We start from the raw sequence: 228,213 nt of genomic DNA on the forward strand, positions 1-228,213 counted from the left end.
ATTAATGAAACCAATAAGCCATTATAAATGAAGAAACGCAGTGCCTCCCTTAAATCATTAACTTCCTTAATTTACGGTTTATAATTTCAAAACACATTTCGCCAGGAAAGTTTCATTACATATTCCGTTTGCAGGCACATTAGTGCAAACAAAATTACCTCACAAGCCATTAAAGCACAACCCTCACGTTGTTTGCTTGCTGGAACGCATTAGCCCCGGCATCAGTGCAGTGTATAGGTGCAAATAATAGCTTCCGTCGAAGCGTGTTCGCCGAGGAAGAAGAATAATATTGTAGTATATCGTGTGCTTCGACTGGATCCAGTATATTATGTTGGCGCGTGTTGCTGTTGGAATTGCGAGCTGCTGACCATTTCTGCTCCTCTGCCTCCTTTGACGAAACGTGCACTGCGATAATTGCTACAAACGAAAAACCAGACCACAGTTTCCTGATGCTTGAGGCTAAACATCAAAGCTATTACAGTTTGCCAACGCTCACCGCAGAGAAGTAGAAATACAGCAAAAGAAAAAAATTAGCGGTGCGTTTTTAATCTGACTATAGATTATATTTCAATTTTGTCTTTTAAACATTTTTCACTCATATCTATGAAAACAATCCAAACATTATGATTTACTTTATTTCAACAGAAGCAGGCAAAATTAATTAAAAAATGGTTATTCTTTTGCTGGGGAGGCTCCGAGGAGGCATTTAAATTGTTACTTCAAAGAGCTATGCTGATGCTATATGGTGCGTGAGCACATGTTTCAACGCTACAGTATCGCACGACACAAGTGGAAATCTGTGTAGTGCCCCAGGCATGCGAATGAAAGAAATAGTTCTGAAATTCCTACTGACAAAACAATTCATCACGTTTTTTGAGAGGGAATTCCGCGCGGAAGCGAGCTTTTACATTTTCCATGGCATAAATCTTAAAAAGGAACAGAGTGCTACAGCATCCGATATTTATAAATATCATTCATAATCGTAAATGTTTTGAAAATTATATATTGTACCGTTACATATTTACACTAAGATGATATACATCAATTTCAAGACTATCCCATCTTCCACTCTAACTTGTTAACTAATTTTCATTAACTCACAAGAATCTTTTAAATTAAGTATATTATTGATTTGCAAAAATCATTAATATAATGTGTCAAATGAAATACTTGGGAGTCAATATTGTATCGTAGGTGAAATCATGACTGATTTTTCTTACATGTCTAAATTTTCTAATGGTCTACCTAAAGATAGAATCCAATTCCGGGGTTTACTTGGAAAAACTAAAATTGTTCTAGAAAAACGTGACATAAGTTTGCTTGACTTATAAGACGATTTTACTGTGCAATATCTAAACGCGTTTGTATATTTATTAATACGACTATCAGTGGATGATGCCACGCTGCTCAACTGCTTTATCAACGTTAGCTTTGCAAGCACAAAAACGCTTTGAAATCCATGCGACTGCTATTCAATTAAATAAAAAAAAACCAGAGCCAACATCATTAGGCTCGATTTCTGCGCTTTTCCTGCTGTGCAACGACAAATCACGAAATCATCGTATAATGCACCATTGCAACAGGAAAACGTTGCAGACCTGAAACACGACACGTGAGTGTGAATAAGTAAAGCTTGTTTAAAAGGTGCTTCGCAAACGGTTCAAGTGCTCGTTTTCCCACAACCACACAGATAAACGCTGGGTAAAAATATTGTGGTAAAAAGTGAATTGCAACAGTTAATGAGAACTAGGTCATTGCGAAAAGCTCCGTATGCACTTTGCTGCAAACACTTTTTTCACAAAGAAAACTGCTACGAGTGCATATGTTTCAGCTTGAACCAAAAGCGGGCATGTGTGCTTTTGCTAGATGATGTAAAGCATGGCAGCTGCGGCCATTTGATTTGTTGCAAACGATGGCAGTAAATCTTTCACCCTTCCGCCACACAAATGTGAACTCTTTCTTTGCCTGACACTGTTCAAGAGAAGTGAATCAAAGAACCATCGAGAATTCCGTTTCTGTCTGGAAAATTTAATACCGCACCAGCTCTGTCGCCTGTGGTATGTCGATTGAGGAAGGATTTATTCTCACCTCGCGATACAGATTAAACACAGTTGAAACCCTGAATTAAAAACACGTTGAATGACGCGTCAAATGTGTGTTTATTGGTATAAAATAGTGCTCTAGTACGAAAATTGTGTCCAAGTCAGACCGCAGGAGCCGACTCGCAAAGGAAATTACGCTTTTTCTATGTCTAGACGAAAAAAGATGTACTTAAGATATTCAGTATTCCATCTGATGGAACAATCATTCATGCAGCGCACAAAACCAACAGGGCGAACCACATGGTCAAGGGCTTAGCTAGCTAATGAAAATTTAATTAAGATCCTGATTGTAGACACGAACTTTCTGGTCTTTGATTGTTGATGTCTGCGTGATGCCGAATTCTTTCCCCTTTGTTTTTACTCTCAGCAGCAATCAATAATTTTTAACCTTTCCATTGAAAGTGCCTCAAGCCACGAGGAGAGTCTGAGCGGAAAATCTATTTTCAGCGCAGTTTATTTTGCCGAAAAGAGAGAGCTTTTTGATAAATCTGGAGGCTCGGGTTGATTGTCAACATCATTTTTCTGCGACGCTGATTGAAAGACTGGTATATATATACGCTTCTCGGTATAGTGTATTTATCGTGCTTACAAAGAACGGAAAAATTAAATAAAAAGCAAAATATTTTACTTTGCATTTGTTGTGTTTATTCATTGTTTCAAAAATAACGGAGGTAAGAAATTATTTGCTTCAAAAAGACAAAGTTTAATAATGCTTATGGAACCATTAGAATGACGCAGTTAAGAAATTATCATTTCCGTTCTTTTCCTGCAGCATCCAATTACCAGTGAGTTTCTCGTGGATTTCTTTTTATTTTCCGTATGTCTGCGGGCTTCGGGCCATTGAATTAACTCTCCCTCGGCAATCAGAGGAAGGCAGCCTGGGAACGAAGCCTTTTTCTGCCACAGTTCGCGCTAGGGTGGAGCAAAAATAAAACTCTGCAGTGTCTTGCTTCACAACAATACATCACCTGAGAGAGGTGAGGGAGCTTTCTTTATTTTTAATCAATATCCGCCCAAGGCAGTCTTGATTCTGCAAAGGTATAGGACCAAAATACACACGCATTTCTCGCTTACAACGCGTGAGGCGGATGGGTATACCTTAAGTCATCGGTACGACGCGGCTCAGCGGGCCATGAGAAGAGAGCTTTCTTGGCCGGTGCCTCCTTTGATCTCTGATCTTCGCCTTCTCCCACGTCTCTCTTCGCGAGGAATGTTCGTGCTGCAATGGGCCGAACCACCGCCATATCTGCAAAATCAAACGGAGAAAAGAGAAAAATGAGATACCTTTGGTCATGTCAAATGCAGAATCAATTTCGTCATATTTCGTTTTGCGTCATTTGAGTTTAAACCAACCGAACCTAGCACAAATTTCAGCCTCGACGTTCCAAGATAAAAGCACACTTATTTTCTGTTGGATGTGTGGACGTCTTTTTATTTTCTTATACCCAAGTTATGACATGACAGACTGAAAATACAATTGTGGAACTTCTGCACTGAAGTATCCATCAAGAGCGGAAGAAAGAGAGAAAAGCGTTCGGCCAATAGACGTCATAAAACATATCGCAGTAAATTAAATATCGAAGGGAGTGAGAGTTTGTTGGAACTATTTCAAAAGCATATATTTATATTGAGGTTGCGGGTTTATGGATTTCCTTTCAGTCAGAGCATTTTTATTAAAGTTAGAAAAACTATGCCAGTATTGATTTTTCATAATATGCTATCCTTATAACCTGCATCCTGCGTGTAAAATAAAGTAATTGGTATTTCCTTATGATCAAATTTATGAACTTTATAATTATTGAACTCAAATTATGATATAATAAATCGATTAAAACAGGCTTGCAGGATTATTTACAACATTTTAAGAAAAAGGAGTTCAATTTTGTCTGTGCGGGCTTTGTGTGTGTGTCCTGTTCGGGGTGTCACAAACCAACCGATCAAATCTATATTGCTCACACGCGGGAGCTCCAATCCAGAACGGACCGCGGTCCATACTAAACAGGCCAATTTTCTATTACGCACCCATCCAACGGACTTTGATGTGTAGTGCGTGGGCGTTTTAAAATTAATGTTTAAAAATTAAATAAAATTTCGACCCTTTTTGTTTTGGTATGAAATTAAGAATTAATCTGTACATTTGAGCAAATTTCTTGCTATTCAGAAATTGTGATTGACACGTTCAAAAGGTAAAATTGCTCATATCCAGATTTCTAGCTCTGGTTGTGCGTCTAGCTAATGAAATCAAACGTCAGTATTAAAAGATGTTAAAAAATAATCTGTTATTTGCATTAATTCGATGCAAAATCTCCAAAAAGGAAAATGTGTTAAAGCTTTTCCAAATAAAATGAGAGAAAATGTGAAGTGAACAATTTGTTCACCAATGTGTGCAAGTTGCTTTTATTTAAGTGGTGAGATATAATAAGTTACGGTCGATGTGAGCTAAAAGTAGCTTAATAATGGTTATCGACGTGAACAACCCTCCAAATTAACCTTCGCGGACACTAATTGAATGACGCTGTCTGAAAGTGTTCGCCTTGAGCGGCCAAGCGGAAGATGTAATAAAGTGCACAAGCTTGTGCAGCAGGGTGTACCTACCCCTAGCAACGTCAGGGAATTCAAGCGGCCCGTCCTCCTCCACCTCCCTGCGGCCCACACCTGCAAGCAACAACCATTCAACGCCTGTGCCAATTTGGCCCACCTGCTCAGCAGCTCACTGCGCCAAAATTGGTTCCTCTTCGAGCCGCCGCCCTCTGGAAAACGAGAGAAATCCGAGAGCCGGTGATGATTCTTGTTTGCTTTGCCCAACAACACGGAGGAAAGTCAGTGCATGATTTGAGATATGATCGGAATTTTGATATATTATGGCGTTTCAACTCAATCCTATGAGTCTTGCCTGCTGATGATGGCTGACACAGCTATTTAGCTTTGACAACTTGACATTCTGCCTCAAAATATTTACATTTTCATGCTAGATGCTGGGGGATACTTCTGACAAGCGTTTTATTACGATAAATATGGGGTGCTTGGTGATGTGGATAAGGAAAGGCAGCCGTCATTATATTTACAAGATATTGAATGGCTAAAATATGAAAACCCATTTCCCGATGGAATTAAAATCGTTTAATTGAAATACGTTAGAATATGCATTTATTTTCTAAATGAAATTGTTAAAATCAAAATTCATTTTAACAAGTTTGCATAGTTTTTTACTAATTTAATCTAAATATTTTATAGATTAGAAAAATTTACTGAACACCATTCGGTGTACTACCACGCACAGAATACATAAAGCAGCGAGAGATGAAACCATAATATAATGATGCGGCGGCTGGTACTGGTTAAGGGGTGTGGCAGTATCATTATTTTAAGAGGCAAATATCAAGTTTTCAGTCAAAAATTTAATATGATTGGTACATTTGATTTCCAATTATTCTCTAAATAAGTTACAGCTTTTCAAGCTGAAAAATACGTTAAAATCGGTCATGGCAAAATCTATAATTTCCCGCACGAACGGGTAGAATTGGAATATTAACATTATTTCGACAGCTTTAAAGCACTAATTGTTGTGAAATATTTAAAATTTAAAAAATTACTTTTCAGGATCAAAAAATATTGAATGATTTTGAGTAAAAATATTTTGTAGCAAAATATGAGTTAAAATGCAGATTTGATCTCACCTGGCAAGAGGAGTGATGGAGAAGCTCTGTAGAAATCTAAAATGGATCCCGTTCGTAAAACCCGCAGGAAAAGATTGAAAATTTGATTAATTTCTGTTTGTAACACAGAAAAACTTGGCTCACATAAATACTTAGGTGGGATTTCGCCGTTGAGGATAGTCTCGTATTCTTTTCCATTTCTCAAATAATCTGCAAGAATGAAGGAGTTGAAAATTAAAAAAAGCTAATTGTTAAGAGGAAAACAGACTGACCTTTGAACAGATTGATGCCGTAGTTTTCATTGCTAGCGCAACTAGCACAGACGACCAGAAGCAGCAACAAGCCAAAGGTAGACACCGGCCCCATCTCGAGATCTTACTGATGACAATCGACGTCGATTTGTGATTTTTATACCCCTCGGCTGAACAATAGAGTGCGGTGGATATCTGGGGGACGATCGCCTGGGAGTGACACACTTTGCTAATCACTGACATTTGCGGCTGTTTTCGCCATGGGACACGAGCGACGTGATGCAGCCATTCAAACACAGCTGTAATATCTGTCTAACAAATCTCTCTGCCTTTGCCTTGGAGCATTGGGGATATATTGTTGCAACTTAATAATGGGCCCTGGAACCATGCTGCGTAGAAGAAAACAAAGAGTTTTTCGATTCCCAGCTGTAATTTAAATACAAGGTGAAATTTCATTCCAAATTGAACTGTGAGTAAATTTTTATTTTATCAATATTTTTTTTAAATAAATAGTATTTAAAAGATTTTTTTAAATAAATAATATTTAAAAAAAAATAGAATTGGCATTCTACTAATTTTTAGTGCAAAATTTGGAATCAAAGAAACATTTTTCAAAGGAAGCCAACACAAATTCCAGAAAAATTCATTGGCTTTGATGTTTAGGATTCTAAAATTTGGGATTTCTGTCAAATTGTTTTTGCGTCATCGAGCTTCTGAGATTTCAACAAGCCCACACATGTCGATTCTATTCAAATAAGCGTTTTAGACTTCGATTTAGCTTGTAAAGAGCATGTTTGCCAGCCAACCCCAATATTCAGGTTCAATAATGGCTTTTGTTTACGCTACTCTTTTGTTAGCAATGGTTTTTTGTTACTGAAAATTCAATATGCAGCGGCAATAATCAATATTGGAGCCCGATTAATTGTTTCCTATGGAAAAGCTGTGTATGTTTTGAAAATTTTCAAATATCGGATATCATATTTAGACCTAGAAACCCTGTTTTTTCTTGCTCAAAGAGAACCTAAAAATGTGGTATTAAGTTTATCTAAATTATTGCTACAATTAAATACATATTATTTGCAGTTCATGTATACTGATGTGCCTGTTGAATTGATGGTGTCTATAGGCTACTTTGCTGATCATGATCGAGCCGAGTTACCATAACATATCTGTAGAATCAAGCCATTATACCGTCGGGGTTCTGCATTAATTAAACGCATTACGACGCTGCTGACCAGGAAATTCTGCCGACTGAGCTGACAAACTCAATAACTCATATCGGAATTAGTGACGCAGTAAATCATTCTACCATGCTAATCTAAAGTTTTCCAACACACAAAATGGATTGGATGATGCACAACTTCATTACATTGGGGAGCGCACAATATTTGCATTGAGCTGTCGACGCAGCGTTTCCGCAAAATACAATATATATGCAAGTATGTGATGTTTGTTTTGCGCAGTGGTGGTTGTGTTAGTTCAAGACAACAGTAGCCCGAATGCAATGGCGAAGAAAGAATAGGGTCGAGAGGCTTTCTTTTAGATTGGGAGGTGAGATATCGTATGAGCTTGTTCCACGGGAAAAATCACACACATCGTCCTTACTAAACTGGATTTGTTTCGCACAGATTTACTTGGCACATAAAGCAGCAGTGGATTTACTGAGGCTTCGATATGCACCCATCTTGTCTCGTCGACACAAGAATAAGACTGAGCATGGAAGGCATGATGCAAATTTTGAAAATGTCAATTTACATTGCAAAGAAGGAAATTTTAAATGTAAAAGATGTTTTTGCGTCAAAAAAGCAATAGAACGCAATTTACATTTGCCTGAAACTTTACTTATATTGCTCCTTACTTGCAACCAGAGAGCAATAAAGTGCTTTCCTCGTAGCAAATTAGAAACTGCAAACTGATGGGTTTCATAATGCGAAAATTTCAGGTCTTTGTGTTCTCAAATTGAATTTAAGCAGCAAGTAAAGATAATTCATTATTACTTAAAAATTCTTAAAGACATGGATGGCGTGGACCGGCCCTTAGGAAAAAGTTTTTTTACTAATTGTTGGTAATGTTAGTAATTACTACACTACATTTTGATTAAAATAAATAAATGATTAGGTCCAACAATCAGTTTAATATTCATGATTGATTTTTTTGCCAAATTCTAGTCCCTACCACCTTCATTACGAACTAAATTTTCACATTGTGGATCAGCAGGGTGCAGGGTAACTTTATCCCGTTATAAAAATGGAAAACATTACAACTTACAACATTTAAGGGTTGCAGTTCCCTGAAGACGGAAAAAAGAATGCTGGCTAGTTTAAAACATGATAAATTTATAATATGCGATACTTTATAGACGCATCAAGTAAATGCAGTAATTGGAGATCTAGTTTGCAACTTCTGACTATTGCATGTCGAAAATCTCCCCTTAGGTTCCTTTTGTTCATTACCTAACGCCCACAATGCCAAATGGAGTCACAATAAGTATATTGATCTGCTTCCCAAATTTCAATTAAGCTTGAAAACGAGATGAAAATTGAATTATTTATTTACAATGGCTTTATGCGCGGAAAATTCTCCGCACAGTGACAGTATGAAAAGGTGCCGGATGGCAAGAAGTTGGCGCCAGCTAAATAAATGAGAGCTTTTGTGGCCAAAATAACGGACGTGCGGACACGTCGGATTTCAAACTTCAATTATGTGTCCTGTAATGGTCTGCAGCAGCCTGACTTTCCGTCTCCTGCGGCCAAAAGAACGAACGACAATCAATTTACAGAGCAGCCACCGTTAGGGTACTCATTTCCCGGGCGACCGGGTGAAAAGTTGCACCTAGAAGCCATCGAAAGTGTGTCTTTATTGGCTGAACGGACGTTGGGGGAATGCGCCTCATCAATAAAGGATCGTGTCTTTTATTATACTCCCCGAAATACGCACACAAAGCTTGGCAGAGGCTTTAGCCACCTCTTTAACACCATCTTGAAAGATGATCCGCCAGATTTTATTCAGCACGTCAGCAAGGCTGATTTTTTTCATGACGCTATAAGAAGATCCAGATTTTACAATAAATATTGTGTGTGGTTGCTGATGCTCCGGTGGAAAGTAATTTCTCGTATGTTATTTGAAATAGTTAGTGCGCCGCGACCTAGTTTATCGCACGCCGATGAAATCTGTCTTGAGAGGACAGCGTGAGGAAGGAGAATGAAAATGAACAAATGGATTACAGGATACAGGCTTAAGAAATTTATATTAATGACCTCTTATGAACGAGAAAAGGCTTCAAAGAGATTAGATGCAAAAAGAATGAAAATAGCAGAGATAACCCATGGTTATTAGTTTATATGAGCAAGTGCTATAATATATTATTTTCCATTTCTCATAGTCCATAAAAACAGAGCGATTCACACTACATAAGTCCAATCCGTCTTGTGGGCGCCGGCACTCGAGTGCCTTTAATTAAGGCAAATGAATGGCTCGTCAAATCACTCTGATTGCAAGAAGCGGACACACAAATTACACCCCGGGCCGTGAAAACGGGTCAGTCTCCCTTTGGTCGGGATACTTTCGCGTTCAATAAAGGCGTAGATATGCAACCGGCTGGACACACGCGTCGAGCGAATTGCCTGCTTCGCCTATGGTGTTATAAATTGTAAATTGCATTTCACTCAATCCGAGGGTTTTGCACGCATTGCTGTGTAATTCAAAGATTTAGTTTCAAAGTAATCTTTATTATGGTTCTGCAGGGCTATTTTGCCCCATACATTGCCATATCCAGACAAAATAATATCAGTTTGAACATAATTGTATAAAAGAGAGGTGATTCAATATTTCTTGAGGTACTGTTCTTTTAAAAATTCCTTGAATGCACTTTGGTTTCCGTTGAGACACAAATTCGGCGGAAGATTGTTCCAGAGGCGGTAGCTCTGCACTTGAAAACAGTTTTCGGGCACTTCAACACTTACAAATGGGGCCATTAGTTTCATTTGATGCGCTCTTGTCCTGCCAAAAAGATTTACATCGTACATTTTGGTTGCTAAATGGCACAGATAAGGCGGACAATTTTTGTACAGAATTTTGTGTGTCTGCACTAACAAGTGCAGATTTCTCCTATCGATTACATTTAATATTTGACATTTTTTATAGAGATCAGACAGTTTTTGGCCACGTTTAACATTATAAATATAACGAATTACAGATTTACCCTCCTTGCCGTCCGTCCTTTTATGCACCAACGTGTGGGAAAGCGCAGTGTTCGTCGAGCTGTGTATAGCCACCAGCTTCGTTTTATTATTGCAGAGCAGCAGCTGCCGCGCTTCCATAAATCGCATCCAGACTGAATTTTATTAATAAATAGCAAGCTCGGTGGTGTAATGGATTACGCAATCTAGGCCGCAGCTCTCCAAATGCAAATAATTTGATTTTACGCTCCAAATTAAAAAAAAAAGAATTTCATAAAGGGCTAATATGTTAGGAGTCCTTTATTATTTATTATAAACGCGCTCGTACATAAAATTTCCGCTATCAGGGGGTCACCCGTCTCGAAAGATATGAACCGATAAAAAAACTTATAAAATACATCTGTTTACAAATTTAATTTAAGATATTGGCGAAGAAATAAATTATTTATTCCCTTAAAAGCAAAATATATTATTTAATAAAAGCCATCTTGATTTTACTGTAATAAATAATCCGTGCTAGGTAAAAGGCAGAGTATAAAGTAGTTCCCTACACCTGCTTGGTTAGCTCAAGCATCCAAAAGCAATATTTCGCATGGCGAATTTTACGGCACTTATAAATAGATATGAACGCCGCGTTCATAATATTGCCGGGTGGAAGAAGCAGAACAGTGAAAAGCCGGAAGGGTTCCATGCGCCAGCATACATTAAAGGTAGGTGAGCAGCTTTGCCGCAAGCCTGTGTACATTTAATTTACACAGACGAACGTTTATGGTGCATCGTCATTATAAAATAGTATGCACGTACATGCAGGATTCATGCCATCTGCTGCGCCCTCGAAATGCATGCAAGCATAATATGTATAGGCGTACCTGCGAGCGCACTGAAAACCTGCGGTCGAGAAAGTTTTGTTGAGAGTTCTTGGAACGTATTGGGGTTTGTTGCAAATCTTATAGAAATGATTAGGAAATTGTTGTTTATCTCAACTTTATCGGCTATATTTTCAAACGTAAAATTAATTTTAAATACTTAACAAGCTTTATTAATAATTGCTTTTAATGTGAAAACATGGGGCTACAAGTGATATTTTATCGTCTCAGGTATATTTTTATGCTTTGTGAAATATTAACTGTTGAAAAACGTCATTTGATTATATTAATTTCTGGAACGTATATTTAATACTTCATTTTTTAAACAAGATAAAAGTTTTTATTTTGGAACTATAAAGTTATATTTTTTTAAGTTAGTAGACAATGAGATTGAGTCATAACTATAAAAAAACTATTTACCGCACGGGTTTAATTATTAAATTTTAGTTTTTCTCTCGCGTTGTTTTAAGTTATTTTTATAATTTTGATTAGCAAGTTTCTAAAGTTGAAATCTGCAAATAAATTACATTTTAATGCTAATTAAAAATCTATCTTGAACTTTAAAATATTTAACAGCAATTAATTAACAAATAATTTTTCCTAGTGTTTGAATACGAGCAGTATGAGAAATGATGAAACCAAGTATCCTCCTCGGGTCATAAATTTTGTTGCGTCCAAAAAAGTAAAAAGTGCCGTGCCATTGATCGTCTTTTCGTAACTTTCAATTTTGGCCGATTTTTAGCTGCTCTACAGCGTAAGTGGTGTCGGCGCCTCAAAGTGTCAGGAAAACGCGCCCACTAGTAAATTTGTATTCTTTGAAGAAATTCTGAAGCGACACTACATCAAAGCTCGTTGCTTTGCTTTATGAAAAACAAGACTCGACAAGCAGGAGGTGGCAAAAAATCTTAACGAACGTTTTGGGGGTGTTACGGCAAAGATCTGCTTCGCTGCTCCGCACGCTACCAGTGCCGCCATCAAAGCGTCTCTGGTCGCTCCCTTGGGCACCATTCAAGAAAATTCAGCCTCGCTAATAAATTAGAGACTGGCAACCATGGCCAAGCTAAAGCTACAGCTGAAGATAAAATTGAATGCTTTGGGAACTTAGATGTTTGAGTGAGCCACGCCGAATCCGATGTGCCTTGAATTCATTTCTGTGATATCGTGTTAATTAGTTGAGAAGAAATTAAGAAATTATTTTCATTCATGTCGCGTGGCTTGGGAAAATTCATTATTAAATGACAGCTTTATTTAACATATAATTATGCACACTTGTTTTATTTATTTGTTTAAATGTATATGGCGATGTATGCGGAAATAGCCCTGCAGAACCATAATGAAGATAATTTTTGAAACTAAAAAAACACTTAAATGATTTCGGGGCCCTGAACGCCACTCCCTTTATAGTCGAGGAAATGTTACAATTAAATTGGTTTATCACAATATTTGTGCTCACTCGCAAAGGAGTGACAGGGTTTTTTACATGATGTAACATAAATCTGTCAGCAAAGGAGGCTCCTTTCCAATTTTGGTTGACCAGAGCGGGCCCGGGTGACGGAAAGCTCTTGGTCAATTTCTGAGGCATTAAAAAGCTGATTAGCCATGAATTAAAATTTACTATCACGTCTCATTTTGGATTCTATCAAGGAGAAAATGGGGGAAAGTCCTTGTGTTGGCGAGAGACCAGCGTTGGCAGCAGAAAGTAATAATAAAATTGAAATTTGGCAAAACTCGCCAGCTGAGTCAACAGATTTCCGGCTACTTAATCGGAACATATTGAGGAAAAATCGGATGGCTCAACCACGCTACCATTCCTCTTGAGTGGAAATATCGATTCCAAACATGAACCAGCTTCAGTTTGTCGAAAATCTTTTGAGCGTGGTCCAGATTTAATTAATGATGTGCTGAACACCAGATTCGACTGGTTCAATCTAATGAAAGAGCTGGCGCTGTGGGCGGAATTCTCGACTAATTTGCATGATGAAAAAGCTACTTGTATGAAGCTCAGAGCCGGTGTCGTAATTTATAGAGCTACTACCCCAGCAAAAAGGGTGATTGTTTCAGTCCTTGTGGAACAATGTCGCCTCAGCGATATTTTAAGCGATTTTAAGCGCTCAGCTGGTTTACGACCGCCCCGAGAAAGTGCCACCGGGGGAAATTCCGAGCCGTCCTAATAAAGCCGCCGGCAAATTGCGTTCTTTGGGTAATTTCCAGTTGCACTTCTGCCACCGAGTTTTACTTGTCGTTCGTGCTTGTCGACATTTCGCACTGGTCGAGCAGGAGTTCTGAATCAGACGCGGTGCTGTTAATGGCAGTATATACTGTATATGCAAATGCCCCGGGTAATTTGTATTTATTGCCAATCGCTAGTGGCACTCGGGGAAATGGCCAGAGCGATGCCTCATTGCCTTCTCATCCCATCCATCATTTTTAATCAGGTGGAACGAGAGGGTGAATTGAATAGAGCAGGTCGCAAATATGAATCAAATTTGTTTATGGAGCATTTTTTATCAACATAGAGCTTTGTAACTCTTGTGGAAAAGAACAGCAAGTTTTACACTTTAGAAACAAATGGAAAATCTAGCTACTTTCTACTTCACGAACTTGTCTTTTCTCGTGGGGGTGTGATACCAAGCTAATAAAGAAATTTGTGTGTGAAGTTGCAGGCTACGCGCCGCGAGGGTCTGAAATGAAAAATTGTTACACTCAGGCAAAGACAGCGTGGAAACCAGAGATTGCACTAATTAAACTTGACATGGCTTCTCCGCAATTTAATTTCCGCTGTAGAATGTAGGGGAAGCGCTAAAAGTTCTAATCTCACCATTTTTTCTTGGCGTTCTCACTTTGCTACGCTTTGGAAAGAATCACTGTGCGAACGTTCATTTTTCTCTAGTTTTCGTGACGGCTATCACGGAGGTTAATATCTTGTCAGTCAAAGCTTCCTGGCCTTTTGATTTTTCTGCTTGAGTTTCTCGTTGGCTAGAGGTGGACAGCTTGGAAAAAACTGTCAACGAGTTGCAACTTTCCTTGACTGCGAGTGTGAGCATGAGCAAGGTTGGCCGTTTGATGCATTCTGTGTTCACTCACTGCACCAGCAAGCCTGTCTACGAAATAGAGCAGGATCGTGCTTTTACATGGTCGAGTGTGCGAGAGAGCCGGTGATTTTGCTGCTTTGCAATGCAGATATATTGAATGCATTTGCAGCCCTCGTCCTCGATCCACATGTGCGTTCCATGTATATGTACATAAAATTGCAGCCGCCGTTCCACGGAGCGTGTACGGGAAATAAATTGCACTGCAAAGGAGGAAAACTCTCACTTCCGGGCCGCGTCTCGACTTTCTTGCAACATAGATTCCAAAGGTTTTTCAAAGTTTGGCGAATTGTTGTGAACAAGGGAACACAGACATATCCGGATTAGGTAATCCGGCTTTGATTAAATTTAATATTTTAAAGGAAAATGACTTAATTTTTATGTTTTAGGTTCTTTGTTCTTGTGACGAACAGTTTGCCAAGGGTTCAAGGTAAAAATAGCATGTACAAAAAGTAAAAAATAATGAACTAAAATAGACTAGACCCAGGCGTAAAATGCAAAAGTGAGCCCATATGTATTAACCTGAATATACTGACCGTTAGCAAGGGCATTGGCCTTAAAAAGTCCTGAGTAATAAGCTCTCTTTTTTATTTAGAAAGGAGATACGTTTTAATTACTCCTACCCTCCGTCGTGAATATTTCCCGCTCAGCAGATTTTCATTTGGGTTTGTATTATCCGCATTATCGATTACTTAGTTCACAATATCTGAATAACATTATAAATAAATTAAACCACAACGTCGAGTGGTCGCCTATTTAAAAAATAATAATAAAATAATAAATAAATAATATTTATATCTTATTGCTAAAAAAGTAAATGCATTCGAAAATTAATAACAAAGTTGATTAAGGCTTCAGTAAAAGGAATAGAACGAAGAACAATATATGGTCATTACTTGAAAAGAATCTAGTACGTGGTACTCGAGAGCGAGTTGTTACGAGGCTTGTGTGAAGCTATAAAATCCGTTAAACTCTATTGGTAATAAAGCATATATAAGGATTCCTTTTCAAAATTTCAATGTCGTCTCGGATATTAGGCAAAACAAAGATATGTTGTGTGTTAATTTACAAGCTGCAGTAAGGAATAATGGAAAATTTGTGTAATTTTCTGCTCCCATTACAGAAGAAACACGCCAATCATGAAACCCTTTTAGGTTCGATAGCCTTGGCTATAATGTAACCACATGATGTAATATCGCAGTTGAAGCGCTTCGAAGGTCTACTTGCTTGACGGTTGAATAAGTAGCGGGATTTGCTTGCAATTCTGTTACATGAAAGGGTTATCGAAGATAGATTACATTAGCAAAAAAATTCCATACATTTTTTAGGTCAAATCAGGTAACTCAAAATACTTCTTACTTGCTGATATTTAGAATTAATACACTTAGTTTGCCTTGAAGAAACAAATATTTTATATAAAGCGGCTGTATTTATTTATTTTTTGAGAATAAACTACTATTTAATTCAAAGATTGAATAAAAATCTCGTACGATTTGGTTTGGCCGAGAGAGTCAGCAAAGCAAGCCAAAAAACAATACAACAAAAGACCAATGTTGCGGTTCAAACAAAAATTCGAGTCTTATTGCTACGGTCTAGCCAATATTTCATTCGCATCGTACCGCAAGACAGTGAGCAGTGTTTTCCACTGAAAGCAAATCGACGGCCCGACCAGAAACAAACCGCGAACGGAGGAGGAGGAGCTCAATCCAGAAGAGAGTTGCTGGCTGATTACAATTCACGTCACATTCATTGACCGCAAAAATTTACCTTCGCCCTCAGCTGAGGACGGGGGCTGCAAAGTGACCGCAAAACCTGCTCTCTTTTTCAAACAGTAAAACCATGTCCCGGTGTTACTTTCGGGCGCGCACCACTCTCGTGTGATGAATCTTGCTCTTTCGCTCGCAAGGAGAGCCACTCATGCTAAGCCTCTTTCGGGATTGCATATCATTTGTTTTGAAGTAGACAGTGACCCTCGGTCAATAACGGAACCCCAATTAATTTAAGGCCCGCAGCTACAGCCAAAATGCGAATTTGCATAATTCCAACATGGGAACAAGGGAAACCCTACAGATCTTCAAGCTCCTTTATAAGGGGTATAATATATGCCAATTATTTTGGCAAGAAAACCTAAGCAAGATCTCGGTAATGGTACTGTGAAACACACTTTCCTGTTCATTTTCCTTGAAACAACAAAGGGAAATGTGAGTTGCACGGTAATGATGCTATTCCAGCCCTGTTTTTAGAAACATTTCATTTCTTTGAGATGAATTCTTACGACAAAAATTAGATTTGACCTCCTCTGCACCTAATGACATCTAAATTTGGCAACTGTCGAACTGTCAATGAGACAGTCTAAATATTTAAACCGAATACACGATAGGTGCATCGCATTATTAAATTAAAGTAAATCCCATACTAAAAAAATGTATGTGGGATGTGTTTAATAAAGATGGCAGCGAGTGAACATATATATCAAAGCTGTCTTTTGCAACTTAATCAATTATGGAAATAGCATTTATGTAACACAGAAGTGTTTAATTTTGTAATTAAAAACGTAAACAACTCTATAAATTTTTGCTCTTTTATTCATTTTTATAACAAACTTTATACGGAAAAGAGTTTCCAACTTTCGCATTCGCTAATCGTTTATTGCCATCCGCGTAATAAATCTTCCTCTGTGGCTTTCGTGCGTCATTCAATCCTCATTTGTTTATCCCCCATGACAACGGTCATTACCAATCGAGATAAATCTTGCCTGATTGGCACATTTTCAGACCATTTCCCTCTCCATGGCCACCAACAACACATACATGCAACCTTCGGACTTTTCATCAACATTGGGTCCATTTGCGTTCACGCTTTCAACCCGCATCTTTGTGGTGTTGGCGGCTGCAAATTGGATGCTGCTGTTAAAGAGAGAGAGACGGACACGGACAGGCACACACGTTCAATATTTATTTTGCTGCTGATTGCGAGCCGAGAATGTGCGTTGAAAACAACGCGGTTTTCCCCTGAAAATATCATTTTCATGCAGTGCGCAGAGCGAAGAACATTTTGTTACGTTTATTTTTCATTTCCACAGTATGATTTTATTTTTGAAAGCTACAATCCACAAATAATTAATAATGCTAAAAATGTATCTTGTTCAAGCTAAAAATAATGACGTTATAAACATTTACATGAAAAAAGAACGATTTTTGCGTTTGATCTTATAGGCAATTTAACGGCCAGTGTATGTTTTGTATGATCTGAAATAAATAACAACACATTCGAATTTGATGAAAAAAGGTACAGTGCTCAAAACATGTATTTTGTTTTGTTTTCGTTCTACGTTGACACAAGGTATCTGAATCTCTCTGTGTGTTGCACAAACAAAATAAGTGCTCAGAACAGAATTCTCCTTTTCTCATCCCTTCAGATAAAGATTATTTGTTTTAACAAAAGCGTACAATTTTTAAATAAAGTTTTAGCGGGAATATTTTACGTTGCAAAATTTGGTGGTCAATATAACCATTGATCCAACTGGGATTGCGCACATTTTTATTACCCTTTAACCCCATTCTGTCAATAGGATTTTTTCCCAAATTGTTTCATTATCTTGAGTTTTGTGTGGCTTTCTTGTTGTTCACTATTGATTCGAAAAGCACTTCAAGACCAATAAATATTTTACAAAATTAAGCAACTCCACAGGTGTCCATGTGTTTATTTGTCATATTTTGCTTCGATATCCCCGTTTGCGATAGCGATTTGTGCTTGCTTTATTTCCTAGTGATTTTACCACCTGCTGAAAGTCTTTTTATGCCTATTCTTATTCTTATCTCGCAAAAATAGAGAACATATTCTATCGATCCGCAATCTGCCGGGATGAAAGGCACATTTTATTGGGATGAAGATATCCTCAAATTCAATATCGGTTCACGTTAACGTGACTGGAATGAAATCGACTGGATTTTCCTAGCAATACTTCCGCTCTTTTAGACAAAAAAGCCAGCGCTTAGAGCTGAAAAGAAAAATCAACCCTTGTGCTGACTCAGATTTTTTCTCTCCTTTCTTCCTCTCAGTGAGAAAATGTAATTTGCTTGTGTTTGCCACTTTAATTAAACTTTCTTTGAGGATTCACTCTCATCATGATGTTAGACAACTTCTCAGGTGCGTAATTTTTTCATCTTGAGAAAAGAAGAGAGCGGAATAATATACATCGGCAGGCTTCAGGGACAATGAGCGGCCAAGAAGAAAATGGAACTTTTGTGTAAGTCTGTCATGTCGCTTTTGAGATCGATAATTTGTGCTCAACAGCACGTGAATTTTCTCTTTCAACATATTAGCGCCGTTTCCCCTTGAATTAGCATGACTTAATCGCAATAATTCTTACTCCCACAGCTAAATTCCATAATGCTGAAAAAGCCAGAGCAATTAATATCTGCTGGCTTGGGAAAAAATTATTAACAGGCCAACAGATCCACAGCAAAAAGGTCTCCAGTAAATAAATCAATACGTGCTAAGTAAAGCTGTGCTTTTTGGCTAACAATTTGCTTTGAAATAAGATTATTTTTTTGTAAGGATATTGTAACGATGAAACATACTTCAGGAATTTGAGCTGCGTTAAATGAGCTCGATGGTTCACAATTTTCCCCAATCCTATAGTTTGCTTTAACTCATAGGAACCCAAACGCAGCTTTGTATAACACTTTTATAATTTAACCTCGCATCAAATGAAAATACTAATAAGGCTTTGTATTCAACTCGTGCTTGAACATAATTAACCAACAAATATGCACTCCGAATAACACATATTCCAGATTAATATGAAACAACCGCAGGCGCCAGCTGAACTAACCAATTCTTGCACGCTATCTTGTTTACCCTACAGAATTCAATTTTGCAACACAAAATATCTGACTGGTGTAGCAGCAGGGTCGCGGCGCCCACTTTTTCCCAGGCACGCGGCCAACCACGTTATGCATGCTTTATTTAACAAGATACCAGACACCGAGGCGCACATTAACATTTACGAACCGCGCTCTATCTCCCTGCGTGCTACCTTTTTCCATTTAGGAAACAAAAACCGGGGGCCGTTTCAGATGGCACCAATTTCGTCACGAGAGTTGATTAACTATTCAACATTGCGTCGCAAAACGGACCAAATATTTCCGTCCCCTGGGCACAAGAGGCGGTATGATTGCCGCTGGCAGTGTGTCCAACTTCGTGACTTGACTATAGTATCCAGCGACTCAATCTTGGTCTGTAATGACGTTTTTAAAAATAGAGGTGCCATCACCAAGATAAAACCTAGCATTATGTCATAAAAGTAAGCGGATCTCAGCCTGGGAAATGGCGCAAGTGCGCGCAGTAAATAATTTTTTATCTCCGCATCGATGGAGCAGCACGCGTTGCTTAAAATAATGTGCGGATTGTATAGTTTGTGCGGAACACAAATCAAACGTGCACGCCGGATCCAGAGCAAGTTGCTGCCGGCTTATTGTGAAGCGGCGCCAGGCAGTTTGTCAAAGGCCAACAACTTGCTTGGGCGATGCTGCTTTCAACCCTTGGCTCGGCACGCAGTGAGCGAGCACGGGGGCGATGCTGCGGAGTTGCTGTTTGAGGTGCTTGTGATGCTGCGGGAGCAAATAAACAGCACGTGTACAGCAGGGTAACGCAAGACGAGCTACTTACGTGCGGAACACAAGTCAGGCGCGCGGCCAACACACCTCAAAGCTCAAGAGGCGGCGAAGTGCCGTAGATGCGTGGTAATTGAGCGACACATTTCGCGATTGAGATGTTCCACCAAATTCCGCCACAAACTGGATAATCGCTCTTCCCTGTTCCATATAAGCAACCGGGGCCAATTAAGGCAGCTTTATAGGTGATCAATACACGGTATGAAACGAAAACTAATATATATAAAAAATAAAAATTGAGGCTTTGGAGCAGACGTAACTTATCTAATTTCAACTCAGGTTGCAATATCCCTATGCTACTTTAGATTTCAAAGTAATCTTTATTATGGTTCTGCAGGGCTATTTTGCCCCATACATTGCCATATCCAGACAAAATAATATCAGTTTGAACATAATTGTTTAAAATTTACTTTAGCCTCATTTTTCACAACTACTCGTCAGAAGTCAAGTTCATCGTTCAATTAACCCTGACACAGTTCAATCAGTGCGAAATTGAAAATAGATACTGCGCTCTCTTCTCTTTTATGTTGTGCACAAATCTCTCTAGTGGAGACGTAAATTTTACTGCTAACACTACATTACCCGATTCTTTCCGCTGCCCGAAAATTATTCTGTATAATCACTAAAAAGAGCAAAAACTACATTAATGAGCAAGAAATTCTATCAAGTTTCCCTAAGTTAATTTGAAAAGCTGTGGTTCCGAGTAATTTCATCCTGCCTTTGCCAGTATCGGCAGTGAATTTTATCAAGCATGTGATAAAATTATTTATTCCACACTATAATTGATTAAACCGAGGATGTACTTTTTGCGCGGCTTCCAACTTGAATGGAAGTGTACGGTCAAACCAGCTATGCAACCTGCAAGACATACGTGCTGGGAAATTGCCTGATATAAATATATTGCAGGCGCTTAAGTTCCAAGAATGTGTGTTATAGTGGAACCATAGAGCCGTAAATTGCATAAAATATTCAAGAGCTTTTATTTGCGAGCTCAGCTCTTGGAAGATTAGCGATAGCCTGAATTTGTCCCTTTTTCCTCATAAATTATTCATTTTGGAATTAAGCGACGACAATCCTAAATTGCTATTCCCACATTAAAAATTATACAGAAAAGTCATTTTATGATGAAAGTTTTCCTTAAAATGAGTTGTTTGCAGTGGAACTGGTTTCTTAATTCGATTTGAAATATTTAAATTTCATTCAACACTAGATGAGGTGCATGAACGTTCTGATACTACGCGAACTCTGGAACATTGAATGACAAAATATAAAAGTCCTATGAATTGCACGATTGTCATAGTTTTTAATAAAAACTTTTTTATTTTACCAGTCAGAAAGCCCTTTGTTTGTTCGCTTGAAATTGTTGTGCCGTTGAAACAATTAATTAATTTAGGGATCCATTGAAGATTGAACAATAATAATTATAGCATCATTGCACGAAGACTCGTCAAAGAAATACTGTATACAATGTATTATTCTCGTTTATTATATTTGTGTAAATATAATAGTTTAACCAGTTCAAACAGTGAAGTAAAAGAGCAGCAGATCATGAAGATGAAGATGGACTTCTAGGAAAGATATTGAAAAACTCGGCTTGATTTTACTTGCGTTTGAAGATTAAATGGGTGATAGAAAATAAGCATAATTGCGCCTCGGGACGGAGAACTTTGTACCATAAACGTTGTGTTTGCTCCCTCCCTAAAAGTTTTGGGGCAGAAGAGGGCTCTATTATTTGGACATTTTCATGCTTTGAAAGATTAAATTGAACCTGGAGACTAGAAGGAAACTTGGTTCGCCTGATTTTAATATAATAACTTTTACTTTGAGCGTAAGAAATTAAATTTTGAGATATAGCTAGATATAAACTTTTAAGGAACTTAAACAATTGTTGTTGAAACACACACACACACACGCACACACACACACACACACACACACACACACACACACACACACACACACACACACATATATATATATATATATATATATATACACTGTTTCGTAAAATGGGTGGTTGCACAAAGACGCTTTGAAATTAACAAGTGCGCAGATGGAATCGATGTGAGCGTGAGTTTTTGTCATCTCTTTCATATAGCTCGGCAGCCAACATTCACAAACTTGTCTTTTTCTCCGTAAATTCATTTCTCTGTGTGTTCCCTTGAGCTGGTTTAATTAAATTAGCTCTTCCTTGAAATGCCACGTCTCGGTGGAAATAAACATTTTGGTTTGGTGTACCCGTTTTACCTGTAAACTATCATGAAAGAGAAAACAACTGTAATTTCTACAAACTTTTACCTCCAGCATATACCTCTTTTGTGAAAAATCTTTTAAGCGTTGGTACGTTAGTAAAATCGCTCTTAGAGTTATAAAACAATATTTTAAATAAAGAAAATCAATAAAGTGGTTTATAAAAGTATTTCGAATTATGAATAAAGATTTTTAATTTAATTTACGAGAAGTCGTTTTGATTAGAGAACTCTGAATGAAGTCGTTCGTGTTCTTTTCCGTTGTGATGGACACAATGCTTTTGCCATAATTAACAATTCGGTATGTGCAGCTGCTGCTCCGTTGTTTGTTGATCACACGTTATGCGCATGCAACGCCTCGCCTGCAGGGGTGTGCGATAAATTAAGCCCTGTAACGAGGTCATTAATACCCTCCAATAATGACGCCGCAGTGCTACTAATTACCACTGTGCCGCTATTGATGACATTCACTGAACGGGGAGTTTGCTAAAAGTGCAATGCACCTGCATCCTACGCACTAATGACACCAAGAGGATTATTGTTACGTGACGACTTGAACTGTCGTGTAGTAATAGTGCATCATTACTCAATCAATCATCATGAAGCGTTCTATCGTGATAATTGCAGAAAAAGGGGTTTGGTTTGCTAATTAAAAAGTAGAAGGAGCCACTCTCTTGGTAAATTACTAATGATTTTAATTTCCAGACACTCCCCCACAATTTCCTTCAATTAAATTTCTTTAAAATTGATTTTTTTATCTTGAGGTATTTATGCCATTAAGGATCCTTCAACTGGTTCTGTGTGTCTTGCAGGCACAAGTGTTTTTAATCTGAAGCCGCAAACAGTAGCTCTATAAATAGCAATAACACATGCATTAAATTTGCATATTATGAAAAATTAATGCAGTATGCGTCAAACCAATTCAAGTGCATAAATTGAACTTTGAGCTCCTGATTGCATTGTGCCGTGAGCCGACAAGAACCTCCTGTTCATCGCTAACACAGCGGGCAATTCTTAATTAATTCTAGAAACTCTTCGCATTTAGTACGCCTCGCTGATGATCGTCGCAATCTTGTGTGCTCGGTAAACACACAAGAATCCCATTGTTCGAGTGCTTTATCGTCTACCGAAGATTACTGTGCGCGAGAAATGTAGATCTGCTGCGAACGATCCGAGAGAGAACTCTTCTCCAACGCAAAAACCTTGAGAGTATGCAACCTGAGTTTCACTTTGGTGTTGCGGCATAGCCTACAATGTGAGACATTGGGTCAAGAGCAATATATCCATACCGGCGTCGTTAAAAAAGAAAATTGTTTGTTTTTACGATGATTCCAATCCCATAATATTTCTCAGTTCTGGAGCAATTTTTTCCTTTGGCTGTAAAGAAGTTTTAAAATAAAATCGGATAATGAAGTAAGTTCCTGGTCAAGAATTGTACGGAATTTATTGAATGACATATATCATGTATTCCTTTTGCAACCAAACTTTTTAAATGTGAAATGATAAAAGAGCCATGTTTAGATCGATTGTTTGATGTTTCATTTTGCTAGGTGAATTTCAATTGTTATTAATCTTGCGCAGGCCAAATTCAACTACAAGACGCTTTTCTGCAGAAAAAAATGTTAGAACTAAACATTTTTGCATTGAAATATATGATGATTTCACAAATAATAAAAAAAAAACACGTTTGCTTTCAGCACTACGGTGTTCTCCAGCTATTTACTTTCGTTAAATTTAGTTCCTCCGTATTTAAAAAAGCCTATTAGAGAATTCCCATTAAACCAACTTTTCTGCGGGAAAGGAGTTGAGATGAGAGTGTCATATATTTCCCCTAGACGTGCTGAAGAGGAACACGTCTGGATCGTAAATCCAATTTCCTTTTCTGTGCAAACCGATTCGCGATTGAGCTCAGATATCCGGGCGTCTTCAGCGCTGGTTTTGTCTCTCTCACAATCAAGCAGCAGCGCGGTACACACCGCTCTTGAAAGCGCTTCTGCGTCGACAATATTGGATTTCATTTGTTTTGAAAAGTGAACATCAACCTCTCTCTCGCCCTTGCAGCGTTCAACTGTTTTCAAGCTCGCTTACCAGGACAGCATGAGAACGTAAGAGATTTGGTAATTGCTTTGAAAGAAAGATTTAACCGGAATTAAAGCTAGTATACTATGCGAAGGGAAATTTTCTTACATTATGGCAAGAATGCGAAAAAATTCAAAACAAAATGCAACAAAATGAGCGCACTTAAGGAAACATCAATATCATTCTCAGTAAAAAAGTATATTTATAATAAAATTGTAATCGACTGCTAGCTGTACACCGATGGTTTCCAATAAATGAATAATAATAATAATAATAAAATTGCAATAAGTTTAAAAGTACCAGCCATGTTTTATTATATTTTTTCAAATCTAAACTTTTGCTGTTAATTTCCCCTGCACGCAGTTTTTTCAACTTTTAGATTTCTTTTACATCCAGGATCTATGAAAGGTATTAAATTTTAATTTAAAAAATACCGGAAGGTAATCATATTACGCAAAATTTGAAAAATAGATGCCTTTTTGCTCGAATTTTTAGAGTACATATCAATCGCTGATGGGAAGGAACGCGCGGCATTGCTATCGGTGATAAAAGCTAAAAGGGTTTCGCCGGAGAGTAATTCTGCTCAGTGCTGCACCCTGCCGTAAACACTTGGGAAGCAGAAAATGCACTGGATTATAACGCTTAGAAACACCATGCACCTAGTTGAGCGCTGTGTTTAATTCGATTGAAAAAGGGAAACGCAGTGTGTGATATAATATATTTTAAATTCATTTAAAAAACGTCACATTGCAGATTTTTCTAACTGCAACCGAAATGAGAACTAACGAAAATCCAGAGTAGCCTTTAAGAATATTTATTAATATGTAAATTATTATTACCAAGAATAACAAAAATTTAAAAAATGCTTCAAAATGATTTAAAAAAAATTAACTTTGTGACTTCTAAAGAGCTTTACTTTTTTGCATAACATTAGTAGGAAATATTGCTATATAAAAGTTACTAAATTCGAGATTTCCGCTTAACCAACTTTGTTTGTTCTAGCAAAAAAACTGACTGCCTTTAACACTATTTAAAAAAGGTATATGAGGATATGAGTAAAAATAAATTAGAGAGTGTAAATCTGGTGTGTGCGCATCTTTTTCAATTTCCACTGCAGCGCCTGTCTAAGTGTTAAGCAAATATGCCATCGTCTGGTCAAAAGTCTGAATGATAGATGATGGGACTTTATTGACAAATTGGGTGTGAAGGGTTCACCCTCACAACCGCACCCGTAAAGCTAGAAATTGTCGAAGAGGACAGATTTTGGCATACTTTTTCAACTCTATCATCATCCATTACGAATAAAAATCCTTTGAATTCATGGAGTTTTCCAATCCTTTTGTTTTTTTCTGATTTTACGCCAGTGCGAAAAATGAAATTTAGAATATTTATTTCTGTTGAACCTTTTATGAAACGAATTATTGCACCTTGATACATGTGAAGGGGCTAAGTTTTTTTGGCATTGTGAGTGTGAAAAAATAGTGAGTCATACTTTTCAAATGAAAGTAAACAAAAGGGGTGATTTAACGCCTTGCACTTTCCTCGTTTTTTGTGTAGCACAGTGCTGCAAGTCATAAATCGAGAGTGCGTAATTCCGTCTAGACATCTTTTTAAACCAACAGAGTGCTGAGGAAACGCATGTTGAAACGCGCCTGAAGCTAATTCGTTCCGTTGTCTGAAACAAATTGCGCGTTTTGTGCTTCGGCACTAATTTACGACAGCATTTTTACCAAAAGAAATACACTAAAGCGACTGCGCGGTGAATAATTAAATACAAATGTTGCCCGTTTAAACTATTTTACAGGATTGGAAACACTTTATAAAAAACGATAAAGCTAGCTGAAAATTTTTCATGAGCGAGAATTTTTATATTAGAAAATATATGTATTTGAAATATAAATATTTGAATATCCCAGTTTTGTTCTTTTGTTTGTTGTATCATGACTAAAATATCTTTGGATTTCTAGAATTTTTTGGCAGCCCTTAAAAGTATTCAAAACTTTCCATAAAGATTTTTGTATTTTTGCTGTTATTATAAAATTTAAGGATTTAATGGAGAGTAGTTTACAAATCTTTGGATAGATTTCCAATTTTTCTTTTGTGATATTTTAAAATTTCAGCCCAGTTTCAAATCACAATGAAATGTTTGCTGCATTTTTATCATATATTAGAGCACGAGGGAAAAATCTGAACACCATTCCCCGCTACACGTTTGCTGCCTATATAATTCTCTCACAAAATGAACCACTATTAGCTGGTGATAAAATCAATAATGCTTGCAGCCATCATCAAGGGTCTTGAACATTTTTACATAGTTAAATGAAATTTATAAAACACATAATCGCGGGCAGCTCGCGTTGTGCTGGAAAACCCGCGGAAAGGCGTATTTTTTCACAAGTGCCGGCGCTACCGCTACCACCTGCTGCTCGTTTCTGTGCGCCTGGTACTGAGACCACAAAGTGAGGAAATTCTGTGACATTTGAGTAAAATTCGTGGCAATGTACGGAAAAGAGACGACAATTTCACACAACAGGGAGGGTGGGGTCAGGTTGAATCGCATCGTTTTTCTTGTAAAAATGTGATATTTGTCAGCCGGTATCAGGCGCGCATAGGCACCAAGGGGAAAAAGACAGCATTTCCCGGTACTTGTAAAAAAATCAACAACAGGGGAGAAGTAGTGGGAATGATATATATTTTTAGAGGGATGATTCCACGCCGAGGGGGAATTTTTGGAGAGTGCGTGCGTGTTTTGATGCGCTTCTCCAAAACTCTTTTTCGGCTGCAATTCGTGTGGTCCATTATTTCCAAACTAATCTCTGTTAATAATTGTGGGAAAAGAAAAAGTTAGTTAACACTTTATGGAGTTTTGAGTACCAGCTTGTCTTGACTTGTTTTTTCTAGGTATTTCTTTATCACCATGAGAAACGTATTTCGGCTTCTCTTCAACTAAACATGCAGCCTCATAGAAACGTAAGGAACAAGAGTCTGGGAAGTCTATAGATATGAAAATTTATTTCTTTCAAATTAAAAGAGGAAACACTCAATTTTAAGACGTATAATAATATTTGTTGATTCCTATTTACACATAACATGTATTTGTATATTGTTATGCATCACAAAAATTACATGTTGAGGGGTGGAATAATGTGAGATTTCTACTTCCACGAAACAAAGTGTATTAAGACTTAGCCTTGAATATCATAACCGAAATGGTCCCAGTAAGTTATTGCTATGTTAATTTGCATTTTTTTCATCGATAAAGGAAAATACTTCAAATTGGCGACTATTATGTTAATATTTTAGTTTTATACTTTCGTCGGAACCACAATTTTTTAATTTAATCGCGCGATGGATTGAGAATATGTTTCGGCAATGATCTTGATCTTTGACTATTCAATCACTCGTCATGCATCAGCCAGCTAAGAAGAAATTTCACTGTTCACGTTCACCAGGTTAACTGCAGTTGACTTTAGGCTTATTGCTGCCGTTCAGTTCAATTACCTGGTGCATTACCGCGTTTCTCTCCTGCGGTGCGCTGTACAACATGCAGCGGCAGGTCAGGCAAACGGCGAAGAGTTAAACGTTTGGGTTCATTACCTTGACCATCAGAAGTGCAAGTCGCGAGCGAAAGAAATTTCTTGCACTCTTTCCATCTGGCTAGGCTGTGCACGCGATATATCTCAAGTGACAGGCTATTAGAAGAAGCCGTGCATAAAGAATCGAATGCAGTGCACTTATATAGAAAAGCGATAAACAGACGAACCGAAGCGGACTTTCTCGGTATAGTGTGTTTCAGATAAAGCCAAAGAGAAACGACCGTTCGCAAAGTCAACTATAATGCGGAGAGGATTTAGGGTTGCGCATTTTATTGTTCCAAAAGACTTGGCACGACATTCGCAATTGGTTTTTCCTTTCGCACATAAATTCATGCAAGGAAATTGGCCTATGCTGCGATAAAAAAACTAATGCAGATGACGAGATTACTTTTAAACAATTTCTCATATGGTGAGCAACTTACTAATCGTACAAACACAAATTACATATAGGGTCAAATTTATTATTTACGTAATAATAGTGTAATTTCCTTTGGATGTGTTAAAAATATTACGGCATGATATTTCACTAAAGCTCGATATATTGTGCCATCCATGCAATTAACAAATCAACATTTAGGAAATGAGGAAAACCTAAACAAAATTTTGAAAGAGTTGCGTGTTTATTTTTGAACATTTTTCTGGTGCGTGAATTTCAACAAAAAATGAAATTGAAATAAGTGCGAATTAAGTAATTGCAACGTCGAAATCAACAATATATACAAAGAACCCTCTTTTTTGCAAGAGATTTAGCGAAATCTGTTCTAAATTTTGTATTGAAATGCTGACAGTCGCAAAATCAATGTTAAAAGGATAAAATTAAGTTGGATTGGGAGTTCAAGACGTCCGATTTTCTTTCCGTCCACTTATGATTATTTCATTGCTCCAAGGGAGCTCGGCTGTTAGAGTTCTTTAACGTCAATTTTTCAACTGATCGAAAGATGATTTTTAATTAATTTCAAACTGTTTCGACCTAAGAAGTAAACTTGAAGGCGCTACCCATCTCTTTCCAGATCTCAGAGCATAATTTCTTTCAACACTCAGACTTTGATATTTTCAGCGAGAGTTTATTTTACATTCAGCGGCCTGTGAGGATTCAAGTGCGTGAAACCCAATATCAAAATTTTATCTGCTGACACGAACCGAGCTTACGACAAAGACGCTTTTTGCTCGAGGCCTCCGCGTGCTATTACTTTACTTTGGCAATATATAACATTAACTAAGTGTAGATGACAAAGGGACAAAAAGCAAGAAGGGTGAATGACGTCACTCGCGGCGTAAAAGGTCCAAATTTGCGTCAAGAAAAGCTATACTTACACCAGCAAGCAGAGCTGCGCCGCAGACGCAGATGAAGAGGGCTTTTTTTCTGTGCTAACGCCCCGGGAAAAAATTAACTTATTCGTTTTTGTCAATGCGGCTTCGGTTTTCGTCTGAAGGCGCGTACCAGCTGTTCGTTATTTTCTTCCGCTGATCCGCATTGTGAGGAGAAATAGATTGATAAGGGCTTAAACGTTATTACGAGTCCCGTAAGACGCATTTGGCCGGAAAATCGAAGAAACCGGGTTTTATTTATCGACATCAGCTGCGCGCACACTTGATGTTTCTGTGGAGAGCGTTTTTGTGCATTAATAAAATCGAATTGACTGCCGCCAACAAGTGGATATATGCAGATCGAGAGCATTTTGATTCTGTGTCGCTAAACACGCGACAAACTCCCTGCTCGCCATTTGGCCACATGCAACGATCGTGAGTCACAGCGGCGGCCGCCGCGCGAAAGGGGCGACGGCGGCGGGCAGGGAACCGAACTCATTGACTATTCCCACGCATAGGGGTAGGCCGATCGTATTCGCATGCAGGCGCTCACCATTGTTGCACTTCCATATGCACGTGATCGGCCACGTGTGCCGCCACGCGTACGCGCACAGTTTATTTGCGTATTGGACGCATGCAAATCGGTAAACGCAGCTGCCGTCGGATTAGTTGATTTCAGCTCTTTTCCGATGCACTATCCCAAGAGAAAGATGATTTTTTTATTGGATATGACAATAAGCGTGATTTGCAAAAGGGGAAAAGGGTGTTTTTTGAGTGTTTTTCTGAGCATTCTAACAAGCAATGAATGCATTTTCTGCACCTTTCTGATGCGATTCATCTCGTCGTAAAGAATATCAATTAGCCATCAACAGGGATTCATTCCATAGGGAAATTCAACAACATGATTGCGCTGTGGTCGCGTCAGTATCAAATCGCAAAGTACGCCTAGTATTTTTGACACTCAACACAAAAGCCTTGAAATTGCTGCACGTAAAAAAATCATCATACAATACTATTCCATTGTAAAAATTAAAATGAATTAATTGGTTCAAATGGATAAATAATATTTTAGCTTTGCACAATTTGGTAAATCGCTCAAACAAACAAACAAATAAACGAAAAACCAGTCCGCTGTTTTTCGCGTAAAACGGATATTTTTAAAAAAAAAACACCCAAAAGCCATTATAATATTAACATGATGAAGTCATTCATAAAATCTAGAAAGATAATTAGCTATTTTAACTTTGTTCGATAATTTTCAATTTGAGATTAACTTTTTTATTCAAAAAATATTGTTTATAAGTGATAAATCAAAGTGTTGTGACTAATCACATAATACACACTCGAGTGGCGAGTACGATATTAATAGCCAATGGCGATATTCGAAGCAATCTGTGCTGCCATGACTGCTCCAGATTAGCCCTCGAAACATTTTATTCTCATGCATATGAGAGAGTGGAGCGCGTAAGCGTGTGACCGGAGCGAGTTTATCATAAACGCTCTCACATATATATGCAACGCATTTGTGCCGGCCGCCACCCTTTTATCATGTGCGCGGGATCGTCTGATCGGAAGGCAATGTGTGCACTGCACTTCTCGACCAACTCCAGAAAAAAGAACATGTTCGAATGGTGGGAACATGGGCGAGATCTGATCGGCCCCTGAAAAGAGTGATTTTCGCCTTTTTTAATTCAAAACCGATTTATGTATTCTCTATCAAACTTACAATTAAATTGGAAACACCAGGCTCATCATCATAAAATTAAACACACAACAATAACAACAGAGAAATTGATTCTTATATGGCAGAATAGTTCAAATAAAATTTAGCACCCTTGAAATTGATGTTTGTTAATTCATATTGGCGAAAATCGTGCACTTCAGGGGGCGTTCAAACTGTTTGGGTCCATTTGTTAAAGTCATTTAATTTATATTGTAAATTTATCACTACCAAAAGAGGAATATCTATTAAACTACTGGTATCGAAGACGTTAGTTATCCTTGAGTCAAATTCAACTAAATATTCAAAATACGATCAGCAGTAAATTATCCACTCTTTTCGAAAATTTAACTTCCAAATAATCTATATTTTAATAAATTGTTTAGCACAGGGCAACTCTTCTTTAGTTGACAAACACTGAGGTTATTAATACAATATCACCGTAATCAAATCGAAGCAGGATTAATTAAGCTCTTCACAAATTGAATTCTGATTTTTTCTGTAGCAGTAACTTCATGAACCCGCGAAGATTTGACTTCGTCATGTACCGAAAATGAGTAAAACGTCGCGAAACAAGAAATTAAAGAAATTTTGCAACATATGGACATAAATCTCGCCTTATGGAAGCACACAAAACTTGGCGATCAATTTTCCGAAAAATCAACAATGGCATAATGTAAAATTTTGGTTTTGATTCAATCCTCAAGGAGCAGTCAAAGTATAAAGCAATTTTCTGTATTTTGGAGCACGATGAGCTCTCTATAACAAGAATCCAGCGCTATGGAATTTACCAGGAAAAATTCTTTTTATATTTTTCTGTGTGTATTTCGTAGGCAGAGATTTTTTTAATGTTGATTTTCTGCAAGTTTACAAACATGGAATTAATTAATACAACTCGTCTCCTCGGTAAGCCGCCAGGCCTGCGAAAACTCCAACAGCCTTACGGGCAGAGTCTTGGAATTCCGCGGAGTCAGTTATAACGCGCGCTGTTTTGGGAAAATGCCTCCGCTAACGGCAAGCTCCTCAGCATGTTTTAAGTACCAAGAAAATGAATGACGGCTGAAGAAAAAAATACCAAACAGTATGGGGACGGGGTGTGTCACAAGAGAGACAGAGAGCAGAAATGCCGACGCGACAAATGAAAGGAGAAATAATGAAATATGCCCATCTCTGCAAGCGCTCGCGTATAGGATGTACACACTCAGACAATAATAATGACTACGTGCGGCCCTTTTATAGCGGATCAGCAGAGAGTGAAATGATATGACACAGAGACGGGGTTCATTGTATCGCGCGCGGCACTTCCCCTTTGAGCCGTGCTGGTCGCCGATTTGATCGAGCCACGCTCGCTCTCGTTTCTGTCCTCATCGAGAGGGAGATAGATGGATTCCCAGGCTTTTGACGTACGACGAGTGAGTGAGCAGGCGCTTTCCATTAATTTGAAGCCTCCCCCGCACAACAGGTGGACTACGCGCCAGGGGCGGCTTCATTTTCCAACACGCTGTGCTCTCACAGACAATGAGGAGAAATTAAACACAGGAAAGCAAGCGGCGTGTGTGCGTACATGCTGAATTTTTATAAAAACTACTGTGTCTATAGCTGCCGCCACCGCTGCCCGCCCGCCGCGGCGGGGAAGTTAATACGAAAATCCCCCGGGAGCGCACATTCAAAAGTGAAATGTTTTGTGGAGAGAAGTCGACAGAGTTTGTTTCCCACGCGCAGGATATTTAATTGCGACTGTGAAAGGGGGTGTCTTTATTGGCGGTGCTGATACTAATTTCAATTTTATCACGCTTCATATCGGTTCACACGCCATGTACTCTGCATGCTTATATGGGAGCATTTAATTTTTAAAATTCAACGAGGTTAAAATAAATGAAAATGTGGAATACATTATGAACGGTGACGCCATGAAAACATAATAGAACTAGCATAATTACTGCATTTAAAAATTCGGCCTCAAATCAAGTTGCTCAATCAATTACGTTAGGATAAAATATGAGAGAACTTTAATATTAAATAAAATAATTGGATTAATGCAGATAACAATAAAAACTATAATATATATATGTGAATATGGCGATTGGAATTTTAGCTGGTAAAAATATGAAATATGCTATAGGCGAGCATTACTACCTTACTACCTTCTATTTAAACATACCTATTGCTATGCATTTTATTAAACAACCAAACAATTAACCCTTTAAAAAAGATTTGATCTGGATCGATGAATCAGAGCTCTTAAGAGGAACATTTGTCTGGAGTAACGTTATATTTATGTAAATCTCCCTCCAATGAAACTCATTCCCAATTTCAGCAACAATCTTTCTTCTTTCCACAACACTCAATTGATTTAACCGCTCAACAGCAATAGCTGTGCATATATATATAGCCAGATAAATTTAGTTGGTGCATGGATATTAGGAAGTCTATAGCCATTTTCTGGATTTTTATTTATAAAACCATGATGTTTTCTAGATATTCTTTTGAGGAGTCTCTCCTTACTATTAAATAAAACAAATTTAAAAATTACTGTAATTCTGTCCATTATTAACTTAATAGTTAACATTTGAGTGTGATTATTAACAGCTGAAATTGCGTCTCTTAAATGAATTTAAACATCGACTTTGAAGATAATTTAAAAAGAAACGAGGCAGTGCAAATTTACTTTCCTAAATTTCGGCAAACTCGAGCAGACGCTGGGTTAGCTTGGCATAAACAAACAGGCTCAGTGAGCATGAAATCAGCATTAGACGGGGGCACGGATGCGGCACACCAGATAGGGTCGCCAGAAGTGCGTGCGCCTACGAAAAGTGCGTGTGCAGCAGCAGGAGCAAGTGTATGGAGAGTATATTTTTAGCACTCAGCGCTGCCGAATATGCTCTCTCCCGGCACGTCTAACACGAAACAAGTGTGTGCTAACCGCCCGTTCATAAACAGTGGCATATCAATTTCGCCGCTCTCTGCTCATTGACTCCATCATCATCGTCGTCATCATCCTACAGGAGCCATTCCCACGCTGTGTGTGCGGCTGCTATGCGTGGCATCCGTCCTTCCTCATATCTCTATTAACTCCATCGCAGCCTCCGCGAGCTGTATTTATGTGCGCGCGGGATGTTGAATAATACCATTCTGTGCGTGCGACCAACAGCCGCGATCTTCTTTCACATGTGGATGGCTCTTTTTGGTGCGACACTCTGAGTTCATTGAAAAATAAGGTCCAGCTTTAGCCAACACCTTTGAATTTTTCGGGAGTAATAATTGCAATAGGCAATACCAAAAAGTTCTTCAGATAATTTTGATAAGACTCCCAGAGCAAAATCAACTCTAAAATAAAAATGTGTCTTCCTATATGCATATTTTGGCTAAATATTCCAATTCTAAATATTTTGAGAAAATTTCATGATTTAGAAGATCTCTTTTAATTTTAGTTAAGGTTAAAAATTACGTTTATAAATTTTTCAGATAGGGTCTGCAGCATTATCTCATTTCCATATTAATTTTCATAAATGCTCCTGTTTAAAGTCCTTCTTTATTCAAACATAATAAAATCTCCTCCAAACTAAACATTCCCACGTTGGCGTTTTAGACCCATTTGATGGCCTAGTGAATTAATTAGCTATGAAGAGGTCGTCCGCCACATGAAAGAGAGCGAGCGGTTGGAGAAGTGTGGGAAACTGACGTCAGATGTGCTCAGAGAGCGAGGCACAAGTATCAGGAGTTCATAAATCTCTAGTTTGTCTCTATCAGGCACTGAGTTGGTGTCTCCATGCAAGCCAACCAAAGTTTAAAATCAATTTCCAGGATAAATTTTGTCGAATAGTTTGAATAAAAGCAGGAATAAAGGAGAAAAGTACAATATAATCCTGGTACAGTTTTAAACACACAAAAAATGAATTTCGTGACATTTTTCTTATATATTTAACAAATAAGATGAATATTATCTCCCTCCAATGAAACTCATTCCCAATTTCAGCAACAATCTTTCTTCTTTTCACACACATCAACACGAAGTCTATTTCAAGTTTTAGCTATTAAAATTGTTAAGGATTATAAAATTATAAGGACAATATATATATATATATATTTAACTTTTTCTCATCTATTTTGTGCAAATATTGAAATGTTTTTTATCTGCTTTATTCCCATGGGAATTAGATAAGTTATGCAGAAGTGGCGACAAAAACACCACTTTTGCATCTGCGCCAAAGCAAATTAGCGCGCGCGACGTGGAGGCTATGGTCCCTCGCGGGCACAAGTGCTCGCATTTACGACCTGCACTGAGTGCTGCACATACATATATACATATTCATGCTCTTGCGTTATTCCATTAGCAACAGACAGACCTGCATTGCGAAGCATGAACATACCAATTGCTCCGGTGGAATAAAATGCAATCGCATTTTGCACGCGGGCGCAAACAAGAGACAATCATATAAAAGACAAGGTCACCAAGCGCCGACGGTCAGACTGAAAATGCCAGACGCAAAATGAGTCTCGCTGAATGTTTGAAACAACTGATGACAGATAAAAAAGTTATTATTGGAATTGGGAAAATTGCAAAATTTATAATTCTAGCATGATTTATTCGCATAATTTTCTTCAAACTTTTTCACTGATTGCCGACTTCAACAGTTGCAAATTTGTACAAACTTGAGTTTTAACGAGTTTTCTGACATTTCCATTGCTTTTGTAGCTCTTTTAGTCGTTCAAGCACGGCTCGGTCGTAAATCAGCACACATTTCAAGCAGTCCGTAAGTCTCAACAAGGAAAACGAATGGAAGTTAGCAGCAATCTGGCTGGCTCCAGCGAGAGCCATAAAATAAGATCAGTCCAGCGAAACTGCTTATGGGACCGAGTGTCATGTTGCCCGCTGCTAAGGCCGCAAATAATAAAAGCATTAAAATAAAGTACAAGTTGCGGCGGTGGCGGCACACCCACACCACGCGTGCATGTATTAAGAGCGAATAACGAAACGCGAGAGTGAGAGCGAATTTAAATAAATTACGCCGCAGCTGCACAGCAGTGATATACGAAATTTGTTGCTTGAATGTGTATCGGGTGTACGTACGAACGAACTCTGCTGTTGCCGTACAGCAATGGACGTATACGTACGGCTGTACGTGTATATAGCGGGTGTCGGGTTTGCCATTTGCAATGCGCGCAGAATGCACACGAGCAACGCCCGGCGCGGATCATGTAGCACCAATTAATTACAGACGGTGGGTCGTGCGGCGGGCAAAATAACACCGATCCGCCGTGTCGCCCAGCAACCTCGCCGACGCTACATGTGTCGCCAGACACACACGCGTTTGCAAAAAACGCGAGTGGCGTTACGGTTTGTTGGCCCCGGCGTCGCCCAAGAAGCTCGATACTGACCCATGACTTGCAATATAGAGATTTAATTTGTTATATTATAAATTGTAATCAAAGTCTAAAAAAATAGTGAAGTCAATGATTATTTGAAAAATAATATTACTGTCCATTAATATTTTTTTATTTATTAATGACAAAAATGCTCGAATTTTAATGTAAGTGTGTGCCTCTTAAGGTAGCATGTTGTATCCCCACTAGAATAATGAAGGAAATTAGCCTACAGAACGAGCGCCGCTAATATTCCTTATATAATTATTATTCTAAATTATAGCAGTGAAACTTGTCAAGGGAAAGGAACTCTTTTGAAAACTATAATGATAAAATTGTTACCTCTTTTAAATTCTTAAAGCAGAATTTCAAGATAGTGAAAAAATAACAAGTCACGAGGATGATTTCGAAAGTATAGCAAAAAGCAAGAAATAAGCATGAATGCAAATTGCATGAGTAAGATTGCAGAAATATTATTCTCTCGCGCGTCTTTCGGCGTCTGGAAAGTAAAGTGCGCGTGAGGATAAAATCTCTTGCCGTGTGCCAAGACGGGTATTTTAACATCAACCTATAGGTTGTTATTTGCATAGCGTCAGAAAAGCAGTCGTGTAATTACACAGTAGCGTCTAAAGGTTGAAAAATTTATGCCCTCGCGGACGACAGGAAAAAACCGATCGAACAGCGTTTGAAAACAGGAGCTGCAAATCAAACATGAACGTTGGATTGAGATAACGTCGTTCAATAATTATTTACGCTACAAGTTCCACTATATACAGAGATAACTATTGTTTAAAATTTTAAATGTCGAGATAAGCGCCTGAATGAAAATTTGTCAGTTGATATTATCTTCCAAAAATCTGCTAAGTAACCTAACTTGATTATGGTATCCGATGAAAACATTTTATTATGGCTCAATATATAGTACACTACAAATAATTCTAGTTAAAACAGCCTAATCAAACACCTGCAGCATAAATAATAGAAATGTTATTGTTTTCAACTACGCACTCGGTGTGGTAGCACCCAGAACAAATAATGCAGCACGAGTTAAAAACATAGAGCAATAAAGTGCCGACCTCTATGGTGCGTTCCAATGATAGCCAAGCAGAGAGCTCGCGTTGTTTGTCGCAAGATGACCGACTTTGGAATTACAGCGCCCGAGGTTGAGCTCGTGCTCCGAAGGGCCCTGCAGAGGGACCTGAGCCTGCTGTACTTCAATCTGAACACCTTCTCAGACAAGGTGGGCTTCATGGGCGACCACAACATGCTCACGGTCCACTACTGCGATGCGAACGGATCTGGCGAGTACTCGTTCTTCCTCAAACTCTTCCCGAAAAACGAGCGCTACAAGAGTATTGTGCAAAACTTCGGACTGTTCACCAAGGAGAAAGAAATGTACGAGAAACTGCTACCATTGATGGCGAAAAGTCTTGGCCGGCGGATGCCAGCGGCCGATTGCTACCTTATTCGCGATGACGGCTGCGTGGTATTGGAAGATTTGAGCAGAATGGGCTATAAATTGTGGGACAAGTACGCGTTTCTCGGGCGCCGACAAGCAGAGGCGGCCCTCAAGGCGGTGGCCGCGCTGCACGCCGGCTCGTTGGCCGTGGAGGTCAGCAGCGGCGCGCTGATGCCCCGCCACGCGGACCACTGTTACGAGGCCCTAATTGCTGATAGCTCGTCAGATAACATTGTCGTCCGCCAGTGGCACTTTTCCAGCTTGAAAACGTGCTGCTCGCTGCTGCAGAAAATGCAGTGCTACAAATCACGCGTGGCGGGTGCCACCGACTGGGACTCAGTATTTGAAAATCTGCACGGCGCATGGGACCACTCGGCCTTCGTCACGCAGGGATTCTCGGCCAAATACAGAAACGTCCTATCGCACGGTGACCTCTGGGTAAATAACGTGCTCTTCAAGGACGAGCTCGACCGCGTGGAAGCGGTGCTGGTTGATTTCCAAACTTATCGGTACGCGCCTCCCATTCTTGATCTGCTCATGCTGTTGCACTGCACCACTTCGAGAGAATTCAGGGCCCAGCACCAAGAGGAGCTCATCGAACTTTACTTCCGGGAGCTTGAAAATTTCCTTCGTGCAGCTGGCATTGAAAATCCGATCGATCTTAAGCAACTGCAAGAAAGTGCAAAAGAATTCGATCATGTCGCTGCAGTCCTGGCAGCGAGGTTAGTTTGCACATTGATTCTTATATCATTTTAGAAATTGGATTCAGACTTTTCTGTCATTTAACGAAATGTCATATTCTTCTCGATTTCTTTAGGCTTACACTCTCAAGCACTGGTTCATGAGAGCTTCACACGCTTTCTTAGGGAGTAAAATACCTATTAGAAAAGTGGCAAAGCCAAAAAGTTTCTTAGGGGAAACAAAATATACACATTTTTTTAAAACAGGAAACCGATACTCTTAAAATGAATTTTAAATGTGTATAAATGAAGTTCATTTACCTACCTGGGTTACTTTTTTCTTGCATTTGATAGTTGCTATTATTTTATTTGGGCATTATTTCATTTCAAAAGCTGATTTCGGCATGTTGCAGGCATATTCCGACCATATTGAAGCAAGGACTAACTGATACGACACAGCTCTCTAAAAATTATACTGCAGAAACTGCGACCAAAGAGTCCGCCTTTGACCAGTCGGATCTTCTCTTGGGCATTTTTGGCGGCAGCGAACTAGGAAAACGATTTGAAGAACGGATGAAAAACACTTTAGACAGTCTCATTGAAATTCTTGGTCTTAATGGCTTTTTTGAGAAAACATCTTCATAACAGAAAGAAACGAAAAAGAAATTCCATTTGTTTGGTTAGTCGCTGTTTTACTGAGAATTGTATAATGGTAAATTTGAATTGTTAAATAAGCATATTAAAAAACTTAATCCGAGAAAAACGCATGAGCCTCTTGTTGGGTTCGATAAGAGCATCCACTCATGCAAATAAGTAAAATTAATATTTATGAAATTGTAATTCAGTTCAGTATATAGGGGAGTAGAAGTTGGTTAACGGGATTTAAGTTTGTAAAACTTTCGGATTCTAGTTCATGTGTATTTTAATCGAGCATAAACTTAATTTAGAATCTAAATTTGGGGTGGCCAAACTTTAATATACTTTCGTAAAATATTCATAGTCCTCTTAAATATTTAAGACTAAAACCGAAACATTACCCACGAAAAAATTAGAATAACTAGTCGAAATTTTAATACTGCCTCTTTTTATTTATGACGATATCGTGTTTAAAAATCTTGACAAGGTGCAACTAACAATAAATTGCAAGTTTTGCAGCGTAATTCTGTGCGATATTTGACACATACAGCGTGAGAAAGAAAATGTCTGCATATATAGTGCTAAAAGTGCCGGCTTTAAATCTCAACCTAAGAGAATAAAATTTGTACTCTGATAATATTGCCAGTGATTTAAAAAAAATACCATGAATATTTAGCATGTTTCGCGCAACTGCTGTAAGCACGAGATGTTGATTTTTATAGGAAAGTCTAACGGCGCTAATACCAATACGACTCCTGCCACCGTGTGTAAATATAGATTTGCACCCCGAAAAGAGTTCACAAATCAAGTTTACTGTTTGCGGAACAATCTGTTTTCAAATTTTGATATGCCTTGGCTGCATCAGTGCATATATAATTGGAGACATGTTTACTTTTATGATTAATAGAAGCTCCTTTCTTTTGATTTTTTTTAAGTTGGGCAGATATATATGAAATAAAGTTGCCCTGCACGCCAGCAGTAATAAACATAATATAGAATCTATAAAGTTAAAATCTCAACATGAAAACAACCTCGAGTGGTCGCACTTTTCAAATATTAAAATCTCAAGTTTGAATTTCAATATTAAAGCCAAAATAGAAGTTTTTCAGTCGGTATATAAATGATATATGATATTTATTAACACTCTACCAATTAACGAGTTGCAAGTCGCTTTACAGATGACAAAACATTATATTATATATATGATTAATAAATTTTTCTAGATCAAACAGCAGAAACAAACACTGGAAGTACAAATATTGTCCATTCCAACGCATTGCGTGAATTGTTATTCACAGAGATGTCACATATCAAATAAAGCACCAAGAGTTGAAAACATGGAGCATTACAGTGTTGACCTATGCGAGTTTCATCGATCATTAAGCAGAGAGCTCTTATCGTTTACTGAGACATGACCGATGAAGGAATAACCGCGGCCGAGGTGGAGCTCGTCCTTCAGAGGGCTCTGCAAAGAGAACTTAAGCTGCTGGACTTCAATCTGAACACCTTCTCAGACAATATGGGCTTCATGGGCGACCACAACATGCTCACGGTCCATTACTTCGATGCGAACGGACCTGGCGAGTACTCTTTCTTCATCAAACTCCTCCCGAAAGGCAAATACTCCAGGAACGTCACGCTCAAGTACGGACTGTTTGCCAAGGAGAAGGAAATGTACGAGAAACTGCTGCCATTGATGGCGAAAAGTCTTGGCCGGCGGATGCCAGCGGCCGATTGCTACCTCATTCGCGATGACGGCTGCATGGTCTTGGAAGATTTGAGCAGAATGGGCTATAAATTGTGGGACAAGTACGCGTTTCTCGGGCGCCGACAGACAGAGGCGGCCCTCAAGGCGGTGGCTGCGCTGCACGCCGGCTCGTTGGCCGTGGAGGTCGGCACCGACGCGCTGATGCCTCGCCACGCGGACCACTGTTACGAGGCCCTAATTGCTGATAGCTCTTCGGATAACATTGTTTACCGCCAGTGGCACTTTTCCACTTTTAAAACGTGCTGCTCGCTGCTGCAGAAAATGCAGTGCTACAAATCACGCGTGGCGGGTGCCACCGACTGGGACTCAGTATTTGAAAAGCTGCACCGCGCCTGGGACTGCTCGGCGCTCGTCACGCAGGGATTCTCGGCCAAATACAGGAACGTCCTATCGCACGGTGACCTCTGGGTAAATAACGTGCTCTTCAAGGACGAGCTCGACCGCGTGGAAGCGGTGCTGGTTGATTTCCAAACTTACCGGTACGCGCCTCCCATTCTTGATCTGCTCATGCTGTTGCACTGCGCCACTTCGAGAGAATTCAGGGCCCAGCACCAAGAGGAGCTCATCGAGCTTTACTTCCGGGAGCTGGACAATTTGCTACGGGCAGCTGGCATTGAAAATCCGATCGATCTCAAGCAATTGCAGGAAAGTGCAAAATTATTCGATCATGTCGCTGCAGTCCTGGCAGCAAGGTTAGTTTAAATGTAAACTTGTGAAAATTTCTCAATCTAAATTTTACATTTCTTGATTCATGAATATTTTATCACAATATGATTTTACAACGTGCTTTACTACTTGAGCGCATTTTTATTTTGTTCAAGTTCTTTATATAATTTAATTATGGTTGATGCCAGTGAAGGCAGAAGCACAAAAGGGTGCCGTGATTTCTCCGTTTAAATAAATTCAGCTTCCTCGGTGATTATGAGCTGTTTATTTTTCCATATTTCTACTTGTGAGCAGGAAATTTCAGTAGTAATATGGAAAAATAAACAGTTTGTTTGTACCGAGGAAGCTGAATTCAATTTATCTGAAAAATAAATTAAAAAATTATTATAATTTAATGAAAGATAATAATTTAATATGAAAAATGTACCTCGTTAGGATTCTATAGTAAAATAATTCTTTACGTTTTAGGCTTATTCTTATCATTTTGAAGCAAGGACCACCAGATGTGAAATTAAATGCAACTTACCATGAAGAGAATGCCACTTTAGAGTCCGCCGCTGATCAGTCTGACCTTCTTTTAGACATTTTTGGCAGCAGTGAACTTGGAAAAAATTTGAAGAACGTGTGAAAGACGTTCTAGATAGTCTCATAGACGAACTTTTCCTTCATGAATTTTTCAACAGCAATTGACCAACAGGATCATACCAGAAGTTCAATATATGCATTATCTTGTTTTCAAATGTATTGTACATGATTTTGTGTTTGAATTTAAAATAAATTTTATTAACTTGCAAATGTTGCTTTAAAAATAATGTTTTCAATATGTCTCTACACTTAACATAAAGGATTTCAAATTTACACAAGGACAAATTTGCTGCGACATTGTAGACGCCTATTAAAAAAGTCCATAAATCTGTTTCGCAATCAGTTCAAATATAGTATATGGCAAGCAAATAAAATCAAAGTCGCTGATAGCGAGAATTGTTTCGCACAGTATACTTGTTTGGCTCCACTTGTGAAAATGGCCTCACCAAGAGAGCAAGTTTTGAGTGTCGGCGAGGTGCAAACAGCCCTGAAGAAAGCGGTCGGTCCAAATGCTTCCATGAGAAGCTACACTGTTAAACTATTAGGAGCTGGCAAACTTGGTCACATGGGCGAACACGGCCTCATACAGGTAGAGTACCAAGAGAGCCGAATCACATATCAGGCTACAAACAGGACTAGTTTCTTCATTAAACGAGTTCCAGACCGCAAAACCTTCAAGGACTTCATCATCAATTTCGGTTTGTTCGCCAAAGAACGCGAAATTTACGAGAAGCTACTGCCGATGATGTGCAAATCGCTGAAAATATCAAGAATGCCCGCACCAGAATGCTACGTGATTTGCGACGAGAAGTACCTGGTGCTGGAGGACCTGAATAGGGCAGGGTACAAACTTAAGGACAAGAACGATTGCCTTGATCTAGCCTACTGCAAGGCCGTTTTTGAAGCTGTGGCCCTACTGCACGCAGGTAGCATTGCGATTGAAGCCAAAACGGGAAAAATGATGGCTTTCCACATGAAGTACAACCATGAAATCGTAATCGTCAAGGAAAATAGAGCACCACTGGATATTTCGGCTTATTGGAATGCGGCCAGCTTGGTTACAACCTTTGGTTTGCTGACAAAAATGGATGAATTTAAGGAGAGGCTTGCTGATATAGACAAAGAAAAATTGCTGAAAAGGCTGAGAAAAATTTGGGACGAGATCACTGAAATTGCGGCCGGGTTTTCAGCGAAATTCACAAACGTTGTATCCCATGGAGACCTTTGGATCAATAACATAATGTTTAAAAATGATGATAATAATAAGACCGTGAAGGCCATTCTTGTCGATTTTCAAACGTACAGATATGCGCCGCCAGTTTTGGACCTTCTCAGTTTTCTGCATTTCACCACGAGCAGGAAATTCCGCTGGAACCATCAGTCAGAGCTTTTAAAATTTTATCACTCGACGCTAGTGAAAATTTTACTTAAAGCCAACGTCAACGCCGATCTGGCCCCAAGTTTGGAGGAACTGGAAAAATCTGCGTATGATCTTCGGGTTCTTGGAATTGGACTTGCAGTCAGGTGATTTAAAATTTGTGCCATAAACCCATTAGAAGTAAAATGATTGCATTGAACTTTTTTTTTTTTTGCTCTTTTTATCCCTGTCCGAGGACCGGGATTTGTGCTACAATATATATTTTATTTTTGTCACATCGACTAAAATAAACTTTTAAATAATTTTTAATGTGTTTCTTGCAGTACATAGAGGAGTTTATTTTCATCTCAAATGATATATTAAATAGTTATACAAAAATATATTATAAACAGACATCTCCCAAACAAATTAAAATGAATTATCATGCGTTCATAAAGTATAGTGTTTGGTAGCCATTAAACAGGAATTTAACAGTCCCATTCAAATTCAGACATTTGAAAATTCCATGAGGTGAGTAGCAGTGTCCAAAACAAGCAAATGTAATAAAAAGATAAACAAAATGTCATAGCATACCTGTACTTTTGCTTAGCGAAGGATATTAATTGCTGCAATTTATGTTCAAAGGTATTTACCGACCGTGCTGAAGCAAGAAGTGACACCGGAGCACCAGCACCAAATGAGCGCTGCCGAAAAAGACGGAATGCCCCAAGAATTCATCAGGGACAGCACAGATTTAATTATCAGATCTTTCGCCCGCTCGCCGGTGATGAGAAGCAGAGTTTTGGAGGCAATGGAAGAGCTCGTTGATTTTCTCGAGCTGTAGCACTCGTAACTTTTAATTGCTTAGCGAGCGTAAAACAGGTGTAAAAGCAATATTCTATAGAGAGCCGAGAAAATGACGAGTTTTAGCGCGCGCTGAGATTTGCAACAATGAAACTTTATGAGTTCCGCGACAGTTCAAGGAGATTTCGTCTCACTTTTCGCGCTGGAAAACATTTCTGTAATTCAATTAGAATTGCTTCTCGCCGCCATCTGGTCTTATGTAAAAGAGAAAAGATCTCGTGACGTGCTAAACATTTTGCCAGCGCCTGCCACATTAACAAAAGCACGAGACGTACGTTCTCCCCTTTCATTATTATTAAAATTTAACGTGTGTGTAAAAATTCGCTCATAAAAAAGGAGCGGGCGAGGGTTCAGTCACATCTAATAATAAAACAGAGATTGCAATCTTTTTTGATCCTTTGGCACAGCTCGGGTTTCAAAATCAGCCAGCAGAGAGATGATGTAAAAACCCCGACGCTGCCCGGTTGTCAACTGTGGTCCTTGGATTTCCACGTCACCCTGACATGCGATCGCTCGCTTTTCCTCGCTAATTTTCTGTTCGCCTTTGAGAGAAACCGTTTCAACGTCGCTGAGCACGAGGATGAATCATTCAATTAATAACACCTGCATAGCACGACTTGAATTTTGGCTCAAAACCGTATCAGAGGTACCTTATTTCTTCAGAAAAAATTAGCTTTGAACAAAGCTACGTGCTTTTTTTTCTCAGCAACAAATATAAAGTGGTATACTAAAATTCGTTATTCTTGCTTTACAAATAAAATTCAGTTTCAAATCTTTTTTTAACTGTGATGTATTATAGAAAACATATTTATTTATACAAATTATTCTACCCTATCTCTTTGATATTTTATTTTATTATCATCAAACAGCCTGCAAATTTTGGAGTCCAGAAGCAAAAAATACAGATTAAGCAACGAAAAGGTAATTTTAAAGACATTTAAAAATAAAAAATCCAGTCAACAAACGAACTAAGTAAAATGCAGCACCATAAAGAAGGACCTGTCGAAATCAGCAGCAGGAGCGCTTATTAAAACAGTGCTGAGTCTCAAATCAAGCAGTGTCCATGTAAATTAATGCAAACCCCGCGCCGATTTAATGAATAATTTAGCTTGGCGAATGGAAATAATTACAGAGGGAGATTGGGACAGTGGCTCGGCGATATTCAAAAGAGTAGAATCGAAGCGATGGCCAAAAAAGCTGAGCGCGCCGGCCGGCAGACAGGTTTTAATCCTGCGGACGCTGCTTGAATTGCTTAGTGGCTCGGGTTTCGCCGCCGCTGCCGCTGCTGCCACTCTTTCAAATGATTTGCTCCGACCACTGTGCCGTGCGTTATTATCGTCGTTGTCGACGTCGTGCACAGCACACACGTGCAAAATTACGAGTCATATTTCACTGCTCCATCACAGCCGAATGCCTCTGCAGTAACAGCGCGCGGATGCTGCTGGTCCTGAGAGATCGCATATGCATGAATATCTGCACGGAGGCCCGACCGCGTGCGCCGGCGGTGATGGATTTGAATTCGACACTCGTCTCGATCGACTAGACTTTCTGACTGATTGCAGCTCCTGTCAGTCGGCCTTTCTTGACAAGATGAGGCACGTTTAATAATGTACCAAAATTTTGACTCTCCTAATCATTATCTTGTCGTTGTGGCAAAAATTTGTGTGATTTCTTCCATATGTATAGGCTCTAAATCCCAATTTTGAGTTTATGTAAGTTTTCTAACAGTGGCAACCGCATAAATAAATGTAATAAATATTAACTTTGTTTGTTTAAACTTAAGATGCAGTTAGAAGTCAAGGAGATAAAAACGAGAATTTGCTGTTTTTTTCTAACGACATTTTAAGTTTTATGCTTGTTTAATTTTTCTGCAAATTGTATGCCATCATTTTAATTTCTCCTTTTTAAATCTATCGTCTGATTTACTTTAAACTAATATTTAATCAAAATCATAGCAATTTATCTGCGTCTCATGGTTGAGATATTAAATTATAAGTTTATGTGCATATAGCTTTAACAGTTAAAATTATAGCTTATAAATATTATAAAAAATATTGCAACTGTTATAATTTGCGTTATTGGTTTCACTTATAATAGGTGTATGATTGAATTGATTGTTTGAATAATCGTACTCTGCATGCGTGCAACGTGCAACAAACATCAAGCAAAAGTAAAAAATCAAGCTTCAACAATTTTCTCGAAAATCGCCGGTGCCTGACTATTTTTTCTGGGTTTATTTTTATGGTGCATTCCATGGAAAACTCCTTGTTAATGAATTAAAAAATAAATTCAGATGTCGTGATCGCTATTTGAAAAATGCACAAAAGCAATGCTACTTTTATAAAAATTTACATTTATTTTAAGTAAACCTTTTTCGTTTAGAGCAAATAATCAAAATTAAATTGTAAAATTTAAAAAATACGGTGTTTAATCTAATACGAAAATAGGTCAAATCAGATAAATTTTGTCTGCTGTTCAGAGGATATTTGAAAGTTGATAAAATCTGCAACCCAATCGAGCGAGCTGGTGCAGTAATAAATAATCTGTGAATAAAAGGATGAACTCGCGTGTGTGTATGACTTTGAAGGTTCGCAAGCACATAGAGGCTAATTTACATATTGTACGTACGCTGGTAAGCCATTCTTCACGAGCACATCACGCATGCTGCTGTTGAAGCAACAGCTTGAACAGAAATTAAGTTATGACGAAACCATACGCGCACTTTGCGGCGCTTTAAGTGGATTTTCAGTTGTCACGGCTCATGTTGATAAATCCGCGAGCATTATTCGCCCATCTGACCGGCGAATAAATCTGCGCTCATTAGTAATTGTCAACAGCATTGTCGCGGGATTAAGCAATGAGGGGGATTATCACCAACGCGCTGCTCTTGACGAATTACGGCCTTGGCAACGCACGCGGTCACGGGACATTTGTCTCTGCTTTTTGTCAGACGGCGCGGAATTTTTCTCTCCATCGAAAGTTGTGAGAACCGCTTGAAAAAATTTGAATATGACCGGAAACTTCACAATGCTAATGGAAAATGGACAAAACCAAAATAAAAATTTCAAAACTAAAAACATGAATAAATACCTTGTTTTTTATTTATTCTGCATGTTAGGTTTAACAAACCATGTATTTTGAATAAATTGTTTAGGTTTAAATGAAAATTTTCATTTTTATGAAGGATCGTGCTATCTAGACTTTGTCGGCTTGATTAAAAAAGTTTGTTGGACAGCAATATTTATTGAGTGTCAACTAAAGCCGCATTCAGTATTTATATGATTAATTAATTAATGGTTTCGAAAGTTCTCAGACCTGATCCATATCATAAAGAGAACTCTTCACGTCACATCATTCTCTTGATCGAATGAAAAATGCTGGGAGACCTGGACTTTGTGCACAATGTCGAGTGCAAAATCTAATTGTCCTTTCCTGCAAAGAAAAACGTTTTGTTCTGCAACTTGCTCTCACTTTTCGTCAATGTTCTTTGTTGCAAGTACGAGTTTGCACCTGCCTGCGCGATTTTACAAATAAAAAACTTGCAAAGGTGCAAACTCTCATTACTGTCACGAATGCAGGAGCAGAAGCCAGTAGCTTGAGTACTAAAATAATTTTTTGCTCGAACAACAATAAAAACGTGAAATGCCATTCTCCGTGCACCACACCAAACGCAAAGGCGTTCTGCTGCGCCATTGAAACGTAATTGCAGGTGTAGCTTTCAATTTCCAGCACAGGATATCGCTGATTTTCAATTCTAAACTCGGAGGAGTGTTCAGAGCTCAAAGCAGTGGGCCCAGAGCGGAAACAGTGCATCCAGGTCCCTTGATTTTTTCCGAAATCAATATAATTTCCTTCATAATAAAGGGCACTCACTGACGTGAAAATTTCTATATATATCGTTTTAATGATAATGCGGCGTTGTTTTTGTTGAACTTGGTCGGGCTCTTTTGAAGAGCAGATAGGCACAAAAAATTGGCTTCTACTCGCCTTTTGGAGGAAAAAAAATAATACAAAAGGTCCGTCGTGCCGCTGCCAACATCAATTTCGCCCCTGATTGCTCTTTATGCTGCTGCCGACGGTTGTCATTAGCTTTCGCTCAGATGCCCTTCAGGAAATACCCGTGCACCCCTCTGCTCCTTTATATAAAATTAAAGCAAGTGGTTGGCGGTAAGCAGGTAAAAACCGTAAAATCCACTACGATACAAGGCCAAGACGACACGGAAGAAAAATTAAGTTGTTGACAAGACTTTCCCTTTTCAATTCAAAAGACGTCGGTGGAGGAGTCATAAAACAAGAAAAGGACACTAAAACCCTTAACCCAAGCAAGAATATACAAGGTAAAATTCCTCATCCTGAGGCATGCTTTTCAAAGAAATGAGACCTAACCAATTTACAACGGCCTTTAACGCAACTTAAAGTCAGTAAGCAACAAAATATGAAGTTCTTTGCTCAGAAAAAACGAGGAGCTCATTTTGAGACTCTTTGACTTGATTTTTATTTTATTGATTTTTTTATAGGTGCAGTATACTATAAATCCGGTTGGAAGACTCCAATAGAACAATTTTCTCGGTTGACTCACGTTAAATTCAACCCTTCTTAATAAAAATGATCAAAAATACTCGGTGCTTGCGTCCCAATTTATTAACTTACATTGCCACGCAATATTCTCGCCCTAATGGAGTGCGACTATTTTATATAATTTTCTCTAAAACATTTTACATCAAATAAACTTTTAGATTGTAAAAGTCTTACTAATTGCAATGTTGCTTAAGGTGTCTGTAAAAATGTGGCTGCTGCAATGTTTTAATCGTTTTAATGTAATGCCTCGAGCAATGTCACTAAAGGACAATGTTCTTGGCTACGAGTCGTGGAATTAAATCCTTACCGTCATTTTTTGCGGCAATCTGGCACGATTAAATTATTATTTCTGCAATTTGTCATCAAGCATCTGTTGCTCGTGAGTTGAGTGAATTTCAACAGGCAAGCCCATTGCTAAAAGCACATAACTGCGCCACTCGCGTTTAGGCCTGTACAACTTTCCTGGAAGTGCCCGGTTTTTCGACCCGCATCTCTATCTCCCTTCCCCTGATTTCTCCACGAGGAAACCTATAACTGCTCGTTCGACTAATAACAGACATTCACAAAAGACACGAACTGCAGCTTTTTGCATGCACGTCGCTCAGCCAATCTTTTTTGAATTCCTTTGTCTTTCAGAGCAATTTTCCGCTACGAAGCTCGTTGGGCATGCGGATAAATCGTTTTGCCTCGCAGCAATTGTTGGCGCGAGCTGGAGAAGTGTCCGCGTCTCCCGATTCGCGCCCCAGGACACGAAGGTAACTTATCAAATCGCGCACGCCACGTTACGTGCTCGCCTGGTAAAAGTCCAGGGATACGATGGGGACGACAACTGGTAATTTCTTGTATAGATCAAAATATAGTTTTTCTTAAGTCTCTCCTTGCCTCTTAAAATTAAATTATTTGGACATTATTTGTCATCCAGCCAATTCAGAAGAGAATTATCAGTTGGTTATTTTTCGTTTAACATTTATAGCCAATTTCAATAAGTTTTAATGATAACCTGCAAGGCAACTTTGCCCTATACATTACCATAATTATTAATACATATAATTAAATAAAAAATAAGCAACAAATAGGATCGTTCTGAGGAATTAAAGGATAAGCATGGCAAACTTAAATTTACTCTTGTCACTCTTGTACAAGTCAGGGTTTCTGTTAGATAATTAGCAGATTTAAAATAAGAAAAAAAAGATTCAGCCGTTTGGATGTCACTGAAGCTTTATGGAGACCCCGACAGTTTATTCTACAGACGGGGCATCAGAAACTACCACGTTCTTTCAATCATGGTCTGGAAAATAGAGAGTTGTTTTTCTCTCATTTTAAAATTGGTCAAAAAAGCAGGTTTAAGCACAGTATTAAATTAATGCTCAATTTTCGACTGTTTAGCTAGATGAAAAATAATATATATCTGGAATTGTTTCCTAAATGCTCACTGACTGTCGCAGCAGCGGATGCACGCAGTGGTATATAAAATAGCTAGTCGCGAGCTGACTGGTCGGCGCGCGTGCATAATTAATGCCTCAGGTGGGAATCGAATCGAATCAAAGGCACACCAAACGAGAGATGGGATGCTGCGAGCGGACCTTTTATATTCCGTGCATAATGACGCCGCGGCCCCTTGCCGCTTTTTTCTATCTGACGATGCTCTCGCAGCGCATTTATTTTTTTAATTTCCATACGTAATTGGCTTCGCTATCAAAGTTTTATTATGAAGAACAATAAAAGACGTGTGTATCAAAGGTCCTCTATTTGGCATCAAGGCTGTTGTCGCCTCGCGGCTTCGTCTGACGTAAAACCGTTTAAAATATTGTCTATATTTTGATATAAAATGGTCAATATAAATTTTTATGCAGGCTAATATCAATTTTATAATGTTTTCCTGAACAGAAAAATTTCCAAACAAATTATTCATAAATTTGTGTTTATTGACCTGAGGCAAACAAATGTGAATTTGTTGCTTCAAGAAAGAGTCGAATTATTTACACATTCAGCCACCCTGTTAGTACGGTCGAAAGTTAAGTGCAAATTTAAAGACGATATAATCTCCCTCGTGCTAACCCAAAGCCGTGGGTGACATTAAAATTCATCAAGGTGTTGGGATTTCATCGACTCTCGACGAAAGACCCTCTGCGCCGCGCCTAATTATGCAAATTTTGATTAATTAAAACGGACTGGTCCGCCGGCCGGGAGCAGTGCTCTTTAATTAAAGGAGAAAAGCACGTCAGCAAGAGGCACCGCAGACGTCAACAGCATGCAGCAACAGAGAGACAAACAGCGAAAAGCCCCGGCGTCCCGATACATAATGCATGATGTGACCCTGGCCGGTTTTAACCTCGACTCAATTGATCGGCTAAAGAGCTCTCAAGGAGCCGAGCTGTTGATCTGCGCACACGGCCAGGACGCTGACCTTTCATTCTTGCGGCAGACTAATCTTTTTGCGGGGGTGTGCCGACGCTTGCCGGGAGACAAAGGAGTCTGTGCACTTGCAAAAAGAACGACGGGTATGATCTTTTGTTTGTTTTTAGTTCGCCGATGACTTGCATTAAAGCAAGTAGACTGCACGTGCGATCAAACAGGCGCAGATTTATGCAGCTGCAAAATTTAGTTTTAATTATATTTATTTTAGTTTTTGTGTTCACGTTTGTTCATACTTCCTGCTGTTTGGGGGTGAATTAAAGTTCTTAATGCTCACAATTAGTGAGTCATCATTTTCCAGTATTTTATTTTAAAGAAATTAAGTGTTCGCTATATTTGCTGAGGTGGCTAAATTTTTTGTTGCAGAACCGCCTCCTCCATGATTTAGAAGTCAACGATATCATCTTAGTCATGGTTGCTTAAGATTTTAATGCCTGGTTTTAGGTGTTACACTAATGTGCTTTGCTTCAGTTTAATTAGACCAAGAAAAATTTAGACATGATTTAATTAAATATTCACCTTGAAGGTACCATGAAATATAAATAATTTACGTTTGTTCGTTTAGAAACGTAAATGAAATTTGCTAGATACTGCCAATTCATTATTTAAAATTAATAGGATTAATAGGGACTGTTGGGATCATGTTACTGTTATGATTTAACAATTTTATTATGTTAGCTCTTATTTTGATAGTTTTCACTTAATAAATTAAAGTTATTATTATTGTTGTTTATTCTTGCCAAAATCATACAAATAAGACATATATATATATTGTCCAAATATATATTTGTTTTAATAATTTGTGTTTTATTTTTAACCTAATGTATTATTATTAACTATGTGTAAGTGCTTGATATATTTTATTGATATGATATAACTATTTGATTAAATGTAATATGTAACTCTTGACCTCAACAGTTCAGTCAATATTATTGTCATCATTAAATTCTCTTTCATGTACCAGGTGGTTGATCTCGATTGACAAACAATAGTAAATTAAGCTGTGATTTTAATACCTTTCTCGAGATAGAGCTGCATTAAGAGTGGCAATGCCCTCTTCTGTAAAAACAACTGGAGTAGAGACTGTGTAAAACGTAATTCGCAATAACAATAAAACTTGAGGTGCATTTGTTGTCGGCCACAAACGTCAAAATAAAAGCAGCACAGCCTCCGAGACAGGATCTAATAAATAATTTTGTAAGACAAGCGAGCGCCGCCGTTTTTGCGTCCGAATATTCATGTGTGCGCTCTATTGTTTAGCATTTTATTGTTCTCTTGCACGTTTTTATGAGCGGCAGTGGAGAGGCCGTCGCGAACCAAAAAGAGAGAGAGCGACATTCTTTCCGGAATTAAAAAGGGTTACAAAAGCTCTTAAAAATTTGAAGCAAAGTCGCCTCCCGTCCGCGACTATAAATTACCCATTTTTATTGCGAGCCGCTTTAAATTCAGAACGCGGGTCACGTCTCGCCCCAAAAAATATGATCGTTCGCTTGTATGAAAAATTTATACAATAATAATTTTTCCGCGCTGCGACTTTAATAACTCAATCAGAAACCATTATCGACGCGCCTAGCAGCTTTTTCTGTCTCTCTTCGAAATGCGATTTTTTCACTGCAGATACGCATCAGCCTCTTTTGGAGTGAGGTGAACGAGGGTCGAAATTGGGGTGGAAATTTTCATGGCTGGTCTATTCACGTCTCCCCCGCACCATAGATAATTGTATCAATGGGGGGAAACTAAAAAGCTATTCCAGACAGGGCGGATTAGTTTTGCTACAGCACAGATGAGGAAGCATGCATCAAGCGTTTTATTTTGTCCGTCAGCTATTGCACTCCACGACTCCCTCTATTTTGTAAACACGCCATATCTCTTTTTTGTCTTCCGATTTTCTATGAAAAAGGTCCTTTTCCAGAATGGGCTACAGTATTTATTGACCATATAAACCCATTTGAAGACCTTGGCAACCAATGGCATTTTCCTTTATGGAACGCTGATTGATTTCCATTTTAAAAGACATTATCATCCAATTGATTGATAGATTGTGCAATTTATGCTCAAACTTGTCAAATGTTCATATTTTGGAAGAATTATGACATGAAAAATCATAGGATTATTTAGTCAAGCTTGAATAAAAAGAGGCTGTTAGTTGGGTAAAATATAGAATTACCCTGTGGGGCCGAATATCACCAACAATTTTCACAAACTAGCTCGACTCAAATAGTTTAGAATACATCTGATGTTTCTTCATATAGAATACATTTCATCACATGTTTATTTGTTCATGGAATTTTGGTTCCTTAAAAAATACAACATCTTTATTGCTTTTTCCTTGTTGGAAGAAAATTTTAAAGTTTCATAATATATATTATATATTACTCGTGTGTTTGGCATATTGAAACAAATTTATTTGAAACGGTGACTAGGATGAAGTCCGTTTTAATTATAATATGTTTTTATGTATATTTTTAGTGTGTAAATAATGATAAAATAGATGGCGCCAGTTGTTACTTTCGAATTTAAAGCACTTACGCTGCGATTTCAATCCTGCTTCTGTGCATTCTTCAATTAAAATAGTTTCTCTTGTTGTGCTAAAACAGAAAATCGGTCATTTGCGGTATAATCGTAAGAACAATTAAAAACTTTGCTTACGTGTTCACAGTGATTAGCTGGACTGATTTTGGTTTTCGACTCATCAAAAGAAATTATTGTAAGGAATGAATTCACAGCAGCAGGGTTTAAATCACAGCGGAAGTGCCTTAAAATCGAAAATTACCGCTGGTGCCATCTATTGACAACTTCGAACACCAAGAAGGGCTTTCATAAATGGTGGATTGTCGGAAGAAGTTAAAAGCAGCTTCATCGGTGTGTAGCGAGCTGCTTATTTATCCGTATTTCTAAAGAATTTTCCTGCTCTACTAGTTTCCTCTACTGGTTGCAGCCCTATAATTCATGAGCAGGACATTTCTGTAGAAATACGGATAAATAAACAGCTTGCTACACACCATGTAAGCTGTATTTAAATTCTTCTTAAAATAAAAAATGATATAATAGAAAAATGAAATACAAATACACAAGCAGGACAGTTTTAAATTAAATGAAATATAATTATAATAGAAAATTGCCACTAACTCGCTTGCATATTGACCTGTACAAAAACACAAAACATCGATCATTAATAAATCATAACAAGTTTCTGTTGATTTCAGCAAAATATCATTTTATTACATAGTAATTTATCGATTTTTTGTATGCTTACCCATTCGAACCTAATATTAAATTTAAAATATTTTGCTGTGTTGTATTTTGTATTTAGTATAAAAAAAACGCAGAGGAGATTTTCACGCAGTTCATTAGACTGCATGAAAGCTTCTAGGAACGCGACTGTGAGCTGGGCGAAATTTCCCACAGCAAAAATACGCTGACAAATCCGATCCTTTCTGCTAATGCAGTCCGCACTAGCTCTCAGGGAGGAAAGTCAAGGAATCATCTGATCGGACGTCTTGATAGACTGATCGCGCGCGGGTGATCTATAATTATCACGGCGGCGCTAAGTGGATCAGGCAATTAGGAGGTGATGGGTGGGAGGGATGCCGAATTCTGGGACCAGGCGCTGACGGACAGCTACCTGAAGTGAGAGCGCCTTGCCGTGGCTCTGCCGGCCGCTCTCTTCCCATGACCCGTGCGTGACCTGAGCACACGGTGTGCCGCGGCTCCTGTTCACGCCTGCATGTGATCCAGCGCGCCGAATATAGTCTTTGGCTTATTTATTATCGCGGTGGGTCGGAGTCAATCAGGAACTCGGTGAGATGAGAGCAAGTCTCGTCACGAAAAATGCCTCGGCAAGAGTCAACCTTTGAGGAGATTAAAAGAAAGCTGTGCTTAGTTAGGAATTTGCAGCATGATCATTTGGAAGATTACGGGTAAACGAATTTTAACAGTTAAAGCCGGCTTTCAGTTAGTCGTGGATCCCGTCCTCCATCGACGACTTCCTTAGTTTCTGATTTGTTGTTGTTATCACGTAAAAATAAAATGAAAGCATTGAATTAGGTTTTAGGAAATAAAACAAAAATTTAACAAATTTCGTTGATTTTACTAGGCATTGAAGTGAGATAAAATTGTCCTATCAACTGCGTGCCTCTCGCTTACTGAAACAAAGTATTACGAAATATTTGAAAAATGTCACCAGTCCTTTGGTGTCTTTACATATTCAAAATTCAACTCAATTTGTGCTTTGGTTGATCAAATCTGTAAGGTAAACATGGTGAAAATCAATTGAACTGTTGAAATATTTGCCTTACTGTAAAAGCAATCAGGGCGAGGAAATAGCTCCGCACTGTGCATGCAGGAAGAGCACACGTCTAGCTCCATTGATATCAATGATTGAATTACGAATTACCTGTGTGGTTTTCCCGTCAGTCGAGCACGAAATGCGTAATGGCAGCAGACGAAAGGAATCTCATTTCACTCGCGCGGCCAATGAATCAAATTCCAGATTTACACGGAGCGAGCGCTCACGCCTGAGCGCCTCTGCTCAGAAAACAAACACATAACGAGGAATAACTCATTCTTTCCAGCCTGATGGACGCGTCGAATAATAAGAAACTCCCAATAAATTTCGAACAAGGAACTCTCTTGCCGCGTTTAGTGTGATAAATATTGAATAAATGACACGGCGTGGCGTGTTTTAAAGTAATATTTTCATTCCTACACTGGCACCACCGTAAATCAAAACTCTTTTTCGACGCGCGCTATTGCATTATTTTTGTTTAGTTTGAGGCTGGCCACTTTTAAGCTGTAAAACCACGAAAATAAAATGGAGAGTAAAATGTGTGCTGGCACAATAACAACATCAGCGGCTGCTGTCACTCTCAGCGGAAGGCAGCAGCGAAGGTCCAGCGATAGAAAAAAATGCGGCTGCAACAGGAAACTTCCTGTTCATTCATTTTGCAACTCCCCCACAAATAAACCCAAGATTCCGCCTGCTGGCCAGCTGGAGTAAATAAGAAATATATTTTTAAACTATAGAGACGTGAAAGAATGCCAAACATTGAATTTTCTGTTAAGCCCCCGAATATTTCTCAGTAAGATGACAGACATGATACGTATGTTGCCCAACTTCTGAATTTCTTCAGCTGCAAGAGAAGTTGAAAGGGGAATAACAATGGCATATTGAAAAACACAACATCATTCTCCGCACACTTGGCCGAGGAACACATTTTAATTGTGTCTATTAACCTCATCATCAATTGTGCTGACGTCTGCAGCCGCCGCCATTCAACCCTTCCTCTCTGCCTCTCTGGGAAGTGCCTCTCGTTGTCTGCTAGCCTCTTTTGTTCTCCTTTTCTTCATCAATAAAATCCAATCACAGCCTCTTAATTAAAATGGGGCCCAGCATCTAGCAAACAGAAAGAGGGCAGACATTGAAGCAAAAAAACTACTTTGTATTTTGTTGTCCAAGCAAAAGATTATGCGTTTAACGCGTTTAATTATGAAACAAAAGAAACAATTTTAAGATTTTTTTCTCACTGGCTAGAAAAATACATCTAGCTATCAATTTTTCATAGATGAGAGAGAGATTATTTGCCACGAAAAAACCAATTCTTTTAAACCAATTTTGCAATTTTGAGTGATATATAAATAGCGAATAATTATTTTTCAGATGAACTCAATTTATTCATTGAGATATTTGGAATTTAATTGGAATGTTCGTTAAAATTAAATCATTCAATAAAAATACAAAATAGGATAATGCCACTCCTCACAATCCTTAAACTCTCCTTAGTTAACTGCAGTTCCCTGCTCTTCCGCCGCGGCGCTACGTAAGCGTAGCGATCATCTCGCCATTCTCGCCTTCGCGCGGGACAGGAGAGACTTTCAGAGAGTGCCTTGCTTCGACGGAGTGCACATAGGGACTCGACGACCGCTCTGTAGCGTTGCCTCGCCCCCGCTGCACTATGGATTGTATCTTTCAACCCGGCTCCAGTTTGTGTGTTGTGCGATGATTATTGTCGGTGTGCACCACTAGCAGCCATGGCCCTTTGCTGTAAATATCTGCACCACTCTTGGAGACTGTCAACGGTGAATGCTGTCGTTTTCTTTGTGATTTTGGCAAGTCTGGCCGCGACGACAGCGTCCCAGAATGTCATCACTCAGGAGTGCGACTGGACAGGAAGGTAAGGATCAAATTTTTGATATAAAAAACAAAAAATTAATTTTGGGTGTTCGCTCAAAAAAATATATTTTTCTTGTAATTATTGGTCTCATAAATTTATACTTTTGCGTGACAGAAAATTATATGTATTTTGGGTAGAAATTGACAGCAATTGAATGTGTTCCTTCCTGGTCTTTATTTTTTTTCGCAAGTGTTTCACTCCAATTCGTGGTGAATCCGATCAAAGTAGTGCAAATGCGCAGCATCTGTATAGCAGCGCGCGAGATAAAATCTAACAAGGCGCAACCCAGGGCTATTTGCATACAACGGCGCTCGTCTCCATTTCGTGAAATCTCTGTTTTACAGGATGCCTGAATAAAGCTGTAATTTATTTCTGATAGTAGGCACGCCCTGAATAAAGGTGCGCGATCAATTTGTTGTCAATTTCGCTGACAGCGCGCCGGAAAGCAAAGTCGTGTTTTTAGACCTTCTTCTCCTCTGCTGTAATATTTTCTATTTGGCTATTCCACTCTCAACGAGGCTAAATTTTTGAATCGGAAAAGGCTTTTGTCAATGTAGCGCATGTGACGCTCTGTGTGTCAGGTTGACCTTGCCTTTTCTCTTTTCAAATCCGATTTCTAAAGGAAACAGCGGAAACAGCCCTGAAGATATAAAATGCTTTGTCCATCCCCCTCGCCGCCTGACCACCCGGGATATGACCCTGAATCGTAGAATAAATTTGGTCCAGCTTATTATTCGTGGACATGTATCGACCAAAGTCACTTTGCTGGAAGCTACGAGTTTTTGTGCTCGAGTATATCATGGTGCAATAAAAAGGCACCTGAATGCCCGCATGCCTTGTTTATTTTGTTTGCTTGTGAAATTGAGCTGCAATAACCTGCCTTTTTTGCTGTAATTTCATCAAGCGTGTTTCTCGCTTGCAAAACTTTTTCCTCTCAGCGGAAAAATTCCTGCGCTGCTTGCGATCATTGGCCTTTGCATCGGAGCGGAGCATTTCAAATTCAAATCAGAGTATTTGAAATCCAAATAAGCGCAGCTCTCGCATCTCAAGCCAAGTTTCTGTATATAGAAGTGCACTTATTCAGCATCAAATGAGCCATATTAGGACTCGCGCGGAATAAAAATGAGAGCACGCACGATGCAGTCAATCAAGTCGGCCGTTTCAGACGAACTGGCGACCGAGCGAGTAAACGCGGTAAAAAGTTGACCAAATAAATGCACTTTTGCAGTTGGCTTAGCCAGCGGATATCTCCGTACGTGAGAGCTGCGCTTTTTTCCAACAGGTGTCCAGTCGGAGCGATTATTTCGGTCGAGGATCGTGCGTTTTATGGAGTTTTTCAGTCAAATGCCAGCCGGACGCTGCCTCGTGTTGGAAGGACGCATGACCATATGCGCGTAACTTAATTGTCCGCGCTGCGACAAAGAATGCATTTCAATGCACTCTCGTAATTAATTCAGGTCAGGTGGTAATAGGTCGGCTCCTTTTGAAGTGGACAACAGATCCAACTGCACTTTGTATAGCGAAAAACCGTAAAGCAGCGCCGTGTTTACACAGGGTCGAGCCTTCTCAAGAAAGAATTTTTGTTTATGCTCGAGTCGGCCTTCTGCTGCGAAAAGTCACTTTTACGGCCTCATTAGCCATTTTGTCGCCACGCAGATGAACGCGTGCTCCGCGCTGTTTTGCATCTCTTTCTCGGGGGAGTCGGGGGAGACACACCATGCTCTGGTCGTCGGAAAGCACATCTCTGGCTGCTGCAAGAAAGTGTAATAAACACTGCTCTAATGCTCAGGCGCATTACATACACTTACAACCTGTCTCTGCACTCTGTTCCCAGCGCAAAACATCACGCACTGATTAAAAAAGAGTAAACGTGCCGTGATTTTTAAGGGATCACCACACCAGCGCATGAGAAGACACAACTGGCGGAAATGTGGGAAAAGCGTTACAATCCCTTTGAAGATGCGTTAAAATCTCTTTCTTGAGACTGGTTTTAGTTTGATTGTCGCTGACAGACACGTTGCTTTATTCACTCGGTTTGGACGAAATTCACAATTCTTGTTTATATCAGTTTAACGCATCTACATTATTTCCTCACTTAAGATTCGGTAAATCGAAATTGCTGTGTAATTTGCTCTGCCAGGATTCGGTCCGCTATCTGAGCTGGAATCTGCGCAAATACTCGCGATATTATCTGGACGGAGCGAAACTAGTCGCGGAGAACGCTGACCGGGCCGCAGCAACATCCCAAATGCGAAGAGAATCGCAAACGAGCTCTCTCTCTCTCTCTGTTTGGTACTTGTCGTAATCACGTCTATCAAAGCTGCACACGCGTTGTAATAAGACGTGTGTACGCGTATTGTGATGATTTGCACGCGGGGAGATATTTATCGCGAGAGGCGGCAGCATTAAATTATATTTGCGCTCAAATGCGGTCTGCGGCTTCTTCTTAATCATTATTGGATCAGATGCAAAGCTGCTGAAATAATATTGCCGACGCGAAACCCTGCCTCGTTGGATGAAATTACACTTTGTGGCTGGCCAGAAGTATGCTCGCGAGCGAGGCCGGTCTTGCTTGTGGTAATTGCCGATTGTGTGCTCGCTGCCGGCCGATGATGAAGGTGAGGTAGCCAGCCTCTCTCTCGATCTCCGCGCGCGTTGTCCACTTTTGTATTATGTGCGCTGTCGGGAGGGAGGAAGAAATAAAAGCCGCGCGCCTCTATCTTGGAACGTGCTACGCTGATGGCCATTTTAGGAGTACTTTTCTGCTCAGCTAACATCTGCTCACGGCTCCTTACAGGGAGGATTAAGGAATTAGATTGCTTTAATTATAATCATTTGAAAGCGTTGCGGCGTCACTTCCAAAATTACTTTTCTAATTAAACGATTATAAAAATGTAATGTTGTTCTAGGATTTTACTGTCAATGACCGTAGAACTAAATGCTTTAATTGACACCGTAAACAACCGCTGCATGGTGTATAGACCACCTGCATCACTTTTCAAATGTATTGAGCAACTTGAAAGCTACTGCATGAGGCAACGGTATTATCCTGAATTAAGGAAATATTTTTTATCAACAAGATGAAGTCACATTTTAAAATTTCTTTGTAATTTTTTAACTTAATAAATGGATTTGTTACTTCAACACCAACGGTGTACAATAGACAATCAATTTACAATTACTAAAATATTACAAACAATGAGTCACAAAAAAGCTTATAATTCTATCTCGATATTGGGAAATAATGTGTGGCAATGTTTTGTCAAGCTTTGAAAGGCGAAACTTATCACTAAAATTAACCATTTCTTCAGTTTCACTGTTGCAATCCGGAAAGATTTATATCAAAATCGACTTGTTCTCGCCAGTCCGCGATTTCCATACATTCTCAGTTAATTGAATCAAAGCGGTTCAAGTGAAAGTCGTGCAGCAACAAAATAAATTAATTAGCTTAATCGCCCTCTCATAAGATGGCAAATGAAGTACAGCAGCAGCATAAATGGAAACCATAAAATACATCGGATCTGATCTTGCATATTAGCTTCGTGGCAGATATAATGCGCGACTGCTGGCCACTCTCTCGATATAATTTAATAGCGCGAACCACTGCTTAACACACCTTTTAGCTCTCGGCCAGCTCTCGCAGCGGCAGCTCCAGTTAATGCGAAATTATTCATTACCAGGCAGGCGCGCTCTTGCTCAGCACAAAAACGCGTCGAGCAATGAAATATCCAGATCACTTCCATTCCGCTTTTTATGTTTGGTTTTTTTACCGGACAATATAATACTGTATACGCAATGTATTCTACAATTTTGTGCGTTTAACGCTGTGCACCGCGGGAGAAACAGGTTTCGCTCTTTTTCGCGAACGCTCACTTCGCTGCTGTAATTGAAATATTTGACTTCCTCAGGCGCATTTCACTTTTATTCGTTCGACTTTCGACGCTTTGGTCCGCGTGGCTGCTTTTTACATCCGATTTGATTGAAATTCCTTAGCGGCTTTTAATGGACCGGGTTGGAAGCAGTGAGATGTGTGCGCGGTAGCCGAGTGTGAGTGCTAAAATATGTTTAAATATTTATGGGATTAATAATCCATCGTGTACGCCTAATAATTTCTGAAGCCCACAGCTGCCTAGCGCAAGTAAGAGACGCGCCTTTTCTAAAGAAGATTTTTCTCTGCCATCTATTAAACGAGTCTGATCTCGAAATATGTCGCGCCTCGGCTGCGGTAATCCGATCAAAATTTTCGGGTTCTGCTCTATTCAATTCGAAAGTCACGGCCGTCACAAATGAAAATTGAATCGCCTGGCGAAACAGCAGTGCTTCAAATCTCGGACTGCGGCACTAGTTCGCAGGTTGGCTCATGATTTGTGTGATGCTGGCTCATTTCGCAGTGCTTTTCGCCCCTCGAAGAGTACACACAGTCGTGGGAAGTACGTGAAAGAGCACGCGCTGGCTGCTTCGTGCGCACAAATAAGCCCAGATAGAGCATGTATGCGTCCGTGGACAATTACTGTTTCCACTCTGCCTCTCTGACGCGTGATGTCATCTCAAGTAGGCCCTTGAAGAAATATTTAATCAAGACACCGAGCCGCCGTTGCCGACGACGTCTTCTCTGTGCTCTTGAGATTTTAATTCCCTTTCTGCCTCGGCGGCGCAAAAATTCGCGTTATGGGGGCACTGAGGGGATTATTCGGAGGCGTTTGGAGCGAGAGAAGATGCAGCAGCGCGGGCAGACAGTTGGCAAAAAGCTTTTGTACCGTGCGGCTCAATTGGCAAAAGGAAATATCGCGTTTCAATTTGTGGATCGTTCCAGAGAGCTAGCTAGACGCTTTGTGCCACTTGCGATGGGATTTGGTTAAGAGATGCTGCTCTGGAGAGATGGAGGAAGTGGCCAGTTAGGCTTTTTTATCACTCAATCAACACAAATGTTGAAACATACTAACTTTAGCAGACATTGATAAGCTTCATTACAAAAGTTATGCAACTTTAAATTTACAAAACTTCATAAATGTGCGTTCTTTTTTACCGTCGGTTCCTGACAAGACGAGAAGACGAATAAATTTGACTGAAAATTTCCCTCTGGATAAAGGAAAGCACCGAGTATGCATTAAAATGATTGAAATAAGCTCAAAATTTGCATCGGTGCTAAACGTTTTTCCATTTGTACCGGGGTCATAAATTATTCAGGGCGTGGTTTTGCAAAACGCTCTCTCGCATGCAATGAAGAATCGCCATTTGCGCCTTTATGGACGACCGCGACTCGGGGCGATAAATAAACCGTGAGCGTGGTCCTTTGCCAGCAGCGTCGACCCCATTATGTTTGCATGCACACGCAATTGGAATAATGTGGGTGTGATTATGGAGCAAAAAGAAAAGAAGGCAGATCGCCGGGCAGCCCGGGCATTATTTTATTCTACGCAAAACACAAGTGTGATTTATCCCCGCCTGCTCCAGATCTTGAGAGTCGGCTCACGGATGATGTCAGCATCTACAATGAGCAATTGTTGCAAATTAGCCGCGTAGGCAGACCGTCCTATGAATAAATTATTGCAATAAAAGAAGACTTTGCATTTCGGCTCGAGCTTAGGGGGAATGAAAAAGATATATCAAAATCCCACACTCGGCACGACTCTGAAAGGGCGTCTGCTCGAATTTTTCGCCGACTCACTGCACCATTGATACGTACCCTGAAATTCCGTTCTTAAAGGTGACACTCTAAAGATTGATTTGGCTTATTACAGTCCATTTAGGGAGTGTCACGCTGAGTCGATAATACCGCTGCCGAGAGAGTGAGAGAGTTAATACACAGCACACAGCCAAAGTTGAAGGTTGTTGGACCCTCAACTGCCAGCATCCTTCCTTTGGTAGCCGCAGGTTAAATACACATACTCGGCGGTTTAAATGCTGATGGTGGCCGCCATAATGGACTTTATCATTTTTTTATCCCATCATCCAAGTCGGATGGCTTCTCTTATTATAGCACACACTACCACATTGTGCAGCAGCAAATGGTGACTCGTCTCCTCGTCAATTCAAACTCGCTGTGTGTTTTCAAATAGAAACATGTAGTGCCCACAGGCGATAGCGCTCGTCTAATTTAAATTCTGCTTTTTGTTCTGCAACACGAGAAGAATTCCCAGTCCAAATTGTTTTAGGAAAGGAGACCGAATTTATATATGTGTAATAAATTTCGCTACACAAAACGAGACTCTTCTTAATGATCTCGGCTTGACGGACAAAAATGCAAATTTTATTGGCGGTGCCGATTTTTGAAGAATTTGCATTCAATGCTAATTTAACGTGTCGGTTTGGTTTTTCAAGTGACATTACTTGTTGCGCGACATTAATTGCAATGAACCCGGACGTGCTCGCATAAAAAGCACACTGTGGAGAGCCGCGGAAAACATGCATGAATAATAGTGGGAGTGGTCCCTTTCTCTTGACACTCGGTGCGCGCAAATAATAAAATAAGAGTCGTGATTATGAAGCAGGTCAATATCGCCCGTCCGCTGCACGCCGCACGATAAATTACCGCCGTAATTTTTGCATACGGATCTTTTTGTTCGGCAGTACAGCACAGGGCGTTTCTCCCTCGGTATTACTTTACACTTATAAGACCGCATATTTCATTCGCTCACAATGAATGAATTCAAAGAGGTACAAATAACGAGCCAGCTCATTTCAATGTGCGATAATGTGATTGGTGAACGCAATAAATCTCGCTAAGATTTTTGAATAAAATTCGCCGGAGCTCAATTAAATAATAGGATCATTGTGTTTAAGTGCCCCCGTCTGGCGACCTTCGTTCGGGGATAAATCAGCGAGATTTATCTGCATTGTTGTTGTTGCTCCGTCGCGCACATAAATATCGTCAATCCAGAAATAATAAGAATGTCGTTTCTGCAATAAGCAGCAGCCAGCTTCTCTTTTCCCATTGTTCTGCACGTTTTCTTGTAATAATGGAGCCGGAGAGGTTACCTAACCCCGTGAGCCGGCGGTGCAGAGGTCATCAGGTTTCAGAAAACCTACCTCTCCAACAGCGACATCGCGAGCCTTTTATAAAACGTATTTACACCCAACCTACTCGGCAGATTGGATTTGGTTTTTGGTGAAAACCCTTGCACATTCGAATGCACAGCTTTTACACCTAAAAGGAGATTTCTCAACCTGCGGTAGGGGAGATTCCGTTGAGAGGAGGAAAAAAATAACAACCTTTCCATCACGAGCATATCACGAGCATTGTCAGGGTATGTGTGCACCTCAATCTTCCAATGTATTATTTGCACCTGCACTTTGTGAATGGACAGGACTCGGATTTCGGCTGATGGAAAGGAGGTGGAGCAGAAAATGTGTTCGACACAACAAAGATACGTATTCAATTACACCGTTACGCGGTACAGCCGAGTATCAAATTTTGGAGAGGCCATGTTGGTTTAATTAAGCGTCCCAATTTCTTTGAAAAGAATATCAACATTAATTTTCGTCTGTAAGGCGAAGTCATTTCTTCATGAAAAGATTTTCATTTCGAAGTTTGAAAACTTACTTTCATCACGCTCGCTTCGAAAGTCACGCCGTCGTGTTGCAATCGCTGTCCTCTGTTCATTAACAAGAAAACCACCCAGCTAGCAGAGTGCAAAACAGAATTCCGGCCAAGCTTCTTTTTAATAGAGAGCACGGCACGTCTGCTGGTACACACGTAGCTGTGTGTACCGCCGATGCAAATCGCTTCTCTCTCGTTTTTCGCAGCCAGGCTGGGTGGAGTGTAATAAAATAATGAAGAAAAATATGTACGGACTCGAGTCTGTCAGCTCGGGGCTCTAGCAGAAATCTCGTGGAACGCCCCTCGCTCCGACTGACTGAGACGCACAAACCTACACTCCGCTTGACTTTTTCCTTTCGGAATGAATAGATGAAGCGAGCAGATTGTTTTGTTCCAGCCGGGTAATAAGTAATGTAATGCTAAGTAATTTATGCACATTAGCGGAGATTTATCCACGAGAGCGTTGGTGCGGGGGCTTATTTTCGAGCAGCCAGAGGTGCGCACATCAGTTTCGATTATTGGCTCGTGAATTATTCATCGCGCTCGAATAACGACTTCTCGCCGGACACAGGAATCATTTCTGGCAACATGTTTTATGACTGTTAGAACCGTTCAGTTGAGGTCAAATTCCCTTAAATTTGCTTTTTATTAAAACGCCCAAAAGCCTGCCAGCGAGTATAATATATAGTTTTTTGCTCCCTGCAGATTAAGTTCTTATAAAGTCAGCCAGAGAGCGAAGAGCAAACTTCAGATACAAAACTGCGGTGCTGATCACATCTTCTTACATAAATTGCTTGATTTTTCCGCGGCAAAAAGTAGTAATCTGGCCACTGATCAATTTTGAATACTGGGTATTTACCCAAGCTAAAAACCGGCTGCTTTACGAATTTAATCACCGCACAAAAAAACGAAATCTATCTGATATCTGGAGAATGATGCGGCTGGAGAGACAAGCCGAAACACTCTGCCCGGCGGCTACACTTGCGTACCGAGACCGAGCCTAAAATAATAGCAACGAGAAGAGGAATCTCTGTTCTTTAAAAGAGCTAGCGCTTGCTGCTGCTGTGAATAAATACACTTTGATGATGATGATGGTGGAAATAGTATTGTGTGTCGAGGAACAAGAGTTATTGTATTAAATTTGACGTCATGCAATGGAGGATCAAAAAAAGCTAGCCAGAGCCACTGTGTTGCTGTAACATGCATGCAAGGAATAAAAAAGAGATAGACCCATTGTCCCGACTTTGTGTTTCAGGATGGTGGCCTTTGGCGTTTGAAACAAAAAAAATCTCAAAATCACACCACCGTCCAGGGCGATTGTTTCTTTCGCGAAAGGGCTGCAGTATGAAAAAATCCTTTGAAATGAAGTGTGTAGATTATATTATACATAATTCCCCAGTGGAAAAAGATGCTGTGAAAGGGCGTCGCCGCGAAACGCCTGCCTGCGTTTGCTTTCTAAGCGTGTATAATACCCAGATCTCCTACAGTGTTCTGAAAAATCCTGTTTTTATTTTGTTGGCGTCTAGCTCTCGCGGTATTTTATTATATTAAACACGCATTGTGCGCCGTATTCGCGCAAGGGCATGGTTGTTATTATGAAATTATGATACGCACGCTTACAAAACGGCTCGCCTATACATACATATTTCACTCACAATTGTAGGCAGATATATGGGTCCTCCGCAACGACGAGAGCAAATATATAAAGAACCGAACACACTTGATACTTTGTTCGAATAGGCGGAAAATCGGACAGCTGCTATGCTACTTGAACGAAAATACGTGTCTGCTGAGCGGTGAAATAAATTTGGCACTTGTTGCTCTGCGTCTGGCCTGAAGGTCGAATTTAGTGTTTGATTTACAGCAGGCACCGTAAATCGTTAATTAATTAAAAACACGCTTGGCCCATGCTAATTCCGTCTCGGCTCCAAAACAAATTACGCTCCAACTTGCGTATAGGTCCGACTACGCTGTTGGATGATGAGTACCATTTGTCTAATTGGCAAAGAGCCGAACAGAGCGTCTGCGCTGTGCTGTGCTGTATATAAGGGATTAATTAATCGGCTTCGCGAGTGTGTCCCCCTTTGGCTACGACGCGCCAAGGGTGATTGGAATCAAAAAACTCATACGAGTTTGGCCAGCAGACGTAATTAAAAAGCTGCCGAGATGGCTCAGCACTGATGAATACCAAATGAACTCGCAGCCTCCTCTCGGGCTTCCTAATGATCGTATTGTTTGCGTTAAAGACAAAAAACCGCGAGCAAGCCCGGCTTTGTACAAACAATTGCATAACTAAGCAGCCGCTCGTTAATACGCATAAGAATTCTCTGAATTTTCATGCACACGCATGATTACAATGAGCAACTGATTAATATTCACAGTTGTATTTTGCACGCAAAAAATGCGCGCAAGACGCAGCCATAATAATAATAAAGGGAAATATGTATGCCTGGTGTCCCGCGGATGCGAGTGAAAGATTTTTTACGCGTTCGCAAAACAATGGCCTCGTGCCCTTATAAAGCACCATATAAGAGAGACCAGGACCTGCTCGGACACTCGCTATATGTATTTATTGTTTTCCTCCATTTGCTGTGTGCGTTTGATGTGTCACTCGGGCCTTTTGTTCTTTATGCGCGCATCTAATGGAGGTCTATAGCACACACGTATACGTACCCGGTCTGGTCTGCACCGTCGAATAATATTCTAGACAACCTTGGCTGTGTAATGGGACATGTAAACGCAAGCAGCGTGTGTGGGTATAATTTTCTGGTTCCGCATGACTTTTGGATAAATGACAAAATTACCAGCGTGCCTGAACGTGGAGCAAAATTGAATTTTTAATGCGGATGAAAACATGACGAACAACTCATGTGCATTTCAAATTTCACGCTCGCTATAATTGCAAATTTCGGTCTGCCTCACAGGTGTTTCATAACAACCAAATTTAACTGCACGGTCCGCGATGCCTTTTTAAAAAGTCATTATTTCTACTGCGATTAGAAAAACATTTAATTCCCATGAAAATTCGCACTTTTCTAAGTTAGAAATTAAAGTTATTTGTCCACGAAAAAATGGAATTTCCAGAATCACAATAGTTTGAATATTTCTGCCAATAATTAATTCAAATATTTATGGTTGGCTTCCATCTCAATAATTCTAGGTATTAGGAAAAACAAAAAGAAACATTTTACAAGAACGCGCGCGTGTTGTGTTATAAATTCCAATAAAACACGTGTGTCCGTATAATGCGCGTTCCAAACTGAATTAATTAGATCACGCGATATCTGATTTTACGACGAAAGACCGCAATAAAAATTGCCTGAAAGAATGCCCACAGGAATTTAAGGCCTCTGAAAAAATCGTACATCAGAAATCACTCCTTTTTGCCTCTAAATTATTCAACCCGGGAGCAAATTAATTCGAGGGTTGCGTTTCCACCGAAAATACACCTGTTACGGCCAAGGGCACCAAAATAAAGATCTCCAGGCGGGGTGAAAGAAAAAAGTTGGAATGAAATTATAACTCAGCGAATTCTACCGCGGGGAACGGTGTATAAAAAGGTCGTCAGGGGGAAAAGCGGAGTCCGCGTCTGAATGTAAATAGTTGAAACGCACCCGAGGGGCTGATTAGTATGCAGACGTTTCAAAATTGCAGGATACGCGGCAGCGGCCGATATCCAAAAGCGCGCATTACATTGCCATTAACAGGGTTTTTACACAAATCACGCACCTCCTCGGCTGCTTCTCCGTTATCAAAAATGTTTGCTTTATGTCTCTGCAACCGCTCATTGTCTCGCGAATTTACATTTAGAGAGGGGCCTCTTTGTGTTGGTGATTTAGTAAGGGACCCTTGTCAGAAGCAACTTCGACCGCAGCTTCCCATAAAGTCCTCGCAGCGCGCGTCATCGTTTTTGGACTTATATCTGATAGCACTAAAAGCATCCTTTTTACATTTATTGGAGCCGCTCGCTCTCTTCTCTTGCCTCTATAATGGGCCGCTTATATTTTGTCGGTAAGTGGGTGCCGAGGAAAACATTTTGATAAGCGCGTTGTGTGCCGCCAGAGAGAAAATAATAAATATCGAGAAACGATTTTTTATTTTTAATGCACCACAAGTTTTAGTCTGCAAGCCAGATTGGAAGATTTTGTTCTCCTCCGCGTACAAGGGAGATTATCCCAGGCCCGAGATCAAAATATTGATGCCCCTTGGCGGATTATTACCAGAAACCATACTGTAATATCTCCAGATCCAGATCGGAATTCGTTCAAATTCTCACACTCTGGGGCACGTAATGAATCACACGCTAGTTGTGTCAGGGAATCTAAACAAGCTCCGACGGTATTGAATGAAATTATTGGGATTTCCATTGAGAAGGGAAGTAGTGTTTACAAACGAAAGCTCAAAACGCCTGTCTGTCCTGTGATAAAGGGTTTGTTCTGCATGAGAAACTTTTATCTCTGCAATTCTCACACAATATTATCAGCGCAATATCCGGTTTTGATACACTGGCATAAATAACAAATTAATTTCTAAAATTGAACTCAAATAAAATTCGCAAGTGCAGCCGAGACGTGGGCTGCTGTACAATCGCGTCTTACACAGCCGAGTAAGAGTTTTCTCGTGTTCGGCTCCATTTGTTCTTATCATGTCCCGACTCCCACTCGGTGCACAATAAAAATTTATTATTCGGTCCAATAAAAATATCGGAAAGGGTTGTTGTGTTATCTGCTCGGCGGATAAGGCTTCACCGCTTGAAAATCGTGTTTCTGCTGCTGATGCAGATTAAGCTTGGGGCCGAATTCCCCTTTCCAGGTCTCTTTCTTGTTTTACGGCCGCGCCATGCATTATCATTATGGATTGGTGTGTGAGTAATAGTGGTTGGCCGACGGACGGACCATCGGTCGGTCGGTGGGTCTGTTCAGTCGGCGTTTCCCCTGCGGCCGTCGCCACGTAATGATACACGGCGCGCGTTTTGTGGGTGAAGCGAGCGAGCTAGTCAGAAATGTAAAAAGCAGCCACCCTCGGGGAATGTTACCTGTGCTCTGATGGAACAAGAGAGAGAATTCCTCTTGAGTGTGTACGCCTTCTAGAGGAGCGGGCTTTGATATTGTAATAAGCGGCCGTGGCTATTTTTTGATGTTTTGTGATGATTGCTGTAACGCTCCAGCTCGACGGGCAATCAGAGCGCGGTGCATTCCAATTTGTCAGGAGAACGATCTGTTAAAGAACTGGAAATAATTGTTTCTGATAATCTTAAAACAAGTAGAGGTCATAAGCTAGAAATGATTAAATTGCAAAACATTTAAACGGTGCCAAATCGTTTAAAAATAATTCAGTGCTCGTTGAGCGAAACGCCGAACCAAGCTCGAACGCACGATTTTCACTATTTTAAAAATACAAAAATTAACTGTCAGAAAATCTCACTGCTTGTGTATGGGTAATATTGCTAATATTGTGCCCACCTCGCAACAATTAAATCGATAATTAGTTCTAAGTGGTGACACTCTTGCACTTCATTGGACCTAAAATCAATCAAAGTAAAAAGCAATAATATTAACGCCCAAAAAATTGTATTCACACCCTGCGGTGATTAATTGATTATTCAAATGCACCTTCATGTTAATGAGTCCGACGCTATGGGACAAAAGTGCACTTTTCTCTCGAGTCAAAACGGGCCACCACCCATTTATTCTTTATTTTGTTTTCCACTTGGCGGAGTGCATCACTCACTTGTACTAAAAGCCTTCGATTGTCTGCGGGTGCCGCGCCCATTCTTTTCTGCTGTGGGTGCTCTCGCTCTGTGTGCTGATAAATTCAGCCAGCAGGAAAAAACTGGGCACCCACCCGCCCGTCCGCCCTCTTATCTTGCGGCCGCAGCACCTTTTCACCTGAATGACACCACCTCCTACTCTGTAAATATTATAAAAATAAGCCGGCTCCGACGACGAGCACACTTCGCCCGTTCTTACCAAAATTAAACAAACTGATAACCGCGACGGAGACGTAAAATTTCACGGCAAATAGAGGAAAATGCTTTTCTAAGAACAACGCCTATGCGTGTGTGCGTGCGACGACGGGCTTAAACCGCGCACGTGACACGTTTTGCGGCTGGGACGCTGCGTATAGAAATACATTTATCATCTCAACCTGCTGACTGTCGATTTTTATGTGAAAAGAAAATCTTTGACAGAGTCAGTGTCATAATAAAGGACGATCCGTAAAGAGCAACCAGTCGATCAACGCCTTTTAATTTACTGTAACGAAGAAAAGATGGTTTTTAATCGTTCCCCGTTTCAATTAAACCTGTGCCGTGGAGATCGGCGATGATAATAATTCTATTCGAGCGAGTCAATTAAATCACCGAGACTCATCTATCATTGGGCGTAATTGGTTTTGGCCCGGCCAATGTTGATATAATGCGCGTTTTTCCTCTGAGTGGCGTGCTCCTTTTATTAGCCCCCCACGGGCTGCTGCATTAATTTTCCGCCAGTGTATTTTTTGTCTACCTCGTGGCCTAATTGCCATCTGAGCGCCATATCGCCACGGGTAGAATCGTTATTACGTGCTGGCGTGAGCTCTAATAACGTTTAACCTCACTCTACGCGGCACAAACTGCCGCGCATTAATATCATAAAGTACCATTTGCCTCGCGCCGAACAAAAAATTTATTTTTCAAAATTATGAGCAATTTCGTCGCTCCTTCTGGAGAGGCTGCGGGTATTTATCACGACGGTTTACTTGGAACGGACTGCATTTATGATAATAATAGAGACGCGACCGACCAAAAGGGATTCCGGGGAAGAAGGAAATCCGTGATAGAACCTTAATCTTACTCCACTAAAGTAGCTGCGCGGCCATAAGCCACTCAAAGAGGCCGCAGTTCTGGAAACTCCGATGAACCATATTTTTCCAAAGGTTGCAAAATCCACTGTTCAAATCTCCGAAGCAGGAAATTCCTCGAAGGATTGAGAGGGAAAACATCTTTTGTAAGGCATTCAATAAAAGCGTGTTTTGTGCAGGGTTTTCATTCGCGTGCATTATTATTGCATTTATAATGGAGCTCGTGCCACAATGTTGACAGCAACACACTTTATGTTGGCGCCGACGCAGCCGACAAGGCGCATTTTTTTCCAGCTCTCCGTGTGTCTTTAGGGCGTGTCGAAAGATGCTGCGTGCAATGCAACGCACTCCGCGCTCTTTTGAAATAATATGAGTAACGCCAAGGTGGTATTTTCCAAAGGACGTATGCATGTCTTGAGTTTTTGCCAAGCGAACGGTTGGCAACGTCGGCCGTTTTTGGTTTGGTTTTTGCCCCGCTCTTTGTTGCCGACTGCTTTTGGGTGAATCCGAAGGCCGCGCAATCACAATTAAAGCCTCTTTGAATTGGAAATGAAAGAATAATTAGCGTTTCGGCCGTGACGCTTCTCATTCTGTCCGGCGCTTTTCTTTCACTCTAAGGTTCTCGGTACATCTGGTATGAAAGATGAAGCAACCCACTAATTATCAAAAGAGTGTGTTTTAAAAAGAGATAGAGCGGAGGAGCCAGAGAAGAAATAAAAGCGCCTTCTCACAAAGACAGCTAGCCATGACAAATTAATACACGGTTGTCCTGTCCGTGCTTCCATCTCCAATCCTGTTCACTCATACTTCTCATCTTCACTCAGACTAGTTGATTTCTATTTCCTACCGATCGGTTTGCTTATTTTTGTGACCTTGATGGAATTTCAAAATATAACTACCAGCGGGTGGTGGATCGAACAAAAATGCACTTTTACAAAGGTCATATATATTATATTGACGTTTAGCACGAGACGCGAGTATCACTTGACAAAAATGAACCAACAGGAGTGGAAAACGCAACAGACAGTGAAGATTTCACAATGAATTCCCTTATTGGTGATATATAAAATCCGACGCAGCGGCAGCTTTCGATTATTATTTGTACAAAGCGGCACATCACGCACAGTATTTCTCGAGGCCAGCGTTGCGTATCCTCTTTATAGACCACCTACAGATCGGATGCATTTACTGAGCAAATACCAGAGGCCAATAGATGATTCAGTGTCTTTCCCTGCTGCGTTTCCATTCTTTGGCCAGCCTGCCTGCCCTTCTGAGGTAAATACGCCTCCCCCACCGTACGTACCTTTCATGAAGCATACAACGAATTTAACTGTCTGCGTGCTTGTTGGCTGATACCAAAGTAAGCTCAGAAGCAATAAAAACCAATAATTGAGGTGGTTTATTGTCGCTGACAGTCTGATAAAGAGTCAGTCTGTGCTCCGATTTCGGATTATTTGCTTTTCCTACGCCAACAAACGCCGACATTATAAGAAGGTGAAATTTTATCTCAGTTTCTGACTTCTAAAGCAGCCGAAATTCGGCTGTTCTGACAAAGACGAATCACTGTAAAATTAGAAACATTTTTACGCCGTGGGGTAATCTGCAAAAAATCCGGTAGTTAGCCATGATAATGGCGGTAAACTGTTAAGATGCAACACGTAGCCCCTAAATCAGTGTCTGCTCTGTTTCACCGTTCACATTTGAGAGGAAACAAAAACAGAATGGTGACAACCTGCTGCTGAAGTCAATAGGGGTTGCACATTTATTTTCGCCCCCTGGTAGCCACGCCGTGTGCACTCCATGCTTTGAAACCTCCCCCAGTATCTTCTGAAGCCGCAGGGAGCAGAGATTCCTGCTAGCTTTGAAAAAAATAAAGCAGCGCCGACCTCAGCAGCAACACCCTCATCAAGAGAGGGCCGATGTGAGGGTGTTCTCTGTTGGAACACGTGTGCAGCCCTCAAAGCGCACTGTATAAAAGCAGAGAACATGTGAGCTGCCCAGAAAAAAGGGCAGGTGCGACGTGATAATAAAAATATTATTCGGCGTGCGTGATAATCGGGTGGTAAAAGTGATCATCAAATGCAATTGAATTCAAACACGGGCATTCCTTTTCACTCAGTGTTCGCAAAATGCCGTCTTTTTCCGGAAAATGACATGCCAGTGGTTAAAACCGGTTTTAACCGGTTGTAACCGGACGATTCCGGACTCCTAAAAATTGTTAATTTTTGTCTCACAACAATGTATTTAGCACACCGTTGTCGTCACATAATGTGCCGTCAATACCGTGAACGGTGACAAACTAAGGTAATTTTTTTTTAAATTGGAAAAAACCGGAAAGTGCCGGTTAAAACCGGCTAAAACGTTCTGGCAAAAACCGGTTTTAGCCATGCCGGTTATAACCGGCTGGCTGAAACTTTGAGCACTGTTTCACTCTTTTGATAGTGGATATTTTTCGGACGATGATGGCCGGATGCATAAAACACGAATTTTTATACCTAATAAAAGTGTCTGCGGTGCGGATTAGAAGCACGAAAGTATTCCCGCTCGGAAGAGTTATTCCCGGTTATCAATAAGATAGGCATTAATGGTGTTTCTTTTATTGCAAAACGCCTATCGGATTTCTCAAAATAAATAGATATCCCTGCGCGACTTAATGCAGAGGCCCGGCGAAAAATTTGCTTAAGTGCCTGTCTCCGTGGGCCCCAATTAGGGTGGTGCAATGCGACTCCCTTCCCCCTCCTCTGCTTTTAGTGCCTGCTGCTGGGCTATCAAGTTTATTTATTCAATTTTGACTAAGAAGCAGCCGAATCTGGCCACGGTTTCTAGTGCTAAGACAGGCATTTTATAGCCACGCATAAATATTTGTCTCCGCGTGCCTCGGGCACCGAGATAATTTGTCAAATCCCTCTCCGCTTCTTATCTGCGAGCGTGCACGTGTAATTTCGAGCCGACCCTCATATAATGTCATCATCATTTAATCCGCAGCAGCCGAAATGTTGGCTGCTGGGGGACCTGTTGCACAGGAAGAACAATGGATGCTGCGCTCTTGTGGTGATATTATATTTGATGCCACGAGCACCCAGCAGCCACGCAGCTCCAGTTCATTCCTCTGTTGCAATTTTTTGTGTTATTTCGTAATAGTGTCCGTTCCAAATGTTTGACCTAGAAAAATATGATATGATCTGCGGCAAAGTAAAAAAGGGATTCTATAAATCCTCCTGAAAGGTCTATTTAAAGCGGTTTGCCAACAAAAAATGAATTCGCGAGCACCCGCTAGTAAAAATGTTTGTGTGAAAGAGCAACTTCGCGGAAATTATTAATTCGATACTAGCACGTTCTCCGATTTCAAAGAGGTTTTTACGCCATGTGCCTGACGTCGAGTGGAAATGACAAAAGAGCCTTGAGAGTTTCAATTACTGCGCCGACTGCGTGGAGAAGAGAAAATGGAATCAATTAAAGCGTTTATTTAGCGATATAAATCATCTCATTGCGCGGCTCGCTCTCCGCAATAAAACCATTAGACAAAGGCGAGCGGCCTCCCATGATGTAATTAGAAAAATGTAATAATGAAAAGTGATTTATCACTCTTTAAAAACGATGATACATGGCATTTGGGCCCGTGTATAAATGATTGGCATTGTTTTATTGTGTGTGCCGCATGCCGGTGGGGCATAAATGGAAAAGTGCAACGCCAGCCAGTATCACGCGACCGCGGCTCCATTAATCACCGTGCTCCGAATAGTTTGCGCGCGGCGTGCGTGTTTCAAAGACAAAAACCAAATCAGACAACAAGCCCGGCATGGTTTGGTCAGTCGGCAATTACCTCAGTCAGCGAGATGAGCTGGCGAATAATTCGAATTATCTGGGCATCACGAACCTCGCATGTGTGCTTGCGTGAGGAAAAGGTTTCAGCACAGGACGGAAATTGATTTCCACTGTAGAACTTATGGTGCGCAGATCGACTATCGGGGACCATATAATGCTGCATTAAAAGAATACAGCACCTCAGCGAGCCGAGGAAAAAGGCAAAGGTCGACAAAGATGCGTGACCCCTCCTATAATATAAAGAACAACAACATTAGTGTGCTCGGTCGTGCGGCTTATGGATGAGAATGCTCCGCAGAAACGGCGCTTTTAACAGCCACAATAATACTTTATAAAACTCCCTTGACAACAGGCCGACGCCGTGTATGAAAAATTGATAGATTTTATAGCGCGTATTTCATATTTAACGCACAACCTGTGCGGAGAATCTGCCTAAAGTGGGTGAAATTTATGAATATACACTTAGGCGGAGGACAGGCGAAATTGAACAAAATTATCAGTTCCCGATCTTACATTTCGCCGTTCTGACCTTTACTGCCTCTTGATTTAAATATTTTTAGATGAATACATAATCACAAATGATGATTCGACAAAATAATATATGTATCTCAGCCGAAATTCCCTTCTATTCGAAATGCTCTCACTCTCCTTGGAAGAGAATAATTTTGTTATTTCACCTCGCGCGTTTTGTTTTGAAAGGTTGTTACGGCCGACACGAGATCCGTCTTGTAATAATAAAAGCGAGTGTCACTTAGGTACAGGCAAAGTGATTCCTCTCCTCTCTCTCTTGTGTAAAATTCAGCCTCGGTATTAATATCAAAGAGGGAGTGGCCCGTCAGCCAGCCTTTTTTCCTTGAATTCATTATTTTGTTTTCCACGCGCGAGAAGAAAAACATCAGAATACTCAAACAGCGCCGATTTTTCAGCAGAACTCTGCATGAACAGAACGAAAAGATTATTCGCACGTGAAATTGCATTCGATCGACGGGCAAGAAATCAATCACAGCCACCCGCTGGTGCTTTATTTTAATTCATCCGCGGCGAGCATTTCCTCCGAGAGTGAAAAACACCGCTGACGCTTTCTGTTCCACGAAAATGGTTGGCCGCTCATTAATTTCGAAGCCGTCAACAGCGAGGCAATTCGATTTAAATGTGCCCAGTCATCATTTTGATTTCCACCCTGTAGGTGGTTGAGCCCAGACACACGACTAGTGATGTCGTCGTTATTGTTATATTTTCTGCTGGCATGCGAGCTGCTCAAAAAAGCGCAGCATTCCACATCAGCCCCCTAACAATAGACGCACTATGGACCGCACCTGAAACGGATCAAACCTTCCAGAAAAGTGGGCTGAGTGAGTTTCCCTAAAAATAGGGCAGCTGATTGATCGGTTTTGCGAGCCAGCCGCGAGTGCCTCCACGGGGGGTTAAAATGGTTAAATTAAATTCTGTGTGTAATGCCTTGCGCGCCCTTTTCCTACGAGATGATGGCCGCATTTTGATCCAGGAGGGCGGATGAAATTGATGGGCCATCATCGAGGCTGCGCGGCACAAAGGAAAAGCAATTTCATCGCCGACTCAATTATTGATCATAAATTTATGCGTCAGAGTAGTTCTGCAGGTTCATCGTTGACAAGATGAATTTGCTTGGCACACTCGTTCGATTTATCGCCTGCGCAGCTCACACACTCGAAATTCGCTGTCAGCAGTTAGATTGTGAACGAAATTAAAAATAATAACGCTCACGCAAATTCGCCCAACATAAATCGCGGTTGAAAATATTGTATATACATATTTTTTGTCAGTAAAATTTATGTTAACTTTCAAATGTTATAATATATTCTAAAACCTTGATCATTTTGTTTCAGTGGCTCATCAGGTGCTAGCGACCGAGAGGTTACTCCTGTCTACCTGCGATGTACACAAGGGAGAGTGAATTGGAAGCTTCCTCGTGGCGCCATCCGGGTGGTGCTGCGTCTCCCCAGCCCTGTGTCATCCGTGGCCCCCTTCAGGGCGTGCGTGCGTCCCTTGAAAGGTGGCGGTGGCGCCACCATATGGTTGGAAAAGGGAGGCAGTCTGAAGAAAATGTTCAGAGAGGTCAGGGTGCAAAAGGGCTCCCCGCAGTCTTATAAATGTGCCCAGTCTCAAAACGGACAAGTCGTCCTGTTCGTGGACACCGTAGCAGGCGCTCCCGAAAGAGATCTCAGCTTTCTCTATCATCTCGAGCAACTGCCCTTGAATGGCGTATATAATCCTGAAAATGGTGAGTAAAACAGAAAATAACAATATCCAAAGTTAAAATTTGAGATTGTATTATATGCTTATTTTATTAACACTGTCTATTTGTTTGTTTCAGAGTGCAAACCCTGTACAATGGAGGAAATGGCCAAGGCCTTCTGCACAAGTGACTTCGGTGAGTCACCATGTTCTGCTCAGGTTTTTTTTATTTAACCACGAGACAAGCAAAGTTAACGTAAATCCGATTGATTAGACGAACAATGCGGATTCAATTAACGCTTTGGTCATTTGGAAAAAAATGTACATTATCATGCGATGCAAATTAACTGAGTCAAGCTTATATCTGTCCGGCCGGCAAACGTTCGTTTCCATTTGGACGGACGGCTTCAGGTCTAGCGAGCGAGGCAAAATTATTAAAGTGGTAGACGCTGATGATCATAATTTAAGATGAGACACTTTCGGTGACGTCATGCAGCTCGCGGCGCATACGAAATGAACGCATGTACACCTACAGCATCCGGGCTGAACAAAAAGCCAGTGCATGCGCGAATGAGTTCTATTTAATGGTCGTTTTCATTGTTACCAGCTGCCGTCAAGTGATACTTTTCGGAGACAATTTCATTCTAAATGGAGCTGCAAGCTCGTAACTCGTGGTTTTAGACTTAAGGAATTTTTGCGCGCTTCCTTTTCACAGGCAGCTTAGTTTTTTACCGTCGAAGTGACATTCACTATAAATTCAGCGATTGGCGCATTTGCTCATGATGGGGATTAAACTTTGGCATAATCCTTATATTAGGAGGCACACGAAAGGATCAAAGCTATCCGAGTTGTTTGGAACCTTGGATTATATTTTTATCACCTTAGTGTACATATTTTTTCACTTTTTTGTGCATAATTTATCTCGTTTGAAATAAGTTAAAAATGAACAGTTTTTTAAACTTTCTTTCACGTTAAAATAGACACACTCAATGCAGCAGAAATTTGCGAATGAATTTACACAGCACTATTTACTCAAAGCATGGAAGTCATAAATCAAATTAAGTGCGGGACGATGGCGAATTTCGAAAAGTGTTACAAGGCGGCCAATGCTGATCGTACGTACCGTTGTTGCAACATAATAAATTAATCTCTCTCTCTCTCTCTCTCTCTCTCTCTCTCTCTCTCTCTCTCTCTCTCTCTCTCTCTCTCTCTCTCTCTCTCTCTCTCTCTCTCTCTCTCTCTCTCTCTCTCTCTCTCTCTCTCTCTCTCTCTCTCTGGCGCGTTAGAGAGCGTGAGAGCCGCTGCCGAGTAACAAAATAATAAAGCGCTCGCTATGTGTGCATGAGAAAAAAAGAATGGTGTGTACATCTCCACGCTTCTTACAGATAAAACTCAACCTAGTGGCAGAATTATTTCTGGAATTGCCTTCCGTTCGCCAATAATGTGGGAGAAACGTCTTTCAAGCACACTCAGACTATTTTTTGCGCTGCACACGCCGATTTTCGGCCAGTACAAGCACCAGGCGCCAGCATGAAACATTTTAAGCCCATGGAACCGGTTTCCCAGGCGTAAAAAGAATGGCTTCGATGCCTAATGTGTGGAATATTTATTAAGCACGCATCAATAAAAACGACGGGACATTTTGGCCGCCGACGTCTCCTGGAAAACAATAATGATTTTTCTTTTGTCGGCGTGCCAAGCGGACTTCTCATAACTTTTTTAAGCTGCATTTAAGCCTTTCGAGTGTTGGGAATATAAATTGGCTGATTAAAGAGCATGAAAATTCAGAAGCAAATTCAAATGTTCATGTGTTAATATCGCGAATTTAACCATTCCATGTGTCATGTTTCAGTTGCCAGAGGCCGGATTGTGCGGACCTACCAAAATAACGCCCTGAAGCAGACCACGCTGTTAGTACAAGTAACCAAGTCTCTTCGAAGCCTCCAGGATGACCCTACCCTGAGCGACGAGGAGATTGAGAATGTGATCCCAGCTCCATTGGACGAAAACAAGGTCCACTTGGTGATCGGGCAGCACTGCGGGGCTCATCAGGGTGAAGGCGAGTTCGTCTTCATGGCGAGACGCAAACTTGGTGACCTGACCTTGACCTGCGCCCCCACGCTAGGCGAATGGATACGGGTGTCGAAGAGGCTCAACAGGAAAGACTCCACCGAGTGCATTCTCACCGTGTAGTGAACATTACTCAAAGACTTCTGCTCGCGGAAGAAAATTGACGATTCATGTGAAAAGTTAACTAACTTTCTGTAAAGAAACGAGAACTACTTATTGTTTTGTTGTTTAATCTGTATCGACTGCAATTAGATCGATGTGTGCCTGAGGCGTTTTTGCAAGTGCATAGAGCGACCGCCAGTCCTGCAAAAAATGGCGGCCTCTTTTAGTCAAACGACAATTTTAAGTGATCTCGTTGATTTTTCGCAAATTTCACAGTTCAGTGCGTTCTTTTCCGTTCAAGTTGTACATAAAAGAGATAATTTCCACTCGTTCCGAGTGCACAAGGCCCGACAGTGCAATCAATTTCGTGTGTAGCGTGCATTAAAAGCGGCAACACGTGTGTGCCTTCGTTTTATGGACGTATATATGTTTTTGCATGCATCAAAGTGCCAGCCAGCATGTGTGAAAGAGTGTAAAATTTAATTCCCGTGTAAAACACGGCGAGAGCTGGGAACTCGTCTCCTCGCAATGTGCGATGCGCGTCTTTTCGGGAGAGTTCATTGCCGCGCTCAAAAAAGTTAAACAAATATACTCTGTTGGCTAGAAGAATGCCAGCCCATTCGTTCATTTTTAGCATCTCAGTGCCACACTTTCCTTTCAAAAGGTGACAATTGAAATCTAATTGAATTAACTCTTTGGGCTTGCCTTTGATTTTGAACTCCCGGATGACCCGCATTTCCGTACATTTTTTTTTAAGTTAGTAGCAAAGCAAATGTGCTGCATTCCTACAGTTAATTTTAATTTCGAAGTCAATCATTATCGTGCATCCGATTTATTTTGATAACGAACTCATCTCCATTCCTTTAGTTGCCTAATCCACTCCCCGCCTGATTTTAATAACTATTTTCCATTCACACCGAATAGAATTTGTGAATTCCGGTGCCAAAAGCTTTATTCTCGAATATTAACACTTTCCCCACTAATTGACTAGTAGTTTTAAGTTGGCTCTTAGTTTTATTTCACAGAACGCACTGAACTATCGAAACTGTGAGCAAATTGTGTAAAATAGTTGGTTTCCTGAGACTCTGATCTCCATTCAAGTGCAATCAAGTGTGGTGCAAAAAATTCGGCTCCGTAATTACGCTTCATGCGCGGAGGGAGAAAGTTGGTTACTTTCTGCCTTTGATATCAGCACAGGCAGCGCGCCTTGGGTAATAAATTTATTGCAGAGCGGAGTGAAAGGCTCGGCGCGCGGCATCACTCAAATTATTCACTCTCTCGCGAGCCATTATTTTTCAAATTGCCCTTCATGTTGTTCACAATGCGAAATAAATTTTGCTCCAATCCGCCACGGGCTGCCCTTTTCTCCGACGTCAATTCTGATTGGGAAATGGCAAATTAAAGTCGGTCGGCGCAGAGAGCCTCGATTTTGGCGCAAAAAGTACTCCTGACATGGTCTCAATGCTGATCATGTGATTTTTTTAAAACAAAAACTACTCGCTTTGCTTGCGCATCACTTTCCGTGACGATTCATGAATCATTCATGTTTGCGCAAGCGGCTTCTGGACATGTGCAATTTATTTACCCGAGATTGCACGCGCGCTGCCTGAATTTATTGCACCATCACTCTTGTCTGAAAGCGAATATATGTTGTTCAAATGTGATTTTGCTGATTGTAATACGCAGAGTATGATTTTTTACTAAAAATAACTTGTGTATGAGAGAAATGTGTGTCAAATGAAACCCCGGTTGACTCTTCGATCTAATTTGTTAATGTGTACCATCTGTGATAAATTTGATAAATTCTAAATGATTATCAACCTTCATGTAAATTTGCAATGAATAAAAAAAATAAAACTGATATTGAGAGAGAAACTTGTCTTACTATCCTGAACAATGCGCACCTTAAAAGACTTTATTTCAGTGTAAATTTTTGCAGAATACCTGGAAGATGATTAAATCTGCGTTTAAAAATTGGGCATTATAAACTGAAAAGCAATATCAATCGCTCAAAATTAATTAATAAAATCGTAAAAAATAGAAATTTAGTGAGGAATATAAAATTTTGGCATTTCCGTATGTGAGTCCTTTTGAATTGTTAATAGGAAATTATTTTTTATTTTTTTAAAGCAATAGCGTTAATTAAATATTTATCAGCTTTTTGGTGATTCCTTGAGTGAAAGACATCAGACTAATTAAATTTACATTGAAAATACCTTGCAATAAAAACCGTAAAAACTGTTATGTTTACAGCTGAGCATATGCTCAAAGACGAGCGGCGCATCTGATGCCTGAAGGAATTTTAATTACGATCACGAATGTCACTTGGTTCGAAGAGTTCAGAAAACGGCAGCTTTTTCGAATTAGGCAGATGAGCCTGTTGAAAAGCCATCAGACCAAGAGCGAAGTGGGCTTTGTGATCATTTCAAGCTTGAGCATAAATGAAATGAAAATTCCCGGCCGACGGCGGGACGAGAAAAGCTTGTTTCCAACGCCCTACCTCGGAGCCGTCTTCTTCTTGTTATTGGTGATGTTCTGCGGCCGAGGAATATTTAAATCAGACCTCTTGTGCCACCGCCGAGTAAGCAAGAGAGTCCGTCAGAGGATTTTTTAATATCCCTCAGCTAGCATAATTTATGGTCTTATTCAAATAAGGAAAATAAATTTGTACCTTCCGTCGTCTAGCCGCGCGTGAGATTTGAATTAAACTGCTGAGAGGGTAGCTCTCAAACGGATTTTCAATCAAATTGTTAATTGGGCCGGAGTAAAAACATGGATTCCCTAGCCACCTGAGAACGTGTAGCTCGAGTTGTGATGTGTAGCTCCGCCGCAATGCGTACACATAGAATTGTTTAGTGAACCAATTATTTTTCAGTGCAGTAATTGGGACTTGGTGGACCACACCTAAGCTCTTGTAAAAAGTTTATGCATTGTTCATTGCTCGCTAAAGCCTAATAAAACTAACAATGATGAACAGAGCACAACACCTTTGTATTTTGGAAATGTATGGCTCTAAGGAAAAAATGTGATTAAAATTATTGTTTTATATTTTTCTCTTATTTTTTTCATGGATAGTAGGATTTATTTGATCACAAGCAAGAAGAATATCTCCGCCACAGTACAATGTCCTAATCAGATGCTATTCGTTGAAAAGTCTCTAAAATAGACATGTGAGCCGCATCGTTTGCAAGATCGAAATATTTGTTACAATTTTCTCACGACATTCGATTGATTGCTTTAGGTTTTATGGTGGCCCACTCCCCATTACATACACTTTCTAAGTGATTCCTTACTTCTTCCCCGCAAATAATCTGCAATAAAAATCAAACAAAACCAAATCAATCAGATATATGATTGAATGATTGCACAATAAAAGTTCGCGTGCTATAGCGCAAGCATCGCCGCAGAGCAAACGTGACGGGGAAATAAGTTTGGGCCGCGCCAGCTCATCTTTTAGCAAATTGCCTCCTGTTTCGGGAAGGATGATGAGACGCGGCGAATTCAGTAGTTCTCAAAATTAAAAACAATTAAACGAGGAAATATTTGCCCTGTGGCGGATTTGCCGCAATTTCACAGATCGTTCATTTTTTTAATTGCGCAGCAGCATTTTTGTTTGTAACTGCGTGTCAATCGCCAGAAGAACTTCAGGTGAAAGATTCCTGTGGCATAGATTAGTTTAGTATAATTCCTTGAACCATTTAATAATGACCTGGAGGATGAACAGAAAATGGTCTACAAAAGCTTTCCTTATTTACTGATAAAAATATGTTTGTAGAGTGGATTCGATGTCCGCCAACTCTTTGAAGAAAAAGTGACGTGCATCCGTTAGCTGGCTGACTTTGTTGAAGTGTAAAGCGACTCGCGGATCAGAAAAGTACGCTCTTCATATTTATTTTCTTCTCGAGGTGGAAGCAAAATATAAGCGTGTGTAACCTGAGCACCCAACGCCGCAGCGTCATAATAAAATTCTGCGTCTCTCGCTCCTTCGCGAAGCAGCGAGAGTCAGATCGGGTTCATCAACGCAAAGATGTACCTGCATGCTCATGTGGAGCGAAATCAGAAGCCAGAGCCTGCGATGCAACCTTACTGGTGCAGAATATTCGCATGGAAGCAGATTTGAGTGGTGATGCAACTCACAACCCCCCGTCTGGTTTCACCGAGGCTGAGATTGGTCCTTGAATGCATCTTCGCTCTTAACAGTGTCTGTGGAACTTGAATTTGAAATTCAAAAGTTGAGTGAAATAACGCAGTATGATTTGGAGTTGCATCTTTTTGTTCATTTTATGGTAATAATAGTTAATGTGTTAATTTTCAGCATATTCAAACTATTTCAAGTCTATTAGAAAAGATATTTCGGAAATTAATAACAGCTAAAAAAACAGTATTACTTTGTAAAAGTTTAAGAGGGTTTGTATTGCAAAGTTTAGAACATTAATTACACGTACACAAAAATTCCAGAGCAAATTTAAGTGCAAGGCAGTATACAAAGGACAATCAGCAATTGCATAGACACTAAAAAGAGAGAAAAACGTGCATTAAATTATGTTTATAATATTGTAACATTTCTAGAGTAAAATTGAGATGCTTGATATTTATAAAAATCTATAAATCTTAAATCATGTCTTTATAAAAAAAGAGTTTTCTTTAATAGCAGGAAAGTGAATGAAAGGAGCGAGGATCTAAGAGATTTCCTCTCCTAAAAGTATCAGTCAGTGCCAATGCAATGGGCTGGTCTGAACATTATAATAGCACGGCTATAGCATGAATAGTTCCGAGAGCACGTCCAACCTCTCATTTTTTGTGAGCATCCATCCACGCGGCGGTCCATTCGGAGGAGCGGATGCTGCGCTGGATGGACCATAGATAATAGGGATGATTGTTAAATCTGATACAGAATCTCACACCTATACCAGGAGCGAAGAACTCAATAGAAGATACGCATTCACATTGGGTCGGAAAGGCATTTCGACCTCCAGGCCTTCCACTATACTTACACTCTACCCTCTTCTCCTGCGCCTGTTGCTGAGAGCACAAAAAAACCTAAGCCAGCAAGCAGAGTGCCTGACACGCGAGCACCCCGTAACTCATTTACAACTGTAGCACTGCGATGATGCCTCTCGGATGGATTGCGAGCACAACATGTGCCTATTCAAAATAATATGAATATAAAGGGGTTAGACGGGTTAGAGAAAATCAAGAGCAAATTGAAATTACATATAAGCAGTCATATTATGACAGTCAAATAAAAATTTAAATTAACTGCATAGCTAATTAATTGAACAAAATTAGGTGAAAACCACTCCATTCCAATTTAATAGCGAAAAAACACAATAAAAAAATTTAAAACAATATAATGCCCATTTCCGATTTTAACCTTGGTAAAGTTAAAGCTCTTTTCAAATATTTTTATAATATACTCAACAATATTTCCTTTCGGTGCCATTGGGAGAAAAACATTTGAATTCTTTGGAAATGATTATCCTACAGCATTTGATCTGAAAATGAGAAATTAATTGTGATGAAATTCCCTTTAATTCTTATTAAATGAGATAATCAGCAAATTCCTCAAAGGCAATTTAAACAGCATTATTTTTGGTCCAGCTTGTTCTGTCTGCCTTGTTATTATATGTTAATTGCGGCGGCGGCACAAATATTTTGCCTTGTATGCGTGCATGCATGCCTCGGAATTGTGTTCTCCAAGCAGCAGAGAGAGAATGTGTATTAACTTTGGAGCTACGGGCGTTCAGCTCTCCGTCCACGAACCCACTATTTATATCTCTCCATTACTGCAGTATAATGCATCTGCTGACTTTTCAATTACATACACAAGTACTCTCGGCGTGCGCGAAATGCTTGAGCAAGCAAGCGAGCGTTAAGAGGAACGAGCCAGCCAGCGTACGATGGCATAATATCAGCCGCCAAGTGAATAATTACGAAAATATGCGCTGATTAAGTCTGTCGGTTGAATTACATGTCAAAGCTCGGCACGTCGTTTGTAATGTGAGCTTCATTTCATAAATTCTCTGAATTGTTGTATCGGACGACACGATAAAAGAATTACAAAAATTGTAATATTAAATAAAATTCTAAAATCTTAATTAAAAATACTTTTAAAAGACTTTGTTATACGCAGTAGAGCAAATTAATAGTCCTAAAAAAACATTCAGGTAGCACCTAAACGCAATTGAAAATTGGCCAATATTCCAATAAAATTGAGTATTTTTCATCTATGGAAGATAAAAAAATACTGTGTTTCACGCAAGCTATTCGTAAAAACCAATTTTTGAGCACGCAATTTAAATCATATCAAATTTCTAGGAGGCCACACAGCCTTTGTTCTTTCAAATTCACGAGCTGAAAATCCCGTTTATTCAAAAGAGCATAATATATTCAAATTATACCGTAACAAAGGCAAACGCGGAACTGTTCACGGTTTGCGCTCATTATTACCAGCACGCCCGTAAACTCCCCCGCAACAGAAAACGCACGATGCACTATACCTGGTTCTCTTAAGAGTGAGCTCGGCCGGCCGGCATACATCACGGCAGCGCGATTTCGTGGCCATTGTGTGTTGTTTTGTGCGCCCCCGTCGGTATGCGATCCCCATTCACCTGCTACGGACCCCTCACCGTGAGTCAGGTGCGTCACTCGCGGCTCAGGTCCGCCTCTTCCGCGACCCGCTGCTCGTGCATGAAAGCCTGGCACTCTCAGGTACGTTCAGGTCGCGTTTCGCTGCCTCTTTCGGCCCACGCACACTCGCACTCAGGTACAGGTGCCTACCAAGGGAGGGATAGCAGCGGCAGGCAGGTACCTGTGGCATTTAAAGGGGAGAGAGAGACCATACGTGTGGAAGCAGCCAGTGCAAGCCCATCTGTATACTGTGTGTATTCCGAGAGCCAGTGCGTGGCGCGGAAATTGCCGCGTGTATTTTTGCCGCTGCACTTGTGAATAGCTTTTTTGTAATAATTTTTTTAAGTCTTGGTGTTACACATATTCTAATAATCTATAATAAATTAAAACTCACATAAAATTTAATTTCTTATGCAAAACCACTAGCATTTTATCATGGGTTTGTTCAAAATTTACAGCGTTTTTCGGACCTGGTTTTTAAATAAAAACATATCTATTCTGTCTATTAATTAATTAATGGTTTATTAAACGCAAAATATGCGTGCAACTCTCTACATCAAAAAAGTTCATCAATTTTTACAAATTTTTGCTGCTTCTCTCAAAGTAAGTTTTCTTGCTGTACACTTTTGGATATGATATTTTTCACAAGTCTCGCCACAGAATTTACATCAACAATCATTATTATTCTATTCTGTCTTAGCTTCTATTTTATTTTAGAAGTTGTTATTATTGTGATTTTTAAATATGTTAAGTTTTTTAAATTCTAAAGATGTTTTAGTGGAATGAAAATAGTTTGATGTTTGGTTTATTTATTTTTAGTTTCATTTGTAACAATAAACAAACACTTGGAATGAGTCTCACAGAAATTTTCATATTTTTAAACCATATAAACCAACTAATTAAGCATGATTTTGATAGTTTTTAATTTTATTAGGTTTATTTCAGTATTAATAAAAATTCAGAAAATCTCAGTATAACATTTTCATTATTTGAAACATTAAATAGGCTAAAACTATATTATTTATTAACACACAACCGATCTTAGTTGAGAGTTCTGCCGTTTAGCAGTATCAACATTCATGAATAACGCGATCAACGTGTGTAATCTGTGATTATTGCAATGAGATTTGGTTATTTCGCTGCTACCAAGTTTTAGGCATATTGATGCGCGTCGAAAGTGTTTCAATTAAAATATGGCGACTCCTCTTAGACTAACTCGAGAGAGAAGCCGTTTCTTAATTTGCATTATTTGCAATTCCGTTTAGCTCCGGTTTTCACCAATTGCAATTGGCTTACTTACAGGAGGAAACTATACTCGGAAAATAAAAGCAAATTAATATATAATGAATATTTGCTTCTTCATTTATGTGGCTTTCAAACCATTCCAGAAAATCTTTTGCCGGAAGATTGGAAAAAATGCAAAGGACAGAATAAAAAGTTTATCGTTCAATTTCATTTTGTGAGATATAGATGATGTGGAATTCTCCTTTTAATTGCTTCATTGCATCTGTCCATAAGGAATCGATAAAGTTTAGATTTGTGCACAGATAAATCTGAAAAATATTTTTTCACGATGCTTGTGTGACTTAACAAGAAAGGTAATTTTGTTACCACCCTGGGCGTCACTATCGCCACGACAGTTACTGTTGTTAAAACCTTCTAAAAACCATTTTTACTTAAGTTAAAAACTTATTTCATAAATTCTCATAGATATTAATAATCAGATAACTGACTTTTATAAACTTGAATTTATTTATCTTTATTTGAGGCATTTAATTTTTAATTTTTTTGAGAATTAATGCGGTAGTTGCCCCAACTATCGTAAAATATTGCCAAGGTGGACATGGACAGACAATATTGTACCACTGAAGTAGCAGGTTGAAAAAGGTAGCTAGCTTAATTTCTCCTACCCTGTGTACCTGACTGATTGACGCACGCGCGTGTGGAGAGAGAGAGAGAGAGAGAGAGAGAGAGAGAGAGAGAGAGAGAGAGAGCGTGGTGGAGGAGGAACCCTGAAGGTGCTGCTGCTCGCGTCACCCATCTGCGGGTGGCAGAGTGTGGCTGGCAGGCTCGCACGCGGCCCTAGGAGGTAGCCGCTCCAAAATGCTGCGAGAGAGCCGCTGAGCACTCGAGCAGTGAATGGTGCAGTTTTTTACTAGCGCTCGAATTAATCGAGTTGGCGGCGGCCGGCGCAACAGCCGCGGCTGTGATTAATTACATGGAAACGTAAAAATGTTAATTAACAATTCATGGTTGTATCGGGCTCACATGAGAAGTAACTGGTCGGCCTGGCTGAGCAAGGGTTATCATATTTATGCGCGTCACAAGTAGTAATGTTATGAAAAGGCAGCCGCCGCTGCCACTGCCACCGCCAGATAAAAATTGCCACGCCACTTCCTTCCACACTCGAAAGTCGAGAGCTGATTGTACTAATCAGACATTGGCGACGAAGCTGGACAGTGAAGATAACTCCCTTAACACCAAATATTATAGTTCCAAGCAAATAATAGAGATAAAAGGAATTAAAATGAAGTAGCATTATTAAAATGCACCAACAGTCTGGAAATTAACTTCAGCTTTAAATCATAAATTGAAATGTTGAATAGAAAATGTTGACCATACTTTTCCTACTGAATATATAGCAGCTGTTTCAGGCCTTATCAGTAGTAATTTACCTATGTCAGCACTGCAAATGATTTTGTATCACCGGCTGTTGAAAATGATTGACTGCACTCAGTTTGCTGAGTTATGATAAGTGAACATAGTGACGTCACCATTCTCTCCCTGCGGCACAACTCGCAACCCTTCATCTCTCCTTTAGAAATTCAGAGAAAAATCCATTCATTATATCAAAATCTGCTTCCGAATAAAAGTGAAGGAATTAATAAGAAATGAAACAGACAATTTTAAATTTACAAGACGCTACTGTTTATTATAAGTAGGAGCTTTCTTACAAAATAATTATTTTCGATGCATTACAAAAATTTATATGCTGAATTAAGTTTGCAAATTTACATACACAGGTTCGAGATGAAGTTAACACATCAATACATGCAATTACTTCAAATTTACACAGCTTAGTGAGAAAAATGTAAATCAGGGTGGTTGCATGTAACCATTTCTATCAACGATATCAATGATTTACTTCAAGGCTATCCTGATATAAAATGCATCATATATGCAAACTACATTGTCCTGATCAGCGAAAATCTTCTAGCATTATAATTTACTTAAAGTAGTTAAAAATTATTTAGCTCTTCAATTAAATTGAAATAAATTTAATGTCAGATTATTATATTCAGAAAAAGGACCTGAGAAGATTTAGGGAAATTATAAAACAGTATGGGATTAAAATTCTTCGCGTCAGTTAATTATTTAGAAGTAATCTTTCAATCACCTGGAACGTGTGTTGATAAGCATATTGATAATAAAGGGTAAAATCTTTAACATAAAAAGTAGCTCTTTCAATACTACAATTTATTGTTAAATTTAGCTGTTTCCCCAATCACTTCTTACGGAATTGAGGCCGTTTAGCCGTTCATTATATTATTATATATTATATTATATCACACCTTTCTGATTGTTTGTCTCTAACTCGAGCTGCTTCTTATAAAAATCGTAGATAATTGTCTAGTTGTACAACATTGGTGTTGCATGAATAAATCTATCTTATAAAATGAGAATAACACAGAAGGGATCGAGCAGTAATTATCATTTCTTCTGGATTATCAAAAACAAATGGCACCTCACATCCTGCATGTTATGTTCTTCGCCTGATGATCTTTTGGTCCATCAGCATGGTGCCAACACATGCTGCACCTTATTTTTGCTGAAAATGATGATGCAGCGGAGAAACCAGATATTTTCTGCACTTTGCAGCTGCACGCAACGTCAACAGAAGACCGCGCCGCCGAGGAGCATCATCTCACTCAGGTCATATATTTCATATTTCTCGCTTGTGTGCGAGAGCACGCACTTAATATTGTTTTTAGGCGCCGAGGCAAGCACTCTCGTCGGGAAAACAAGTCAGCAGACGCGGCTGAGGTTAATTATTGCTGCGGCCCCTGTTAATGAGCAACACGACACTCTCGCCAAACGCGTCTTTTCTGCCGTGCTTGCAGCTCGTATGTAGCGCCGAGCCGCCGAACCCAACACAGGGCGGTACTTTTTATTTATTTGGCACAGCGGAAAACCTGGCCCCCGGCAACTTGTTTGCGGTAATTGGCTTTCGCTCGATTGCCCACCGTCTTTCGTCTTTCAGCGCACATGGACACCAGATGAGAGCATTAAGTTTGATCTTTATCGAAAGGCACGAAAAAGATAATTGTTTCTTAGAGATTATTTAAATTGCTTCAAGAGAGTCGAGTTTGAAATACTCATCTGCTTGCAGCAAACAATAGAAATCGGTTTGATATCCCGCCTTTTCTGCATAACATGGGGTGCAGACCTAGTTTGCTTTTTCATTTGCGGCATTTCCCGTCTTTTTTAGAAGACCGATACCGCAAACCAGCGCATACGCCAGAGCCGCCGCAGCTCGCAAAGATTCTCTTTAATGAGACAAAGGCGCCGAAGTGAAAACAGATATCGTGGCAGCAGTATGCAAGCACACATCCTCGCCTTTCAATATTCGTGGAAGTTTTCAGTGTGATAAGGTGACAGACGCTCCCTAGAACGATATTTTTAATACTTTGTCGCTGCTAACACTAACACGTGCCACTCGTTTGTTTCTTATTTTTTTTTTTTTGTAAACTAATCTGCTTCTCCCAGCACAAAAATGTTCAAAGGAGCAAAATCTGCAGCAAGTGAAGTTTAAATTTTATCTGCTTCTCGCCATCAGTTAAAATATGAGATTGCTGCTGGTTTCGATTGTACTTACGCTTGACAGGTCAGTTTGAAGATGAAACGACGGTTCCTTTGGTCCAAGGAATAAATAGCCATCCACTTGTTGCCATCCATTTGGGGGTGTGTATGCTACTTTTGGTATATAACAACAGCCTCACAACCTGTCCTTGCTTCCTTGGGTGAAGGATAAAATAGACCGTCGTTACCTGTCAACTCGATTCGCTGTCGAATGTGGCAAACGTTCGATCAGATCAAGCGGACACATCAGCTCGCTCAGAATTAATATAATGCTCAACAGGGCGGGAAAAGGAATGCCAACAAAAGGGTACAATATGTGCAGTGCGTGACAGCTTTCCGTTCCGAAGAGTACAATGACCAGCTAATCGATCATAGAAGACATGCCAGAGAATTCATTCTATTTTTACACATTTCCTTGAAATATTTCCATTCAGTGAGGTACAATCTTTGAACGCTGTGTTGCTGCTTCCAGCTCAAAACCAGAAAATTTACTATTCGTTCTCAAACCGTGACCAATTTTACATTAGAATCAACGCCTTTTCAAACTGACAAAATTTTAGCCTTAGGAGAGCGACTAAATATTTTGGCGTTTGAAGCATGTACCAGATCATTCGTTTCCTTATTCTATTTACACATCAATTTCCAAAGGAAACAATTGACGCCGTGCAAATGCTTTTTATTAAAGGCCGCGCCTGCTAAATCTAACATTTTTCATAAGTGGCCGTTAGATTGTTATAAATAATAGGTCATTAACAAATTGAGAAAATTTGCATTAAAACACACCGTCTGGCGCAGACCCTCAAGCAAATTTTTGATCGAGTCAAACGCTTTGAAATCTTCTTACCTAGTAAAATACCAAACGCCATCGTCGGTTTGCGTCATAGGCTCCTTCATGGACCGACTCTCCTTTTTATTTATATCGCCCTTCACGGTCCATTATGTAAAAAAGGATTTTAGCGAAAAGGACAGGAGGCTGCTGCTTATTTTAAGCCTAATAAATTTTTAAAATGCAAATATGCTGTCTTGTAAAGATTGGCATCAAACCCTCCACTCTCCACTCGAGTCGATGGCAAAAAGCCTAAATGCCTCTTTTCTTTGCTGATCGTATCTAGAGCAAATCCAACTGTGCTGGGCTATTTCTTTCCAGTTCAGCAGCATGGCTTCTTTCCTGCCATACAGATCGCAAGCTTGTGCATAATGTTATGGGAGGCTGCTTCAACATCGTCTGGACGAGATGGACGATCGGTGTTTCTTAAAAATACAACGTATTTATTACTCCGGAATTATTGGGGGTTTGCCAGTTTTGCGAATCTGTGTACAAATCAAGCGTCAGTTCTTTTAATACTATATTAAGACTGATCGAAAGATAAATAAGAGTGCTGTAATTTAATTTATACGCGCATATAGTAAAAGACTGGTAAAAAATATTTTACTCGTATGTTTTATTTCCCAACAAAGTCATCAAAAAGCATATTATTTAAATCCCAACTGAGTATTGACAAAAACATCTAAAATCTAAAACTGCGCCCTTCTACCATAGAAACTTACCTTACAATTTTCAAGCGTTAAAATGTTAAACTTAAGTTAGCATGCGGTTAGCATCTAATTTTGTGCGTCGTTGGCTTTTACAGCAAAATGAGCGACCGTTCAGTTCATAAGACACAAAGGAGAAGTACGAGCAGCACTGTACAATATCAAATGGTGACCTGACAGAGAATAAAGGTTGCCTGGGTGTTTGACCTCGGCCGTGAGAGTGGCACTAAAGGCATCAAGCTGGCAGCACACACAACACAGCCGCCGCGGCTGCAAGTGGACCCGCATGTAGCAGTCACGACTCAAATTTTCCGACTGCTCTTTCCCCTGGGCGAGCACGACTCATTTTTGTTTTACGGCCAAACAGCGGCGAAATAACAATCAAAACTGCCCGCCGCACTTTGGCACAATAAACCCTGAGCACACAGACGGACGAGCGAGCGAAAACAAGTTTGCGCGATATAAATTGGAGCACACATGCATCATTTTCGCCGTTGCGGTCGCCCGCCGCCGGCGTCTTTTATTCCAACGTCTCATCCCGGCAATTATTGTTGCAGATCCACTCACGATGGAGTGGAAAAATAAGTTGCACCGAGTTTATATTTGTGAAATGCCTGTGGACCATGAAATTGGCCGCTGCAGGTGAACGTGAACCCTCGAGGCAGCGAGCTAGAGGATGGATATGTTTGTTTTGGAAATTGATCCGGCCAATTTTATAACGTTTCAAGGTATTATTATCACGCCATCTCACAGGTATCTTACTTGCAATATGAATACAGTCGTGCCAGGAGTATTTAAATGGTACAATAAATAGCATCAAACATGCACTTTGAAATTAAAACTCTTCCTTTCCCACCTCATTAATATGAGTCGAGTTTTTTTACTCACTAGGGAATTCAATCATTCGTTGAGTGGCACGAAATGATGAATTTTCGCAAATGTGAGTTTGAGGGTAAGTAATGGAGTTGCAAAAGATTTTGTACTTTACATTCTTTTAAATTTTACTCATGTCAGTTAAACATTCAATTTTGCTATCCATCCTAGTTCCAAAATCAGATTGAGAAAAACCGTTATTTGTAATTTGCACTATAAAGTAAGACTCGTCCTTTGTGTCTTCAATTTTTATTTTTTTCGTAATTTAATCCTCACCGAATACATGTGAATTATAAAAAATATCAAGCAAACAACATCAAATTTTATTTTAGATTATAATTTTCAAAGCTTTTTATTCAAAACCATCAAAGTGTTTTGAAAAACGTATCCGTGCTGAATAATGAAAGTGATCAACCAAGGCAGAGGCATCTCACTCATCAAAGCAGTGCCCGAGTGTGCCTCATGCATGTTACACCCGCACCGCTGCGTCAGGCACCCAAAGCGCATTAAAATATTAAATTTCTGCCTACAAGTGGCACGTTTTAATCTCATTCCTTCCATCCGTGCATGAGGCATATTAAAATAATTATATAATACGTCGCACTCGCCTCACGTAGCACAACAAGGGAACAGTTTTAAAATTTAAGTAGCGCCGGCCGGGGATTGATGAAAGCCAAGGCACGGTCTGCATAATTTTTTGCTCCTTTGTCAGCGAGGTAAACTGAAACATCAAAGGGATTTTCGCTCGGCTAGCATTATGACTGCTCGCGGCAACTGCAAAATTAATAAAAGTTTCGCACATAATATTTCGGTTGCTGGGCCTCTGCTGTGCGTACGCGCGTCGGTTTTATCGCCAAATCTGGAGATCAACGTGTTTGTATGATGTACGAAAAAACGAGTCGGCGGCTCGCTCGACTGGCGCCCTGTAGCAAAAACTGGTTATCCTATACGTTTTGCAATTTGACAGAAAAACTGCAGCGCAGAGGTTGCCGCTCAAGAAAAAGATCTTCCCCAAAACACTGGCGACGCACATAAATCTGACTCACCTCTCTGCTCGCTTTTGTGTGTACATATTCTCTGTGACCTGGCCTGACGCTCATTGTTTCCTAAAACTATCGTTTCCAGCGTGCGGCCCTGTCCAGTAATGGGAAAAAAATGCTGAGACAGATTGGAATGCGCTACCGCGGTGCCACCGTTTTCGGCTGAATTTCGGCTGCTGGGAGATGGACCATCGAGCAGCGTGTTCCCATAATATTCAATTTCACGAGCGAATTTATGCTGTTGCCCCTCTGTTAGCCTTGCTATAAAAGGCAAATAATGTTTTTGTTCTTGTTGGAATGCTGTTTGAGTGTTAACTACCTCGTAAAAACAATTTTAGCCTTTTCGGGAGTTTTTTGGGCAGCACCATATTGTTATTCACAGCATTTTAAATGGAAATATGTATTTATTATCCCTCTGTAATTATAAAATAAGCTGAGCGTTTATGCAAATCTTTAAATTCTAATGACATTTGATGTCAATATTTTCGACTTTGTTAAAAAATAATGCGAAACAGTAAACATATTAATTATTATACAGATCCTATTAATTTTACAAAATTTATTTGCAAAGTTGCTCCTCGTAAAAATCAGACACTGTACAGTCATTTTACCGCAGTGTTTCAAACAAAAGTCTGTATCTATTCATTCACCTTTGAATATAAATAGCGATAAAAAGCACATAGAAACGAACAATAGGAGAACAATAAAATGCCATCTGATATTAACTAATTTTACGACCGTGCAATATCCACATCAACGTTCAGTGGGTTTGGCCAAAACAATACAGAGCGTTAAATTATGCAAATCAACAAATGGCGTCAAGTCATTTTATTTTAGAATGGGCTGCATTAAATAATTCAAAGCAAAGGGCAATTCCAGCCGCGGCTGGTGAATAAATTACGAGCAATGACAGCTCCATCAAAGCAAGAATAATTCGCACGTGTGCTCGGCCTGGGCCGCTTGCATAGCAGGTTCATAATACGTATGTGAATAAATGGGTGTCAAATTGTTATGACCTCGATAAGAGCATCGACATTTTTATTTTCCTCCTCTTGGATGTATCTGCCAAGATGGAAAGATATTACTTCGGCGCATGGAAATAATAATCATCGCCGCGCGCATATAATAACTGATCGAGCCATGTCTCGTGGGCCAATAAGTATAGGAATGTTTTATTATTCAGACTTTGAGAGCGGCCGGCGAACAACGCCTTTTTTGTTGCATGCTCCTCTTTATTTGCCCCTTGCTGTGCCTTATAAATAAAATGTAACATGACTTGTACCTTACATGAATGTAAGCTGGGAGATGCGTATCGTTAAAATATTTGTCCCGAGTGCAGTTGTGTTTAATAGGGATCTTGCAATAAATGTTTCATTTATTAAAAACTAATTAATCAGTGGCATGATACATAAATAAAACTGAGTTTGAATTGATTAAAATGTGGTTTTATTCGTAATAAATTGTTTATTTCTCTCAGTCATTAGGTTTGAAGTCCTCTCCTTGACGGACTGTTTAAAAAAATTTGGTTTGGAAATTAAAGTGCTCTCCTGATTTTATTAAAGCAGGATCAACGCCTTGATAATTAAAATATTAATATAACATTAGTGCAGTTTAGCTCAAAGATCTTGTTTCTTATTTCTTTCTAAAAAGCGATTCGATGAAAAAATCTCTGATCTTGTCTAAGCATGTAGAGCGATGAGGGCAAAAAATTCTGCGCGCAGTTCTATCAATATGCTGCCAAACTCACGATCGCTCAGATCAGTCCACATAAGCAATTCAATCAGTGCGTTTGATCTATGAACAGGAAAATAGTTTGCGAAAGGCTGCGCCGAGCCCATTGTTTTCCACTTTTTTAGCGCTTTTCAAAAGAAACCTCGTAAAATAGTTCAAGTAAAACTCGCTGTAAAGAATCTTTATCGCACATCTATCAGTGGTGTAAAAAACACACCAGCCGCGTATTCGCAATATTTCCATGCGGAGGGGAGCGTGTGCTCCCTCAATGCCGCATCCATCACCAAAATAAGGCACATAGGTAAATCACTAATCCGGAGAAAAATCTCAGAACGTGCGTCGCATTCGTAACCAGGGCCTGACACCAAACAAATAAAACGCGGCACTTACGCGTCCAGCGTGTGACAAAAAAGGGTTGGAGGCTTCTTTTGGCCCCATCAATATGCGCGATCATGTAACAGAAAAGAAGCCGCGACGCTGGATATAAAATGTACGGAGCCCCCCATGGAAAGGGTTGTGAAAAATTCGTGAGGAACAATACACTTGGTAAAGAGCTCGCAAGCAATTTTTAAGAAGCTAAAACAGCAACTGTTATAGTGAAATCTTTGATGTAATTGATCCAAAAATCGTATTTATTTCAATTACCAGATATCCATTATTTTTTTAACCAATTATATTTAATCTGGTGCAGTGCATTTTTATGCGGGCAGCGCTGACCCTTTTTCACGTCCCGGTCTGTTCAAGGATTCGCGTTTTTACGTGGCCAGAGAGTGGACAATCGCGGCTGCCGCTGGAATACAATTACAAGCGCCGGCCGCGAAATTGTTTGTGCTCTGCTCCTTATTTGGCCGATTTTTTGCATTATATTTGCGAAGCGTGCGGCGAGGAACGTACATTTATATTATAATGAGCTTTCTTTGTGCCGGTTACTTGCACAAGATCAAAGCTTGCCCCTGCTCTGCAGTAATTATATATATTTATTCTTTTCTTTCCATTTTGCCGGATCCAGTGTCCCTTCGGCTAAAGTGCCTTATTTGTTGGCGCAACGCTCTGACGCTAATTTCTGTTCGCGACCTCAGCTGATATTGAAATGTTCGATTGTTCTGGGCTGATGTTCTTAATCAATTTGCATTGTATGCAAAGTGAGACTAAACCTGATTTCAGCGCAAATCCCGGAGAGCAAACAATGAGAAAACTTTTGTAAACTTGACAATAATAAGGAAGAAACGAAGAATAAATTTGCATCCTTTATTAAATATAACAAGATATTTTATTAATTTCATGAAAATGGGTTCAATGGTTTGGAAAATATGGTCCCCATATAGTAACACGCGTTTCTTGTTTCGGTAACTAACTTCACCAGTGCATCAAATCATCGTTAAATAAATTTTATAATGGTTTTAATCTCCTAACGTCTTGACGTATGTTTCAATAACTAAAAATTACAAATCGAAATGATTTTTTGAGCATTAAATAAAATTATTTAAAAACCATCAATCATAACAATTTGAAAACAGCAGCAGCTAAGTCCTCGGGCTCAAATCACCAAAAATGGATCTATAATTTTAGCTATGAAGTATAAATACAAATTATTTCAGAGCTTTTTTAACTTCTGCTCAGGCTATGAGCTTACTTAGTCCCAATAACACCGCCTAGCGGATAACATGGGGCCTGGGTGGCAGCAGAGGAGCTTGGGCCCATATGGACATCTTTTTGTCTACACGCACCGATTTATTTTTATTGAAACGCCAGACTTTTGTCCCTAAAGCCGCTGGAAAGGTGCGAAAACCAACAAGTGGTGAGTCGGCGCCAGAGCGCCTCCCGGCAGCTTAGCCCGTTGAGCAACTTGAGTATTTCGAGTCACTAAATTAACCTTGCCATCTCCGACATTGGACTTTGGGTAGCCAGTTTTTTAGATCCCCGAAATGCTCAAATACCTCCTATTGCTTTAACACTCCAAGAAATGCCTTAACAATGCGACCTAACGAGCTGGTCCATTTGCTTACAGAAGATTTCATAATTAATTTTCCGCAATGGTCGATGCTTTGGAAGCATACCCTTTCAACGTTTTATTTGTTTACATTTCAGGAAATTGATTATGAATGTTTTTCTCCAGTTATCTATTTAAATGATTCTTCAAAATAAAATTAGTTTGGTTTACGTGTGAACAACGAATTCTGGCGCGTTTGAAAGTATAAAGCAGATGAGCAGACTTAATTGTATTATTAAGTAATTTTGAAAAAATGAGATATGTATCATGTTGGAAGGTTTATAAACTCAAGGCAGTCTCATCAAAAATATTTTAGTTGATTTCGCGATTAAATTTCTTGTGATTGTCTGTTAATTTTCCCTAACAAATTTTTCCTATCAAAAAGGGAAGTTCTACAATTCGTTCCTACAAACACATACCAAAATTACTTTAAGATTTCATGAAATTAATTAGTAAATTTCAAAGAATGCTGAATAATTAAAAATTTCAATTAATGAATTATTCATGAGAGCACGTGCATATTTTCAAGTGGTATCCAAAAACGAATAAGGCAAAAACACGACTAATCTTAAGCTCTCGTACTGCACGAAAGAGGCAAGAAGGCATCCTCCTATTCTGGCAGGTTGTTAGCTGCGAAATTTGTGTGACATCAGCCTGCTTGAAATTCCAATAGGGATGTGCGCATCAGGCGCGTGGCCCCGACGTTGCACGCGGCACTCGTGAATGCTGTGGTGTGCCGCGAGCCGCGAGTTCAATGCTGTATTGTTTTATTGTGTCTGCGCTGTCCGCTGTTGCTCTTCAAATGCGAATGACTTGCTCAACGCGCCATACACGCTCGTGATCGGAAGTCATTATTATTAACGCAATAAAATGATGCGTGCCGCGTACGCGTTGCACAATCATTGTCAACAAGTATATAGCTGACTTAATTTTGCTGCACACTTTGTGTCTTTTGATTTCTCCGACTTTGACGAGATGTTTTAATTTTGAGCTTATTTTTTTAATAATATTTTGGTACTTTATATGCGTCGATTTGATAAATTATGAGTTTTACAGGATTTAAGGTCCGATATTCTTTATTTTGCACTCATAAACTTTCTCAAATCTAGAGGTTTCAGCAGCGTAGTTTTAGATGGCGGCTGGCTGAACTGCGGCTGCAGACAAACTTTTCGGATGGCAGCGGTGGATGACAAAATTTCAAAAGCAAATTTTGACAGCGTTTATCGGCCCAAAGGGCCGGAAGCCAATTTTTTTCTCTGGCTTAGTTCGAGTTTTGTAACGGCGGCTGGCGGCTAACCATGTGATCTGTAATTAGCCGGTTTGCGCAGCGCAGCGTGGCTATGGCTGGGACCTCTATTCAAAACCCTACAACCTCTATTGTTTAATAATTATTATTATTTTCAATATCCCTTTTCTGTAGAATGCTCGCAAACCAATTATTGAGCATCACTAGCATTTAACATATGCATTTTTCGTTTTAACTTTTGCTATCATTTTGAATATGTGTGTTTTGGTTTCATATTTTCTAATTAATATGAATCTGTGGCATAAATATAAAAACAGAATTAGACAGAATAACAAAAGTTCCAGCTTAAGATTTTAAAAATTTTAAAAATAACAATTAGAGGCTCGGCAAGCGCCTTTATAAAAGTACTTTTCAAGTTCAAGTAGAAATAAGATAAAATAATAATACACCATAACATTGAGCAGCAATCAGAAAACCAGCTTTTCATAGAAGGGAAGCACGTTGCCTACTTCTCATGAGCTCTTCAAGAGCTTCTCTGCAGCGCCCCTATTGGTCAAAGCTGAAAGCAGCATTCTCATGGCGACGTAAACAGAAGCACACATGCACGTGTTGGATTGTTCTTTCCATAGGCTCTTTCGCATCCGGCTAAGTTTAACCACTTATAACTCTTAGGGATTTACATCAATTAATAACTAAACAGACCACTAAATAATAAGGTATGTGAAATGAATTTGTTTGTAAAATTGTTGTTTTTAAGAAGCTTAAAATTTTTGTTGTTGTTAGAACAATGTTGCGACGGCAGGCACGTTTGCGTCGAGAGTATTTGTACAGAAAGGCCAAGGAAGAGAAGCAGAGGAGCATCCAGGACAAAAAGGACAGGCTGAAAAGAAGTTTGGACAACAACTTGCCCATTGCCACTGATCTGAAGCGTGATGCCATCAGACTGCAGAAGAAAATCGAGTGGGACGACAAGGGAGCACAAGTTGCCGCAGCTGTGGGTGATGAGTCTGGTGGGGCTGCAGGCACCCACGAAGATGATGAATACCGTTGGGCTGGTGTTGAGGATCCCAAGGTTTGTGAACCCTTACTGCCCTCAATTCAAAAATGTTCTAACAACTAGTACTTCAGGTCATGATCACAACCTCTAGGGATCCTTCCTCTCGGCTGAAAATGTTTGTCAAAGAGTTGCGACTAGTAATCCCAAACTCGCAGAGAATGAACAGAGGCAACTACGAAATGAAGCAATTGATGCACGCCTGCCGAGCCAACAATGTCACTGATTTCATCGTGGTCCACGAGCACAGGGGTGTTCCTGACGCACTCCTCGTGTGTCACCTCCCCTATGGACCAACCGCTTATTTCACTTTAAGTGATGTGATCATGCGGCACGATGTTCCAGATATTGGCACAATGACGGAACAGTATCCACACCTTGTATTCCATAATTTCAAAAACAAACTCGGAACTAGAGTCACAAATATTCTCAAATATCTATTTCCTGTAAGTATCTTGATGTATGTATTTACTATAATTGAATTTTAAATGAATATTTTTTCTTAGGTACCAAAGGAAGATAGCAAGAGAGTGATTACTTTTGCCAACCATGATGATTACATTGCCTTCCGACACCACACTTACACAAGAGACAAGCAAAATGTGGAGCTCAAAGAGATTGGGCCTAGATTCCAGTTGAGATTGTATGAAATCAAATTATGCACCCTTGAAAACGAAGGTGCTGCGGACACTGAATGGGCTCTGAGGCCATACATGAACACCGCTGCCAAGAGGCGGTTCCTCTCTGACGAGGATGGGTGGCAACAAGAGGATGATTTTTGAGGAAAATAAATATTTTATCTTAAAGGAAGATTTTTTGACGTAGTTCATCTATTTTCGATTTTTTTTTAAAGAGTTAATCTGAGAGCAACATAAAACTTAATTTTTTTCTTGCTAATGTGCAAGAAAACTTATTTACTGGTTCTAATTTCTATTGTGTAGCTAATATGATACCTGCATTTCAGTCAGTAAGGCTTGCTAGTATTGAATATTTTGAAATAACTTTTACCCAAACTGAGTTAAACTAAAATTTAAGGTTGTCAAGCAAATTGTAGAAATTCAATTAGACTGTTTGACTCATTAAAATTAAATATGCATTTGAAATTTAAGTTGGTGTAACAGACCACCTGCATTCCATTGTCCAAGGCAGTTAATATTCAATACATATTAACTATAATCGTTTTGGATATTAATTTCAAAAGATAAGTTACCTTCTCATGTGTCATGAATTAGTTAATTTGGATGGCCAAGGAGGCTGGATTTCCTTCAAATAAAATATAATAATATGACTTATTTGGAGAAATAAGACAAATTGAATTCAAATACAAACAATTTATAAATGAGAAACAGGTGTAATGAATGGTGTCAAAAATTTCATAATGATAGCTTCATCTTCAAATCAAAGGATCCAGTGCCAACTTTGATAGCTTGTCCAGCTACTAAGCATGCTGATGGTGTTCTGACACAGTCTGTTTTCGCCTCTAAAACGGCGCTCCTCATAAAAGTGAGCGATGATTCAAAGGTCATCTGCTGCAGCGGCGAGGAGTGGGCTGCAATGCCCCCTCGGTTGAGCGCTTTGTAGCTGCCATCAAAGGTCATGTAGTCAGCAATGAGGAGCAAGTGACGTGGGTCCACTGTGATGCCGTACACCCCGAACACATTCTGCACCTCTTTCACCAAAATGCGGCTGGCAGCTTCAATACCATACACTTGCGAGAAGGCGTAAATGTCATTGACATACATTCGGTTGATGTCCAGGATTTTGTAGTATTTTAGCATTTCCTGATAACAAAAGCACGACTTTGGTGATGATTCAGAAATAGAAAATTAACACTTACAGGAATGTTCATTCCATCTATCTTCAGCATGAGCTCATTCTTTGGACTTCTGTAAATGAACGCCTTATTGATGGATGGAACCTGCGCGACGATGGCTTTGTGAGCCAACTCCTTAAGAAGGGTTGACATGTCTATTTTCTTGTGTGCAAGTGACACCTGTTATAATTTGGTTAAATATAGTGATTGAATTATTCAAACAAATATCTCACCCCCATGACAACTTCACACCACAACTCCTCCTCAGCGTCATATCTGTACTGCAGAACAAATGCACGCTTTTGAGTGACGGCATAAGCACGGTCACTAGTCAGCGTCTCATCATCCTCCAGAGTTATCGCTAAGGAGCTTGAATCATGGTCTGCAGTAACCATCTCTTGAGGCAATTCTTGTACTCCATTAGCAGGCACTTCCACCATCTCTTCGTCATTTTCATGGTCACTGTCTGCAACAGAAGTGTGATAAAGATATAACTGCGGGATAAAATTAACTCATCTATACCCATTTCTTCCTCCTCCTCTTCAGGGTCTTCATAGTCCCTTTCCTCAGTATGTTTTGATTTCATTCGAGCTGTAGTTGCATCATCGTCATCTCCCTAAAATTGATTAGAAGCCGTAAATTTTGCTCTGCACAAGTGATTATTGCGTACCTCAGCTTCCTCATCAGAACTGATGTGATCATCTGTATTCCCAAAATTACGAGGTTTGCCAACTCCAGGTTCATTTGTTTCTCCAACATCTACATCTTCATCATCTTCAGCGTTATTCCTAGCTTCCCTCTCGTTTTTGGTGATGACACTAGAATTTAAATTAAAAAAATTAATTCCACTTTGCCCTACTCCTTGCTTACCTATCAATCTTGAATCCAATCAACTTCCTCATACGTTCCTCCAAAAAATGGAAAAACGTTTCCTCCATGTAGTGCATCACGTCTGTAGGTTTGACACAGAACTTGTTTTTGTAGGCTGAGCCTGGCAGAAACTTGAACATGATTTTGTACAAGTTCTTCCTATCATCTTTCTTGGCGTCAATTTTCTCCTGTACTTCTATTTTCTCCAGCACATCGGCCAGTGTCACTTTGGTGAAGCGAATTTTGAATTTCTCTGCTTTCCTTTCCGAGATGTGGGGCAAGAAAGGAATATCCATGGCAGGAGTCTTCTGCTTTTTAGAAGCCATCATGAGAAGCTCTCGAAGTCTGGGAATACCAAGGGTCACATTCATGTCACCTCGACCAGCAAAATGGAAAGTGTTCAGTGTCATCTGCGTTGAAGGTTCACCAATTGACTACACACAAACGAGTGTTAAACTGAAAGTTAGAGTTTAAATTCCACGAATTTTACCTGCGCTGCTAAAATGCCAACAGGCTCTCCAGGAGCAGCCTGAGAAGTCATACTTTTTTGAGCAATCAAGGTCATAAGCATTGCTACTTGATCCTCCTCCAACTGCTTTTTGTAAATGTGGCTTTGAACACTGCTTTCCAGCTTTTCAGTGATGGCGCCAAAGTCTCGATTGAGGCTAAACTTTGAAGAAATGGGATCTGGACAGTTCCTATTGTGCTTTTGGAACCTTGAAAACAACGGCGTTAAAAGTGGCTCTTGTCATAAAATAAAAAATGCAAACTTCCGCTTCTTCTTCTCGTCTAAATTTCTCCAAGCCTCCACAGCAGCAAGGGCAGCGTTTGTTCTGCCATGACTTTCAACCAATTTAACTTCCTCTTCATTGTAAGTAATTTGCTGTGAGAATTTTAGGAATGGTGATGGCTTTGTGTAGTCTGGGTGCTTGTTTTTCCATTTTTTCAGCTGTGAGACAAGAAAAATGGTTACTTTTTTAATCACCCTACAAGAAAATTTGGACAGTGCATTCCACACTGCTGAGGGACTGTCCTTGACTGAACAAAATTACTGACCACATTCTTGGCGTCACAAACTCGCTCAAAACCGTCTGCGTGTTTCAATTTATCAACAACTTCGCTTTCCAGAACTATGTTCGCATTGTCCAAAAGAACGTGCATTTGATCGGGATCCATGAATTGGGCCTTGCTCACGTCCATCCCATCTTCTCCATAGTAGAACTGGAAGAACATTAAGTATTCAGTTTTTGAAACAAGGTGAGGGGTAGGGTTCAGTATATCAACTTTGATATATCAATTTTGATATGATATTTTAAATATCATATCAATATCATCGTTGATATTTTGAATATCAGAAAATATCAGCTGATATTTCGGAAAAATATCTGATATATCATGATATTTTGGTGTAAAATATCAATATCATCGCACATATTTAGAATATCATATCAATATCAGATTTTTGATATCGTTTTTGGCGTGAGTACCGATCCCTAGTGAGGGGCTGACTTTACCTGAATCACGCTTCCATCACTGTCTCGCACTGTCTGATCATAGCCAACGCTAAGACCTTCAAGATGCTTGATCAGACACCTTTGGAGGTAGCCACTACGACTTGTTTTGACTGCTGTATCAATCAAACCCTGTAGCACAAAATTCCATGAAAGATAAGTTGATTTCAAAATAATACCATCTGTGTACATACCTCTCGACCAGCCATACAATGGAAGAAAAACTCTTGGGGTTGGATTCCAGTCATGAAGCGACCATCAATGAATCCTCCCGCTCTGGGGGAAGTGTCAAATGGAAGGAATGAGGGCAGAGACTTGCCAGAGATCATCAGAGGAGGTCTCTTGCCTTCCAATTCAATTTGTCCAAGTAGACAAGAAATTTGCATCGTGTTGACAGTTGATCCCTTTGCGCCGGACTGAACCATCAGCTGGAGATTGTTGCTGGGAAACTTGCAAATCAGCCCGGTTGGAAGGCATACTCTGGATTATATGAATTAGGAATACTTTTCTATGGTTATTTAAAAAATTACTTGTTGATCTCGTTGGTGTACTTGTCGAGCAGCTGTTTGTACTTCCTGTCTAAAACAGTCCTGTACTTGCTCTCATCATTACTGAAAAGTGTTTTCATTTCACGTTGAAGCTGCTCTCTGGAGGTGTTTGGTGCTAACTCAAAGGCCTCAGCCACAACCTGATCTCCAATCTAAACCACATACCATAATCAACGTAAGTAGAATAATATTATTTAGATCACACCATTCTCGACTCTGAAATCGAGCGGACTCTTTTTTTGTCCGCTTTCCTCTGAACCAAGATGTCTTCAACTCCTAAAGTAAAGCCATCCACCTGCAGGTAGTTAGTGAACAACTTTGACAGTGAACTCAGGAGGAGTGTTGAGTATTTTCCACCATACAGCTAAATAGGGTACAAAAGTTATGGTTAAACTCGCCAATTTGTAACATAATTAACAAACCTCATAAACACAATGAACAAGGCCAAACGGAGTAGCTCCATAGTGCTTCTTGTCCAGAACACCGCTCAAGAGCTCCCCATGCCGGATGATGACCTGAGCTTCGGACATATCATTTGGGTTTGTGAATGGAGTTCCACCGCAAATCCACTCTCGGGGAGGAAGTTTCTCCCACGCCTGAGGAAAATCACAGATAAATAAGGAAGTTTAATTTTAATTCTAACATACTTTTGCACCAATTTTGGCTGTGGATTCCAGACTAAGGGGTGGCTTGTCTTTAGGGAAGACATTGAGAAGAATGGTGGAAATAATTTGCTTGCCAGTCCATAAGACCTCAGGCTTTATCATTGCTGGTGGGAGGAGCTTGATTTTGCCAGGAACATTCACAAGTCCTTGGAAGACAAAGTTGTGGTATTCCTCTCTTGTAAAGAACCGCCCCCGGATTGAAATCCTTACCCCAGAAATGACGTGATCTTGGATCAAGCCGCTCAATGGTGTCCCATTCTTTGGCACCAAGTAATTATGGCACACGCTAACTGAAACAGATATTGGAATAAAATAAGGGTCGAGAATCTCCCAAGAATCTCCCAAGAACTGGCACAAATTCGCCAAGGAGTGTTTTTTTATTGAATTACGCCAGCTTGAAAATTACAAGTGTTTATAGTGAATAATCCATTTTTGATCAAAGTTTGGACAGGCTATAATTAATGACAATGTTGAAGTACAAAATTCTACGAATTCAACACCATTAATGGACAGTTTCAAAATAATAAATGAATGGGATATTATTTGTTCTTATAAAAGTATGTAACATATATTATTAGTATAGGCCTTGTCCAGCGTGGTTATCTTTTGATTTGCTGATGTTTCAGCGACATGTTTGCTTTGTACATGTGCCTTTTTACTTTTTTTTTGTATTTGATATCAGTGAAATAAAGATTAAATTAAATTTTAAGAGCAAAAATTAGCAGTAGCTGAATATTACGTGCAAAGCGCCAAGATACATAGAATTGATTAGTTCCCAAACCTAGGATCATAAGCGCATGCACAAGGAATAATAATTCCTTACCCAAATTCAGTGCCTCGCTTCTGGCGACGTGATTCTGCGGAAAATGAGCGTTCATCTCATCCCCATCAAAATCAGCATTGTAGGAACTGCAATTAGCATAGTGGAGGCGGATGGTCTTCTCTCGCTTTAAGATTCTCGCTCTATGCGCCATAATAGACGGTCTATGCAGAGTTGGCTGTCGGTTGAGAAGCATCACGTCTCCATTCTGAAGATGGCGATGGACTACTTTGGGACCAGTATAACCACTCTCTGATGGTGCAAGCAGCTTTTTGGACCAAGCTTCTCTTATTGACGGATCCCTCAAGTTGGTGATGGACCCGTTTTCACTTTCAATCAGCACAGCTCTGTGTAAACCAGTTTTAAAGGTTGCATTTAAATCTAAGTAAGCAACTTTTTACCCTGGATGTACAAATGGGCCATTGAGAACTAGTTTCCTCAGCTCATCTACATTCCATGGAGTAACAGGCGTGGGAAAAGTGAGTTTCAAGGCAAAAGCCTCTGGGATGCCGATTTCGTCAACGCTTAGATTAGGGTCAGGAGTGATGACAGTTCTGGCAGCAAAGTTGACTCTCTTCCCCATCATGTGCATTCGGAACAAGCCTTCCTTTTTCTCAATGACCTGCAAATCTCGCCTTGTAGAACAATTTTAATTGTCCCATGCCCTCACTGACCTGCTTCACTCCAAAACACTTTTCCCCATCAGTTTGCTTGTTGATGTCCTTATCAAGAATGTGATCAACATCAGCCTGGAGCTCATCCAAAACAAATCCTAGTTTCTCTAATGGCGACTCACCTCTCAGCTTTTTTATCAATGCCTATTATTGCAGCAAAAATGAGTCAAAGAACAGATCAACTCTAAAATAATATTGCCTTTGCTTCTTCTGACAAGGTGCTATTTTCGCCCTCACTCATATATTTTTTCAGGTTTTGAATCACGATTACATTCTGCATCACCACCTTCAAAGTATATGATTGAGGATGCTCCACCACTCCTCTAGCTGATTTGTTGATCTGGTACACATATGATTAAAAGTTTTAAGTCAAAAAAGTTATATACAAATATGACAAACCGGTCTGCAGTTTGGGGGAATGACAGGGATGGCTTCCAGAAAAAACAAATCTGTAGGATATGCCATGTCTGGCCTCTTCAGAGCTGGATACATCGTTTCCAGGAACTCCCGTTCATTTTCCCAGATCAACCTCATGTGATCGCTGTGATTGTCGTCAATAAGATTTACGTTTTGAAACACATTTCTGGAATATTACCGCAGCTCATCGGCCCTGATTGTAACGGTCTCATCTTTCTCTGGATCACGACCCCTACTGGTGTATGTGGCTTTAGATTTTGGCGACTTAGGCGCTAGCTTAGGCTTTTGAAGTCTGCGAAAAAATAAACCAATATTAGAATGATTGATGTTAAATCATTCAAGGCATCATTACTCTGCAAATTTGTCAGCAACCTCAACCTTGCTCTTAGGCAGTGTGAACTTGCATTTCTTTAGAGTGTACTTCTTGAGGGATTGCTTGCATTTGCTACAACTCTTACCGCTGAGGACTGCGCGGGTGCAAGAATCAACAAACATGCGCCTAAGGGATTCATATGTCTGAGTCGGAGATGGTTTATCAGGCTTTCCCTCTTAAATGATTAAATTTTACAGTGAGTGTAATGTAAGATAAAAGAAAAAATATCAATTACCAATAGCCATCCTTTGCACAATACTCTCAAAGTGATCTTTGGCCCAAAGTGCAAGATCACTGTCAGATATTCCTTCAGGACGATTGCCAAGTTCTGTTTCCGCTGCGAGAGCAGCAGTGCTCAGGCCCATGTCCAGAAGTTTGATACGTGCAATGAAGAGTATTTTCACAAGGTCTGCAATTAGATTTACTTTGAGTTGCCTGCATCATGAGAATAAAATATGTTTAAAATACCTGGAATTCGACTTCTGTGGCAGTTGACGCATGAAATGTTGAGTACATTACTCAACTGCCTTCTGAAAAAAGGGTGAACAAGAGGCACTGGCAATTCAATATGCCCCATGTGGCCATTGCAACGGAATTGATTCAGTCCACATGTTCCACACAATGACATCCTATCATGTGAGGGACCTAGATTTTTAATTTTGTTGAGCATGAGCTTAAAAATGGACTTTAAAAATTTATACCCATTAGGGTGTCGTAGAGGCCCCCTGGCAATGGTTCGCCCAGTTTGTTGAAAGACATTGAAGTGGTGATTTGGACAACACTAGCCTTCCGAATCTCATCACTGGACAGAACTCCAAATGAAAATTGTTGAACCTTCTTTCGAATCGCATTTTTGTCAAGGCCCTTCATTCTATAAATTCAGCATTTAGACTCTGGAAAATAAAATGTATTAATATGTATGTACATAGATAATACATTATTATGTAACAATATTTTGTTATTTTATCTTGCGTAATTAAAAATAATGTATACAAATACTAATCCAATATGTATTTGCATATACATACGCACATGGGCATAAATGATTTTAAAGCACTCTTGAAAAACTCCTATGTGATATGAATTTACCTCAAACATCAGCCTCACGATATCCACACATGGGAAGAGTTCAACAATCATCATGCAGCCAATGAAAAGAGGCAAAAGATTTTGATGATTGATGATTTTTAAAGGTTTGCTTGGTATGTTTACAAACAGAGGACGCCCTCAGCCACGGAAATCGGTTTCAGCAAGCGCTTTTTGGCTGTGCCTTTGCATTAACCGCTGTCAATTAATCTTAACCGGTTTAACTGACTGTGGCCCTTCTTTCCTCTCCACTTTGCTCTCTGCAGACTCCATTGTTATCTTCAAAGAAGCTAATTTTTTAGATTAGTAATAATCATTTTAAATGACAGCCCAGCTACATACAAGTTAAATAAATAATGCAACTTTTTTATCGGTTGCCAACCATAATACCGATTTTTATTATTTGTTGAGTCTTGTCATGGCTGCCTGAAGCTGATTATGAGGTGGCCGGCGGTTTGTTGTCAAGACTGAATCGTAATCGTGCTCGCTGTTATGTAGGGATCGGATCGTCAGCGTCTTTCGCGTCTCCATCAATTTCCATCCGGAGAATAAGAACGTCCATCTGTAGCGCTTGGGGCCAGGGACGCGTTGAACGCCACAATCCGTAGCGCGGCGGGCGCGGCCGCGTATAATGAGCAAGAAGAAGGAAAGCGTAAGAGTGCTTCACATAGCTAATCCAAGGCCGCGGCATAACTCGCGACAACTTGCAGGTTGACGATGAGGACAAGTGGCGTTGGCGTCCTCCGCCCAGAGGACTTGTCGCCGACGCTTACACGCTATGTGAAACGTGGAAGACGGAAGGGACGTGCCGCTACGGTGTCCAGTGCGTCGAAGCGCACGGCGAAGAGGAGCTGGAGGAATGGCGGCAGCGTTTCGAAGAAAGGAAAGCACGCTTGGCCACTGCCACCTACATCGAGAACCTCTTGGATAAATGGAATACCTCTGATGACAAATCGAGCGTCATTGCTGAAAAGATTCCAGCCGGGGTGTTATCCTTAACATGCGAAGATCTAGCCAACGTCGTGGCCGCCAGTAAGCATAGCAAGACCTCTTGGACCATATCGGCACAAACAACTGGAAAGACCAGATTGAGAGCAGTTGCCCTTCTTCAAGATAGTTGCAGAGAGCACTTTCGATTGGCAGAAGTTCAGGTAATCAGAATCACCGATACAACAACGTCACGTCATAAACCTTTACCATAACTGTACAATATACCAATTTCATTTTGATAAATAAACTTCCTGCTCACCTGCTTCCTTTCTCCTTTCAAAATGTCTAAAAGCAATGTTTGTGTCATTGATATGTTAGTTACTAAAGACCAAACGTACAATATTATATTAAACGAAATTAATAAATTGCTTCTAAATCTCCAAAGAAAATACATTTTGAAACTCATTCAACCACATTTCAGATTCGCTTGGGAAATAATCCGGTAAATTTATTTCGACCTAACACCAATCAAGACTGGAAAGTTCCTGACTTAGCCTACAAGAACATGAAACCTGAGGGAAAAATCCACTACAAGATAAAAGCAGTATTTTCCACCGATATATATGGCACATTTCGTCAATCAATTGTATTTGACTTTGGTTCCTTTCCTGTAACTGTTAAGCATGTGAGTGTAGAAGTGGTACCAGGACCTGGAAAATCTGAAGAAGGAGATTCAATTGAAGCCGATCCCGAAGAAGAGCAAGAGCGGCTGGCCGAGGTCAGGAGTTTGGTGGTTAGTTCAGCGGGCCGCTGGACTGATGGAGTTAATGCCACCGTCATTCCATTTTCATCTGACGCCTACAAGTGTCTGCCCCTGACCCAACAACCAAGACATGCTCTCACGGAAATTGAACAAGAGCTGCTTGCAGCTTATCCTGTGCCCCAACCAAGCGAATTCCTTGTTTCTCACGCTGTCATGGATCGACAGGTCACAGCTTTAAATTTTACGGACAGAATGCATCAACTTCTTTTCATAGAGGAGCTTGCGAGGTATTGTATCTTTGACGAGAAAAGTAATTTTTTTAATGTGGTTTGCGCTCTAGGAACGATTTGGTTTCGCATTTCAATGTCGAGGTCAAGTTACTTTTGACTTCAAGCTATCTTCTGTCCACCTCATCAGCTCCAGGAAGTGGCGGTGGTGGGGGAGGAACAGCAAAGTATGCGCCGCCTGGTGAGCTCTACGCACAATTATCTCTCAGCAAAGACATTTCGGAAGATACCTGCTCTGGGAGGTTGATTCTCAATAACTGCACTTCAATCTACATCTCTGCTGCAGATGAAAAAGAAAGAGTATTGAATTATCATATAATAAACGTCACTTTTTTCATGAAGATCTTGATTTTCAGCTTAAAGATGTGAAACGAACTGTCTATGAGGCTGTTATTGAAGACAAAGGAAGAAGTATGGTTTACCTGCGTCTTCCTCTGGGTTTGGTGAAACACTTCAATCTCAAAGCGGACATGGATTTCCCTGCGGATGTTCAGTTCCAATTAAACCGAGTTCCTTTCTGTGAATGGCATCGAGCTGTTGATCAAATGAAGTCGAATATTCGACTTATTTTTCCTGAAACTTTGAGGACTCCAAGCATTCCGTGGACACCGCAAAGGTGGAATATTAACCTAAGTCATTGTGTCATACTTAACGTACATATATTGAATATGCAAATTTTTCAAACTAAAATGAAGGGTTTATATTTCAGTTCTCTGTCAGAAATTTGGCAACTTGCTCTAAAACAAAATTTTCAAAAATTGTTTATCGCAATCTGTTTATGATCAAATTTTTTGTCTTTTTAATTAAAGGACATTTCTGGAATAATTAAAATTTACCATCACGTGTATCATAAACTATTTAATACTTATAATTGACAATTAAATTTCTTACACCTTGCTGAGTATGAAAATGTTACTTTATGAAACATATGTAGATTTTCCAAAATCATCCAATGGCATGATTTTGACTATTTTAAATTTGCAGGCAGTGGAATGACAATTTGGACTCGAGGCTTAACCCTAAGCAGAGAGAAGCAGTAGTTGCCATCACGACGCCAGTTGAAACTCCGTTGCCTCCCATTCTTTTAATTGGCCCATTTGGCACTGGCAAGACATACACCCTGGCTCAAGCGATCAAACAAATCCTGATGCAGCCAAATACAAAAGTCTTAGTGTGCACACATTCCAACAGCGCTGCTGATCTGTACATCAAAGACTACCTTCATCCTTATGTGCTGGAAGGGCATGAAGAAGCTCGGCCGTTGAGGATTTACTACACAAGACGATGGGTGACAACAGTGAACCAAATAGTGCAAAAGGTGAACTAAGACTTACTGGCATTGGTACGTGGTTGACTGATTAGGATATATATTGCAGTACTGCTTGATTGACGTGTCAGAGACAGAGAGAACGTTCAGGAGCCCATCTGTTGAAGACATTGATAGGCATAGGGTTATTGTTGTAACATTGAGCATTTCAATGCATTTGTCGAGCATTGGTCTGAAGAAGGGACACTTCACACACATTCTGTTGGATGAAGCAGCTCAGGCAATGGAGTGTGAGGCCATCATGCCCCTAGCAATCGCTGATGAAAAAACCAGGATTGTGCTTGCTGGAGACCACATGCAGGTAAAACTCTAAATGCAGTTGTTATTAGTTGAAATTAACTTTTATTTAAATTTAGTTAAGTCCTGAAGTTCATTCGCCTTTCGCAAGAGAAAAAGGATTGCATTATTCATTATTGGAGCGACTATATGACCATTACCCTCCAAACTTCCCTTGCAAGATCCTGCTGTGTGAAAACTACAGAGCTCACGAAGCTATTATAAATTTCACATCAGAGCTCTTCTATGACCAGAAGCTAATTAGTGGTGGCCATCAGCCTCGGCATGAGAAGCATTACCCTCTGACGTTTTACACAACAAGAGGAGAGGATGTCCAGGATCAGAACAGCACAGCATACTTTAACAATGCAGAGGTAATGAGTTGAATTCTGCGGGAAATTTAAACAATTACACTGTGGTCTCTGTCTAGGTTTATGAAATTGTGGAACGAGTGGCAGAGCTGCGAAAAAAGTGGCCCAAAGAGTGGGGTCGCTTAGATGAGCACAGCATTGGAGTGATGACTCCCTACGCTGATCAAGTATTCCGAATTAGAGCTGAACTCCGCAAGAGGCGAATGGGAGGGACATCAGTAGAAAGAGTTCTGAATGTTCAAGGTAAACAAAGATCTTTAAACTATGCAAATGCACTCACATTGTCATTAATTTAGGAAAGCAATTCCGGGCTGTATTTTTGAGCACGGTGCGAACGAGAAACACATGTAAAACTGGTACAAAAGAAGCTTCTGCTGAAGATGTGGATTATGGGTTTCTTTCAAACTCGAAACTCTTGAACACTGCTATCACCCGAGCTCAGAGCTTGGTTGCCGTAATTGGCGACCCAGTGGCACTATGTTCCATCGGCCGTTGCAGGTTAGAATGTTAATATTTTGAATAGATTTGGTTTATGAACACAAACGAACTCTTTCAACACTAACAAAATTGTGCTAAACATTTCAGTACTTAAAATTTCTGACTATAAAAATTTTATATTCTTTAAATGGCTTTATACCATGTAACTCTTAATCGGGATAGAAAGTTAGGTTTAAATTTAAAGAGAAAATAACCAGCATGTTTTCGCAACTTTCAACAACTTTTTGGCTTCTCAATCCATCAGCAGCAATTTAATTTGCAAATCAAAATCCATGCCGCAGTGTTTTCTCTAGTGGATTTCCAGAATATTTAATAACCAGTCATTTAAAGCAATGACTGCTCTCTATTGTGAAAGTAAAAATATAAAAGAGTAAAGATAAATTTCCTTTTTACAAATTTTCGCACGCTTAAAATTCCATTCATTATTTGAAGATATTTCAATGGGAGAAATCATATGACAATGCTGAATGAAGAATATTTATTAATGATCTCTTAGGTGCCTATGGTTGATTCATATCAGCATATAAGTACTAGCTTGCTTTTCAACAACCAGCATAACAAGATGAATTGAAAGTAAATGAATTTTCCAGGAAAGTGTGGGAGCGATTCATCAACATCTGCCACCAGAACCGGAGCTTGCATGGCATCACTTGGGCTAATCTGCGTGCGCAGCTGGATGGAGTAGAAATGAGATGCACTTACACCCTGAATCCTCTTGCGCCCGAGTTTGTGCCGAGACAGATGCAGTCGGAAGCTGCTGCCAGCAAACCAATGCCTAATGTATTTACCGGAGCCAACTTGAACTACAATCAAATGCCCATGACAACCCCGTCGAATTTGTCCTATGCCCAAATGTTCTACATGAATCCACAGATGTTCATGTCGCCTCAGATGATGTACCCGCCGACTCCGTGGAAGCCCCGAGTGAATCCGCCTCCGCCGCAAAGAGCGCCAATCATCAGACAACCTGCTCCACCAAACTTCTTCCCTCCACCGTACCCAGGCCAACCGCCCAGGATGCCTCCTCAGATGCCTGGAATGAGACCCCAGCCGATGCACCCTCCTATGGCTCAACCCCATGCTGCCCCACAGCCACCGCCACCACCTAGAGTACCAGTCCAGCAGAGGATCATGCCACCAGAGAGGGTTGGGGGTGCAAACCCTGAGACTGACCAGCTCAAGCAGATCCAGTTCCTGAGCAACGTGCATTTCCCACCTGAGAGGCATCCCTCGCCAGCCAGTAGTGCGAACAGCTGGGAGACAAACTCAATGGTAAATTCATTGCCGTTTGACTGAATTGAAATAGGTTATATTGATATTATATGATTGTAAAATAACAAGCATTAAAATATTTTTCTAAATACTTTCGATTTTTTTTTCATTGTGCAGATGTCTGAGAAAATCATTCCAAGACGCATGTACCCGGCTGTACAACAGCAACCCATCAGACCAATGCCCCATCATCCAGGTAAATAGCCTTTTCAACTGATAAAAAGTATAGGATATATTCTCCTCGAACTTCATTGTGAAAAAGTGAGCTTTCTGACTCACTAATTGCTAGTTTGCACCTTTCCAGTATGACAAGCATGCATGAAGTAAGCTAATAGGACAAAATATATCTAGCGTGCTCAATAAAAGACCATAGTACGGGGGCAGAAATTTGTTGATCATTTTCTGGACGCTGAACAAGGCTTCTCCAACTAAGGCTCCTGAGCCCACATTATTTCATACATTTGTGGGACTCGAGTTCGCTACGAATAAAATCAAATAAACCAGTGCAATTTCCTGTAACTGACGCTCCTTTGTTGCTTTCATAGGTTAGGTCTAAAAATTTCAAATTTTTTTATTTAAGGTGTTGCACCGCCGCCTCCTGTCAGTACTCCTCAAAGAGTGTCGCAAATGCAAGCTCTCCTTCCTCCCAACTATACCCTTGAAATGATGTTAGTCGACACAACGGCACAATATGAATGGCATAGACATCTGATTGAAACATGCGGGCCTGAAATTGGCGCCAAGTAAATATTCTCAATCCTGTATGATATCGCAATAACCCAGCTGTAATCCTAGGTTCGTTGAAATGATTGTGTCTGCAAACAACAAGAAGAAAGTTTTGCCTGAGGTCAAGACCAGCATACCACAGCTGCAACCCATGGTGCAGCAGATGCCGCCGCAACACATTGCACACAACCGCCAGCCGCAGATGATGCCACCAGTGACGCACATCATGTCGCCAACCGCTATGTCCACGCCCATGAGCCACCAGCATCTTATGCCCATGCAAGGCGCAGCCTCTCACCAACAGCAACTCTCACCGATGACCCAGCACAAACAGAATGAAGTGGTGGAAGACGTGGTTCGGTCTTTGGACAAGTTGTTGGCTTCCTCCTCAATAGCGGAAAAAGCGAAAATGATAAACAACATGCCTGACCGAATACCACTGCCTCCCCAGTTTGAAAACCAATATGTGAACCGAATGCCTGCTGCCCCTATGAAAATGCCTCTTGAATTCCACAACGGAAACAATCTTCCTGTAAATATGAAGATATTTGACGTTTGGTCTTGATTCTAATGTTTATTAGATTCAGATGGAGTCAATGGACATGTTCAATGACGACCCAATCCCACTACCCCCCGATTTCAGGAGAAGAGAAATGGAAAGAATGCAGCATCTTGGAGGCGGCATGAGCGACATGCCTCCTTTAACGCGCAGCAGGCTTTTCCATTTGCAGCAAAGGGAAGAGCCTGTGAACAGAGTCGAGTAAGTTTCAACGAACTACCTAAAAATTAATATGGTATATTTTGTTAATATAAGAGTTTAGTTATTGTTGTTTATTCTTTCCAAAGTCTTACAAGAATAAACAACAAAAACTAAACGCTTATATTAATTATATTTAATGATATACAGTTAGTTAATTTGGAGTGATATCTTAATGCTGTTGGAATTGCAATTGTTTAATTAAATATTTATGAGCTAATTCTCACTATATAAATATACATTGCATCACAATGATGATGATGATGATGTACAAAGAAAGCATAGACCCATAGTATTAATATTGACATAAACTATTACTTTCAACATTTAATCAGATGTGGATGTTTTCTATTCATATCTCATATTTACAAAAATGAGTGCCAGCAATTTGCCTTGAGATATTTCAATTTAAATATATGATATGCACAGAGCCTGGAGGTATTGTTTTTGCCTAACGCTTGAAACTCTCTTCAGCAGCTGGTTGAATTCAACCCCAATGCCGTCAACAGCATCACGCCTGTCGAGACTGGAAAGCACGTACACTCACGCCCCAGACAGACTGGTGGATAGGATCTTCAGTGCTCCGAGTCCACCGCACCCCGACCATGAACAACCATCTGGAAATTCTGAGATCGTTGAGCAGCCTACAACTCCCACGTTGAGTTATGCTAGCGTGCTGAGACAGAAACCGCAACCAAACATGGTCAATCCCATGCCGAAAGAATCTTTGTTGGAGAACCCTTTTGCGGTATTGAGAGAGTTAGGTACCCGCAGTTCTAGCCAGCTACAAAGTAATAGTAACCTGCCTTACCATTACTACAACCACAATTAAACTTGCAGCTTGAATGTTAACTAATTCGGGATTTTTGCATTTGTTGAGGATGTTTTAAAAATGTTTTAAAAATTGAAGAAATCAGCATGCAACATTTTCCACATTAATCTGGCATTTTAATTTTTTCTTTCCATTGATTTCAAGATTTATATTAATTTCCAAAGTGCTTAACATGAGGCTCTATTCACGCCTGAGAAGAGAGGTTGCATTTGTTCTTGGTTAAATGCAACCTCGGTCCACGGGGGTTTTTGTCCCGCAGAAGGTTTCCCCCAAAACTTAAAATATTCTTTTGTTGTCTCATGAAACTTCAAAAGTAATAAATAAAAAGCAATAAAAAGGATAAAAATTGAAAACATCGTGTTTGTGAACAGAACCCACCAATCTTGCAAGCTTTTATTTTAAATGGTTTAATTAAATGACACTGATAAAAAGTTAACTATCTCATTTGGATGGAAAAGTTGAGTTTTTAATTTTATTTGATTATTTCAAATTATTTTATAAATCTGATCTTAACTGAGCGCGTAATGAACTGCTTCAACGCGGCGCACCCTTTTTGTTAAATGCGGTGCGCCCTTGGGCTTGACCTCTTTTAAGACGCACCCCTTTCATTCGGCGACACCCCTGGCCTTGTGTTGCTCCCGCCGACCTCCAAATCGGTGCCAAGGACGTACGCACTGCGCGTGCCGCTCGTACATTGGCATTACAGTGACCTCTGTATCCAGCCTACATCAATGATGAGTCCGTGCAAAGGCTCTCACACGTCAGCGAGAGATACAGTTCAACTTAAAAATAAAAAATTTAAAGGAACAACAGTATTTTAACCAGTGAACCTGAGATTTATGGTCCAAATAAAAATAAAGCAAATCCAACAATGAAAGCAGCGAAAGTGGCGAAAGTTGTGGTACCCCCCGTTTCATAGTGAATCCGCCTGCCTCACACAACGGCCGAGCCTACGTTTCAAGCGCGGGGGTGACTATAGGATATTCGGATCAGTGAGAGTGAGCCTCCCTGTAAGGTTTGCGGCAATTAAAGCACAAAATAAAGGTCTTGCGTGTGGAGGCTAGACGGCAGACCGTCATCTAAGGCTAATGACCCGTGGGGAAAGAAAACCAGCCACGCTAAATATTTGAGATTTTCTGAAGGCAAAAATATTCAGCAGTTTCTCTCCTTTGGAATGAGAAATTCCATAATGTTCTTTGGAATTCCTCTATAAAAAATGATCTAACCCACTATTTTAAATAGTTTTAGAGTGCATTAAAAAATAGGTAATTTTCGTAAATTTGATATTTGAGAAAATGTATACCGAACGAAAAAATACATTACTTATTAGTACGGTGCAAAAATAATTTTGCTTACAAAAATACTATAAAATTAATCATCAGTTGTTATATTTTTTTATAATTGTTCCTATTTGTTTGAATTTAATTTAATATGAGATTAAATCATGACGTCTGTCTGCTTTTGTATTTGTATTTGCACTGAGGGTAATTAAACTCATGCGTAAAGCGGGGAGTGAATAATACACGCACTGTGTGTGTTATAGGAGAGGGTTGCCTTGAGAGCAGAGATGTGCCCTTGGCCGCGGCCTACTTGCTTCTCGGCCAAGGCCGCACCAGGGCTACTCGCGTTACACTCACCTTGAATTTAAGGTCGCCCCACATAGGAGAGGAAAAGTGAATCAAGGGAGAGAGATGCGTTCTCAATAACGTTGCGAGCTCAAGGGGGGTTCGAGCGAAAGTGGAACATGAAACGGTTTCACTTTCGTTGTAGAGCGCCGACTTACTGCCCTAGAATGGCAGCTTTCACTCTCGTTTTCATTTGTATAGTAACCTAAATATACCACCTAATTTCTTTTTTTATTTATGGAAAGTTTATCATGGAAATCATATAAGTTTTAAACAAAAAATTGAAAAATTAAAACCTGACCTTTAATCAATTTTTGGTGTGCTCTAATTCTTGTGATTGTATGTCTAAATTATTTTCTACCCTTTGTTAAATATTACGCTTTATAAAATTGACATGGTTTAAAAAACTGGATATCATGCGAGAAAAATTGAAAACAAAAAAAATTAAAATCAGCTGAGAGAAGCTAGGTTGATAAAAATATAGTTGAGATAATATAGTTAAGGGAAATGTTTATTTTTAATAAAAAGTAAGTAGCGATCTAAATTAGTTCCAGTTTATTTTATTTTAAAGAGTCACAATAAAATCTGTTTTGATACATTATAAGCAACGACGAGGAGCAGAGTGCAAAGAGCCGGGCCTTGAGCGCGATTTCGCATTTTCGGTAACCAGAGTGGGAGAGAAAGCTAGAGCGCGCAGCGGGTCGAAGCCCTATGCGTGCGAATAGGCGAGCGAGGGTGAACGGCCCTGCGTGCGGAGATGAGTTTCTGGCCTTGCCCGGCAGCGCACAAGGCCAATGGCTCGCGCCCAAGGTTGACTCTTCGCGAATTTCAGTGTCGGCCTTGCTCACTCCGCGCATGCCAGCCAATAAGGTTCATTTTTATCTGGCAGTGACATGCGTGGAGGTGGACACAAGCGGTGTGTGTATGCGCAGACCCTTGAATGATTGCGTGGATGTGGGTGGAGCGCAGTGCATGGAAGCGAATGATGTTTTTACTAAGTTAAATAATTAAATTTCATGTTTTCACTGATACGCAGAAATTCATTTTAATTGAAGAAAATTATTTTGATTTTTAACTATAATTGTAAATCTGAATTAATACTTACAATTAGAATAAATCAATATATGTTTAGTCGCAGAAATAATTTTTAAATAAAACACGGTCATTCCAAATTGTCAACATATAATGTTACAACACTGATTATAATTACTACAGAACACTGCTAGCCCTGCACCACATAATATATGAGAATAAACATTCATATCAAAAGTAGCTTCTCGGGAACACAGTCAATATAAGTACATTCATTGTGTGAGTGTAATTTGTTAATCATTCTAGTCGTTCCATTCAATCAGTTCAAAAACTTAATTTTTTGTCTTTAGAGCGCTAAGTTCATCTATCATGTTTGGCTTCAGTCACGTTTAGCATCACTCCCATAGGAAGAGGCCTTGCTTATCTTGGTCATGCCGACTATTTTGTACAACAGGAAGAAGACTGGAAGAGGAAAATTTTGATTTGTATCACTGAAAAACTAGATTGTATCGTTACTCACAGCTGGCAATGATTGCTGCTCCGATGCTGAATTTCACCGTGGAACCGGATGTAAGGAGGCACGCTAGCCAATAGCTCATTGGCACTAAGGTTACAACAAACCAAACACACCAGTTGATAAGGGAAGCTTTGCGGCGAGGCAGCAAAAAGGGCTCCACTCTATCAAGGTCGTTTTCCTTGAAAAAGTCACCCGTATTGTAAAAGCTGTCCTGCATTTGATCCTAAAATGAATAGGTGAGATTAGGATAATGGAAAATCAATTCAAATCAATCTTGGTCGCACTTTTCTTTGGTACAGTTCGTGGAGCCACTGATTTGCTTCCTGCTCATCTGTCGGTACACCGTCCATGGGGATTCGACGGATGTAGAGATGGGCTGTCACTCCTTTGCCAATCAGCAAGTTGCTCATGGATGGTTCGATTTTGTCATCCCTAGAGAAAAGGGCGTTTATATTCTAGACTAGCAACATCAGCAATAAAAAGGGGAGAGATGAAAAAAAGGGGAAAAAAGACCCCAAAAATAATAAAACAATATCACACTGAGAAAATTTTACTTTTTTGGCTTCATGGTCAGTGGTCAGCCATGAAAATTATTCCTAGCGGTTAGCCGTGACCGTCTGCAATACAGTTTTATAACTGACTGAGAGAGGATGAATAAAAAAGTTAATCAAAATTCATTTTATACCAGCAAAAGGCGTTGAAACCAGTCAATATTACCTCACACACCAGGAATTTAAAATTTGAAATTGCTGTTTGACTTCCATTTACGAGAAAACGTGCGAAAAGGATATGTTTTGGCTTCTCTTCTGTTGATACTATTTTACTCATTGCCTCATACTTTTTGAAAGCGAGCTGAACGTCGTAAATGGCTCCCATCTTCTCTTTCAAATGAGGGATGCTACTGGTGAATCCTCTTGTCCTGGGCACCAAGTGGTGCTTGAGCAACGGCAATCCTCTTTCCTTGGCAAATTTCATGCTGGCTGCATGTTTGTGCTCACTGAAGCGAGTGCCTTCGGCGAACAGGAGCAGCTGCAAAAAGGTTCACAAATGAACAATGGAGTCTGACGATAAAATTCCAGAATTAATCTGAGTGCACTCTCTAGTTGGGCAGCAGCGAGTTTGATGGCGCGACTTTTAACTTCAATGCCACTATGAGACACAATGATACACATTCTAACAAATATATTGAACCATTGAAAAACATTACACAGCAAAATTGTTGGTTTCAAAGCAAGGTTTACAATTTTACGCAGTTTATCTCGAGTAAAATTGCTATAGCTAGAAATGTTTGTACATAGCAAAGACATATTTTCAATTGTAGCTAGTTTGCCCCGTGGCAACACAGGTATTCAAAGCAGCCACAAAAAATGGTAATAATGATGGGAAGTTTATTATGTAAAGTGTTGTCTTCTCTGGCAGTATACAGCCAATTTAGTTATAACTTTCTGTTGAAACAAAAATATAAAATATGTCAAAATCAACAGTGGCATTTTAAATTTAAAAAAATCTAAAAGTAGTAAAAAAACAACCGTAGAACGTTGATCTCCCCTGAAATAATTGCAAGATAAGATATGATTTATGTCTTAATTTTTCACTCTAACTGGTTTATATCTTTTGAGAAGCTAATACAAAGATGTGACAAAGTAATAACTTTCGTAATTTTACTGCATTTAATTATATATTATTTTAGCAGCTTTCTCTGCTAGTCGCTAGTCTGCTCATGATGACAGTCCAAAAGAATTGTTTTGATCTGATAGAGAAAAAATGTGTTCATATTAGAATTTTTAGGGTTAGAACTGAAACACTTGTTGAATAAATAATATTGTCTTCAAAGAATAGTGATAAAAGGGATTTATGTGGTTTATTAAGAGCTTGTTTTCTTGGTAGAATTGCCTGGAAAAGCATGCAACTGCTAAGTAAGCTGATGGTGAAGGTTAAGTGTAAATAAATTAACCTAGAGTGCTAAATAATAAAGCATGACTGTCTATGTGTGTATTGCAATCAACTAACGAAGCAAATCAGTGTTCAAGGGTCAAGGGGGAATCACAATCTGGCGGCTCTACGCTTATCGCGGTTAACTGAGGAACCACTTCTTGCTTATCACAGCACTCGAGAAAGGGGAAATGTGAATTATTGAGATACGCTGCAAAGTCTGATCAAACATGCAGACTGAGAGGGAATTAAGAGAACTCACGTGTTGTTCGTTATAAGAATTTTTGAGCGCCGTGTGTAACTTATTATGGAACACATCCACTGAGACGGGAATGGTAGTAGTGGTAGTAGTATTAGTATTAATAATAATGAACATTAAAATTGGATAAACAGCAATTTGTTGTTTTTAAACGGCGATGTTGTGTAATTTTCTTACCCAAATTGGACTAGGATACTCGACCAGTTCCTTCAACTGTTTGCTGATGATTTCCTTGTCCTTCTCCCAGTTGCGCTCAAGAAAAACACTCTCGCCAAATTTCCACGCCCAACCCATGGTTGGTATGTACTGCAACACTTTCTTGGCATAGGTTTTGCAATTCTGCAACAGACGTTAATAAACATAAAATAATTTTGAAACAAATTTACGAACGATTTCACAGGAGGCTAATAATTGAGATAATTATGAAATCTGGCATAGGTTTTGCAATTCTGCAACAGACGTTAATAAACATAAAATAATTTTGAAACAAATTTACGAACGATTTCACAGGAGGCTAATAATTGAGATAATTATGAAATCATAAACAAATAATATATTAATCATCCAATTTAAGAATAACCTTTGAGTCAATACTTTGTGCGGGCATGGTTGGAATGTCTGGCGAAGAATCCAAGAATGCGAACATAAAAACTCCTAATTTAGAGGTGTGTCAGAAAAAATTATTAGACAGTAATTAATTATTTCTTAGAAGCAGTAATCCATATCACGAGTGTATACGTATTTCAGAAAAATAATATTACATAATGCATAGGAATCATTTTTACCCCAAGAAGACGTATTCGGTCACAAAACACCCAGCCCATGAGCCAGTCTATATCGTAAGCGTGGTTCATGATGAGATAGCCATGTTCTTTGCCGTAATACTTGTCGAAGTCCTCGCGGTTAATGTAAACCATCACGTCGCAGCCTGACCACCATTCGGCTAGGAATACCAACTCTGCAAATCATTCCTAGTTAAAGCTCCTCCGAATCGCAATGTTTTTCGACACTTACGGCTATAGAGACTGTAGGCCAAATAATAGTTAAGCCGCCGGTAGAGAGATTTATTAAGAGGTCGCACTCCTACCCAGAGAACGAGTTGGCCTAGGTTGATGACTAGCCCCGACATAAAGTACGTGATGGCCAGCAACAGGGTGGCCAAGGGTGACCGCTTGATACTCGAGAACCACCCTTCCATCGTGTATTGTGGTCAGTAACTGTGTGGGAGCACAATATTACAGCCAGTCATCGCAGAGTGCCGAGCACACCGAATGAGGAATGAGCAGCAGCAAAAGTGTATTACTATTAGGGGGCGTCAACCGAAGAACCGAGAACAACGAGGCGAGTGCGCAGCACAGCAGAGCAGAATTCGTCGCGGTCGCCAGGCGGCAAGCAGGCGACGACCGACGACCCCTTGCGCTTGAGTCGCTTTACTAGGTGAAATTTTTACACTCATCGTCCGCTCGTTGCTGCCAAAACCCGCCAATACTAGAATTTACTTTTAATCTCACTGTCATTTCCACCTTGTTTAAAATTAATTTAAACTAAAACAGTTTGGAATTTGGAATGCGCGTGTATGCAACTGATGCACTTTTATATTATGTAAAACTCGGTAAAACTGTATAACGCAATTCGTATTAATATATAAAGTATATATGTAATCATGAAAAAGAAGGCAATATAATTTATTAATTTTTTACATTTTAATTAAAACAAAAATTTTTGTGGGAGGGGTGATATCCTTTAGATATTGCCGTTCGGATATTTATAAAATATAATAATAGTCGATATAATAATTAATACTGTCTTTTAATTATAAGATGTGTATATATGTATCCGTTTTTTATATAGAGCTCACAATCAGAACATCATCCTCCCCACGATATTTTTTCTGTTTTTGTCGTTTTTTATTAGCTTCTATAAATAATATCTTTAATTGTTCCCTAAAAGTTTTAAAATTTGGAATACATTTCGTTAATAAATCAAATTTATCAGCCATATACAAAAATTATTAATGTATTGCATCGTAATCATCTTTACATTATTTGTAGCTCGGTTTTAGTCTAATTCTATCCATTTATTACCCATCTATGAGTGACGATATGCCGCGTTCTCAAAATGTTACCTCGACCCTAGGCTAGTAGTAAATATTGTATAGGGCATATTATTATATTGTTGTTAAAATATTAATAAAGTTTATTTATGTTATTTACATATATTTGAATAAAATTTGAATTTTTAATAGCTTCAATACTTAAGCATCCGTTTTTTTCGTTTATATCAATCAAGTATTTTTTACAGCTTTTGGAAACATTGTAAATTCAGAATTATTTCAGTCCAGCGTTAACTTGCGATAATTACATTATCCCTCATATCCTCGTCCCTCATTCCTTCCTTACGTCACGAAAAATTCAGTCAACAAAACTGGTGTGTTTGCATTTAGGTTGGCACCCCTCGGTGCCAGCTGTGCTTGACACCCCATCAGTCGACGACACAAAGGCAAAGGGTCTGCTCGTCTGGTGGAAGGTCGCCCCTCCGCGGACTTCTTCCGGCCTAGAGGGCCCTTCCCGAAGCGATAAATCACCGCCAGCTGATAAGGACGGCTGTGCGCTCGAGTGGAGTGCGCAGGTGACGTGTTTTGCTGTCTGACGTAGGCGTGCCACGATGGCTGAGGCCGGTGTAAACACGAAGCAGGTACGCCCTTTGACGCGGCCCTTGCAGCCCTTTTCTCAACGATCCCATTTCAGAGGATGCCGTTGACCGAAGTCGAGTTCAACGCGGCGAGAGTCATCTCCCGGCTGGAGGAGGCTGTGCAATTAGAGGAGGGCGGACACACTTGGAAAGTGTCCCACGGCTTGCTGCCCCTGCCAAGTCGCACAAAAGACGAAGTTTTGACGCAACTAGAGGTGAGTGCAGCCCCTGGTTTTCTTTATTTCTGGATGACCTCGGCTCGTCCTTGGCCACATGTTTTAAATCTAAACTCTGCTATTCTGTACCAAAGGATCTGCTACTGCACGAAGAGGGCGAGGTGCGCGCGCGACTGCCGCAGTTAGATGGCCCTGGCGAGGTGGCCATCACTTCGCAGAGCATTGCTGCCTACGCCAGCAGCTTGGACCGACCGCACTTGCAAAACCTCTCAATAAGAATTGCTACCGACGCTACTCGATGGCTCAGTCATATGTTTAGGTTGATAATATATTTTATATATTTAATTTATCATTATTGATTTTTGAGTTTGGCGTAAAAAATGACTGGGAATTCTTGAAAATACCAAGTTTAAAATGAAATTTAAAGCAATTTCTTCCTTGGCAAACAGCAGTTTTATCTTGAATCCTCGTGTGATAAGGAGTTACAATGTAAATATATGTGTTTAGCTTTGTGAGTTTTTACTTACAAAGTATCATGTTGTTGGAGAAAATTTGGCATAACATTACATCAAACCATTGAACACATTTAAGCTTAGAAGGATTGAATTTAAGAAAAACAAAAAAACATTAATTACTTAATTCCTTGAGCTCGTTAAATATTCATGATCGCTTTTCCTCAGATTTCTGGATTGCACTGCATTCTATCATGAAGATCTCCTCGAGGGGCTGGTGCGCATCACTCGCATGCTCCTCCACTACAAATACCCCGAATACCTTGAGCTGGGCTACGAGGCCCTGCATACCAAACCGCCAGTCATTTACACCAGCACGGCCTCCCCTCTGGGTCTGGTGCAGCACATTTGTCGCCAGGTGGGCCTGCCGTTGATGTGTGTCAGACCTGTGCCGTGCAACACGGTCTTCGGCTCGCATCAGAAAATGGACGTGGCGGCCCTGGAGAGGGCCATCGAGGAAGACAAGCTGGTGGACAAGGTGCCTCTGTTGGTTCTGGCCGACGCAGGAACCACAATCGCCGGACACGTGGATAATATCGCCAGGATGCAGGAAGTGTGTCGTAAGCATGACGTGTGGCTGCACCTCAAGGGCCACAGCTTGGCTGCCCTGGCCATCGCCGCCTCTCCGACGGTTCCTTCGCGCATTGCTGACAGCATGACCCTGCCGGTTGGAGTTTGGTTTGGAGTGCCAGCATTGCCGATTGTTGTATCCTTTGTAGTGTCTGAAATTTTTGTATCAATCTCTTTGATTTCCTGATTTCCTTAGTCAAATATCGGAAGAGCGTACTTTGTGCAAAAATAATTTGTCAGAACGATCTAAATAATCTGATAATTTTAAGAAGAGATGCTTGGAGTTCCTTTCCTACTGAGGGGACACTTTATGGTTAGTGTCTCTTTTGTTAATCAAAACGTCCTTGCTTCGTGAAACCATGCGCATGGAACGGTATTTTTTACACTGGTTGTACATGTAAGGCTGACAGATGATATTTTAGCTTAACTGTTTATTTAAGTGAATGGTAAAACGTGTGTGGTAGAAAAAATTTTAGCCGTGTTCCGCATAGGGAGGCCATTTCACACACTTAGTTCCAAATAACCTATTTCAAACAAAATTATTTTTGGACAAAGTATATAACCCCATACTATCGTGTTCTAGTTTTATGGTTTTGGTGCGCCCGTAGTCGCATAAAAAGGGAAAATTTATCACAACTCATTTTATCAGCACCTGATAATAGTGCCCAGAAGTCTTTTAACTTGCTCAAAGTCATTTCTTGAAATTAAAAAATTGACAAATAAAATAAAAATAACAAGCTTTGAGCGCTGTTAAGAAAAAAACTGAAACGTAAGAATTTTACCTCACTGCCCTATGCAATTTATTCTGCAAAACATTTGCACAGTATGTTTTCCTTGACGCTCTCCTTCAGACTTTATTCCGCACATTCGAGGCAGCAGAACCAGCACCGAAAGGTGTGCGCACCCGTGAGAGCACTCTTGCCTTCCTTGCAGGTCTCTCTTTGGAGCACAGCATGTTGAAGATGCCAAGTCTTCCCCTGTGGACGGCACTACAGGCACTAGGCCGAGAGGGAATTTTGAAGCGGCTTCGTGATGCTTTTGAGTCAAGTGAAATTCTCCACAATAAACTTACGAAATTCCAACGTCTTCGATTAATGGTATTTTGTTTCTGGCGTGTCCATTTATTTGGATTGACACACTTTTTTGCAGAATCAGAGACCTGGAGGTGAAGCAGGCAGCATATCCATAACAGAGCTGGTCAAAAAGCCAATTAGCACAACAGTAAGTCACATGCTCACGCATCACAAATTACCATTATTAAAATTTTGAAATACATAGGTTCTGTTTGAAGTAACCTCCTCGACAGTCGTTTTTCAATTTGTTCCTGAAAACCACAACAATGACGAAAGAGTCCCCGATTACTATGACAAACTTAATTCTTGGGTAAGTAAACATGTTTAAAAGCAAGCTCAAAATTTAATACTTTGAATAGCTTGGACAAATTTTGCAAAGAGATGTCCAAGAAGTCCCTCTCGAAATCTGTGAACTTGACGTCAGCGGAGTCATTTTGCGTTACTGTCCGCTAGAGCTATCGCCTGAGCGTTTGCCGACAACCGCTCATATTGAAAAGTTTGCTACCTCAATGGAGCAGCAGCTGGTAACATCATAAATACTGCCCAAACTTACCAGACTAAACGAATTTTGGAACAGGAAATTCTCGAGGCAACTGTGCACCACAAAGAGACTTTCATCAAGTTGGCCACTGAATGCGCCCATCTCCGTTTGGTTCACATGCCCCAATGGGCTGGACTCGGTGGGGTGCGTTTTGTCCCAGACGAAAGTGAACCAGATGAGTTGACCGTTCAGCGCAAACTTGAACTGAACAACCTGAACCAACGGCTTGTAGATACTTTACGAAGTACCGATGCTGCATTTTCCATGGGTGAGTATTGATTTTTTTAAATGATTTCTGTGCCTAAAGCATTCAGTGAAATGATTTCCAGGTCAAATGATTTTCCACCAAGGTATTTTAAAGACAGTTTATCCACGATTTGACATTTGTTGCGTTCACGCTCTTATTACATTTTTTTCCACGTTTTGCAGGTGAAGGTGAGAACGGCCTGATTTGTGTCCGCTTCGGTATGGTTACTGCCGAGACTGACGTTGAAGAGCTGCTCAATTTAGTCGTGACAACTGGTAAGGAAGTCGAAGAGTCCTCTCGCTTCCTGGAATCTCTCACAGAGATTGTCAAGAAAGGTGCGGAAATAACTTGACAAGTTTAAGAAATAACAGATCTAATTTATGCGCAGGTATTGAGACCGCAACTCAGGACCTTCAAAAGGAAAACGCTGAGCGTGTCTGGCAAGAGGGAATTTTGCGTCAGATGCCAGTGGTTGGATCATTTGTCAATTGGTGGTCTCCTTTGAGCAAGGAGACTGGAATCAAGGGACGAAGTCTCAATTTAACTGCAGGTAAGTGACCAGAATTCCAACCTTCGATCTTTCTTTTTTATGGTTTTGTTTCAATTAAGATACAGAATTGTGTGGCACAGATCTGAGCCAAATCACTGGTACAGTCGCTTACTTGATTTTGCGCTTATAAATTTGAACTATGTTGCAGGTGTCGTGGAAAGCACAGAAAATATTTATCGTTACCACATGCAAATGCAAGGGGTTTCCCCGCCTGGGACAAAGGGCCCACCCACGCCACTGGTGCAGACCCCAGTGGCACCACCTTCTTCTCAGCACTCTAGGTCATCGTCCCACAGCTCTAACAAGGAGCAACAGCAGCAGGCAGCTGATCAATAACGAAAGGCAGACCACGCTGTTTATGTATAATATTCTTTTACAGTTAACTGCATTACACACGTACTATTTCGTATGCAAAGGATTTCTCGTTTTATGTTGTGATTTATTTGTAGTGATGTCGAAATTAATTCATGGACCTAAGACTGTATTGAGCACAAGCACCTATTACCAAAGATGCCTCGATTGTGTACTCTTGGTTGCAATAAATGAAAAAAACCAAATTCACATCCATTGTGTGGTATTTGGCGAAAATAACACAAACCAAGCGCATGTCTTCTCAGTGATTTATTCAGATAACAGTGAACTTATTTGAAAGTGGCTAAAATCTGTGATATATATTCGATAAAGTCTAACAACATCACGTCAAAACATCAAAAAATAAACTTGGGGGGAAAATCATCGGATGAATAATATTATATATGACACCAGGACACATTTGTATTTTATAAAAATAAACCAGCAACAGACACAACATAATTTGTAACAAATGGAAATGCAATACGACGAGGTCTCTGGCACGGCACAACTAAATGCTCGATACTTGTGCAACACAGTGGCGGGTTGAAGAGCAGGAAGGAAGCCTTACATGGTGGAAAGGGGTAAACACAAAACAAGACACGGGGTGTAAACCAGCAAGCGAGCTGGGGTTTGGAGAGAAGGAGCAGAATAAAAGTGCGGATAGGGTTAAGAGAACAAACGTGTTTGTTTATTATGATTGGTAAATACAAGCGTGGAATGCTATCCTAAACCTATGTGGTTCTGCTCCAGAACCCTAAATATAAACACCAAGACGTTAGAAAAGAGCGGCAGTGTATCTACATACTTACACCTACATTGTTTCATCTCTCATTCATAATATTAGGATTCAGTCTGTCTGTACACCACACTAACAAGTTCGTTTTCTTTTCATAATTTATATGTAAAAAAACACGGCCTCAGAATATATAATTATATATATAATGAAGACATTATACAAATGAAAACTGTGAGCAGCGCCGCATTCATGTCGTGTGTGTTGTCTTCCTCTTCTGAGAGTGTAGTGAAATTGGTTCTTCCGTTTTTACAGCTCACTGATCATATACTGAGGCCGTTCAGGCTCTCAGTAGAAGTCTGCCGACTCCAACGTCTTGCACTGCTTGCTCAGAGTCGCGTACTGCCCATTGTTGGGTCCAAGCATTGTGGTAAATCTGTCAGAGTGGTGAGAGGAGTCACCGGACTTTTCCTCGCGTGCGTGCCGCCCATTTCTGTTGAGAAAAATAGAACATTACCAACAGAAGGACAACCGGCCAACACAATTAGTCAATTATAATCGGGTCAACGTATTTTAATATTAATTGCAGTTTGCGTAATGAATTTATTATAGGACTATGGACAATTTTGATGCCACTGATCCACTTATGGCACAACAAGGGACGTTTCGGGACAGGGCCTCGCCATGGGAAAGGGTCATGCCGATGTCACTAAACCTATGCTCAGGCATGCGACACTGACTGAAAATGTCCATCAACTGCACAAGACACACTTGTTCTTTTTCTGCACTTACCAAGCGGCATAACGTCATGCTCACCATGCTGAAAAATTAATGAGGCACAGCTGCCCCATAAGTTAAATAAAATTTCAATAGAACTTAACATAAATCAATGTCAGCCATTCTAAATTTAGTCAAACAGGCGAGCCAAATCTTTTTCTTTCCGCGGATGCAGTTTATCGATTGTTAAACAGCACAATTAATTCCTCTGGCGAAGTTCACATTGAGAATAGATAGTTGTAAAGAAAACAAAATTAAGTTGTAGTGATTTTAGGATAAATAATTAAAATCTTGTTTTTGAAAGGTAAGAAAGTTTCTCAAAAGTACCAGGCATTATAAAAAATAGATATTCAGGCTTCATCTATTTCACTATTTAGGCAGGCTCAAGTTGCGAACCAGCAGGACCAAAATTAAATTAAAAAAAAGAGCGAACGAAAGCAGTGCTCCAGAAAGGTCCAGCCGAGTTCGCTGAATAAAAGAAAATTAAGGCTAAAGACCCTCGGCGCCAGAGCTGAAGCAGGCAGCCTAGGGTTTTTTGTACTCATGCATTACAACGTACAGCGTTCCAGGGTAAGGCGGCGTGGGTGGGGGAGTGTGCGTGCGGGAGTGGCGAGGTCTGAAGTAGCCAGTGCTGCTATACGACCCTTGACTGCGGCGCCCAAGCGAAGACATAGCGGCCGGGTGGTGTGGCTGGTGGATCGGGCCACCAGCCAAGAACGGGTCTTGCTCGTCCACTTGCAGGTAGTCGGGCCTGCAACAAAACCCGGCCGGGTAAATACCAACCTGATGGAGGGGTAATTGCAGGGGAATCAAACCTCTTGCGGATGTATATCCAGGTGTGAGAGTCGATCCAGACGAGAAGGGTGAACAAGATCCCAGCGCCAGCCGCTGAGGCCAGCATAAACAGCAAGCCCATTCTGAAAGCAACAATAATTTATGGGTTAGTATTTTTTTGAAGTGCATTATTTTAACAAAACTGTCGGAATATAGTATTAACGATTTAGACTTCATCAAATAGAAACAGACTAGTTTTTCCATCTGTCACAATTTATTTGGTAGCGGCAAGATAAATAAATTAAATTATGAAATGCTTTAATTGATCATGATCATTGATAGTAAAATTAAATTATGAAATGCTCCCAATTGAGGCAAACTATTGCAAAATGTAAACAAACTCACGCATTGAAAGTTTAACTTACAAGCCTAAATCGCAGATTCCGTGAATTGCTCCTTGGTAGTTCCTATTGATGCTCTGGCAGGACAGCTTTTGCTCCAATTGGTTGAAGATTTTCTTGGTCAAATTGACGCTGGCGACAAGCTCATCAGGTCGCACAACGTACGGCAGATTGTAAATCAGATTGTTCAACTGGCTCATTCCAGAAACCAGGTCGTCAGATGCGCGGATGCCAGTCTGAAGTCGAGGATACAGGGGGTTGGTGGCCGTCCGGTCGCACTGAATGTAGTAGTGAGCCATTTCGCGGTGAATCGACGGTCCTTGGCCTGAGAGCACCTTTTCGACGAATGGGTCCGGGGCCACGCAAAAGTCACCGAGAGCCTGTGTACATCACAAATGCAAAAACAACCCATAGCCGAGTTTTCAGTGGCTTACAATTGATCCAGCCAAGTATACAGCAGACAGGGCGTATGTGGTGATGACTGCGAAGAGACCAAACACAGAAAACCTGTGAAAACAAAGAAGTTTGGTTACCTAGTGCCTCTGGCGGGTTGTAATTTCTAGCGAGGCAGCCTTCAAGGTGTGGCTAATATGGAAATAGACTGTCTTGTTATTTCTTAGCCCGAACCAACGATCGTTTCATCAATAAAAAAATGTGTGTGATCATGAAACCAGGCATCAATAAAAACAGCTATATTGCCAATTAATTTGCAACACCAAGCTTATTTTTTATCAATGAAACTTATCTCAATCGATCATAGCGGTTGGGATTCCCAGATCATTTCACGCGTCTAACTTTCCTTTTCAACTGTCACAGAATTTTTTTTTAGAAATAAACTTCATCCATTGTGACGAAGTAACTTTTCTAGGAAATGCATTTAAGATTATTGTTTTACAGTTTGGTTTCTCTGGCAACCATAAGACCAGTAAAAAAACATTTATCAACTTCCTATTTTTGCTAACAATAAGTAAATGAGGTTTTGCTTGCATGTGATTGGGACAAAGACAAAACCACCAAAATGGCAAAAATGGTTTGCGCTACAGTTGAGCACAAGCTGATAATAATAATAATAATTGTCGTGCGGTGCAGAGTGAAAAACCACACTTGGCTTTATTATACGTCGCTGTTAGTTATCAGCGGTCGTGGTGACAACGAGACGGCGCTATTTAATATGTGTGCTCCACTCCAGCCAAGTGCCGCCGGGCGCTGACAGATTGTAAACAAATAATGCGAAGCGATCCTAGATGAGCGAACGGCGCTAGTCTGGAGACTATTATTGGCACTGGGCGAGGATTCAATTAAAGAGGACCGGAAGCAGCGAGGAAGTTTCGGCAGTGAATAACAATCAGCCGACAACGGCTTGAAACGCACAAAAGAGACACGAATCTTTACCAAATAGAGTCGCGAGATGACGTAATGCGGGGAGTAGGAGGATTAAAGTGAATTGTGTGTACAATCTGGCCAGCTAATGCACGCCTATCTGTTAAGAGCACGAACTCCTGGCGACGGTGGTCGGCGTTGCACACTCAAGCTCCATTCACAAAAGCTGACCCACGTAAATTCGCGATTTTATTGTCAACGAGGGCAGGGTATCGAGACCAGGGAGTAGCACACACCATTCATTTAGTCTTTTCGGCTTATCTCCTCGTGTCGCAGTGAATTGCAGGAAATGCGAGCAAGACAGTAATATCTAATCTGGCACACTGCATTTCATAGTGGTAACTGAACGAGAACCGGGGCTCAGGATATGTGTCGGTTCCAATGGTATTCGAAACTTGTTGGCCGTTAAACTAATCGAAATGAAATTCGATCGGACCAACAGTGTAATTAAGATGGATGTTAATTAGTTTAGCAAAGCATTCGCGAAATTGATGAGTCACTGAAGTTTTCCAATAGTCTCCATGATATTTAATTTGAAGGAGTTCTTAGAACTGAAACAATATTTTTCAATTAGTTAAAAGGTGATTTTACAGCTACGGTTGCATTGATTTATTAGTGTCGAATCTGGGTCGTACCACGGCAATCTCCTCTGCAGTGTTTAGAGATTGTGAGCATAAAACTAATTAAGCAAATAATTTATTTTTTCCAACAAGGAACTCAAGTTTCATCTTTCCATTAACCGCGTCTTCGAGTCATACACGGTCTAACTGATGATGTTGAAGAGTAATTGGAAAACGACTATGGTCGCATCCATCAGAGATCAACACAATAGGAGTGGAGAGGAGTCGTTTTTTGCAACTCAAGAACGATTGCATCACGTTCGCCACTCTACGCGAGTGTTTGTGTGCGTGAGCTACAGAGTGAAAGAGAGGAAGAGCCGTGGGTGTGCGATAAGACGCTTGAATTTGCAAACACATAAAAAGCAGCAGCCTCGGTCCCATGAGTCACACTGACTGTGGAGACGGCCACCGCTGCGCTTCGCCCCAGACCGGCCAATAACTCTCAATTCTCGCAGGCTCGCTCGCGTTTAGCTCCATTTGGCAAAATGGGCATTTAGCCGGTTGGTCCGGCATCCCAAGCACCCGGTGCCATTGCACAGACGCTTATTTTTTCAGTCACGCGAGACACGTCCGATTTATTAATAACAAATGATGACGAAATTACTCACGCAATGAGAGCTCCTCTGGCATGGCGGACGACTCCGAACAGCAGAATGAAGCAGAAAACAAGCAGCAGGCTTAGAACTGCCATGGTCACTGGCCACCTACAAAAACCAACCTTGATTACTACGACAAAATAAACTCTTCAGGACAAGGAATGGGGTGTTTTGGTAAAACAATACTTTCAAGTTTGAGAATAGCATTTTTCAATTATTTAGGAGATTAAAATACAGATCACTTGATAGACAGTTGTAATCATGAGATAAAAAGACAATTAATATTCGCTATTGAAAATCATGTTATCTACGAATGAGACAAATAAAATTCGCGAAGCAATTATGCTCGTGTTTTAATACTGCAAAAAGTGAATGACTGTTATGCCAGTGCGCAAAGAAAACTTGTGTGAGTGTTTTGACAGAAAATTGCGTCTTCGGGCGAGTCAAAGGGCAAATTCAATTAGGCGGTTAAGTGCTTGGTTACGTGACTAGCAAGCCGATTTCATTTGCTGGCAGCGTGTGAAAGCACACATGGGAGGGAGGAGGAAAAGGAAGTTTGCTTCTGGCTGACCGGACGACCAACACAAGTGTGTGTGATTGATTGGATAGCCTACCTGATGATTTCGCCCAGGTGAAGCACGTCAATAAAAGAGGTGAGGCTGGCACCCTTCAGAGGACCGATCAAGTTCTTTGTGCTGCGAACGGCCAACGAGCAGTTGCCCAACATATTGCTGATCACAATCCCAAGCTGGTTCTTGAGTTGAGGATTGCCATCACCGCTTTCGATTTTGCTCTGCAGGTTTTTCAAAATCGACTGTACCTGTCTATTCAAGGTTTGTTCAGCCAAAACCGTCTGAAACGAAAAGGAGGATCTTAAACCAACGCGCTATTTTTCATCAACTATAAGCCAAGAAAATTATAATAGAATCTTTTGAAGAAGTTCTTTGAAAAATATGAATTTTTATTTTTTTTTTTACCTCGTTTCGAGATGACAGGAAAACTTCATTGATGCTGGCCACGGAGGCCATCACTTGCACTAGTCCATTGTGGACGTCGTCGTTTCCGTAGAGGCCCACGGCCACTGCACCACTGTTATAAATTACAACAATTAGTGAAACTTACACCGCGTTAAGTGATAGTAATCAACGTTTAATATAAAAAGCCACCAAATTCTTAATTAGCTGAGAGTACCAACCAAAGCTCAGCTGAATATCTTTTTTGTTTCATGCAACACGCGCTTAAAATTCCACCAGCTACAATCTCACGTTGTAACGGCACGTTAAAACAAGGGGACTAATGAGTAGAAGATGGTGGCCAAAACGACCCTCTAAATTTTTTAAACCGTGGCGTGCAGACAATACAAAATTCATCAGAAAAGCGAGGGGAAGCAAAAGCAGCCCTCGAACGACCCTCAGTATGCTTTATCTTTCACATGGCGAATTCTGCTTGCAAATCTAATTTCGACGGTACATATGAAAGGGCTGCCCCACTTGAAATTATAACTCTCGAATGAATCATGTCGCCGGTGGACCAAGAGCGGGCGGTCGCTCGAATTTCAATTACTTCAAAGTGTTCACCGTGTGCCGGTAAAATATTCATCAGGGACAAGGCAACCCTTTCGTAGCCGTGGCGAATTGCGCGTTCGTCTCGGTAGCCACTCACCAGCAGATGACCGCGATCAGGCCCAATATCCATTTCCAGGGGGTGATGCTGCGCTTCCGACGAGGGTTGCGATCGCAGCATCTAGTGAGCAAGTAGACCAGCAGGATGAACAGTGTCAGGATGAGCCATAGCGCGGGCACGGCAGCGTACAGCCCCAACGCCTGCAACAAGCAAATAACGCACACGCGCTCGTTTTATTTACTATAGTGAATTAGCCCGCTGTGCGAGTGTTAATGGGCGGGACACAGAAACTGCGGCGAGCCGGTCGAAAAAGGGCATTATGCTCCATTCCATGCCACCACCACGATGAGTTGTACGTTCCCGGCTGAATGGCCCGGTCTAATTTTTATTATAATTCGACGACGACGTGGGCAACTGCTGTGTGTTATTTCTACGGTTCATTTTGGTCTGGTTGTCTGGTTTCATGCTGCTTTTAATGGGCGTTCTCTCTCTCGTGCAAACGACGCGGCTAAATTGATATTAATTTGCTCTCAGTTTTCACGTTGTGCTCTTGATTTACGGGCAGTTGAAATCTGACTTGGTTTAGGCTGTTCCGAAATGAACACCAAGAATAAATCAATATAGAGTGAAACTTCTAAAAATACAGCTACCATCGTGTTAAGTTATTTCCAAAGAAATTTTTCCAGATGTTCTATCTAATTTCTGTAAAAAAATATATAAAGGATATTAGGGAAGGAGAGGAAAGATGGAAAAGGGGAAGAAGGAGATGTGCCACAAGAAATACGTTAGGGTAGGGTAAAAAACAAATTTGACAAAATGAAATGTGGAGTTAGAGGTGCTGTGCGTTTAGAAATATTAGAGATCGTTCTAAAATTTTCCAATTTACACAGTAGTGTCAATTTAAGACTCTAGCCCATTTTTTAAACTTTTTAGAGAGATTAAACATATGGCTACAATTTTAAAAATCTTCCTGTTAAAATATTTAATTTTCCTGACGGTACGGCACTTATTGGGGTTATTTTAACATGAAAAAATGAAGTTTATCTAGACATGAAATGTTCACCACATACCATATTTTTATCTAAAAAGGAATTGAAAGCTGTGATACCCTTGGCTAGATTTCCGGGTTTAGCTTTTAGCGGGTCAGTGTCCTGCTGAGTCTCTAGAGAAAGATTTATTTCACTCTAGCTGCTTTAGTAGACCGCACTGGCAAATATATCGCACCCCAGCTTCAGGCAAATTGACTCTTGACTCGTCACGAGTCCCTGCTCGTGACTGCGTCGAGACGGTCACCAAGAGGGTGCCAAGCCGAGCGCATCGGCGTCCTTGCCGCGCGTTTTCGTCGACGACGACGTCGCCGTCGCGAAGGGTGCGAAACTCAATTTGACTTTGCAGAGGAAATTAGCAATGAAACAGCAATCAAGGGGCACGACTGCTGGACTGCTAAGTAATTTTGGTCCGCAGTGGCATAGCAGCTCCTTCATCTCTGCCGGCGCTAATTATGCGGGTGCAGGACGAGTACCGCCGATGTCAACGAGTTGGTCCTTCTTGCTAGCCGGCCGCGGACAGTGCGCCACCCGCCGGTCGTAAAGCAGAGCAGCGGATCGGGCGTGGGTGGGTGTGTTCTTTAGCTTTTACAACTCGTCAGGGGCGAGAGGAGCAAGAGCATGTGGCTTCTGCCCGCTTCTCTTTCTGATAATAGCTACGAAACACGACACACACACTCTCTCGCACACACGAGGGGTGAAGAACATTAAAAATGTGAATGTGCAGGCGGCGTTGCCAGGACGGATTTTATTAAATTCCCGCGGCATGGTTTCTAGATTCTAGCACGTTGGAAAGTTGAGCAGTGTCATTTGTAAATCAGGCAGAAGTAGGAAATTGAAGCTACATATAATCCTATTTTATTATTATTTATTATATTAGACACCAACGGTGTACAACACAGAGTACATTATATAACGATATTATTTAACTGCAATTTCTTATATTTAGCAGCTTGAAATAAGGTAGTTGTATTATTTTTACAATTGAGGAAATGATACATGTCTATACCGCTTTCATCGCAGAATTGGCAAACACAATTAGCAGAAACATCTAGATGGAAACGTTTGTCTTTACATAACAGAAAATGATAACCATGGAAAGAGTATCTCGTAAAAACACTTCGATCTTTACAATAGGGTAGCCACCAGTTCTTGTTTGTCATAGCTGGGGTACTGTAAAAATTAGGGTGAATATTTTGTTTTTTATGCATCATATTATCCAAGAATTTAATATAAACAGGTGTGTCCGGCAGGGAGAATTTTGTCTTTAAGTCATTTACAAAATAATCAGTCTCAACTAGATCATATACAAATCTTGATTTCATTCTCTTATCGACACATAAGGCTTTCTTAAAAAATCTAGACTTAGCACATTCAAGATTATTTAAGTCTTTTAAAGTCAAGTATTTCCAGACAGCTTCAATAATCCTATTTTAATGAGATTCATTTTTCGATCATGAGTGGTGAATATGCTTTATAGGAACCTAACTAATCCAAAGATATCTCAGCTTAAAGTAAGCAAAACTGATTTGAGAATCATTACAGCCAGCATGCAACGCTATAAGTGCACAGTTACTTAATAGGATCAGCAAATGGGCCGGAAGAATCGGAAACGCTGGGCCGCCTCACAACAGGGCAAATAAGGAGTATTTGATATTGTCGTCAGAGTGCCACCGCCTCGTGATCGTGCGAAGATGGCTTGTTGTGTACGCGCCGAGGATTAATTAAACTAGCTCGGTATACCCTCTCTCCCGTGTCCAACTCAGCGGAAAATGACGCATGGTTGACTTTGAGGAGGACCTGTACCTAACAGACAAATAATGAAGACATGATATACCCAACCAATCTTTGTCCCTGCTGTTTAGAGGGTTGGGACGCATGATTTACGGCTTGTTTGGAGATCACCATGGAGATTGGTTGGACAGCCACTATGGAGATTATATCCAGTCTGCGGCAATTCCTGACGCACTCAATTGATTTTCTAACGTGTGTGATCTTGTTCGATTGTTCAATTTTACTCGAGTTAGCTAGTAAAATAAATTAAAATTCAAAGAATTCAATAGAAATCATGGTAAAAATATCAATACGTGTTCAAATTCAAGTGCGAGTGTTCAAAATCTGAAGCAAATCAGTACCAAAAAAAACATTGTAACTTTTTTTTGCTCTTTTTATCCCTGTCCGAGGACCGGAGGACCGGGAAGGGCGCGCACTGCACTAGCACGAATGCTGAAACCCGGGTCCCAATAACACCGCGAACGGATAACATGGGCGCACCAGGCCACATAGGGACCCAGCCCACTCAAGGGCCACTTGCCTCCGCACCGAGGACTGCATTGAAACGCTAGACATTTGTCCCGTGAAGCCAAATCACGCATGCTGGAAAGGTGCAAACCAGCAAGTAGCGAGTCGGCGCCGGTGTGCCTCCCAGCCCGTTGAGCAATTTTTGAGCATTTCGAGTCACTAAACTAACCACTTTTTGCCATTTCCGACATTGGGTAGCCAGTATTAGATCTCCGAACTGCTCAAATACCTCTCATTGCTCTGACACTCCTGAGAGTGCCTTAACAATGCGAGCCAACGGGCTGGTTCATTCTCTTACCGTTCTCTCTTACCGTTTAAAAATTTATTTTTAGAATCCAATATCAACAACCCAATATCTTTGAAAATGATTAGATTGCGGCAGTAAATTTCTTTAGATTGCGCTCGCCGAGTTCAACATATGAAATATCTCCAGCTGTATGCCATCGTAAATTTAGCGAAATTTATATCTGCACAAGAGAATGCTCGTTGGCATTCCAATCAAAAGAGCACGCACACATGCTACCTTGTTCTCGTGGTGCCACCTTTCCTTTTACAGTTCTCGTGTGTCAGCAAGGATTTAAGATTCCCCCGGTGCAATTATAAGTAATGATGCTTCCCTCCAGTTCCTGCATTCCAATACACGAGCATTGAAAATATCGCATTACCATCAGAACTCTCAACACTCGCAGCCATTGCGTGACTCCCTTGAAATTGCCAATAAGTTTTCCCTAAAAACGCGCGCTAGACAGGCATCGACTTATTTCTGTGGCTTTTGAGGTAATTTACGTTTTTCGGGCTAGTGGGATCGAAAAATCTTTCTTTCTTTTTGCTTTTACGCAAACGAAGTTGGAGAAAAAAGTTTTTGGCACCCTGGCACTGCACGCCAAAAAGCCACTCAGTCTAAATTACTTTTAAACGTGACTCCGGAAAGGAGTGCTAAGCTAATTACTGCAACTTTCCTGTGAGCTGACATGCGAGAGGGTGCGAAACGAAAGAAAAAGGACTGCAGATGAGTTATGAACATTTCAACGAAGGAGAAAACCGGCGTCTTCTAAAAAGGCGTTAAAAGCTCCAATATTTTTTATTTGATTTGCTGATATAATCTCTTTTGAAGCCTCGCAGGCAGCCGAGAAGAGGGAAAAGCGAGGACAGGATGCTGTCGGCGAGAAACAAATATCATATTCGGGCGCTGCACTACTTTCTATTTTTAAATCTGGTGTGCATGCAGCTTCCCCAAGCTGCCTGTAGCTTCAGCAGCCACCCCTGCTCCGGCCAACCCTTGGCTGACTCAATTTATGGGAGCAGGCGAGCGATGGACGATGTTTTCCGGCCCTACTTCACAGTGCACACCGCTGCGAAAAGCATGCCAAATCTCGAAATTTAATGGCAGCACCGCCCTGAAACGCACGTTATCTCCAGGGGGTGAGAGCCGGATTACGAACGATTTCGCTGTACAACCTTTGCAAAGCGGAGGACAACGAGGCGCGGCCGCTTGAAGCCGGACCGATGCAGGGGTCGAATGACGATTACCGCATGCTTGCGGTGCCGATCGGCGGGGGAGCTATACACACTTCCCAAAAGCTGCATGTGATCGTAAATAAGTGTATGCAGGCCGCAGGTAAATTGATCAGTGGGGTAAAAATAGCTCTGGTGTGGCAATAAACAGAATGAGCAGGATGCAGCTCAGCTTGACAGCGCTGGGGTAAACATTTCAGATTGGTCTTGAATATGGTCATTTTTCCAATACGGGTCAAACTTTGTGAATGTAGCGAATGTGACTCCAGGGAGATTTTGGTCGCAAAATCTTTTAAATGATAAGCTTGACGTGTAAGTTATTATAAGGGTGGTAAGGTTGAAGGTTTAGGCTATGCAGAATTAACCGCTTTGTAAAATTAACAGTGTTCCAGGATATCCGATTTAATTTTTCTTGGTGATAATTGACAAGAATATGTAACCGTGATTATTATCAAATGCGAAGCAAAATGAAATTTAAAAAAAAGGAATTAAAAAACTAGTAGCAAATAGCCAAAATTCACTGGTATTAAAGAGTGTGCTACAATAAAAACAAGTAACGTTCACAGAAGTCAATTTTAGTTTAAATTGTCAAGGCTATAGGCTCCAATGCAATGAGCTAAAGCTATGAATGGCCTAATGCATATCGCAACTCATGTTGCTCGCAATCAGCGTTTAAGACGTTCAAAATTACTTGTTATCTATCTTTAAAGAAAAAGCAGTTGATATGTCAGAACAGAAATTGATAAAATATTATATTTATGATTAAATATTATCACACACATAATCATAGTTCAAGAACTTCCTCAGCATACCAAAATTTTCGGAAGATGAGGACAGTTGTAACGCTTTTGAATTAAATAGCTAAAAACCCTAAAACGAATAGAATCAAGCTGATACGGGAACTGAAGAGCGCTTAAAAACTTTGGCAAGATCACGTAGAGATTGCAAGATTTAAAATGCAAATAACCCTAAGTGCTAACTGGCTCGTAAAGCAGCTGTCAAAATAAATCGGTGCCTCGATTTGCGTAGCTTCGCAGCCGCAGCAGGTCCCCCGGCAGCATGAAACACGTGTTAGAGCCACTGTGATTCGCTTTGTGCAAAAAAAAAAAACACGCGAACGGCACAAGCAGTAGTGGAGTGTAAACAGATCCGCGGAGCTGAGAACTCTAGCACTGAGAAAAACACGAGTAGTGGTATTAGCATCTGACAGCCACGTGGGGTAGCACGAGGCACTTCTGCGGCATTTCTTTCTGAAAATCCTCGTCGTCAACGACAAAGTTGTGGGGAATTTTTTTACTTAGAATCAGTTAATCTGCAATAAGACTTTCGAGGAAGATTTCATAGATGAAACATAAAAAACCCTGACTAGTCCTCGGTACTTGACAGTAGTGCAGATAATGCTGCAGCCTCATATTTAATGACAAGAGTATGATAATAATAAATTATGTACATAAAGTCTCATTAATTTTTTTAAATGCTACTGAGATTAAAATGTAATTTAAGTTCGTTAACTTTATAACTAGCCGCTATATTTCAATATATTAAGTTTTTTGGAAAAAAATCTAAATATTATTCGCTCATCACGTAATATACAGCTGCAGCATTTGGTCGAAACTAAAAATTATATAGTCAAGGAATAAAAATACGGTCGTTTGTATCACGGAAAAGTTCATTTTTTATTTCATCGATGATATGGAGCAGCCCATTTTTTTCATCATGTTTCATTTCTAATCTGTTTTGCAGGATAAAAAACGATAAAAAGGCTTATCTGCCAGTCTATAGGGTCAGTTATAAAAGCTAGTTGCATTACGTGACCTTCTTACCTCGGAAGTGTGAAAGAAGCTAGCACGTGGACAATAATGGCTTATTGTCACTTTGTAATGCTAATTCAAACAGCTCACAAAACGAGGTGCAGATTTAGAGGTCTATATTTCATGTTTAAATATAACTTTTCAACCTATCTCTCTCATTAATTTGACTAGAGAAATATTGAATGACTACATTAATTTTAATTTAAGTCTGCACGTGAATTGCTTGTGCAAAACCCGAGAATTGACAATTATTAAATCATTTTACAGTCTCTCTGATTTAGAATAGACAAACCTGCTTTTAAACCTACAAGTATATATAAATAAAAAACAATTATATTTTCCGAAAGCTATAGAAAAGATGTCCTGGGCCTTGGCACTCCTATCACTCACTCAATACTAGAATCAGCGCTTCGTATGTTTTTCTTTTTTTATCATCTCGTTAAAAACAAAAATCAAAATGATGTTCTAGTGGCATTTCAAAAATGTTCAAAAATCACTGCACAAGAAAAGAATGGAAAATTTATTAAAACCGAATATATCCGCCCGAGTCCAATCATCATTTTCAACAGAAATCACAGCCAGTACTCATTTCATTCCCCTCGGAGCCAATTTTCTACCCCTAGCAATCAAGAGGACGAAACGAAGCGCGTCGACAACGAGCTATGGCGTCTAATTGCGCGCTGTCCTTATTAGGAAAGAACGTGCCCTCTCGCGACATGGCGCACTTGTTGTGACAGCCTCAGAAAAAGAGGAAGAAAGAAATTAGAAAACGTCACACTCACCTCGAGGTACGCCTCGTTGTAAGGGTTGAAGGTGGAATTGACCTTGCGCAGGAGGATGTTGATGTGCGGCAGTCGGTGCAGGAACTCGGCCACGGGGGTGGGGCTGTAGCGGGCCGGAGGCTCCTCCATGCTGTATTAATCAGCGCCCCGTCATAAATGACTCTGCTGAAACACAAAGGGTGCATAAAAAATGAATCCCTATGCAAGAATACATATATATTTAAATTCCACGTCTGTGAGTGTGTGTGTGAGCATGTATATACACAGTTTCGACTGGCGCGCGATGTTGTCGCAAATTGTATGGGGTGGGCGAAACAATGGGTGGGAATAAATATATACAGTGCAGCACGGGGAGGCTTTCTGTTCTATGTATTTTTCAACTGTAGGTATATATATAAATAAACGTGTTTGGCTTTGTTGGAGGGCAAGTGCACGTCTGCAGCAGTCACACCCGCCTGAGACAAAGGCCCGCCTCATTAAAAAGTAATTCACTGTGCCACTGGAAAAGTTTATTCGAGCATGTCGCTCACTGCTTTTGGAGACAATGTATTCATTTCCACAGCTGTTCGTCCCGAAAAAGCAGGACCATTAACGGCACCGTTTGTATGTTTTTGCAGCACACGGAAAAGCTGGTCAGTCGGCAGTTTGCGGCCAAGTGTGTGTCTCTCTTTTGCACTCGACGAGAAAAGCGCGACCTCGCTGCAAAGGGTCCGTAAGCCGGCCAGGAAAAGTGGCGAGGAGTTAAAATAAACGCCAGCGAAGGAGATTTTAGTATATGGCCCGGATTTAGCATATCAAAAAGCTGTGGGCCTTTTTATGCTCCACTCATTCAGAGCAGCCTGAGGGTCGCGTGTTATTGCTACTGCTGCATTTCGCAGGAACAGGTAAAAGCCCGCAGGTCTGATGGCGAATACGACGACTTATTTCGAGAGCAAACATGCCCTTTTCCGCATGCAAATCGTTTTAATTTAGCTGCTTCTTTGCCAAATGATGATGAAAAGCTCAAGAGCTGTTTTGAATTTTATAATAAAATTAATGTCGCGAAAAGGGGGTTTGCAGCGTATATTTATAATTATTTTAACTGGAGAGAATGTTTAGCATGAAGCACAAATTTAGTAATTTAATGTTTTAATTTATTCTTGAAATACTTGGACCCAACTATTAATTAGCAGTGTTCGGTCAAAGGACTTGAATTAAAAGCAAAGATTTCAAGTCAATATTATAAATATCTAATAAGAACTGTATTCACATATCATTAAATATTAATTTGATATTAATCGTACACCTCTCTCACGAAATTGACGCTTAAGAGCTACAGGGTTCCTCTCACTGTCACTGTGCAGAAACATTCATTCAACTGAGAGTTGAAGGAAAGCCGACGAAGCGTGTGGATTTTTCACGTGGCAAAGTAATATGACGCGCTGACGTGGTAAATACTTGTAGTTTGTTTGCAAATCATATCGCAATGTATGAGAACGATTTTTTCATCCAGTAAGACGACTCCTCTGCCCTGCAAATACATTGAACTTAGTACGTGCATGTGCTCGTATGTTTTTGCGCTACAGAGCGAGTGCGGCACCAAAGTGAACTGTATAAAATATTTCCGTTTGGCAGAGAAGTACAGCAGTGAGCGTTCTCCGTGTAAAAAGCAAAGAGGACCGATTTGCTACGCTACTATGGCAAACTCGGTCTACAAACACAAAAGCTTACTATTATCATGTCAGAGGAAGAGAAAAAGAAAAGAGAATGATGGACGTTTCTTTCTAGAGAGCTGGGGCTAACTGGCTCGCTTTCTGCTCTTCAGTTTTGGTTCCGCAGCTTCTCTGCCAGGGAAAGCAGAGCAAAGGGGCGCACGCAGAAGCACCAGCCTCCACACAGGGTTTTGTTTTTTTCTCTCACTCTCTTTGGAAATAGAAATGAGTGGTGAAAATGAACACCCACTCGAGAAAATGGCGTGAGGGTGGCAAGCTCGGCTGATTGGAAATCGGCTCTGAATGTAACTTCGCTTTCTATTCTTCTATTCTGTGTTCAGATCTTGCCAGTGGCTTTCAAGGTGAAAATTGGTCATGAGAAAATTGGGAAGTCTCATTAAATGAAAACGGGAAATGAAGATTTCATAGGAATGATTTGGTGCACAATGAAGATCGCAGATTAAAAAATATGTGTGCCATCAACCAACCTGTATTTTTGTACGTTTCCGAAATTCACATTAAATTTTTTATTTTGGTTCTAGACATGAACAGAAAATAAAATGTGAACTGAGATTGTTTCATTTAAAAATGAAGATATGCAAAATTTGCTATGATAACTAACAGAGACATAAAATAACAAAGATTAAATTTTCCATTGAGACTGAGGGTGAAGGAGCAAAAATTTAATTTAAAGATAAATTTTGAGACGATGACTAACTATTTAGTCTCCTGTGTTTTATATATTCTCTCATCTTTGATGGCATTCGAGACAAAACTGGAATTCAGCAAACTTAAAAACTTCAACTAGTCAGTTAACATGCAAATCATAGAATGTATTATTCCGCTGGACTAGAATGGCAAGTTGATCCTAGAATCCCAGCAGTACTCGTAAATCCGTAGGCATCAGTAAAAAAGTGGCACTCGAGGCAAACGAGGGGCAAAAAGCAAAAAAGGGGCTCAAGAAATGCTCAAAGACAAAAAGTGGAGCAGCAGATGCGTACACACGCAGTCTGCCCACGCAGGCAGGGCAATAATTATTCCATTACGAGCAGCCAGTGTCATGACAAGAGATGTTGTTAGGGTCTCTAGCTTGCACCCAACCGGCGGCTCGGTTTAGTCGAATGCAAGGCGTGGCTGCGGCACTGGCTGCTCACTCTATCGATCCATCCGCCGGGGCTCGAGCACATGGCGGTGAATCTGTGGGGACTCGCCGCGCGCGCGGTACGCGGCGGAGAAATTGCCGGCCGGGAGACCCACGGAGGAAGCATCAATCAGCACACATGCACACCACTCGCGCTCCAAATCGTATAATCGCCCTGTGCCGACGGAATAATGAATGGAAAGAAAAGGAGTCGCTCGCCAGATTGGCTTTTGTGCACTATATGCACGGGCGGTGGCGGAATTTCATTAAACTAATGCCGAACGGCTGAGCCGAGAAGTTTTTAACTGGCAGCAAGCCGACTGCAGGGCGAATAAAAAATTTGATTAGTTCCCAGCAGCTCCCCTTGCCTTGTTTTTGTTATTGATCTTAAGCTGCTTTTAAAACGGCGAACAAGGTTAAAGTGGGGAGCTGGTGTTAATGTAAGGCACCAGAACACGAACACATAAAATTTGTTGACTTTTTTGTGCAATTAGCTTGTTTACGGTCGTAAACTGTAGGCGGTTTTTCAGTTTGCTTTATTAATGAAGGGTCGCAGGATCGCAGTGAATTTCCATTAATCGCTTCTCTATTATACAGCAACTGTTATCGCATTTCGCAACAAAACTAATTCCGATTCTGGGGAGAGCAAAAACAATTTTTTTTATCAATTTTTAAGGATTTATCAGATTAAAATTATTTTATTGATTAAAACAGTAATTTTCAGTTTGTGTTGTGCTCGATTTTAATTCAACGTAAACTTGAATTTTCGTAGCTCGTAGAGAATTTTATAACTTTCAATCGTAGCAATTGGTCAATTACTCATACGCGCACGATAATGGGCTTCTAACTTTGTATTGCAACTTTGGCTGTTAGCTCAAGAGTTTGGCAAATTCGTGCTCATGAATTTCAATATAAATCTGCTTCAAAGTTCGAGCATTAACAGCGAGTTTATGAAAATCGAAAAGTTTGCTGCCCGGCCGTGGTTAGCTTACAAGTACAATGAACGTGCCGCAGTTAAGGTAAAAGTGACTTGAGCACGTTGTAAAGACGACGTGCACCGTGCACTACAAAGACGTTATTGTGAACTTAAAAGGGTTCGTGGCGGAAAATTTATTTCAAACGCCCCGTCTGCACGCTGTCACCCATCGGAATTGAAATCATTGTGTGGATGACGTCGCGTGAAACTGACAGCTGGCGGCAAACGAGTAAAAAAATGCATTGCGGGTGGCAATCATCGAGCTAAAATGTTGAGCCCAGCTGGAAAATTTTAACGCTTTGAATGCTAAGCCAATAAAATAGTTGTTGCCGAATAATGAGATTGCGGAATTTTCGAAGGCAGTTTCTATGGCGACATTCTTTGAAAACGTCGGAGCTGAGGTAAATTAGAAAAGATTGCAAGTGAAAAATCTATTTGAATAGATATATTTTACCCAAAGAATTTTAATGACTAATAAAGAGCTGTCAAAGTCAGTCTAAAATGTTAAAAGAAAACTTTTCAAAACTAAATACGCAGAAGCTTCGACATCAACTGACAACGTCTCCAAGCGCATAAATACGGAACAAAACCGGTCTTCATCTTTTGGATTTTTTTGCTAAGCAAGGCGGTATTTTTGCAAACTCTAGTTTCTTTTTCGCTTCCGAGCGTTCTAAAATAAAATGGGGATAGCTGCTGACAGGCCCAGGAATTCGATTAAATAAGTTCAAATTCACCGTCCCTTTCGCCAGTGCTATTTTGAGCAGGCTTTCAGATTCTGCAAAAGCGCGATGATTCACAAAAGAAACCACTTTGTTTGAAGGAAAACAAACGCGAGATCACGTCATCAGCACAAGTGTGCAGTAGCAACAATGCCGAGTCTGATTCGTAATATGCATCGAGAGGCATCTGCTTCGGTTTCAAATGGCGGGCACAATCCACGTCGAGCCAAAAAGCACTAACTATACGTGCACTGCGCTCAATACCCAGGCCTTTTATTTATACGATGAACTCATTCGATTACGACCCCTGCTTGTTGTTTGGAGTTGTTCAATATGGCAGCAGACCGAGTGGAGCAAGAAGTGTCCGTGCATTATCCACCGGGTAGGATGGTGGCAGTAAATAATACTATGTAACAACCCGTTGCCCAGTGAGCGAACAAGATAAAGATTTAGAGGAATTAGAAATGAAAAAAATGGAATCAAATTGACGCAAGAGAGTTGCACAGTTGCGTTTTGCGATTTAACTCACTCCCATAATAATGTCTGTCTCTTTGGGTAAAACTCGACAGCCAGAAACGTCAGCGATATAAAAATGGAGGTGCGATCGATCGGTCGCTCAGTAGCCAGACGGAATTTCATTCGAGTGTCAACAAAAGCTGACGGAGCTAAAGACGGAGCTAAAACACCGGGCCTGCTGCCGAGAGAGCATTCAAACTGGTGCGACTTATTTCGCCCTTTCACTGGGAATGCGGTGTGTGGGTGTCAGCTCGAGATATTCGGCCGCCAGCCCGCACAGATTCAATCAGGACGAGCTGCTTTCATCAATTCCGGGCATTCAACAGCGTTTGATCCACCAACGGAATTAATACATAGGGCGTAATTACCGAGTGCCAGCGTGCTATCTGCAAACGCCGATATTTTCAATATCCGTCGGATATGCGGGAGGATAAAAAATAGTGACTCAAAGGATTTGCTCGCTGCTGATGCGATCCGTGCTGAGTTTTCTTTGCGCACGGTAATGGCACAAGCGAGGCCGGAAGACTCGTCGATCGCGGAGCAGAGAGAGATGGGTTGCCCCGGTGCAGAAAGAAATTCGGTCGGTTTGATCCGAATAAGGGGCGATGCGAAGGCGAGTCTTCCGTTTAATATCTTACGAGAGAGGCAGATAAAAGAGCAGTAAAGCTGGCTGCTTGCCCTCTGCAGTAGATGGGGCATCACTCTCGTAAAAAACTATAAAAGCTCCGTGTTTTCTAGTATTCTGTCTGCTTTTCGCTGAATATACTGCTGATGGACAGTAGACTGGGTTGTTGCAAAGCTAATCTCCGCTGTTTCTTACTCCAGTAGTTCACTTTGAGACAGGTTTAGTCAGAAGAAAAATCACTTTCGTCACCAGCAGAGTAATTTGAAGCAAAATTGAAAACTAACAAAGCTTACGCAAGGAGTATCTTTCCTAACAAGTAAGTGCGACTTAATTCTACATCATATTTCGACTAATCCACCTAAAATATATAGTTTCCGACTGGTTCGATAAAAATGGTCAAACATTGCAACATAAAATTTTACAGGTAGGATCAATATTTGACTGCTATGAACCACTGGCACTGACCTAGCTTGTTTTATCATCCGAGTTTTTATAGCCTACAATCTGGATCCAGGCATAAAAAGTGGATGTTGAAAATAAATAGCTCTCTGGTGGGGCAGGAGTTGTACGAAATTAAATATGCACACTTCTAGAACGGCCTTCGGACGGGTTGCATGAGTGCGCTGAACCACTTTTCCAACTAACATCAATTCAGATGAAGAGACCCTCCCATCTGGGCCTTTCATTCATCAAACAACATAATATATATACTCTACTGCGCCAATCAACCGCAAGAGCCGCGTCGTTCTTGCACTGCAAGGCAAACTTTCTTTGAAGTTGCAAATTAATAACCGATTCTAATGAAGCGCGAACTTTGCAGCCATAGATCACCAGCACAAGCGAAACACGAGGCCAGTAGTCACCGCAGCAATCCACCCCCGACGGCAGTGGGAAAAACCACCCTTAAACGTTCACCTGCCGGCGCGAGGACAAAAACGTGCCGCGCTGAAAGCAGCGTTTTTCATCCAACTCGGCGCATTAATTGGCTGCTGTGCTGTATCAGCAGAGAGTGATGAACACGAAACAACAGCCGCGTGCACCGCACCGGCCCATCCATATGAATAATAGAGCAGATGGCACCGTCGGCGCCCTGCCGCTGCCGCCCGCCCACCGCTTGATGCGACTTTTAGCGGCACTTAGCACTCGAACGGCGACGATAAGGTTTCCCTGTTCAGCTTTTTGCGCACTTGTTTATACATTCATTATTGGCGTGGCGGCAACCACCTAGGCTGGGCGAACTCTCGACGCCCGCATCTGCAGCTTCAAAGCGCAGCTTTCTGGGGTCCGCGCGCGAATTAGGCGGGCCTGCTGCTTCTTGTTAGTTTGTTTGCCCAAGTGATTACTTCGCCAGCTCGCTCGACTATTTGAGTTGGAAATGAACAACAACAGCAACGTGATTATGGCTGGGTCGCGAAACGCACACGTAGCGCCCAACAACTTCATCGAAACACTTCTTCACGCATACCACTCGCGTAAAATTGGAACTGGTCCAATTTCGTTCATTGAGAGCTAGCTTCAATGGTACCATTGATCGTAATCACTTGAAGCAAAAGTGTTTAACATTTTATTTACAAATTACATCCTAACTATAAGATGGAAAATAACATTATAATTCATTAGCCGCTCGAGTCAGCAATTCAGCAGGTTTAGTCGAATGAAATCGGTTTAACGACATCCGCGATTAGTTGGTTAATTGAATGCATCAATCAGCAGTAGTCTGTTTCATTAGCATGGCATTCAGATAGAGATCGTACGGCGTGATTAGCGTCACGAGACGTACAAGGAGCGACGCAGATTTCAGCGATTCCGTGACCCAATTGACACTTACGACGGGCTTGCAGCCTTCGACGGTGCTGCATGCAGCCAAATTACAAAGAGAGCAATCGCGAATCACGCATATCGGGTATATAAAAGAGCAAAGCGTCGTTTGGATACAGCCTAAGTATCACATAAAGCTCAGATCATTTTCCGCGTCTGCGAACCCTATCCGCGACGAGCATCTCTCAATAATAAAATTCTTGCTCGCCGCCGGTCGGCGGCTCGCTGACCCGATGCTGGAATATATGAAAGTTCAAAGTAATAACTCGTATCTGGCGCGGCCAACCGGTGCTATATCGGGCAAATCGATTGCTTCGACCAAAGAGGACACGAAAAACTTCAGTCGCGCTCAACACCATACCCATATGCATTGAGAATTTGTGAAACACAAGCATTGGTTACATGCGCATGTAAAAACAATAAGTTCCTTTAAAAAACGGTTTAATATTAAACTTTAGAGAAAAATCTGTATTATATCAAGCAATGAATCACGTCACTTTTGCGTCGTATTTCTGTTATCAGTTGCTGCAAATCCCACATGTTTCTTTTAGGAGAGTGCAAGAGTGATGCTAAATTTCGTAGCAGAAAGATCGTAAAGGCCCAGGTGTTCGCTTGCGAACAGTGACCGAGGGGTGCGTGCTGCGCTGAGGGAGTCATATCAGCTTAAATGGAATTATTACACAGGCTGCGAGCGTCAAATTTAAAGCGAGGGTCCGTCGAATGAGCCAACAAGCGGGCGAGCAGTCGCATAAACACACGAGGCCCCAAATTACGGCTAATAAAGCAGGCTGTTTGTAAATCATGTCGGCTGCGACGATGATTGTTTTTGCGTGCGTTGCGTTAGGAAGCAGGCAGGCCGCCATCCATTTCTCGCGCGCTCCATTGAACAATTACGCCGGCACAGATGAAAGACTAGTTTTTGGCCAAATTTTTCCTCTCTGTTGTAATTGGCTTTTCAGCCCACTTTCGTCCGGAATTTTATTCGTTTTGACGCGTATTATGAATTGAAGCGAAAAAACAGAGTAGCGCTCATTTGGCAAACGACTCTACAAGTGCTGCTGACGCACTTCTCGCGATTTCAGCACTTTTTGTAATTCGCGTGCGCACTACACAACGTATCGCATTTCAACTCATTGAATACTTTGTAGCGTCGCGTGCCTCGGGGTAAGCTTGCAAAGATCTGCTGGCAGAACGGAGTGCTCAGCAACAACCAAGATTTTCAAGGGTGGAAAATGTACTTCGCATTTTGCTAACTTTGCGCAAAAAACAAAAAGTTTTCCTTGGCTAAAGATTCCACTTAAACCTGAATTTTGTGCGATTAAGTGCGTGTCAAGGGAAAATTCTCTATAACTTGTGATGGAGAATCCGAACAGCGTTTATAAAAGATTGTTGGAATATTCAATTTGAGACCTCAAATGCAAGAATTTATATACCGACTGGGTTTCTCTTGTTTCAAGTACAGTACAACTTAAATAAATGTTTGCAATCTTAACATGAATTATTATGACTCCCTACTATCGAAACACCAGTTTATCCGTGTTAGGCCGTTTTAAAAGAGAGTAGGTTTCAATAGATATGCAGATATCCAAAATAATTTTACGACGGCAAAGAACAAAATTAATAGTACGCATTATTCCATTTTCTCGGAATGGACTTGGAAACGAATCACGCGGAGTCGAATCATTAATAAAACGGGGCTTTGCTGCTTTTGCAAGGAATTGTGCGGGATGTGAATTACCAATATTCAGCTCGTCTGCGGAGTGGAAAATCGGGAAAATCTCTCTTTTCCGATACCGAGTGCGGATTACACAGTGGTGTCCACCTGCACACACATTCAGTTTCCCATCATCATTTTTCTTTCCGGTCGATACGCACCACGTCCAGGCCGCAATTGTGGGCGCGAACACATTTTCGCAAGGCGACGTTGGGCCGCCGGGCACAGTCCGAAATGCTGCGTGTGACGTCAACGCGATTTTGCCGAATTCGCTAATATACCATTTTCGTCCAGATCGATAAGCGAGATTTACTTTCGGCTCAATCTGTAAAGCGCACAGATCTCAGCTGAATATGTGTCAACAACGCAAATCAGGCCTTTTGGACGGTTGCAATGCGAAAGCTTATGCCAACTGCCAACGCCCGGAATCAGATGGGACTGCCAGATGACAAGTTCTCCTGGATGAGTAATATTGACTCTAGATATAAAATAAAAGGGAGCAGTTCGTTGATAAACGCGGGGAGGGAAGTTTTAAAACACGTATACGCACAAATGAAAAGAAAATTTAAAATTGTAATAAATATTAACTATGGCAAAAACAAGGTGGCTACGTAAATTAGTTCATTACTTCATTATTGGTCAACAAAATTCAATGTTTACTTGTACAACAAAAAATTTGATAGGACAAAGAAATAAATTGTTCGCGTTTCTTACTACTAACTGGTTGTTTTGGAAGTGGAAAATTGATACTGCCGGCAAGAGGCCAAGAGGAGTCTCATAACAATATTCTCATCAATTCAAACACAGAAAATCAATCAGGCACTGTCCAAGCAGGGAGCGCCATTAAATTCTTCATGTCCAAACGAAGTATAAATTTTGAAGGGATAAAAAGTCAAGAATAGCACTCAACTATCTTCATTATATAGAATTATAAAATTGAAATATAGTTATTGAATTAAAATAAATATTTTATCAAACAATTCAAAGTTAATTTTAAATCGTAGAATGGCAAGTCGGAATTTGGACGCAGGTCAAATAAGTTTTTTTAGGGTTTTTTAATTGCTGAGCATTCAGCTCAAAAGCTAAGCTGGGGTATGTAATGCTTGTATTAGAAAAACTGCGCGATTACTACCGATCTTCGTTACTTGGCTCCTCAAACTCATAGGATTTTTCGTGATTTACTCACAGAATTTTACATCCCAATTAAGATACAGGAGCTGTCTGGCATAGCCTTGTCTTCCAGAATTTTCAACATCTGTCCCATCTATTCAAATAATCAGCCTCTATCTGCCGTGGTTTCGTGATTTATTCTGCACTGTTAGTTTCCCTGAGTTTTCAAAGTTTAAATTCATACTGTTGATTAATGAAGAAAGTTAAACACAGAATAGCATGAATGTGAAATAAAGTTCGTAAAAGTTGCGTATTTTAAAGATGGAATTCACTTCAGGGCACTTTTCATTAAGATAATGTCTTATAGCTCATTAATAATTCTCGGAATTCAACGGTTCTAAAAGTTCTAAAAAATCATTGCAACTAAAACGACTGCAACCCTGAGCTTTTGAGTTCACTTCAAGTGAGATTTAAATTAAAAAATTTCATTGCATTTTAATGAGCTAACGTTTTAAACAGCAAATCTGGGCTGCGTTTGAATTTGTACATCTGGCAATCACGCTATAGCGAGAGTAGCAGAGGAAACCAAAATACGTACGAGCAGACGACCGCAAATTGGCGCACAGAGAGCGAATTAGCGTTCCACTGGTATCGACTATCATTTCGAGGCAGAACCAATTATGATTTTTCGCCGTTTTTTGCCGCGGATGAATAAATTAGTGCGGGCTTAGCTCCTCGGGCCCTTTCTTCGCCACAAAGTAGTTCTAGAAAAAAGCAGCTAAAAATCAAAGCTGCAGAAAGGAAATTTCTCTCTTGTCTCGGCAAATATTTATTTTCCGGCTCGCTCACACTCCGGCTGGAAATGAGCTAACTAGCTAGCTCTTGACTGTGTCTTTAATAATGTAATACGTGGTGCATGCAAAGAAGTCAACAAAACAGCGACTTGCAAGATCCGCGCCAGCGATAAAAAGAGGCATTATTATGTATTTCGTCGGAAGAATAAACACACAAAAAGTTGGATTTTTTTATCGATTGTGCGGTCCTTTGTGTTTGTGGATGTTCAAGTAAAAGGCGGCGGTGTGTGTTATTATATCGTGTTCCCAGAGGAGTTTAGCGAGTGGAAAAAAAGAAGTTGCGAGTCTGTATTAAATATTTCATGGGCCGCCCTTGAAAACGTAAAAATACACTTACACTCAGTGAGCAGCCGGAGGAAAATCCGCCGTCTCCCACACTCACTCGCACAAGCTGCGAGCCCACCCCTTGTTTTGCAGAGCCACCCCACGGAGGTGCGGAGGCGCTGTTGAGGGTGGATCAATAATCCAAGACCCTCCTCACCCCGGCCAGCGGCGGCTTTCCCACTTCGTGCCTCGACCGGCGCCCTTCCCGACACCGGCGAGGGCCCCCAGGGGCGGGGCTCCCGACCTCTGGGGCACCTGACTCGGCCTCCCGGAAGCCCAAAAACACCCGCGGGCCTAGTTAGCCCTTGAAATTGAGGCTCGTTAAACATCGAGTTCGCTCGAGACCTTCGCCGAAATCGTCCAAAAATTAGTCCAAAAAGTGTCCGGAGAGCGAAAAGGGCCTCACGAGACCCCGCTTACCTTGCTTTTCGATCCGAGTCGACGGCCTTTAAAGGAAGTAGCCCTTTGTGCAGCTTTACGTGTGTCTGGTCCAGTGACAGCTCCTCGATTCTTTCTTTCCTTCCCCGCTTGCTGCTGCTGCTGCACCCTCTCGCTGAACGCGGTGTCGCGGCCGTGGCTGCCAGATTCACGCTGCAGATGGCAGCACCACCGAGTCTCCTGCTCGGCAAGATTGACGACAAACGCGCCTCAGCAAAATTAAAGCAAACACTAGGATGGGATTTTAGGCCATAGGTGGCAGCATTCCCGCGTTTGGGCTCGTTGACACGACCAGCGCGCCTCTTCAGGGAGAAATGCGTATGCAACGCAGGTAGCCAACGACGACCATCATAACAAGAGGAAACGCCTTTCTTTCGCGGCCGCAGTGTTCTTCGTATTTTGGTCGAATTCGGCAGCGAATCATTGTCTGCACACACGAATCGGTCGACGCAAGCCGAGCGGACGGCCAAACACGCCCTTTCTGGCCGCAACCGTCGTCCGACTCGCAGGTAGGGGCCTCCCTCTGGAAGGTGCCGCGGGCCGACCTTGTTTTCCGTCGGTCCCTGTGCCACCGAACTTGCGTGCCTCACGCTCACTGTCCGCTCCTTCGCAGGCCATTCAATGAGCTAAGCTGGGTTCGGCCGAGGAAATGAGCAGCTCGGCGCGGGCTGAGGGCCTCCGCCGGGCCTTCACCCTGCCGAGGGGCGCGCGAAAGCTGTTTCGCCGCCCCTCGATCCGCCGCCTCTTCACCAGGGTAGTGCAGCATGTGAACGGCTTCAAGCAACCGCACAAGGATCGCATCGTGTACGCACCGCCTCCGAGGGACCGCGTGCCGGGGGTGACCGGCCTCCGCAACCAGGGCAACACGTGTTTCATCAACGCCGTGCTGCAGTGCCTGAGCCACACCGACCTGCTGGCCGAGTACCTAGTGCTCGGCAACTACAAAGCCGACATCCGCAAGTCAAAGGGCGAGCTGACCGAGCAGCTGGCCGCTCTTCTCAGGGCCGTCTGGTCCGGACAGTACGCCCCGGAGCTGTCCAGCAGCTTCAAAGCCGCGGTGGACAAGTACGGCAGCCAGTACCGCGGCGCCAATCAGCACGACGCCCAGGAGTTTCTACTCTGGCTGCTGGACAAGGTGCATGAGGACCTCAACACGGCCACCAAGAAGAAGTACAAGGCCATAAAGGTGAGTGCTTCGGGGATTATCTCGATCCGGCCACCGTTCAAGGCCGTCCTGCCTGACAGATAGGCGCAATAGCTGTGTCAATTAGCATGTCACCCGCTCAGCTGCTTTCGTTTTGCACTAATCACATGATCAAATAATGAGCCCGCGAGGCTGATTGAGTTCTTCTAAGATACATGGCTCATTCAGACAACTTTGTGGAAAACTTGGTTGAATCTTTGGAGTGCGGTGTCGATTAACGTGGTTTTAATTCTGTCAAGTACTGCGATTTCTCATGTCGAGATAACCCTTAAGTAACTTGTTTATTAGGTGATAAAATTAATTACGAAGCTGATTTATGAAATCTTGGACTTCTTGATAGCTGTTTAATTTTGATTCAAATAATTATCAGCTGCCGCCTTTTTTGTTTTATTTAATGCGGGTTACGGTCTCGGAAAATTTTAAAATGATGACTATTGATTGGGAAATTAGGAGAATGAAGAGTAATAATTTTTACCGATTTTGGGCTCATCTAATGTTGAACAAGCCTTGAAAAAATGAACTATGTTATTCTGCTATACATGCTCAAAGCTTTTTTGATTAGTCAGTCCAATGCTTATTGACGCATTTCCTATCGGCCAACGCTGGCGAGGTTGAGTCATTATAAAGCCACTTTGAATTTACACCCCTCTTGGGAAAGACCGCGATAATCCAACCAGCAGTGCGTTTGCTCGAAATCCTAACACTGCAAAAGTGACACGAGAGGCATAAGTCAGTTCTGTCGATTACCAATGACGACCATTGTCTCCGGTGGGCTGGCATAAAAGTGCACCGAATCGACGGCATTGACCCAATTAAATGGCACGCAACAGCGCCCGCGTCGGCGAAGCAACACGCGTCCGTTCGTCTATTCGTCTCGCGCTGCTTTTGCAACATCTTAATTATCTGTTCGCTCCTCGTGTGCGGACGCCGGCAATTTGCATCGTTGCGATTTAAAGAGCCGGCTGCCCTTCCATTTCCTCCTGCTGCTGCTGCTGGGTCGGCATCGGCAGGCGGGTGAGGCCATTTTGGTCCTCGCGCTGCTTTCGCTCTCGTCAGCACGGGCCGGTCGCGGCCACCGCGAGCAAACAGTGCAATTAGCGCCGTCCGCGCCACCATTCATTGACCGGCCGAACACTTGACCGTTTCGCTCGCAACCCCCACGTGCGCGGCCGAGCAGAAAAGGGTTGTTCAGCTGGGCCTGACGTGTCCCGTGGCCCACTTTGCCCCACCACTCGCGAACGTCGCCTGACGCTCAGCGCGAGCAGATAACGGCACTTACGGAGCCTCCTCTAATTAAATCATAAACAATGAGGGCTTACGAAACAAACACAACGCGCTTGATAAATTTGACTATTCGGTTACACACATGCACGCCGATGGTGCACTTGCTTCGATTATGAGTAAAAATAACATCTAAGTTGAGCAAATGTGGGGCCAAAAGTACTGTTGAAGGTAGATTTTCATGTCCCCCACTTCAGCCTCAATTGATTAATTTAAAACGTTTACAAATAACATTTATATCCAATTCTTCACTCTCATTTAAATTTTGGTGTTGCTCTTTACTATCAAATAAAGAAAATGATTTTTCATGCCAGACTGAATGATAAATACCGTACATTTTATTTCGATCTCTCGACGCTCGCTCTCTGTCTCTCCCATCGCCTTTTTGAGTTTTAATTAATTCCACTCATAAGCTGTCTGTCGTCTAAGAGTGAAAACTGCTTTTCGTCTGTCGCTGGGCCTTGTCCGCTTCAGTTCTGCGAATTTCGCTGGAGTCAGCATGTTGAATCGCACGTCGTGCAGTATCGGCTTTTATGGGAAAGATTAGGCAACCCCAATTTCTCGGCAACTTTACGACGGGAACAAATTGTAAAAATTCTGATGAAGTGACCAGTTTGTCCTAAATTCTTTCAAGTTGCGTTATGTTTATTTTAATACCTTCATATACATTTCACATGCAATGATATGGCTAAAAATTTTGCTATGTCAAGAATCATAATCGGAATTTGGTGAGAAACCTCGCTCTGAATTATACTAAAAAACAATAGTGGCGAGACGAATCAACCGACGAAAATCAGACAGATCGTTCTTTGATTTCATGTCTCCTGCACGGTCACATAGTTCAAATATGTAATTTTAAATTATTTGATTTTCACGATGCCCTCTAAACTTTCGTTTCCTTAACGTTTAGAGCTATATTTGGGTACTTGCTTTCCACTGATTTGAAGTTAAACCAGTTTTAACTTTGATGCATATATAACATATCATAAGTGGAGTCTTCGTACAAACGAACGCGCTCTACTTATTGTTCAGTTTTTCCCCGTGTTGAATAACGAATAAGCTCTCAAGTTAATGCTGACTCTCTTTCAACTTGAGAAGATGCATAGCAGCACCCGCCTTGCCTAACCACACTTTCCGTAGTTCTGTCAAATATTGACGTTCAAACTGTGCGCCGTGGTGCGCCCATGTTATCCGTTCGCGGTGTTATTGGGACCCGGGTTTCAGCATTCATGCTAGTGCAGTGCGCACCCTTCCCGGTCCTCGAACAGGGATAAAAAGAGCAAAAAAAATTTACTGTCTACTAAATTTTGATTTTGTGTATTAATATGCTCATTTATAAATTACAAAATCTGTCATATTAGAATATATACGCAAACAATGGCTACATTGTAGGGAAAAATTATTAAAATGCTTTCTTTCATAATTTTGAGAAAGTAGCTGTGTAATGCAATCGTTTTTATGAGTCATTTATTTACGCCGTTTTGCTAACTTTTTATTTACAATTTACAAACAAACTATAGCACGTTGGCCATAAACTTAAAGCATAATATAATTTATTACAGTGAATCCGAGCATAATATAATATGGTGGCTAATGAAAGCAGTTAGTTAAGCTAAAAACATGCTATGAAATATTGCAACAAAACTATTACTTTTTTTCTCAAAAACAACTCTTCGTATTTATTAAATTTAGTTGTTAAAATTTGAATGGCAAAAAGTAACCGAGAGTTACGCAAATATTGTTGAAAATACAAACATTTCCTGCTTATGAACGTCAGTGGTAATATTTTCGAATGGTCGGTGCACTACATGCACAAAGTGATTGCTCACTTCCTTTGTATGCGAACCGATTTTCCTCGTCGCTCACAAGCTCAGGAATTAGCATTCTTGTCAATGAGTGCAAGCTCTAGGATTCATTACCCCGACATTTTTTCTACGCCGCAAATGATTCAAGGCAAGACTGTGCAGGTGTCAGTGGAGCTAATGACTAGCCGCGTGTTTCGCAGATTGCTGTAGTTCTAAAAATAAAACGCCCACAATGGTTCACTCACAGCGGAAATTTCATGCACGACGGGCTCTTCTAGCCGATTTTTTCTTTCTTTCTCGACCACGCTCACGCAGCTTTTCATGTAATATTTTGCGAGTTTGCATGCACATGCAGTCGTGGAAACGCCGCTTACAAAATGTGCTCCCTTTTTAGCACGCCGGCGTCTGAGTGGGTTGCATAACAAGCCATGTAATATGTTCATGAAGTGAACACTCGGCTGCCCTTATGTAATGTAACCGGAGAGGCTCCGACCGACGCCAGATCTAAATTTACGCAGTGGGAATTTTTCTCACAAGCAGCACTTTTTCAATTTGTCACGCAGAATTTTCTCAGGCGCGCAGTCAGCTTTTTAAAAACGAAAACTGAGGGTTTTCCGCGCGGCAAAAGGACCAAATGGAGGCAAGGATTTTTTTTACGGCACGGTAGTCTCAAAGCAAACACGAGTTTTTGTTTTAAGCCAAGCACAAACACAAATGTTGATTCTGAGATTTGCTCAGGATTAGTTTTGCATTGCGTAGTTCATCGTTCACTTGTTATGATGCACTTGACCCAACATTGAACCTGAAACCGGCGCCAGGACTGAGAAGCTTTATTAAAAGAGCAGAGAGGCCAAACTAGTCTAATCTCTGTTTACTTCGCGTGAACGCTTACCCTTTTTGTAACGATCGTGCTTGAATGTTCATGACCATAAATTAAGATACTCTCTTTAAAATAATAAAGTGCTCAGCCAACCAAAAGAAGTTGTAGTAACAAATTTTCAAATTATAGAATGTTATCAAAGAATTTGTAGATTTAGTACGCAAATTGGTCTGCACGGTTCCCGGATTGTAGATTAAAGTCTTAATTGCTCAGCTAACTAGTTGAATAATGTATAGCTCATGATCCGACTGATAAACTAAATTATCTTCATCGATATCTTTTTATATTAGAGCAAGAGTAATTAAAAAAAATCGATTTGCAGAACTCGTTTGGAAGACCAGACGCGATCGTGGCTGAAGAAACGCTGGCGAACCACAAGCGGTGCAACAACAGCTTCGTGCACTCGCTGTTCCAGGCGCAGTTCCGCTCGTCGCTGACGTGCCCCAAGTGCCAACGCCAGAGCAACACGTTCGACCCGTTCCTCTGCGTGTCCATCCCCGTGCCGCAGGACCAAAGCAAGCCGCAGTTTGTTTCGGTCGTCTACCTTTCGCAGCAGCCGCGTCAAGTGCGCATAGGCCTCTCGATGCCCGTCGACGCCGAGGTTAAGGAACTCAGAGAGCAGCTCGCGTCCGACACGGGCATCTCCGAAACCTACATGCTGCTCACTGAGGTCGACAATCAGGGCTTCGCCAGGACGCTATCAGGTGCAGAATCGTTTCTTTGTTCAAGATTTTTAGAAATTAAAATATCAAAATACCTGTAGGAGTAGGTGTCGGTTGAATGAAACACGACAACTCTACTTCTTCTTTTCACAAAATCAACAAAGGGTCTTGATATCTGGTGTTGGAACTTCCTTGCACAACTTGGAGTTTGTTTGAATTATATTTACACTGCACACTGTTATATTAATCGAAATGAAATTCAATTGCATAATTTATGCACTTATAAATCTTGTAATCTTTGAGAAAAATGAATGCCAGAAATAACATGAGCCCCATGAGGAGTTAAATTATTATTTAGATAGATAATCAGTCCGTTGGCCTCTCAATGGTGTTATTGGGACTAAGTGAGCTCATAGCCCACGGGATGTGCTGAGCAGAGGTTGAAAAATAAAATGAGTCTATATTTATTGTTAGAATTTTATTTTATAGTATATTATTACATCAAAAAATTATGATAGTAATTTTTCACTTAGTTAGAATAATTGATTAAAGCCGTTTTGGAAACAAATGTTCTGGAACTTAAACTTATAGAAATTTTTAGTACCAAGCATTGGGGAAAATCACTACATACCCTTGTGATCTTGTGACATTTTTAGCCCTCAAAATTTTTTGTATATTCTCTTTTAATTGGAAACTATGCTTCCAATATCAATCCCAACTGGTTGAAAATATTTGTATGAAAAAGAAAATCTTGATTTAGACATCAGTGTCCAGTTTGAATCTTGAAAGTCTGTCTATTGAACGTTGTCATTGAGGCTAAACAATTTTTTCTCTCTTTTAGATTTGCAGGGCAGCAGGGAATCGTCTGAGACAGACCCGCTGTACTGTATTGAATTGCCGCAGCTAAAAGATGCCAGTGAAGAGAGTGGCGCATATGTCCTGCTCGTGTGGATAAATGTGCTGCAAGAGGAGGAGGGCAAATTGAAACGGTTTGGCAGCCCCTACACGATGCAGGTTAGCCGGGAGACGTCGTACAACGATCTGCAGAAGCTGATCCTGAAGGAGATGCACCCCATCCTGCACGACGACATTCTCACCAACGCGCAGGAGGTGCCCCTCTTCAGGATGCGAGTGGCCGAGGCAGGCCTTCCTGCCGGCACCTACCTCGACTTCTCGCTCGACCACCCTCTCTACATGGAGGCCGTTGACCAGGCCCTAGCGCTGTGCCCTGAGGACGGAGGCCCCGCCAACCTCAAGCTTGTCCTCGAGTGGGAACCCAAGGCGAAAGAAAGGTATTAAGATTTTACTCTAGGTTTGTTTAGAACTGTTTATGAAGCCTAATCTAGACGAGAAGAAGAAATGGTTCTAAATCTTGGCAATATGATTTTCTTTTTCCTGCAAATTAGTCAACTCTATATTTACTATCAATTTTGCCAGTGCTTAAAAAGCTATTGTTTAAAAAACATCTCATATCTGAACAAGTAGTCAATCATGCAACCGCTGATATAATGCAACGTCTAAATTTTGTGATTACTTTTTTTCTTGTTGAATAAACTTTGCCACTCAGATGATGAGTTGGGAGGATTGATTGACCTTGCCCTAGAGTTGTAAATCAATGAAATTTAATGAACGTGAACGAAAAGAATAGTTCAGAATAATGCTGACAAAGGGAATGCAGTGGCACAATCTATTAAAAACTCATTCATAATTTTTACAATAGCCAGTCTGTCATATCAATTGCCTCTTCATCATTCAGTCATTCATTCACCTCGAGAAGTCTATTGTAGCAAATAATTAATACCCAGCTTTTTTAGTAGAGACCTCCAAATTAATTATGACTCCACTTAATCGTAATAAAATGTTTGCAGTGTGATTGCTGATGATAGTGAGCAAGAAGAGGAGCTGGCCAGTGTGAAAGAACTGAAAAGCCACTCCGAAGAGTCAAGAACGGCAACTTTAGAAGAGTGTTTCAAGGTAGCGAGTGCGATTGTCTATTTTTATCCTTTGAACTTCATTTCATCTTTCACAGCTGTATACACAAGATGAGGTGCTGGGGCCTGAAGATGCTTGGCATTGTCCCTATTGCAACCGAAAACAGGAGGTGGTGAAGAAACTAGGCCTCTGGTCATTACCCGACATTCTAATAATCCATCTCAAGAGATTCCGCCAGGTATTCTAGTTTCTTTATTAGTTTCTCTTTGTTATATGAATGACACGATTTTTTTTATTACATTCTGCTTGTAAATGTCAATATATTAAAATAACGATTGCTAAGATTTTGGTTAGCAGCTAAATCTGAAATTTTCTGCAATTAAAAAACTTCATTTAATAATTTCAGTCACCAAAGAGTCGAGCGCCATCGAAACTGAGCACGATGGTTGAGTTTCCTCTGTTCGGCTTTGACATGTCACCTCATGTTGCGAATCGTCCTGACGGCGCCGTGCCTAATGGTGTTGGCTGGTCGCCGTGGAAACGACCAAGAAGACAGTCCAACGCCCGCGATGACAACGTCTACGACTTGTACGCTGTCTGCAACCACCACGGACATGACGTTCAAGGGGGCCACTACACTGGTGAGAGCTCTGTGATCTCAAAGCTCTTGGCTTCTCTTACTAAATGCGGCCAATTTTAAGCCTATTGCCGCAACCCATATGATGGCCAGTGGTACGCATTTGACGACGCCAAAGTCGAGGGCCTGGAGGAGGAAAACGTTGTCACCTCATCAGCCTACATTCTCTTCTATCAGCACCGTAGTCTATCCGGTAGTCCTTGCTCATCCTCTGCTTCCACCTCTTCATCTTCAGAGCATTGGGTCTGCCGCATTCCCGCATTTGATGCACCTGCAAAGTCGCCAGGTATGTCATGTTTGGCTTAGAATTAGAACAGGGCTGGGATTTTCACAAAATTTAATTTCTTTAAGATTTCAGACAAATTAAATCGCTTTGCCTACTTTCCTAGTATTTTTGACTGAATATATCACATTTAAGATTGAAGGTTGATTTAAGGTTGAATTTTGTAATGCTTCAAACGATTTTTAGATTCAAAATATTAGTCAATAACGCAGTTTCATTGGAAAAATTGAGATTATTTTATGGTATACGTTGGCTTACAACGTAAACCAATTTAAGAGGAGATATTCCCAACTCTGGCTAAGCATAGTTTCAAGTTTGTTTTGTTTTCTCTCTATTTAAAAAGGATAAATCGTTAAATAGTATTAATTTTATGGGGAAGCTGACTTCCCGTTAAATCTAGTTTTGTCTTTTATCCCTGCATAAAACTTAGTGAGTGGTGAATCAATACAACTTTATGACACTGCCGTAACAGAGTTCCGCCCTTGACAGCATGATTAGCTTTTTCCTGGAAAATCCAACATAACTGCAGGTATCATAAACTTAGTATTGATTTCTCGCTATTGTAGTTAAGTCCCAACAAACCCGCAAGCTTTTTCAAAAAATTGTACTTCACAGGAAATGAGCTTATAACATTAAAATAATATTTCATGGAATATTGACATTAGCTGCAAAATCGTAAAGTTTTCAATAGAAACAATAGGCTACAAAAATTTTAAATTTTTTTCTAATGTGGCCAATAGAATCTGGAGTATTTGCAATAAAAAAATAAAAAATGATATATGTATGCAACTGTGTTAATATTTTGTGAATGAATCATAAAACAGTGACTCTTAACTAACCGCATTGCCTGTTTGTTTCAGCTGAAACTCCAGTCGAGGAAGCGCCCCCGTTCCAGAGGAATTCGCGAGGTTATGCAACCCTCCCATCGAGTCAAAGTGTTGCAGCAGCGGCGCCTGTTGCGGCAGAAAAGGACCACCACTCGGATGACGAGGTGGAGGTGGTGGCCGAGTCGAGCGTTTGAGACTGTGATTTGTGCCTTTCTTCATTCCGCGCACTTCCTCGAGAAAGCACTGGACAGTTTTGCATAAATGAAATGATTGTTCGATTGAGCTGGATCATGCAAACTAACTAAGTTGCAACATACACATATTTATATACGAATCATGCTGCTGCAAGTGCTCGAATGTAGATTTACAACCGTTTCATTGTATTTTCCTTTTTTGTCAAATGTTAGAAAAATGGAGCCAAGGGACCAAAACAATTTATTGAGCAATTTGAAACTTCCGTAAGATCGAAATCGCCACTGATTTTTTAGTAATGACAAGATTGAAATCTGGAAGAAATTGATTTGTTACCGAGGCTGAGCACCTGCTGTGATTGCCTTTTGTTTGCTTTCATTATTCTGCATGTAATGATAAAACAATAAAAAATCTGCTATTTTCAACTCTTATTACAAATCATTTGAATTTTATTTATTAAACTTTGTATTGGAGATGATCCTTTCAGAACATGCTCACTTTTTAATTGCAGATATATATAAATAATACATATAATAATAATATATAATACCTAACCATATTTTGGAATTGGGGACAAGCAAGCCTTTCAATGGTTTGAATAGATTTCATTTGCAGCATGAGCAACGCAAACACCCGTCAATCCGTGCATCAAAACCATCAATTCAACAAAAGCTTGAACGTGTCAATCAAAATGTTTACATTTTCCTTGTCAGTTGAATAATTTACGCGTCCATACTGAACGCAAAATCTGGCAACCGCTTAGTCTCGTTTCAGTATGCGTCCCATCATGAGAAAAAACGGATCACATGGTCTGGCAAAATTTTATAGGTGGAAAACCAAAGTTTCGAGGGAGCCACTTTTCTTCGCTCCGCCGCCAACACCGTTGACAACTCCAATCGTGAATGCGAAGCGGCCAGAAATCACCCTGATGCTGGTCTACTGGCTTTCTAAATTTTTTGGCGTAGCTCCAGTTATCTACGATCCAGCCGCTGAAAAATTAATACGCTCACGAGCTAATATCGCTTACAGGTTGTACAATCTGTAAAATCAACGCCTGTGCAAAAAAAATATTTACAGCTCCTTCTTCATGTGTATGAGCATTGGTCTGTGGATATTCCTCACACAAAACACCGCACAGACCACTTTAAACGAGGGGAAAGTAGTGAGTATATTAGCTTTGGCAGTAAATAAGAAAAATCCAAAAACAGTTACCCAGGCAAAAAAATGCGCTTCCAATATAGTTGTTAATTTTATCGAGTTGCCTTGAGAGGTGAAAAAAGCAAACCGCATGACTCGCGTGTCGGGCGAATTGCATATGTGAGTTCAAACTTTTAACTTCCTAGAATTTTTCCAGCACACGAACGCGGATAGTGGCGTGGAAGTTTGAAATAACCACACGTTTTCCGGAACGTGTTTGTCACGAAATTATGATGTCATTTTTTCCAACAAGATAAGCGGTCTAGAGCCCGTGCTTCTATCTGCGATGAACACGCTGCAAATGCTGATGGCCATGTTCCGATCGTCGTCCGTCCTGGACACGCTATCCTTGCTCTGGAGTCTCGACGCTGAGTTAACACCCGCCAAAGGTGGGCCGTCTTTAGCCATAGGCCTAGTGCCGCCCGCCGTTTCCATTGTCGCCAGCATTGCGGATTTGGTTGCTTCATTCCTGGAGGAGTTTGATTACGCTTACTATGACTCTGTGACCTATATGTCCTACTATGTCAGTGCCATCGCAGGAGCACTCGTCGAGGCGCAATTCTGTGTCGCATGCCTGGCGATTCGATTCTGGGTGTGGAACCTGAACCTTCGAATTCAGGTGCGATTTACTGGGGCTCAATAAAACTATCGTGATTTATACTTCTCATTGACAAGTTTCTATAACAAAAAAAAAACATTAAAATTTCAACCAGGTTTATTTAAAGGAAATAATTTTCTGTATGTAATTTTTGTTAAAAATTTGACTTAATAATATTCTGTCTTTTAATTCTCATATTCTAACATTCGTACGAGATTATTCATGCAATGATTGTAAAGGTGGTGAGGCGCAACGGTATTGGTGCAATTTATCGTCTGGAAGCGCTTCGGCTGACCCACTCTAAGCTGGTGTCGGCATCAAAGGAACTAGACGCGGCGTTCGCGCCCCAACTGCTCCTGGGGTGCTCTCTTTGCTTCGTGGGAACCGTGCTGAACGCCTACTTCAGCGTGAACGGCTTTTATGAGGGCGGCCGCGACCAAGACGAGGCCAATGAGCTGCTACAAAATGTGCAGTGGCTCTTTGTGGTCATGTTCCTTTCGCGCATCTTCCTTGTCTGCTTCTCCGCCTCCAGACTGGTGACGGAGGTGAGCACATTTTTTCTCCCGACCTCAAGGGGTTATGTCAATTGGTACAGTTCAAACAGACTGGCTGGCAGCTGAGTTTGCTCGGCGATCACAGACTCCACGGTGATATCAAAAAGGAGGTTTGCTTAATGTTAAGCCGCTGGAAAATTATGTTGATAGCTGTTCCATTAGTTAGAAATTTTCCAGGCGCAAGTTATAGCTGCCCATGTGGATTTTACAGCCTGGGGCATCATTCCTTTGGATTTCTCTCTGCTGTTTGCGGTGAGCAATGACCAAATTCATTTGACGCAGGTTTTGACACGAAACTTGATTCCAGATTGTCAGCACAACTACGTCCTACTTATTGATTCTGATTCAGTACAGGCCGAAATAATAATAGGAAAACAAAACAAGATTTTTATGTTCCTGCTTTTTTACGCGGTATTTTATTAACAAAATAATCCCATAGAGAAAATTATGTAAAAAATAGTAGTTTACTTAAAAGATAATGATAAAACACATTTCAAAGTTGTACAGTTATTGCAAAAGAGAATTTAACTGAAGATCAGACAAAAACTAGCAAAAACTTTAACTGGTTAAAATGATCCACAAATAATAATAACTTGTACACGAATTTTACACAAAGCTGAGAATTTTATAAGTGTTAATTCTAGTTCTCTATCATAGAAATCTCTTGAGCAGATCTATGGTCTAGACGTGTCGTGTAGAATTTAAGGCAAGACATTGACGAACTGCTAGCCAACAAAAGAGATATGTTCTAAGGACAGACACAGCCTTTGTAGCTTTAGGGGCTAAATAGGGTCATTTTTGTATCTCTTTAAATGCAGTCTTCATTCAAATGACATGAGATTAGCGGGGAGGGGCTTTTCTTTTCCACCTTTGATGGCGTGCTGCAGGTAACAGTACCACTTGAGAGCTTCGCTCCTCGATGGTGCCTTGAACTTGTAAACGTTACCTGAAAAAAATATTGTAAGTTTCAATTTTGGTAAATTCAGACTGATGTGAAGCTGATTTAAAATACGATCAACGACAAACATAGTTTAGATTTAACTCATTACTGCAAACGTTTATAATGGTATCAAAAATAATTTCTAACCAAATAATAATTTCATTGAGATAATACTTTATTTTAATTAAATGAAAATGCGATCTGAAATTAAATTTTACAAGTGACACAGACCGATTCAAAAATGCAATTGTTTGCTTTTGGTGAAATAAAATTAACAATAGGACCAAATGATTACTGTGCATTTTCTTTGGTTTCAAAATTTGACGCACTTACCTCCAGCTGAGTCGGTTAGCTGAAAGTCTGGCTGTGCTGTGTTGTCACTGATGGTCACGGTCCAGCCCAAAATAGATTTCGCCTTGCACGGATCCCTTTTGTAGTCTGACCGATGGTCATTGCTGAATCTATAAACAGCCAAGTTGTAAAAACCATTACATTTTACACTTAAAATGCAATACCCTTTGAATGACTTTGGTCCAAAAAATAGAAGTGAGTGGCCCCAAAGCTGAATCCAGTGTTTCTGCCAGGAAGAAACGGCGGGCTTTCTGCCTTCTTTTACAACAGTTTTGCGACGCAGTAGGCCTTGCATCTGGCAGTGTTCATCCACAGACATTCCCAGCTCGTTCAGTGGACATCTGCAACCAAATGCGAGTTGATTATCACGTCTTTTGAGTGGTTCCGAACAACAAACTCATTCTTAAGCAAAAGGCCGCAATCTTCATCTTCAGCGAGCCGGTCATCTTTCAGATGATGCTCTTCCTCTCTGATTTCCAGATGTTCTTCAATAAATGAATCATCCAACAGATGACGATCTCCAGTCGAATGTCTGGGATTATCAATGCCACAGTCTTCTGGGTTCCCCATGTGGCATGCTCTGAACACACTGCAGACGAGGAAATTGATATTTTAAACAGGAAAAACAAATTAGGGGTATATTTTCAGGGGTACTCTTAAGAAAACTTGCTTTTAAAATATTCTTGATTTTAACCAATTGAAAATTCCTGTTTCATATTTAAATATCTTTTATTTTTAACGTTAATGCTCACTTTTTTAAAAAAACTTCGCAGTACCCATCAAACAGATTTTATATCTTTTCAACTATTATGTGACACACATTTACTGGTATGGAAATCAAGTAAATATTTTTCACAACATATTATAAAACATTTTGGGGAAACTAATTATAACGAGAAAAATCAAAGATGGCAAAATAGAGCACCCCACATTGGTACACCACATGACAGATTTCAAATAGAAGAATTTCACCCCATCTCAAGTTAGTGCTCTCAAGTATGTATTTTTTTTATAATGGATTAAAATGTAATGAAATTTATGCGGGGCAATCGGTTCAAACGCAAATTCTAAAATATTAAAGCAAGAAGGTGAAAGGAATGTCACTGAAACGAGGGGAAATTGAAGGGAAAGCATGCAGAAGATTAAAGAATCTGCCCTTTACTTACCACGTGCCCAAACTCGGGCGAGCAGAACAGAGATGGGAACCGCCCTGCTTATGAAAATTGCGCGGTAGACTTGTACTACGAAATCTGGCAAACCACCAAGCAATTAGCACATACAGGAAATTGAGCTGCCTTCGCAAATAGTCGAGACAATGGCCCGAATGAAATTTGGGTTTTGAAGAAGAGGAAGGCAGTACAATTAGAGAATTTTAGTATGAGATGTTATCAAGAGCACCAGAACCGCAAAACTAGCGCAACAAAATCGGGAAAAGAAGTGTACTCACTTTGTTCCCAAGCTTCGCGATTTGCGGTGGCCAGGCACAAACTTGATGGGCGCAGAGGAGAGTCTCATGGAACCCGAGCCCCTGGAGGGGGAGTTGTTGAGCGAGGCAGCGGAGCCGCGGCCTGGTTGGGCCATGGCGTCGCTCACCGACTCTTTGGAGGAGGATGAGCTTGGCACTGGTGATGGCGGTTCTAATTTTAAAGAGCGTCTGCAAATAGAAGAAAGACGCGGTTAAGAATAGAAAAACAATTGCGCATTTTCAGTCTTACTTGTATTGGTCGTCTTCTTTGAACTTTTGCAGCTCCTCAATGTACTGCTTGGAGCCCAAATACTCCTGGATGTGCGGCAACGCTTGCAAGTGGGAGTAGTCGCTTTGCTGGTAGTTGGAAATCACCCTCAGGATGTTGTTCATTTTGAGCTGGCGCTGTTCCGATTCAAGGCCGCCAGAGTGAGGGTGCGCGTAGTCGATATAAACCAGGTCGGTAAGGAAGAGTCCCAGATAGGGGATGCACGGCAGCTTCAGGCTCTCCATGTGCTCGCGCAGGTTGCCCCAGTTGTTTTTGTCCGAGAATACGTCAGCCAGCTTGTCAAAGGTCTGTCTCTCCTTTTTTGATAGATAGCTCCAAGTTTTGGCAAGCCTGTTGAGTTCAAATAAGAAATTTGCGCAGTGTATTTCCTGCGACTTACCTGAACACAGAGGCGCATTGGAGAGAGGATATGATAGCGAATAGAGAGTGCAAATTGTTGAGTTCGTGCAGCTTCTTAGCTATTTTGATAAAGTGGCTCAACACTTCAGCTCGCTTCTTCGGACTGTCTCCGGACAAAACTTCCTCAACCGTCCAAAAGTTAACCTGGGGCGAGTGGAAATATGAAACTCCTAAACCATCACTCGTCATATCAATGCTTACATGGTTGAATCTCCTTGTGAAAGCTACTATGTTAGGTGCCACCTGAAGCTTATTTTTCTTGCTCCATGCGCAACTGCTCAATTCTTCTGGGCTTATTGACCTGAAAGTTTCCATGTCGAGCCGCGTCAACTGGCTGGCAAAATCTTCAGGTGGCACTTGTAAGATATTGAATTGAATTGATTCGCAGCAGCGCTCCTCACAACCTCGGGGCAAGCTGTGCGATTTGTGAATTGGTGGACATCGCGGTAAAGAGCTGCAATAAAACAAGGCGCGGGTTGAAAATCAGAGTCAATCTTAATCCTGGATCAACTTCATTAAAGGCATTAAAAAAATTGTGCTTTAATAAAGAGAGAGAAATGACTCGAGTGTGTATGAAACGATCCAGGGCGGCAGCTTCCGTTGCATATTGATTAGGATACAAACCTTGAATGATAATTGACGCTAGTGTTGACTTCAAGTTCCGGCGTGCCGCAAAAGGGGCTTTTGTAAATTGACAAGTGTTTCAGCTCATTGACTGACGAGTCGCGCCTGATGGGGATAATCTTGTGAAGGCTAGTCTTCTGTGACCAGCACGAATCCAACTGGTCCTACAAGCAAGTGGGTTAGGCTCGTCATTAGTCGTTGGCAGCTAAGACCGATAAAGCGCGACAGAATGGAGAGCGTCGTTTGTAGAGTGAAAAAACTGTCGGCTCGTCATCTCGAAATAGACATATTTGCCCAGTCAATCGAGCGAGCCTTCAAACACAATTTTCTCCGTCCCAGCAAACAGCCGTGGTCAAACAAGCGAGATAAGCACTCCACATTATTGAATTGAATTTGCTTCCAAACAACCCCACCCAGTACTTGTGCTCTTTCGTTTTTCCTTCTCACTGGGGGACACAATGGGAACGTGAATACACAATAGGTTGATGGACTCTGCATCACGGGCGGCAACAAAAGAAAGATAATGACTTGGGTCGTGCATTTTAGACACAACTCGACTTGAGAGATGGCACAAATCAAAGATTTTTGGGAATGCGAAATCGTCATTCTGCAGTAGGAAGAAGCAGCGAATGAATCTGTACCCTATCGGTTCAAGGCATTATTTCCAAGTTAAGACGATGATTTAAAAGAGCAAATGCCGCGACTACGATGCTCGACCCGAAAGCGACCCTCTTAGGCAGACAAAAAAAGGAATAGCATGCGTGTGTGACGAGAGGAAACAAAGGGCGGGCGTAATGAAAATTTCATACCTCGTTGATCCTCATGGCGGCCAAATTGTCACACGAGTAGTCGGTCGGCATCTCCGAGTAGCGCATCTTGGCCATCCTCACTCGCTTCTTGGCATGTTCAGCGCGGCGGACACCGAAACAGCCGCCACCGCTGTCTAGGTAGTAGACTGCGGACAGAAGGGAGCAGCGCGGGATCAGCTTCATGTCTGGTTGGCGTCCGGCAACGAACTGACTCGGACTGGCCGAGTCTTGTGTTTTGTGACCACGGGACGGGATGGGACGAGCCTCCGCGCGAGCCCCGAATTGGCAAAGCGCCGCGAGACGCGCGTGCTGTGCAATCGGCGGACGCAAATAGCGAGAAGCGCGGACTGGCGGACGCCACCACCATATAGCCAACGATATGAGGTGGTTTGCAAACAAATTATAATCCGCCGTGTGACGCCGCCGTCGTGCTTGCAAATTGAATAATAACGTTAGGAGGAGTCGCGTAATGCAACTCGGCTGACGCAACCATTCCAACAACAACAATGGGCGCATTATACCGGAGCGGGGTACGCAGTGATTAAATAAACGGGCTCATTCTGTTCGATTCCAGGCAAGAGGAATGAGGCCGATCGCCGAGAAGAAGTCTTGCAAGTGGCCGCACGTACGGCACATTTTTTACCTATCTCTCTTTCGCGAGCGTAGCTCTATTCTCTAATTACGTGTGCGGCAGACGAAATAAGAGAAAAAGACGCATTATTTGCTCGCTCGCACATGTGTGTGGCGTAACAACGGCTTTGTTTCATCCGCTACTTATTTATTTGTTTGTTTACTCGATCATTTCTCAATGTACACACATGTGTTTCCGTTCTATTCGATCAGTTGAGCGTTTACATGGAGGGTTGCGCCATTGTGCTCTGCACTCAAAAACTTTGGATGCACAAACCGAGTAACAGGGTTGCTGTAAAGCAAGCCGCCTGGCTTCCATATATATTGATTGCACGCTATATGGGCGTAGGAGGAAGAAAGACTTTATAAATAGGTTCCAGGAGAGTCAATCGTTATTTCCAGGTCTCGACGTTTCATTCTGATCCTTCGGCTTTATGCATAACGAGAAATAACAGCCGAAAAAGTAGCAGACGCCACTCGCCTAAGATCTTTCATCAATCAGAATCGGTAGCTCCGCACGTGAGGTTGGGGAACTGCCGAAAAATGCGTAGTTTCAGAAAAAAGAGTATAGCGCAACTTGGCAAAGTGGTATGTATCCGCTTGCAGTTTATATGGTTTTGCCATTTTTCTTTTAAATTGAACGAGATTGCACGGAGCAGATATAGTACTACTTCTTATACATTTTATAAATGAGCTGATGGCACTAAGAGCGAAAATATCACGTCAACTTAACTCAAATACAAGTGTGTGTTTTACTTGCTCAAGATAACATTCCCGTACCCTTATTCACACATTTCTTGCCATGTGTTTGTAATTCTATCATCCATAATAATGCACCTGCGATGATTCATGCGGGTGGAAACGCTTGCCAGCTAACGAGTGCGCAACTTCCCACGACTTCTTGTCCGTTTTCGAGGGTGAGAACAATATTTTCACTTAGCAGGATTTCCTGGTGCCCGTCGGCGCCGGGTCGGTCAACCGAATCGCTCCCGTGACTCATGACCGAGATAAATAAAAATCCCATTCGGGCTAGCTGCGCACTATGCTAAACGCCTTCCTGCCATTGAGAAATGGACGCACACGTGCTTACACGCATTCCGCGTGGGGTATATACACATTCGTTTAGTAATGTGAGGCGCGAGTCACGCGCGCCAGCGTCTTGAAATACACATAATGGGATTGACTTTAGCCGGGGTTGAATCATGTGCTTCTTTAATTCGCCTCCCCGTTCTCCCGGCCCGCGTGCTCGCGCAGCAGTCTTTCCAACTTAGTCGCACGGCCTAATATCGATTTTCTGCGTCGCACCGACAGTGCGATGGACACTTTTTCGGCTCACTTTCGAGCCTCCGGCAAAATTTTACTTGACGTAAATGGGAGCTGCGTCGACAAGAATGGAAATGTATTAAAAATGTAACAGACGACCGTCTTCAAAGATGGAAATGAGCGGATTGAAAGCGTCGTAGCCATTTCGCCTGGGCTATTTAAACGCAAGAGGCAATAACAATATTTTACTTAACCACCTATTCGAAGAAAAAAATTAAATCTAAGAACATGTGGTGCAATATTTTTACTTTTATTGCAGGTTGCAGTATATTACAAATAAAAATGAGGAGGAAACGATCCCCCGACTTATGAAAAATATGCAACCAGCTAAACTTCACGATCGAGCTGGTTGCATGCTCAACCCCTGGAGAAAAAATTCGCGGAATGAAGCACGTAATTTGCGCGTGCAGTTCCTCTCCTTGGCTGTAGGAAATAGGACAATTCACGCGATCGAAATGACCGCGGGGCTCGCAAGGGAAAAGTCGGACGCGGCGGCAGCGGAGTCGGAGATTGCCTTTGTGCCGCTTCGGCGCAACGACTACTTATACAAACTCCGGAGAAAATGCACACGCCGAGCATATAGAAAAAATGGTGTGTGTAGTACAACTCCAGCGAGCGGCCGTCTCGAGTGAGGAAGAAATGTGTCACTTCCATCACGCACTTCATTAGCCTCCATATCAACATGTGGCCGCATGCATAAAGAATTCACGCCTGTTTACTTCTCACAGTGCACGTAAATTTGCAAACCAGATTACAATGGTTCGTCAGCAGAAGTAGTTAATTGAGTGCGATAAATTTAGTGGTTAACGAAAGGAAGTGCCAGATTAGCAAATGCTTTTTTCACAGCGCTACCTCTGGAACAATGAACTGTAAAATACTAGTGCTTTATCATAGGACTACCAATGGCACTATAGTAGGTATCAAGGTTGCCTCGTTTTGTTTTTGCCCTCGTCCAAAAAAGTAATCTACATAAATGTATTGCACGTAATTTAGTTAATATAACTAAGTAAATGGTAATGAGAATGCAATAATGTTAAAAATGCGCATGACTTGCTATCAAAAACGACAATTTTGTTATCTATTTTGTGAAATAATAAGTTTTTTGATAAAAACAAACAAAACAGGGAACAGAAAAAATATTATTTTTTGAGAATGATCACTAAACAACAGTATTAGAGTTTCATGGAAATATCAAATTCCGGAACTATGTAGGAAATAAAGTGATTGAATAACATAGAAGCAAAATGAGGAAAGCCAAAACCGCAGTTTAACGATTTACGTCAAAGGTCAAAGCCGCAGTGGCGCATTAAAAAAAATAATCAGTTAGATTTATACAAGCGTTTCATGACATTTCATTGAAACGTCGAACGTCGCTAAATTTGGGAAGCTTAGCTTCCGCTTTTAAATAGCTGACCAAAGCTCGTTTCAAAACCACTTTAGGACCAAAATCTTGCTAATTGGATCATGTTATTACCATCACATTACACGCAAAAGCCGGCAAAGCGCGTCAAAGGGACGCAAATCCAGCTGACGTCACCGGAGAACGTTTACCCACAGCGTGCCGAGTATTGACGTCGGCCGGTCTGCGTGCACCGCGTGTGGACTAACGCGAATATTCCGGGTTGAAACGGAACCCCCGCACAAGGAACTGCAGCTCCCCCCTCAGCGATGTGGAATACACGTGCGACGTTCCACCCACTGTCGATCGCGCGAGCTTTCGCGAATCGTAAAAGTCTAGGTGGGTGGGGAATCGGCGTATCCAGTGTGACCTTTCCGCAGAGTGCAAAACGATATCGACCCGCGGGAGATTTTCGGCAACGATAATATGGGTCGGACGGTGGAACACGCCCAAGCGACGGCTCGCGTGCTCTTGACCCGCGCTCGAATTGGATATTTTGAGCCTTGGGGTGCGGTAGGTTAGACACCGTGAGACCTCCAAAAGAGCCACGATCACGGACGGTCGGACTGATAATACAAAATTGCTTTGGCTGGGGGGATGGTCGTGCGTGTTGTGATGTGTAAACCGATAGAATTATTTGTAACGAGCGCGTGTTATCCCATTTCGCACGGTCTAGCGCTGAAAATAGTACAAATAAATCGAGAGTAAAGCACATCCGCACTAACCAACTAGCACGGTTTGGCAAATATGCTTGACTTTTGTATTTCACTGCTATAAATATTTATTTTATTCTGCAACACATAGATATGCTGGCGATCAGTGTGCCAAATTTCCCGAGTCAACGTTTCAATCAATTTGATGAATGGCGCCAGAAATACACTCTTAAGGACACGAACAAATCTTGTTGAAATTCAGTGCGTGGCTTAAGCATGAGAGCTTGATCATATATATTAATTTAAAAATCTTAGAGTGGTATAATCACTATTGTTTGAAAATAAACGTTCCAGTTTTCAAAGGTGAAGTTCATCATTTGCAACAATATTGTATGTAGACCCTTTGAACTACATATAACATAAGCAGCAGCACTTTTATTTTTTTAGTTTAATCTAGCAAGATGCATACATTGAAAGAAAATAGTACGGCACGTGGACAATAAGAAGCTGATAAAAAAAGTTAAAAACAATAACGTTCTCGCTGATAGCGGTGAAAGTACGTAGTGGCACATGTCATGCCATTATCAAGATAAGTGCCATTGTCAGTGTTCAAAACTTGCGTGCGTCTCTATATAGCTGAGCAATAAGAAACACATTCCAAAAGCGATTCTGTTTTAAAATCTTTGCCGGCCGTTCCAAATTGATTCGCGGACATGCAAGCGAAAACTAGTTTGCCGAGAGAAATGAGAGCGACGAACAGATGAAAAGGTCACGAGAGCATTTATGCGCAGCGAGAGGGCTGCGATGCAAGCGAAGACAGGAATAATCAAAATCGCCACAGGCACAAATCGCTTTTACGAGACACTCAACTTTCTAGCTGAGTTTTTAATTAAACTTCTCACCAGAGCAGGACACAAGCAATCCGAGGCGATATTATGCGCAAAACGAAGACGTCTCTATGTTGTGATCGCTGCGGATGAATTAAGTCGGAATGACGGAGACAGGCTGGCACGAGATGGTCGGGGGCGGACAAGTGTCTCATTGAAACTCGAGTCGGATTTGTTATGAGAGAGCACACGTGTGACGGTGACCGTGCTCGATCGTCTGAGAATTCCATTCAGACAACTTTGACACTAACGATCTAGTGTTTGGAAAATCTAGCGCTTCATCCTCGTAAACTTCTGTTTGGCTTGTTCAATGCAACATTTTGCTACATAGTTTTGGCTGATGAGCCAATTCTCGAAATGCAATGTTGACTTCCTGATTTACTGTTATGTATACAGCGGCGAGAACTGAAATGTCGATTGCAATGTTAACAGATGCAATATCCGAGGATGAAATATCCGTCACACCCTTAGCAAAGATATATTACGTGTTTGTGTGCGGCATCTGACGCGACGTAGCAATCAAGGACTGCTAATTGTACTTTAAGCGTGAACGCTGTCCTGTCTTATTTTCTTGTCCTCGCAACAACATCTGTCAATAAGTTGCATAATATTGAGGAAGTGACGAGAACAATTTAAATAAATGATATATAGTTGGCAAAATTACTGCTGATCTTTAAGTAAAATAAATGTAGAGTAGACCTACAATTACGGAATGAAATACATACGGGTGTTGATATGACAACAATATTCAGAACTGATAATCAACCTTGAGTTACCAGAGGAACTCAGCGTTGGGTTGTTCTTATATTTTCGCGCTCTACAGCTTCAGAATTTTATAATTTTTCGTTGTGAAATATGGTAAAAGTGTAAATCGGATATTTACTGAGCAGCAAATACAATGTTTTGCATTGTTTGCTAACAAGTAATCAAATGTTTGTAAAATTTACCACAATCCTGTCCTTGCATTTTCGTTTGATTTTTATTACTCTCGTAGAAATCCATGAAATTCGCGTTTTTATCTAACAAAAAACATAGAATTGCACACGCAGGTAATTGTTCTGCGCAGAGCTTAGCCATTCGATAATTACAGTGGAATAATTATGTCAAAATTTTCAGTCACACCATTTTATGTGCCGATTTTTTCCGTAAATTTAAACGACAACTAAGAATGTTTTAACTTGTACCAAATTTAATAAAATATTTGAATTTTTTAATTTTTAAAAATATATTTGATTTTTAGGTTAAGATAAAAATTAAATTTCTCGATGTCCATAACAAAACACTTTAGGAAGTTATATTCTGGAAATAAATTCCGGACAACTGGATGCGGCAAAAGTAAACAGCAACGGTTACACGTTTTTCTATTAGCTGAAAGGTTGCATGCATCGTGCATCCCTGTGAGCGAGTTCAGTAATCAATTTGCGTCCTCCTTTGGCATAGCGTGATCAGCTCGGCTCTCTCACCGATCTGCAGTAAGCTGTTCTGAGTAATTAGATTGAAGCCGGTTGTGACACAGACAATGCATCGGACGATGTCTCGTCAGTGTAATTAAATTAAGACCAGCAACTGACGTGGCGATCAGCAGAGCGGGTCATGTGATCGAACGACCAACCCCACAAGATGCGAACAGCCCTAGGTTGTTCGCATGTGTGTGTGTGTGTGTGTGTGTGTGTGTGTGTGTGTGTGTGTGTGTGTGTGTGTGTGTGTGTGTGTGTGTGTGCGTGTGCGCGTGTGCGCGTGTGCGCGTGTGCGCGTGTGCGCGTGTGCGCGTGTGTGCGCGTGTGCGCGTGTGCGCGTGTGTGCGTGTGTGCGTGTGTGTGTGTGTGTGTGTGTGTGTGTGTGTGTGTGTTTGTGAGCTCCAAGGACACGTTATATGCCAATTTCAGAAACCGCACTCAACTCGTGGCATCGACGGAGGAAATTAAAACTGCTGGCGTAATGTGTGTGCGCGTTTGCATAACGATCGCCGGCGGCAAAATCGGAACATTCGTCACACATTGGAGGAGCCGCGAGCGAAATTAATTGCTGCTCGCGCGGCGCTACGTTTCCCAGCCCATTTGTTTTGAGACGCGGCAACTTTCTATGATACTGAGAGCTGCAAAGTTTCATGACATTGAAAATTGTTTTATTTCATACATGGAAAGAGCAGACGCTTTGCTTGGCGTGAAGATTATTATCTATTCTGCTTCTTTAAGCACGCCTTTTTAACAGCAGCAAACGCGCACCGCCAGTTAAAATTGGTGAAACTTTGAAAGCTGGTATTTGTTTAAAAATGACTCGTGGTTTTCAGACATGCGCGCCCTTATTCCAGCGTTTGACACTTAAGTGTAATTTCGATTTGACCTACTTTGACCTTGGCGACTGTTTGTCGAGCTTGGAGGGAACGGATTAGGTCAAAGTTCTCTTTGATATCATCAGTAAAACACGTTAATCTTTAAAAATACTACGCAAGATCCGAGACATTATTTGTTTTTTAAGTTTTTACAGCGAGACACGATTATGATGAAACCAGTTTTTATGTATTTACTGAGGGGAGAAGATTTCCAAACTAAGTTACTTCACAAATTTTCGATTGTTCACTCTGAAATCTTTAGAAGCATCAGGTCACAAGCCACAGCCATCCAAAGCCGCAGTTTTTGAGAATATTAAAAATGCAAACAGTTAAAATACTTGGAATCATTTTGACCGACAATTTCTTAAGAAATTCCTTGGTGTCGGTAAAATTCTGCCAAACATGGCAGCACTTCCTTGTATGAGGCAAACGATTTTCGAATGGCGCGCGAAGGAGGTTTGAGCGCAGAAAGTGCTTACTCTCAATTAGCAGTTGTGGCAACAGTCAGCAGAAGGCACGACAATAATCGTCACTTGAGCTCCTTCTCGAACAATTTTCAGGGGTTTGCTTGAATAGCAAAAGCGGCAATCATCGCGAGCGAGCAGATGTTGTCGAGCGCTCAACTCTTTTGATATAACTTGGCTCGTTTATCATCGCCATTATTGTTTGAGCAGATGTAAGTTGTACTGAGAGAGCGCGTTTTGTAATTTACAGTTGGGGCCACTATATAGTCCGAAAGAAGCGCACAAGCCGAAAAGAGCGAGAGCCACTGTTGTGTGCCTAAAAAAGAGCGCCGCGCGACCCTGAGAAATAATTGCAAGAGCGCGACGCCGCGTTTTAATGGGGCCTGCTGGCCATTTCGTTCCGCGAGTGCAAAATCTGGAGTTTGCTCTGTTCGAATGTGGCTTCTTTTCTAGGATGTGGATGGAGGTCGTCTATAGCGAGATTAATGAAATTTAATCAATTTTATATTTAGAGCTTGAATACAAATTTTAATTCTCCTCTTACTATATATCGAAACCATGTGGAGAAACTTAGCTTCACAATCAAGATTGTAGCAGGAAATCACAAAAATTAAGAAGAGGCAGCCTTCAGGTCAACTCATCCAACTCCAACACACCACAGACCATCAACAAAATTAAATTTAGTGGCTCGTCTAGCAATGCGAAGGGCACAGGCCAAACTGGGCACTATTAATAACTTGCCGTAAATAGATATATAAAAAATCGTATTAAACTACCAGACGCGTTCTTGTAAAACCGAGACACGAGACACACGTTGAGGAACTTTAACAGTAGTGTGACTTGGAGCGTAATGATTGGCGTTAATTGCGGTTTCAAAGTTTCTCTTCGGGCTTTGGGTGTTGCGTAATTTCTTGTTACCTCAAGAATTTATTGTGATATAGACGAGACAAGAGGAAAAAGGGAATATTTTGGAAAATCGACTCAATCATGGTTGATTGAACAATCGAAACAGGTCGGCATTCCAAATGAGTTTGTGAATCGAATAATGGATCCAAGCGGTACCAGGCGAGTGATGGATATCGTGTCTGAGGGGGAAAACGACTTGTTTGCCGTGTAATTGGGCCAGGACCCCGGTGTTTGCAGAGTGACTAAGGCGATAAGGTCCCTCGTCGCCTTGAACCCCTGGCGACCATTCTTTGCGCTGCTTACTTTTTATCACCCAGTGCGTGGGAAAAAACCGCCGCTTCACACGATTAATTCATTTTACTTTTAATGACAACGGCTTGGCCTACAAGACTGGACGCATCAGAGTAATGTGGCAGAACAGACGCCAGAACTGCCTTGAACGGCGGGAAAGACGGAATAAAGTGCGTTGTGCGTTTAAAAATTACGAAAATAAATTGTGTGGCGTTGAAAAGGCAGTTTTCAGCAGTGAGATTGGAGGAAGAATACATATATATTGAGTGGCTCTTAAGTAGAGGGAGTCAAGTAAATTATAAAAAATTACGGAAATCCAGAAGGGTCACAACTTTGCATTATTTTGTTTTTTATCGAATTAAAAAATCACTTTTGTACTGAGTGAACCAAAAAGCTCGGAAGATTCTTGTGCTGTTTGCATTTCAAGAAAAAATCTTGAAGAAGGTCTAGGCTGCTACAGACAAAAGACAAAGCCTGCCAGTAATGGTTTTTTTGAAAAGAGAGGAATTTAAAATGACTCACTGTATTGTTAAAAAAGCCGCGGAAAGATGATTGTTTTTGTGTGATTTCAATCAGAGACCAGAAAAAAAACAGTGGATGAATCAAAGGAGGAAAAACTTCATTGTTAAGTGAGCAAGCCTCCGAAAAAGAAGAGTAGGATGGTGGTTTAACACAAAAGAAGATGCCCGTTTCCGGAACGACACAGATAATAACGTCTAGGCGCTTCCAGAAAGTGAGTCAGCGGCGTGGTCACGAGTTCCAGCTCGTCGCACCATCATCCAAGAGTAAGCAAATTTTTCCATTTATATAACATATTCCAATCGCTGCGGTTTGCACTGCTTGCTCGGGCGTGCAGACCGCGAAAGGACGCGACTTATTTCAATTCTGCCGTTCGGCCTCTTTTCGCAAGCGCGAAATTTAGATAACGACGCTGGTGCATTGTCGATGGCACACTTCGTATTTACCATTTGCGCCAGGCCATTGACTCGGCACGGAAGGTCGGCCAATTTGAGTGCTGACCTTAGCGCCTGATGAATATCAAGCGTGAAAGGATGAATTGTTTCAGCTCGTAGCTTATTTTTAGCGTCGCGGGTCAACAGCAGTTATATTTCTGTCAAGTTCAAAACTTGGCAAACGGCAAACACGATAGTCGGCGTCGGTCAAGAGAATAAAGGTTTCTGGCCGTGCTAACAAAAAACGTTGGAGTTACTCATTTGTAAAAATCATGAGAGTAAAAGTGTTTTGCTTTCTACTTTAAGAGCACGGCTTTAGAGACGAATTTATTCAGTTGTTATATGGTTTATCTGGTACAACGCCAAGATTAAGAATTTTCAAATAAATAATTCTTAAAATCTGAAAATTTGCATGGCTTTTTATTTATTACTTGGTTTGGCTTTAATGTCGAAACAACAATCATAAAAAATACATAATTTCAGAACAAACTGATAGAAATAACGGCAGTTTTAATGTCATCCCTCACTGACAATGAGCTTATTTTTTTAAACATAAATAACATTTTCTAAAAATGACTTGAGTATTAGGTAATATAGAAATATGACTGTGATAAATTTTGAAAAAAGTCTGAACAGCTACCAACAATACAACATAACAGAGAATCCACAAAAAATTGTGGTTATGGAAATCGGTAATACAAATTCCTTTAATCAAGCGAAACCACCAAAAAATCATATTTGTATGAATGTTTAATGTTCCAGTATGCAATTAAAATATAAATTATCTACGTGATTTGAAAGAAACTAACATTAAGGTGATAGTTTTACCGATGTAAAATATGATCACACGTTCGATTAATTGTCAAGGGTTGCCAGGACAGCAGGTGTGTTTAGTATTCTCAAAATACAACTTACAGAAATAAAGGTGGGCAGACAGCTGCATCGCGCGGATGCGAGAGAAGCACCAGGCGTGACCGAACGAAAACTGCCTGAATAAGAAGTGACACCAGGTGCGAGCTTCGTCAGCCCAGCGAGTTAAAACCTACACAATCGACGCGCAAAAATTTCAACTGATAAAACGGAGAACAGTTCTTTTAGTTGAAATTCCATTTTCACGCATTTTTTGCCCACTGAGCCAGTTAAGATAGGGTTAAATGGAACACATGTTGTGTGGAAAATATTTTCTACTTTTCCTACTTCTTATTGATAAAGATGAAAAAATATGTATTGTATGCAGATACAGAAAACATCGAGACAAATTTACGCGCACGAGGTTTGGGCGCCTCTCAGGGGTGAATAAATGTAGTCTTGCAGAAGACTAGGGATCTCTCCGTCTCCGGGGGGCAAAGTTCAAACGGTTAGAGCGGACGATACTCACCTCAAGCCGAGAGACTTCCACAGCTAGCTTGCGTACAGACGCCTGTTCGCCGATTCGCCACTTGAATCGGACACTGTTTCAGTCAGGGCGCGAGAGGAGCAGCGTTCTTCTGTTGATCTCGATAGGTGGGCGGTGGGAACTCGATAGGAAAATAAACAAAAAAGTTTGTCCGCTCGCTCCACTCCTGCTCCACACTCCGCTCGACTTCGCTTTAGCCTCTCCTCTCTCCTGCTGCAGCTGCAAGAACAGAGTTAGAGCAATGCAATTTCAAAAATTACCACTAGAGGCGCCTCTCCAAGTTCACATTGAACGGTGTAGTTATTCGCTGTTTGCTTCTTTCAGTATGTATTAACTTAAACTCGCTAGATCGCGCTAGAGTGCAACTTTGGTCTAACTCACATGACGCCAGCACGACTGATTGTGAGCACTCTGAGGACTGAAAAGCCCACAACAATAACAACAACGAAACGAAGATCCTTTAAATTCCATTTTCTTAACTTGTTGTCCAGTTGCTGTGAATCAGATTCAACTTTAAATTTATGGCGTGATTTCGTATAATACATAGCATACAGTGTATGTATGTATTTTGCAAATTATTGTTCCCTACATACTTCCCGCGTATTCTGTTAATAATGTAAGTGTGTTGTGTATGTATGTATGTAGATATGTAATATTATGTATGTTAAAGTGACAGTTTCTGCCGGGTTATGTACTAATCTCGCCAGTTTTTATGGGAATCCCATAAGTATAAAAGTAGGGGTGTTGAAAACTAATTTTCCTTTATAGTAGATATGTATGTATGTATGATAATAATATTTTTTGTATTATGTACATATGGGGGACTCACACTTTACGCTCACTCACACTTCTCGCTCTGATGGGAAGATTCAATGTTAATCCCTATCCTAGCGAGAAGTGTGAGTTGGGCGAAAATGGTGAGTCTGCCATATGTGTGTATCATACACATACATATATTATATTTATCATATCATAATTGGAAAAATACCACTTTTCACCGCCACTTTAAGTTTTCGCCGCCCGTACTTTTTACATAGAACGCACATAATAACTCGAGAGAAAAGTAACTCGTCGAAAAATGTAATTTTTTTCATATATGTAAGAAATACATAATAGAAAAGCTTGTGTGGTTTAATATTTACATAAGTACATACATTCAATAACTGAATCAAAAAGCAGCAAAAAAAAATCAAAAGAATTTAAATGCACATTCAAACATTATTAAATTTATTGTTATGTATTAGGCCTCGCACGAGTCCGTCAGATTTTAATGAAGAGGAGTTACAAAAGTTGACCAATGCAATCATCAAAAGGAATGCCTTCCATCGAATTAGACAGCTGCAGCTTTACAAGGATCTCGTTACAGATTTTGTAAGTCACAACTCCATTAAACTCTCGTTATTGCGAAGTTGATCATTTACAAACAAACTTTACTAAGTAAAGTAAAGTAAATAAAGTCTTTATTCTTCATAAAATATTCAATTTTTGATAACATGTATGTGTGATACCAACTTGCTGAATTTACTGCTGTACTGTTGTGGTTTTAATCAGCTGTTTGGCTTTACAAACTAGGTGTTAAATGGGCGAAGTGCCTCTTCAATGAGGCTCGCAATGAAGGAACAGATTTCCCCTTGCTTTGAAAAATACTGCTCCGCGGCAGAGGCTAAGAAATTCCGTGAACATTACTTTGGGTAAGATTATTTATCACTTCTTTATTTACAATTATTAATGATTCAAAATATAGGAACACATATGACAGTGAGATCAAGAAGGACAAGAATCGTTTTAAAGATGTCCTCACTGATTCTGAATCTTCTACCGACATGTAAGTGACAATGAAAAGATATTATGTATTGACTGTCTACTGATGATGTTTCAAAGGGAAGAGAACTTAAGTCCTCGGACTAGAAAGAATAAGAGTATATCAAAAATGAGGCCAAGCCAGGCAAAGAGCCAAAAAATTTCACAAGCTTCTATTAGGACTGGTTTGTAAAATATAAATTAAAAGTGTTTTGTATTTAGATTTTTTTTCAGAGCTCAAGGATTCTGAAGATTCTGATGAGGATGTTCAGTTTTGTGAGGAGATCGCAGCTACATCAAAGAAAAACAGCCCTGCTAAACAAAATCTAACATGGTCTCCATCAACTAGTTAAAAATAATTTTGTGTCAATCAAATCATCTGACTAACCAGTAAATTCAGATTTCAAGCCTGATACTGCGTCTGGTGTCAAAAGGAAATTAGTTGGTGTGGAAAACAATTCCAGCAAACCGAGAAAGAGAAACTCCGCTGATGCTGCAAGACTCCCTAGTTTTTCTGCCATCACCAGTAAGCTTATAAAAAAAACTTTGAAGCAATGGTTGAATCGATTAGTATGCAAATACTAACCAGTTAGTGAATTTAGACTTCAGCACTGGAGCTACTCTGCGGGGCAGAGGAAAACGAGATGAAGTAGGGGATGATCTCTTAGCGTCCATTGGTGACGAACATCAACTCCGCAATGCCGCACCAAGTTTTTCTGATCTTACTTGTAAGGCCATTAAGATAAACTTGATTCACAATTAGTTAGTTACGCTTTTGGCTAATTTAGGTTTCAGCACTGGATCAGCTATGCGTGGCAGAAGTAAGCCAGATGACAATGGCAATGAGCTATTAATGTCTGTTGAAGGTCATCCTCGACTTGCTAGGCCTCAAAAAAGTAAAGAGCTTAAGGTGGAAGCCAATCATTTTTCTACATGGAAAAATGCTTTCAGATCCCAGCAACGAAGGACAGCCTGCCTCAACTCCAACAAAGGTTGCAGTGGTAGTTTTAAGAGACTACAGAAAGCCAGGTGCACAGAAGTCGCAAGGAGTCCGGGAGGCGCCTATGAAAACAAAGCCTTCTGAGGGTTGTCATCCAACAGAAGATGCTACAAGAGAAAATGAGGAAATAGGTAAGAATCCCAGATTTAGAAGATATAGCTGTCATAATAATTGTTTTATTTTATTAACCTATGCTCACTGAGCACATTCCGTGGGCTATGAGCTCTCCAGGTCCCAATAACACCATTGAGCGTCTGAGCGGAAAACATGGGGCCTGAGTGGCCGCAGAGGAGCTTGGACCCAATGTAGCCATCTTTTTGCCTCCTCGCACTGAGCTTATTTCTATTTAAACGCCAGACATTTAATTGTCCATAAAGCTGCTGGAAAGATGCAAAAATCAGCAAATATCGAGTCAGCGCCGGTGCGCCTCCCAGCCCGTTGAGCTATATGAACATTTTTAGTCACTTAACTAACCACCTATTGCCATATCTTCCATTGCTTTGACACTCATGGTAATGCCTTAACAATGCGAGCCAATTGTCTCAATATTAATTTTGGAATATAGTAAGCTTAATTTATCCCATAATGGAAGATGGTGGTTAGTCAAGTGACTTGAAATGCTCAACAGGCTGTAAGACACACCGGCGCCGACTAGCCACTTTCTGGTTTTCGCTCCTTTCTAGAGGATTTAGGGCCAAATTCCTGGCTTTTTAATTAAAGATCTTGGCGCGGGGAGGCGAAAAGATGGCCAAATTGGACCTAATTTCCTCTGCGGCTACTTGGGCCACTTGTTCCATGTTAGCCGCTCAGCGGTGTTTTTGGGGCATGGGACCCTGTGAGCTCATAGTCCATGGGAAGTGCTGAACAAAGATTAAAAAAGCTTTTAGCCTCCCATTCTTTTTCCATATTAGCACAAGTATTAAGCAATTTACCAAGAGAATGCAGTCAAGCATTGCAATTTCTTTTTTTATTTTCTCAGTTAATCTCCATAGAAAACGCTAATGAAAGGTGCTGAAAGTACTCTGGAAACTTTGTTTTCTATTACACGTAATTATGCTCAACCAGTTAAAATAAATTGATTCAACACATCCTCAGACCCAAGTTCTCACAACACTCAAAATTTCAGACTTTGAATCAGTTGTGGAGCCATGTATAACTGACCTTATACGAGGCACTCGCAGCTCAAAAGAAGAAGTCGGTGCTAACAATGAGAAATCCAAAAAGAACAAAGTTGGGATGCAGAATGCTGGCAATCATCTTTCACAAGAAAAAGATGTCTTTATGTCCTCACTGAAGCTATATCACAGCAGAGAAAAGGATACAGCTGAAGACCAAACTGAAGATGAGTTTGAAGCAGACCAAAATGAGCAAATGAATCAATCAGTTGAAGAACAGGCAGATGGAGAACCAGAAGTGTCTGCTGTTGCAGAAAGGCCTGCAGGATGTGCTACAAGCTCCAAGTCTCTTCAAAAGGGTATGCAGAAGCCAGGAAACCCAATGATCGCTGTTGGTATTGACTACAAAGGAAGGAAGTGCTTATTCAAGTTGGTTCCGATGACCCCTGAGGAAATTGATGCCATTCAAGATCCCTGTCTTCCTTATCAATTGCTACCTCCTAGCCTCACAGTACCAACGCAACCACTGAATGCAAGCTCTTAGGTTACAGAGACAGCAGAAAGCCTGTTTCTCCAGTTGTTACGTACACTTTGGGAAAGGAAAAAATAATTTTTCGATGCGTTCTACTTGTTTAGTTTAACCTGAAATTATTGCACAATTCACACAGTGATAGAAGAAATTGAGAGCACACTGAATTTCGCTTTAGTATTCTGTATGTTAAATTAGCATTATTTATTGATTAAACTAGACTCAAGATTTTATGTAGTGCTACGGAAGCCGCTAAAGCGCAAATTGTATTAAACACTGACAGTTCTTGCGAGTTATAACATCTATTCAATGGTTATGCAATTTGCTTGGTCTGGAAGTTGAGCGTGTTGCATATGCTCTGCAATGGAATTGGGCATACAATTTAGATGAGCCTGAAACCACCGCTGAATAAAATATTTCAGACGGGGCGCTGCTAAAATACGTTATGTCAAATCATTTTTTCTATAAGAGAGCAGTTCTAGGAGAAAACGAAGTTCGATTGGACGGGATTTTTAGGCGTTGAATATAAATTTTTAAGTGATCCATTGGTTGTAGTCAAATGGTTTGTCTGCATGTGAATGTAACTAGTTATTGATATTAATTTTCCATGAAAACAGCTCTATTTTGTCTACTGAAAGTACGTTGGTCTATATTTCAGACTGCCAGAGGAAAAATACGGTAATTATTGGCTAATAAACAAAGTTGTAATGACTCGAATGTAAAGAGAATTTTATACTTAAATAAATGATATTGAAATTAAATTTGAAATGAATTTAATATCAAATGTCCTGATAAAAATAAGCTAACAGAAAAGATATTAGGAAGGAATGATGCATGCATAGATTGAAGACTGTTTCAACATTCCCTATTTCAGCTAGTGGAAAGGGGAATTGTTCTTGAGCAGTTCCAGGCGCAATCGATTGTTGATTAGGAGTTAAAATTTTTGAGTGATCTATTGCTGAAATTTCCTGTGTAAGGATGGGGAAATACTAGGCTTAAGACTTGCGGAAGGGTGCGTTACCTATTTTTTCGTAATCATTAATAATTATGCAACGTTAACCCTCAAACAAATAAATTGCGAAAGTAAAAGTCGGACTACACCTCTTGATTACAATGAGATATCATCTTGGAATTTTCACTTCTCAGTCTAGTTTTTGATCCTGAACATTTCAATTTGCAAGAAGGAATTGGCGGGTCGAAGGTCAAGGTCACATTTATGACCTTGTTTGGTGACCTGGTTTCGAAAATGTGATTTTTTGGGGTGATTGCCACCTACTATTTCTTGGGGTACAGCGGCAATGCATTCTCGTAAAATTCTGCACAAGTTCACCAATTTTCAGAGTGGTGATCACGATAGATAGTTTTCTTGCATTAGTATGTAGTTGAACAACGTTTTCGCGTCAGGTGCACTGAAGGGAACTAGATTGAACCATAAAAGGTTACCACTCACCCTGAGCACCTAAATGATAAAAAATACCCAATTATCGACTTTGGTTTCTTTCAAAGGTTTTTCGCCCAGTTCAGAGTAAATATTTAGTGTCAGAAAATGTTAGGAAATAAAAGTATTATCACTTAAAAATTTATATTCAACGCCTAAAAATCCCGTCCAATCGAACTTCGTTTTCTCCTAGAACTGCTCTCTTATAGAAAAAAATTCATTTTTGACATAACGTATTTCAGCAGCGCCCCGTCTGAAATATTTTATTCAGCGGTGGTTTCAGGCTCATCTAAATTGTATGCCAAATTCCATTGCAGAGCATATGCAACACGCTCAACTTCCAGACCAAGCAAATTGCATAACCATATTGAATAGATGTTATAACGGCTGGAAAAGCATTTTTATAAGTCTGAACTTTAATATTATGCTTTAACGTCACTTCATTTTCATAGATAGATAACTCAAATTAATAGTCCTAGACATTTATATTACTTGAAAGAAAAACGGCATTTTGTATAAGATTCAACCACATTTCAAGCATTCAGCTGTTGGGTAAAACACACATTCTCAAGGTGTATTGACGAGAGGCAGTATAATTCTATTTATACGAATTGTTTTCGCTGCTATTTATAACCGGGCCGCCTATGTCGAGAGTGTGGTGCTAGTGTTGTGCTCTGGGCGTTCTTTGTCTTTTGAGAGACGAAGGATGATTTGCGTTTACCAAACACCGCAGTCTCCCCTATCGTCATAGCCCAGCGCTCTAGTCTTGGCTTACCTCCAGGCCGTCCGCATTTACAAATCTACTCTGCAGAAACAACCTCTCAGCCCCCGACATACTATAGGCACTAAACACTCGAATCATTCTAATTGTTTTAAGATTCTTTAATTTGTAAACGAGCCAATTAAATTTGTTGCACCGTTCCTCGTCAATTCAAGCACTTCTAATGGGTGAGCTATTTGAACTGATTCCAATTTTTTTTTCTTGAATTCCTAAAACATTGATTTGCACGCTCATTAAAATCGCGACTTGATTCCGTGTGTAGCGTGTGTCTCTGCTAACGAATCTGAATGCGAGAGATGCAAGCTCGGTGGAAGAGTTGTGCCCGATCCAGAGGTGGGTGGCGCGCCGAAGTACGTCGTAAATCAAAACGAGCAACTTGGGCGCTTTCTTGCTGCCGCGAAGGACATCAAAGAAGGCGAAATCGTGTTCAGAGCCGAACCCCTGGTGTCCGGATTGCAGGCAGGCTGTGCGCCCCTGTGCCTTGGGTGCTACGGCCCACTTCCGGAAGTTGACGATCCGGATCAACTGAAGTGCCCAACTTGTGGTTGGTTTCTTTGTTCGGATGATTGCATATTCTCACTCAGACACCAAGTTAGTACAGGCACATAGTTGATTTGTTGTGTGGAAATATAGCGAGGCAAAATTACTGGATATAAATTGCCTTAGCCGGAGTGCGAGGCCACCGCCAGATCTGGAGTTCCAGTCAACATCACCGACCCGCATGCCCACGATTCCCTTTACGACTGTGTCATTTTGATCCGCTGTTTGATGCTGAAAGTGAAAGACCCCGAAAAGTGGGCCAAGCTTCAAAACATGGAGACACTTGAGGGGACCAAAAGGCCGAAACTGCAGAGGAGGAAGGCAAAGGCACTATGTGCACTTCTGACTGCGCGATTCGGTCTGCCAGCTTCCCAGAAGGAAATGCTGCGTTTGTTGGCAGTCCTTGAGGTTAACGCATATGAGGTAAAGCACGATGGTAGACTAGGAAATTTTAGTGCATTGAATTTTTTGGAGCACTGTAAATATACCAAACTGACAATATATATATTCGAATTTTTAAAATCTGATTTTAATTAAATGACATTTTTCTACTAGAATATTTCATTCATACCCACGCAGAATTAGTATTAGAGCCCTGTTATACTTTATGGCATTCTCAAAGAAAACGAAACAAACTAGCTCGCCATTTGTATATAGAATTATTAAACTAAAATGACGACCCAAACCCACCAAATTGCGGAAAAAAAATCAAAATTGTGGAAAAATGATCTTTCTCTAAAATGTTTTCAAATCAAAATGTTGCAACAAAATCCATGAGGTTTCATATTGAGCTAAATTTTTCAACTAAATTAACCAAGAAACTTTTGCTCATATATTTTTAAACAAACTTTTTTGTCGGAAAAAAAGCCGACTGTTAAGGGACCGAAAGTGAGTCAGATTTTGGCCACAAAAACATGTACTTCAATTTCCTATCCCAGACAGTTGGTTTCCGATGCATCATGCTCACAAGTGCAACTCTAGGTCCGCATGCCAACGAATAACGTGCAAGCAGTCTATCCAATTGCAAGTCTCCCTGAGCATAACTGCATGCCAAACACGTTTAGGATGTTTGAGAAAGACCTGAGTGTCTGCGTTAGGGCCACACAAGACATCCCGAAAGGAGGCCATATCACAGTCACCTACACTGACTCACTCTGGGCGACCCCTGAGCGAAGGGCGCACCTGTTTTTCAGCAAGCACTTTTTGTGTGTTTGCAATAGATGCAAAGACCCGACAGAGATGGGCACTTTTCTCACAGCCCTTCGCTGCCAAATGAAGTGAGATGCTCACAATTCACTAACTGCGATATATTAAAAAAAATTATCTGGAAAAAATTGTTTTCAGAGACGAGAATGGTGGCAGCACATTTTGCCAAGGAGCAGTTCTACCAGTTGACCCTTTGGCTCCACCAGCAGAGAGTGAAAGGCAGAACGAAAAAGAAGTGTGGTCGTGCACTAGATGCGGCTACAAAATCACAGGTTATATATCATACGAGACACACTCCTCGCTAGCACACTCATCAGGCGTGTTTTAGGTCTTAAGGCCAGGAACGTCACTCGCAGGGCAGTAGATGCCGTACACGAACTCGACGACTCGGACGAGAGCGGGCCAAGAGAATATGAGGAATTGCTGTGCGAACTTCAAAAAGACCTCCACCAAACGCACTCCACAGTGGTAGATGTCAAGCATACTCTGATCCACCTGTACAGCCCGCAATATTGCACTAATAGGAAATTGAAAAGGAAGGAAACGTTGTGCCACGAAATTATTCGAATGGCTGAAAAACTTTTTAAGGGTATACTGCCTGAGTGAATGAGTAAAAATAATTTTATTCTTAAAACGTTCACTTAACAGGAATTTCAAGTTTGAAAGGAACAGTTTACTATGAACTGGGAACATCTATTTTGGAATCGATTAAAAGAGATGAGAGCTCAAAAGCAGAAAAGGAGAAACGGCAAAAGGTAGGTTTATGGTGCTTTGTAATGCGGAAAATAAAAACAAATCTTTTATAGGAAGCGCTAGATGCTTTTACGAAAGCTTTGTACCACTTGCAGTACATACCAGACTGTCAGCCTGAGTGGTGTGTAGCTGAACAGTCGCATCATAAAATGCACGAGCTTCAAACGTCCATACATCAAAAAGACTAATTCAGCATTAAGAACAACCTTTTAATTTGCCAGGAGATGCGAAATTTTCCTTTCATCCTTACGTCGTTTTGCCTCTAGTGATGATTTCTAGAGCTTTGTCTAGTGCGTAATAATGGCATACAAAGCACGTAGATTCCAGACCGGCAGACACTTTTTATTATAGGGTACTGAAAAGACAAACGGAAAGAATGATTTTACTTGTGATTTTTACAGTTTAACTTTGGCCAAATATATAACTATGTACAACAATGGCTTAAGCAGCTCTGCAATGACTATCCTAATAATTTTAACCTTTCGTTAGGTGAAATTGAAAGATGATTCACTATTCTCTTAAGGAGCCTGTATATTTTGTTTATTTCGACACAATATATTTTAAGCTTTCATCTATTGAATAAATATCAAAATTTCCAATACATGGATGCGGTATTTTTAACTTCTAGCAGCATTATGGCTTATTTAAATCACATAAAAAAACGTGACATTACTTTTTACTTAGGGGAGGAGAGCAGGAATAGGTCAAAGCTAAATGGGACACACGACCATGTCCCACCAAAATCGCATACGCCTTGCGATGGAAGGAAACTGTGACGCTGAACAATTTTTTGGTGCGGGTTGCATATATTCCTCACAAACAGTTACCCACACGACTTACACGCTAGTCAAACGCATTTCAGCTGGATTCAGTGCTGACAGGCAGGTGTTAATTTAGCATATTAAACTGATTTTATGAAGTGTATCTGAACCAAAAACAGAAGAAAAAACTGATCCCGAAAAAACGTACTATAATATATGCGTATTGTTTGAATTTTGATTGCGTACATTTGTGTTCCATAAAAAAAGTTAAAATAAAAATTCGCAAATTGAAAACCTCACGCTTGCTTGAATGCGACAAATGAAAAACAAATGATCAAGGGCAAAAAATAATATTCTTGTATTATTCGTTGCTTCGTGTTCAGATTAGTTTGCACTTTTTCAAGATACTTTTTTCAAGAGCCAATTTAATTTCAAACTCAAATTGCAGTGATTATTTGGGGATTTAATTCCCTAGTCCCACCTCAAATTAAAAATGGGAAGCAAAAAAGACGCATTTTGTATATTTTTTAGCCAATTTTATTGGTTATCGATCGTCAGATATTTAGACACCAGTGGTGCTGCTGATGAAGTCGCGGTTGGACCAAACGTCAGTGTAGACACCAGGGTATCCAGCGAAAGCGCAGCCATTGCCCCAGGAGACAACGCCAACAACGGCGCCACCACCAGCCAAGAAGAGGGGGCCGCCAGAGTCACCCTGGCAAGAGTCAACGCCACCTTCGGCAAGGCCAGCGCAGATCTGGTCAGAGGGCACGCCACCAAAGTTGGAGTAGATGCTGTCGCACTCGGCATAGTCGAAGATGGGAACATTGACCTTCAGGAGGACATCAGAGGCGGATCCTCCGAACTGCGAAAATAATGCGATTAATTTTTATGCTCTTTTTTATTACGAATTGCTTTCATGGAAATTTATTAAAAATACCCACGCCAAATATATAAGGAAACAATGAGCTGATCTATTCCTCTGGCTAAATTTTATCAACTGATTAATGTCTCAGCAAGAACTATATTAAGGAATACTCATTATCAGCAACGTATGGCCGTAGGACTTGGTTGGTTGCAGATTTGGTTAAAAATAACCTTTCTTTTTTCTTGTTATTATGTGATCAATTTTTTCCTTCTCAATGAGCAAAATGAAACATTGAATGAGTGTTTCAATTTTAGGTTTCCAAATATTGAATTTTTAACTCACGGAGGTGGTGCCCCAACCAGAGACGGTGGTCAAGTCTCCGGTTCCAGGAGTGGCGGTGGACAGAGCAGCAGGCTGGGTGTTGCTATCCCAGGCGATGGGAGAGGCAACCCTCCAGACAGCGATATCTCCGGTGAAGGTGTTGGAGTTGTAGTCGGGGTTGGCAACGATCTCGGCGACTTCGAGGGTCTGTCCGGGGTTGGCGCTCTCAAGGGTGCCGACAATAACTCGGACTTGGGAAGCAACCTGGTCACTTCATTCGGAATATTTTATGTCAGAACTTATATAATAAAGGTTAGTTCGTTTGCATTCCCATAAAAAATAACGGGAATATCTAGAGAACATAGGTGTTAATAACAAAATATAAAGTTTGAATTGGTAAAGTCAATAATTATTAACTTACGAGCAGTGGGCAGCAGTCAGGATCCATTCCTCGGAGATGATGGAGCCTCCGCAGAAGTGGAATCCGTCAGAGTACTGCAGGGACACCTGCCAGGGGATTTCTCCAGCGGCGGCAGGGGAGCCTCCAACGATCTTGTCGCCAGCCCTGAAGAGCTGGGGACCGGTGAGCTTGTGAACTCCGCCTGAATCGACAGCGGAGAGCGTTAATTGAAACTAGTGAGAATGCAAAACGAGTAGAATTACCCAAGGCGAGAGTTGCGCAGGCAAGAACGATGACCAACTTGGCGTTCATGTTGAGTGAAGATTTTCAGTTTCGGCCGGCTTTTATACGGATGAGAACGCTCTTTATCGCGATTTGGGGTACGCGATAAACCTGGGCCTCAGATTAAATTTCCATATTCTACTTTGATATGTATGGGTTCGCCTCTCAAATTTAGTTGGCAACAGATATTTCTACAATTGTCATGAGAAAAATTTAGTGGGTGTCTTGAACAGAAGTTTTCATTTTGCAATATACTAAGAAATAAATATACCATTTTGTTTTTTGTAATAATTTATTTTTGTTAAATATTGACAATCGAAAACCCGCAAAAAATTATAATTTAAAAATTTTAATTGTTCTTTATCATGAGCAATAAGCATTAACATAATATTTTAACCAATTTTTCAATTTCCATCAAATCTTAAAAACTCGTCACACAGCAGTCGTGATGTCGATCCAGCGGCGGTAGGCGGCGACCTCAGTATAGACGCCAGGGTAACCAGGGTAAGCACAACCGTTGCCCCAGGAAACGACACCGCGCAGCTGCCTACCAAAGACCAGAGGACCCCCTGAGTCACCCTGGCACGAGTCCTTGCCTCCTTCGGCCAGGCCAGCGCATATTTGCTTGTCGGGAACGCCACCAAAATTGACGTAATTAGCGCTGCACGTGTCCCTGTCCACGATCGGCACCTCGACCTTCAGCAGAGAGTCGGATGTTGAACCACCCGCCTGCAAAACATTATTCAAACCTTAATCAGAATTTTGCTAAAAAAATTTATCTCAAATCGATTTTCTGCTCATTAATTTTAACATTTCTAGAACGTGCAAATGTTTCAACAGTCGTTATTTTTTAAAAATTATATTATCTGTTGTTTGCCAACAACGTGAACTTCCCCAGTCGAGATGTCAGTTTCTATAGTTGAGAACAAAATCGATTAGGGCCAGCCGTAGAGGAAATAATGATTTTAAATAAATGAAATATCGATTTTATTGCTTGATTCAACAAAGTGTTATACTCTAAAATTAAAGTGAAAATTCAGTTTGGGCAGTTGTACTGTATTGGTCTAACAAAAAAAACATAATATATAACTCACGCTGGTGGTGCCCCACCCTGAGACTGTCATCAAGGTTCCAGCGGCCGACTGCGTGTCCTCAATAGGGAGGTCGACAGGTGCGGTTTGTTCATCCCATTCAAACTCGTCGGCAATCTACGAACTCCCATGGTCAGAGCTATCCTAGGAGCTAAATGCCTAATTTTTACCTGCCAAAGGGCGATGTCGTTGCCGAACATAGTTGTTGAGTACTCAGGGTGCACTATGATGCGGCTGACCGCGTGCGTTGAGCCGGGTAAAGCGGAGCGCAATGTTCCCGCTATCACCCTCACCTGGCTAGCCACTTGACTGTAGAATTTTTGGGGGGTTTTGATCAATTCAAATAATATCTAAATCGGCATCATTTATAAAACGAAGAAGAATTATTTTGATCAGTTTATTCGCCCGAAATTCAAATCATCTATATAGAGCAAAGCATATTATATTTAGGTATCAATGAAATAAATATTACTTCATAAATTACTTTCCTGGTTATCATATAATATACGGTCGAAAATATATATGATATTATATCTTTCTGCTAATAATGAATTTAATAAAAATATACAAATCCCGAGATACATTTAAAGAGTAAAAACGAACCTCGTCTCAATTGAAATTTTCTAGTTAAAAAATGTGTCGAGCATTTTCTCCATTTTTTTAAGATACCAAACAAAATTTACTCTGAGCAGTGTGCGGCCGTGACGATCCACCGTTTGCTGATGATGGAGCCACCACAGAAGTGGAAGCCAAAGTCAAACTGCAGTGACACTTGCCAGGGTACTTCACCCTGAACAACTTCAGTGCCACCCACGATGCGTCCACCAGATGGGAAGAAGCGATTTCCTCCCAACAAAGTTCCAGGGTGGCCGTAAACGGCTGCAGCCAGGGTCAACAGAAGCAGGCAGCAGCACTTATTGGTCGCCATCCTTTGCGATTTTCTCTCCTATAGTTGTCATCCTCCACTTTCCTTTATATATACACAGTTGCGCATGTGATTGCGTTTGTTTACAATTACATTCGGGAAAAATACATCTATGTGTCACTCCCGATTGGTATCAATGCTCCACTGCCCTTCTACTGCGCCGCGTCTTATTTCTCTCCTATCATATCCTCTCCTAACTTCTGGGGAAAACATTATTATCTTTGGGGATTTAATATTACAACGGAAATTAATTATTTTTTCTATAATTATAAAATGTTAAGCTTTTAACGCAACAGTTCCGTTTTTTGTGATGTATTTGTATAAGCATTATTTATAGTTCTCATCGTTAAAAACAATCAATTTCATCAGAAAAATCAGAATAATTAGTTGAAGTTTTTGAAGGCGTCAACTTAATTCGCATTATTATGAAAAATTACAATATTTCTCAGTTAATTCAACGGGCTTGACTAGTAATGAATCACCTATTAATTGTTATGAAATAAAATTATTTCTTCTTTTCAGCAATTTTTATCTTTTATTTTTCATAAAAAGAGGCAAAAATTAGTGAGATCCAGAGAATTGGTTGATCAGATGCCGATGTTCGCCAAAATCCAGTCTCGGTAGGCGGCGACCTCTAAGTAGACGCCTGGCGAGGCCTGAAAGCCGCAGTTGCTGCCCCAGGAGGCGATGCCGCGGATTTGCGTGCCGAGAAATAGCGGCCCACCCTCGTCGCCCTGGCACGAGCTCAGGCCTTGCTCGGGTACTCCGGCACACAGCTGCCCCGTGGGCACCTGGCCTGTGTAGGTTGCGTTGCACGCCTCAAACGACACCACCGGAATTTCAATCTTTTGCAGATGCTCAGGGTTTGACTGTCAAAACAAGAATAAAAATATACTATTAAGTTTTTACCTTATTGTATAAATTTTAATATTCTTGATTTAACTTTGTACAAACTAAAGGCTAATTTTTGTTGAAATAGGGCAATTTAAATTGTGAGATCATTAAGTTAAATTAGGCATTTTAATTAACTGAAATATAGCGACAATTTTTAATTATTTTATTCTTTAGGGCTATACACATAAAAAATGTTTGTTAAAATTAATTTTTTTCAATTGTCCTGCGATTTGAATAGAGCTGAGTTGTGTGAAATAAAAATGAAATTTATTGTACGTCAAAGGCGTGCCACACACAGTTTTTTTTGCTCTTTGTATCCATGTCAGAGGACCGGGAAGGGCGCGCACTGCACTTGCACGAATGCTGAAACCCGGGTCCCAATAACACCGCGAACGGATAACATGGGCGCACCAGGCCGCACAGGGACCCAGCCCACTGAAGGGCCACTTGCCTCCGCACCGACGACTGCATTGAAACGCTAGACATTTGTCCCGTGAAGCCAAATCACGCATGCTGGAAAGGTGCAGACCAGCAAGTAGCGAGTCGGCGCCGGTGCGCCTCCCAGCCCGTTGAGCAATTCGAGCATTTCATCGAGTCACTAAACTAACCACTTTTTGCCATCTCTGACATTGGGTAGCCAGTATTAGATCTCCGAACCGCTCAAATACCTCTCATTGCTTTGACACTCCTGAGAATGCCTTAACAATGTGTGAAATTAAAACACATTATTACATAATTATGGAAAAGGTATGTTTGAATCTTACCGAGACAGATCTGAAGCCAGAGATGGTCAGTACTGAGCCCTCAGGAGTTTCCAATCCCTGCGGAGGAAGGTCAACGGGCCGAGTCTGGTTGTCCCAGACAAATTCACCTTCGATCTAAGCGCATTGCATTTCAGAACAAATATTTCTTAAAACTATTAGACTAGTGGAAATTTCAGGCTTTTCGTCTATATTTATGTTAGGTGTCTGCCAAAAATACCTTCCAAAGGGCGATGTCGTTTGCGTGCGTGAGCTCGTCATAAGCCTCGTGGTTGATGATTTGGCTGATCTTGTGGACTGTCCCGGAGTCTGAATTTATTGTTCCCGACACCACCCGCAAACTTTCTGCACCCCAATTTCTAAAATCAGCATATTTACTTTTTGTGTTTAATATTTACACAATAATGTATAAAATTTTAAACGTGGTGTTTTCTATTATTTTTAGGCTTGAAAAACTTGAAAGAAATAGGTATTTAAAGTGCTAATATTCTTTGAATCTATTAGAATTTAAGGTTGTTTAGGATAAAAAGAACCAATAAAACCAAGACTTTCAAAAAACCTCAATTTGAACTGACCCTTGACAGTGGGCGGCGGTGAGCACGACGTTGGAGCCGATGATGGAGCCACCGCACCAGTGGAAGCCTGTGTACAGCTGCACGGACACCTGCCACGGGATTTCGCCGGGCAGCACATCCACGCCGTTGAATACCCTGCTGTCTCCGCTCACTGCGTCCGAAAATTATTTGAGGGAAAACAGAAAGTGGGCAAAGTAAGGTAACCTATGAGCGTCGAGGCCAACAAAAACCAGGCGCGAAAACTTATTTTCTTCATTATCCGCCTCAATTGACAGCCAGCAGTATGACAATGAGAGGTGATCGCACGGCCCTAATCGTTTTTGCACACCGCAAAAGAATCTGATTAACTTTTAATTGGCCAGCAAAGATGACAAACGTTTTTTAATTTGTTTAAAAATAAAAACAATATTATTGAGAAACTCTTTCCTTGGTTATTGTAGACGGTAAAGGAATTCAATTTTGAGCGATTCTAATTACTAAGAATGAGAAAAATAAAGAGCGGCTATATACGTAGAAATATTTTTGTGCACACCGTCTGCTATCTTCCATGTCGGGCCGAGAGAGAGAGAGAGAGAGAGAGAGAGAGAGAGAGAGAGAGAGAGAGAGAGAGAGAGAGAGAGAGAGAGAGAGAAACTTCGAAATTTTGTGGAAAATAATGCGAACAGATTTTGAACTTTATTTTATACTATCTGAAATTTTAAAGATTAAATAACTTTTTGTTTTATTCCGGCGTTCAAAGACTGCAACGCCGCGCAATTTCCCGCTCTCCTCAAGCAGCACACGTGGCAAGAGTTTTGAAGTGTTTGTGAACGTAATATTTAGTGTTAGAGATCTTTCCCACGGGGCGCATCGCGATGACTACGGTCTGTTTAATCGGTTTTCCGCTAGCTTTGTTGCCTTTTACTCATCAATATATTTCTGACTTTGACTTGTACTATATTTGTATCATGACTAGATAAGAATAAACAAGTATTAAAAGAACAGGAACAACGTCAATTATTTTTTATCAACTCACGATTTGGTATTTACAATTGCAAGGAAGAATTCTCCGCGATGCAAATGAAAATCGGCATTAATTTTTTCTACTCATACCATTATAACATTTTTACTGCTTACAATTACCTATATGACAGCTTTTTTAACAATTACAATTCAATAGGATTGACGATAAGTATTTTTTTTTTAAATAATTTTTTAACATTTTGTAAATTACAAGTGTGAGAGGATACAATTAAGTTAATCTTGCAATACGAGTTCTTCTTCAGATTTGTCGAAATTTCTGGAGCCCCACTCTTGTTCCGAAGTCGCGTATCAATCAATTTAGGCTTTTAGGGTGTCAATGATAGCAATCAGTGATCAGTGGTTTACGAAAAGCTGACTAAGCGTGTATCAGTTGATAGGTTTTCGGTTATCAAACTCATTTGACTATTCTTTGCATTAAAGTGTTTTATTATTCGAAGTTATCATCACGAGATAAATAATTTTGTTTGGCTTGCTTTGCTATAACAAATAAGAAACACGATATAGCTGACCTTCCACATCGCGAGATTAGTTTTTACTCATCAGATATAAATATAGTTATAGTAGGCCAATTTCAACATGTGTGTACACCCAGGATTTCCCTAAACCCTGTTTCATCGAGTCAATCAATCTAAACTGCTGAGAACGATTAGAATAGAGTTAATATGACATATAGAGACAATATCTTGATTTTGTTGTGTTACATTATCTTATTTTCACTACAGAAGTCTTTCTGTTTCTCAAGTAGTGAAACAGTATCTCGTTGAATAAAAATAACACAAAAAATAAGAGCTTTGGGTGCTTTTTTTAACTCAATATTCCAATCGTACCCGTTCGCTCGGGAGGGTCTGAAATTTTGCCTTGAACGATTAGAATGAGAGATTTTAAAAATAGACAAATTTCCACTTCCTTCTTGTTTTTTATCTTAGACATGCATTTATAATTTATGTATATAATGCAGTATAATGGTTCGTAAACGGTTTGAAATTATTTAAAATGTATATTATTAATACGAATTGTTTATTTAAAAGAGGCGGGTTATCAAAAGCATGAGTGAAACAGTTTGTTTTAGAATTTGTTTCTAAAGCGTTTATTGATAGCGTTGTTTACGCAAACAGAGCCGTTATCTTAGTGAGTTGCTTGCAGCAATTATTAAGCTCCTTGATTTTTTGCGATCTTGATTGATTGTGCTTCGCAAAACAACGCTCTCATGTCCAACTCGTTAAGAGAAGACACGATATTGCACCATCCCAAGTTTAATTGGTGTGAGTCATGTAGCTACAACACAAACAAATTTCGAGTAACTGCGGTCCGAGCAGTCAGTCACCCAGCTGCCATGCGTGTAAGGTGTAAGGCGCTAGGAACGAGAAGGAATGATGCCGGAGTCTGAGGCAGTGCTACAACATTTATAGTCGTCATATACGCGTGTTAGCCGTCGGTTTACAATCCGCAACGTTGAATAGTGCATGAAAAAATTTGATTGTCACTCAAATGAGTTAAATTGAAATAGAATACAAATAAATAGTAAACAAATTTATTTCACGTCATTTTTTTCAATGATGATTTCAAGTATAAGCTTTCTAATCTTACTGCCTGGCCTCGTTATAAGCATCCACAAGGTGTAGAAAAAAACGCTCAGAGAAAACGCCGGGAATTCCAGCCAGCCCGCATCCAAAATCAGGTCGCCATGACACAATCCTATAAATTACGTTGACCCTGAACATTGAACCACCCGAGTCCCTCTGAAAACGACGTAAGTTGACAAAGGCATTTAGCCGTGTGATAAGTAAAGGCCTGATTTCCATCGATCGGCATTATTTGGTTTTTCCGCAAGGGTAAATTTTTAACTTCTGTTATCTCATTATAAATCATTGAATCAAAAGATACCAACTCTCTTTTAAAAGCAGTTTGCTATAAAACTAGCTTAGTTTTATCTGGTTTTATCATTGGTGCAGAAATCAAATTAATGAAAATTAATTAATTTATGAAAATCTTTCACATATTTAATGGATTTTAGATTTTACATTCTAATAAAATGAAATAGCTATTTTAGATTTAGCTAATACAAACTTATACACACTGCCAATGCTCACGTTTATTTTATCTTGGCCAGCGCAAAGGTTGTATTTACAGATACCGCCTACAGAGCGGTAGACTGTGTGTGTGTGTGTGTGTGTGTGTGTGTGTGTGTGTTGCTAACGGACTTGGACACGATTAACATAATTAATTAGATAATTTGGCCTCTTTGAACTGAAGAAAGAAAAATAGAAATGTAGTTTATTCTAGAAAAGATAAAAATACTCCAAAATTGAGGGGACCAGTAGGTCGGTAAAGAAATATCTAGAATATTTTAAAGGTAAAAAATTCCGCATCATTCGAAACGTTTAAACCTTGCATATTTAAATTGTAGCCCCATCTGGAGATGGTCGTGATCCTGTGCTTGAACCGCTATATAGTGCCCTGATGATTTGGTGCACGACTGCACACGATGAGGGACCGCTTATGAAACAACTCTTCTGGCACTTGCGAGCATGTGCGCCATAATCCAGTCACCCTGCAACTCGCTGTTTGCTTCTACAATTCGCAGGGGTTGTACATTTGTTGCTTCACTCGAAAGGGAGATCCCCCTAATAAATGCATCTAATGGGAAGCAAATTGCTTTAAAAAATTCTAGTCATTCAAAAATTAGCAACCAAATGATTGTAGACTGATTTTTTTGGATTATCTAACTGATTTTCACAATTTTTTGTTGCAATTTTTAGTGTCAGATACACATCCGCAGTAGGGTTTCATATTGAACAAGTGAAATTTAATGTTTTTGCATTTAGATTTAATTAACATTCCTCCCCTTATACATACAATGATTCAATTTAATCCCTATCCCATATTTGTTCTGGATATGGCTTGGATCAAGTCTGCGCCCATTAAATTTCAAGTGAAAGGCTAAAATATTGGGAAATAAATTAAGTTTCTGTTTATTATTAGCTAAATGGAATTACTATTTTCATCAAAAAGATCAGCGAGCTTCGCACGAAGTGGTTACGTTGAGCGCGCTTCTAATCCACTTGTTATAGCCGGCGACCTCAGTGTAAACGCCAGGAAATTCAGCCAGTCCGCACCCAAAGTTTGGCCCCCACGATACAAGTCCGTATAGTACCTTGTCCTTGAAGAGCGGACCACCTGAGTCACCCTGAAATCAACCTGGCTTGAAAACGACTCGTCCTGAGATGGTCTACACATTTAGGAGACTATTTTAAAATTTAATAAATTGATATTATATTTAACCCACTATGATTACTCATGAGTCACGGGTAAGAACGTTTAGAGAATTTTGAAGATAGAAATAAACATTTGTACGGTTAACACTTATCTAATTTGGCAGAAATTTGAATATTTATAATTCCTTATTAAGTTGTTGTCAGAATGTATTTAATGATATAAATTTTCACTCTGCAAATTAAATTGTATGAACTGCATACCGAGTACTTTTTTGAAGGGCAAGGAAAACTGGACAGCTGAGTTTTGTGCCAAAAGTCAAGAACACGTGATTTTTCACACCAACCAAAACAGGAATGACAAAAATAAATAATTTGCCCTCGTGAATGATTTGCGAGTCATTAGTAAATACTGGCCAACTTTTCATAACATGTGCGATAAAAAAGAAACAAAGTTCACTGTATCTTACAACGCACGAATCCTTCCCATCCTGGCCGGCGCACAGATTATGCTCAAATATGCCACCCAAATATTCATAGATTTGGTTGCATTCGTTTTTGCTAACGATGGGCACTTCCACCTTCTGCAGCCGTATCGGTAGAGTTTCCCAGATGAACTGCAAATATTCACATTAAGACTGACTTAATATTTTTATGCAAGTCAAATCCATTTAAGTTGCAGTAATGTTTTTTCTCAGTAAAATTCAGCCTAATGTTATGTTACTATTTTATAATAAGTTTTTTTATTGAATTCAGGAATAATTGTTTAAGGGAAAGAGGTTAAACAAATAGTTCAAAATACTGTAGTAATTTCATTGACATGGGTAAAAAAAGAATCCAATATGGGATAAATATTTCTTCAGAAGGTATTTTGCACTTTCACAATCCCTTCAAATATTAAAATAAATATAGTATATGATTTAGTGTCATTGTTAATTTGCTCTGAAAATTGCAACACAAATTATTAAAATTTATTATCGACGCCAAAATCATAAATGAAAAATATTCAACGCCTGAATTGAGAAAAGACAATCAACTGAGGTCGAAAATGAAGCCTTTTAGGATATAGACTCACGTCAGTGTATCCCCATCCTGATACGGTCATGGTCCAGTCATCCTGAACCTCGCTGTTTGCCTCTGCTATCCGCACAGGTTGAACTTTGTTGCTCCACTCAAAAGGGGGATCCACCTGAAAAATTCGATCATCTGTTATATAGTTGCGTTTAATTGATATGAATGATCTCTACCAGAAAAAATGTATTCTACAATTCAACAAAGAGAAGTAAAGTAATAATAATAAGTAAATTATTCCATTTAGTGGAAATATAGGGATTTTGTGCTATCTTTTTCGAGAGTATTATTAATTGTTTCACCTCCCAAACAGAAATGTCATTTTCCAATGTGAAATAATTGTATCCAGGATGTGTTTTGATGATGACCACATCGTGGTAAGTACCCTGGACGCTTAGGTCCACCGTGCCGACGAGCACTCTGTAATCCTCAGGAAAAAATCTGGAACAATAAGCGATACGTTATTAGGAAAGTATTCTTGATTTTCCGGGTTTAATATTTTTCTGACCGATCAATTTAGGATACTCGCTTGATCGGTGGCAAAATTGATCTCGGAACTTGCAGTATCTTATTCTGATGTCATGGTTTTGACCAAAAACTTTTTTTAATGTGAAAATATGCATACTCAGAGCAGTGCCCGGCGGTGATGATGTGGTTCTTATTCAGGATAGATGCGCCGCAAATGTGCTGCCCGTTAAATGCGAACTGGATGGACGCCTGCCATGGAATTTCGCCTTCGAGCGCTGTTGTGCCTCCAATGATCTTGCTGCCCGTGCTCATCTGCCGAAAGTAGGGGTCGAACACCCTCGCAGCCGAGTTGCCTATTATTATGGCCTTTATTAACTTAGTAAATGACTGAAGAACTTTTGAATTAAAAAGTCTCACCTGTGCAGCACGAGGCGACGAGCATGAGAGCCAAGAGAACGGACATTTTCGCTTCAAATGTGAGGCTCACGTCGTTTTCAAGTCATTTTTTGTTACGCATTATAACAAAAGCCTTTAATGCTTTTGTGACAAGTCTCATATCTTTTATCTCTATGCGCAACTTAAAACGCGTCGTATCGATGGCCTTTAATCCGAGTTATTTCGGTTGAAATGAAGATACATAGAAAATCGCAATATTAATATTACTAGGAAAACACTCCTATCGTTTTGAGAGATTCTAATTAAAAAATGGTTAATTATATACAACGATTAATCAGGATGAAATTATAATAAAAGTAAAAAATAAGTAGGGCATTGAATTTTATCTTTTATTTTTCTCTTTTAGTTCCAGTTGCTGAATAACGCAGCAAGTCCGTGAATTAAACGCCGATTTGCTCAAAAATCCAGTCGCGGAAGGAGGACACCCTGGTGTAAACGCCTGGAAGGTCCGCTTCGCCGCACGATGGCGAGCCCCATGACACGATTCCGTACAGCACGCCGTCCTTGTATAACGGGCCACCAGAGTCACCCTGAGACAGTTACTATGTAGTTACTAAATTTGAAAGCGATACCAAAATTTTAAAAATGATCCAAAAAGAAAAATCCACTAAGAAAATATTATTTAATCCATTTTGAAATGATGCGTTCAAAGTACATAATTTGTTAAATACCATTAACGGTTAAAAGACATCATTCACTAATTTAAAAACCACTTCATTGACCATTATTAAATCAGAGCTCTTCTTGGTCTAAAATGTGGATCAAAAAATTATTGAATTTTGGAAATACAGTATTTCACATTCTTCTCCTATACCTACCGCTATATATTAAGATAATTATTTTAATCGTACATATGCAACAAAAATTTAGACTATGCACTATGCAGTCATTGATTATCTATAGGTTTTTTAAATTAACTCGATTTGCTCACATTGCAAGAGTCCTTTCCATAATCACCAGCGCAAATCTGGTAGGGGTAGACGTCCTGCACATCCCACCACACGTCCACGCAGTAGTCCACGTCAACAACGGGAACGTCGACCTTTTGCAGGATCTCAGGGTATGGGTCGGTCTGCAACAATAACATTAATGATTTGCGTTTTTACCAAAATGGAACAGAGATTTTACATAGGTTTTGCCCCATCCAGAGGTGGTCAGCATCAGCCCCGTCGGCGTCTCAGTGCCGTTGGCTGGAAGGGCGATTGGAGAAATCAGGTCACTCCACACGAACGGAGGGTCAACCTTTATAAAAGAAAAATTCATCGAAATCCTCAAATGATGGATTATTAAGTAATCTTTAGAATTTACTTAAATAAATAAAAAAACTTATTTTATTACAAAAATGAATTATTAAAATTTACTGATCTATCTGTGATTATAAGTTTCCTTTTATAGGAAATATTTTAATATATTCTATAAGATTGAATAAAATTAAATAATTCAATAATAATTCTAGCCTGTTAATAAATACCTCCCAGAGAGAAATATCATTCTGCAGGTCAAAGTTGTTGAAATCCTTGTGGCGGATGATCCTGGTGACGTTGTGAAGGGATCCAGGTTGCGCGATTTTCAGGCTTCCCGCCACCACCCTGAAGTAGGTTGGTGGAAAACTGCTCGGATTTTAAACATCAACAATTTTAGTTGGGTTTGCAATTGAGAATCGGTGCTTTTATACTCATAACAGTGCCCGGCACTGACAAAGTATCGCTCGCTGATGATGGATCCGCCGCAATAGTGGATGCCGTCGTAGGTTTCAATCGCCACCTGCCACGGAATTTCTCCCTCAGCCGCCTCTGTGCCGCCCACCACTCTTGATTCACCGGGCTTCACGCGTGAATTTACTGGTTTTGAAAATATCTTTTTAAAGGCGATATTGGCTTCAAAATTAAAAAAGGCCAGTAAAAAATTTAAAAAGTCTAGAAAAATATGAAATTTTGGGGGCTCATTAGTTCAATCTCTTTACTTACTCAAGACTCGACAATTTAGGCCAAAATAATATTTTTAATGATATATTTGAAACGCCCAAATACCTTCGCGCCCAAAGGCGACGACCAGGAGGCCCAGTAAAATCAAACCTTTGAGCAGCGTCATACTTAAGTGCGTTGGTTATAATCGCTGAAAATGCAACGCAGAGAAAGATAATAATTTTTGTGTTATCACTCACTTCATCAGTCTGCTAACAACAAGATTATTTATTGAGTATTTCAAGATTTGCGATTATCAACTTTATAAAAATTAAATTAGTATAGGTACAAGGAGCAGGGAAATTATGAGATAAATATTTAAAGCGATATTTAATTAGCAAAATTTTATTCTTTCATAAATATGAAAAGCTTTGAAGTGATATATGCAACCTGCTTGACAAAAATGACCTACAGGTTGCATCACCATCTAATTATTGCTAAACGTTTCAATGGCCATTATGTTGCTCTAAATCCTCTGAATTTGGAAATAGGAGTGCATATTAATTAAGTTTTTAAACATTTGGTGGCATTGCTTCAATGTATATTGAAATGGGCTGTGTGTAGGTGTCTCAGCCAGCCGCTGCACCGCGCCAACCGGGTTATTTTGGGTCACGTGGCTGTTGCACGGGTTAATGAGCAGAAACAACCGAAAAGTGCTGGTTAAAAAACAAGTCTCCGGCCCTTTGGGCCGTCAAGCAGTATCAAACACTTAAAAGTTTTCTCAGCCGCGCTAGTCACTGGAGCAAATGCTCAGCCGCCAACCAGCTTAAAAAGGCAGAAAAAATCGCTTTCAGTATAATTAGTATGTTTATTTAAGTCCGTTTCTATAACTTTCCTCATTTTACTATTGAATTTCGTCCTACAAAAGTGGTACTTTATATCAAATAGCTTAGTGTGAAAACACAAGCATTATTTAAATTCAAAGCTTTTTAATAGGAAAAATCTTTAAGGTTGAAAGTAAAAAACACCATATCAAAATTAATGTATTTTATTAGACCAGACATTCTATAAAAATATCCTCTGGCAACTGTGTTTGATTTTCTCCTCATCATCATGACTTAAAAGTCATTTGTTGGGTAGCCCTAATTGTGCGCAAAGAAATCTAGTCCGGTCTGAAATTAGGGTCAAGGTAGTTGTAGGAGGCAGTGGTAGGTGTCAGGTAGTCAGGGTCCCAGGTGGAGGAGGAAGCGCATTCCTTGCGTACAGGACAAATTCGGTGCGCGTTTGTGTGCCGCGAGGTGGCCATCAGCTGCAGCTCACCCATAAGTTGCGCGGTTAGGCAGTCAGTGCACAGGTCAAAGGAGAGGCTCTCCAGCGCGCAGTCCTCGCAGTGCCACCGCGTTCCTTTAATTGGATCCTCCGAGCAACCATCACACTGAGACATTATAAAATTATTAGATGTAATTTTCATAAAAAATTTTACAAACTATAATAATTATTGTCAAATAATTTTTGCAGAAAACTTTTGTTTTAATTGTTGGTTGTTTTTCTTTTTGAATAAAAAAGCCTTGTGCATAGCATGCTTTTGCAGAAAGAATATGTATCTTTGTAAGCAAACAAAAACTTTATAGCTTCTGAATTTTTCTGCCACTATTAAACTTTAACTCTAAAGAATTTTTCCAAAACTAAACAATTTTATCTCAATGGACAATTTTTCAGCGTTCTAACTCACCGAGAAGCCTTCATGGAGACCAGAGATGCTAGATTCCTTGTCCTTAATGACCATGACCAGCAGGTCAGCCTGGTTTGAAGTTCCCCGCGAGCAGGTCGCATCATCAAGCTAATTAGAGGCAAAATCAATAATGCAATTATGTATTTCGATAATTTCATTTTACAGATTCCGGATAGCCTTGAGAACTGCTATTAAGGGAGTTGAGATCATCTTCATTCATTAGAACGGGAGGGTCCAGTTCAGGGAAGAAAGTAGATGGCTTCTGGTAAAAGTGGTTTAGCCTCTGGTGCTTGTGCGGCTGTAAGTTATGAATAGAAATGGTCAGACTTGTCTAATGATTTGAAATTGGTAACAAAATATTTAAAAGTGAGGACATCTAAAATTGAAAACCACAAATATTTATTTTGATACTATGACTGTAAATCAAGCCTAAAAATATAATATATGCCATAAATAATTGTGTTTACTGGCAAACACATGCACTAAAAGAAGAAGCTGATTTTAAGTTGTATAGTAGGTGCAGTGCTCCAATTTGGGAGCAAAATATTCAAACCATAATATATAGTAAAAAGTGGAATATTTCAGCACTGTCCAGTGATTAGGGATGGTAGAGATTAGGATCCAACAATCCTGTTACCTCCCAATGTAATATACTTATGGAGGGTAATAGGATTTTTGGTCCATTGTTGGATCCTAATTTCTTCTCTCCTGAACTGTGATCAAAGAGTAATAATTGTACAAACAATCCGATTTTGACCTCATGCTCAAAGTAAGGATAGAAACCTTTTTCGTTATGCTCGAGCGCATCCTGGGCAACCTTCCAGGCACAGGTAAGTTCATCTGGTGCAGCTTTTTAAAGTACTTCTGCACGCGGCTCTGCACTTGCATCATCGTTCTATTGCCTGGAAAAATGGGATGTTTGAGGCCACAAGCGACATATTTTTTTTTAATCTCAAACCTAGTGCTCTGGCGATTTTCTCCCAGCGTCGTGACTCAACCGTCTCAGGGCCAAATTCATCCAGCAGCTCTTCGAGTCTCTTCTGTTCCGCGGCCGTCCATAACTGGTTAAACGTCTCCGGTTTCTCGTCGTTAAACACCTTGCCTCGGATCCTAACTGAACTATTCTCCTCGCCACCCTTGCTCTCGGTTTTGGTCACAATGGCTTCCTCCACCTTCTTTCTGGTGATGGGTCTATTGGACTCAGGCATGAATTCTTGGTATTGCGACCAGTCTATTTCCGGCAGCTGGAAGTTGCTGTGAGTTAAATTATCCACAAATCCACTGAAATTAAACTAACCGGCTCTAGTTTTATCACGGGTGGAATGCCAAGGTCCTCACCCTTGGCCAGTTTGTCTATAAATTCCTTTGGGTTAGCCAAGGCCTTCTTCTTAGCTTCGTACAGTTGCTCCACAGCCTGCGAAAAATGAATGTCAAAAAGGACGCAAATTTTAAATATTAGCTTCAAAATTCACCTTGATGGCCTGTTCCCGTTGTACCTGCAGGATGAGGACAGAGCGTAAAAGTTTTCTGTAGTCCTGATTGCCCTTAAGTGCAGTGTAGTCTGACTCAAAGAAAAACTCGTCTGCTCCATCCTCGTCGCTCAACTCGATGTCCACTGTGGCGTCTTCGGACATAGCTAAAAGTAGCACAATGTTGTGCTCCTTTCCTGTGCTGTCGCTGAATCTGGCAAAATCTGCTTGACAATGCCAATGCTAAACAGGTGCCAAGCTGCCAGCTGAGCGCAGTGCGCGCTATCGAAATATTTATGAGGTGAAATTTTACAGTACAGGGGCGGAACAAGAAATCGAAGCGCTGATTGGTTGAATGAGTTTCCGCGCTCTTCATCAACGCCAATCACTATAATTACAAGCTGTTTGGAACAATAATAATAATATAGACCCGTTGCGTTCGTAAAAAGGCCCTATTTTTATGATACCATTCAAAAGTTACGGATAATTGAGGCTTAATTAACCCCCGTGCCACTCGGCCCCTGGGACCCCAAGGAACCCTTCGCGAATATGAATTTTTGAGCTGACGTAACAAACCACGCATGCGTCAAGTCATGTTTTGTAGCAAAGCAGCGCGACGACCAATCAGATTCGCCAGCTCTCTAGGCCCCCTAGCGAGCAACACTCTAGAGAGCGGTTTTCTTTGCCCACGACGACCACGCCCACATTAGAGTGTAAGGAAAGGAGAGTAGATACTAGCAGGCGACAAAGGCATCAGAGCTGATACTCTACTACTCCTTAACTTACGCTAGAGTAGTCGTCGTGGGCTAAGAACTCCTCTCTCTAGAGTGTTGCTCGCTAGGGGGCCTAGAGAGCTGGCGAATCTGATTGGTCGTCGCGCTGCTTTGCTACAAAACATGACTTGACGCATGCGTGGTTTGTTACGTCAGCTCAAAAATTCATATTCGCGAAGGGTTCCTTGGGGTCCCAGGGGCCGAGTGGCACGGGGGTTAATTAAGCCTCAATTATCCGTAACTTTTGAATGGTATCATAAAAATAGGGCCTTTTTACGAACGCAACGGGTCTATTGCGATTTTAAAAGCGAAGAGGGTGGGGTGAGCTTCCCTCATTCTTGTTTTCTTGTCTGGTTTGAGGCGACGAATGATGAACACGGCTGGAGACATAATATAATTTGTCTAGTTGTTAATTGTTGTTAATTTATGTACACTACACAATTTAAATTCTTACAAATTTCAAGCCAGGAAAATGCTCTACTTTGTGCACGAGTCAACAGGTATGTACGAGTCATTACATATCAATCTTTTTCCCTGTTTCGATCTTGAGATTAGAGCTTGTGCGTCAAACAATTTGCCGATCAATTAGAGCAGATTTTAAAAAAATTCCCTGCCTAGGCCAAAGCTTTCAAAGATTCTGGCTATTTTCTTGATTTTGACTTTTTGATAACCTTTGACTTGCATTTATGGGAATAAACATTCATAAAAATGATAATTTTCAGGGGAGAAGGTTTATCTTCTAGCTGGAAAAAACTACACCGTTGGTGTATCGTCTAAAGATTTTCCTTTAAAACAAAATGACAAAGTAGACAAGTCGATCAGCAGAACGCACGCTACGATTCGTGTAAATTTCACCAAAGAAGAATCGATCCTTCCATATGAGGTGATAAAAAAATTTAAATTAATAGTTTGTATTAGCTTGCAGATATTAAAATATGTACATATGTAAATTTTAAATTATAGAGGAAATCTTTCCCTTGTATCACCGTGGCCTGCAAAGATTCTTCCACATATGGCACTTACATAAATGAAGGTATTGAGACGAATAAAAAGGTGGACAAAGGTTCTGTCATGTCTTTGAAACCAGGAGACAGAGTTCGTTTTGGCTTGCAGTGGAACAAATTTAGGTAAAAAAAATACAGAAATCTCTTGTATAATAATATGGATATAAATATTTTATTTTTGCAATATTTTGAAATGACCATCTTCATAGCCGCGTGTCCCCATTTATTTATTACAATTCTAAATTTTCAGTTTGGAGCACGAAGAAAGCGTTATTTTGGTTTCAACTGACCTAAATCACCAAAACAAAGAGGAAGATGTTATTGATACAGCGTGGCAACTTTGCGCTTTTGTCCAGAGAGAGTGGAATTATGACATTCTTCCCACATTCTTTTGCTCTGATAGACTAACCATTTGTCCTGAGGTTTGCTCTGCTCAATTTAATTTGAGCTATTGAAATCTAATTAAGTTTTGCAGCTCCTCTGCTGTCTATGCAAGAACATTCAAACAGCAACGCCTCTCTTCTGGAAAGATTGCCTGAAAGCCGTGCTGAAGAAGGAGTCTTTACCAAGCCATAAAAGCTACGCTCCATCTACTGCCATCCCTGAAATCAATCAGATGTACATGGACAAGAGACAGAGACTATTGACGCGTAAGAAATTCCTGTTCACAAACGAGGACGCTTACCACAAGTGGAAGGATGTTGTTGAGTGTGCTGGTGAGTACAAGCTACTGGCTTGATTGGTATTAGTTTCAAAGTAATCTTTATTATGGTTCTGCAGGGCTATTTTTCTATATTATCGAATTGAGTAAACCAAGTTTAGTATCAAATTTCTCTGTAAAGGGTGGATTTAGTTTTTTCCGCCTAAGTAAGCATTGAAACAAATGTAGAGTTCTCAGCCAGTCGCGCTGCGCTGTGCAAGCCGGCACAATTTTTGGGTCATGTGGGCAGCCGCCAGCTGCCGTGAATCTGGCTAAGCTGCGCCAGCCACTGGTGGAGAAGGAGAACAAATTTCTTGCGGCCCTAGGGGCCGTTAAGAACTAGCAAAATTCACGTTGAAAATATTGCCAGCCGCGCCAGCCGCCGATAAAAATGGCGAGCTGCCACCAGGCAAAAAAATTGGGCAAGTCGGTCCCGCCAGCTGCCGCCTCCAATCTAACGACTGGACTGAGACCTCTACAAATGAGTATAAGGGATTAATTTATGAAGAACTCGCTGTAAAAATCCTTGATTGACTCTAGTTTAAGGCGAAAACAGCATCTATCTCATTGAAAAGAGCTATTGTGCACAGATGTGACAGCAGATGCTTCTCACACTAAACATGCATGTAACTAATAACGTCAAAAACAGTTACAAAATACTACGTCTTGACGCTTCAGTTGAGAGTTGTGCTTCATACCGCTTGCGCTTCTTACCTTTGCCTCGCTTTTCACTACAAAACATATCAACTGCAATGGTGAGGCACGAAGCACTGCTGATGAGGTCTGCAGGGCCGAAACAGCCGTTTCACAGAGAGAACAGCGTGCTATTTAATTTTTCCCTCTTAAAATTTCCTTATTAGCTATTAATAATTTCTTGTACATCCAGCCACAGCTAGCCATTTGATAGTTATGAATTTCTTATCAACCATTAAAAATATTGTTGCTTTGAATGAATTAAAATTATGTTTTATAAGTAGTAATGGCTTAAAATAAATGTTCACCTGTGCCAGCCTTGTGGATATTTCATTTTAATCTTTAACTAGTGCAATTCTAATAATTTTCCTCTGTAACAAAGCTGGAAAAACACAACCGCTTTCCTGCTTGTAACAAGAATTCAGGAATCATTTAATTGGGCAGCATGAACGCCAAATATCGTCTTTTCTTTTTTTCTTATCCAGATAATTGGAGTAAATTATTATCTAATATTGTTGATTCAAAGGAGGAACTCCGTCTAAGTGGAAGTGCTGCACTGAAAGAGTTGAAGCCATTGCAAGGAGCGATGAATATGTGGTCATCGGTGGACTTCAAGAATATGAAATGGACGATGAAACCAAGTGGGAGACTAAGAAAAACGTAGCAAAGCTCAAAGAACTCTCAGGTTATCTTCCTTTAAATCAATTTATTGTAAATTTTATTTTTTGAGCTGATGTTAGGGTTCGTAATTTACCAGAATTTTATATTTTTACCATGCCAAGTGGTAATTACTAGCGGTAATTACCGGTACTCACCAGTTATAACTGATTTTTTTGCTGCGGGGCAAACTTTAAACTACTACTTATTGTACTATGCTTAAAATTTCACTTTACTGGTAAATACCAAAATACCTGGTAAAAACTTGGTGTTATTTTTACCGTTAAGTACCATACATGTAAATACCACTTGGTAAATACTTGCTATTGAGTGATATATCATGATTATGGTTTGTCAAGTATTGTAAAAATCATAATATTTCACAGTTCTCTATGGCAGCAGGAAACGGTTCATTCCCTTGAAGGAACTGGCTTTGGCAATCCTAAAGTGTGAAACTGACGAGTTCTGCAATCCCAACTTTAAAAAAGCTAATTCAGAAGAGATTCTCGTGGCCGACTCAATTCCATCAGAACCCGCACAGGTAAAGCAAGAGGTCGTGCCTGAGACCGTGGAGAGCGACTTTGAGTTGGAGGAGGAATCCTTTATTTCCTTTCGTGATCAGAGTGCATTGAAGAGACGTGCCAAGAGCCCGATTGCAGCTGGAGGTTCACTCTTATCAAAGGTGCCTAGGATGGAGAAGCGGGAGCCATCCCCCTGCAGCAGCACTTATGTGCCTCAGAAATTCACAAGCACTAGGGCAGAAGTGGACACTCCTCCTGTTACCTCCTCAAAGCCCGCGAGCAGAAAGAGACAACGCATTGAGTCCAGTTCTGAAGATGAGGACCCCTTTGTCAACTCCAAGGAGGAAGACGAGGAAGAGGATATTTTCGGTTTTGCTAACTCTTCTTTCTCAAAGAAAGTAAAAAAGGTGTGCCCTGTGGAGATCAACACAAATCGCATTGTACCTAATGTCCAAGAGCCATTAGTATTGGCTGAGGATGATGATTACAATTTGGAGGACAAATGGACTGAAACGTCGGTAGTCAAGGTAGAAAAACACGCTTCCATTGTTTCTTCTTCTCATCTATAGTTTCAGAAGGAACCTTCAGAGGAGTTCAACGTCAGGGTTTCTAAAATCAGCTTACATAGTAGCTTGTCCTTCTCAGGCAGACCTGGTTCACAGAAAGTTTTCAGAAAGGTACTTATGCGTGATTTTTAATTTTAGCCAGCGTTCAACATTCTCATTTTCAGACCACCCATAGCTGTATGAGCAGACTGCCTGAAATAATATCCTTCAGGGATATGAAGAAAGTAACTTGTCTAACAGGAAAAATAAAGGAAGCACCATAGCATTATTTGGTCAACTGTCATATTCCAATCAATAAACAATCAAACTGAACGGATTACTAATACTTTCTCAATTGGATACTAAACATCTTGGTTGTTTTAAAACAAATATTCAAGAACTTCATAAATATTCCATATTTTATTTGGTTCAATATTTATCAGTCTCTCAATTTAGCGTGATAATTATATCTCTAATGGTATAATTTTAAGCCTGCTTTTATAAATGTTACCAGATTTTCCACAACTAATTGTATAATCATTATCATAATCAAATTTTGTGTAATCACACAATATCACTAACTTGAAAGTCGGGAAAGTAACATCATGATATAGTATGAATAAGGAAAATTAAATCAGGAATAATTAAAATTAATAAGAAAGTATTAATTAACTTCATAATTTATGTACATGAAATATAATATATTATATACATATGTGTAAGATAAAATATGGATATTTATAATTTGAAATATTGGAAAACAAACATTTGAAACATATCTTCTGAATTTACAATAGCTAGTTCCACAAGCATAAATTAGGCATGGATGGCTTACAAGTCGAAAAAATTGTAAAACAAAGTTATTATCACACGCCCTAATATCATAGTAATTTTCTGTGTGTGTGTGTGTGTGTGTGTGTATATATATATATATATATCCTAAGAATGTTACTCTTATTCCACCTAGACGCTACCTGGGACCTCGCGATTTGCCTGTAGCAGTTAAACACCAAGGTCAACTTACAATTTAGCAACCCAAGCACCGTTTATTGTGGGATAGAAGCAACACGAACACGTGCATTGCGCTCCAAAATTTAAAATAGCATCTTCTTATCCGCCATTCGCTTTCCGCTTTCACTCGCTCCGATTGTCATTTGTCAGCAGCGTTGTGATTGTTCGTGTGTCGCGGTTTCCAGCGTAAACACTCAAAATAATCATGAAATTAGTCAGGTAATAGACATTTTTTATCTAAATTGTTTATGAATAACAAAAATTAGGGATATCTAGAACATTTTCCGTGCGTTAATTTGATTTAAATCACGCAAAACCTCACGGAAGTCTTGAACACAAATTTCTAATTTGCCGGCTCAAGAAGCGCGCGCGACTCTGTTTCGCCCCCTATCAGATGTGTTTATTTCTGTCATTCAATGCAGTTTCTTTGTCCTACTCCTGCAGAAATATTGTCCTGTTCACCCTCATGATAAATGCCATGGTTAATCAATAACATTCGCACACACGAAATTGATATTCTAATAAAAATTTAAGATTTTTCCATGCAGACTTATTTTCTTGAACTTTGATATAAAAATTTCTGGTTTTCTTTCAGATTTTTAATGAAATTGAGTCACGAGACGGTGACGATAGAGCTGAAGAATGGGACACAGGTGCACGGCACAATCACGGGCGTCGATGTGGCCATGAACACGCACCTGAAGGCGGTCAAGATGACCATGAAGAACAGAGACCCCGTGCAGTTGGAAACGCTGAGCATCCGCGGCAACAACATCAGGTACTACATTCTACCGGATTCTCTACCCCTCGAGACGCTGCTGATTGATGACACACCAAAAGCTAAAGCCAAGAAGAAGGATGCTGCCAGAGGTTTGTATTTTTCAAAGATCAAAGAAAAAATCTTTGGTCAAAATCAACCAATATGTATGCAATGTTAAATTAATAGAAAAATTCCATGATTACTTAAACCAAACTATATACATGGATTATCAACGAAAGAAGTAAATTGTCTGAGGCAAAATATTACAATAATTTAAATATACAATACTGTTTTTTGCTATCCGCAATCTAATGTAATGTACCACCTAATGGGTGTGTGTCCGAATTAGCTTGTTACCTCAACTGTCCCCTTTAATTTAAATTGAGTTAACGGTTTAGGTGACCGGCCTAATCCAGACCCACCCAATGTGGTTTCTGATTACATAATTATGCTTTTCTACCTGTTGAGTTTTCGTGTTTTCTTTGGTGTAGTTTAAAAAGCTGTTGAGACTTTGGCACACGTTAAATGTTTTATCATTAAAAATACAATGAAGTGGTGAAGAAATTTCGGCCATTCATAACGTTATTTAACCATGAGTTCATTTTGCAGGTGCAAGCAGAGGCCGTGGCCGTGGAAGAGGTGGTCGTGGTAGAGGCAGAGGAAGAGGCAGAGGCCGCCGCTAAACTGAACTTTAAGTGTATTTTATTGTGTCTCGATTTTGAAGACTTCAAAAGGTTTTTGCAACTTTAAGTGGTTCACTATTTTGTTTCAACAATATCCATCTGCAAGGAAGATGTTTGCAAAATAAATGTAATGTTAAGGCCATTATAATATAGTAATAGAAAACAAACATGCCTTGATTTTTACTTATTGTGATCTCATCCTTTCATATATTGTAATTATTTTAAGTCATTTACAGTCTGCAGAACGTAGGAATCAACAAAGTTCAATTTTACCAATGATTTTCACCTCATGCTGAAAACTAACTTAAGAGAGTTCGCTTTCATGCTATTTTTTAATTCATTGTATTCTTGTAGCTTCCGTGAATTGAATAATGTACATTGTCAAAATATTTTGATCCGTGGATTTGAGCAATTTTAGCAGCTTATAATTAAAGATAAATGGCAAAAATATCATATTTTGCTATTAAATGTAACACGATTTAGCCCTAATTTGTTGAATTTTGGATCAAAGAACATCTTTGATGGGAGAATCGATCTACGACTAATTTTTAGCATTCCTAAAAATATTTTTCTTGAAGAGTATAATGTTCTGCTCAGGAGCTTTTTAACAAACTGGCTTGAAAGCAAAAACAAAGTTTAAAAATTCCTTTATTTTACAGATTTTACATAATTATAAAAACGATCTAGCTCTTTTGATTATTATATTAGAGTTAAAAAATAAAAACGAAACTGGGGGAAACAGCGCTACCCGAGCGTTTACATGACGAATGTGGGAATGTGCTGCTCGCTGTCAGCGTAATCTCGCGCCATTTTTCAAACGTTTCACATCATGATCAATACTACTTATTTTATTTTTAAATAAATAATAGTTTCAACAATTTTCAACATTATTAAATCATTTTGAAATATGTAAAAACATTTTTTGAAGATAATTTGCACCTCTTATAGCGCTAGTAAGTGGAAAAAATGAAGTTGATGCATATCATGTGTTACGTTGTTAACTCACTCTTCCGGGCATCGTTCAGTCGGCCATTTTTCAAGTGAATGGCTACGTGAGACGCATCGTGCTAGGTGAGAGCTCTCATATAAAATGAGAATTTTTCGGGTTTCTTGATATTTTGTGCACTCCGAACAGGTCATTTTGATTGTTAAGTTATGTCAATTGTGTTTGCCGATCGAATTCCCCGACGGCGTCTCAAATTTACAGGGAAATTCAATTAAACTTGCAAACGTAGTGGCAGGCACCACGTGGCGCCGCATCGCAGTCCGGCATCTCCATGTGTGCCGCCTTTTCGTCCGATTTATCCGCTTTTCCGCCTTTCCCAACTCGAGATTGACCGCTACTTTCTGTTTAGAAAGAGGTAGCTGTCACAAAAGCGGATATTCGTTAAGTTTTTGTGATTATTTGGGGGGATATCGATCTGCCGACCCAACAGCATTTTGTCAGACTTTCATTCAAAATAATGGCAAGATGGCCTACTGAATCGTACTCTTTGTAATATTCTTTGCATATTGGTTCGGCAGGTCGGCTAAATTTCTGAGTCATTTTTGTCCCTCACAACGCAGGACCAGAACACCGGGCTTACAAGCCTTTTGTCATCGCCAGGGTCTGCTCATAAGGTAAGAGACACTCTTATTTCTTGCAATACACTTGTACTTTTAATCAAATCGCTCTAAATCAAAAGATTTCACTGAAAAACTATGCATGTACTGGTAGTCTGGTACATAGATAAGCTGTTTGAATAGCTGAACTCACGTGCTTATTTTTTTGTCTAGACGCAGCCATGCCTCAGAATGAGTATATGGAGCGGCACCGCAAGCTGCATGGGCGGCGGCTTGACCACGAGGAGCGCACGCGAAAGCGCGCGGCCCGTGAGCCCCACAAGCGGGCGCAGGAGGCACGCAAGTTGCGCGGCCTGAAGGCCAAGCTTGCCAATAAGGCGCGCGCGAACGAGAAGATCCAGATGAAGAAAAAGATCAAGGCACACGAGGAGAAGCTTACGCCAAAGCAAAAGGAAGGCAAGGTGTCTGAAGGGGCGCTACCAGTCTACCTGCTGGACAGGGACGTGACCTCGAGGGCCAAGGTCCTCTCGAACATGATTAAACAGAAGCGGAAGGAGAAAGCTGGCAAATGGGATGTGCCCATTCCGAAGGTGAAGGCACAGTCAGACAGCGAGGTCTTCAGGGTGCTCAGGTCGGGCAAGACCAAGCGGAAGGGATGGAAGCGTATGGTTACCAAGGTTACCTTCGTTGGCGAGAATTTCACTCGTAAGCCGCCCAAGTTTGAGCGATTCATCCGCCCCATGGCGCTCAGGTTCAAGAAGGCGCACGTGACACACCCTGAGCTCAAGGCTACCTTCCAACTGCCCATCATCGGGGTGAAGCGGAACCCAAGTAGCCCCATGTACACTTCGCTCGGCGTAATTACTAAGGGCACGGTCATCGAGGTCAACGTCAGCGAGCTTGGCCTGGTCACATCACAGGGCGGCAAGGTTGTCTGGGGAAAGTACGCGCAGGTCACCAACCACCCTGAAAACGATGGATGTATCAATGCCGTTCTCTTAGTTTAAGATCTCATTTAACTTAAAATATAAAAAATAAAATCGAAAGTTTTTGCTAAATTGATCGCATTTTTATTTATCTAGCTGTTACCACTCGGAGTGCACATTTAGCATCTTGCTTTCTTGGTGACCATGTCTAACTGATGTTTGTCAACAGCCATGCAGATCTTCGTGAAGACTCTGACGGGCAAGACCATCACCCTTGAGGTCGAGCCTGCTGATAAGATTGAAAATGTCAAGGCCAAAATCCAGGATAAGGAAGGTGAGAAAAAAATTTAAAACACTTAAAACTATCCCTGTACAGATTTAAAGATCAAATTTTTCTTATTTAAGGTCACCTGAAAATTGTTACACGTCAACAAATTTAATTGAAAGCATCAATATTAATAATTATGAATTTTATATGGATAGGTGGTTGAAATATTATGCCATTTTCCTGTTTAAACTTTAAAACTTGTGAGTTCAAGTTGAATCTTAATCATGTTGAGCACTAAAGCTTCCCTTCCGTTTATGTTAACATGTCAACTATCCCAGATAATATTTAATCATCCTCTTAATTATTACAACATCACTAGTTATCAAAATTGGATGCTTTCATACAACTAGATCAAGTCAAATTTTAGTATAACATAACAATATAGGCAGTAGTTTTAAATTGTAATGGCTAGTCCAACTTAACAAGGGCTTTTGTTACACTGATCAGATCCATCCTAATCAAAAAATATAATTCAAAAAATAATCATAGCACATAAAATTGAAAGAATCATCCATTCATTCCTATATTTCTCAGACTGTGCAGTTCTTGTGAAAATTTAAATAAGCTTTTCCCGGCTTGTCCATTTTGTATGACTTAACAAGATTTTGTGATTTCCAGGAATTCCTCCTGACCAGCAGCGTCTGATCTTTGCTGGCAAGCAGCTTGAGGATGGACGCACCCTGTCTGACTATAACATTCAGAAAGAGTCTACCTTGCACTTGGTGCTCAGGTTGAGGGGTGGCGCTAAGAAGCGTAAGAAGAAGAACTACACCACTCCCAAGAAGATCAAGCACAAGAAGAAGAAGGTCAAGCTTTCTGTGCTCAAGTTCTACAAGGTGAGAACACACATTTTTGTCTTGTCTTTTTCTTTCTGGGCAGAATGATGATTCTCCATTAAATACCATCTTTCGGGGCTGAAACGTGATGCTAAATATAAACTGATGCTTGCTCTAGCACTTCAGCGGGCAGCCACTTAATAGTTCCCCACATATAACCATATCTTTTCTTGGTTGTAGGTGGACGAGAACGGCAAGATCCACAGGTTGAGGCGTGAGTGCCCCGCTGAGCAGTGCGGCGCTGGTGTCTTCATGGCTGCCATGGAGGACCGCCACTACTGCGGAAAGTGCGGTTACACACTGGTCTTCAGCAAGCCCGAGGGCGGTCCCTCGGAAAAGTGAACGCGCGGTTTTAATATTAAAGAAAAAAATTGAAAATATAATGAACCACCTTTTCATTCATCTACTGATGATACCTTTGACTAAGCCTACTCTGGCTCTGAAGGTTAGGTAGAAAGTCTAAAGGTGGCTTCTCCCAGCTCACCTCCGACTCGTCGAAAATTCGGAATCTTTGGGTCCTCTTGAGTTCTGGAGACGTGTCATGATTTTTTACTCTTTTTGGGAAGGAAATTTAAATATCAGCATTGCGTAAATGCAAATGCGTTTTTTTAATGAACCGGTATTGACGAAAGGTGAGGTAAAACAATTTATGCGTTGTAACGCGTGATAGTGTGAGCCAAATATAAATCGAACTGTTGCTCCCCTTCTCCAAATGGGAATGTCAAAATTAGGTACTAGCTCACATTGACACACTCGCGGCACTTATTGTTTCTCACCTTCAGCTCAAATTTGTTACTTTTCTAAGTCATTGATATTATCATCAAGACATCTTAATGGGCTTCAAGAACGTTAAAAATAATTTACCAGATTTTTATTTATGGTTCTCTGTCTAAGTAAGGCAACCATTTCTGCGAGCAACCATTTTTTGTGGTGCTTCATGGGTTAGCCAGAATTTGGTTGCCTCACCTCAGGGTGGCAATAGCTGTGATATTTGAGCTCTTAATTCGTTTCATTCCAACATACCTTCAGGGAGACTGATATATTGCAACCTTTGATAAGTCCAACTAAAACGCTTATTTTTAATAAATTGTACTTTCAATTGAGAAGGTTACGTTTTTTGAAATAAATTTCATCCAAGGTGGGTGAAGTCTTCAGCAGTCTTTAAGAGGGGGAAAATACTAAATGACTCATGTTCTCATGTTGGTCCGCCTGGTTTGTGCAAGGATGGATTCGGTTGCTTGACTTGAAGGTTCACAGGTGGCGTCGGAGGTAGGTGTAGTCTGCTACAGAAGTTTGGATGCATCGACTGAAGAATTTAAGGATTTCAAGCATGATTTAACAGAATCTGAACAAAACAATTAAAATATTAATAGTCAAGAAATGCGTTTCATACTGAAACAGGCTTGATATTTTGGGTCGACTTTATTATGATTCAAGTGTTGGGAGTAGGTCATTTTGAGCTGCATTAATAATGACAGCAATGTTGTGATTTTTAGATTTTGCTACCAACATCAATTGGTTCTTATCGATTGGTATTTTGCAATTTTCTTCAGCAATTGTAACTCCAATATATAGTTGAAAATTTATGGACTGTAGCTATAGATCCAGAACACATTTTTGTCCGTGTACCTCTCTTAATTAGATCATTTAAGTCATTTACCTTTGACACAAGAATTAATCAGCTTTTCATCATCTCACTTTGAAATTTCAAGAGGACTTTTGGCAGTAAGCAGAATTCCTCGAATTTGCACCCGGGAGCCTTTGACCGCTGAAGCAGCATTAATTTATATAATTATAGTTTTGGCAAGCACGTGCGAGTCAAGTTCAAGGTGGAACTAGTATTTTCGTTACCAGAGCAGGGCGTTCACTTCTTTTTTTATTTACAGGCTTCGGCGATCTAGATTGACTAGTAGCGGCTTCTATTGTGTCTGCAAGAAGAAAGAGTGAAACCAATTCGGCAGTTCAAACCTGTTTCATTATTTTTTGCTCAGCAGCTACAAGGAATTTTATCTCGTGCAGCGCCGCGCCAATGGTAATATATATAGTAGTATATATACCTATATAATACAGGAATCGTGATTCGCGATGCTTAACGTTTCGATGTAACACGCCAGTCTAAAATTGCGTGTGTTAAACTCTCCTGGTTGATTAATATGAAACCCTAAATAAAATAAAGCATAAATTCATGATTTTAAGTTGTCTCTGAAGTATTTCTAGATCAAAAGTTTCACAAGTAGAAATCCGGTATTGAAACGCAATTATCTTCATTTTTCTGATTTCTTGTCTGGATCAACTCAAAAATTACCATACTTTTATTTTTTTCATAATATAATTTTTTATCTTTGTCATTAAATTTCCTCTGTAGTTATTTTTTTAATTTTCTTAATACACTTGAATGGCAGAAGAAATATCTTAAACACCAAATCAACACATTTTAGCTCAAGTACTGGAGATAGTGGAGGGTAATTTAATTTTAATCCTTTATATAAGCCTAAATTTTACTCTCGCATTGCTATGACTGAGTCTATTTGGAATTGAGAGGATTATTTGCTTTTCGCCATAGACTCGATTTACTTGCTCACTGGTTTAGTGCACCTTTCCAGCATGTATAATTTAATTTCACAGAACAAAAATGTTTTAGCGCGATTCACAAACAAGTCCCCGCGGTGTGGGGGGGGGGGGGACGGAACATCATGTTATGGATTTTTTGGCTTCATTCGATAGGCTCGTGAGCCCATTGGATGTTGCTCGGGACGCAGGTTTTCGCGAGTTGCTCACTTTCAAGGGGTCGCACATCTTGAGAGATTCCGATCTAAAAAAAATCTTGTAACGCGGTCGAATTTTTTAGTGGCCAGAAATCTTAAAAATGTGCTGGATAATTGAGATGTGTTCTACAATAAAAATTAATTTCTACTAGAGTTGGTAGAGTTGTAAAAAAAAAATGTTAAAGCTGAAGCAATGTTCGAGAGAATTTTAAATAGTTTTAAAAATTTTCTTCGGGAAATTACTGAAATGGCTAAAAATCTATAATACCTCTACATCTCAGACTTAAAGGTTCATTGTGTTTTATAAAATTTCCACCAAAACAATATGTACGTAAATTTGCAAAAATATATTTTTCTCAGATGAGATCAGAAGCAATACTAGATAAATTTCTAAAAAATATACCTTAAATTTGGTTCACGTTTTTTTGCTGTGATATATTGGTCTGTGGAAATTTATTCTTCATAATAAAATTAATAGTTCAAAAGCAGCGAATATAATAAAGCCCGGCCATCAATTAGTCAGGCTGAATAATACGCAAATATTAATTTATTTTCTCCCAAGCAGTTTTTTTGCTCGCAGAATGATCTGGAAGTATGTAGGGCGTGTTTAGGATTTGCGCCTATTTAACTCTGCTGGACAGCCCTAATTCAAATAAAGACGTATCTTCTCTTCAACGCCAAAACTTATATAATTATAAGGAGCAAAATGATGAGCCAATTATCAAAAATATATTCCAGGCAGTGATTTCACTTCTGCCTTCTCACAATCGAAAAGCATCAATAAGCGCCGACGGCGCAACATCCGCATTAGTGTTCCACTCGAGGGCCGAAAATGCGTCGTTACCGCGCGTTCGAAGCTCATGAAATCTGCGAAGTCACGATTGCCGCGCGGATAAAAGAGTGCCAATAAACGTACACGCACGCACTCGTCATTTTGTACAGCACGTCCGATTCAACGAGTAATGTAATTTATCAAGAATGTATAGTAAGCGCAGCCGGGCGAAAATTCCCCCGCACTCCGCCAGAATTGCAAATGTGAAGCCAGGAAAAACCAAAAGCAAAAAATTTCTGTTTCGCCGTTGCCAATAGTTTATCGATCTAAGAGTTTATTTATGCTATTTTATGCAATTTATCTCATTAGATATTTTCGCAAATTGATAAATCAATCATACAAATTATAAGAACAAAGGATATTCCGTCGGCCAGCTAAACCACCCATGGATTGCACCATTTAAAGAAAAAACACTATTCCTTCTTATAATGATATTATTATGGTTTATTTTGCCTTATTTTATACAATTAATGTTTCTTAGTAAAGAACCTCAATTAATATTAAGGATAGCCATCCTAACAACTTTAACAGTAACATTCCATGGTCTATAAAGAAACAACGTCGATTATTCAGCTAACGTAAGTTGAAAACGGCATTCAGAAGTTAGGAAAAAATCTAATAAATTACATTAACGGAAAATCGATAAATTCAAACCCTAAGATGATTATTTTTACCTTTTTTTATTCTATTTGTAAAAAATATTTCGGATGTTTCTTATACTGTATATTACGTGTTGAAAAAGTTAGCTCTTGATGGCAATATGTACAATAAAAAATAAAACATCGCAAAATGATTAATTGGTTTTTTATTCTTGTAGATCCTTTCTGCAACAATACACACGCTTGATTGTGCTCAGACTGAAAAGTGGGAGTCTTACTTCCCCCTCTTAATTATTTGTTGTGGCTGTAATTTGTGCAGCCAGCGGGCAGATATCCTTGAGTGAATTTTCGGACAAGTTCAAGGTTGCCAAAGCCGGATTGAACGGACGAAAGAACGAATACAGTCATACCCTGAATTATGTAAGCCTGATTCTTTCAGGGCGTGGCTCTGCTCTTCTTATTGCTCTGCTCCTGCAACTCTCGCTTGAATTTTTAATGGCACACACACACACACACACACACACACCTCGCCTTGTTTCTCCAGCACAATCCATCTGCAAAAATAATATTGCTGCAAAAAGTGGTTTTCTTATAGCATGAGAGCTTCCATTGGGAAGCGTCATTAGCCAACCGCTCCTTCCACTCTTTTTTTATTATAATACCCTCAGATTCCTTCTGGCTGAGTGGCAAGAGAAGATTAATTGCACGCGCTGTGCAAATGAGAATATAACTTTCAACAAACACCGAGATAAAGCGGATCAAAATTCAACCACCGAAAGGTCGGAATCTTTATCAAAATTCAATGGAATAAAAGATTAGTTGATTTTAAAAATTAAAATTTAAAAAAATAGTAGAAACATAGACAATCGACTCAGTATATTAACGAAATAACCAACAAAGATTTATTATAAAATTTGTTTTACCATGTTCATAATTTCTTCTTTAGACATGAATCGTTTTTAAATATTACTTTTTCTTCAATTTTATTCTGTAGGTATATTTTAAAAACAATTTTGTATGCGCATTTTTAGAAAAAATTTAAAAACAAATATATAAATAAATTTTCCTTTTTTAATCAAATATGGTACGAAGCAATCATGCGAGAACTATAATTTTCGTCTCGGGTTTACTCTGTATTGTGAAAGAGCTATGTTCAAAACACAATAATTTAAAGATTTAAACTATTATCTTGCAATAAGCTTAACATTTATTTGCATATCGCCTCTGCAATCTACTTGGAGACTTCAATTCAGACTTGATTGCTCCAGATTACACAAGTAATTAATCGATATATCCGATATATCAACACATATGCATCTATAAATGTCGTGGGAGTTACAATAAATAAAAGGGAGTGACTTAAAATCCGCGTTGGAATTTATTGCACATTGAAGAGAATGCGCATTTTTCTCGGCAAAATGGTCAAGATCTTGA

General features: G+C 40.4%; 24 protein-coding genes across 42 annotated transcripts; 14 read left to right on the forward strand and 10 right to left on the reverse strand.

Moving 5' to 3' along the window:
• Positions 1-3,046: 3,046 nt before the first annotated feature.
• Positions 3,047-6,161, reverse strand: LOC135939346 (uncharacterized). 3 transcript variants are annotated; one of them, XM_065483671.1, is made up of 7 exons: positions 6,031-6,161; positions 5,903-5,968; positions 5,780-5,815; positions 4,817-4,897; positions 4,698-4,757; positions 3,201-3,348; positions 3,047-3,132 (listed from the first exon to the last, which is right to left on the reverse strand). In XM_065483671.1, the coding sequence occupies exons 1-7, from the start codon at positions 6,122-6,124 to the stop codon at positions 3,105-3,107; spliced, it is 513 nt and encodes a 170-aa protein (XP_065339743.1). In that variant the 5' UTR covers positions 6,125-6,161; the 3' UTR covers positions 3,047-3,104. The 3 variants fall into 3 exon arrangements, with proteins under 3 accessions (XP_065339743.1, XP_065339744.1, XP_065339745.1); XM_065483672.1 differs by having other exon boundaries at positions 3,047-3,348; positions 4,817-4,852; XM_065483673.1 differs by lacking the exon at positions 4,817-4,897 and having other exon boundaries at positions 3,047-3,348.
• A 31,092-nt stretch (positions 6,162-37,253) lies between these two features.
• Positions 37,254-45,913, forward strand: LOC135938357 (uncharacterized). The gene is made up of 5 exons (XM_065481975.1): positions 37,254-38,317; positions 38,689-38,911; positions 39,121-39,124; positions 42,191-43,454; positions 43,933-45,913. Exons 1-5 carry the CDS (start codon positions 37,269-37,271, stop codon positions 44,129-44,131), a joined length of 2,739 nt encoding a protein of 912 aa, XP_065338047.1. The 5' UTR covers positions 37,254-37,268; the 3' UTR covers positions 44,132-45,913.
• On the forward strand, positions 40,308-42,066 carry LOC135939761 (uncharacterized). Its single transcript, XM_065484313.1, has 2 exons — positions 40,308-41,371; positions 41,814-42,066. Exons 1-2 carry the CDS (start codon positions 40,323-40,325, stop codon positions 41,971-41,973), a joined length of 1,209 nt encoding a protein of 402 aa, XP_065340385.1. The 5' UTR covers positions 40,308-40,322; the 3' UTR covers positions 41,974-42,066.
• An 11,111-nt stretch (positions 45,914-57,024) lies between the features above and the next one.
• Positions 57,025-81,783, forward strand: LOC135938667 (meteorin-like protein). The gene is made up of 4 exons (XM_065482496.1): positions 57,025-57,317; positions 77,388-77,782; positions 77,876-77,932; positions 79,589-81,783. The coding sequence occupies exons 1-4, from the start codon at positions 57,175-57,177 to the stop codon at positions 79,927-79,929; spliced, it is 936 nt and encodes a 311-aa protein (XP_065338568.1). The 5' UTR covers positions 57,025-57,174; the 3' UTR covers positions 79,930-81,783.
• Positions 81,784-100,384: 18,601 nt separating this feature from the next.
• Positions 100,385-101,667, forward strand: LOC135941186 (U3 small nucleolar ribonucleoprotein protein IMP4). The gene is made up of 4 exons (XM_065486517.1): positions 100,385-100,527; positions 100,595-100,883; positions 100,940-101,311; positions 101,372-101,667. The coding sequence occupies exons 2-4, from the start codon at positions 100,599-100,601 to the stop codon at positions 101,645-101,647; spliced, it is 933 nt and encodes a 310-aa protein (XP_065342589.1). The 5' UTR covers positions 100,385-100,527; positions 100,595-100,598; the 3' UTR covers positions 101,648-101,667.
• A 514-nt stretch (positions 101,668-102,181) lies between these two features.
• RpI1 (RNA polymerase I subunit RpI1) lies at positions 102,182-109,810 on the reverse strand. 2 transcript variants are annotated; one of them, XM_065486510.1, is made up of 26 exons: positions 109,646-109,810; positions 109,258-109,449; positions 109,025-109,201; positions 108,792-108,965; positions 108,536-108,731; positions 108,362-108,475; positions 108,166-108,307; positions 107,966-108,106; positions 107,767-107,910; positions 107,494-107,714; positions 107,096-107,439; positions 106,255-106,562; positions 106,030-106,203; positions 105,813-105,971; positions 105,590-105,759; positions 105,254-105,539; positions 105,063-105,191; positions 104,605-104,769; positions 104,319-104,497; positions 104,039-104,264; positions 103,549-103,982; positions 103,349-103,496; positions 103,201-103,294; positions 102,912-103,144; positions 102,703-102,858; positions 102,182-102,646 (listed from the first exon to the last, which is right to left on the reverse strand). In XM_065486510.1, exons 2-26 carry the CDS (start codon positions 109,424-109,426, stop codon positions 102,239-102,241), a joined length of 5,091 nt encoding a protein of 1,696 aa, XP_065342582.1. In that variant the 5' UTR covers positions 109,427-109,449; positions 109,646-109,810; the 3' UTR covers positions 102,182-102,238. The 2 variants fall into 2 exon arrangements, with proteins under 2 accessions (XP_065342582.1, XP_065342583.1); XM_065486511.1 differs by lacking the exon at positions 109,646-109,810 and adding an exon at positions 109,589-109,611.
• A 240-nt stretch (positions 109,811-110,050) lies between these two features.
• On the forward strand, positions 110,051-117,788 carry Helz (Helicase with zinc finger). 4 transcript variants are annotated; one of them, XM_065486516.1, is made up of 17 exons: positions 110,051-110,294; positions 110,353-110,793; positions 111,054-111,622; positions 111,676-111,922; positions 111,979-112,238; positions 112,607-112,940; positions 112,999-113,250; positions 113,306-113,599; positions 113,656-113,839; positions 113,893-114,094; positions 114,685-114,874; positions 114,968-115,366; positions 115,484-115,562; positions 115,947-116,109; positions 116,162-116,624; positions 116,674-116,852; positions 117,324-117,788. In XM_065486516.1, exons 1-17 carry the CDS (start codon positions 110,274-110,276, stop codon positions 117,679-117,681), a joined length of 4,635 nt encoding a protein of 1,544 aa, XP_065342588.1. In that variant the 5' UTR covers positions 110,051-110,273; the 3' UTR covers positions 117,682-117,788. The 4 variants fall into 4 exon arrangements, with proteins under 4 accessions (XP_065342588.1, XP_065342585.1, XP_065342586.1 ...); XM_065486513.1 differs by having other exon boundaries at positions 110,052-110,294; positions 114,685-115,366; XM_065486514.1 differs by having other exon boundaries at positions 110,052-110,294; positions 114,685-115,366; positions 117,327-117,788.
• A 2,683-nt stretch (positions 117,789-120,471) lies between these two features.
• LOC135940080 (1-acyl-sn-glycerol-3-phosphate acyltransferase gamma-like) lies at positions 120,472-124,382 on the reverse strand. The gene is made up of 7 exons (XM_065484762.1): positions 124,061-124,382; positions 123,832-124,004; positions 123,224-123,385; positions 121,694-121,884; positions 121,140-121,287; positions 120,859-121,078; positions 120,472-120,800 (listed from the first exon to the last, which is right to left on the reverse strand). Exons 1-7 carry the CDS (start codon positions 124,242-124,244, stop codon positions 120,718-120,720), a joined length of 1,161 nt encoding a protein of 386 aa, XP_065340834.1. The 5' UTR covers positions 124,245-124,382; the 3' UTR covers positions 120,472-120,717.
• Positions 124,383-125,503: 1,121 nt separating this feature from the next.
• LOC135940077 (pyridoxal-dependent decarboxylase domain-containing protein 1) lies at positions 125,504-129,967 on the forward strand. 4 transcript variants are annotated; one of them, XM_065484751.1, is made up of 14 exons: positions 125,504-125,740; positions 125,794-125,952; positions 126,048-126,232; positions 126,594-127,131; positions 127,847-128,092; positions 128,145-128,216; positions 128,274-128,378; positions 128,428-128,592; positions 128,646-128,877; positions 128,939-128,959; positions 129,039-129,191; positions 129,245-129,406; positions 129,466-129,504; positions 129,555-129,967. In XM_065484751.1, exons 1-14 carry the CDS (start codon positions 125,711-125,713, stop codon positions 129,740-129,742), a joined length of 2,295 nt encoding a protein of 764 aa, XP_065340823.1. In that variant the 5' UTR covers positions 125,504-125,710; the 3' UTR covers positions 129,743-129,967. The 4 variants fall into 4 exon arrangements, with proteins under 4 accessions (XP_065340823.1, XP_065340825.1, XP_065340824.1 ...); XM_065484753.1 differs by lacking the exon at positions 129,466-129,504 and having other exon boundaries at positions 125,512-125,740; XM_065484752.1 differs by lacking the exon at positions 128,939-128,959 and having other exon boundaries at positions 125,513-125,740.
• Positions 129,968-130,426: 459 nt separating this feature from the next.
• Positions 130,427-156,184, reverse strand: tty (tweety). 4 transcript variants are annotated; one of them, XM_065484760.1, is made up of 11 exons: positions 156,028-156,184; positions 144,120-144,284; positions 136,704-136,864; positions 136,019-136,130; positions 135,656-135,894; positions 135,054-135,149; positions 132,880-132,952; positions 132,470-132,825; positions 132,086-132,187; positions 131,914-132,021; positions 130,427-130,986 (listed from the first exon to the last, which is right to left on the reverse strand). In XM_065484760.1, the coding sequence occupies exons 2-11, from the start codon at positions 144,246-144,248 to the stop codon at positions 130,842-130,844; spliced, it is 1,521 nt and encodes a 506-aa protein (XP_065340832.1). In that variant the 5' UTR covers positions 144,249-144,284; positions 156,028-156,184; the 3' UTR covers positions 130,427-130,841. The 4 variants fall into 4 exon arrangements, with proteins under 4 accessions (XP_065340832.1, XP_065340830.1, XP_065340831.1 ...); XM_065484758.1 differs by having other exon boundaries at positions 131,830-132,021; XM_065484759.1 differs by having other exon boundaries at positions 131,830-132,021; positions 144,120-144,281; positions 156,028-156,179.
• Positions 156,185-156,353: 169 nt separating this feature from the next.
• Positions 156,354-166,186, forward strand: Usp15-31 (Ubiquitin specific protease 15/31). 2 transcript variants are annotated; one of them, XM_065484757.1, is made up of 10 exons: positions 156,354-156,554; positions 156,659-157,231; positions 161,538-161,919; positions 162,719-163,169; positions 163,746-163,851; positions 163,907-164,047; positions 164,216-164,450; positions 164,511-164,732; positions 165,202-165,258; positions 165,590-165,715. In XM_065484757.1, the coding sequence occupies exons 2-9, from the start codon at positions 156,695-156,697 to the stop codon at positions 165,213-165,215; spliced, it is 2,088 nt and encodes a 695-aa protein (XP_065340829.1). In that variant the 5' UTR covers positions 156,354-156,554; positions 156,659-156,694; the 3' UTR covers positions 165,216-165,258; positions 165,590-165,715. The 2 variants fall into 2 exon arrangements, with proteins under 2 accessions (XP_065340829.1, XP_065340828.1); XM_065484756.1 differs by lacking the exon at positions 165,202-165,258 and having other exon boundaries at positions 156,355-156,554; positions 165,590-166,186.
• Positions 166,187-166,532: 346 nt separating this feature from the next.
• LOC135941122 (uncharacterized) lies at positions 166,533-168,525 on the forward strand. Its single transcript, XM_065486411.1, has 7 exons — positions 166,533-166,777; positions 166,826-166,910; positions 167,199-167,564; positions 167,783-168,088; positions 168,139-168,207; positions 168,260-168,349; positions 168,405-168,525. The coding sequence occupies exons 1-7, from the start codon at positions 166,536-166,538 to the stop codon at positions 168,459-168,461; spliced, it is 1,215 nt and encodes a 404-aa protein (XP_065342483.1). The 5' UTR covers positions 166,533-166,535; the 3' UTR covers positions 168,462-168,525.
• Positions 168,483-184,425, reverse strand: RalGPS (Ral GEF with PH domain and SH3 binding motif). 4 transcript variants are annotated; one of them, XM_065486388.1, is made up of 12 exons: positions 184,191-184,425; positions 172,975-173,120; positions 172,166-172,329; positions 171,743-171,995; positions 171,522-171,685; positions 171,104-171,472; positions 170,836-171,042; positions 170,555-170,638; positions 169,786-169,977; positions 169,553-169,729; positions 169,371-169,498; positions 168,483-169,043 (listed from the first exon to the last, which is right to left on the reverse strand). In XM_065486388.1, the coding sequence occupies exons 2-12, from the start codon at positions 173,047-173,049 to the stop codon at positions 168,919-168,921; spliced, it is 1,938 nt and encodes a 645-aa protein (XP_065342460.1). In that variant the 5' UTR covers positions 173,050-173,120; positions 184,191-184,425; the 3' UTR covers positions 168,483-168,918. The 4 variants fall into 4 exon arrangements, with proteins under 4 accessions (XP_065342460.1, XP_065342458.1, XP_065342459.1 ...); XM_065486386.1 differs by lacking the exon at positions 184,191-184,425 and adding an exon at positions 183,728-183,770; XM_065486387.1 differs by lacking the exons at positions 170,555-170,638; positions 184,191-184,425 and adding an exon at positions 183,728-183,770.
• Positions 184,426-184,616: 191 nt separating this feature from the next.
• Positions 184,617-189,413, forward strand: LOC135941106 (uncharacterized). Of its 2 annotated transcripts, none has more exons than XM_065486393.1 (11): positions 184,617-184,824; positions 185,453-185,579; positions 185,781-185,899; positions 185,953-186,033; positions 186,090-186,193; positions 186,243-186,356; positions 186,409-186,534; positions 186,611-186,736; positions 186,797-186,904; positions 186,960-187,139; positions 188,135-189,413. In XM_065486393.1, exons 1-11 carry the CDS (start codon positions 184,766-184,768, stop codon positions 188,665-188,667), a joined length of 1,677 nt encoding a protein of 558 aa, XP_065342465.1. In that variant the 5' UTR covers positions 184,617-184,765; the 3' UTR covers positions 188,668-189,413. The 2 variants fall into 2 exon arrangements, with proteins under 2 accessions (XP_065342465.1, XP_065342466.1); XM_065486394.1 differs by having other exon boundaries at positions 184,626-184,763.
• Positions 189,414-190,513: 1,100 nt separating this feature from the next.
• LOC135941108 (SET domain-containing protein SmydA-8-like) lies at positions 190,514-193,971 on the forward strand. Its single transcript, XM_065486396.1, has 8 exons — positions 190,514-191,038; positions 191,134-191,462; positions 191,538-191,834; positions 192,393-192,688; positions 192,756-192,889; positions 192,946-193,206; positions 193,266-193,372; positions 193,424-193,971. Exons 1-8 carry the CDS (start codon positions 191,035-191,037, stop codon positions 193,556-193,558), a joined length of 1,563 nt encoding a protein of 520 aa, XP_065342468.1. The 5' UTR covers positions 190,514-191,034; the 3' UTR covers positions 193,559-193,971.
• Positions 193,972-194,645: 674 nt separating this feature from the next.
• On the reverse strand, positions 194,646-196,109 carry LOC135941113 (trypsin-1-like). The gene is made up of 4 exons (XM_065486400.1): positions 195,984-196,109; positions 195,742-195,922; positions 195,342-195,591; positions 194,646-194,996 (listed from the first exon to the last, which is right to left on the reverse strand). The coding sequence occupies exons 1-4, from the start codon at positions 196,030-196,032 to the stop codon at positions 194,694-194,696; spliced, it is 783 nt and encodes a 260-aa protein (XP_065342472.1). The 5' UTR covers positions 196,033-196,109; the 3' UTR covers positions 194,646-194,693.
• Positions 196,110-196,394: 285 nt separating this feature from the next.
• Positions 196,395-198,052, reverse strand: LOC135941110 (trypsin 5G1-like). Its single transcript, XM_065486398.1, has 4 exons — positions 197,777-198,052; positions 197,264-197,402; positions 197,097-197,210; positions 196,395-196,731 (listed from the first exon to the last, which is right to left on the reverse strand). The coding sequence occupies exons 1-4, from the start codon at positions 198,019-198,021 to the stop codon at positions 196,435-196,437; spliced, it is 795 nt and encodes a 264-aa protein (XP_065342470.1). The 5' UTR covers positions 198,022-198,052; the 3' UTR covers positions 196,395-196,434.
• Positions 198,053-198,534: 482 nt separating this feature from the next.
• LOC135941114 (trypsin-1-like) lies at positions 198,535-200,559 on the reverse strand. The gene is made up of 5 exons (XM_065486401.1): positions 200,453-200,559; positions 200,249-200,399; positions 199,894-200,032; positions 199,677-199,790; positions 198,535-198,887 (listed from the first exon to the last, which is right to left on the reverse strand). The coding sequence occupies exons 1-5, from the start codon at positions 200,502-200,504 to the stop codon at positions 198,606-198,608; spliced, it is 738 nt and encodes a 245-aa protein (XP_065342473.1). The 5' UTR covers positions 200,505-200,559; the 3' UTR covers positions 198,535-198,605.
• A 3,660-nt stretch (positions 200,560-204,219) lies between these two features.
• On the reverse strand, positions 204,220-208,644 carry LOC135938359 (transmembrane protease serine 9-like). The gene is made up of 12 exons (XM_065481976.1): positions 208,509-208,644; positions 208,154-208,319; positions 207,950-208,088; positions 207,607-207,720; positions 207,410-207,550; positions 206,861-207,008; positions 206,440-206,490; positions 206,180-206,375; positions 205,857-205,995; positions 205,559-205,672; positions 204,954-205,100; positions 204,220-204,458 (listed from the first exon to the last, which is right to left on the reverse strand). The coding sequence occupies exons 1-12, from the start codon at positions 208,567-208,569 to the stop codon at positions 204,285-204,287; spliced, it is 1,590 nt and encodes a 529-aa protein (XP_065338048.1). The 5' UTR covers positions 208,570-208,644; the 3' UTR covers positions 204,220-204,284.
• A 770-nt stretch (positions 208,645-209,414) lies between these two features.
• On the reverse strand, positions 209,415-212,131 carry Atac1 (Ada2a-containing complex component 1). The gene is made up of 7 exons (XM_065483569.1): positions 211,587-212,131; positions 211,412-211,528; positions 211,073-211,358; positions 210,898-211,016; positions 210,278-210,412; positions 210,115-210,222; positions 209,415-209,817 (listed from the first exon to the last, which is right to left on the reverse strand). Exons 1-7 carry the CDS (start codon positions 211,746-211,748, stop codon positions 209,545-209,547), a joined length of 1,200 nt encoding a protein of 399 aa, XP_065339641.1. The 5' UTR covers positions 211,749-212,131; the 3' UTR covers positions 209,415-209,544.
• A 381-nt stretch (positions 212,132-212,512) lies between these two features.
• LOC135939274 (nibrin-like) lies at positions 212,513-216,816 on the forward strand. Of its 2 annotated transcripts, none has more exons than XM_065483568.1 (9): positions 212,513-212,856; positions 213,079-213,239; positions 213,320-213,483; positions 213,611-213,782; positions 213,836-214,076; positions 215,280-215,438; positions 215,797-216,458; positions 216,510-216,608; positions 216,662-216,816. In XM_065483568.1, the coding sequence occupies exons 1-9, from the start codon at positions 212,829-212,831 to the stop codon at positions 216,758-216,760; spliced, it is 1,785 nt and encodes a 594-aa protein (XP_065339640.1). In that variant the 5' UTR covers positions 212,513-212,828; the 3' UTR covers positions 216,761-216,816. The 2 variants fall into 2 exon arrangements, with proteins under 2 accessions (XP_065339640.1, XP_065339639.1); XM_065483567.1 differs by having other exon boundaries at positions 212,515-212,856; positions 216,507-216,608.
• A 748-nt stretch (positions 216,817-217,564) lies between these two features.
• On the forward strand, positions 217,565-219,097 carry SmD1 (small ribonucleoprotein particle protein SmD1). The gene is made up of 3 exons (XM_065483570.1): positions 217,565-217,706; positions 218,083-218,357; positions 218,857-219,097. Exons 1-3 carry the CDS (start codon positions 217,693-217,695, stop codon positions 218,928-218,930), a joined length of 363 nt encoding a protein of 120 aa, XP_065339642.1. The 5' UTR covers positions 217,565-217,692; the 3' UTR covers positions 218,931-219,097.
• An 852-nt stretch (positions 219,098-219,949) lies between these two features.
• On the forward strand, positions 219,950-222,966 carry RpS27A (ribosomal protein S27A). The gene is made up of 4 exons (XM_065486409.1): positions 219,950-220,001; positions 221,649-221,753; positions 222,366-222,583; positions 222,764-222,966. The coding sequence occupies exons 2-4, from the start codon at positions 221,651-221,653 to the stop codon at positions 222,923-222,925; spliced, it is 483 nt and encodes a 160-aa protein (XP_065342481.1). The 5' UTR covers positions 219,950-220,001; positions 221,649-221,650; the 3' UTR covers positions 222,926-222,966.
• Ip259 (NSA2 ribosome biogenesis factor-like IP259) lies at positions 219,953-221,551 on the forward strand. The gene is made up of 3 exons (XM_065486399.1): positions 219,953-220,001; positions 220,455-220,550; positions 220,707-221,551. The coding sequence occupies exon 3, from the start codon at positions 220,715-220,717 to the stop codon at positions 221,498-221,500; it is 786 nt and encodes a 261-aa protein (XP_065342471.1). The 5' UTR covers positions 219,953-220,001; positions 220,455-220,550; positions 220,707-220,714; the 3' UTR covers positions 221,501-221,551.
• Positions 222,967-228,213: the final 5,247 nt, after the last annotated feature.

This window comes from Cloeon dipterum, chromosome 3 (genome assembly GCF_949628265.1).
Source record: "Cloeon dipterum chromosome 3, ieCloDipt1.1, whole genome shotgun sequence".
NCBI classification, from domain to species: Eukaryota; Metazoa; Arthropoda; class Insecta; order Ephemeroptera; family Baetidae; genus Cloeon; species Cloeon dipterum.

What these genes read in the sequence shown, in the direction of transcription:
- LOC135938357 (XM_065481975.1), top strand. Translation starts at nt 37,269, where the DNA reads ATGACCGACTTTGGAATTACAGCGCCCGAGGTTGAGCTCGTGCTCCGA. An exon ending in GCTGCAGTCCTGGCAGCGAG is followed by an intron (nt 38,318 to 38,688) that starts GTTAGTTTGCAC and finishes GGCATGTTGCAG; the next exon opens with GCATATTCCGACCATATTGA. An exon ending in GGAATTGGACTTGCAGTCAG is followed by an intron (nt 43,455 to 43,932) that starts GTGATTTAAAAT and finishes TTATGTTCAAAG; the next exon opens with GTATTTACCGACCGTGCTGA.
- LOC135941110 (XM_065486398.1), bottom strand. Translation starts at nt 198,021, where the DNA reads ATGGCGACCAATAAGTGCTGCTGCCTGCTTCTGTTGACCCTGGCTGCA. An exon ending in ACGACATCGCCCTTTGGCAG is followed by an intron (nt 197,211 to 197,263) that starts GTAAAAATTAGG and finishes GGGAGTTCGTAG; the next exon opens with ATTGCCGACGAGTTTGAATG. An exon ending in CAGGGTGGGGCACCACCAGC is followed by an intron (nt 196,732 to 197,096) that starts GTGAGTTATATA and finishes AATGTTTTGCAG; the next exon opens with GCGGGTGGTTCAACATCCGA.
- Ip259 (XM_065486399.1), top strand. Translation starts at nt 220,715, where the DNA reads ATGCCTCAGAATGAGTATATGGAGCGGCACCGCAAGCTGCATGGGCGG.
- Helz (XM_065486513.1), top strand. Translation starts at nt 110,274, where the DNA reads ATGAGCAAGAAGAAGGAAAGC. An exon ending in ACCAATGCCCCATCATCCAG is followed by an intron (nt 115,563 to 115,946) that starts GTAAATAGCCTT and finishes TTTTTATTTAAG; the next exon opens with GTGTTGCACCGCCGCCTCCT. An exon ending in ACAACGGAAACAATCTTCCT is followed by an intron (nt 116,625 to 116,673) that starts GTAAATATGAAG and finishes AATGTTTATTAG; the next exon opens with ATTCAGATGGAGTCAATGGA.
- LOC135939346 (XM_065483671.1), bottom strand. Translation starts at nt 6,124, where the DNA reads ATGGGGCCGGTGTCTACCTTTGGCTTGTTGCTGCTTCTGGTCGTCTGT. An exon ending in ATTCCCTGACGTTGCTAGGG is followed by an intron (nt 3,349 to 4,697) that starts GTAGGTACACCC and finishes TTGATTTTGCAG; the next exon opens with ATATGGCGGTGGTTCGGCCC. An exon ending in CGTCGTACCGATGACTTAAG is followed by an intron (nt 3,133 to 3,200) that starts GTATACCCATCC and finishes ATACCTTTGCAG; the next exon opens with AATCAAGACTGCCTTGGGCG.
- Usp15-31 (XM_065484756.1), top strand. Translation starts at nt 156,695, where the DNA reads ATGAGCAGCTCGGCGCGGGCTGAGGGCCTCCGCCGGGCCTTCACCCTG. An exon ending in AGAAGTACAAGGCCATAAAG is followed by an intron (nt 157,232 to 161,537) that starts GTGAGTGCTTCG and finishes ATCGATTTGCAG; the next exon opens with AACTCGTTTGGAAGACCAGA. An exon ending in CTTCGCCAGGACGCTATCAG is followed by an intron (nt 161,920 to 162,718) that starts GTGCAGAATCGT and finishes TCTCTCTTTTAG; the next exon opens with ATTTGCAGGGCAGCAGGGAA.
- LOC135941114 (XM_065486401.1), bottom strand. Translation starts at nt 200,504, where the DNA reads ATGAAGAAAATAAGTTTTCGCGCCTGGTTTTTGTTGGCCTCGACGCTC. An exon ending in GTTGGCCTCGACGCTCATAG is followed by an intron (nt 200,400 to 200,452) that starts GTTACCTTACTT and finishes TTTCGGACGCAG; the next exon opens with TGAGCGGAGACAGCAGGGTA. An exon ending in ACCGCCGCCCACTGTCAAGG is followed by an intron (nt 200,033 to 200,248) that starts GTCAGTTCAAAT and finishes TGCTGATTTTAG; the next exon opens with AAATTGGGGTGCAGAAAGTT.
- LOC135939761 (XM_065484313.1), top strand. Translation starts at nt 40,323, where the DNA reads ATGACCGATGAAGGAATAACCGCGGCCGAGGTGGAGCTCGTCCTTCAG. An exon ending in GCTGCAGTCCTGGCAGCAAG is followed by an intron (nt 41,372 to 41,813) that starts GTTAGTTTAAAT and finishes TTTACGTTTTAG; the next exon opens with GCTTATTCTTATCATTTTGA.
- Atac1 (XM_065483569.1), bottom strand. Translation starts at nt 211,748, where the DNA reads ATGTCCGAAGACGCCACAGTGGACATCGAGTTGAGCGACGAGGATGGA. An exon ending in GAAAATCGCCAGAGCACTAG is followed by an intron (nt 211,017 to 211,072) that starts GTTTGAGATTAA and finishes CCATTTTTCCAG; the next exon opens with GCAATAGAACGATGATGCAA. An exon ending in GCTCGAGCATAACGAAAAAG is followed by an intron (nt 210,413 to 210,897) that starts GTTTCTATCCTT and finishes CATAACTTACAG; the next exon opens with CCGCACAAGCACCAGAGGCT.
- RalGPS (XM_065486385.1), bottom strand. Translation starts at nt 173,157, where the DNA reads ATGAAGCTGATCCCGCGCTGCTCCCTTCTGTCCGCAGTCTACTACCTA. An exon ending in AAAGAAGACGACCAATACAA is followed by an intron (nt 171,043 to 171,103) that starts GTAAGACTGAAA and finishes TTCTATTTGCAG; the next exon opens with ACGCTCTTTAAAATTAGAAC. An exon ending in GGCCTTTTGCTTAAGAATGA is followed by an intron (nt 169,730 to 169,785) that starts GTTTGTTGTTCG and finishes ATTTGGTTGCAG; the next exon opens with ATGTCCACTGAACGAGCTGG.
- LOC135941106 (XM_065486393.1), top strand. Translation starts at nt 184,766, where the DNA reads ATGTATGTATTTTGCAAATTATTGTTCCCTACATACTTCCCGCGTATT. An exon ending in ACAAGCTTCTATTAGGACTG is followed by an intron (nt 186,194 to 186,242) that starts GTTTGTAAAATA and finishes ATTTTTTTTCAG; the next exon opens with AGCTCAAGGATTCTGAAGAT. An exon ending in TAGTTTTTCTGCCATCACCA is followed by an intron (nt 186,535 to 186,610) that starts GTAAGCTTATAA and finishes TAGTGAATTTAG; the next exon opens with ACTTCAGCACTGGAGCTACT.
- LOC135941108 (XM_065486396.1), top strand. An exon ending in GCCCTTCGCTGCCAAATGAA is followed by an intron (nt 192,689 to 192,755) that starts GTGAGATGCTCA and finishes AATTGTTTTCAG; the next exon opens with AGACGAGAATGGTGGCAGCA. An exon ending in AAAAGGAGAAACGGCAAAAG is followed by an intron (nt 193,373 to 193,423) that starts GTAGGTTTATGG and finishes AATCTTTTATAG; the next exon opens with GAAGCGCTAGATGCTTTTAC.
- tty (XM_065484758.1), bottom strand. Translation starts at nt 144,248, where the DNA reads ATGGAGGAGCCTCCGGCCCGCTACAGCCCCACCCCCGTGGCCGAGTTC. An exon ending in ACAACGAGGCGTACCTCGAG is followed by an intron (nt 136,865 to 144,119) that starts GTGAGTGTGACG and finishes TGCTTGTTGCAG; the next exon opens with GCGTTGGGGCTGTACGCTGC. An exon ending in TCCTGTCATCTCGAAACGAG is followed by an intron (nt 135,895 to 136,018) that starts GTAAAAAAAAAA and finishes TTTTCGTTTCAG; the next exon opens with ACGGTTTTGGCTGAACAAAC.
- LOC135941122 (XM_065486411.1), top strand. Translation starts at nt 166,536, where the DNA reads ATGAGAAAAAACGGATCACATGGTCTGGCAAAATTTTATAGGTGGAAA. An exon ending in CCTCCAGACTGGTGACGGAG is followed by an intron (nt 168,089 to 168,138) that starts GTGAGCACATTT and finishes CAATTGGTACAG; the next exon opens with TTCAAACAGACTGGCTGGCA. An exon ending in ATTTCTCTCTGCTGTTTGCG is followed by an intron (nt 168,350 to 168,404) that starts GTGAGCAATGAC and finishes ACTTGATTCCAG; the next exon opens with ATTGTCAGCACAACTACGTC.
- RpS27A (XM_065486409.1), top strand. Translation starts at nt 221,651, where the DNA reads ATGCAGATCTTCGTGAAGACTCTGACGGGCAAGACCATCACCCTTGAG. An exon ending in CAAAATCCAGGATAAGGAAG is followed by an intron (nt 221,754 to 222,365) that starts GTGAGAAAAAAA and finishes TGTGATTTCCAG; the next exon opens with GAATTCCTCCTGACCAGCAG. An exon ending in CTGTGCTCAAGTTCTACAAG is followed by an intron (nt 222,584 to 222,763) that starts GTGAGAACACAC and finishes TCTTGGTTGTAG; the next exon opens with GTGGACGAGAACGGCAAGAT.
- RpI1 (XM_065486510.1), bottom strand. Translation starts at nt 109,426, where the DNA reads ATGAAGGGCCTTGACAAAAATGCGATTCGAAAGAAGGTTCAACAATTT. An exon ending in TGTGCAAAGGATGGCTATTG is followed by an intron (nt 108,732 to 108,791) that starts GTAATTGATATT and finishes TAATCATTTAAG; the next exon opens with AGGGAAAGCCTGATAAACCA. An exon ending in CCTTGTCAGAAGAAGCAAAG is followed by an intron (nt 107,911 to 107,965) that starts GCAATATTATTT and finishes CTGCAATAATAG; the next exon opens with GCATTGATAAAAAAGCTGAG.
- LOC135941113 (XM_065486400.1), bottom strand. Translation starts at nt 196,032, where the DNA reads ATGAACGCCAAGTTGGTCATCGTTCTTGCCTGCGCAACTCTCGCCTTG. An exon ending in CTGACTGCTGCCCACTGCTC is followed by an intron (nt 195,592 to 195,741) that starts GTAAGTTAATAA and finishes TTCCGAATGAAG; the next exon opens with TGACCAGGTTGCTTCCCAAG. An exon ending in CTGGTTGGGGCACCACCTCC is followed by an intron (nt 194,997 to 195,341) that starts GTGAGTTAAAAA and finishes TTATTTTCGCAG; the next exon opens with TTCGGAGGATCCGCCTCTGA.
- LOC135940080 (XM_065484762.1), bottom strand. Translation starts at nt 124,244, where the DNA reads ATGGAAGGGTGGTTCTCGAGTATCAAGCGGTCACCCTTGGCCACCCTG. An exon ending in ACCGAATACGTCTTCTTGGG is followed by an intron (nt 123,386 to 123,831) that starts GTAAAAATGATT and finishes CGTCTGTTGCAG; the next exon opens with AATTGCAAAACCTATGCCAA. An exon ending in ACGAACTGTACCAAAGAAAA is followed by an intron (nt 121,079 to 121,139) that starts GTGCGACCAAGA and finishes TATTCATTTTAG; the next exon opens with GATCAAATGCAGGACAGCTT.
- SmD1 (XM_065483570.1), top strand. An exon ending in GAAGAAGGATGCTGCCAGAG is followed by an intron (nt 218,358 to 218,856) that starts GTTTGTATTTTT and finishes TTCATTTTGCAG; the next exon opens with GTGCAAGCAGAGGCCGTGGC.
- LOC135940077 (XM_065484751.1), top strand. Translation starts at nt 125,711, where the DNA reads ATGGCTGAGGCCGGTGTAAACACGAAGCAG. An exon ending in ATGACAAACTTAATTCTTGG is followed by an intron (nt 128,379 to 128,427) that starts GTAAGTAAACAT and finishes TACTTTGAATAG; the next exon opens with CTTGGACAAATTTTGCAAAG. An exon ending in CCTCAATGGAGCAGCAGCTG is followed by an intron (nt 128,593 to 128,645) that starts GTAACATCATAA and finishes ATTTTGGAACAG; the next exon opens with GAAATTCTCGAGGCAACTGT.
- LOC135939274 (XM_065483567.1), top strand. Translation starts at nt 212,829, where the DNA reads ATGCTCTACTTTGTGCACGAGTCAACAG. An exon ending in CTTTGTGCACGAGTCAACAG is followed by an intron (nt 212,857 to 213,078) that starts GTATGTACGAGT and finishes GATAATTTTCAG; the next exon opens with GGGAGAAGGTTTATCTTCTA. An exon ending in CACAGAAAGTTTTCAGAAAG is followed by an intron (nt 216,609 to 216,661) that starts GTACTTATGCGT and finishes TCTCATTTTCAG; the next exon opens with ACCACCCATAGCTGTATGAG.
- LOC135941186 (XM_065486517.1), top strand. Translation starts at nt 100,599, where the DNA reads ATGTTGCGACGGCAGGCACGTTTGCGTCGAGAGTATTTGTACAGAAAG. An exon ending in CTGGTGTTGAGGATCCCAAG is followed by an intron (nt 100,884 to 100,939) that starts GTTTGTGAACCC and finishes CTAGTACTTCAG; the next exon opens with GTCATGATCACAACCTCTAG. An exon ending in TTCTCAAATATCTATTTCCT is followed by an intron (nt 101,312 to 101,371) that starts GTAAGTATCTTG and finishes ATTTTTTCTTAG; the next exon opens with GTACCAAAGGAAGATAGCAA.
- LOC135938667 (XM_065482496.1), top strand. Translation starts at nt 57,175, where the DNA reads ATGGCCCTTTGCTGTAAATATCTGCACCACTCTTGGAGACTGTCAACG. An exon ending in GAGTGCGACTGGACAGGAAG is followed by an intron (nt 57,318 to 77,387) that starts GTAAGGATCAAA and finishes ATTTTGTTTCAG; the next exon opens with TGGCTCATCAGGTGCTAGCG. An exon ending in CTTCTGCACAAGTGACTTCG is followed by an intron (nt 77,933 to 79,588) that starts GTGAGTCACCAT and finishes GTCATGTTTCAG; the next exon opens with TTGCCAGAGGCCGGATTGTG.
- LOC135938359 (XM_065481976.1), bottom strand. Translation starts at nt 208,569, where the DNA reads ATGACGCTGCTCAAAGGTTTGATTTTACTGGGCCTCCTGGTCGTCGCC. An exon ending in CTGGATGGGGCAAAACCTAT is followed by an intron (nt 207,551 to 207,606) that starts GTAAAATCTCTG and finishes TTATTGTTGCAG; the next exon opens with ACCGACCCATACCCTGAGAT. An exon ending in CAGGATGGGGATACACTGAC is followed by an intron (nt 205,101 to 205,558) that starts GTGAGTCTATAT and finishes GAATATTTGCAG; the next exon opens with TTCATCTGGGAAACTCTACC.